The sequence below is a fragment of the Anthonomus grandis genome, chromosome 4 (assembly GCF_022605725.1).
Source record: "Anthonomus grandis grandis chromosome 4, icAntGran1.3, whole genome shotgun sequence".
Lineage (NCBI taxonomy): Eukaryota > Metazoa > Arthropoda > Insecta > Coleoptera > Curculionidae > Anthonomus > Anthonomus grandis.
In genome coordinates, this window is record NC_065549.1 from 17,233,393 (window position 1) to 17,444,421 (window position 211,029).

The window sequence follows — 211,029 nt, forward strand, 5'->3', positions numbered from 1 at the left end:
AAACCACGAGTTCGTATTTGTAGGAACAAAATCAGATATGAGCCCTTTTCCTTCATAAAATGTTGGCCTACTATTGAACCTGAAAAATTTGCGGAAAAGTCAAATTTGATCAAAATCCGAGTTGAGCCCTTTTCGAAATTCACGATTCAATTATATTTAATTGAATAATTCAAGATTCGCTTATTAAAATTTTTTGAAGCCAGATTGGTCTCTTCAAAAAGTTATCCTACATTTTTTCTGTAAAATGTACAGGGAAGCCAATAATTGACCCCCTTAAAATTTACATGGGATTTCCTATGTTCCGCTCGGCGACGCACAACCCGGTATATCTATCGATTGCAGTGGCTAAAAATGTCATTTCTTCTTAAGTTTCATTTGTTTACATTTATGTATCGGCTCTATAAAAACCAAAAGCCAAAATATCTGTTAGAGAAATTAATTCCAAGAAATGCGATTCATGATAGAGATATAAGACATGAGACTCTGACATTGTCACACCATAGCACAGCTCTTTTCTCACGTAGTTATACTTACATTGCCGTAACAATTTATACTCGATTTAGAACTAATTTTTCAATTCCAATATCTCGCTTTAAAAATGATTATAAAACTTTGTTCTTGGAGGACCAAATGTACAATTAGTTTTTTGTTGCGGATTTACAAATGTATTTAATTAATTTTTTTTCTCTCAATTTGTTCTTTGGTTAATTTTTATATTACTATTACTGCTTGTTTGTCAAAACATTTGTAATTATTATTATTAGGGTTAAGAGATAAAAGGATCTTTAGCTAATGTTCGCCTTTTTGGGCAAATGTAATGTAATGTGCATTTGATACCAAATAAAGACATATTTATTTATTTATTTATTATTATATCTATTAAATGACGTCCTTAATTTGTCCGATTTAATACCGCAACGAAAGGTTCATTATAGGATAAAAAAAGGACTGTGCTGACATGTGCTATCTAAGACCCTGTATATTTCATTGATATATAGGTATAATTTTTAGCTTTCACAAAAAATCCAATTTTGTTAGGACCTATGATTGGAACTGTAGATTTGGTGGTACCTATTTACATAACATAATAACAAAAAAAATATTATTCAAAAGCGTAACGCACCTTATGACGTAATAAGGGGCCGATTCCGTCAAATTCGGTCTTAACCGGGGCCACATACGGTAAAGCTGGCAACGATTTTATCTAAACAGGCGAACAAAAAGTGAAACGGGTTGCGCACGTAGGGCGCCGCGACGCCACGCGCCGGCGTCCACGCACGCGTCCCACCCACAACCGCGTCCGACATCATCGAGCGACCACCGCGCCAGACGACGACGGACCCGCACAATATTTTATCGGCGATTTCCAGTTTTTTTTTGCACACGATTCGCTAATCGGCCACGGGAAAATGTCGCGTTTATTGTGAGTGTGTGGTGCGCCCTTCGAGTACGGCCCTGCTGCGTAGTACCGCGGTTTATTTTTCGGCCGACCGGGATTACGAAGAATCGACAAGATTGACCTGTAAGTATTCGGGCCCTTCAATAAAGGGCGGGTTTGAGGGATGAAGGTTTCGGGTCTATATGGGGCAACATTCTGTCAATTTTCTATACACGCCCTTAGAAATACACTCGCTAGAATTCGTATTTTTTAATTAAAGATTGTTTGCCCTTTTCTTTATGTTAACAATATACAGTGAAAAGTTAAGGTTTAGAGTTAGAAGTTTTTTGAACCCTTAATTTTGTTCAGTTAAACAACAACAAAATTATACATTTTAATTTGAAATACGCTCTATGCCATTAACAATATTACACTTTTACAGTTTTCATACTATTAGAAACATATTGGTCTTGGTTTTCAATGAAAATAATGGCCCATCTTTTTTCACACAGAGTTTCTGTCAAATATTCGTTTCTTTAAAGCAGTTACACTCACTTTTTATTCTTTCAGGCAGTTGAACTCATTTCCTATTCATCACAGGAAGTAAGAATCTGTACTTATTGCTTCCAGGCATTCGAAGATATATTTCCATTTCTTTAAAGCACTTATAGTAATTTCTTATTCTTTCTAGGAATTTAAGGCTATTTGTTATTTATTTTAGGTAGTTTAAGTAATAATCCCTATTTTTTACAAGCAGTTAAAGTCATTTGCTATTTGTTTTAATATTTTTACTTTATAGAAGATATCGTTGACTATCTCTCTATGCATTTGAAACCATATTTATTATTTTTTCCAACTATTGGATATATGTGTCAATTTCAGTCATTTCTTATATCTTCTAGGCACTAAATATAATTTGCAATTTCTTTAAAATATATATACTTTACAGATAGTTTTGTGAATTTGTACAAATTGTGGCGCCCAGCATGGGCTAAAATAGTGCGAGTTTTTTGCTTTACTGAAGGGTACGTGGGTTTAAGGGATGAAGATTAAGGGTTTGTAGAGCAAGACTCTGTACCACTTCTATACGCGTCCTAAAAAATGCACTGGCTAGAATTCCTACTTCTTATTAAAATAGGTTTGCCCATTGTTTTATGTTTCCAATATATGCACTGACAACTTCGAAGTGAAGGCTTGGAATATAATTGTGCCATTTTCGAATCCTTTATTCGATTCCATCAAAAAGGTCGCAAAAATATTGATACTACCAAGTTCGTATTTTGATCTTGTTACTGGACATTCATTCGTTCCTCAAAACTGTTTTCGGTAATATTGAGATGAGGACCTATAAAAATATTGTGAATCGAGACGAGTATCGACGCATATCTAATAGCTGAACACGGCATAATTGAAGTACTAATTTAGTGCTTAGTTAACAATATCCGACCAGTATCGCAACAAAGCAACGACATTAAATAAAAAATTCGGTAAAAACTTAAGGTTTAGGTTTAGAATAAGAATCTGAGTTTTTTGAAATATTAATTTTGTTCAGTCAGATATTGATTCGTACAAAGAGACAAAAAAAATTTAAACAACATAATTATATATATTAAGAATGTTCAGTAAACATATAAAAAAAAATTAAAGTTCTAATTATATTCAAATTCTTAGCTTACACAATTAGAAACATATTGGTCTTGTTTTTCAATAATGATAATAATAATAATACATGTTCTTTTAGAGAGAGTTTCAGTAATATATTCGTTTCTTTCAAGCAGTTACACTCACTTCTTATTCTTTCAGGCATCTAAGGTTATTTGGTATTTTTTTTCAGGAAGTTTAAGTAATAATGCCTATTTTTTATAAGCAGTTAGTTATTTGCTTTTTTTATATATTTTCTTTACAGAAGATATCATTAACTATATTTCTATGCATTTGAGATCATATATATTATTCTTTCCAGGCACTTAAAGTAATTTGCTATATTTTTAAAATGTATAGACTCTACAGATAGTTTTGTGAGGTTGTACAAATTGTGGCGCCCCAGCATGGGCTAAAATAGTGCAAATTTTTTACTTTACTAAAGGGTATGTCGGTTTGAGGGATGAAGATTAAGGGTTTGTAGAGCAAGACTCTGTACCACTTCACTTTATATACACGTCCTAAAAAATGCACTGGCTAGAATTCCTACTTCTTATTAAAATATGTTTGCCCATTGTTTTATGTTTCTAATATATGCAGTGACAACTTCGAAGTAAAGGTTTGGAATATAATTGTGACAGTTTTTCGAATCCTTCATTCGATTCCATCAAAAAGATCCAAGAAATATTGATACTATCAAGTTCGTATTTCGATCTTGTTACTGGACATTCATTCATTCCTCCAAACTGTTTTTGGTAATATTAAGATGAGGACCTGCAAAATATTGTAAATATCGACGTATATCTAATAGCTGAACTTGGCATAATTGGAATTTAATGCTTAGTTAACAATATTCGAATAGTATCACATCAAAGCAACGACATTAAATTAAAAAAATCGGTGAAAACTTAAGGTTTAGAATAACAGTCTGTGTTTTTTGAAATATTAATTTTGTTCAGTCAGATATTGATTCGTACAAAGTGAAAAAAAATATTTAAACAATAGAATTATACATTTTAAGATTGTTCAACAAACATCTCAAAAAAAATTAATGTTCTAATTATATTAAAATCCCAGTTTACACTATCAGAACATATTGGTCTTGTTTTTCAATAATAATAATGGTCCATGTTCGTTCACAGAGAGTTTCAGTCAAATATTTGTTTCTTTCAAGCAGTTACACTCACTTTTTATTCTTTCAGGCACTTCAACTCATTTCCTATTTATCACAGCAAGTATGAATCTGTACTTATTCTTTCCAGGCATTCGTAGATATATGTCCATTTCTTTTAAGCACTTATAGCAATTTATTATTCTTTCTAGGAATTTAAGGCTATTTGTTATTTATTTTAGGTAGTTTAAGTAATAAACCCTATTTTTACAAGCAGTTAAAGTCATTTGCTATTTGTTTTAAATATTTTTACTTTACAGAAGATATCGTTGACTATCTCTCTATGCATTTGAAATCATATTTATTATTTTTTCCAACTATGGGATATATGTGTCAATTTCAGTCATTTCTTATTTCTTTCCGGTAGTCGGACTGAAAGATTTTGGAGGATTTGATTTTTTCCTTCCAGGCATTTAACCAGATACGTCAATTTCTTTTAAGCAGTTTAAGTAATTTCTTATATCTTCTAGGCACTAAATATAATTTGCTATTTCTTTAAAATATATATACTTTACAGATAGTTTTGTGAAGTTGTACAAATTGTGGCGCCCAGCATGGGCTAAAATAGTGCGAGTTTTTTGCTTTACTGAAGGGTACGTGGGTTTAAGGGATGAAGATTAAGGGTTTGTAGAGCAAGACTCTGTACCACTTCTATACGCGTCCTAAAAAATGCACTGGCTAGAATTCCTACTTCTTATTAAAATAGGTTTGCCCATTGTTTTATGTTTCCAATATATGCACTGACAACTTCGAAGTGAAGGCTTGGAATATAATTGTGCCATTTTCGAATCCTTTATTCGATTCCATCAAAGGTCGCAAAAATATTGATACTACCAAGTTCGTATTTTGATCTTGTTACTGGACATTCATTCGTTCCTCCAAACTGTTTTTGGTAATATTGAGATGAGGGCCTACGAAAATAGTGAATCGAGACGAGTGTCGATGCATATCTAATAGCTGAACATGGCATAATTGAAGTAGTAATTTGGTGCTTAGTTAACAATATCCGAGCAGTATCGCAACAAAGCAACGACAGTAAATAAAAAATTCGGTAAAAACTTAAAATTTAGAATAAGAATCAGTTTTTTTAAAATATTAATTTTTGTTCATATCTTTAAAATGTATAGATTCTACAGATAGTTTTGTGAGGTTGTACAAATTGTGGCGCCCAGCATGGGCTAAAATGTTGCGAGTTTTTCGCTTTACTAAAGGGTACGTGGGTTTAAGGGATGAAGATTAAGGGTTTGTAGAGCAAGATTCTGTGCAACTTCTATATACATCCTAAAAAATGCTCTGGCTAGAATTTCTATTTTTTATTAAAATATGTTTGCCTATTGTTTTATGTTTCCAATATATGCATTGACAACTTCGAAGTGAAGGCTTGGAATAAAATTGTGACAGTTTTTTGAAGTTTCGTTGCATGGGCTAAATAGTGCGAGTTTTTTGCTATACTAAAGGGTACGTGGGTTTGAGGGATGAAGATTAAAGGTTTGGAGAGCAAGACTCTGTACAACTTCTATACGATTATAAGATTGTTCAACAAACATCTCAAAAAAAATTAATGTTCTAATTATATTCAAAATCCCAGTTTACACTATTAGAACATATTGGTCTTGTTTTTCAATAATAATAATGGTCCATGTTCTTTCACAGAGAGTTTCAGTCATATATTCGTTTCTTTCAATTTCAGTCATTGCTTATTTCTTTCAGGCAGTTGGACTGATAGACACAGAAAAGATATTTCTTATTTTTCACAGAAAGTGGGAATTTGTACTTATTCCTTCATGTCAATTTCTTTTAAGCAGTTTTACTAATTTCTTATTTCTTCTAGGCACTTAAAGTAATTTGCTGGTTTTTTAAAATATATATACTTTACAGATAGTTTTGTAAAGTTGTACAAATTATGGCGCCCAGCATGGGCTAAAATAGTTTTTTGCTTTACTATAGGGTACGTGGGTTTAAAGGATTAATATTAAGGGTTTGTAGAGCAAGACTCTGTACAACTTCTGTATACATCCTAAAAAATACACTGGCTAGAATTCCTATTTTTTATTAAAATATGTTTGCCCATTGTTTTATGTTTCTAACATATGCAGTGACAACTTCAAAGTGAAGGCTTGGAATAAAATTGTGACAGTTTTTCGAATTCTTCATTCGATTCCATCAAAAAGATCCGAAAAATGTTGATACCATCGAGTTCGTATTTCTTGCTACTATAGACATTCATTCGTTCCTCCAAACTGTTTTTGGTAATATTGAGATTAGTACCTACGAGAATATTGTAAATCGAGACGAGTATCCACGCATTTCTAATAGCTGAACACGGAATAATAATTGAATTGGGAATTCAGTGCATAGTTAACAATATTCGAACAGTATCTCAGCAAAGCAACGACGTTAAATAAAAAATTCGGTAAAAACTTAAGGTTTATAATGAGAATCTAAGGTTTTTGAACCCTTAATTTGATTCATACAAAGTGATTAAAAAACATTTAAATAACAACAAAATTATACATTTGAATTTGAAATATGCTCTATGACATCAACAATATTCCATTAAATCCAGAAAAAATCATTCCCATTTTAAGAATATTCCATTAAGGTATCGATATAAAAAATTAATATTCTAATTATATTCGAATTCCCAGTTTTCACTATTAGAAACATATTGGTCTTGTTTGTGGTCCTGTGCAACACAAATGATCCATGTTCTTTTACAGAGAGTTGCAGTCATATATTATCAATTTCTTTCAAGCAGTTAAACTCACTTCATATTCTTTCAGGCCATCTGTGTCTTTCAGGCAGTTGAACTCATTTCCTATTTCTCACAGGAAGTAGGAATCTGTACTTATTTCTTCCAGGCAATCGAAGATATATGTGCATTTCTTTTAAGCAATTATAGTAATGTCTTATTCTTCTCCGGCATTTAGGGTTATTAAGTCCTATTTTTTTACAAGCAGTATAAGTCATTTGCCATTTGTTTAAAATAATTTTACTTTACACATAGTTTTGTGAAGCTATACAAATTTTGGCTGAGTCTTTCACTTCACTAAAGGGTGTGTTTGAGGGATGAAGATATAAGGTTTGTAGGGCAACGTTCTGTACAACTTATATGCACGTTCTAAAGAATGCACTGGCCAGAATTTGTATTTTTAATTAAGAAATGTTTGCTCATTTCTTTATGTTACCAATATACAGGGTTATTCACGACATACGACACGTAATAAATCTACTAGGGCTAATCTACTGAGTAAAAAAAAATAAAAATGGGATTATTAGAGGCATTTAAGTAGTATCTTTTAAAGTTATAGGGTGTTTCAAAGTGCAGAAATATATCAGAGTTATGTTTTTTTTTAAATGAACATTCTATATATTATTTGATTTTTTGATTTTACATCGTAAATAAAAATAGGTTTTATTAAGGTTTACCATCCTAAACATTAAAGTTTTCGAATTATTTTGTGTTTGGTAAAAATACTGAGACAATTTCAATAAAAAATACTTTACATGTGCTATATCTTAGTATATAACTCCAGATAACTAAGTATATCTTTCAAGTAATGGAATTCATAATTCCTATTTCTTACAGGCAGTCGGAGTCATTTCTAAATCCTTTTAGGCAGTTAAAGTCGTTTGGTATTTTTTTAAAATTAATTTATTTTACAAAGAGTTTTATGAAATTCTACAAGTTGTGGCACCCAAATAATTAATTTTCTAATTTCTATACACCCTTTAATATAAACTCGCTGGGACTCGTATTTTTATTTAAAAAAAATATGCACATTGCTTTGTATTACAAATACAATAAAAACTTAATATTGGTTAATTTTTTTGCTATTTCTTATTGTGTTCTTTTCTTTTAAGCAGTTACAGTCTATTGCTATTTCGTCCAGGCATTTAAAATTATTTGCATATCTCTTTCAGGCACTTGAACTCATAATTTCTATTTCCTATTCCCGTTGGAGTTCCTATGGCTGTTAAAGTTATATGTATATCCATATCCTTCATTCAATTACAGTAATTTGCTATTTCTAGCAAGTGCTTTTACGTCATTTACTATTTTTTTAGGAAATTGAATTAACTTTCTATTTCGCGCTTAGCATGGGGTTAAAATTGTTAATTTTTTTACTTCACTAAATTCATACTTATAATATAAAGAAATGGACATAAGTCTTTTGTCTTTCAAGTAGCTATAGTAATTTATTATTCCTTTCATTCAGTTGAACTCATAATTCAGTAAAGTCTATTACTCACTAATTTTTGTTTTTTCCTTACAGGCATACGCATTTTTTTAACATTTCATTTTACTTTATAAAGTTGTGTTTTGAATTATCAAAATTGATACCCAGCGTGGGGTGAAGGTTTTAATTTTCTGCTGTTTATTAAAGGGGACGTTTAAGAACAATATCCTGTTAGAGCAAGGATTTAAGAACACATTTACTAAAATTCGTATTTTAAGTAATAAAATGTAGCATAAATAAAAGTTCCTAATAAAGGCATTTTCCCTCTACACCATTTTTTTGGTCTTATCCTTATAGTGTTATAATCTTTAATTTGTTCCAGGCATTTATTTGGTATGTCTCGTACAAATTTAAGTTGTATAACTATCTGTTTTTGAAGGTGGTAGACAATGGTACAGTGAAAACATCTTGTCGAACTTGCATTGTCTTATTTATTTAATGTAACACGACGTTTCGGTTGGTAAGTATCTCCAACCGTTATCAAGTGTAAACTGATATATGAACTGGTTGTATATCTATGTTGTACACAGAGTTGATGTACTAATTGAACCGTTTCGTATTCCGGTAATTTTCTATTTATTTAAACCAGTTTAAGTAATATTTTTATTTTTCGATAGTTAGGAAAAATTTATGGTAATTTTAAATTATATATTCAAATTTTACAAATTATTTTGTAAATGATTAAAATTGGCGAATAACTTTTAGATCTATAGGGAATCATTTCTTATAAGCAGTTATTATTCCTTCAATGATTTCGAACGGTTTTATTATTTGTTTTAATCATTTGGAAAACATCTAAGAAGTATAAGATTATTCACATACGTATTTACGTTTTGTATGATGAAAATTCATATCCAATATTACTGATCTAGTATTTAGCCCTAGAGCTCATACTGCCTATGTGTACCCGTGTATCGTTTAACAGCTCTGTGTGAAATTTATATACACATTTATTTCATATCTTAGACTATCTCTGTAAAAATGCTCCACTGGTATAAGCCGTAGGACATTTCACTCGAACTTTTATTCTTGTATTTAATTATTTTACTTTTAGCCTTGAAATAATGAAAACATCAATAACTTGTAAATACAATAGGTGTACTTGTTCAGAAAATACATCGTTATAATTATTATGAATCATTTGTTGGAATTACTGCGAAAAGATAGTGGAAAAACAAATACCAGAGATAATCGGGGTTTAAAAATAAAATGTGTGTATTTGTAGGCTTTTCTGTAAAAATTGGTTTTGTGAACTGTTAAAATTGGCGTCCAATGTGGTGTTTTTACTCAAGTAGATTGCGGTTAAGACATTAAAATTTTCGTTTAAACTGTAAGATTTGTTTCTAGTTTTATTTAAAAAAATAAAGCGATAAAAAAACAAACATTTACAATTACTTGAAAAAACTTTGCGAGTCAGTTAAAATTAATATATATAACTTTATTAATATACATTTTTTAATTTTACAGGTGTTGTAAAAAGATGGGGTGCACGTCGTCGGCCGAAGAGCGGGCAGCCTTAGCTAGAAGCAAGGCTATCGAAAAGAATCTTAAGGAGGATGGAGCTCAGGCAGCTAAAGACATCAAATTATTATTGCTAGGTAAGTTCATCTTTTTTCCATCAACGAAAATTTCTTAATAATTACTTTTTCCAAATTCGACTTAAATGATACTCTGCTGATTATTGAAAATGTTTATCTCAGAATGATCACGGAGATAAAGGCAATGGTACAGCAAAAAGTTTAATCTGCTTACATCTTCTAGCAAGATAGGTTAAAGATAAAAAAGACAGTAAGTCAAAAGAATCGATGCGACCATGAATGAGGTTATGTAAAAAGCAAAGGTCTGCCTTCTTGTAAATAAATATGATAGAACCAAGGCCTTCAGATTATAATCATATTCATACTATTCCCTGGTATTGCCACAAAGATAAGTTACCACCCTAAGCTTAGAACGTTGAAAGGCCTTTCAATGTTCTAAGACCCTAAGGCATTTCTTCCGGCCCACACGGCAGCTGTTTTGAATAGCAATAAAACAGCTTTTGACACATTGTTTTGAATAAATGTGTTTAAGGTTAACTTAATGTCAAATATCACTCCAAGATTTTTCATTTTAGTGCATAGTTAGAGTTATACCATTTGTAATCAATTCTAAGTGGTATCATGGATCTAAAAGAGTAAAATTATAATAAATGTAACTTTAAAGCATTTGATGTAGGTATATCCAATTTTTTTTTGCATGAATTGTCAATTGTGCCTAAGTCTTCCTGGAAACTCCTGTACATTATCAGCACAAGCTATCTACAGTGTGTCCCATGCTCAGCGAATTTATACGTAAAAATTACAAAAAATTTCGGGGTTGAAATTTGAGCGTTTGTCATCCAGCCCTGCTTGATTAAAAAATAAAATCTAGCATACTTATATTTTTTTTAAATCAAGCATGCCTTGATACAAGCAACTTTAAATTATATGAGTAGGTAAAGTAGTATTTCTAGGCAAGATGTTAAAAAGTTTATAAGAAAAAGTTGTTTAGAATGCAAAATTATACCCGATTACCGAATTTCATAACCATAGGCCTACTTTAATTTTTACGTTTAAATTATTTATTATTATTATTATATTATTTATATATATTATTTTATATTATTTAGATCGTTGATTTAACTAGTAGATAAATAAATTAGTTAGTTTTTCTCTAATAATTAAATATGAATAAAAAAATTAACTGGTACACAAAACGTAAAAATCAAAGTAGGCCTATGGTTATAAAATTCGGTATTCGGGTATAATTTTACATTTTAAACAACTTTTTCTTATAAACTTTTATTATATCTTGCTTGGAAATACTACTTTACCTACTCATAACATTTTAAAAATACTAGTATCAAGGCATGCTCGATTTAAAAAAAATGAAAATATGCTAAAGTTTATTTTTTAATTAAGCAGGGCTGGATGCCAAACGGTCAAATTTCAACTACAAAATCTTTTGTAATTTTTACGTATAAATTCGCTAATCCTGGGATACACTGTATAACTTTTATATCTTCTGCAAATATCAGAAATGTGGAATGCCTAATACAGGGAGAGAAAGAAAAAAGATTGAAAAACGGATTGATCTACAATGACCAGTCCACACCATTTTCCGACTTTACTCGGTCTGCAATGAAGCTAGACAAATGCACAACTGGGCCTTTAAACATTTAGCTTTTCTAATTCATTATTTAATAAGGAATGACTGAAGCTATGGCAGGCCTTTGAAATGTCCAAATATAATAATAATGATAATAATACAGACCTGACTTAGTTTTAGTGGATCAGCAATATAAGATAACATCTCTTATCGAAGTGGCTATTCCCAATACTAACTAACAATTTAGTTCAAAAGCACGCAGAAAAAATTTCAAAGTACCGCGACCCAGAAGTACGGCTACAGAGGCAATGGCAAATGAATTTTGTTAGAACGACACCAATTATAATGTCGACTACGGGAGTCATACCAAAGATCCTGGAAAGAAGCATTGAAGAATTAGGTCTCAATCAACATATATTCAGAAAACTACAGAAAGTGGAGCTATTAAATACAGCCCGAATTGTATGTAAGGAAATTTCTGGAAACCAACACCATTGATGTCACGACGGGCACGATAACCTGGTAAGGGCCCCCACAGAGCTCATTCCCTTTGATACTTGGATTGAGCGCAAGGGGGTAGAGGGGATAGTTTGTTGATAGAAATGCTTAATATTCCATGTTACCAGTGATTACTTAATTTTAACAGAAGAAAATAAAGTGATATAATAAATTATTATAATTAGCAGAAACTGAGTTGCATTCTTTATTATAAAGCAAAAGAAAGAGTGAAACTCGTTTAATAACCAAAACTATTTTGTACTATAGTTACACTAAACACCAATAATAATTAAAATTTTTAATTTGGATTCTTTAAATCACCAAATTTCCACACACAGCGGCAACGCTGTAAATTTTTCCCAGATATATTTTTGCGATAAAGGTATTTGGCAACTGTGCTCATTGTTTACTTTTAGATGGTACACCTTTCGGACAGTATTTGTATTAAAAGGATGTTTTGAGTGATTTCAATGCGTCTTTTTAATTAATATTAAAACTAAAAACTCTTTTTTGCTGAAAAATGATAAAGAAGTCTGAAGTAGGTCACATATATTGGAAAAAGGAAATTCAAACAAATCTTTCCTTTCACAGGCGAGTTAGGTGTCAATGGTTTCATCCTTGTAGGTTATAATATTATAAAAGACGGCATATTTGTGAAGGATCTATTAAGTATTGGATACCAAAATATTAATAAAAATGTGTAATTTAGTATATTATTATAATCTAGCAAATTTATTGCTTATTCGAACCCGAAATGCCCCAAAATTAATGTGTGCAAAGTGAAGGTAATGTCTGGTCGATATCCAGCGACCAAAATCGAGAACGCAGCATATGTCGTTTGCCAGCAACATATTTATAGTCGGCGCCCATTATTATTTAATCAATATCTCCTGGAATTCCAAAGGAGTTTTAATAATTTTTTGTCTAGATATTAACAATGGATAACTAAATCGGTTTATAGTAAGTAGTATAAACCACGACAAACTAAGGAAATTAATTAAAAGGTTAACTTCCAAAGGATTTGAATTAAAATTTTTTCTGTAATAAATAAAGTTTATATATTTAAATTTATATAATAAATATTTAAACGGATTTAAGATAGTTGCGAACCTCTATAACTGCCAAAGGATATGGATAAAACTTTTCCTTCTAGCCGTTAGGAGTTACATCGCCCTTTTAACATACGACGATTCAATAATTTTTTACCAAAAAACTTTTGTTTGTAGAGGTTTGCAACCATCTCAAATGCGTTTAGATATTTATTATAGAAAAAAGATTAATTCAAATCCTTTGGGAGCCTTTTTCACTTCTTTAACATTCGACTTTTTAAGTATTTTTACAAAAAAACTTTAGTTTGTAGAGGTTTATAACCACTATAAATCGATTTATTTATTGATTGCCAATATCTGGCAAAAAAAATATTAAAATTCCTTGGGAATTTCAGGAGATACGGGCATTATATCGATTAAATAACAGCGGACGCGCACTAAAAATAGGTTGCTGGCAAACGACATCTGATGCGTTCTAGTGATTTGGTCGCTGAATATCGAGCGGGCGCGAGCTTCACAGATATGAAACAATATCTAGAAAAACAACACAGTGTGTTGTTTTTCTAGATATTGTTAACATAAATAACATAATTGTTAACATGTAAGTGGCAACATCGGATCCGTGCATTGTAAACATAGGGGTATTCTACGTTGCCAAGTTGCTTTTTTTTCATTAACTTTTTTGTCAGGAATCTTTTTTTTATTCTGAAACATTTGTTGATTACTCTCAAAGTATATACCTATTATTAGTCAGCAAAATAAACGAGGCTTTTAAAGAATACACTTTTTACCTATTTTAAAATACAACACATTAAAGAAATATGTAGTGGATTAAGAAAATTATATACCTATTGAAAGAAAAATTGAAAAGTCGATTTGACATAATTGTCTGAGAGATGGTGAACTCAAACAACCTCCCCTATGGTTTGCAGCTAGGCTTATTCTAGGCATTCAATGTTTTAAGCTTGAGTACCCTAGGATGAGTGAATGTTTCCCTCTGAGGAAGTGCGGGCCATTTTGGCTGAAAATCATAATAATAATAATAATAAATGTATTTCTGAGGGTCCAATTTTAAGATAACAACATAAAAATGTATTAAAATTCAAAACTTGTTAATGAGAAACAAGTAATTCTTCCATAAGAAAACAGCGAAGTCCATGATAAGCTTTGCTGAGCACCTCTCTGATCATACTTAACCGTTCTATGTAAATCAATTAAGAAATATTTTTAAAGTAAATATTAATACAAATGTGGTATACCTTTCTATAAATGATATAACAGAAAGTGTTGGTTTGAAGGATCATACATACAATAATTTGTACAGAATCCCAGAACATTATTACTATTGGTTGGTCTATTTATAATAAGTTTGGTATATTGTTGCTTGAAAGCAGTGTGATAATTTTTAAAGATTTTCCGGAAAAAGAGTTATACATTTTAACAATCATAGAAAAAAGAGCTGCGGGTATGTGAAATGGTGGTGTTAGCTTACCCCTATATGCGTAATAATAATATTATGAATACCTATCTTCATAAGAAATAGTCGGTTATAAAAATATTTTTGGGCATTGCAAATAATTTTGTTATATACATGGTGATGTACTGCTTTCCACGATATTTAGCCAGTTAGTATCGGCGATCTTGTGAGAAATATGTTCAAACCTGTTTATGCCATAGAATAGCCCCAGACGGGAATTTTGATTTTTTTTTATTACAACATCCCCAAGATCAAAAATTGATAGTAGCAGATAGATAAAATAGATACTAGCAGATTACACAGCATCATTTTTGTTTTCTGAGAAATTACGTGTCTATATTATTCTATAGCGTCTATAGCAATTTTAGTAGCGTCTATAGCAATTTTAGTCTAACAAATTCTGCTAAATGCTGTAGATTCAATGTCGGTTTTTTTGCCAAACAGCATTACGCAATATATATTTGGATTTAACGTAAGAGGTTAAGTAATCTAAGGAGGGTTAGTTCATAGCATTACAGCCCTTGGCAACATCGATCCTGTCGAAGGATAAATAAATTTGGGTGTCATCCGCGTTTTTTTTTTTTTAATAGTTGGACACACTTGGAAGGAAAACTGTTCTGTTAAAACTGTTGAGCTGTTCTAGGAGTCTCCAGGTCGACCACAAATCCATGATTTCTCACTGTTTGTCGTGTTCGTCGGGCAGGAGTCAAAAGTGGTGGAATAATCTGTGCTATTTCTTGGGAACACTTTCCATTGAAGTATCTATGAAAAAGAGATAATTCTCCGACGGCTCTTCGGTGCTTCAAACTGTCAAGTTTACAGGTATATTCAGGATTGTTGACAAGTTGAGGGGTTGCTGTCCAGAAGTTTTAAAACGTTCTTGGGAGCAACGCTCCCTTGGGAGCAACGCTCCAAATGTGCGAGCAATATTCCATGGTCGGCTTGTAGAGAATAAGCAATTGTTCAGATGAATATACATAGGTGCTTCATCCTAAAAAGAACGCCCAATTTCTGAGAAGCACGCTTCGTAATATCTAACAAATGAGTATGCCATGATAGATTTGTCCCAGCGGTAACTCCTAAGAGGCTCTGACTGGTTTTTAAAGGTATTGTTCTTCCAGCCATCATAATGTTGAAATTAAAATCATCATCGTAAAGTTGAAAGGAAAATTTATTAAGACAGTAGGGTAAAAAGCGGGTGTAAATGGTATAAGGGTGGCGATAAAAGTGACCCTTGTGAAATAGTTACAGGATATGAATGAGATGGATCCGTTGAAAAAAGTTTTTGCATGTTAATATTCTTTTATCTTCCATTCGTTCATCTCCCATGAACAAACACTACATGATCGTATTTCGGAATAATGTTGACTATCTGGTCCAAAAGTTCACCCGAATTGTGGGATGGTGGAATGTATATACATCCTACGGTATATGAATTTTTTTGCAGTGTTAAAGAGATCCATACCTGTTCAAACTGTGATGGAATAATATTTATTAGATTTCGAGAGACCACTAATTTTGATTATTTATAGAAAATAGCCACGCCGCCTCCCCTACCTTTCCTATCATGTTTTTCCATGAGATATCCAGGAATTCTTAAATCGTCAGAGTCGATGATACTACTCAGCCATGTTTCATTAACACCCACAACACCGTAGTCTTAGTAACCAGCTGACGAATCTTTAAGTGGGCAATTTTAAGTGAAGACATATTTGAAAAGAATTTATAAATACTATAATAAGACAACTAGAAGAAAATTGTTTTATATTAAGGTATAACAAGTCTTATTCCAATAATTAAATAAATAAATATGCCTTTATATTACGGAAATAAAAAATTACAATAACAATTATAAATGCGGCGAGATCTAGCCTATCCGCACACTTAAAAATAGTACTTCAAATAATATATATATATATAAGTTCAAACTATAAATTAGTAACTATAATTAAGCTTATAAAACAAAACGATCCTACACAGACATAATCATATCATACATTTAATCAAGTAATATAGTTAACCAAAAAGTGAAAAAAAGAAAAAAAAACATGATTTTGGGTAATTACTAAACTATATACTACTATTAAAATGGAGTTTGACAAATTTTTTGAAGAAAGCAAGTGAGTGCTCACACTTCGGATCATGAGGCAATGCATTATAGATTTTAACACCGGTATAGCTAAATAGGGCTTCAAATGTGTTAGTTTTATGCTTTGGAACACAAAAATTTTTAGAATGACGCATATCACGACCATGAACGTTACTGCAGCTTACCAGCTTCTCATACAAGTACCTGGGAACTCTACTGTGAACAGTTTTATAAATGAGACTAGCCATATACACTTTGAATCGTTCTTCCAGCCTTAGCCAGTGAGATTTGATAAATAATGGTGTTACATGGTCATATTTTTACTTACAATAACTAAATTTTAGGCAAGCATTTTGTAATTTTTGCAAGCTATATTTATCTGTTTGAGCAAGGGCTGGCCAGAATAAAACGCTTCCATAACTGATCACTGAGAGGACTAGTGATTGAGTTAACTTTAACTTAATGTTAGTTGATAAAATATCTTTATACATGTACAAGACTTTTAGTTTATAGTAAGCTTTTTGTAAAATATTGAAAACATGATATTCAAAATTAAGTTTATTATCGATAAATGTAAGTTTTTTTCGCAGCTAGTCGGCTGCAGATTAACTCCCTGAATGAAGACATTCACGCCCAAATAATTTAACGCAGGAATCCCAAAAACCAATAGTTTTGACTTAGCAGCATTAAGAGCCAGCTTATGGAAACTAGACACCTGCACAATAGCATCAAGATCAGAATTTATGTTCCATATGGCGGTATTAATTTGATTAATTGAAAAAAGGAGTGATAAAGTTGATCGTCATTCACTTTATTGATGTGACCTGCATGTTTTAAGAAACTCAAGAAAATCAGACGTGTAAACTGAAAACAAAAGTGGTCCCAAAATACTACCCTGCGGAACTCCCTGACCAATAACTACAAATTGCGAAAATGCTGAGCCGACACGTACTCGTTGCACTCTATTAGCCAAATAATAACAAATAAGATACAAAGCTGAGTCGTGTAGGCCAAAATATTTTAATTTGGCAAGCAAAACAGAATGATCAAGAGTATCAAATGCGTTACTATAGTCTAACAGCACCATTGCAGTAGCTTTTTTATTATCCATAGCGCGAAGAATATCATCGCATACATGCAATAGTGCTGTTTCCGTACCATGCCGGCATCTGAACCCAGACTGGGTATCAGGAATAATTTTGTTATTTATAAAAAACGTTTTTAATTGCTGGTGCATGGCTTTTTTCAGTATTTTAGGAAGGGCAGGTAGGATGCTTATAGGACGGTAATGTGAGAGCTCAGCAGGGCTATTTACTTTGAATAGCCTGGAATGGGTAATAAATCCGCCTTTTTCCATTCGCTGGGAAATCTGGATAACGAAAGAGTCTTATTGATGATGTGTGTGATATAAGGAGTCAGGTAAGAGACTAAAAAAAAATCATATTAATGCCAATAGCATCAGACCCAGACTTTATATTAGATATTATATTCTCAATATCACTTTCACTCATCTCCCTAAACTTAAAATTGTTATCAATATTAGGGTGTACTTTATTAATATATTTGGTATTTATTTCTTTATTAAGAGGTGATGTATTAGTTTTCGGAATACTATTAATTAAAAAAAATTAAATTGTTCAGCATCGATAACAGTATTGGAGTGAGCTGGTAACTTTGAATTTTTAGGTGTTATATTAAGACACTTTAAAGTTTTCCAAAAGGAGGCCGGATCCTCTTTAAATTTATAATTTAGAATTTTTTTTTTCATTTCGAACTGCGCTTGTTACCATATTTCTAATTTACTTATATTCATTAAAAGAGTTTTCAGTTTTTTATTCTTTATAAGCGCTTTTTGTCGCAATTTTATCATGAAATGTATATTATCAGTCATCCATGGAGCTCTGGCCTTGGTGAATCTCGAAATTTTAAAGGGTGCATGAATATTAAACACATCAGTCACATTTTGCTGGAAAAAGGAAACCATTTCATCCACATCAGTCAGATTAAATATATCTTGCCAATTTATATTAAAAATGTCATCAAAAACGAAAGAGAAGAAAGTCCACAAAAACGAAATTGGAATAATCTCGGTAGGTATGAATGGGACGGCGTGTTTTTTGCAACTTTAATTCGGTGTAAACCAAACAGTGATCAGAAATGTCGTCCATGTTAATTACTTGGACATCGTATATACAGTAGGACATATGTATAGTCTCAGAAAGGAATCTTATAATTATAATATTCACGACTACTGAGCAATGGCATAAACATAATCGTAATCGTGAAAAAATCCCTGTTCCCAAAAAATAATTACAGGTATTGATACTAGATAGTATAATGTAAATTGCAGTTCGCTAATGTTTTTAATGTATGTTTTTCGATTATCATGGAAAATAAAAATGTCATTAATAAAAATGGCCCCGATTAGTCCTGGCACTTCTTCACGCACTTTTACTAATAGATTGTATCCGATTTATCTAACATTTCACTTATAGATAGTCCCGAGTTTTTGCATAAAATATTATGTCTCGTTTCCATTGTGAGATAAATTCTACTAACACCGGCCGCACTGTATTTTGTTTTCTGGAATTTGGACTTAAGTATTTTCAGACACGAAAACAATGACTAGTTTGGTTTTTTGATAGATCTATGTTCAAATGGTTTATGAACACTTCACATAAACTTTCGATGAGTTCGTTTTCGGGTTTTCCGGTAGTCTGTGCAGTACCAGGTTCCGTTAATTATTATGCTCTTCTCTTTTCACTGATTCGTTTTTTAGAGAATTTATATTGGATAAGATTATTTCCGCTTTAATAATGTTCAGCGATTTAAAAAAAATGATTTATAAATCCAATTTTTTTTTTTAAAGTCGTTGGGCTCGGAAGCTTTGTTTTGAATAATATATTCGTTACGCAGCAGGTCAAGATTTTTTTTTAAAGTTTGCTATGTTATAAACTTAATAGTAGGGGACACGACTGTTATATGTGTTATTCTTTCGTCGCCATCTTCTTTATTTTCATATTATAAAGAGTAAATCTGTTTACTTCGTTTAAATGTTAATGTCACCATGTTTAAAAACCCTAGATAGATTCTTACTCACTAGTAAGTCCAATATTCTTCTATTATCTGACTATGTGTATCTATAATTTAACATAATTCTTACTTACTTGAAAATTGGCTTAAAAAATTGTTTTTCCACGCAGAGTTGACCAGAATTCACTGAATAATAAATGACATGAAACATCCATTTTATATTAAATTCTTCCTAAGGAAAGGCATGGGTACCATCAAGGCCAGAAGAAAACTTATATGGCAAAGAACCTATGATATAAACCATTTCAGAAAGAGCAAAACTATAGTTATATTAACTTTCGCTGTAAAATCAGCATTAACAATATCATTTTAAAAACGACTGTGAACATAAGTGAAAACAGATTGGCCATTTCATTGGCATTTTCACTTAAAATCCCGATCTAAGTTTATGGATTTGCTAATAAAGTCGAAATTATCTTGCATATAACCCAACTCAACTAAACTTAATTTGCAATTTTACAATACTGAGTTAATGGCATTAGTTTAAATTAGACATTTTACTTTTAGGTTTATTACTTAATTTAACAATTTTTTAGGAATTTTTTAAAATTTGTTGTGAGTGTTTTAGAAGTATTTTGCAAAAAAGTTTAAGAAACGTGCTTCGGTTGGGTTGGATTAGGCTGCTGTTTCAAGGATTTGTTACAAAAAATTTAAAGTAATGTGAATATCCCCTACCTTAGGCTTATTCCTGTGTATATTGGGAATGAAATTTAATAATAATATTGAATTTGAGTAGTTTGCTAAACATCATAAGTCATTTCATAGTTGATGACTTATGATGGTTTGATAACTTTTGATAACTTTTTGGTCAAATTTTTCGAATATATTTTATTTTGTAGCACGATTTTTTGTTTTTTTTTTGAAAATCTTATTTTTCACATTTTTATTTATTTTTATTTTCTTACTACACTTCTCCAGAAAAGAAAAAAAAGAAAACAAAAATAAATAAAAATGGCCAAGTAAACTCTTACTTTGTACAGTGTTATGAAAAGTGTGTAAGAAACATTTTATTAAACAGTTTTGGAGTTACAGACTAAATACACACACCTCGGTAATTACATATCATATTTTTATCACTATTCTTGTGAATTGGTGTTAAAAAACTTACCTACCAATCAATAATCAAGCAAGATACCTAATGACTAGGAGAAGATCGAAAAGGTAATTCAATGGCTTACTAAGAATACACACAGTTTTTAATTTAATTCATCGATTAAATCTTAATTGATTAAATTCTTTATCGTTATAAAAAAGCCCAATATATCAGATTTATCGATAGATCTAATAAATAATCTTTATGCCTTGGCATTAACCAAATTTAATTTCAGTTTATTTATAGCTTAGCTAATGAAAAATGTTAATCCAATTAATTAACATGCTTTATAAGTTCATTATCGCCAGTTTTATTTATGAATGCGTATTTGTTTTGCTTATTGATCAATATTTATGCGACCCAATAATAGATGCAATTTAAAACAAAACGACACGGCTTTTAGATAAGCGATAAATGTTTCGTTTTTTAGTTTTGATTGTTGAAACTCCGATCTCAATTCCAATATTATAAATAGTATTTATATTTAAAATAGTCATACGTCACTTATTTTAAAAATGGAAAATTTAAATTACCGTTCTTCCGAACTAAAAGTATTTGGCTTAGCATATGTCTTATTGTTTATTATTTTTGACAATCTCCTACTGTTGATACATTTAACGGTAATATGTGAAGAACTGGAAAATGAAGGAAGTTTGAATGGAGAAGTGCCATTAAAAATGGAGTATTTAAAGATCATGATAGCTGAACTATAGCCTTACCGAATTACGTTTTTTAAACCTTACAAATCAACTTTAAATAACGAATGTTTTATCGTAATTTTTGTATAATAAAGCCTTTCTTGGTTGAGCTTAGAGTATATGCTACTCCAATCATTTTTTTCTCTCTTACTCTAGTAGATGGTAGGTCTTGTGTTAATGTCTTGTGTTAACTCTGGGTTAATTTTCACTTTTAAACAAATAAAGATTAATTAATACAATAAGAAAATACTCAATGATCAAGATTTACTTAATTTTTATTAAAAATCATGATTTACAATTAATGTTATAATAAGACTTGCGGGCGTTTTGTAAAGCCCAAACGAATAATTCCCAATCGTCAGGGCAAGTTCAAGACATAAAGAGGTCTCGGGCACATAAAAGACTTTTTATTTTTATGTAAACTGAATGTCATTGCGGCAGTTAATCATTTTATTATCGCGGTAGGGTCAATCAACCATCAGCAGAACACATCATTACTCACCATAAACTGGAACTTTATGTCCCCTTTTCTATATGTATAAAAATAATTAAATAACAGGAATTTTAATTAACAATCCTTATCTGTGTAAATTGGATTGGGTTTCGAATTTAGTAATGAAATATATGTTTCCGGAAAATAAATTGCGGGATATAACTGAAACCAGGAAATTAGGTCATTTATTTATATTTAAATAATAGACACTGAATAGTACCTGGGTTAGTATTGATTTATAGTAAAAGTTTTGTTTATAATTCAAAATAATTTTGCTCTTAAAATAATCTTTCAGATATCTCAAGGACCAGTTGTGGTTTCTGTAAAGCCAACTGTACAGACCTATCGCCATGACTGTTATGTCATCAGCAAACTATTTTTCCTTAGGCGTCAAAAGAAAGGCATGTAATATGTTAATTTAAAAAAAAGAATAAATCAAGCACCTTAATATGCACCTCCTTGGTTTCTGACACCATATTGCCAACCCTGGCGCATTGAATTATCTCCCTTAGATAAAATTCTAGAAGATTAATACTAGGTTGTCAAATACTAGAGAAGTATCGAAAGTTTCTTGAGAAGAAATTTTTAATGTGTTTTATCAGTCTAAGGTTATATTTATCGGGACATCAAATTTTTTGGACCGTTCCCTATCTCATGTACTTGAAATGTGACTTTAGGATGACCTTGGAGTGAAAATTTCAGGTTTTTTCAAGGTCAACTTTTTAATTTTTTAAATAGAGACTCCTATTTTTAAGACCTGCAATCGGAAGAAATTTTACCTTCAAATATTCAACAGGGTCATATGAACCGGTGACTTTCAAGATCAGGCTCTTGGAACATTGAAATGCTAGAATTAGCATTGCCGTGGAACTATGGGCAGTTTGGTTGCTTGCAACATGATGCAATGATGCCAAAACTCAAACACGAATCCGTAAGAAAATCCAGTCGCCAGTACCTCAAAAGCAACAGCTGCTGATGATTTCAAAAAATCGGAACATTTTACTGAAAAATCATCAGATCAAATGAACGATGAAAATGTAGAAGAAGTTTCAGATTTTGATGACTCAGACGCGGATCCTGACTTTGAACCAGTTAAAAAAAGGCGAAGAACATTTTTTAACTTGCAAAACTTATGTGTCTCCGATGAGCCTCGTTTTATTAATTTAAGTAGTCAGCTCAAGTTTGGAGGAGTTAATAACAAGGAGAATATTAACATAGATGAAGCAACAATTATAGAAAGTGAAAATATACCACAGATTTGCAACGAAGTTCTAGATGGCATATTGGATAAACTCTGTAGCTCTAGTAGACCCCATAAGCAAAAAAAAAGTTATAATGAGAAATACCCTCTGCTTCCTTCTTGCAATGATAAGTGCCGTAAAAACTGTTCGCAAAAAATTTATGAATTGGGAAGAAATAATATTAGAACTATCTTTTGGAAATTGACATTTGGTGAAAGAAGGCTGTTTTTGGACTCGCACGTTAAGCAATTTGGTGTTAAAACCAGGGTACAAGAGGCAATAGCATCAAATAGAAATTATTCCCTTCGATATTTTTTACCAATAAAGAATGATATGCAATCTGGTACCAATCTAATTGAAGACCTGCAGGTATGCAAAACAATGTTCTTGCAGACACTTGGCCTGCACTGATGGAATGATCACCGCTCATTTAAGAGAAAAAAGAAATTCCGAAAACGAAGTTGCCGAAACAAAAGATGATAGAGGTCTTATTGCCAGAACTATTTTAAGCTCTAAAAAATTCGATCACGAAACTGCAATAATTAATCACATCAACACTTTTAATCCTGTTGTTTCACATTACAACCTTAAACATTCCCCAAACAGGCGCTACTTGCCTCCAGATCTGACAGTATCTTTCCTGTGAAAGGATTTTTCTGATTTGGGACAAAAAGTTGGTTATGATCTGTATAGAAGTGTATTTAAGCAACAAAATATTGGATTTTCTCGACCTTCGCAAGATGAGTGTGGTACTTGCCAAATTTACAAATCTCACAAAAATAATGAGACTAATTCAGATTGTAAATGTAAAACGTGTACCAAATATTCCGATCATGAAATGTTTTACACAGAAGCTAGACAGGCATACCAAGCGGATAAGGCCAAAATTCTTACTCCAAATGAGAAACTTTTTAGCGTTGATATGCAGAAAGTGTTACTTCTTCTAAAAATGTCAACCAAAAACTCTTTTTTTGTGTCTAGGTAAGGCGCCATAAAATATATTTTTTTATGGTTTTAGTTAATTTTTATTTACAGGCTCGTTGCTTTTAATGAAACTTTTGCCTCTCTGCAAGATGACGGCAACATCTGTGTTATGTGGCATGAGGCAATTAGAGGAAGATGTGCTTCTGACGTGGCATCGGCATACTTTAATTTGATTAGAAGTCTGAGCAACAAAATAACGAAACTTACGTTCTGAGTAGATAACTGTTCAGCTCAAAATAAAAACTGGACCCTCTTTTCTTCATTCTTCAAATTCAGAATGGGGGCCAGATGAAATTACTTTAAAATATTTTGAACCGGGTCATTCCTATATGGTTGCCGATTCCGTTCATGGCCAAATAAGCAGAGATGAAAAAATATCCCAATATTTACGATTATGATCAACTTTTAAACATCTTCAAAAAAAAACAAATGTTTAAAACTTAATATTTCCGATTTTTTCCCATTTACAGACGGGTGCAAACAACGAAAAAATAACAACATTCTCTCTTTCTCTTAAGGTCGTTCAATTTCGAAAAGGCTCTAACAGCTTTTTTCATTAAAAAAAATTTTTGATGATGTTTTTATTGAAACAAGTTTTTTAAAAAATAAATTTTGAAGTTAAGCTACCAGCAGAACCATATTTGGAACCTTTGGGAATAAATACAAAAAAAAAAGAAAAATATTATAAACACGCTTTGTCCCTTATTCGACGATGAACGAAAAAAAATATTTTGGACTTATTTACCATCAAATGATAAGTCGCGCGATTTGTGTACTTTTTCAGAAACCTAAAATTATTTATTTACAATGTCATTCCAAAGAATTAATAAAATATTTGATTTAAAAATTACTTGACTTTAGTTATCACCTACTATTTACTATATTTTACTTTATTATACAGGGTGTCCCAAAAAAGAGTGTCAAGCGAGCGCCCAGAGATAGAGCAACCCTAAGGAAATCCGAATCACCCCCATGTATATCATCCGATTTTTTTTAGTTTAGGAGCTATTACATTTTTTGTGATTTTTTAGTATTATTCGACTTTTATGCTTATTTCTGTTATATTCATAGTAAATAGGTAAGGCGAATGCCTGATTTTTATTTTATTATTTAGATAAAAGTTGACTCTGACAAGAACAAAGATAATTTGATCCAGAAATTAAAATATTGCTTACAAAAATAAATAAATTGTGACATAAAAAACAAAAGTAAAAAAAGTTCAACAAAGTTAAAGGCGTTTTAAAAATTCAAAACATTTTTTTTTAAACCCAAGTATTAAAAAAACTATCAGTTTATTAGCCTTTTACCGCAATTATTTTATCTAGTTTAATTTATTGCATCATACCTAAAAATAAGTTCAAATATTGTCAAGCCTAAAATCCTTAAATGAATATCTTGTTTTAAAAGAAGTTGTCCGTATTGATTTGAGTAACTGAAAATGCAATTGCCAAAACAAGTTTTTGCTTAAGAAATTTAGTATTCTAAGTATTCTAAACCAAATACCAACAAATAATAAACCACTGGCCTGTTACTGTTTTCACATTCTGTCCCATGCAGTACTTAGTAGTGTACAGTAGCGATTTCACTTACATTAGCGATTTTTGATAAATACGTCTTAACGAACTGGTTTCTTTTACATTTGTGTGCACAAGCACATTGATCTGAATTAGTTTTTTTTATTTTCTTTTTTTAAGTGGAATTTCAAGTTTAAGTTTATTTATTTTGTAAGTGGTAAAGTCGATTTTTTTCTGTACTGTATTTTGTGAATATGGCTAGACGCGCGGCCCCTTTTACAAGCGAAGACATTGAACAAATGCATTACTTTTACGGATATGCGAGAGGGATTGCTTTGGAAGCAGCTAGATTATACCGGAGGCAAGTAGAACGCAGAGGTGATCCAATACCAGAGAGATGGCCTGATCATCGCATGATACTAAGAGTTCGCGATGCTTATAGGGAAGGGCGAGTACCAGGGACTATTCCTGGACGACCGTTAGGGATGAGAGACCCAGATTTGGTAGATGCAGCGGTCGAAGAAGTTGAAGCAAATCCAAAGGTAAGCCTTAGACCAATTGAGCACCATATCGGAATACTGAAATCGAAAGCCCATAGAATACTCCATGAGATGGGTTATCATCCATATCATATTCAAAGGGTGCAACAACTAAAACCCGAAGATTATCCGAGACGTCAAGCGACAAATGAAAATTTTTTTAATTCAATTTTATGGACCGACGAATCGAATTTCAAGCGCACTGGCATTTTTAATATTTATAATTATCATTCCTGGAGTATTGAAAATCCTCAACTTACACGACAATCAAATTTTCAAGAGCAATTCGGTGTAAAACTCTGGTCTGGGATAGTAAATGAAAAACTAATTGGTCCCTTTGAATTACCTGATCGATTGAATGGAGAATCCTATTTAAATTTTTTAACAGAAAATCTCCATGAGCTGTTAGAAGATGTTGATTTGGAGACAAGGAGAGACATGTTTTTTCAGAACGATGGGGCTCCTTGCCATTATGCGATAAATGTTCGAGAATATCTGAATAGGCGATTTAGACACAAGTGGATCGGTCGAGGTGGATCAATTCAGTGGCCGCCCAGGTCACCGGACTTAAACCCAATTGATTTTTTTGTTTGGGGTTACTACAAGGAGGTCGTGTAAAGAGTCAAGAGTCAAGAAACTTAGAAGAACTAAGAATAAAAATTAATGAAGCAAAACAAACCGTAAAAAATAACAGATTAGCATTTAGACAGTTAAAAGATAATTTTTTTCGCCGATGCCGTATTTATATTGAACAACAAGGTCGTCATTTTGAAAACTTTATGTAATAATTAAAGATAAATTGATTAAAACACTTTTTGCTTTATTTCATTTATTAGTAAATATTTTTTTGTTTTCCTTTTAACTGTTATTTAGATAAGATGCGATAAGGGTAGCCCAATGAATTTTTTATAGTGAAAAGCTGATAGACCGATAAGGTTTCTTAAATAATTATGGTTTGAAAAAAAATGCTGTAATTTTTAAAACGCCTTTAACTTTGTTGAACTTTTTTTACTTTTCTTTTTTATGTCACAATTTATTTATTTTTGTAAGCAATATTTTAATTTCTGGATCAAATTATCTTTGTTCTTGTCAGAGTCAACATTTATCTAAATAATAAAATAAAAATCAGTCATTCGCCTTACCTATTTACTATGAATATAGCAGAAATAAGCATAAAAGTCAAATAATACTAAAAAATCACAAAAAATTTAATAACTCCTAAACTAAAAAAAATCGGATCATATACATGGGGGTGATTCGGATTCCCCTAGGGTTGCTCTATCTCTGGGCTCTCGCTTGACACTCTTTTTTGGGACACCCTGTATTATTTGAAAATAGGAAATTTTTTTCTTGCGTCTAAAGAGGCTAGTTTTTGCGTACTTATTTTTGTCAATATTCTAAATATTTTAATCTGAACAAAACATAGTAACTCGCATTAACAGTCAAATTACTTTATTTTTAATGTTTTTTTTTATATCTATAAATTTTCTACCAAAAATGTTAAAGGAAATGCCTAACAGGTAAATTAAAAAACAGTCAGCAGACACAAGTCTAAGCCATTTAAGAAAACGCGCTCTCCTGAAAACTTCTCTAAATTATAGTTACTAGCTTTTGCCGAAGTACGGCAGATCTTTACCAGTGACGTCGTCAAAAAATATTTAGATTATAAATATTTATTAATAGTAGATTATGTCTTAAATTATAAACAATATTAACGTTTATGAGCTCTTTGCGTTTTTTAACGTACTTCATTTTTATGAGAATTAAATATTTTATTAATTATCATAGATTTCTTAATAAGTTTTGATTTAGGTTTATTTCTATGATCCCCTATTTTACGTTTATGATGACGGTTCTCCATTGATATGTTATGACAGTATCGGTATTTACTTGTGGAAAGAGTGGCTTGAATCACCCATCGTGCGGCACAAACGGTATAAGTTTTTACCATTGTAGTAGTTCACAAAAGCATTCAATTGATTTATTTTTTTCAATCAAAAACTAAAGAAAAACAGAACTTCACAAATGCCAAATGGAAACACAAAGGCGTTTCATAAGATGACATCAGCTTTTACTTGCGGTATTGCCATTCTAAATATTTTAGAGGAGATTTTAGGAATAAGAATGTTAAAAAAAATGTTTGCTTTGAAGATGTTATTTTTGCGCTTAGAATAAGATATATCTTTTTCTAGTTTTTATTTTTAATCCAAAATCTAACGCCCATAAGTTAACTTAACATTATTATGTGTTAATATATAGGCGAAAATTTCCTCTTTTGAAAATGTCTGTCTAAACTTCAACAGACAGAGACAACAGAAGACAAAAGAGAATCGGGAATATGTTTGTAAACAAAACACCCTACTCCTTGCCCCTGAGCACGTTGATCTTAAAAAAAGTTGTTGTTTACTAATTCTAGTCTTTCAATTTTCTAAGGTCAGGTTCATATAAACTGAAATAAAATCTAAACGACTGATCAGTGAAACTCCAAGATTAACTTCAAAATCACCATTCAGAATGTCCTTCAAACCCCTAAAACCCTAAAACTTTTGTCTAAATATTTTACTGGAAAATATATATTTTCCCTGATAGATAGCGAAAAGAACAAAATTCCCTGTGAAAAAATATTTTTTTTGTAATGTATGTTCGCCTTACCAAGAAGCTCTAAATGGCCTCTCATTTATCAAAAATGTGCTCTCTGATCTGATCTGACAACATATTGCTTTTCTGGAAAAAGTGACACAAACGCACTTTCAGTTATTTTTATATTTTTTGTTAGAAGCAAATCTATATAGATTTGTTACCTGACAAATTCGCTTCGAGGACTTTTAAAATAATTTAGTAATATACCTTGTAGAATTAGTTCGCTTAATTTTTATTTTTGTTGGATATAGGTCAAAAAAAACATCAGACGATCAATTATATATTTTGTCGACGTTTCGATGTCTATGAGATCGTCCTCGGGACTCTTAAAGATACATAAAAAGAAAATAAAATTATTAAGTTAAAAATCATTGAACCAATTTTATATATGTCACAATAGATAATATTAGGAAGATTCTGTCAAAATAAAAAAAAATTTATATACACTTACATATATTGCAGATCACCCTCGTCAATAATGACAACTGTAATATCATAATCAATATAAGAAATTCATAGATGTTAAAACCATCTATGTTGGGAGATTAATTTGGATAATCGTTTCAAGCAGCCAATCTACTTATCAATACTTTATAAAAGGAAAAGCAAAACATAGATAAGGTTTGTTGTAAATATTTCTTTTTTGAAAAAATATACCTGGCGACTCACATAGCGTTAAATCTTAGACTATGTATGAGGTGTTATTAGATTTTTTATTCATCTTAGATATTAGGTGTTCTTAGTTCTAATTTTTGTTTTACTAAATTTTCCACTTTTATGTTGCTAATTAGGTTAAAATAAGCATTACTTAGATTGTCAACGTCCTGTTTTTTATTAATGCTACTTGAGTGTTTTTTAATTTCAATCAGTTCACTTAAGAGTCTCTTTTTATAATTTTGCTATCTAGATAGAATTTCTGTTTTTTTGAAAATCAAATGGATGTTGAAACTTTTCAAAGTGCTCAGCAAGAGCGGTTTTTAAATTACTGTTAATAAGTATATGAGGTTTTGTACTTCTTTTATGTTCAGAAATTCTAGTCTTTAAATATCTAGAAGTTTGACCGATATAAACACCATCGATCGAATTTTATAGATTGCATTACTTTCAAAGTCATTTGGTGTTTTTAATTTTAAATTTGAAAAGAACCGCTTGGTAGTATTTTCATTCTTGAAAGCAATGTTAGTATTATCGTCATTAAGAATAGAATCAATTCAGAACAAGCGTTTACAAACATCCTTAGTAAGGAGTTTATTGAGTCAATCCATTTTATGCCAAATAACGTACTAAGAACTGAATCTGTCATTCTATTAAATTGGAAGAAAATGATTGCCAGTTAAGAACATTATTAAAATTACACATAGGCAAAATCATTCTATTTACTCGTCATTGATTTATATGGAATCTCAAATTTTCAACCATTGCAAAGAAGTCCTGCTAATGATGTCAAGGCTTTTGACATGATTTGAACAAAACAGAAATTTTTATGAAACGTTCTGGTCTTCTATGTTGTTAGTTCAGTTTTGATATGCACACTCCGATATGTGGTGTTTCCTCTAAAAGCTAAAATAATTATAGCGGATTATAAGAGTGTGGTAGGAGTTTTCTGAACTGGAGTTTATCACAAAGATTACCTGGCGAAATGTATTCAGCTGAGATAAGATCATGCAGATTGCCCTAAAAAATAATTAAAGAAGAAAACATAAAATTCTCAGTTTTACAGTGCAAGACTCTAATAGTGCCTCTGTAAGCAGTAATATTTTAGCAAAGGAAGACTGGACAAGAAATAACAATTGTTGAGTTGAATTGATTTAGACCCCAAGCCATTCTGACATTCTCGGAAATGATCATGATCAGCACGACTAATATAGGCAGATATGGATATAGAAGAAGAGCTTCAAATGGAGGAATGATTAACTTCTCTGGATAAGAGGTAGTTTAAAAGAATCATCCTCTATTTCAACAACAAGAGAAACTCTGCCTAAAAATAGTGAACTTCCCTATGTTTCTATGTAGGATGTTGAATTCTCTCTTATATCTGGAAGTGACTGAAGTAAAATTACTAGTCACCGACTCATTCCTAGGAGGGTCATAAATAAAACTCTTTATCCCAATATGCTCATAGGCTTTGGCTACTAATAGTCGCAGTCTTGCTTGTATTCCCATTCTATATACATTAAATAGAACCATTCCATCACCGCAGTAGTTCTTTTGGACAAAAGGCTCATCATTTTTAATAGCCTGGCTCCTTTAAATACTTTTTTTTTAAATATTTATTAAGTGTAATCAATTAAATTTTAGTTTGGGTTCCTCTAGAGACAATGGTAAATTTATTGCGAAAAATATGTGTATAATAGAGGTATCTTTGTTTCATTTATTTTTTTTAACTGTAAGATTAATTTTTAGAATTTAGTTTTTAGTGAACCTAAAGCTAATAACAAGCAAAATGTCAAAAGTTCAGTGTCTGGAATATAATGAATTAGATTTTAAATTTGAAGATATCGCTATAATGCATAAGAGTAAACAGTAAAAGAAGAATAAAAGAGGGAAAGTAGTCACAATTGTATTCCTTTATTATTACCATATGGCTAGTTCTGATTCCTATCCTTTAGTTTTTAATTTACTGCTATTAAGTCTAAAATTAACACTTAACTTTCTCACATATATTGAATTTGGAAAGTAGTCATTCTTAGTCAGCTAAAGAATAGAAACTGGACTCAAGATACAATAATTGCCTTTATTTAGAAAACACATATTTTTGTAATTTACAACATAAGATGCCACTTGTTCGAGTTTTTTGCCTTGATATAGGCACTTGATACGGTCTGCTACAAAACTCTGTTAAGAAAACTTGGTATTAGAAGTAGCATTTATAATTTAAGCTATTTAGAAAACATATATGTTCAATCACTGGAGTTCAATCAAGTTATGGAGAGGAGAGGCTGCTCGGTTACTTATGTAATTTAGAGATACTTCAAAATTCTATCTTGAATTTTTTTTAAGTTAAAATCATGTTGCTTGAACCAAATACTTTTCAAATAATTTGTATAGCGCTATCTAGAAAGAAAGTAGATATATATTTGACAATTATTTAGGTCCAACCTTCTTAAAAACTTTTATAAATAGCCTTGAGTATAATTTTAAAAAAATCTTTTAAATATATTTTATGCAGTATATTATAGAAAACTTATTGTGGGTTTGTTTAGCTGCAGCCAAGTTATGACTTAAAATGCAAAACTCACAAACCCAAACAAAGATATTTTACCTACAATATACAGCAAATTATGCTGCTTCATTATATAATAAGTTGTTTATTTCATAGGTCTGTTCAATAATTGGAAAAATTCAAAACAAACTGTATTACTTACTGTCTTGTTACGGTTTAATTAGGATTAGGAGTTTCCCTACCCAGAATTTCGATTACGTGCAATCCAAATCGGTTTCCAGGATAATGCATCCTCTTCTTGGCAGATCATTAGCTTTCTCATTATCGGAAGTTGTCTGTCCAGCTTTTTTAGTTTACCAGTCATTCTCATACCAGATTTGGCATTACTTTAGAGTGTCCCCTTAAGATCACTTAACGATTTGCTGATTTATGAAAATTCTCTTATAGTTGCGAAGATTTCTGTCTACAATACCGTAAAATGATTTCTTAAGGTGTGGAAAATCTGTTTCCTTAGGTTAACTTGGAATGTTCTAGGTCCTGTATCTTCATCGCCTTTCATTCTTTCTGTAAACCACATCACGTCAACTGTTGCTGACGAGCCACTCTTCTCTGTCTGGAAATTTATATTATTACAACACATCTATTTTTTCTATCTATTTTTCTGATTTTTGAAATTTGGATCACTATTATGGCTTTTCAGCAAGATTAAGCTTTTTTGTTACTTCCTATTTTGTTACTTCCTATATGTCTTAACTGGTTAGTCTCAACATGTCTAGTGAACTATGTAGACTTATGTTCACAGCTCTGTTAAGATAGTTTACACATCGGTTTTGCCTCAAGGTTCAAGTTTGCGCGCTTTTTTTTTTAATTGATTCGTATTTTTTTTTAAATATCTTAAAAGTTATATGCTGATAATAATAAAATATAATTTAAAATTACTGGCCCATCCGACTGCCTTGTTCTACAAAATGATTTATTTAAGTAAAATTAGCACTTGGTGCAAGAATTTCAACTTAATAATACCTCCAAGTGCGCATATCATGTCCTTCAGACTGAAAAGTAATTCCTTCCAGTCAATTGACAATATGAATATTTTTAAATCATATACACAGGATACTAGTATCTTGTTGATTCCACACATCATACCTATCGTTAACCACATAAACATATAACATAGAATGCTGGATTTTGTTATTCGGATTACTCAAAATTTTACCAACATATCTTAAAAACATTCTAAGATCGATGCTAACAGTTAGTTAACAATTTTATAGACCCGCCGAACTTAATGGGACTTCTCTACTTTCGCTTTTCAATAATAGTTTCAGCAAGAAGCTATATAACACGTCTTATTCAGGAATGGCTAGATCTAATGTAACAAAGTGTTTTGATGGGTACTGTGATGTCCTATTAAACTGGATTCACTCTTCAATGAAGTTTCAGATAACTTTGGAAAAAAACTTAGTTTTTTGACTTGACGAGGTGCCTCCTTTGCCGATTTTAATTTTAGAATTCTGAAAGATCAATGGGTTAAAGTATCATATAGTGACCTTAAAACCTCCTTTTTTTAATGCAATAAATTGAATTATAGCCCATAAATCAATGTTTTAATGCACATTTGTAAATATCAAGGCATTCGCTGCGAAAGCCAAACATCCCAAAATAAAATTTATGTGCTGTTTTAATCCAAAAGCAGATCACTTAAGACCTTAGAACTCGAGTCTGTCTTTTTGAGACATTTTACGACTCCCAAGTGTATCGTGGCTCTGGATTTATCTGTTGTATTAATGCGCAAATAAAGCAAATTATTATGAAGAGATCAAAACTAAACTTAAACGGATTTTCTATTCATTTAGTCATGGCATCAAGGAAGCGCAAATACATAAAGTTTTGTCACGCATCATAAGCAAAAGCTTTTACTACTCACAAACAACTTAATGTCCCGCTGAAACATTCCAGTGTGACATCTGTAAACTAATTTGTTTATAACCAATAAAATTTTACATCCATATATTCCTTATTATCTGGCAACGTTGCTCGCTGCGTCGGATTTTCGTTATCGTCAGCTATTCAGGCGCTGTCTCCTAGCCCGTGACGTCAATTTACATCGGAAACGCTATTTAAGGATATTTTTAGTTTTCATAATTAGGGAATGGCACCGGAGCGGAAAATAAGGTGGAAATTGGACTCCTGTTTGACGTCTTTAAAGGAAAACAGGTTTTTTAATGATCTAAAAATAATGTTAAATCAAAAAAATATTCTGAAGCTATATAAGTCAATTTGTATAAATCGTCTTTATTACCTTTATATTCATTAGTTTTTAAGGTGACAGTCTCTTAGATCTGCAGTTTATTGAATATTTAAGATGTTTTCATCAATATCCAGTAGAGGTATCTAATTATAAACAGAAATTAATGATGATCAGGAAGCATTGTGTATTAGAATACCACTTGGTGCTATTTCCTATTTATATGTCATTGTACTTATATGTGAATTTTGTGTAAAGTGGTAGTAATTTATATGAACTTTTTTTTCCGAAAATTAAGGCAAACCTCGTGGGTAAATAAAATTCAGAATTTATTAATATCGGTGACTTTAACATTCCAAGTTATATAAGCCCTATGTTCAGTAACAATTGTTTAAATCCGCTTGTATCCTTTATTTCTTTTAACAATTTATTCCAGGTAAACCTAATCAGAATCAGTAATGGCATACTTCTGGATTCTGGCATCTTTTGATGAATATGTCATATCATAGATATCTTCATCAATAGATGCAAACGCACAATGCAAACAAACGTTATAAAGAACGTCCTAGACATTGCAAAATTACCTCAACTACCAAATTCCACTTTAGGAATGCTATTTACTGATGTACGATTTCTTTGCCTCTCAGAATTGAAGACATTTTGAAATATCTACACATGTTAATTTAGTCCCTGAGGCTTTTTATTCTACTGTTAATGAATTTTTTAAGAAAATTTGTACCTGTCTCGTCAAAAAAAAAGAACATTCCCAGTGTGGTTTACTATTGAGATTATCAAACTTGTTTAGCTGTGTAATATAAACTTAGTAGTAATAAATCAAAAAATCCAGATCCTTCACAAGAGATCGTTCCACAAGAGCTTCTGCGAAAACTAAAATCAAAGCTACCTCAACCAAGTACTAAGAGACGTGGAATCTGGGTTATGAACAAATCCTAAAATGTTTTGGTCCATTGTGAAATCCTTTAGAGGTTCAGCAGATATCATGGAGGAAATGATATTTGAGGATAGAATTTATTCAGGTTCTCAAAAAATTGCAGATGGGTACGCGATTTTTTTCAGTCCATTTATATTAATGATAACGATTTAACTTGCTGGCCATACGATTATAAGCTGCTATCTTTGAGGACGAAATTTCAAAGGGTATTAACAAAATTAAAGGGAACAAGGCTAATATTCCAGATGGCATTCCAGCTTATGAAGGGTTACCGAAATTAGTTATTGAGATCATTAGGATATCTTTTTAGCATTATTCTCGGAACTTCAATTTATCCAGATAGGTGAAAAATTACAAAAATAATTCCTAAATACAAAACTGGCTCTAGAGATGAACTAATCATCAAATTAGTTTTATGAGCTCTATTTCCAAACTCTTTGAATTAATTATCTTTGAGCGCCTCACAGTGGTCTGAAGTCCAAAAAAATGGACAAAACTCAAAAAATCAAATGTTACCATCTGAGGTAACATACCTCTACATGTTGTCTACATGGCGTTAGGTCCTAAATTTTGGAGAGTCAGGGGGTTTCATTGATTACCTGATGATAGATATATCTCGCAAGGTAACCTATTCCAGAAAGGTCCGTGACTCAGGAGTTTGTCAAGTTTTTTTGTGCCCGCCATTTTCAAAGTAAGCGCCAAAAGTAAAGTTAATTTTAATTCGAATCGCTATTTTTTTACAAGTAGGCTGCCATTTTGTGTTCGCCATTTTCAAACAAATATCATTCTTAAATTTAGCGACCCTAATGACTTTGGGGTAAGTACATTTTGACTAGATTTTTACACGTTTAGGGGTTTTGTTCGGAAATATTGGATTGCAGACCACGGTGCACCTGTTTGATGAAATATCTAGTCACATTACTTCATGTCAACATAGTTCTTGCCAAAAAAAACTTAACTTTGACAAATCTTACCTCATTCTGTCAGTATATCCATGAAGCTATCAATGGTTTTCCATCCCAGGTTGATGTTATCTATACAATTATGGAGAAAGCATTTGATAGAGCGAGACACTAGAGTGTCTCGCTCTATCAAATGCGAGTACAATTTTAAAGTCTTTGACAGACTAAGATGTATTTTTATGCAGGGTGTTTATTTGAAAACTTCCCACCACGGATTAATCAAAAAGCACTGTTTAAAAAACGCCGAAATACGTCAAAAGGTTTGTCAAGGGGGACAACTTTCTAACCTAAAATTACTTCACCCCCTTTCGCCCTCTGCCCCCAGGATCATCCCCTTAAAAATTTTAAATAGCAAGGGGTATCGAGTAATAGCTTGTTTAACAGGTCTTTCAAAGTCTTTAATTTTGACGCTTGATTTTTTTAAATCGGTCGATTCGTTTTCGAGATTATTGTTATACCTGCTTAGTTATTTATAGTTGCTAAGGAAAATAAAGAATTTATTTTGCCGTCAGTTACATTTGTGACAGTCTTGAAATAGTGAAATTTTTTTTGTTGAATTGAAGATTTTACTTCCAAAATGGTTTACACACTAGCCGAAAGAGTGGAAATTATTCTAATTAATGTTGCCCAAAATCAATGTACTCGGCAAACTGCCATCACGTTTAACGCCAGACATCCGGAGAAGATAACTTTGCATAGGTATGTTTTGGACCTTGTTACTAAGTTTACTGAAACTGGATCTGTTGCAAATAAAAAAACGTGATCATCGGCGAATTTTGGATGAAGCCGCTCAAGTTGAAGTTTTGGGTCATTTTGTAATAAATCCTAATACTTCATTACGCAAAATTGTTGCTGCTACTGGTATTTCATTAGACTCTGTTCACACAGTTACCAAACTTCATAAATTTCATCCATTCAAAATGAAAATATTGCAAGAGTTAACCGAAGACGATTTTGATAGGCGAGTCGAGTTTTGTGAAAAAATGACTGAAGCGATTAATGATAATACTATTCATGTAAAGAATATCTGCTTCAGCGATGAATGCACATTTTATCTAAATGGATTTGTTAATAAGCATAACTGTAGATATTGGAGCAATGAAAATCCTCATGCGTTTGTAGAAGGGCATACCCAGTACCCTCAAAAACTTAATGTATGGGCAGGCATTTTAGGAAATAAAGTGATTGGGCCATTATTTATTAACGGAAATTTAAATGGAGACATTTATTTGGATATGTTGGAAAATACCATCAATCCGCCTATCACTGAATACATAGAAAACCAAATTGATGATGATGAAAACCCTATACTTGATGAGGCTAAAATATATTTCCAGCAAGACGGCGCTCCTCCTCACTATGTTCTTCCCGTTCGGCAATGGCTAGACGACGAGTTTCCAGATAAATGGATAGGGCGAAAGGGGCCTATAGAATGGCCTGCTAGATCTCCTGATATAACGCCGTTAGACTTTTTTCTATGAGGTCATTTGAAATCTATTGTGTTTACTCCCCAACTTTCGTCCTTCCTTTTCGTTGGATTATTACAGATACTACCTACATACTTACATTGTTAGTATTTTACAAATATAAAAAAGCATAATTAAGATATTTATCAATTGTATTTCACTCTATATAATATTTACATACACATATAATTTTAACTTTTGTGTGTTTGATTCATTTAAAAATATTTTACACCAGTTTCACAATATATAGAACATCGTATTAAAACTAAATATTTACACTTTGTATTTCATCCTGTATAATATTTACATATATATTTAATTACTAATTTTGTACTTTTCATACCACTATAAATATTTTTAATACCAGTTTCGCAATATATAAGATAGCATATTAAAATGAAATGCATAATGGCATCTTTCCAGCATGTTTGAAAGAGGCAGTGGTTATCCCTCTTTATAAGGGTGGAGATTTGAGTGAGCCTTGTAATTTCCGTCCAATTTCTGTATTATCTACCCTCTCCAAGATAGTTGAGAAACTTGCAAAAATCAGAATTTTGTCTTTTTTGCAACATAATTGGATTTCCAACGGGAAAAGGGACTCATGACGCTGTTTTCGGCTTTTTGGAGAGTGTATGTGTCCTTAAATTCTGGAGAGTCCGCGGCGGCAGTGTTTTGCGATTTATCCAAGGCATTTGATTGTGTAGATCATGGAATACTGCTGTCTAAGCTCAATAATTATGGCTTATGGCTATTATTTTTGCTCTATGTAAATGATTTGGGTTCATTAAAACTGCAGGGCAAAGTGGTTCAGTTTGCTGATGATACCACCATTTTATGGAATCATAGAGATTCTGATAATGTTAGACCCCGGTTTTTAAGGATCTTAAGATTTTATCGGAGTGGTGTGCTGTAAACAGGCTTGTATTTAATGTGAGCAAAACCTTTATTATGGGATTTAAGTGTGATGTTTAGGGCCTTATGTTTAGTGAAAACTCCCCATTGCAATACAAAGAAAGCTGTAAGTTCCTTGGTATTACCATTGATGGTCGTCTTCGCTTCGAAGATCATATCCTAAATCTTGCATCAAACTTATCCTCTGGATGCTTTGCAGTAAGAATTGCGGGGCATGAGCTGGGAGGGGTAGTTGCACGTTCAGTGTACTTTTCTCTTATTGAGTCCCATCTTTTTTATGGCTTGCCTTTTTGGGATTTAAGCAACAAGGGATTCAATTTCGATTCAATTCGAATCACAAAAATTATTAAACATAATTTTTGTGATTCAAAAAAAAAGCAGTTAGATACCTATGTTCCGCTGGGTTAAGAGATTCTTGTAAACCTCTCTTTATATCTCAAAAAATCCTAACTCTTTTTTCTCTTTTTATCTTAGAAACAGCTACTCTTATTCATAAATGTCCTAAACCTCCCTCTACCGCTGGTCATATGACTCGCCAGGTTAACGATTTTCTCTTACCAATCCCTACATCCTTCCTCACCAAGAACTCACTTATATACCTTAGCAAAAAAATTTACAACCATGTTCCTCTATGTATCAGACAAATTTTAGAAGTTAAGAAATTCAAAAAGAAATTAAAATCACTTTTATTATCCAGGGCATATTATGCCTTGACAATTTTTTTAATGATACCTTTTGACCTGTGCTCTGACATCATTTTAGTGTTTTAGTTTTGTTTCCAATTAAATATTTTAATTTACTTCCTCTAAATTCTGTTTTATTGACAGCTTTACTTATTTTTTAATCAAACTTATCAAAAAGATGCTTTTTTTTTAATTTTCTCAATCTGTTTTGTTATAATTAATTTTGGTAATGTGTGTAAATTTTATGGTAAAATGTTTTAGATGTTATGTTTGTTTGAAATTTGAAATTTAAAGTGAATTTGGAATTTTTTAGTTTTTAGGATGCTTGTACACAAGATTTTGTTTTGTCTTACGTAATATAGCACATTTTCTTTCTTCTAATGTGTATATTGATCCATTCTTAATTTAATTTAACGCTTTCTAGTTCTTGACAAAAGTGTATAAGTTACCATAAAAGTAATTGTAAAATTAAAATAAATATAGTCTTAAAGCAATGAATTTTGTCCTCATTTCCCTATAAGTCAAAACACAGTGCGACGTGTAGGTTTATGTATCCTAATAATTCTCATGTAATAAAAAAGGTTTCGGAAAAAATGGGACTTATCGGGATCTGCATCTAGGCAACTGATATACTTGTTTTTGTTCCCCCTTCCTTTTTGAGAAACTGTTTTCAGTGTTTTTTTGTTCAGTATTTCGTTCCTAATTTATCACCATTTCAAGTTTTTAAGTTGTCATCCTATATATCTTAACAAATCCTATGCAATTTCACTGGCTTTTCTAATGTATTTCTGAGCAGAATTAAACTTTAGCAAAAACTCTTAAATGTGTATTTGAAATCAATTATTTGAGTTTAAATATGGCTGGTTTTCACTTTTATGCCATGGCGCCATCTAACAGTCATGCTTTAAAAACATAAATTAAGGTATCTAAAGCCGAAAAGGTAAACCATTCAAATAATAACATGAAGTGAAAAAAAACCCAGACTGATATTTGTAGAGAAAAGAGTCTAAAAATTGGGTGGAATTAAAAGTTTTAGTTAATAAAAATATTAACATTTAATTATTTATTTTTAACAATCCCAACCTAGCTATCCTATCAAAAAATAAAAAAGATCGACATTTTCCATAGCTAAAGCTATTAACGCGTATTAACTCATCGTTTTAGCTCTTCACAGCTTTATTAGCTCGTGGATGAAGGGGAGCCACTCCACGAGGCTCCCGACAATGGCGCAGTATAGAAATTATGAAGAAGGCCGCGGGCGACGGCAAAATAAAGAGAGGATTGGATAAACTGGGTTAGAATAGAAACATTGGAAACAAAGGGTGGAATGAAGGAAACAGGCGCTGCTGAGCGCTGATGGCTGAGAGCGGTCGATATCTTCGTAATATGGCTTTTGAAAAAAGTGCAGTCGCGTGGAAGCGAACTTGTTGGTGTACAGTGTACAGTTATTATTTATTCAGGGGCTTTTGTTTCGTTGACCCAGTATTATGGGTCTGTTTGGGTGAATGAACTTATTTTTTTTATGGTTTATCCAATTTTTATTACGAAGGATACCGATTGATCTTCCAAATAATTATAAAAGTGACAGCAGAACCATAATGGAAAAAATGATTGAGATCAGTTATTATTAATTAGGATGAAACATTTACATTTTTGTTATGAATGTTAAAATAGTATATTCTATAACAAGTGTGGAATAAGAAAAATTCTACACGAGTAGAAAGCTTCATTCACTGTGTTTTAGCCGTTAGGCAAAGAAATTAGCTCTATGAGTAGAGAATTTTACATTCTGCAAATCGATCTTGATTTAGTGTTTGTTCAATTTTTTCCCGATTATTTATTCAGATAGTTGGGTACCTTCTTGGCTCCAGATACCTTAATTTATGTTTTAATGCATTACTGTTAGATGAAACCAGAGCTTAAAAACCGAGTGTGTCCTGTTTTCCTTTGTTTAAATGGCTAACCTTTTCAGAGCGCGTGACCTTAATTTATGTTTTTAAGCATACATTTTGGATGCCGCCACAGGCAATCATTTCAAAACTCAACTTATTATTTTGTGATAAATAAGCATGAAAGAGATATACACGTCTGGCGTTTCTTGGATTGTAACAAATAAACATGCAACAGAAAATCATAGGCAAATCCTTACGTTAAAAAGAGAACGTTGATGCTTCACCCATTCCCCAATTGCCCACTAAAAAGTCTAGAGTCTGACCTTATCTTCCTTCCAACCGTTTTACAGTCGAATGCAGTTTGTTAGTGAATCTTGTTGATCAAAAGACTTTAATGTTGCCTAAATTTTATACACGGGGTGTCCCAACTCTATTTACATGTTTTTTTTCGCCCTTGTATGTTATGAAAAAAAACAAAGTCTCAAAGAGTGTCTCAAAAAAAAAGTTTTCATTGTCAAGCACGTTTTTTTAAATAGAACGCCCTTTATATTTTTCCAAATGTTTACTTTTTATTTAATTCTACATCAAAAATTTATAATACCCTATGCATCAAATATTGGTGGTTTTCGAGATAAGCTGGAAGAAGTTCCTCTAGCAAAACAACGTAATATGTGGCTTCAACCAGATGGTGCTCCACCTTATGACTCACGGATTATTGAAATTTCCTTGAAAATAGATTAGGAAGGTACTGGATCGGAAATAGAGGCCCTGTCAGGTGGTCAGCGCGGTCACCTGACTTAACACCCCTAGATTTTTTCTTGTGGGGATATTTTAAGCGACAAGTTTACACTGAAGAGCTAAGAAAGTTGGATGACTTAAATTTCCGGAAGAAGTAATAAGAAGTCTGTACCACTAAGCTAATAAAAAAAACGGTACGGAACTCTGCCAAACGAAAAACGGTCAGCAGTTTGAACATTTACTATACGTTTTTTTTAAGTCTTTTAGTTATATAATATTTCTTAACGATTTTAATAGTAGATTCAATAAGACTGAAATAATATCATCTTAATAAGCAATTATTTCAAAAACTATCAATATTTGACGTATAGAAGAAAAGATAGAGCCCATATCGACCTTCAAAATTTGTAATTTTTCAATTTTTTGGTACCTCTGGGCATGGATTTTTTCAGATTTTTTTTTTCGATATCGAACTAACTACACTAGCGTCTTACTTTCATCACATATATCACAAAAACTTGGAAAATTTTCAAAAATGCTATTTTTGACGATTTTTTTGGGCCCCAAATTGGGCTCTATAAATTCAAGACCTCGGTCAATAACAGAGCTATCGAACTTCAAAATTTGGGATTTTTCATTTTTCGGATGTCTTCCGGTATGGATTTTTTACCGAAATTTTGCTTTCGGTATTGTACTAACTACACTGGCGTCTTGTTCTCATCCCATATATCAAGAAAAATATCGGGCTATGATAGGATATGAGCAGAGATCTGAGCGAAAGAGAGCACTTTAAAATTTCGCAAAAATTCAATTTTTGACGTTTTATTTGATTCTCAAATTGCGCTTTAAAAATGCGAGAACTCCGCCAGTAAGAGAGCTTCAAAGTTTGGGAGCACATTTTTACCGAAATTTTGTTTTTGATATTATACTAACTACTCTGGCGTCTTGTTCTGATCCCATATATCACGAAAACACCGGGCTGAGATAGGATATGACCAGATCTGAGGTAATGATCTGAGCACTTTCAAATTCGCAAACATTTAATTTTTTAGGTTTTTTTTGATTTTCAATTGAGCTCTAAAAATGCTCTAAAAATTACGGCCAACAAGAGAGCTTGCGGAATCTCTAGTTGGCTTTAGAAGAATGAAGCTAAGAATAAATCGTTGGAATTATAACGATAGAGCCCATAGAAACTTGTTTATTAAAAAACTTTATTTAAATAGAAAACCACTAATCTAGTACAGAGTTAATTCAGAACTGATTTCTAAAACAATTAATATAAAAAGGTTAAATCGGGTAAAATGCTGAAACATTGAATATAAAATAATGATGTGGTAATATAATATGGTTACTATTTGGATTTATAAGGAATATGATATATAACTCTTCCCCTCTTAGAATGAAGCATCCTGTAGAATGTTTACTCTCGGGCATCCTGGTTGGAGAGGAACATCCTGAAAGGAAGGATCTCCGTCATTGTCTTTGGACCAGTTTCGGTGTACAGAAACTTTCTTTTCTTTATGAGGAAAAGCAATACTGCCACTAGTAGGCCTATATACAGGGTGATTGTCCATAGGCTTGGGATGTAATATTTGCTTGAATATGAGATTTCTTTCACTGGGATTATGGGATTAAGCATTGGCGTATCCACGTGCAAGTTTCTTAGTTGAATGTGAAACATCGGGAGATTTTCTGGTTTGAACTCTAAGTTCGGAACGTCGAGGACTGGCTACCGTAGCTTTTTTCTTGAAAAATTAGCTTTTGTTTTCTGTAGAAAATTTTGCAAGATCCCTCCTTGATTAGAAAGACTCCTTTAAGATTCTTCACGGTCGTTTGAATTTTGCATTGTACTTCGAGGTTTTCAGGTTCGAGGAAAACTGCCATCCTATCGACTGCGCCAATTATATAGGGATGCCACGAACCTTGTTTTATAAAACACTTTATTCAAATAGAAAACGACTTATCTAGTACAGAGTTAATTCAGAACTGATTTTTAAAACAATTAATATAAAAAGGTTAAATCGTAAAGGTAAAATGCTGAAACGTTAAATATAAAGTAATGATGTGGTAATATAATATGGTTACAGTTAATATGATTTGGATTTATGAGGAATTGCATGGAGTTGTTTCACCGACATTTTTTTTTCGATATCGAACCAATTACGCTAGTGTCTTATTTTCATACCTAGCTTAAGAAGTGTAGTATCAACACTATTACAATCTCTTATTTTATTAAAATGACTGAAAGATTGAAAAAATTACATTAAATGCCTGCAATAAAATTTTTTATATTATAAAATCATTGGAATAGGTAAATTACGTCCAGAGCCTGAAAAACATGAATGATTCTAAATGACATCAACGATCTAAAATGCGTAAAAAACTATTTCAAATCCCTGAAAAACTTAGCAAATATCCATAATAAAATGATGATTTTTCTTTTAAAAACATGAAGGACTATAAGTGACAAAAAAATTATTCGAAAAGCTTAAAAAAACATTACAAATTCTTAACTAAATGGCGTTAAGACATGACGTCAAAAGTCTAAAATGTTTTCTAGTGAATTTAGAAGGAAAGTTCTCTCATACGTCCTAACCTCGGCCCTTCCCCTATGGAAGGCTTAAAAAATATAGGCCAAATTTCAGAAAAATATTAAAAAATTAGTTGAATTTTTTAAAACACAAATAATGACATCGAAGACTTAAAATCTACAAAAAAATATTTCAGATCCCTATAAATACCGTCGAATAATTTTTTAAATTCCTGAAAGGCTTAAAAATGACCATAATAGCCTAATAGATATGGGCGATTATAAAAAATCCATGGACATACGAATATTATTACACTATTAAAATGTTATATAAAAATACAAAATTACTTCAAATACTTGATGAAAGACATAATAAAAAATTATGTTCAATGCCTAAAAGATTAATTTTAAAAGAATTGAAGCTATAAAAAAATAATATCATAGATCTGAAATAAAATAAGAAACATGTCTTATAGCCTCGTAGAAAAATTATTTCAAACGTATGGAAGAAATTTACGAAAACTTTACATAAAAGGAATAGAAAATTAGTCTTGGTCTAAGGTCTAAAATATACAAAATGAATAATGGATATTAATAAGTACTGCAAAATACCCCGAATACATAAAAATGTTAAATCCAAAACAACGTTTTCTTTTCGGTAAATTTTTATTTTTCGATATGCAACTACCTACACTAGCGTCTTGTTCTCATGATATACATCTTTAAATTTATGATAAACTTATGATAAACGGTGTTCAGATCCGAATACGAGCAGATCTAAGGGTATGAGAGCACTTTGAAAATTCTAAATATTCAATTTTTTATGATTCTTTTCAGTCCAAAGTTGCATTCAAAAAATGCAAGATCTCGGTCAATAAGAGAGCTATGACCATGGTGAAGGTCTCATTCGCTTTAGAATGACTTAACTAATAAAAATCGTTTGAATCATGGCCATACAGGCCATTTGGTTCTAAAAATGCGAGTTTTTTACCAATAGGGAAGCTACGTCTTGTAAAAGGTCTTATACGCTTTAGAATGACGAAACTAAGAAAAAAACTTGGGAAATATGGCGATAAAGTCCATAGTAGCCGAGACATCGAGCTTCAAAGTTTGGAATTTTTTATTCTTCGACCAATAAGAGAATTTTCGTTTGCTTATATTGTAATTTTTTTACTACCACCTCATCCATCTAATTATGATCTACATTTATTTATAATTGCACTCGCTTCTCATTGTAGCTATGATTTTTTCGATTTAAAAAAATTCCAGATTTTGACTGAGGCTGTTCTGAACTTTCTTTTTGCTGTTTTCATGTCTTCGGGGTATTTTGAAATATTTTTTTACATTAATCAAACATTTCTTATATTTCAGAGCTTTAGACTAATTTTCTATGCCATTCATTTAAAGTTTTTGTAAGTGCCTTCCATATGTTTCTCTATTATAAGTCATTTCTATATCAGGATCTAAAAGACGTTTCTTATTTTATTTCAGATATATGACATTATTTGTTTCATATACTTCATTCTTTTACAATTAATCAATCAATTAACATTAATTACCTCAAATAATATTTGAAGTAATTTTATGTTTTTATATAAAATTTATATTTATAAGTGAAATAATTTTCTTACGTCCATGGATTTGCCACGGTTTTTCTGGAATTTAACGTTATTTTTATGTCTTTCAGAAATTCAGGAAATCCGGGAAAAAATAATTACTTGATTCCCGGAATTCAACATTATTTGCAGGGATTTGAAATAATTTTTTATATATTTTATGCTTTTGACGTTATTACTCTGTCAAGAATTTCAAATACTTTTTTTAAATCTTTCAGGCATTCGGCGTAATTTTTTCCTTATACGTCTTCCAAAGAAATAGAAATAGTAATTTTTTTTACTGCTTTTAAGAGTTTTTAGGCTTCTAGAATATTTCTGTATGTTTTTCAGATATCTCAGAAAAGCTTTTTTTCAAGCTGTGTGATTTTTGAAATAATTTATAGATATTTAAACAAAATCATTTTATTCCATGTATTTGGTATTATAATTTATGTCTTTCAGGTATTTGAAATAGTTTTTTACGCATTTTAGACCTTTACGTCATTTGAGACCATTATTCATGTTTTCCCCTTTTTTTACGTAATTTCTTTAGCTATGCCTTTTTGTAGTTAAATTTATTTTTTAAATTTAATTTTCTAAACTTTCGGAATATTTTTTTGTTTTCACGTATTTTAAGTCTTTTTTAAAAAAAATAATGTAATTTATTACAGATATTTGGTGTTATATTAATTTGTTTTAGGCACTACGGTAATTTTTATATATTACAACGATTTCATAAACTAATTAATTTTGTTGCCGGCATTTAATGTAATTTTATATGTCTTTCACGGATTTTAAAAAACTGCATGTACTGCAGCCCTCAAATTAAGTTTCCGAACTTTCCTAACTCGTGTGTCTAACAAAACACGTAACTTTATAGTCTAAAGCCTGCAATAATTATAGGACCTTGTTTCCTGATAAAGAAAACTGTTATAAAAGGTAAAACAGATTTATTATTATTACAGTAATTACGATACGCTCGGGCAAATTTTTTACAGCAAATTCTTGCGCACAAATAATCGATTTGCTCATATTATTCTTGCACTTTATCATTATAGGAAATAAACTTGCTTTTGAAATTGGCAAATTCTAACCAACTGATTCATTTGGTTCATATAGGATATGAATCACATTTAAAGCGATAATAATTGTGATTAAGCACTTTTCGTACCAGCAGCTAAGTCAATTTTTTACACCAAAATAAATAGGAATTATAATGTGCTTAACATATAAGCATTTTCAAATAAATTGCATGCTTTCACTGCACAAAACAAGTAAATGTAAGGAAATTGATGTTGCTCGTTTAGGTCCATTAATTTGTAATAATTTGTACGTAAACATGTGGAAAGTATAAAAACACCAACAGTATAATGGTGTTATACATAAATAAATAAATAGTTTATTTATGTTGATACAAGTCAGCTCGAATACGTTTGCCATAAAAGTAAAGATAAAGTTTGTGGGGTTATAAGTATAATGTTTAACATATTACAATATATATGAGTTTCCAAAAATATACATTAAAATTTATGTTTTCAATTTTAATAGGTACGTATAGAAAACACTTAAACAACATAGGATTTTATTTCAGGCATTTAATGAATGAATAGTGAATGGGGAGTAACTGGTGATAGTAAAACGTCCTACGATAAAATTAACTGCAATATAAATAGGAGTTATAAACATATAAAAAACGTTATGAACAAAACGTAATAAAGTAAATGGTTCGCCAAAAAACGCAATAGCATACATCAACAAAAAACAAGAAAGCACATAAAACACAATAAAATTTCAAAACACATTAACACAAAATTAATCATGGTTAACGATTAGAGAGATAAGAAGGGAAAGGAAGAGGTTCCTACATCTTGAAATTTATTTTTCAGGCTTGGCCAAAAGTAATGCAGGAACCACAAAATATCTTTCAAGCCAATTTTGTATATTTTTGGCGCTCTCCATTTTTGTCTTTTTATTTTCTAGGTTATCGACATCAATCATCTTCTTTGTTTCTGTATTCAGCAAGTATCGATGTGTATAAATCTAATTTTGTGCTTTATCCTGCTGGCTCAAATATCACTAGTGAGCAGTAGTATTCATATTTTTCATGAAATCAAACGTTCAACTAAAATCTCGTTTTAAGGTGATTTGATCTCATGCATTGGAACTCAACAACATAGCTTAACTTAATAGGGCTGCTTTTTTGTAGATGACACCTAATATCCTCTGGCACTGCAGAGACCCGTCTCTTCTGACGGAACTGTTTGCTTTAAAGAATTATAGCAGATTAAAATTCAGCATTTGGCATTCATTTAACATCAGCAAGACCAGTAAGCTTTAGAGGACAAATGGGTACGATGCCTATTGACAGTAGGAGTTAATTAAGACGAGTGATGCCAATAAAATATTAACAGTCAATAGTACCTCAATATCAACTAAATATTCAAAAGCTGAATATTTTACAGTCTTAAGAAAATGTTCATTATTTATCTCTAGTGTTACATAGATGTGGCGACATAATAAGGCGTTAGGAGAATGAAGGATCTTGTTATTCTAGTGATTTTTTGCTTCATTAATTCACAATAAAAATACCATTTCCTCTTAACGATAAACCAGTAAACCCATCTTAATCGTTAATGTAATTTTAAGTAAAAGCCGATTAGTTTAAACTATCTTAATATACCTGCTACAACTTGGTACCTACATATGTATTTCTATAGTAACGCTTTATCTTAACTAAGTGATAAAGTTAGATAAGGTTTCTTGGTATTATTTTTATTTTTCATTTTTAGGTATGTGCTCATTGCATTCTGAAATGATTTTATGGGAAATTAACGATCAAAGAGCAATATAACAATACAGAGTGTTAGTCTTTATAAGAATTTCTCTAAACTTATTTTTGTAGATCAATCTAATTAACTAAAAAAACTGTAATCTAATCTGATATTACTTAAATTTGTATTGTATTAGCAAGAGAACTAGAGAATAATGTACCGTTGGATAGCAAAATTTGTGAAGGCATCGTCTATGGCGAAGTTTATATGGAAACCCACAACGCTCGGAAATTCCATCTAGTTGATATTATAAGTGAATCATTAAAGGTATCTTTCAGTTGAATATTCTAATAAAAACGATTATCACTGTAGGTACACTGTAGGTATCATTTGAACCAATAACGTTGACAGCTTTGAATACCAGAACTGCCAGGCCCAAGAGGGCATCTTTCATTTATGTTGCTGTGCAGAGCGATAATACAGTATTATATATGTTTTAAATAGTAAGAAAAAAAAGCTTAGAAAAAAACAGGAAAAACTGTAGGTATTCCCTTATATTGGATAACAGTGCCAAATTTTGACAACACACATGTTTTGTTCACAGCTGAGAAGCTTCCATAACTGCTATTTGTAGAGATTAACCCTATAATATAAAAACTTTAAATATTAAAAACTAGTATATTAAACTATATAGTTTAATATAATATAAAAACAAATTATACTAAAGAAATTTTTTTAAGAAGAAGATATATTTGATAATTAACCCTGAATGATTTATTATAAAAGAATCATCACGAGATATACTTAAAAAGTGAGTTTTGACGAATACATTAAGTGTATGAGAACATTTTGAATGTACCTATTGAAGATTTGCAAAAAATAAGTAACGCACCAATTACGCCAAAAAGAAAATAAGATTTTTTCAATGCATTAAGAAATTCATTTTTGTAGGTGTTATCACCCAGAGATTCAATGAACCGCGAAATTACCGACTGATAAAACCCCAATATATATATAACCACGTCATCCTTAGGAAATCAATTAAAACCATTAGGACATGTGCAATAGGATAAGAAAGAGTCCACATTAGCTGAGCGTGCTTTAAATACTAGTCATACACTGTAAAAAATGGCTTTGTAATTTTTACTACAATGCTATGACAAAATCTTCAACATTGAGGTACTAGAAGAATTTACAAAAGATCCAACATTGTCTATTCTGAATGAAGTCACTATGCTAACTAGAATAAGTTTTTTCCATATAAAATTTGAATTTTATATAAACTAGCGACCACTATTACGATAGAAGAATACAATTTTGCGAATTCACATGCCAGCAAATTGACGTAGCCCCTCATTGATCAAAAATGTCTACTTAACTGAACTTTCTTCTGAAATTGAACTTTTGTAAAAATTGGAATAACGAAGACAGTAGTGCAGTAATATACCCAATTTCCAGAAAAGATCAGGTTTTAGGAAAGTATTTATGAAAATGAAATGAGGATAGTTTTTATTTTCAGCAAGACGGAGCTCTTACTTACTATGCCTTAGCAATTCCGAGGTAGCACAATAACGATTTTCAGGAAAATGAATTGCCAGACGAAATGCAATAAAATGGCTCAGACAGATTGCAAATTTTTCACCTCTATAGATTTCTCTTCTTGAGTTATTTAAGAACTGAAATATACAGACCACTCCACCTGTAGATATTCAAAAACTTTAACTATTATCTTAAACTATTTAATTTCAATGGAATATAGAGGCACTTTCAGAAATAAGTTTCGAATAAGGTTTATTATTATCTTGACAATAACGGCGCAGATTTTCATCATTTGATGGTCACCGATTTCATGCATGTTGTTTAGCAGTAATTTACTTACTAAATTGATTATCAAGTAACCTTATGATAAGTAGTAGCATATAGACAACGCTTTTTACTCTTTCTTCGTCACTGAACAAGGATGAACATTTTTCAGTGTGAAGCCAAGTACATAATATTATCACTAAGCCATTTGTTCAATGTTAAGCAAATCATACCATGCCACTGCTTTTGTCATACTCGTTTGACTAAAAATATGCTGTAAAAAAAGCTTGCTTACTTCAATGCTATGAAGAACCGCTATCATTATTTCATAACGAATGCATTCATTCGTGCACTTCAGAATCGTAATGAAATGCATTCATTAAAAAGTTTTCTGGATAGAAAAATAGATTTCGAGACCTCTACTTTCTTCTTATTACTAACACACATATTTAAAAAATTTGTATTTTTATTTCCTAAATTATACTGAAAAAAATGTGTAAGAACAAATGCTACAGTTTATAGTTTTTATAGAGGAATTTTCCTTATAAAAAAAAAGTACAAATAGGGACGGTAATAAATTATTAAAGTAATTTCTATAAAATTATAATTGAAATGTTCTTAAAATTGTGATTTAAAGCGTTGCAATTTGGTAACAAATTTTATACAATGTATCGAGAAATATGATATATTAAATGTAGGAGATACTGTTACAAAATTGAATAATCATATGATGACACGAAAAACAGAAAAATTTCAGATAATATTGAAAAGTTTGATGCCACATCTTATTAGAAGAAAGTTTACTATTTGTAAGATGTTATCTTTCTTATTCGAGAGCCACAAGACAAATTCACTCTCATCATAGTCATCACTAGTCTAGAAAAAATATTTTAATGCATATGAAACTTACAAATTGCTTGAAATTCAACTATTTATTTATAAACTGGCGAAAAAAATCAAAGTGATAATAGGGACCTGCTATAAAACCTCCTAGATTCATTAACAGAATCACAATTTAGGGATTGTCTGTTTGCTATAAAAAAAATCTCTGGACTGTCATGTTAAAAAATGTCATGAATTTCTGAAAGCTAATTGCACAAACCTACAGCTTGAGTTAATGAAACACAAAAATTTCATTGAAATAAAATGTAGTAATATATACTATATTAAACAAAAGCATCTTTTATTATCATTATAATTAGTTTATTCCTTATTATAAGAGCCACTAATTTGTTTCGTAGGAACTCCTTTTCCTTGCCAGATCATTTTCCAGATTTCAGACTCGTGGCATTGATCAATTTCTATTCAGCTGAATTAATCAAGTGGTCTTGATAAGAAATATTATAATTCTTATTTACTTACTTCGAGTTTTTGAATTAGAACTTTGAATAATACTTTTCGTCTCTATCCTTTACAATTCCATTAATATTACTAATATAACTGATGGTGCTGCTATATTGCTCAAGGACTGAAATTGGAGATTCCTATATAAGCATATTTTCTTACTTATCCCTAACAGAGTGTTATGCATGAGTCTTGAAACACCAAGACTGCATTTACCTACATTATTCTTGCTGACTGGTGAATCAATAAAATTACAAGGCATACTGACGTCTAAATCTTCACCCTAAGACCAATATTTACCAAATTTTGAATTCTTTCAAGAATTCCATGTTCATATTTTCCAGACTTTCTTTATCAACCTCATTTTCCAAAATAACCTGTGTATATCATTAAGAATGCAAATTACTATAAGATAAACTATGTTCAGCTGATGCAAGTGTAAAGGCTGATAGACAATCATAAGAATAGGAAATTTAATAAGCAATACAAGTATTTGAATAAGGGATCCTAATCTAGTTATTATATTTTTCTTCTTTAATTTTTAAAAATTAATTTTTCGGTTTTTTTTAAAGTGGCTTTATGGTTTCTGTTTATTTTTTTGTTTAAATCCTTTAAATTTTATTCTTATAACCTACATTTTTTCATTGTATTTCAGCGTTAATAATAAAAATTAAGAAACACTACTGGTGTTTATAACTTTCAGTTAATTCTTATAGATAAAAATGTCTTATACAAATGCTGGAGGAAACGATAAGTATTTGTTATCGAATATAAAAACATTACAATTAGGTATTTTTTTTGCATGAATATACCTACGAAATAGTTCATAAATAATGATTCGAATATAATAAATCTTAAATGTCTTATAATTATATATAATATTATTATAACACATAATATTATTATGGAAATTTATGCCTGATTAATTTGACCAATCAGGATGCCAGAAAAATGCTAAATTAAAGCGGCAAAATCAAATTTTATTTGATAAGAAGTTTCATCAGTCTTATTTAATCATAACATAAGGAAAATAACATAAATAAAACTACCAATTAAAAAGGTTTCTGATAAAAAAATTTTTTTTTAAGTAAATTTTTTTATTATAGAAGCTTTCAGATATTGTGATTAAATAATTCAAAATCGTAAAGAAAATGTATACACATTTGATGACACGTGGTACGGTATGGGGTGCTACATTACCGTATTGAAATGGAATAGGATCATGGAATGATCGGATATATGTATCGAATATATGATCGAATATATCGAATATATAACAAATTTAAAACATATAAATAGATACATTTTTAGTTCTTTTCGCTTGTTTGCTATAGTAAAAAACTTAATACACTTTAAATTAAACCCGCAGCCTGTTTCGTAAAAATTGTAGGATTGATAGAATTGAAACCTATATTTTGTTAAGAATTCTGCCACAAGGCTGTCAAACATAAAATATTACTATTTCTGAAGGTTTTTCTATAAATAATTAATTTACTTTTAACAAGGACTAAGAGTAGACTTAATATATTAAAAGCAATAGCTCTCTCAATCACTTTGACACATTTTCTGATTTTATTGTAGCAAAATATGCGACTCAGTATTGGACTAATTACCACTTGACGAGTTTATAATACTGTCAGATTTGCTTTCATATGCTCATAGGATTTCTTGCTACAAATAAGATAAAATTTACTACAATTTGTAAAAAAAAGGGCGACGCAACATTGTAGTAAATATTACAAAGCCATTTTTTACAGTGTATGACTATTTACATACTGAATTTTTACAAAAATCCTTGGGTTAAGAGAACTCACATAGTAGAGTAATAACAATTTTTCAAGAACAGTTTTTCCTAAATATACATATGGGCTAGTGTAATTTCTGGTCAACCATTTGATATTGTTTGAACTTGTTTGAATAAATTACTTGAGAATAAATGACCAAGAAATTAAATAGATAGACCGATTAGATAAATAGATAACCCCCTAAATCACCAGACGTAATCACTTCAGATTTTTTCCGGTAGAGTTTAACGTATAAAACACCAATAATTCATAGAAATCAACCTATTTTATTTTATTGAATATTGAATTAATTTTTGACATACTGATAACCTCACCTGTCAGATCTATAATCAGGTCATAAAGAGACTTTGAAAAAACAATATAAATTATAAAATGTAACCCACCTAATTTTGAACATTATAAATTTATTGAACAACACAAATATCTACCCTTAAAAATAATATTTAAACTCTTTACAACAATTCGATAAATAAAAATTTGATAAAACAAATCTAATCAGCTTCGTTTTCTTTCTATGCAGCTATTTCAACTTTAATGTATAAAACGATTAATGATTTAGATGAAATATCACTTTACCTATATAAATAAATCCGTAGAAAAAAACAATCTGGCTACATTGCAAATATACAGTTCCTCTATTCGCTCTGGGTCGGGCAGTACCACGGTACTGCGAAACGAACGATATTTAGTCATCCGATACGTAAAAAACGTGAATAATTATTGTTTCATTATGCTTTATGGAATTGGGACATTTCAAACGCTACGGGGGGCGCTTTAAACGTACGTTGGTACTGAGCGCGTTAAATCACAATCGCGGAAGAGGATTTACCATTACTGCCGTTCGCCGGCGGTATTACTAAAGTTTTATTGGATAACTGGTGAAACCTATAATTGCAGTATTGACTCAGTTTTAATTTTATTTAATATTTAATTTACATTTTGTTCTTACGGCCTTTAATTCGTTTTATAGTATATTTGACATTTTATACGATTTAGTGGAATGCATCGCTTTTGTCCCAAATAATAAATGTCATAGACATACAGGGTGTTTCAGAATTATGGGATCAAACTTCTAGGGGTTGTTCAGTGCAACAGTGGAATCCATTTGAGTATAGGAACCCATGTCCGGAAATGTGTCACTACGCCACTACGGCCCTATGATGCGTTAAAATTTATAAAAACATTAATTACCTAAATAGGATCTGCTGCATTTATTTTTACCTTTTGTATATGATACCATCACAACAATTGTTCAAAATGTCTTCCTCCAACCTCAATACACCAATTTAAACGCCGCACATGATTTCGGCGGACTACACTAAAAATTTGATCCTCGTTTTGAATGATTTCAAATGCTGCTATTATTCGTCCAATTAAGTCTAACTTTGATTCTACTGGAGTTTCGTAGACTAAAGACTTTATATGTCCCCACAAGAAAAAATCGAACGACGTTAAATCGGGTGACCTAGGAGGCCAAGAAACTGCTCCACCTCTGGCAATCCAACGGTGCCCAAACCGCTGAGCCAAATAAGGATTTTCTTCGTCCCAAACATGGCTATTCCTACTATTAAAAATACACAACATGTATATGTTGGCTACTACTGAGGATAACGACGAGCCCATTGGAAGTCCTTCGTTCTCGGCGTAAAATCTATGTTTGAAGTGATAGTAGGAGTTACATAGACAAACTTTAAAAAGATTTTCTCCCTCCAGTGGAACTTCAGTGCATTCTGCAAGTGTCGCATCCTGTTTAAATCTTTTTCTGATGATGTTAAGCGGTTCTCTGATGGACCCATTTGTATAAAGACTTTCAACATAGCTTTTCAAAGCTGGGTAGCTTATTGGTGGGTCTGACGTTAGTGGTCTGAAATTTTGACGCACAAATAAGAAGGGTATCGTGCAAGGTAGCCAGTAGTTGTTAGTAATTCCCATGTAGTTGCTGGATAATGCTTAATACGAATTTAGCAAGCTTCATTATTGGCGAATCCTTCATCCCTTCTTTGGGTATTTAATAAATACAACTATTAGGAAAGCAGCAGAGAAAACAAGGATAGAGTCACAGCAACGATTCCATACATCAATGTGAATTTGGAAAGTCTATCATAGGCGAGTTAATGGAAGTCGGGACAAAAGAACATTAAAATTAAGACCCATAAAGGAGAGGTTTCCAGAGCAGGAATATCAGAACACGCTTGGTCCAATGGCCACAATATACATTGGACTGAAGCAAAGATTTTGTGCCAGGAGCAATATCGAAAGAAAAGAAGAATCCTGGAAGCAACTTCATGTTAAACCAAGGAATCTTCAGCCATCCCAGTGTTGAAATTTCCAACGTGCTCTACTCTACTCGGCACGTGCCATATATATATATATGGATCGAATATTAGATTTTACTACTTTACCAATGTTTACACCATGAGTAAATTTTCATTTAAAAAATGGAACTCTCGGTAATATTATATTGATTAAAAACAGAATGCTAAATAACTTTATTTAAAATTCCATTAGTCTTTATGGAATGGAAATTCAACGTATTGATATTTAATGTTAAAAGAGTGTTTTTTTTCGAAATCCTATATAGAATTTAACGTGAAAAATAAGTGCATCTTTTCTCATTCTTCTTCAATAATATTCCAAAATGTATAATGGAAATTCCGAACTTTTAAAAACGTTTATTAATAAATGTGTACATAACCAATTTGCTGGATCCTTTTAATATTATGGAGTTTAAGTAGAGTGAGCAGTCTATTATGATATTATACAGGGTGTTCATTTGAAAACTTCTCACAACGGATTTATCGAAAACCACTGTTTAAAAAAACGCCGAAATACGTCAAAAGGTTTGTCAAGGGGGACAACTTTCTAACCTAAAATTACGTCACCCCCTTTCACCCTCTGTCCCCTAGGGTCATCCCCTTAAAAATTTTAAATGGCAAGAGGTATCGAGTAATAGCTTGTTTGGTCTTTCAAAGTCTTTTATTTTGACGTTTGCTTTTTTTAAATCGGTCGATTCGTTTTCGAGAAAATTAGAAAAATCTTTGTTTATCTTAATTTGTTCAGATAGAAAACAAAAACATGAAAATATCTATTTTTATTTCAATAAACCAAATCGATGATGATGGAAACCCTATATACTTGATGAGGCTGAAATATATTTCCAGCAAGACGGCGCTCCTCCCCACTATGTTCTTCCCGTTCGGCAATGGCTAGACGACAAGTTCCAGATAAATGGATAGGGCGAAGGGGGCCTATAGTAGAATGGCCTGCTAGATCTCCTGATATAATGCCGTTAGACTTTTTTCTATGGGGTAATTTTAAATCTATTGTGTTTACTCCCCAACCTGAAAGTTTGGATGAACCTTGTCAACGCATCATCGACAGCTGCCATGATATCCCACAATATGTTTTTGAAAATGTCCGTCAGGAATTTGAACATTGCCTATATCATTGTTTGGCCAAAAACGGGCAACATTTTGAACACTTATTGAAATAAAAACTGATATTTTCATGTTTTTGTTTTCAATCTGAACAAATTAAGATAAACAAAGATTTTTTCTAATTTTCTCGAAAACGAATCGACCGATTTAAAGAAAATCAAACGTCAAAATAAAAGACTTCGAAAGATCTTTTAAACAAGCTATTACTCGATACCACTTGCCATTTAAAATTTTTAAAGGGATGACCCTGGGGGGCAGAGGATGAAGTAATTTTAGGTTAGAAAGTTGTCCCCCTTGACAAACCTTTTGACGTAAATCGGCATTTTTTTTGAAACAGTGGTTTTCGATAAATCCTTGGTGGGAAGTTTTCAAATGAACACCCTGTTAATAAACCCAATGTTTGGCTAATTCTAATTTTTATATTCCTTCTTACGTATCTAGAAAATTTACAAAGAATAATGTAAAGGAATTATGGTTTAGCCTTAAATTACGTAAACATGTAAGTTAATCTACTATTCGACCCAAAAAAACTTATCTAATGGGACAATCACGCCATATGTGCTATATTAGTAGCATGTAATTACATTAGATATTCCCCCAAAATAATGAATTGAATATTAAATAGGCAGTAAAGTTTTGCCTTAAAAGTGTCGTTTTGTATAATATGAGGGCATATTTTTTGTATAGTGACAAGCTGGAAAAATGACATTGTCTATCCATTTACCAAACATTTATCAACAATACGAGGATTGTCCGTGAAATAAGTTCTACAGAAATTTTATATAAATAAAAACATGTTTATTTTTATTTGAATATCAGTGGGGATACTCATTTCTTGAAACCAGAGTCAAAGAATTCCGTTGCCTGACCGCTCCTTCTTTTTCTTCAACTTGGGGAAAAAGGTGAAAGTCACTCGGAGCTACATCCTGGCTGTAAGCAGCAGCTACAGTAGTTAAAAAATTCTTGACCTGATTTAACCCGCTACCGTTTGTCGTTTTCCCTGAGCATTTTCGGAGGGCTCATCTTGCGCAGACCTTTAAATACCCTAAAGCATTCCTTCACCCAAAATGTTAGCAGTATACTTATCTTACATATCTCTAAAAATGCGCTCTTAAAGTTCTTCCGAGTATTTACTGCTCCATCATATAACACCAACTTTTTCAAATAGCCCCACAGAAAAAAATCGCAAGGGTTAAGTCTGGGGAGCGAGGAGGCCAAGAAATGGCGCCCTATCCATGTGTTCGGAAACTCATTATTTAGATATTCATGAACTTCTCGTTCAAAATGTGGTGGAGCTCCATCATCACACATCTTATTCTGTCTCACATCGTCGAAGAAAATCTAAATAAATTTTATCGGCAGTCGAGGTGGAATAAAGTAGGGTCCAATAAGCATGGCATTTTCCACACCAGCCTAAACATTTAATGAATATCTGAAAATGTTGAAAATTAGATCTTTTTACCTGTAGATTGTCTACTGTCCAAACATGATTGTTGTGGAAATCTTGCACTCCATCTCGGGTAAATGTGGCCCGGTCTGTATTCAAAATTAATTTCGTGAAATCAAATAGTTCATTCTTTTTATTTCAAAAAATAAATACTAACTTTGGACAAAGTTTTAACAGAGCATGGACGAGACGACAGTATTGCTTTGATAAGTAAAACACTCTTATGGATCAATAAAAGATATGGATTTTGCATGGGAGAGACATATTCGCAAATCATTTTACAGGAAAGCGATGAAATTGTTTACTGGAGAAGCAAATTCCTAAGAACAATCAGCAGTATCAAGCAGTACCGCAGGGAGCAAATGATTTGTTTTTTTTTAGTTTTAATTAGTCATTAAAATGTTTGTTCCATGATATGCAGAATGGACAATAAAATTCTCACTTCTTCGGATCTTACAAAAAATCGGACGCCAATTTTAATTTAGATCATCGATTTTACGTCCCTTAGACCTAAAAAATTAATTTCCCTACCGCGGGGCCCACTTGTTACATCTTTATTCCCTAGTAGGAATCAACAAATAATTCAAACGCCCTCCGCTTCCTCCCTATCCAGCCCAATCCACGTCCGGGCGCATGCCCTTTGCCCGTTTTTTCCCCGCCGATTTTCTTTTGTCGCTTTTCGCTGAAAACCGTTCCGGCAATATGGCAACGTCGGCGTTCCGCGATCGCCCATCACCCGACTCTTATGAACATTTTCCACGAGCGTATCTCGTGCCTTTGCTATCGCGTTCCATCGCAATGCAACAGAGTGGAATGGAATAGCGGGAAGGTCATTAAGGAGTTCAGACCCGGTTTTAACAAGAGACCAAGGGAGGGGCCCGGGGACCCCTTCGCACGTATACTAACGTGTGTGTGTCAGTGGCAAGAAAAAGATACCATTTCGACATTGTATCGGTTGGCGAGTTGCCGTATAACCAACAAACGCCGGGTTTTCGTGTCTTTTTATTTTTTTTCCGGAAAAATCGGGTGGTTGAGGGCGATATTAGTGCCTCCCCGTTCCGTACGCGGATCCGCCATTTTCGGATGTGGGCAAATTAATTATTGCCTGTTTCCCGTCACCGAATTAAAAAAAGGTTGTTGAATGTTTGGTAGTGTATGGTTTGCCATTTAGGGCATGTTTAAAAAAAAAGTGTTTTTCTTTGGGTGTTGCTAAGGTAGAAATTATTGTTTTTATTTAACGGGATTTGGTCGGTAGAATATTGAGGATGTTTACTTAATTAAAAGGTATTTGTTGTGTCGATTTGCTCTCTTTTTAATTCGAGTTATAGGATCCCGTCTTTAATTATTTTAAAATTTTCATACTATACATTTTTAAAACCTTCTTAGATCTTTGTAGATCATATACAGGATGTTATAAAATAAAATGCTGATTATTAAGGGTGTTAATCCTTATTAAGGGTGTTAATCCTAAGCTCCTTAATTTTTGAGTTATGGAGTGTTGAAAGTTGTCATCCTTAGAACGAAATTTGGGAGACCCTGTATGAAATTTTTTTAAACTATTTATTATTAGAGTACCTACGACTTGACTTCTATAATTAGAGTTGTTATGGGTATTGTAATGGTATAATAATGTACATAATTAAATAAATAGGTATTACATAATAAATAAATTAATTTTTTCTTCCTGGGTAATAGCATGTTGAGTGAAAAAAAGCCAAGCAATCCATTTTGCCCTAAAATGAAGGAGGATTATAAAAATAGATTTTATTTTAGGTAAAAGCAGTGGCGTACATATTATTTAAAAAAAATACTTAGTCTACCATCTTGGACAGATGCCACTGGTTAAACTTGAACATTAAAAAGTGGCTCTTAATGCTCAGACGGTGAGTGTGTGCTAAATTTCATAAACATATTTAGGAAGTTAATAAATTATGATGACACAATTTTTTGCTTAAGATTTTAACACCCTGTAGCTCAAGAGTTAAGGGGCTTAGGACATAAATATCAGAGCAACAATTTGGGTTTAAAAAGAACTTTACCACTTAGGATGCGGTTGCCTGTTTAACAAATTATATAAACCAAAATTTTGTTCAGGGGAGTAAATGTATTGGAGCTTTTCTTGATCTCAGGAAAGCATTTGACGCTGTGACACACCATATTCTTCTTGACAAATTAGAGAAAATTGGTGTACATGGAATGGTACTGAAACTTTTTCAGTCTTACCTAGGAAATGGAACTCAAAGTGTTAAAATCAACAATTCAATGAGCACATACAAGTAGGTCAAATATGGTGTGCCACAGGGGACGGTGCACGTGGCACTGTACTATTTACAATTTATGTAAATGGGTTATTTGGGATAATTAAAGAGGAGCAGGGACAGTTAGTATGTTTTGCTGATGACACAGCACTGATTGAAACAGGCAAGACTTGGCTTGAAGCAAAAATTAAAGCTGAAACTGCACTTAAACATATAAAATTGATCATCATTGTTTAACACTCAATGCCAGAAAGTCAGTTTTCCTGAACTTTTCAGTTGGCAATACTAATTCATCCCAAGTCACAAAGTTAAAAGTTCATCAGTATGAATGCCAAGATATTGCTCAGTGTCAATGCCAACTTGAAATTATTTCTGTTGATGAATACAAGTACCTTGGAGTGATACTGAACCTAAAATGGCAGGCACATGTTCAGTATATATCAAACAAAATCAGGAAATTAATTTACAAGTTCTGTCAGTTGTGCAAGTTTATAAAGTGAAGAATTTGAATATTAAGGGTGTTAATCCTAAGCTCCTTAACTTTTGAGTTACGGAATGTTGAAAGTTGTCATCCTTAGAACAAAATTTGGGACACCCTGTATGGAATTTTTTTAAATGATTTATTATTAAAGTACCGCTTGACTTCTATAATTAGAGTTGTTATAGCTACTGTAATAGTAAAATAATGTACATATGTTTATAAAATAAATAAATTTATTTTTTCTTCCCTGGTAATAGCATGTGGAACGAAAAAAAGCCAAGCAATCCAATTTGCCCTAAAATGAATGAGGATTATAAAAATAGATTTTATTTTAGGTAAAAGCAGTGGTGTATATAATACTTTTAAAAAATATTTAATTTACGTTCTTGGACAGACGCCCGCCATTGGTTAAACTTTTAAAAAATATAACTTTTAAAAAGTGGCTCTTAACGCTCAGCAGGTGTGTGTGCTAAATTTCATAAACATATTTAGGAAGTTAATAAATTATGATGACAACACGATTTTTTGCTTAAGATTTTAACACCCTGTAGCTCAAGAGTTAAGGGGCTTAGGACATAAATATCAGAGCAACAATTTGGGTTTAAAAAGAACTTTACCACTTAGGATGCGGTTGCCTGTTTAACAAATTATATAAACCAAAATTTTGTTCAGGGGAGTAAATGTATTGGAGCTTTTCTTGATCTCAAGAAAGCATTTGATGCTGTGACACACCATATTCTTCTTGACAAATTAGAGAAAATTGGTGTACATGGAATGGTACTGAAACTTTTTCAGTCTTACCTAGGAAATGAAACTCAAAGTGTTAAAATCAACAATTCAATGAGCACATACAAGTAGGTCAAATATGGTGTGCCACAGGGGACGGTGCTTGGCACTGTACTATTTACAATTTATGTAAATGGGTTATTTGGGATAATTAAAGAGGAGCAGGGACAGTTAGTATGTTTTGCTGATGACACAGCACTGATTGAAATGGGCAAGACTTGGCTTGAAGCAAAAATTAAAGCTGAAACTGCACTTAAACATATAAAATTGATCATCATTGTTTAACACTCAATGCCAGAAAGTCAGTTTTCCTGAACTTTTCAGTTGGCAATACTAATTCATCCCAAGTCACAAAGTTAAAAGTTCATCAGTATGAATGCCAAGATATTGCTCAGTGTCAATGCCAACTTGAAATTATTTCTGTTGATGAATACAAGTACCTTGGAGTGATACTGAACCTAAAATGGCAGGCACATGTTCAGTATATATCAAACAAAATCAGGAAATTAATTTACAAGTTCTGTCAGTTGTGCAAGTTTATAAAGTGAAGAATTTGAATATTAAGGGTGTTAATCCTAAGCTCCTTAACTTTTGAGTTACGGAATGTTGAAAGTTGTCATCCTTAGAACAAAATTTGGGACACCCTGTATGGAATTTTTTTAAATGATTTATTATTAAAGTACCGCTTGACTTCTATAATTAGAGTTGTTATAGCTACTGTAATAGTAAAATAATGTACATATGTTTATAAAATAAATAAATTAATTTTTTCTTAATATTAAATTTACCATGCTTAAAAATGTGTTTATTTTTTCTTCCCTGGTAATAGCATGTGGAACGAAAAAAAGCCAAGCAATCCAATTTGCCCTAAAATGAATGAGGATTATAAAAATAGATTTTATTTTAGGTAAAAGCAGTGGTGTATATAATACTTTTAAAAAATATTTAATTTACGTTCTTGGACAGACGCCCGCCATTGGTTAAACTTTTAAAAAATATAACTTTTAAAAAGTGGCTCTTAACGCTCAGCAGGTGTGTGTGCTAAATTTCATAAACATATTTAGGAAGTTAATAAATTATGATGACAACACGATTTTTTGCTTAAGATTTTAACACCCTGTAGCTCAAGAGTTAAGGGGCTTAGGACATAAATATCAGAGCAACAATTTGGGTTTAAAAAGAACTTTACCACTTAGGATGCGGTTGCCTGTTTAACAAATTATATAAACCAAAATTTTGTTCAGGGGAGTAAATGTATTGGAGCTTTTCTTGATCTCAAGAAAGCATTTGATGCTGTGACACACCATATTCTTCTTGACAAATTAGAGAAAATTGGTGTACATGGAATGGTACTGAAACTTTTTCAGTCTTACCTAGGAAATGAAACTCAAAGTGTTAAAATCAACAATTCAATGAGCACATACAAGTAGGTCAAATATGGTGTGCCACAGGGGACGGTGCTTGGCACTGTACTATTTACAATTTATGTAAATGGGTTATTTGGGATAATTAAAGAGGAGCAGGGACAGTTAGTATGTTTTGCTGATGACACAGCACTGATTGAAACAGGCAAGACTTGGCTTGAAGCAAAAATTAAAGCTGAAACTGCACTTAAACATATAAAAGCCTGGTTTGATCAGCATTGTTTAACACTTAATGCCAGAAAGTCAGTTTTCCTGAACTTTTCAGTTGGCATGACTAATTCATCCTAAGTCACAAAGTTAAAAGTTCATCAGTATGAATGCCAAGATAATGATCAGTGCCAATGCCAACTTGAAATTTATTTTTATTATATTTTATTTTAATAAATTTATTTTATTTCTGTAGATGAATACAAGTACCTTGGAGTGATACTGGACTCTAACCTAAAATGGCAGGAACATGCTCAGTATATATCAAACAAAATCAGGAAATTAATTTACAAGTTCTGTCAGTTGCGCAAGTTTATGAAGTAAGTTAAAAACTCTAAAAATGTTGTATTCTTCTACTGTTGAGTCTATACTTAACTATTGGATTTTGGCATGGGGGGCTTCTTATCAATATGTATTAGAGCCATTGATTATTACTCAAAACTACTTAGTAAAGATCATCCATAATAAAAATAAGATGTACTCTTCAATCCAATTATTTAAAGATGCAGAAGTGTTAACAATAAACCAGATTTATATTAAGTCTATAGTTAGGTATATTTAGGTTGCTCCTATAAAAAAATAAAAAAATAAATTAGACAATTGGTTAATTGTTAATAATGTTATTTTTAATATATAAACATATTTATTCATAGTTCTATTGTATTATAATTATCAAAGTGATACATTTTGTGAAAAAATTATAAAAAGCATAAAGGTTATTAAAATTTGCTATATTGTAAAAAATAGATATATATTAAAGTAATTAGATACCCTTATACACACACAGAGCTATGCTCCATTGTGTATAATATATATTTGGTTCAAGATGTATTATTTTTATGAATGAATACATAAATTAAAAAAAAATAAATAAATATAGCTTTATTAGAACTTTTCTTCATAAGTTCACGTAAGGATTAACACCCTTAAGGATCAGCACCTTATTCTGTAACCCCTTGTATGGTGTATGTTGAATGGCTTATTTATGATAGTGAGGCCACATGGAGGCTTTTAAGCAGTGTAGACCCAGACAGCACAAATTAAATATTTATGACAGCACAAATGAATATAGGTGTAACATCATAAAAAGTAAACCCCCTGTATAGAGGCTTAGAAAAATACCATGGCTTCATTATCATAAATAAGCCAACCAATCATATGGACACCTATAATTGCAATTGCCTTTATCACATTTCAAAAAAAGGGTTAGTAATTAAAAACATTTAAATTTAAACAATAAATACTATCTGGGTGTTGAAAACCCAATAAATAGATTTTAAGAAAAAATAATTACAAGTTAAAGAAAATTGAGAAAGTCGCGTAAAAATGCGATGGTATTAAATTAAATAAAATTTGAAATAATTAATGACGTGAATAAATATTTTACTAATGGAAATTACTAAAATATCATGAGTCGGAATTTTCCCACATAAATATTTAAAAAATGGATTTTTAATATTTTCTATAGACATTTAAAATCTGTATGAAAACTATTACAAACAAATAAAATTATTTGAATATGTTTTTTATATATATGTTATTGATATATGTGGTATATATTTGTCTAATGTAAAATAAATAAAATTATGTAGATAATTTAATATAAAAACATTGTTAAAATTAAAAGTACCCACAAAATTGTTCAATACTAACATTTCCTAAATTGTTTTTGTATTTTTTGTTTTTTGATAAATTTCTAAAAAATGTTTTCCATTATCGATTTACCAAAAAAAAATTTAAATTCAGAAGCAAAAATAAAAAAATATATATTTGTTTAATTTAAAAAAAAAATCAAAATATCACTTTCTCAATTTTTTTAAATTTAGATGTTATAATTGTAATTAAATCTATTATTGTTTTATGTTCATTTGTAAAAGTTTCCCTAATTTAATAAGCAATTATTTAATCTAGAAGGCTCAAAAATTCATTTTTTTTCCGAATTTATCTTTTATTCAATAACTTGTTTTACACTAATTTTTTCATTTTAAAATTAATTTTGTTTTAAGTTAAAAAAGAAAACCATAGTCAGTTAAAATAACAAAATAAATCATTAATAAACATGAGAAATTTTAATTTAGAACGTCCCTAGAGTGTCTGAAACTTGATCCTAATAATTTCAGTATATATTTATATTTTGTTCAGTTCTCCTGAGAGTATTTCCCTGGAACATTCTCAATTTAAACCAGCAATGCACAAAAAATTACTCTTCTTTAGGATATTGTTAGAATGTCTATTGTTATTAGTATAGTTGAATGGTCTCAGGGGTTTAAATATTTTAATGAAAAATATGGCAAACTTAAATAAGATTTTTCAAAAGTAAAATAAATATGATAGTATTTTTTATACACTTATCATTTGATATAAAAACTATTAAAGGGAAATTCAAATCAAAAGTTCTTTTAGTCATGAATTTATCAAATTAATTTAATTATGTTTTTTAGTTTTTTCTTATTTTAATGTTAAAATTCTAATAACAAGTTCTTTTAGATATTTATGGTTTAGATTTATTTCCGGATCTTTTTTCATTAAACATTGCTCCATTTTGTCTGGTGCATCTTCTACATTCACTACATATTTTATAAGGGTTAAATTATTAAGTATCATTCTTAAAAAAAGTGTACCCGTTTTTAAATTGAAATCCTGTTTATGTTATATACAGTGCATCCCAAAAGTTATGTCTAAATTCATTTAAAATTCAGGGGTGTGTTCGAAAAAAAACGCTCGGACCCGTCGATTTTTATTTCAAGTTGCGCATTTTTGTACGTGAAGTTTGTATATACAGGGTTGCTCAAAAATAAATTACGACCATCAACTTCATTTTTTCAAATGAAAGAACCTTTTTTTTTATTTCGTCTTTGAATTTCGCGTGGAATTCTACGTATGTTTCATGCATCATGTCTTATACCTAAAGTCAACAGTTATCGAAAAAAAGACGATTCATGTAACAAATAAAAAAAGAACAAAAATTAAGTTAAATGTTTAAAATGGTTGCCATTCACGGCTTGACAATATCCAAAGCGATCAATAAAGTCTCGTTGCACATTTTCAATCATTTCCGGAGTTATGGCGCGCACTTCTCTGCGAATTCTCTCTTTCAAGTCGTCTAGATTATTTGGCCTATTAACAAAAACAAATACCTTCGACTTGAGGTATTGAGGTATCCACACAAAAAAAGTCCATTAGTGTTAGGTCAGGCGACCTAGCAGGCCATTCGATGGGTCCTTTCCTTCCTATCCACCGATTGGGAAAGGTTTCATCCAAAAATGTACGCACAGTGGCAGCATAGTGCGGAGGAGCGCCATCTTGCTGGAAAATTAGTTCTTCGTCAGGATAGTCTGGGTCCAATGGATTTGGAAATAAAGCTAGTAATGCTGGAACTAATTCAAATTGGACAAAAAATTGAGATACACTTGTCCCGTTAAAGTCTGTTCAAAGAAAAAGGGACCTATTACTTTTCCGCGCACTATTCCACACCACACATTTAGTTTTTGAGGGTACTGGGTGTTTACCTCCATCATCCAATGCGGATTTTCTGTTGCCCAATATCGACAATTTCGTCTGTTCACCCTACCATTCAAACAGAACGTGGCTTCATCGGAAAAAATAATATTTGTTACTAAATCATTATTTAGATTGCACATGTTTTGTAAGCGTTCACAAAACTCATTTCGCCTATCGAAATCGTCATCAAATAACTGTTGCACAGGAATAACTTTGTAGGGGTAATATTTGTGCTTTTTAACTATTCGGTGAACTATAGATTTCACCATGTGTAAATTTGCCTCAATCTGCGACAGAGGAGTGCATGGATTTTCTTCCAAAGAAAGCAAAACGTCAAGTTGTTCATTTTCATTGACCAGATTTCGGCAGATCTCTAACATGACCGAATTCTCTAAATTTAGCCTGTATTCTACTCATCCCCTTTTGACATATCGGAGGACGATCAGGATGGATTTCATTGAATAATTGAGCAGCTTCTCTTTGAGTACGTGCTCTATCACCAAACCCAACCATGCACAGAATTTCTATTTTTTTCTCGTTCCGTTAACTTTACCATTGTGAAAACCGCAACTTTGCTCATACACTTCACACTTGACAATATCTGTTTGGCGTACAACTGTCATACAGTTTCTATGAAAATACACGGTCACCAGCCAACAATAAAAAAAACACGAATGAATGGAATTTTGCTCTGTATAAAAATTCTCAGAGATAAGGTGACTCGTAAGGTGAACTTCAATAATAATGTTTGGTCGTCTTTTTTTCGATAACTGTTGACTTTAGGTATAGGACATGATGCATGAAACATACGTAGAATTCCACGCGAAATTCAAAAATGAAATTAAAAAAGGTGCTTTCATTTGAAAAAATTAAGTTGATGGTCGTAATTGATTTTTGAGCAACCCTGTATATACAAACTTCACGTACAAAAATGCGCAACTTGAAATAAAAATCGACGGGTCCGAGCGTTTTTTTTTTCAAACACACCCCTGAATTTTAAATGAATTGAGACATAACTTTTGGGATGCACTGTATACTATACGATCTACTGTTTTAACAGCAGTGTTTCTATAATATATCTTGATAAAATTATATTTTAATTCTTTTCAGTATTACTTATCCAACCACATAAAATCCTCTGCAGTGTTTTAATTTATATTTGCACTAATCCTTGACATTAGCTACTTGACTAAGCCTGAGCAAAATACAGATCCTCCTGGCCACTAAACTACATGATAAATTAATTAGTTACTTGTATAATAGAAGCGAAAGCTTACAAGTTGCGTAGGTGTAACTAACTTTAGTTTTAATTAGTTTCACACGATTGAAGTTTGTTTAATTGAAAGGGTGCCAATAGCAATGCCAAAATGTTCATTTAAACAACTTAGGGCAGGAATATACATGTTTAGGGTTAAGGGATTAAACAGTTAAAGAAAGTTTTTTTTTGAAAAACATGATTTTGGCGCCAAAAGAAAAACACTTGTGAAACCACCCACTACCACCAACAACTAAATATTTAAATCTAAAAAAAGTTTTCTTATGTAGCCACCAGAAACGAAAAATCTGCAACACTCTGTGATGTTATTCAACATAAGGCAAAAACAAAACTAAAATAGAAAACCAGAAAATTATCAACATATCTTTCAAGAGACTTCTCTATTTATACAACTGAAATTTATTTATATCTACTAAACAAAGAAAAACTATTTTCTAAAAAGGTCAATACAAACTAAAGATAGTCTGATATATAAAAATAGTCGCGTACGGCTTCTTCTTTATTGGAAGAGGTCTGGGTTTTTCTTTGTAACGAGTTCCTTAAAAACCGCCACAACGTCGTGCATCGAGGATTGCGCCATGGGGTGCACCGTTTCGGCAGAGGAGAGGGCGGCCATCGCCAGGACCAAACAAATTGATCAGACGCTTAAAGAGGAGAGCCAGAGATCTAAGAGAGATGTCAAGTTACTTCTGTTAGGTAAGATCTAAAAATATATCGGAAGTTAAATAAAATGCATATAATATAATAATAAAAGCAAAAGAAGCGAGTACACTGTGTGTGATCGTTGTTTTAGGGTAAATACAGTTAAAATTTAAAAAAATAAAGAAAATTATAAAACCTAATGATAAATTATTTTTTGAGTACATATGGTGCCATCTAACATTTGTGGTTAAAAACATTAATTAAGGTATCTGGAGTCGAAAAGGTAAACTATTCAAGGGACCTGATTTTTTCATTGAATATTTTCAACATATTTTTTTTATTTCCTTTAAACGGATATATAACTCATATATTTTTACCAACATTTTATGCAAAAAAACAGCCATCGTGAGGTTTGTTTTTCTAAGTTGAGCACATGCTTACAAATTTCAAACTAAATTACTAGTATACTGGCTACACAGTCCTCCGAAGGAAAATCCGTAGAAAGAAAGAGGTATTTTTTAGATTCCATAAAGAAATGTCTTCAAGAAATCTGACAAATTTGTATTTTACAAATTACATACACGATGAGCCTCAATCTTATGGTGCATCAACACATAAAATAAACTGACCTGCGATCGTCAAGTCAAGTCGTTTATGAAAATTAAAAACAGGCCTCAGACCAGAATTACTAGACCTCATGAATTAACTAGGACTTCAGATTTAGTGCAATCAACTGTGATTTATACGCATATCTAATCGATTATGAAAAAGCATTTAATCGCGTTCATAAAATGATCAATATCCTGGAAAAGGCCGGCTTAGACGATAAAAATATCTGATTAATTAGAAATCTCTACTGGAATTAGACAGCATGCTTAAGACTTGATGGAGATCGGACGGAGTAGGTGTAAATATGGCGTGGGCTCAGACAGGGATGTGCCCTCTCGGGTCTGATATTTAACTTATATTTCGAAAATATTTTCAACGAAGCCCTTAACGGAGTAGGAGAAGGTATCCTTTTGAATGAAGTCAGGCTAAATAATGTTTTTGAAAGTGGTAGACAATGGTAATATAGAAACAGGTAGTCGGACTGACATTGTCTTTGTTTTCGTACAACACGACGTTTCGGTCGGTAAGTGTCTCCGACCGTTATCAAGTGTAAACTAAAGCAATTTCCTATTTTGCAGGCTTATATATGATTGATGGGATCAATGAATCATGAATTCTGATGATGAGAAGAGAGCGTCTGCTAGAAGAGGTCTCCATATGTTGGGAACATCCACACTCGGTTGGCTGAAGACGCTCTGGTTTTGCATTATGTAGGCAGCTTCCAGAAATTTCCTTTTTCGCCAGTGTGATTCATTCCTTAAGTTCCATAACATTCACTGGTCTGAAACAAAAATCCTACTAGTTTCTAGACCAAATAATATTCGAAACGCTGACGATACCATGGTGATAACAGATAGCTTGGAAGCACTGCAAAGATTAATGGACCATCTTGCGCAATACAGTTAAAAATATAGTCTTAATATCAACGTAAAGAAAACGAAACAAGTGATCATCAGCAGGAGAGATTTAAATGGAGCCTATATGTCAACTGAACTTGAACGTGTTTAACAATATTGCTACCTTGGAACCACCATAAAAGCGTAATGGGACAGTGCACAAGAAATAAAATGTCGTCTAGAAAAAGTAAGAATAGTATTTCACAAAATGAGTGCCATCTTCAAAAGTCACAACATATCTCTTGAAACCAAAGTAAGGCACTTAAGATTCTGTCTTTTCTATTTTATTGTATGGCGTAGGATCCCGGACACTTATAGAAACCACTACTAAAAATCCGGAAGCATTTGAGATGTGGCTGTATAGAAGAATGCTCATAATACCATAGACAGTTCACATTATACAAGTGCAAAGAATACAAGAAAAGGTATTGGGAAGAAGACAAACATCATGCCGTTTCATTCAAACAGCCGTTTAAAAAAAAGTTATAATTGCCAACATGAGAAATAGATAAGAACCTGAAGACGAAGAATGGAAACCTTTTGCTTATGATAAGAATTTAGCTACGATAAGGCTACTCCAGGGAGTCCATAATGAGAAAGCTTGTGAAGCAACATTTCCTGATTTATATAATAAAGTGCTTTTGAAAGATCATGGCAAGCCGCTGCAGCAGTTGACCCCTTAATTAATAGCCGAATATAGGCTATGCAACAATTTAAAGATGGCTGATTGGTATTGCAGTTTGGTTGGAATCCATATTAATGATAACTTAACAGATAGTCTGTCTTAAAGGCCTTCTAGAGACACATAACAAGTTTGGTTAAAGGAAGTCCTTTGCCTGGCCCAGATCAGCTCTCCCACTGATCGCTACGGAACCTTACATCGCACAGTGACTGAGCAAGGCACATTTTTGATATTTTGGCTAACTGAGCGGGGAAAAAAACTAGGGAAGCTGGACCAGGGACAGCAAATCTCGATAAGCCAAGAACCTAAAGATAGGGGAAGATAGAAGATAGGAGGATATTAACTGGAATCCTAACAGGTCATTGCAGACTCAAACGACACATGCATCTTTTGGGTATGGTTCCAAGCCCGTTGTACATGGCCGAAGGATATAAAGAGCTTATTATTTCAGATCTCCACATCTGCCACGGGAGGATTACAATAAGCTTTGGAACTGGGAAGCTCTGTTTCTTTATTAGGAGGTCGCCTGTGTAGGGTTATAGAGAACAGTCAGCAATGACAGAGGTTACCGGTGTTTTTTTGCGGCAAGGGAATTTTAGGCTTCCCGCTAGTTTTTGGGTCTTGCGCAAGTTACTACTACGAAACATGAAATTGTCATATACAACGCTTAACTAAAATTAGGTCAAAAGAGCTCCCATAAGTACTCCTAAAGCTAAGTTCAGGATGTGCTTTTGTAAAACGAACAGATGTTGATTTTGGTGGTTGATTTTCATTTGATTAATTCAAAATACACAATTCTGACATTATTTTTATAACCACATGCGCCCTAGAGCATGTCTAGGGACACCAACTCAGCGTTTAAATATTCATTAAGGCGAGGGACTTCACCTTCGTCAGAACATCTGTTAAGCTTAAGTGATTTCTTATCTAGAGAAGAGTCGCTAGCAAAAAATCTTTCTTGTATGTAGTTCAAACAAGATTGTTCTCAGAAGTGAGCAATGGGTACTACCAATGTATAGTTGTTTACTTTTTTCAGTAGATTTTATTAATATATGGGGATGACATTCTAGAATGCTATTATAAGGTGACCAATAGGCCAAAAATTCATACTTCCTGGGCAATTCGTTACATAGGAGTCGCTAATTCAGCTGGATTCTGTTGAAGCGTTCCAGTCTAATCGAAATGATCCTTACAAAAAACCTATTATCAAAAATGAGTATACAAGAAAGGGAATGTGAAAACATTCTGTCTATATCTGAAAAACAAATTATAATATACCATTATAGGATAAAACAAGATGATAGTGGCATTTCTAAACCCCTAGATAAACACCATTGATATAGTCGTATAAATTGTCATATCTGGTTCATGTTCCATTTTACAAATAGCAATTATTCTTGCAGCTAAATTTGGCAAACTCATAATAATCGGAACAACTGCCGTATTATAGTTAGTTATCTATAGAAAGAACCTCAAATATTACTTAGATCCATATTTAGAGAAATTATATCAACCAAATTCAAAAACTTTTGGATCATGCAATATGGATTTTGTAATATGTGATATGGTGTTACTATCTTCAACATCAGTTCCACATCCAGAAATTACAATGAATATCCAACAAGCATTAAAAAGTTCGGCGAATCATTTAATAATTATATAGACTTTTAGATCTAAAAAAAAAAATTATAAATTCAAAGTATTTCAGATTACTATTTTTTCTATGTAAAGCTCGTGGTGTCATCGCTGACATGGCTCGCCCATATTTGACTGTGAAATTTTGGGAAATATGGCTAAAAATAATTAAAAAAACATAATATACCCGCTTGGCCAACTGAGGTCTTGCGTCCGAAATTTAATGTATTAATATGCAATAACAAATTTATGTCGCAAGTAACGATAGCATTTGTTCTACTCTCAGTCGCAAGCGCAAGTGCTGAATCGGGGAACTGTACCTCTAATACAGTTAGTGATACAGTTCCGATTTATTATAATATTTGCAAGTAAAATGTCAGAAAACAAAGAACTACGAATAAATTATCTAACTAGAAAAGCTAGTAGGGGAAGTTTTTTCTCGACAAAAAAATGTTAATCCTAATTTCAGGAGTGATGCATTTTGGCATGTTTATGCTATAGATATATTCTTGTATTGTGACTGTGAAACCTTAGAAAAATGGATACTAGCCATATAGTCATGTAAGTTGCATGCCCTTTTCCAGATACGAGAATTATTTAATTTCACCTATAGGAATTAATCTGGTAGTTGGAAGTTTGGCAAATGCATAATATCTATCCACAAATATAGGCAATAGAAAATTATTTAAAGAGAGAATACCTATAAACCAAATGACACCAGCTTTACTTCTAAAAATTAATGGTAATCGAATGTTTGTCGAGTCATTTGCAAATTCTTTTAGTTATAATTCTTTTAGACTTTGGATGTAGGGCCCATTATAAATTAGGTGGAATTATTTAAATGATCTTATTATTTTTACTAGGAAAAGCGAAATTGTGAACATTGGCATGCTTCTATAATATTTCCACACAAACTTATATGAAATTTAGTAAATCTGGCTAAATGTGATTACTAAAAACCAACTACGGAATTCCAATTAAATTTTGGGATAAAAATCCTTTTTGACATTGAAAATTTAAGTTTTATTTCTTGGAATCCAAAACCAAAGGATTTAGGTATTCATAAATTTCTTAATTAATTAGCAGAAAACTAAATTGTATCTGCTGCTTTTGGAAAAAGCTATTTCTCCTCTTTAAAACTGGCTTTTTTTTATTGTCCTCGGGATAAGCTGAATATATTTAAAACCAGACCATATAATTAAAAAAAGGCAGCCTCCGAGTGGTGTAATTACTTCAATTGTTTACACAGCGAATCATTTAAAAACCGCGCCACTTGAAACGCTCCAAATTGCTTCGGTTTCCGGAAATGCCACTTAAGTCAAGTGCGCGCCTAATTATGTTTTTCCTTAGATGATTCGAAAGGAACTGGGTGCAGTTTTATTAATAAATATCCGACCTGCTATGTACATGTACGCCCTACATGCTACGTGGTATGATTTCATCGTGACATTATTCAGTTCAGCATTCAACACGTCGCAAAACCGTGGAATAAAATCGATAGAACAGCTGTCCTTCGCGTGGATTCAGCGCGAGCGACGTTTCCGTTTTTCGAAAACATTCTAATGAAACTCTGTATTTGCAATAAGCTCTTATTGTATCCAGTAATGGGGTATTTTATCTATGTATGCTTGTACATGTATATCATAGTATAAGCTATATCCTGGGATTTATAGAATTGAAAATTAGAAGTGCTGAAATTATGATAATACGATAATACACATATTATTTACAAGTATTTTGGATGTATCACGCTTTTATAAACTGTTTGTGAAACTTATGGAAATGGATCAGATTTTTGGTAGTTTTTGGGGGTATTAGAAGATTGCTATTTCTAGAAAATCTATATACTATGCTGGCTCCTTTCGTTTAAAAAATCGGGGTCAGGAAGTATGTCAATAATTTATTATATGGTTATATAGCTTTAGTTTGGTTCAGTTACTTTAATTTTCGTGGCCTTTTGCTCTACAGCATTAGACAGGAACTCATGTATAAACTGCGATGTCCACCTGTAAACTTTACCAGAATAAAATTTGTCTTCCTTATGGACTAACCTGAATTCTCTTTTTTTTTATATCTCTAATTGTGCCTAATTAATTCAACCAGTATCAGATTGCGAGTGCAACTACTTCACAGTTTTTAAAATCGTTTTCTTATATTTTTCTGCTTTTTATAATAATCTTAGGCCCGAAACTGGTGGCATGAAAGTATTTGAATAATAGGTGAACTAGTGGATGATAGATGCTCTTATGATGATGATAGATGACTTTAAAATGCTCGCTTTGGCTTTTACCTCATGAAACTAAATCCTGCTCACTGCAACTTGATAAAGTGGGAAGCATTTGATTGTTGGTCGTCGGCAGAAGTGAATTTGGTTCAGAAGATGCATTAATAGCCGATGTAGGAGTTTATTAGGATGCAGCTTGATATTTGACCAAGTCAGCTGGGTATATTCCAGTATTTTCAATTCCAGATATTATATTAGAAATCATCAACTCTTGTCATGTGATTCCGCGCAATTTTGTAAATTTTTCCCATAATATTAATTTTTCTCGATTTCTCTATATTCGTCCTATCGAGTTCCTTTCAAATATTACCAAATGCTTGTTTTAATTTACTTTTAAAGGTTACATATTCAAATTTTTGTGAATTTTATGCAAAAGAGAAAAAAAAAGATATTTATATTTCTTAGAGGTTTATAAAGGAATTAAGATAGTGTCTTTTACCTAATCGAGATGAGCACATTTTTTACTTAGCCATTACAGACAGTTAAAGACATCAGTACATCTATCGTATATTAATTATTATGCACAAGTGAAGCACTGTTTTAAAACATCACATTATAACTAATTAATGGATACTAAACTTGTCTATTCTAATTTGAAGTACTTTTATATACACTATTTCAAATTAAAAGAGGTCTCTAATAGATCATTGTAATGAGTTTTTCCTGTAATGTTCCGTTCAATGATGAAATCATAATTAAGGTGTCTTATAAATTATTCAAATGAACAACATAAGATCTAGCCTGAAAATAGTCTGTTGTCTCTTGCGACGGATATCACATGCTTCCTTTCGTCCAGATAGGACTCAAGCAAAGTATTCAAGTTTATCCAATACGTTTTTGTAATCTGTGACGTTAATAGTCTTTATATCCGTTTGAATCTAACAAAAGGTTATGCTACGTCGTTGGCAATTTGTTCAAAGGGTGCACCAACAAGGTATTGCCATCATTTTCCCTCTGGTCTGGGTTCTTGGACCCTCGGGTGAGGTACATCGCACTGCCAGCACCAACGTGTAACATTTTCTTGATGTCCAATAAAACGACCATTTAAGAACTTGTGGAACACGCTCTCAAGGAAAAACTAGCAAATATGTCTTTTGCATCGACGCTCTCCCTAACTCTTTTCAGCAGTCCATCTTGCATCACCAATGAATTCCATTAGGCACATATGCTTTTAGTTCTGAAGATTTTTCTAAAATATCTATCCATTCTGTTTTAGAATTGTTTGAATCAGGTAAAAAAGTAAGGCCGATTACTGGATCATCAGACTGATCCTGGATTATTCTAATAGTATCCTACTTCGGAATAATGAATGCCAATTACTTATCCACATTATTTATAAGCAAGGTATTATTATTCTGGTGAAATCTTAGATGGAAAACAATTCTGCAAAAATCTGCAATTAAATGCAAGAAGATACCTGCTCTTGCACATCATACAACCAGAAGATGGTTAAAAAAGGATACACTAATTGCATCAGATCATAATGGACTAACGTAATGTTTACTGACGAGTTCAGATTTCTTTTAAATAATATTGTCGGACGTGTTAGATTAATGTTATAGTGGCAATTTGTGAAATGCACACTTTAAAAATAATACGGAATCAATTATGACTTGTGGTGGAAAATACAGCGCGAGTCTGTATCTTGGAATAAATCCGATAATAAATAAATGGGGGCGTGTTCGGAAAAACGCTCGGACACGTCAATTGCGATTGTAAGTTGCGCATTTTTTATAATACGTATTTTTTATACAGGATGTGTCATGTAGGCGGGGCTAATACCAACTTTCTTATTTTAAATGGGACGACCTATAAGTTATATTTTTGGATTCTCCACAAAATTCCAAACATTTTGATGTATCATATGCCATACCTTTCTTCGATTGTTTTTAAGATATAGGGCGTTAAGGAAAACGTATTTCATAAACTTAAAGAGGGGTTGTTTTAAACCTTTTTCTTTAGTAAGTGTTCAAAATGTAAACCATTTACTATTTGACAATGCCCTAAACGTACTACAAATTCATTTTGAATATTTCTGAAGTATATATTCTTCACTCTTGCCTTATTCTAGTTTTCAACTCCTCAATATTTGCCGGCTTGGTCACATAAACTTTGGATTTCAAATATCCCCATAGGAAAAAATCCAGCGGAGCCAAATCGGGCGATTCTGGTGGCCATTCAAAAGGTCCTCTACTGCCAATCCATCTGCCTGGAAAAATAGTATGCAGATAGTTTCGAACAGATCTTGCAAAATTGGGAGGCGCACCATCTTGCTGAACCCAGATGTTTCTATTTGGCATATCCACTTCTATTGGATCAGGAAATAGAACAGCAAGATTTAGAATTGGTTCTTGTAATAACTGTAAGTACCTTGCTCCATTTAAATTTTCTTCAAAGAAAATTGGGCCTATAACTTGCTGATCTAGAATTTCCCCCAAACATTTACTTTTTCTGGGTGTTGAATGTGGACTTGCCTCATCCAACATGGATTTTCTTATGCCCAATAACGGCAATTTTGACGATTTACTTCTCCGTTTAGCATAAATGTCGACTCATTGGAAAAGAGAATGTTTTCTGTAATATGATTATTATTCTGCATTAATTCCATAAAATGTTCACAAAATTCAATTCTTCTATCCGCATCCTCCTCATTGAGTTTCTGGAGAATTGTTAGTTTACAGGGATGTAATTTTTCTGTTTCAAGAACTCTTACTGAAGACTTGTGAATTATCATTAAGATTTCAATCTTGTGATTTTCACTCAATAGACCATTTCGTAAAAAAATTAAAAGAAACTTAAATCTGATTATCGGACAGTAAAGGCACGTCTTGTAGCAATGTCAAAATTCATAAAATGTCAAAATTATAAAAATGCCACATTTTTTATAGGACATTCATAAAATACGTTACAAAAAAAAACTGTTTACTGAAGAGAAACAGTTTTTTTTGTAATGTATTTTACTGATAAGAAAGTTGGTATTAGCCCGGCCTACATGGCACATCCTGTATAAAAAAAAATTATTATAGAAAATGCGCAACTCCAATTTATTCCAAGTTACAGACTTACTACGGTATTAAAAAGGTCTTTCCTTACCTAGTTGTTTTCATCAAGAGGAGATGGCTCCTTAGAGGTATTCGACATTTAGAGATATAGAATGAATATGCAACTCAGTTCCATTAAAGGTTTTTTGCTTTATTTAGGAACTTCAGTGCATTGAACCCTCAGAGAGAAACAAAGATAATAACAGTTTCCAATTCAGTTGTCTAGAAGAATAATTTAATTTATTACAATTATCCGGAATATTAACGGAAATTCTTAAATCACAACTCCTTCAACTTGATAACGTATACTTCTCAGAATCAGGCAAAAGTATTTTATTGGTCCTAATATTTAAGTTGTGGGCTGGCCAGCGAGAATTTTTTAATACTTAAAATTTCTTTGAAAGTGCTTATTGATATCCATTGAAGAAATTTGACGAGTCGTAGAGGCTCATATACCTACTACTAATGAATATTCGCTATTGATTAAAATCTGGTTAATATTTTTATGAATGGCTCCGATTTTCATTTCGATCAGTGCATATGTCATGTATTTAAAGTTGCAGTGTAATGGCTAAGCCTACAATATAAATATATTTTAATCAAGTCCAACCCACAAACATTTGCCATCACGCTTATCAGTTAATTGAAATAGTGACAAGGGACTATTATTGCTGGGATGGAATCTAATTAACTAATGTACGTAGGAACATATACGAATCTGGTTTAGCAACACAAATATGTGTGTACCCTCAATAAAGCCGAGCGAGTGACGCATTATCAGGATATTAGATTTTATATCTCTCGCGTCCTGAAATTGACAAGAGCGACCGCAAAACGCTTGTTTTAGTTATCATAGAAATTATCGCCCCGAAAAAACCGCTACCTGCATTAACAAAATAATAATTATTATGTATACTGTAATTTAAATTCAAGGCCGGACATGGATAGTCACTATAATATTGTACTGTCTATGTCTATATGTTGTACTGTAATAAACTTTTTATCGAAATTTATTGTGGACAAGATGGCTGTCAATCGTGACGCATATTGTTGAGTAATTAATTACGGTTGGAAATAAAATTAGAATTAAATTTTAGCAAACCTGCTTGATATTCTATATCCGAATAAGCGTGAGTTGTGAGATAGTGGCAATAAAAGCAGTTTCGAAGTCTCTTTTAAGCTCTTAATAGAAATTTTATTTTGTACATTTATATACAGGGAGCAGGTAATAGCTTTTACTTCTGTAGTGACATTTTTGTGAAATCTATGCACACACGAGAGATTTTGAGAGAAAATAGATTTTTCTAAATATTTATTAACCAAGATCTTTGGATATATGATGTTTTCATAATATGGTTAATTTTATGAAATTTGATATTTCTTATTTGATTTACGATATTTTTATTGATTTAAGTTTGGTGAGATATTGGGAAACCTTTGTGATTTCACGTAAGATTGTTGATTATGAATGTCGTCAATTTTATGGAATTAAAAAATAGATTTTTTGATTTCATCAGTGTCTCTATCAAACTATTTAGCAATTGAATGTGAGGTAAATATAAAAAACATTACAATTCTAATCGTGACCCGGAAAGTTTTTTTATCACACGAAATCACCGAAAAGGGTATCAATAATAATATAAGTATTTTTTTTGCAAGGGAAAGATAATTTGTCTTTTCTAGAAGCTTAAATATCGAAAGGTAAATCTAGATCAACACGAATGAAATGAATACTTTTCATACTTCAGCAGAGTTTCCCTATTTTCTATTTATAAAATAGAAATATGCAAACAGCAAACTTAAAATTTTCATTTTTGAAGTAAGCCAACAGGATATTTATCAGGTATTCTACTACTTAAAAAAACCATAGCATTAAAGGTTGTTATAATTTGAATGTTCTTCTGATACCGGCAGTAAGCGAATGGCTTAGTGGTCCACTTTCGATGCTTTTCAATAGATGTTTTAGGAAAGGCGCTTATCCCAAGAAATGAAATATCCCTAGAACACGATCAATCTTCAAGAATAGTGAAAACTTCGCTAATATGTGTACCTTTACTAATACCTTTGAACCAAATCAATCATTGCTTGAAAACAATTTAAATTTCACATGATATCCTGTATGAAAAACTAAAATACTTTTAACACCTTAAATAATACACCCGTGTAAAATTAAATGTTTTGATATATTTTAATCTACTTAAACAGAATGATTACAAGAGCACCTTATGGCGTACTTTTCTTGACCCTCGAATAAACATCCCGGGACCCAAAACTTTAAATCTACTTATAACATATCCCATAATGCGTCTATTGATGAAGCGGAGAAAAACTGGCCAACATAAAGATTGCTTACAGTTGGCTAATACTCCCAAAGGCTTTTAAAATCACTCTGCAAAACTTTTTGCAGAGCGTTTTTTTAAACTAATTTTAGCCTAAGATTCTCTTTGAGATCAGCATTTGCATCAAAGCACTTTTGCTTTGATCGCCTGGTTCTTTTCCAGTTGCTGCTGGACCTCCCAAACGATCCAAAGCCTTACTAAGGGAATTTTTGTCTTGGCGATGTACGAACGTCTTTGGTATTGTCTAGCCTTTAGCACGTATTGCCTTTAAGCGCGTTTCCGCTTATCGCTTCAGCACCGTCTTGCTGAAATGCCCTACTTGAAGATTTTTCTCCATTCTTGTAACAACTTTTGTCCCCAGATTACTTTTCATTCAGATCTTCCATTGACCTTTCTAATGGTCAGCGACTTTTGCTTAGCGACTTTTCGCAACCATCACCATCTACTTTTAGCCTAGATGAGAGAGAACGACTTTCGTTCCTATCGCTATTCTGTAACAAAAGAATAGATAATAACAAAAGATATTTAACAAAAATACCCTAAATCCAATAGTATTTCTTTATTAATTATATGACATCGTGATAATAAATAAGTTATTAAAACAAGTAAGGAAAGTAGTATTGCATTCGATTCATATAAGTGCGGCGAAGCTGTTATATCCATTTATTCAGAGAGAAGCATCCTGATTTACCATCCATATCGCAAAGTACCGTAAGCAAGATCGAAAAATAGTTCGGGGAAAACGGGTATTTAAAACAAACTAAAAATCATCGTCGAAGTGTACTCGAGATAACTCGTAATTAGCCAGTGTTCCGTGGCAAGATTACTTAATGCTAAAAGATCTTAACGCTATAAAAATAAACCTGCAGGAACTCACCGAAGATGATCTGAATAAAACTTCTGAGAATTGCAGGAGGACCTAGTTTCGAATTTTGCTATTTTGTTCCCTTGTCCTATAAAAGCTAACGTCCCGAATAGAAACAACTGGCTCCTCATTTTGCAAGACTTTTCCATGAGTGCCTGCTTGATGTATTTCCAGGTAGATGGATTGGCAAAATAGGATCCTTTGTCTGGCCACCCATGTCTCTGGAACACCTTTGGACTTTTTCTTATGTGGTTACTTGAACAGCAAAGGTTTTAAGACCAAACTAGCAAATATTGAGGATTTGAAAGAACGAATAATACAGGAGTGTAGGTTAATTTCCGGCGAAGTAATTAGAAATGTTTAAAACGTATTTTAGTTTGAAAGACACTTGGCATAGTACCTTTGGAGTAAACGCCGCAGCCCGAACCTGTTTTATTTTAGTTTTGTGCCAATCGTCCAAATGGATATTAGTAATACCCGCCTTCCGACTGGTACCAATACCCTTTAGGTTGATTGTGTAGGGTTTGTTGGATGCAAAGATTGGCGAGGCACAGTCCAGTAGAGGAAGCGAGTTTGTTGCTTCTTGCCAGAGACCAGATCTTTAAAGGCCTATCCTTACCCTTATGTTCATTCCAGTAGAGCGAAAGCGATTCACTGTGAGTGGGACGACTGCCTTGATATACAGGTTGGCGAATAAAAGACTACACATAGGCAATTTAAATGGAACAGCGCTTCTCCCTTATTTCCTGGTTGATAAGAGGCGTGGCAGATTCCGATCAGCAGACCTTATTTTATTGTGTGATTGCTTACTGCACTGTTGAGTCATAAAGCGCTATTTCAACTTTTTTAAATATTTATCATTATGGCTGTTTATACCCCTTCCGAAAAAATTCAATTGATTAAATGGTTTTTTGGAGGCAGTTCGGCAGTACAGAGATTTATTGTCAGTAAATTTTGAAAATAGACCGATTCCTTGTGCTAAAACTATTGTAAATGTCGTGTCAAAATTTGGGACACCTTTTTGCATCCAAGAATATAGAAATTGTCACATTGAAGCGAACCACCTATTGAAAGGGTCCAGGAGATAGAACAACGGAAAGAAATGGTTTGTAGTGCTTTAGTTTTGCATGCAACACGATCGAGCAGAAGCGTTGGAGAGGAACTGGGTATGCACCATAAAACTGTGACGAGTATTTGGAAAAATCGTGGATACAAATGTTTTAAATATTCCAAAACTCAGGAGGTTTTTTCCTGAAGATCAGTGGCGAAGAATGGCATTTTGTGAAACCATGATGGAAAAGGCAAATGAAAATTAAAATTTATATTATTATATTATTTATTTATTTATTTATTATTATTATATTATTTATACTTACGTACTCATTAGTACTCTCAAAAGTTGAATGTTTGGGCTGGTATTTTGGACGACTATATTATTGGGCCATTTTTCATTAATGGTCTTTGAACGCCGAAAAATACCTTGAGTTGATAAAGACCTGACCTTTTTAACAAATACTTTTCCTAACCGCCTTATTAGTGTGACTGGCAATATTAAATAGCCTCCAAGATATCCCGATTTGTCACCAAATTACTTTTATTTGTGGGGTTATCATAAGGAGAAATAGTAAGTCAACGAATTTAGAGGAGTTGAGAAACAAAATTGTTGAATCTGCCAATTCAAGTTTACTTCAAACTCTTTTGGAAGTAAGAAACAGCTTTTACGATAGGCTAACCTTTTGTTTAGCTAAAGAAGGAGGTCTTTTTAAGCATTTTATTTAAAGAATTATTTGTTGGGTTTATTATTTAGAGATTTATTTTCTGTTTTTTTATAATGTTTACATTCTATTGTTATTAGAGTAGCGGCGGTGTTGCAAAATCTCGCTTTAAAAAACGTTCTCGTTAACATAAATCTTATGATACTTGCATAGATCCAATATCTTGGGGAAGAAGGGTCCAGTCTTGCCTATTGTGCGCCTACACTATTTGTAAAAGATATATGCTTTCTGTAATCTCTTTGTAAAAGTGTTAGTTCCAATTTAGTTCCCTATCGAGTATCACACCAAGGTACTGCCGTAAGATGTCTGATATTGGGTGCCAGAAGACATGTTACTTTTTTTCTTTTAGTGATAGCATCATCTCTTTTTGAAGTTAATGGATAGAGAATAATCCGCACACTATTTCTCTATAATTTGAAGAGCCGCTTGCATTCGTTGGCAAAGCGATTACTCAAAATTATCCGTTTGCAGATTTAAAGAGTTAGAGGATATTAATTATTTGGAAGCCACTTTGTAAGTCTCTTCTTTCTAAAGGTATTTTTCAGACACGTAGAAAAACTGTTATATTAAACCCATTTCCAAGAACTGGTGATGAAAAGGATAATATTTGAAATTATCGTCCCATATCAATAATGAATCAATCATTGCTAACTTTTTAATGACCAATTTTCTAAATAAAATTCGAGTAAACAAAATAATTATGAAACAAAATATTTTGTAGGTTTTTATGGATATTACGAGATTTTTCGAGTAATTCTATAATAAATAATATAAAAAAAAATTGGATATTACAAGTTACATGAAATTTTTACCGGAAGAAATTTTTAATGATTATGGTAAATTGGGATCGTAAATCGTTTTTTTTAATAATAAAAGTAAATCGTTTTTTTAAATATTGGTTTCGTTGCGGCCCTTTTAGGTTATTTAAATATTTGTTTTTTTATGTTAAGGTTTATAGCAAAAAAGAAGTTAGGAAAGAAGTTGGTTTGTAGAATGTTTATAATAGCTCTTATCCTAAAAATGATAGTCGCTATTATACGCGATCGATACGGATACGATATGGAACTTAAAAGATCTCTAGTTTTTTTTTTGTTATTATTAATAAGGCAATAATTTAACATTAAGTGTCATTTATTTCCGGTTATATCCAAAAACAAGTTCCTTAGGTCATTTTAAAATATTAATAAAATATTTCAAAATTTGATTGTTTTAACTAAAATAACCTGTTTCTTATGGTATACGTTAAAAGTTACATGATTTTTTTGAATATGTCTTAAGACACTCATCATTTCTTTCAGAAACTATAAACGGTTATTATAATGAAAAGGGGCAAGCCACATCCTTATATATTTTTGAGGTTATTTAACCTTAAAAACAGGAATATCCAATATAACTGTATAAACATACATTTACCACAAAAAATGTAAGTACTATAATAAGAAAAACGCGTTTTCCCAATTACTTTTTAGATCAGGCCGATAAAAACTTACAAGATACCGTTCGAATCTCTCAAGTTGATTGGATAAAATTATATAAGTTTCCCGAAGTTTTTTTGTGTACTTAATCGGATTCTTTTTATTGCGAAGCGAAATCAATTTAGTGTATGTACATACGGTGCGTAGGCGGATAAGAAATTGGCTGACCCCTTAACGAGAGTTAACCAACCGTAATTAAGATCATTAAAAAGTGTATAGGTGTGCCGTAAAATTAGGATCGCTTGACTTTCGCTGAACTTATCTTTAATAATAGAATCAACAACAGAAAAAAAGATTTATATTCGTAATAATAATTTATGTATTATTTGGATTGTGTGGGTGGGTTTTTTTAGGTTTCTAAAATACGATAAATTTCTGGTACAATGATTTATATTGCAGAATATTAGTTGGATTAAAATAACAAAAAAACTTGCAAATGCAACAAATAACATTATTAATTTACAGAATCTAAATCTGCTTGTATATGTATCATTGCTTAAAAAATATGTAAAACACTTTTTTCTTTTTAAGGTTTATATGATTTAATTTAAATCGCAGTTAAGCAGTTTTCAAAATAATATTTTTATCATAATCTGCCTTATTAGGTCTACGCTTTTCAAGAGATACATTATTAAAGGTAGTTAGGAGACACTGATTGTGAAAAACCGCAGAGGTGGATGAATGCCTTGATCTTTATATTAAAACACATTTTATTGTTAAAAAAAAAACGATTATACAATATAAAACAAGATAAAGAAAAAACAATTTAGAACAAAAGGTTGCCATTCAGTTTCTCAGTCAAAAGCGAGAGGGCTATTAAAGCCCATATGCAAAATAAAAACAATTTTGAGTAGGACAATAGAAGAAGAAGCTTTTTTTATAAAGGAGCCACCTTCTTTTGTTGCTGAGAGATACAGGCAGAAATTTTTCATTTTTATTCTGTATCTCAACAAGGCGACAATAAAAATAGTCCCTTTACATTTAGTATGTTAGGATCTGTAAAAGTTAGAAAAAAATACAGAAGTAGAGTACAGTGGTGTTATAGGAAAAAAATAGGTAATCATCCTGCAGATAGGGTCTTTTACTAACTACTCTTTTTTTAAATAAGATAACTCTTTTTATTTTTGATCAGAAAAATCTGTTTTTTTCAATAAAAATAATAGAGAATAAAATATCAACAAAAGCCATAAAAATGCCATGTAATGGCATTTTGGGTAGTTTTATCAAACAGAATATCTCGTTTGAAAGTGACTCACACTCGCTTTAATGTCCCATCATTTTTATATAAAATTCGGTGACAAATATCTTACTACTTAAAAATTGGTACTAAAAACCCCTACGTGCCCTAGAGTCCTCGCACTACCACGCAATTTCTCCAATTATCACAACTTTGGCATTTAAATTAAAATATTAGGAAATTTCTTAGTAAAGAAGTTTGAGTAAATTTGAATTTAATGCGAGTTAGGAACCTACAGGGCATTTTTAGTACATTTTTTTAAAATTTATTTACACTACTTAACAAAGAAACTCTAATAATAATGGGGAAAAAATACATATAAAAATGGTTATTATATGGTAAAATTATGAAATACTTAAGAAAATAAAAGAAAGCAAAAATATCTAAACTAAGCGAATTCTTTTAATAACGGCAAATCCACAGTTGAATATATCACACTAATACTGTATAGAATTCTTCGTATTACAAGCTCTTCGGTAAGGCGCAAATTTGGTGATGTTGGTTCTAGGTTTGAAGACTGCGAGTCGACAGACGAGGGAGAATTAACCTTATAATATATAAATTATGGATTCATTCTAATTAGTTAATTAGAATGAATCTATTAATTATTGTTATCTGCTTTAAAGATCTTAACTGACATTTTTCAAGCAAACGATCATGTAAAAAGCCGACTTTCGGGCACACTCTTTCGCATTTAAACCAAAGAAATTTACGGCAACCTCTTGAATATGGTTCCGATATGTTGACCATACTTGCAAGAGTATTCTAAAATTGAACGAACATATGAAAAGTAAAAAAGTTTAAAGACTTTGTCAGAGGTTTTGAGATCTAATAACAAGGCTTAGCTTTTTATTACTTCTTTTTATAATATCTTCGATATCCACATTAACTCCCAGTTCCTTAACCCTAGCCGTCCCAAAATAATAAGATTTTTTTGGATCCCAGAACCGGGTCAAAATTGACCCTTTTTTTGTAAATTTTTTATTTCAAGAAATATGCGAATCGTAATAAAAAATGTTTCTATATTTTGCTTTACGTTTATTACAAAAATAAACAACTAAAACTTTTTATTCTAAATACACATACCCAAAAAACTTACGAAAAAGAATAACAAACTAAATATTTACTTTTATTTGTATAAAAAATCACATTAGTTCTTATTCTCCATCCTCGTCTTTTAAACAATAGACGCATAATACTACTGTTTTAGAAATTTTAATTTCTGAGTGTGTAGGACAAACAAATTTTTGTCACTTGTCACATTTTGTGGAATATTTGTTATCATTTCTCCGGCACTGAAAACATCTACTTCTTTTTGCGCCCGCATGAGGATTGGACTGCTTATTTTTTACTCGAACTCCCGTAGTTTCAATAGCTACGGAAAACCCTCTATCATCCTCATGAATTTTTTCTGCTCGCCGAACAATATTATCATGGATCCACATGTTACCTAGGTCTTCTAAAAAAAGTTTCCTTCTTATTTTCAAGTTACCATTAGAATTTTTCCAGTCTGGGTTTTTTGTAATCCAGATGACAAAGGCATTATATGAAGCGACATCAAGCCAAGTAAAAAATAAACGTAGAGGCCATCTTCTTGTGCATCTTTTGGAAGAGTACTCACGTACAATTTTATCCAAGCAATCGACGCCACTTTTTGTCTCATCATTGGAGGTTATTATATCAGGTTTAAATTTCAAATCCTCCCCCGCAATGTCATGTTGGTGATGCATTGAAGATAGCAGTACCACAAATTTTTTGGGTTTCGTAACGTGGGACACTAAAGTAAGATTTCGTGTGGAAAGAAACTCTGAAGAATCTATCTCTTTCGCGAATATCCAGTAAGCACTTTGGCAGGTCATTGTGAGGTTTGCGGACCGTCCCCACAATTGTTAGATTCTGGGACAAAAGATCTTCTGCTAAAGTGATGTCGGTGAAAAAATTATCAGTGGTTATATTTTGTCCACTACGATACCAGTGGCTTGCTAAAGTTTTAACAACTCTAGGTCCTTGATTCTTTTCTACTATTCCATTTATTTTTCCTGAATACACGTCAAAATTGCAGCAATACAAATTTTCAGCATCACAAAGGGCCCATACCATACTTTTATACCATATTTGCCCGGTTTACTTGGTATTTAAATTTTGAATGAGCAACGACCCCGGAAAGTTACCAATTGCTCATCAATAGTTTCAAACGCTGAAGGATTGTAAGATTTCCTACAATTCTCAGCAAATATTTCAGTGATCCCACGAATCGGAGCAAGTTTATCCTCCTTTTTTCTCTCAGCCCTTGTAGATAGATCATCGAAACGAAGGGGACGTAAAATGTCAGTGAACCTATTTCTGGACATAGTAGCCTGATAAATAGGCCTGGTGAATGCATTGTTTGTAGTTGACCATAAACTACGTACACTTTCTCTTGATTCTCGAAATCTACCAGTAAGAATAAGGACTCTAAGGAAAGCGAGAAATTCTGTAGTGTCCATCTCAAACCATATTCCATCTTGACTTCATGACTTTCATTATAGGTGTTTATAAAGTCTTTAGCTTTTTTGTTTGTGTATTTTATAATATTATCTAATAGATCATTAGAAAAGAACAGCTTAAAACAGATAGAATTTATATCTTTGCTTTTATCTGTGAGACCTTTATTTTCTTGCAAGATATTGCATGTTTTGGATTTTCCTGTTTTATGTGCAACAGTATACCAAGTGCGATTATCAACATCGTACGACTGTTTATTGCTCACTGTTTCGTATTCTAATGGATCAGGTAAATGTATTTGTTCTTCTTCTAACTCTTGAAATGAAAGATTGCCGTCATGTAGCGGATGAAGAGCCTCTCAGGCTCTTCATCGAGGTGTCCTCATCATCTGACAAATCACTAAATGCCTGTTCCAAAGGTATTTCGGTTTCGCACTCATCACTTGAACAATGCATCAATATTTCGTAGAGTTCCATGTCGGATAAACTCTTATTTTTAGACTACATGGCACTTTACTATTTATGATTGAAAAATAAAATAACCCTCTCATAGTTACGTTCGACAGTAAACTGAACAACAAAGCAATAAATTGGAAATATACGCAACTTATCTTGTTTAGATCTGTAAAAAAGGGAATTTTAGCATATATCTATTTATCCTAAAACTGGGTCGTCGGTGACCCATCCATCATTTTTTGAAGAAAAAATTAGTTTTTTCTTAAATTTTTACCAAATAAAGCATTGTTATGATAAAATTTGAGAATTCATGGACGCTCACTGAAAAAAAATCAGGGAAGCAAAAGATATTTCAGGATTTTTAAGTTTCGGGTCATCGAAGACCCATATTCGGTATACGGCGAGGGTTAAAGGGAGTTCATCTAGGCAGGATCTCATCTTTAATTTCATATTGGTAAGCAATAGTTACCCTACATTTAGAGGCATTTAAAGGTAAATTGTTTTTATTTTGCACCAGTTGTTAACTGATTAAACGATGCCTGAAGTTTAATGTAGTCTTCAATAGTGGCAATTCTACGACACGACTTTTATCTTGCAGCACAAGCTGTTCAGACCTTCTAGACCCAGCAACTTCTAGATCCTTAGAAATATTATTTATAAACGAGTTGAAAAGTCCCAATATAGAGCCCTGTGGTACACCTGCAGAAGTTATTACTTCACACGAGCTGTGTCCAGAGCATGCAACATATTGAAAGCGATTTGTAAGATAGTAAGAGTAGTAAAATGAGATGAAACTTCGAATTGATCAAAAAGATTTGCTGTAAGAATACAATGATCAAGGCGGTCGAAAGCTTTCAAGAAGTTTGTATAGACAACATTAACTTGAGAGTTATTTTTAGAAATTTTGAAATAAATTCTGTTATCGTAATAAGATTAAAGTAGTGAATCTGTCCTTCATGAAACCATGCTGTTTTTTCTGTCGATAAAATGTTTCTTGGGAAAGTACAATGATGAATGAAGGGGTCTTTGTGAGATTTTAGAGAAGTTAGTAATAGTAACTGGCCTATAATTATTGATGATATTTTTTATGGATAGAAATAATTTTAGATTTCTTCCAGAGCAGAGGAAACCCTCCAGTTCTGATGGCAAGAATAAAAAATTATCTTAAGGGGTTTACTAAAAGCATATGTACAATCCGATATATGAAATGCAGTAATATCGGGTCCAAGTATCGCTTCGGCCTTACTAGATTTTAAAGCACTTAGCAATTCATTTTCTGTGAATGATTTGATGTTGATAGTGTTAGACTGTGTATTACCGATTTGCGATATTTTTTTTCTAGGTTGCGTTTGTGTATTATAATAACAACTTAATTATAAAAAAATCGACCGACAGGGTCTGCTATTATTTGAGGGTCAGACAGAAGGACACCAGTTTGATCCTACATATCACGTGGCATTGAATTATTCTTTTGTGAATTTTTATCAACCTCTAAAAGTTGCTCTGTTGTGCTGACGGATTTTGCTTAAGGCCAGAGTAATGAGTTTTGTATGATTAATTAATATTTGCTTTTATTTGTGTTTGTATAGGCTGTGACAGTTATTTAACTCTTGTTGTTTGGCATAATGTTTATATTTTCTCCATGCACTATTTTGTTTTATTAGTTTTATTGTTTGAGGATGAAACTTGGCGGATTATGTGCGCTGTTTTTTCATATATTTTATATTTTTAATTTAAAACTGGGCAAAAGACTTTACAAACATCATGCTATTAAAATATTGCTACTAAAAACAGAACCTCGCATCACCATTTAGCTATCGCGATTTTTCTATTTATATTAAAATACATTAGACATTTTTTAGTGACGCGATAGCATAAGGCTTTTTTCTCAGTTCATCAGAGACGCCATTTTTAAAAATATAATTAAATAGAAAGAGGGATCATGTGATAGATCGTTTGAAAGCACCCACTAAATGCTTTATGGTCCTAGAATATTAAGTCATTACTTCTACCCATAGCAAAATGGCAGCCTTTCAAAATCTTATTTTTCGCATATTTATCTCCATTTAAAATAATTAAACTTTAGGTAACACAGAAATGTAATTATTTCACTATAAATGATGTTGAAAATGTGCACCATTAACTTCAAGACAGTAAAATAATCTATTGGAGAACTCTTCACGAACATTTTGGAAAGTGGCAATTTTAATGATTTATTTAATTATTGCGACATGCATCAATTATTCTTTAACGTAGATCGAAGATAGATTCTGGCTGGGTGACGTAGACTTTTATTTCAAGTAGCCCCATAAAAAAAGTCCAGAGGTGTAAGATCGAGTAAACTGGCTGGTCACTCGGTAGGCCCTCAACGACCAATCTATCCATTAGGGTAAGTATTAGTCAGATATTTTCTAACATTTCTGCTAAAGTGAGGCGGTGCCCCATCTTGTTGAAAAACTGTTTCCAACGTATTTAGTAAAGGTCCCCTGCCACATTTTGGTTTTGTTCAGGTGTAGTAGAATGGTGTGTGCAAAATTTAAAATGTTTATATAAACGTATTTAAAAGATAAGAGGGGGGACAATTAAGAGTCGCACTGCATATTAAAAAAGGCTTGTGCGTGGCCAGACACCTCGCACCACCACGCAATTTTTCCAATTATCAAATTGGAAGTGAAATTTTGTCCGACACATCAGCGGGGTCAAAATCCGAAAGCGCTGCAGTCCGAAGTTCTTCCTTTTCGTTTTTAGGGAACAACCACAGAAATAAAAAAATGTTGTTTATGTTTTTGATTGCAGTGAATCGATCTTTTATTCTCGCGATAATTGCGTCTATGATGGCATGATATGTGTTTCTTTTGAAATCAATTCCTTCGGCGGTCATATTTTCTGCCAAAGCCTCAGGTTCTCCATAATTACGTTTCTTCTTCCGACTTACTTGGAATGTTGACGAAGTATCTGGCAAATAAAGCTTCAACAACAGTTCGACATTCTTCCGAAATTAAACTCTATTGGCTGCGTAATGATTGTAGATCGGCTGTGAGGCTTCCAAGATTTTTCACCTCGATGTCAATCGTTGCTTCTTTTCTTTGTAGATTTAAACTGACATAGTTGATTGCGGTGAGAACCTCGAACCATGTGGAAGACATCAAGATACATTGAAATTTACTGATGGAACTGCCGTCGGCATCGCGCGAGTTTCTGCAGTAAGATTGAGACCTATTAGTTTTTTAAGCGCTTTCCTCACTACTGGTAGATTTTTGGCACAAGCATCAATCCGAGCAGACTATCTTGGAAGCATGGAACTACCACTGAATATGTTGAAACATTTGTTAACTACTCCGAAAAAAGTTATTGCATTGGAACATTATTCAGCGGCATCGACTCCTGCTAAATTGAGAGTGTGAGCTCCGCAGGGTGCATAAGATAATTTTTTTGCAAAATGCGACTCTGAGCTCTTTTGTATTCACCAACTCACCACTCATGTTTCGTCCATTGTCATAATCTTATCCACGGCATTCATGCAGTGAATTCCCATATTTTCCTAAAGTTCCACAAATCAAGACAGTAATAACTTCACCAGACTTACCGTGACAATTAACAAAAGCCAAAAAACGTTCTTTAATCTGATAGCTTTTTCCATCAGGCTGCAATCGCACGTGTCGTAGAATGAAAGTTGTTTGCTTCAAGTGACTGGAATCAGCCAGCATAGTATAATAGTTAACCTCTGTTCTTTGCTTCAAAATAACATCTGTAATGTGACGAGCATAGAGCCTAATGAATTCATTCTGCACATCAGGAGACAGGCAATATACAGGGTGTTACTAAATAAGTGCGACAAACTTCATGGGGTTATTCTGCATGGAAAAATAATGACATTTGCTATATAAACATATGTCCGCGAATGCTTCGTTTTCCGAGATACGGGGTGTTTTTCTTAAAAACTGACGCTTTATTTATTGCTCTGAAACCGGTCGAGATATGCAAATGAAATTTGGAGGGTTTTAAGAGGTAGTTATCGCGCATTTTTTGACATGCAATTAAGAATTTTGATTTTTTGAAATTTGTTTACCATTGGCGCGCATACGGGTAATGATCTCAATTTTTTTTAAAGAAAAAAATGGTACGTCACTGAGATATTTTAAATTAAAAATAATTTTTGAATTCCTCGTTCAATTTGTGACAAAAAAACCTCTCTCACCTTTTTGTCGTATGTGGCGCCGTTTTTATGCAAAAAAAAAACGTCTTGACGCGTATTTTTCATTTCTTTAATACATCAAGATGTAACAAGAACTATCTAATACAACAATATGAAACCAGAACAATAATAGAAAATACCAATACTATAAAATTTTAAATAGGCGCAAAGCTACAAGTGGTCAAAATGATCTCTTCAGACGTTACACAAGATTCAACTCTTCGCCTCATTGATTCTTGTATTCGCGCAAATATTCCTAATGTATTTTTTATTATCTCACAGCCGGCTATAATTCGATTACTCAGGTTTTCAACATTTTCGAAGGGAGTGGAATAAACTAATGACTTAAGAAAACCCCAAATGCAAAAATGTAGAGGATTTAAATCTGTCGATCGAGCAGGCCAATGTTTTGTACCTCCCCCACCTATCCAACGATTTGGAAATACTGTATCTAAGTGATTATATACATTGATACTAAAATGGGCTGGTGCACCATCATGCATGAACCATAAGTGTTGCCTCAGCTGTAGAGGAATTTCTTCAAAAAGAGCAGGTAACCCTTACTGTAGGAAATGAAGGTAAGATTCTCTTGTTAGGCGTTGTGGGAGGAATTATGGGCCGATTAAATGATCGTCAAATGAGCCTTAAAGATTCCATGTGTATTCTCCTCAGCCCATAAATGATTGTTATGGAAATTTCGTATGCAATGTCTTCCAAAAGTAGCCTCGTCGGAAAACAAAATACCATTCAAAAAAAATAGGAATTTGAGCGATTTGATTTGCGGAAAAAAGTCTCTAGGTAGTTGAGCTTGCACACGTTGCATATGAAATGGATACAAATGATTTTCTTTAAGAATTTCAAATACAGTGTTACATTAATAAGTTGCTTACATTTAATATGTTTGCAATTTTCCGAGTACTTGTTTGCTTAACTCTAGAACTGCTTCTTCTAGTTGTACTTTTCCAGGACACCCGCAGTCAGCCGTTTGTTTCTTAAACGTACCATTTTCACGCAAACGTTGGTGAAGACGAGCAAATATTGTGTGATGGGGACTTGGATACAACTCAGCATACAATCTTCGAGCTTGCCGACCATTGCCATTACTTCGGCCATAGATAAAATGCATATCTGACAGTTCCGCATTTGTAAAAATTTCTATTTTTTTTGATAAAAGAAAAATTAATTACTTATTAATAATAACTAAAAGCTTAATAGTAAAGGAACGCTAATTTGACATTTCGTATTTTGCAGATGAATGTTTACATTTTGTATTTAATATAAGATAAATATTAACAATATAACCTACTAGATAATGATTTAAAAAAATGAAAAATACGCGTCAAGATGTTTTTTTTTGCATAAAAAGGGCGCCACATACGAAAAAAAGATAAGAGAGGTTTTTTGTCACTTATTTACTGTACTTGCAAACGCTGATTTGACTATTGGGACTTTCTTACTTTTTCCAAATGGGTATGGAGCACTGGATCTTATTGACTGATCAACTCTAGTATTCCTAAGAAATTTCTTAGTTCCGTTTTTTTTACCAATCAAAGGACTGCTGCCACGCAAAGCTAAGCTTTCACTAAGGAATAAAATGCCTGATGACCTCTGGTAGAATTATAGTATACTATTTTTCCAACCAAGAAACTTTCTAAATTACTCCGGAGTTCGGAGCCCTTTGAACTTCGGGACCGGGAAAAAAGTCCCCGATCCCCCCCTCCTCTCATCGGGCCTGCCTTATTATTAAGTTAAAGTACAAAATAATATTAGTACTTTGTCCAATTTCATAAATCGTACTGAAAATGTGTTGTACATACATGGTTATCATGGTAGACCATGAAAATAAGAGATAAATATTCGGAAAGTCTAATTAAAAGGTCTAAATTTTCGAACTTCGATCAAATTATTTTGATTTTTTTAATTTTCGTAAAAACACACAAAAAAGAAAAGTCGGGCAGCTTCCTTATAAGAAATTTGAAAGGACCTTAAGAAGTTTCAATACTATCAATAATTTCCATAAAAGACAATATTCTTTGTTGATAAAATATACCGATGAATGCATTTAACGTGGCAGAATTATAGTAAAACACTAATTTTTTAGGCTTAAATTTGTGTAGGATTGGAAAAAGTATGAAAAAATCGTCAATAATTCTCAAAGAGACTTAATTTAAATAACAAATAATGTGTAATAATACGTCTTAATTTTCTGTCATCTTGTTGAATGCATTTTAGATGCGAGACTTATTATAATTTATTAAATACTATTATGACTTATAAAACTTATTAAAATTTATGACTAATTTGTTTTTTATATAGAAAAATTAGTTTAAATATGTCTATTAATGCATATTTACCTTACATATAAGAACAAACAAAAAGCATAAATTTAGAAAAGTGTTTTGTCCAACATTTCTGTACATTTTTTCAAAATTGCAAATTAAACAGTAGAACATTAACAAATAAAACCCTTGGGAATTAAAATCTTTGGCTTGTTTAAAACAGGTTTTCTTTTTCGAGAGGTTTTAATTCATTTAAAAAAAAAATTAGGTGCGTTTCCTCGGCTCTCCATTAGATAATGGCCATGTGGGAGTGAAATGCTACAATAAAATTTGAAAACTGATTGATGTTTTTTCCTATGGGAATGCAAACCGCTTTAAAAATAAATTAAGATCATTCTTGTGTAATAAAATGACGTGGGTATCCATTGAATATATTTTTAGATCTTCAGAGATATTTGTGATATAAATTTAATAAATATATAAATGCCTTTTTTTCCATCTCGGCAACGTCGATAATATGATTTTCATTCATCATTCGATCAGAAGCTCAAATGTAAACAGTTAGCCTGCACATTTTGCTTGATATCACGGTTGCTATTGATTTTATAATATTTTTTATCGTAAGTGAAATTAATGAAAATTAAATTCCCTTCAGAAAACTCTTTGAAAACCATTGTAAAATATGGAACTGTGCGTATAATTTTCAAAAAGTCCCAATAACTTTTTTGTTTTTAGCATAATTTTTTTTTTAAAGAGGTTCATGATAATTTTTTTACTTGAATATTGTTTAACCGGCATTGGCAACTTTTCAATTTTTTTTTGACGGCGTTTTTTAATTTTCAAAATTTGAATAGTGAGTTTTAAATTTGAGAGACCCTCTGGACAATTAAATAACATTTTTTCTATGCCTAATTTCTATTTCTAAAATATGATATCGTCATTGGTCATATTCTTTTCTATCACTTTAATTATTCATGATGTGATTTCGAAGCACTTTCAGAAATCTTAAGGGTTGACGTATACCCGTCTATATGATATTGCCCTACGAATTAATAAATATTAAACCATAAACTGTATAAACCATGGAGAATGCGTAAAGTGAGTATTTTTCGCACGGTAGAAAAAAAAAAACCTATCATGTCGGCAACTCCGATAATATAATCTTCATTAATTAATTTTGAGACAGTCAGACAAGCTACGATAACATTTAGATACCTAAAGATAAATTGCGACGTTGCCATCCTGTCTAGGATCAAAAAAGTATCAATAACTTTTCCAGTATTATCATATATAATTTTTGCTAATGTATTAAAAGAGATTTTTGATAGTATTCTTACTTGTGTTTGATTTTTACAGTAGACATTTTCTGTGTTACTCTGATGTAAGTAAGAAACAGAGGCAACGTTAAGACGCCTGCTTTTGTAAAGTGAGTATTTGGTTTGTTATAAATTTCGAAGGAATGTTTTATTAAACAAATTGGATAATTTAATTGTCTTCATTCCTTACAATCTCAAAGATTCCAACTGTTATTCATTAGAGATCCTGTAGACCACAAACTTATAATTTTTCATATTTTATCATATTTTCAATTTAATATTAAAAGTTCCCAATATTAAATTTAAATTTCCCAATTTAAACAAGGTTTGTCCATTACACCCTGTAAATAACGCCCTTTCCTCATAATACCCCTTTATATTGATATTTCCCTACGAACTAATATAAAAATCCATATTAAACTCAAACCTATTATTCTCTAAACGAGTAGGTATAATATTAAACTCGACAGACCCTTTCTAGGAAAAAAGGGGACCATCCAATAAGAACGGCGCCATTTTCAATTCCTGTTATTATACATTATACGACTACGGCTCAATAAAGACTTCGATTTGCACTTTGTCGAGCATTTGCCAGAATTTTCGATATCCTACTTCTGAATTTTTTATTCAGAAGTAACGTATATTAAATGGGTTTCACATAAATGATTTCTTGAACAATAAAAAAATCGACACAAAACATGCGAACTATACCATAACAATATTTATTATGCATAGAGAGCTTGTAATATAATACTTTCACCTACCGGCAGGTAAAGTTTTCGTGTTATGTGAGCTGCACTCACGCAGATATAAAAATATATTGCACATATGCACAATTGTGGCTTTCAAATAGACATTTTTTTTTGGAGATTACATATGGATTTGAAAAAATCGTCGATTTTAAAGAAATATCGGGTTTAAAGAGTAAAAAAAAATCAGTAAAAAATGTTTTACGTACAAGAAACATCAATTTTGTTTTCAAAAGATCTAATAAGTTTTGTTATCCTATCTATAAGGAAAAAAATCAACTTAAGTGTAAAAATGTGTCTTCTTTAATATTGTTAGCAGTTAAACCTTTGACAGTCATCATTGTTCCTAAAGTTCCCGCGTTGCATCTCGATTTTCTTTCCTCCAATTTTAGTATTTTCTCAATATCTACATCTTTTTCCTTTACAACTATTATTTTTTCCCTATGAAGTTTTCTTTCAAGATCCATTAATAGCCCATAAAAACACTAAGTGCCTATGATGTTGTTGCAGACCTTAGCGCAAATCAACTCTCAAAACTTTCAGTTTCGTCGATTTTTTCAGTTTCATTCTCGTTTTTAGCTGCAAAAGACCAAAAGTAAAAATCTTTATCAATGTTAATGAAGGTATAGTCAGGAATTTTGTATTGCCTCATAGTTTGAAGATCGCTTAAAGACTTTGAACAAAACATAAGATTATTATAATCCAGAGACCAAATTACAGTCAAAATACTTAGTTTTATTGAATTGATAGACGAGGTCATCAAAAACTCTTTTTCTGCTATGCTAATCTAAAGATCTAAAATTTAAAATTGAAGCCTAACCTTGTGTAGTAAGAATCTCGAAAACATATCGTATTTACTATATTATTATTAAATCTACGTTTTATGATGTAAGGACTAACAGGTCATGATGATAGTACATCTATTTATCCCTCTATGCACTTGATGCTGAAGATCGCTGAATTTGATAAGAATTAGTTGAGGATGCCATTACGTTTCAACAATTTGGTTAGTATTTAAAGTGACAGCTGGACTTTTTTTGCGATATCTGTTACTTTATAAAGTATCTTTTTGGTTTCATTATTAGCTTATTAAAACACTAAGTGCCTATGAAGTTTTTGCTGACCTTTAGCAATGTGGTGCAATTCAGCTAAAATGCTCTTCTAGTTTTAATAATTGCAGATCAATGGAAAGGATGCTTACCTATTTTCATCAGCATTAATAAGAGCGAGACCTAGGGTTTCTTATTTCCTGATGGTTGATTCTTGGTTGGCTTTGAGCGTAATAATGAAGGAATGTTGGCCATGAAAATGGCCATGATTACCGATGATGATAAAAAAAATGGCTTAATAGATTTTTAATACGTCAATGTAATGTCAGGGGGCGAAATTTTGCTTAGCCCACCCAGCTTTTTATTGCATTTCAAAAAGAGAGAAGAGGAAAAATTACGCTATTGACATTTTATTTTTCTGCCCTAGGAGGCAATAAAGCTGATTTTCGATATAATTACATGTATATGTATGTAAAAATGTTCATTCTATTATCCATATGACTGCACATCCTCTATATATTAATAAATTTCTGATATACTGAGTACTGTAATGGGTATCATATAATATCTAATTTACTGATGCGGCTGGTTGCTTTGTAACCAGTTTTTCAGTATAGCAGGTTGTGCGTAATGGCTAATAAGTCATAAGAAATATTTCATATCCCATATTACTTAAAGGTTGTGAAATATTAAAAACACAATAATGTACTGGGTGTATAAAGTAAGTTCACCACTACTGGTAGCCTTTTGCAGTTATTCGCCACAAGAAACTTGTCAAAATCTTTATCAAAAAGTATTAAATGGACACTAGTGTTTATAGAACAAATACTATTGTAAAAACTAAATCCGTAAATTTTAGGCTTCGAAAATAGTATCACATGGCTGAGACAGTCAAAAGCTTGTGTCAAGTAACAAACACTGTCCAAATAGGAGAGTGCCCTGTTGTCTCTAAGCCCAAACTGATCAGATCTGTAGGTTGTGCGTTCTCAAAAAACTGAGAACTCTAACTTTTAGTTAGTCTTTCTTAATTTTAACAAGGCTTAATATATGGGCGCTTTGTTTAACAAATCTAGGTAGCCATCCGACAATAAGTCATTCACAACATCAACCAACGGGCCCAGAGAAGAAAGGTTTAACTCTTGAAATATAGAGCTTGGCATCAAATCCCAGTCATATTCCGGACTTTAATAGATACAGATAATCTTTATTTAAAAAAAACATACAAAATTGTTGATTGATGATTGTTGAATAACAACAAAAATTTTGCTTGAATAAATAGTGTCAAAAAAAAATTACCAACACAACTTAAGCTAAAATACTAGGTACTACAACTTATTACTACAATAATTATTAAAAATGTGTTTTTAACAAAGTTTTTTTTTTACATAATATGTATATTTCTTGTCAGGTTTTTTTTTTTTAATTTTATATTAACACCAACCATAAATTGACAAAGATAAGACACAATTTTAAAACAGATTTTTTTTTAATTAACACAGTGGAGTCAGAGGCGCCTACAGACTTACGCAGAACTATTTAGACCTAACTATTTAGACTCAGACACTCAAAGTATAGGGTTTCATTAATAATAAATGTTGAATTTTTTTTTGTGTTTTATGACTTTTTAAGAGCCGATCAGACTACGTTGAATCAATTCATCTCCTGTGCGAGGATGTCAATGTTTTCTATTAGACAAACTTTAAAACATTACAAAAGTAAAACTCTAAAGGATTTAGATCTGTTAAACGAACAGGCCATGGCCTTAGTCTTGCACTTCTCTTCTAAAAGGTGAACATTCATTTAGAACTCAATGTAAAAGTTTCATAAATCGGTCCAGTTAAGTATTAAGTATTCACTAATATTAAGAATCACTCACTAAATCACTTCTTGTAATGCCTGCACAGGCTAATTGTGGTAAAAATAAAATATAGAAGTTGATGCTGCAAAATTCTCCATACTGAAGCATGTCCGGTATTTTCCTCAATCTCCTCAGCAACAATAAATCATTATTATGTATATACGATGCATGTAACATAAATGAATCACACACAACTAAATTATTGTCACACAATTGAGGACTTTGTAGCAAAGGGAGGGCCAGATTCATTTTAATATTATTCAGTATTTCAATTTTGCATTTAACTGAGGCAGATCAAATAATAAATAGAGAAGATTATTGAGTTGTGGGTGCTGCTTCCATTTATATTAACTGGATATGCCTATTATTATTTAACTTTGCCATAGAAGGACAAAATAAGACTGAGACTTGGAAAATAGAAGAAATTGAGGATGTGAAGTCTATATATTACATGCCTCCAGAAAAGTAATTCTTCTATTTCAAATAGATACTTCTCTTCTTCTTGTAATAAAAAAACTATAAGTAAGTGTAGCAGATCATGTCATGGTATACCAGAAAGAATTTACCATCAGGGAAATGAGGAAGCAGATAAATTAGTCAAATAAGGCTCAAGTCTCAATTTAATATGCCCAGATTGGTATTGCAGAAGAACTTTTTAAAATGAGGGCCAAAAGCTGAATTCCGCAGCTTTGAATATTCGCAAAAAGGCAGGATACAAGGAAAGTTTTTAGGAAAATAGTTGATTTGCATACTGTAAACTAAATAAACATCTGACATCCCTAAAAATCACGGATACGAGCCTCATTAGGTTCATCAAGAAGAAGCAACATTAAGACTATATAGGCTTAGGTTTGAGAGAAATAGAGCAGAAGTCTTTAGCCTAAATAAAGGGGCAAGCTAAGACAAACAGCTCTAAATGTAGTTTAGAGGCGCTCCCATAACTCTCCAATTCACCTAATCTATAATCTAACATTGCACTCCTCGATTAAAATTACTGGAATCAAAAAATAAGACACACCACAGCAAAAGGATATTGAGCTGTACGTCGACATCACTGATTTTAATACAAGATATATTAACAGTCTTAGGCTGCTCCTACATTGGAGGCAGATGGGATCTGGTCAGCCAACCCGGCCAAATCAGACCAGACCAGACACATCCCGACCAGACCCTGCGCTCCTACACTGCAAGTGGTTTCAGTATGCAGTACAGTGTGAGCTCTCGACGAGAAAGGAAGTTTTTGCCCCAGTTGTGATTATCTGAATTTAAAAATGGACGAGGAACTTTTTGATTTTATATTAATGGAACAAAATTTAGTACTCAATAAACCCACGAGAAAGTGGGTTCATGAGTTTAATGAAGACTACAGGCAAAGCGAATACTACTTAACCTGCTTACCTATGCGTGGTTATCCAGACAAATTTAAAAAATATCACAGAATGACCGTTGAAACGTTTGACTACATCTTGTCACACATAAAAGGGGACATACAGAAGTGGAGTAACTTCAGGAATTGTATAGAGCCAGCAGAAAAACTGTCGATTTTGTTGAGGTAAGTTACTTTAATACCGAGTCTAATACAATTTCGGCAATATGTAAGTTAGAACATATTTATTTCAACAAATTAAATTGTAAAAAAATTAAATTAAGTTTCGCAAGGTAATTGAGATATTTTGAGATTCTGCTTGTTCCGAATTTTCTGGTTGGCATGGAGAAAGAATGGAGCTTGTTGTATCCGAGGAACTGGATGCATACGGTTGATTGGGGTAGTATCCTGTGTAATTTCGTGGAGGGTGAGGTCAATGGCGATGTCCATGGTGTGTTGCTTGGTTCTAGTGACTCAAGCTCAGCGATGACACAATTCAGAATATTTGATCGTAATTTCATTCGTTTTAGGAGTGGTAATTGTTTGAGCGAAGGAAGTAAACTTTTGAAGAATTATAGGTCGTCATCCTCCTCTGCTGAACTGGTCGGTTGTGATGCCGAAAAACGAGATTCCAGCAATTGCACTTTTCTTCTTTCTAACTTTAGTGCCTCGTTTTGAATATTTTGGCTTTGCTTTTTCTTTGGTCCGGGGCACCGAAACTTATTCTCTTCTGTCGAGGAGGTGGTAGTAGGTTGTGGAGCTTTGTTTACTTGTGTAAGTTCCTCAGGCTCATCAACATTTTTATCTTCAGTGTGGACGTCAAAGTCATGTTGTGATCGAGGAGTTTTGCCTGATTCCTGAGTTTCATCAATTTCACCTGATTCCATGTCCATCAGTGTATTTGCTACTTGAGATGCAGGAAGATTTCTTGAAGTAGCTCTTGGATTCATCATAGGAAGCAAGAAGCTCAATGAATCAAAATAAACCCACTTGGACTTGGCAGCAGCACCTGACGTACCACAGTTTTCCTTAATTTTCTTGCGTTCTCCAATCTCAACTTTTTTTGAAAATTGCTCTGAAACGTTGCCAGCTTCGTCACCAATCGATGACAGTGACACTCTGGTTCAATTTGTTCTAGTCGGTGACAATGCGTACCCTTTAAAGACTTTTTTAATGAAACCATTCAGTCAAAGAAAAATTACCGAAGCACAGCGCGTTTTCAACTATCGATTGTCACGGTGCAGAAGGTGTATAGAATGCGCGTTTGGAATTTTAACTGCAAAATGGAGATTACTCTACAAAGCCATGGAAACAGAGGTAGAAAAAGCTGAGAAAATAATCAAATGCATGTGCCTTCTGCATAATTTGATTATTGACAAAGAGTATATTACAATGAATCAACGAGTTCTTGAAGACGCTCTACAGGAATACCAATAAAAACATGAAAGACCAGATCTTGGCGGACGACGATTTAACAGATCCTCTACCGCTGCACAAAACGTGAGAAATTTCTACAAAGACTACTTCAATGGCCCTGGAAGTGTTTCGTGGCAGAATGAAATGGTCTTCAACGTTAACAATAAGAGATAAACCTTAGATACAGCGAGGCAGACAGAATACTGCACTATGGAATTAAACATTATATGATGAAAATGTTTGTTTTTTTTTGTCGTTAATAATTACGGGGCACCCTGTATATACATATTTATTTATAACTAAGTTAATAATTATATCAACTAGTAATAATAAACTTATTACCTTCAATTCCAAGCTCTTTACCAATTTCATCCCACAGCTTTCCCCTTAAATCGCGGTTGTGGTAATTTTTGTCCCTCTCGTCCCACAAAGCCACTCTCTCACGCACTAACTCAATCAAGTTTCCTTTGTCTACAAGTACTACAACAACAATTATTATGATTTATATACACGAGCCAAATGGGAACACCAAACACGAACCAACTGGGAGAAAAACAAACTATTTTGGTTGTTGTCAGACCAGTTCAGACCCGTCGCTCCTTCCCGGCACGACAACTGGCTCTAGTGTAGGAGGGAACACGGCGCCTTTGTGTTTGTTTTCGTCAGACTCGGTCAGACCCGCTCAGACCGTCAAGTCTGAAGAAATTCCGCTTCCAATGTAGGAGCAGCCTTAGAACGGCTAACTGGACACTGCAAAGAATCGGGTTATATCATGATACGGCAGACTATGTGATAAGCTGATGGTAGAAATACTAGTTCTTATAACAGCTTTGAGTGACCTGCACTTACTTACTAAAGAACTGAAACCCTGATCTAAGGAAACACTAGGAAAGAAGCTAATTATTCCGAAATCTTATAAGAAGGCTATTGTGCTAGGTGAATAATAAGCTATTAGATGCAATATCTCAATGCATTTATTTTGCGAAAAGCTCTCAAATATTAAATAATTTCTAATCCGGCTCATCTAATTCATTCAATATTAACAAATCTAACATTACTCTTATTTTAAAATACCGTTTCAAACTCCACAAGGCAAATCTTTCATTGAGAATTTCTAATATCAAATGATGATAATTCCGAAATATATCCAATATATAATCTTTTTCTAAATTTATAGGAGGCATTGACTATAATATATACAGTCGTGGGAAACACATGTTCGGTTAAACTTGTATATTTATGTTACTTCCATTTGACGTCATTTACAAGAAAACAAGTACGTGTTTTCTTTATTTATTTAACGAACGATATAAGAGAAATATTGAATTTCCTTTTTAATGCTACCCTCCCTTCCCCACACTTTTCTAACCATGATTCCATGTGTGGGTAATTTTAATTTAATTAATGATATGTAAATGTAGCTATTTTTGTAGGGTCGGCAATTTTTAGGAATTAAAATTCATAACGCAATGGTACAATTAGTAAAAGGTTAGGTATGTTTTTGTGGAAAAAGCATTGAATTTAGCAAGCTACTGAAGTATTGAGAATGTATCATGTATCACTAGATGTGTGAGTTTAATTACTGAATGAAAAATATAATTAAAGGATTAGGTCGATATTAGTGCGGATAAAAAATATGATAGAGTCATGAAACTATGGGAATAAAGTGATAAATTACAATTTCAATATTAAAAAAGATTTAGTTTGTCAGTGAAAGAGAAAGTAAATCCTATAGAGATGAAGGAAACTCCATAGTTTTTATATATTTAAGTCATGTCAGCAGGTCATGATTTCCCAACCCAACCCATCTCGGACACAAGTGTCATCAAGCATGCTAATTAAATGAGAAATATTGTATATAATAAACTAGTTCTAGTTCTAAATGCAGGAAGTAGTATAGAAACGCAAAGCAATAGAGGTTACGAAAATTCGTATAAAGCATTATGAAATATAAGACCAAAATGATGGTTCTTGGATGGTATGAACTAAACTACAATTTTTAGATGATATAGAAAGCAATAAAGGAGTTTAGAACCAAGTATCATGAAGCGTGGGAATAAAATTATGGTTTTTGTATGTAAGGAACTAAGTTACAATTTCTAACTTATGCAGGCAGTTATATGAGGAACGAAATAGCATAGTGATGAAATAAACTTAAAATTTTTCCTATGAGGAAAAAATTACAAACCTTTTTCGATAGGATTTATTACAATTTGGCCGATGTTTCGGTACTGTGGGTTCGACTTTCTTCACATTTGATAAAAATGGTTATGGCAGTGGTAGTGATCATGATGATGGTAATGGTAATGACAAAAAGATATCAAGAATTACTGTTACATTACATACATTTGTCTGTTTCTTTCTATAAGCCTATTCAGCAGATCAAGTTGATAAATTCAAATTGAATATAAAATATGCTTTATTGCTTCTTAAAATCAAATAAAAGCAAGAAAGAGGCAAATAAATAATGTGTCAAGAAAAAATATATAATAGAACAATATACAGTTAAAATAGTTCCAAAGTAATGCAATAAAGAATAAGTCAGTGGAGTGGGTGTTAACAGTTCTTGATTCACAAGCATTTTGAGGCAGTATGCTCGATAGTCTGCGCTCACAAATATTTCTTAAGGACACAATTTAAATCTCCGCGCGCTAAATTAAATTTAAATGCGCACCGCTAAAAATTTAGTAGCGCAGTTTTATGCAGATTATTCCATGAAATAGTTGTATCATCAGCAAAAGCTGTAATGTATTGAAATCATACTTACAAATTATGATTTGGAAATAAATTGTGACTTTAGCAAATAACATTTAATTGTCAATAAACCGTATTTTACGATTTTTTTTAATTCAATTTTCTTAAGGTATGGATGTGATCATAAATCTACATGAAAAAATACTAGATGTAGTTTCCACAGCTTACGTATTATTTAAAAAACTACTAACAGAAAATGTATTTTTGGATATAATAATCAATTTATTAATAATAATTATCGATTGAGCACCAGACGAAAAATGTAACTAATGATTTTTTCTAAATTTTATAGAAGACAGTATCATTCTTTCATAAAGATTGCAATACCCAATTAGGTGCATAGATTGTTATTAAGACCAATTATTTGGAAAAAAAATTCTCTCTTTAGCAAAAACCCAAGGAGTAGCCCAAAATGGAGCTTAGTAGTAGGCGAAGTAAATATTTAATTGGCTCCAGTAATGACATGCTGGAGTGACACACTAAAGCCGAAGCTAATAATCCCAATCTGGGTAATGACTAAAGATACTGACCAATAACCTCGGTAATGGCATAAATTGCATTTTATGTTAATAGCCTGATGATGCGCGCTTCAAATTAATGATAGAATCCAGGGCTTTAAAGCCAATTACAAGAATTATTACATCCGTAAATGTATATTAAGTAAGAAAAACAGAATTTTAAAATGATTCAGGTACTAATTAATAGAGAACTGAAGTGATATCAAGATAAAAAAAAATTACGAAATAGTTATTTAAATTATTTTAAAATAAAACTAAATATGAACAAGCAGTTAGGCTAAAGAGGCTAAATACCATCATATTGCAACAGGTTCTTATAGACAAGTGCAATTCACGGGTTTCCCGCACTATGGTCGACACAAAGTTAATTAAAGCTTTAACTGATATATGAGTTGTTCCAGTATGGATGAAAGGCAGTTGCCTTGATAGGTCTTTACAGTTTTTCACAATTTTAAAAGACTTCGTGATAACTAGAAGGAATATACATTTAATGCTTCTAAAAGAATTATATGATTGATTGGTTCCGAAATAATTGACAATCCACTTTTAGAAGACATATAAGGAAAAAAGTGCAATCCAATTTGAAAAATCTGATCTATCTGGTTATTATTTGAGGGTGAAGGTGCAAGGGGATATAGACTTGTCAACTAAATATTTCATAGACACAAGCCTAATGCTGTTTTATTTTAAATAAGTTTGAGTGTTAAAGGTTCTCGATCAGATCAACCATTTTCCTTTAGGTGCTTATGAGAACATTTAGTGCAGTAAATAATAGCTATGTACATAGTAATTTCCTATAGACTGCCTGGCTTGGTGTTGGATTTCTTTATATCAAGAGATCAACAAAATCTCTATTTGAACATTTTTGCGTTGCCTATCGAAAGAAAATTGTCAACAATATTATAATCACATCCTAGTAGACCAATATTTCAGATAATCGACCGTCAGAGTATTTGAAATTGAGTATCAAAATGCAGATGAAATATCATCCTTGATGGAAGACCATCACATTACCAGGTTTCTAAAAAGAAACCTGTTTGTTTATAAATAATGAGCCGTCCATCTTCGTCGTGTGCTTTGATCGTGCCATTAAGATAGTAGAAGAATTATATTTCATCGCCATTAATCCAGGCGAATTCTTCAGAAAATATTGTCTGGAAAACTGAAATCTTTTCCACCTTGGCCAAAGATTCAATAGTCAAGGTCATTAACTGATATTGTTGTGCATATAGGCTCATGAGCTATTCAAAAGGATTTATGACCTATTAGGTGTATATCTTAGATCTTATTCTTGCTAGATACTTAAATAACTCGAATCGAAAACAATGTACGGAGGGAAAATGTCTAATTTATTTGTCTAGAAACTAGTAATACGTTAGCTTTCTTTAGACTGGCCAATGGTTATGTTGGGTCTTATATCAGACCTACATTTGCCGATAAATCTGCAATTGCCTGACAGAGTTGAGACTTTTAATGAAAATGTAATGAGCAGTTTTGAAGACATCGGCATGATGGAATAAGTTAAGGATTTAAAGTTTTTATTTCTGAATTCAATTTGGCTTACGAATAGTGAGATTTTAGTAGCCAGTTTTTTTTAATGGCTTCTTCTTAAGATTGACATACATATATGCGCAATGGGGCGATGACATAATTTAATGGAGAAAGACTGTTATGCTGCTTTGAACAATCTAACAGGATGATCTGTGATATGTCTATAATATATGAAAGACAGCTTTGGAACACCACAGGTCATAGTGCAAAAGTTTGATCCATTATACTTCATTTATTGATACCCGCTGTCACCACTAACTAGTTTAGATAAAACATGTACTCCTAAATAAATAGGATTACAAAGTACGACATTAAAAAAACGAGGCATCCATTATGATAATATCGAACAGGTATCAATAAGGAGGAGGGCCTTGCGAATTTACCACTGATAAGCTTATATCCAATTATTTTATAAAGCACATCTATTAACATCGAGGTGAATAGACGCATTTTTCACGTCTTTCTGGAAAATGAAAGTGACGTATATTAAGCTGCTTTATAGCATTTTTACTAGCAGTGGCGTAAAAAGTTTATGACCCAGGAAAAAGGGTAATAAAACCAAATGTTTCACGAAATTTTGTCAATACAGCACTATGGAAAACATTACGATATGGCTGTGTGAACTCAGTTTTATAGGTTATGTGGAGTAACGCACTTTTGGGGAATTGAATGAGTTGTTTGATCAAATATTGTAGCCAATGACCTTAGCTGCCATATAAATCTTTTAAACGTCGGGAATAGTATGTTTATCTTTGATATAAGTTTGACATTTTGATATGTACCTACTGTATCTATATTAAATCGAGATATTATACTAACATATTTATCTTCTTTTTTAGGGGCTGGCGAGTCAGGAAAGAGCACCATAGTAAAACAAATGAAGTAAGTACAAATAATAAAATAATTTAGATTTTTCTTATTCTAATCACATCAAAATCTCTCAAGCGTGAATATACTCCAAGAAATAATTTCTCGGGTCGGGATTTAAAGGGTCGTCATATAGTGTTCAGGTGCTTTTATCTGCAATAATGACAGCAGACAGAACCATCCCATTATCGTACATCCATATCGTACAAATCTTAGTGGTCTTGCATCAGTTGTTCATTCAACAAAATGTTCACATCATCTTGTTGCGTGGACATTTTTGAATTAAAAATGCTTTATGTCGTTTTTCTTCATTTAAGGCTTTCTCCAAAAATCTTTTGCAGCTTATGCCATAATTCTACTCTTTGAACAAGTTCATCTTTGTATTGCTATCAGTTTTCCAACAGCATTGTCCCAGGTTTTCTATAATATTTTGTCTTTACTGGCTAGTTTTGCATCTAAAATATCTTCTCTAATTAATCTGGCGTCATCATTTCGCTTAATTTTTTGCAGAATTTGCTTTCTAGAGTTCTCTTCAGATGACAACTTCAAGAAACATCTTTTTGACTCATTATCCAGACCATCAGTCTGGAATGTCGAAAACTTAATGTACCATTATCAATTTGCCAATATCCTATTATCATAGGTTATCCAGATTTACACCTTCAAGTGGAAAGCCCCTCTTAATTGATCTTTGGGCATCATTTTGTCTCTATTATGTATACAAATTCTTATACATATGTCATATTGGTTTCAGTTGGTTCTATTTCAGCTGAGCGATGATCTTTCATTAACATTAGATTAAAATCTTCTGATATAAGTACCTATGATGTCCTTATACCTTACTCTATAATTCTTTTATATTTAAGGTCTTGGAATCGTGGTAAGGTCTTCTGAATACACAGTCCGCATTTGATGCGTATTTCATATTCTATGGTTATTTTTGGCTGCGATTTTCTTGATTGAGGCGCGGTTTCTAAAAAAAGCAATAGCTCTACTTGCTAAATCTGTTCAACATATTAAGTGAATTCACTCCCATGGCATTAGATACTTTGTCGTTGAGCATATTGAACAACTCGGTTATCTTTTCCAGATCGAGCAACATGTTCTGGTTGTTTTCTTTTCGCAGTCCTACTTATAGCTCATAAACTACTTATAGTAATCTTAGTTGTACATTTTTATATTACTTCTCATTAGTGTAATTTCTACCACTTGTATCTTTATTAGTTTTCTAATAGCATTGTCCCAGAATATCATTAATCATCCGCCTTGATTGATTTTCACAAGATCAGTATATATATAATAGAATGCTTAATTTTTTCTCCTCCTTGCAAAATGTACTTGCTAACTTATCATTTATGAGTTTCTTAAACAGAAATGCTTGGCAACAACTCCTTTCAGTTTAATTCCGAGTCCCTAATACTTAATCTGGACATGTTCTAATGATTTTAAATTTGTTTGATTCTCTATGAATACGAGTAAGGTCTTTATCTTGAAATGTCTCTATAGCTTCTGGCTTTTAACCCTTAACTGGTATGGTGGGTCAATTTTGACCCCATCCAAAATAAAAAAATTTATTAAAGAAAAACTATTGCAAGTGGCAACACTGCCTTCCATGTATTCCTCGGCCGTACTGAGTAGAATATTTCTGGATTTCTGCGTGGCAGTCGCGTTTGAGTTTTTTGTTTAGCTAAGGTCTGCGAATTAAATGGGTCAAAATTGACCCCGCCATACGTTAAACGTAATTTTTTGGGTTTTCTAATTTTTAATGTAATGGCTTCTTTAAAGGATAAAAAGGCACCACTAACAGAGCACGAGTTAGAACAGCTTGCTAACACTTTTTTTGATAATGACAGCCACATTTCTGATGCTGAGACTATCGTTAGTGAACATATTTCTGCAAGCGATAGTGATTCTGAACCGGGTGTTGGTAATTTGCCAGATGAAATAAATTTGGATATTGAACCAGATATTTTGGAAGATAGTAGTGATGATGAGAGTGAAATTGGCATAAGAAGCTACTATTATGGGAAAAATAGAAAAAAATTGTCAACAACTGCTCCTGCCATAAGCCGTGCTCGTGCAAGCAATATTGTTTCGCATCTACCAGGACTTTCTGGACCAGCACGAGTTAACAAACCAAATTCAGCCACAGAAGCTTTTAAGCTGTTAGTTGACGATACAATAATCGAGCAAATTATCGAGAAGACCAATGAAAAAATAACGAGCTTGCAAGCTAGTTATGGGCACAATGCTTTATCCTGCCAATTTTTAAATCATGTTGACGAAACCGAAATGTTGGCATTTTTTGGTCTCCTCTTCGTGGCAGGCGTATTCAAGTCGAACCACGAAGATATTAATTCCCTTTTCGCAACTGATGGCACGGGTCGTGATATATTTCGTTCCGTAATGACTGCAAAAAGATTTAATTTTCTCCTCACAGCTTTGAGATTTGATGATCCAGACACCAGAAGTCAGCGCATTGAAGCCGGAGACGAGCTAGCCCATATTTCCGATATATTTTATCGCTTCGTGAATAATTGTCATACAAACTATTCATTTGGGTAGTATGTAACTGTGGATGAAATGTTGATTGGTTTTCGCGGTAATTGTAGATTTCGAATGTTTATCAAAAGTAAGCCGGGAAAATACGGAATCAAAATGATGTGTCTCTGTGATGCTCGGACGCATTATTTAGTAAACGCCTTTGTTTATACCGGAAAAGACACTCAAATGCAGAATCCTAAGAAGCTAGCCATACCCTACCCACCCTCAATGTTCTTTCTTTAGTTGAAAAATTCTAACCGAAATGTTACTGGGGATAACTGGTTTTTTTCTTTAGAGCTTGTCGAAGAGCTACAACGCTGTAAACTTACCTATGTCGGTACTATCCGAATAAACAAAAGGTACCTACCAAAGGAATTTTTGCCAAATAAGCAGCGACCGGTTTATTCTTCGATTTTCGGATTTACCAGAGACGTGACTTTGCTATCTTACGTTCCAGTAAAAAATCGAGCAGTATGTCTTATATCAAGTTTTCATCATAATGATAGAATTTTGGTTAGAGAAAATAAACTTCCAGACATGATAGATTTTTACAATATTACCAAAGTAGGGGTAGATGTATTAGATCAGACGTGTGCAAATTATAAAGTTGGTAGACGCACTAGAAGATGGCCGCAAGCAATTTGGTTTCGAATGATGGATATTAGCGCTGTAAATGGAAGTATTTTATATAATAATGCTCATCCAGAGGCTGAAATGACACACCAAAAGTTCCTAGTTACCTTAGGAAGAGATCTAATACATAACCAGTTAATTCGCCGATCTCAAATGGAAAATATTCCCAGGGAATTAAAAGCGCTTATTCATCGAATTGGTCAGATTCCAAAGATAGGTCCAGGCAGAAATGAACATGGGGAAAGACCACCTAAGCGTGCAAGGTGTTCTATTTGTCCACGCAATGATAATAAACAATCACTTATATGTGATAACTGCCATAAATACGTTTGTAAAAATCATTGCGTAAAAAGAATTCGTTGCAATAATTGCCAATAATAGACGGTTCAAACATGTTTGTTAGTTTTTTTATAAACCTTTTTATGATTTTATTTTTAAGTGTTTTGAACGTTTTCACATTTATTTAAGAACATCTTCTTAATTTTTCACCTAAATTTTGTGTTTTTTAGTTTATTTTCGAGTCATTTTGAAAAAAGCCCATTTTTTAAAAAACCTTATATTTTTTAGTCTAGCTTTATTTTAAGTGCAATTTTTTTTTGGTTTATATGCCCTCAGAGTTGTTAATATATTATTATTTTCATATTTTTAATTTGTTTTTGTTTTAGTTTAAAAAAAAATCGAAAGGTCTAATTTAACCCCACCATACTTGGAACGTGATTTTTTTCCGCCATACCAGTTAAGGGTTAATATCTTTTACACTCCTGCTGTTTGACCATTCAAATATTGCTATACCTTGGAAGTAGTATTAGCTGTCTTAAGTATTGTTCCCCTAATCTTTTGTTTAAAGTCAATAGCTAGTTTAATTATAAAACTGTCATAGCTTATAGAATTTCTAAAGCTACTACTCGTAGAACCACTTAAGGAACCACAGAAAGATATCGCTTTTTTTCGATTTTTGAGCTAATAACTGCTGGATATATTCCACAATATATTTCACATATTTTGCAAATATCTCCTCATACGTAGAAGATTTTATGCAACTTCTGTAAGCGCTATTAAAAGTTGAAACTTTTTATTCAGAAATCTTCATTGAATCATTTGAAAAAATACTTTTTTTTTCAAAAACTTTCTGATAAAATATTTAATTGGTCATTAATCCAATAGTGTTATCGGAATTATATCATATTCATTCTAAGTGTGATATTTCATATTTATTTATGACGGTTTCGTAAAAGAATACCCTTTTTTTTCGAATACCAAGTTCCAATTTCCTAATCCTTACTAATTCATTACTATAGGTGCTCGCTCCAGAATCTTTAAAGTATAGATTTCTCAGCAGCTTTTTACTTAATCCTGTTATCCCTTACATTAATTTCATTAAAAAATGTTTATCTATGAATTGTAAAATTTTTATTCATCAGGTCCGAGTCTGTTAATTAGGAGACCAAGTAAAAAGTCCTACCTGATCAATCCAATGTTTTGAAAAATTATTTCTAGTAATGGCTTTTTCTTAATCTAGCTCGGCCCGTCAATGTGATAAGTTTGATGGTTATCTGACAAAGTCAGTTCTTAATGAGTAGGATGTAAATGATTATGATTTGCTGAAATCTTATAAAGAACGACGCTAAATACCGTAATTCAGCATTTTTTTTCAAGTCAATAGCTAGCCTATTTAAGTAAGTAGCAGTACTTGATTTCCTACTTTCTCATTTTTTACTGCAATTGTAATTTTGACATCTAATGTTCTAGAAATGTCTTGTTCTCTTTTCTGTTTAACATTTTCCTTTTTGTTTTTGGTCTCCTTCGTTCTGTTTCTCTCCAGTGTTGTTTCTTTTATTCTTGTTAATTTGTAGTTTCGAAGAAGATATTTTAAAGTTTTCTTAAAATTGCCTGATACCCTCTTGTATCAGAAATAAATCCAAAGTGTAATTTTTATCCAGTACTGACATATATCTATTAATGACAGTTACAAAATCAAATAGTCTATTTTTTAATGTATAAAATTTTTATTTGACAATTTCTTGCAACTAATTTCTCAATTACATCTTTCCAACTCTCTTCAGTTTGATAACTCGTCAAACTTTTTACTTAATCTTTAGAATCCTTAGCTTCACTAACAATTACCAAATTACAAATTAATATACTGACCATATTAAGAAACCACTAAAACCATATTGAGAAACCGCTTTCGAACAAGTAAGTGTTCAAAAGGATATCCTTAGCATTTTATCGGTTTAACCAAGGACTTACCTTGTAATATTGTGGATGAGTTATTCAATATCTCATTACGTGACGGCCTGATTATAATTAGTTTTCTTTAAGAGTTCCTGAAATATAAAAATTCATCGGAGTTAAGTCTGGCCGTGTAGGAGGCTAAATACTAAATTTCTTTGCTAATCCAGCCCCACTCATGTCATAAAATTTAATCAGTCTACAGTTGTTCTGCAATTTTTTGAATACTAAGCTTCTCGTTAGCCCTAAATATCTGGAAAATGTTATTAAAATTAATCAACTCATTCGGATTCTTCATTATATCTTCCTTTTTTTTGAAAACATCTTAAACTCTCTCATCTCAACTCTGATGCTGATAATTTTCTAATCAAACCTTCCTCAGTGCACCTATTAAAATTCCAAACTACACCACTTGTCCTAATTCAACTGTTTCCTCATTCAACTTATTCCACGTCTAACTTAAGCGTTATTAAATGTAAGTAGGTTTCAGACATTAATCTAAACAGATATTCGGCCTACAACCAGCTCTGGATGAAATACATATATTTTTTTCCTTGCGAAATCATTAAAAATAACTTCAGGATCCTCAAATTTTCTCATATAAATCTCCTACGTATGTAAGTAATAAGACTGTGGGATGTCGGTAGATAAACAATAAACATCTGCTATTAAGCAAAGCAGTATCAGTATTGATTTCTCACACACGCCATTTCCTCATATCGTTTATGGTTTTTTGTTAGCTTTGATAAAGCTTAGTTAGCATAGATAAAGAGACATTATTCATAAACGTTTGGTTTAATCCCGAAATTGTAGTGGGGCTTAAAAGTTTTCGCGAAAAGCATTTAATTAGTGGGATATTTTTTTACATGATATTTATAGCATGTTTGTATTCGTGTAGGTTTTTATTCGAATTTTATTGAGTATTTTATTTAATTCTCGAAAGTGGATGTACTCAATAAATGGAGCTTTACTTTATTGTCAACTAAAGGTCGGCTATTACATTAAAAGCCTTTTTATAAGATTGATGGATATATCTATTTTGCTGAAGAATTCTGTTTAGATTTTATTTTTTTAGCAGTTTTCTATGATTTTGGGTTCATAAACGATAAAAATATTACACACATAATGCATTTGAATTAAATGTTTAGGAAAGAGTAAGAGGTCATTTATGCAAAAATCCATTTATAATTTTCAATATTTGATAAGAATATACTATTAAAAAAAAACGTTTTTTTTAACTTTTCTATCGGTATTGACATTTTCTAAATTTCGGTTACGTCATTGCTAATGTTAAGGGAGAAATGAATATATTGGAATTATAGGAAAAAAAAGTGTAGAATACTTAAAAGTGTGTCAGGCTCTGTTGAGGGCTAAATTGTGAAATTTTTAATCTAGATTTCTGAAAAATCTTAAGGGTGTGATAATAACACTCACTTTACATTTTTCTAATTGCAATTATCATAAACCTTCATATAGAAGCATTTCAGAAAAAAATTTGAGTTTCTTATCAAACAACTGATCAAAGATTCCCAATTATCTTAGTCAACGAGTCAAAAGCCTTGAAAAAGTCAATATAAATAGAATGCACTTATGTACTCAATAGAACAAATAGTGGGTATAAGTGAGAAGGATAAATTTTGAATAATAAATAAATAGTAAATTTTCCTTAGAAAGAAACCCGAATGGTTCTGGGATAATTGATAATGAATTATGCTCCTCTAATAGATTTGCATGGAAATTATTTATGTTAAAACTGTAGTTTACTTATAAACATTTAATTCACACCTTTTTTTTAATTGTTGGGGTGTACCTTTGAAGATAATAGAAATTATAATACTGGTGTCTGTCCAAAAATGTATTTTGTAAAATATATAGAATATATATGTTTTTCTGGTATAGTTTACCCCACTACGAAGAAAATACATATTTTATTACTATTCTTTGTTTGTTTTTTATTTGAAATTACCTCTGTCCTCTACTATATATGTATATCAATCCTGATTTTGTTTTCTTTGTTAAAAACGAAAAATGGACGTACACAAGAAAAACAGTACTGAAGGCTTTATTACTAACAATAATAATCATAATATATACAATCATACGTCCGGATGATAAACTAATGCACTTAACCTACAAAGTCGAACTGAGGCATCTTACGCCTCAAATAGACAGGAATCTCCCATAGCGGAAAATCTAAAGAACTGCACGGTAGATCTTGTAGAAATCTGGATAATGCGTCTACGGATGAGCAAGCTTCACTTAGATGGCTGACTCAGAGGTATCTAAATCCAGAAACTAAAGAAGCCCTAATTGCCATACAAGTTGTCAAAACGGAAAACTATAGCAAGTTAAACGTACAAAATGACAGATGTAGAAAATGTGTTGAAAAACCCGAAACCATAGATCATGTAACATTAGGATGCAGTAGACTACCAGAAACAAAATACATTGAAAGACATGACCCAGTAGCAAAAATCGTACATTTAGAAATCTTAAAAGCGCGACAAATTCGAAACAAAGACACATCGTACTACCAATATAAATCCAACACTGTTGAAGAAAATCTTGACTTTAAATTTATAATACGACTAGCGAATACTAAGAAATAGAACAATACAACATAACAGGTCGGACATAATTCTAATTGACAAAAACAATAAAACAACTTACCTGATCGACATAACCATCCTCAATAACCATAACATTGAGTTAAAGTATGAAGAAAAGGTCCAAAGATATGAACTAGTGCCACAAGAAATTTGGCAAATATGGGAAATTAATGGTTGACACTGTTCCACTGATTAGCTTAAGCGTTGGCGTGGTACCTCAAAACTTGAAAGATAAACTTTATAAAATAAAAACGCCTCGGAACACTTACGTGCAAATGCAAAAGTCAATAATCATTTCGACAACGACTATTCTGAGATTCTTTCTCAGTGGTAGCTCCAGCAGTGCTTGCTTGGTCCCATCGTGATTTGTGACTCACCTAAAAAAATGAAACAAAAAAAAATAACCCTCAATCTTTCAAGCATAATGTAATGGTTCCATAAGAAGAAGGAGGAAGGGGCTTTTTTGACTTATTATAACACAACAAATTAAATCTCTACGAAAGTACTTCCACATAAACAATAACAATAACCTCTTTCAAGTTATTATCAATGCCAACAGCAAACTTACACCACTAAATCTAAGTAATGAAGGAAAAAAAGCTCCTCAGCATGACACTTCATGGAAGATTCCAAAACGATCTTCAGTAAGATGGAGAACAAGGCTGGATGACTGCAATGGTTGAAGAATGGTGTAATCTTTTCTTAAATAGGATAGAGATTAAATAGGAAGGATTTATGATTGGCATGATAATTTTGTAGATACTCAAAACCATCGAAAATATAGGTATATTGAAAGAAAAAATAGACACAGAGAAATTCAGAAAGTGCAATAACAACTCTATGACAATAGAACATCTCTATTTGTCAATGCTTAGCCATCAATACCTGGAGAGACACAATACAGTTGCAGCCATAATATATAAGGAACTGCTTAAAATACACAATATTTCATAAGAAAATGGGACTCCATACTACAAAAGCCAGCCTCCTCCACTGTCAAACTATATTGGGACAGAACATTGCTAACAAATAAAACTGTGAACAATAAAAGAGACAATACAGTAGCTAAGAATAAAGACAAAAAGCCTAGTTAATAGATATGGTAGTACCAATACCCTGAGTGATTACAATTTAGACATAATAGTACAGAAAAGTAAATAAATATTTACCTCTGTGTTGCAAAATCAGTTATGGAATCTGGAGAACATTCAGGTTGTGCTGCTTGCTATCAGTGCCATGAAAATAATACTTAAAAGCTTTAAGGAAAATCTAACCAAATTACTACGAAACGAAGAATTGCAGACATGTAAATCAGACACAAGAATAAAATTGAACTCCTGGGTATATGTATTTTGATGGAACAACAAATTCACCTGTACACCAGGCTATTTTAAACTAAACAAAATCCTGACCCCGCTAAAATTATATGATGCAGAATATAACTATGGTTCAAACTACTCTGTCTCGACACTACTAGAATAGTTGGAAATAGAGCTCCATGGTCGATACCCTAACATGCTCGATAGTATTTACCTCCATAAAAATGCTTCAATTGGATGGCTAAACTGAGGAAACGTCTTGCCAGAGACTGAAGGTTTCATATGTGCTATCCAGGATCAGGTCATACCCACTCCATCATACCTAAAACATAGCAGTAAAAGATCCAAATATCAACACAACGCAATAATAAAATATTACTAGAAATGCAAAAATCAATTATCAAAAATAATTATTTGTAAAACTTTACTTCAGAGTGGTGATTGATCTAATCGGAACGATCAACTATATCTTTATGATATGCTTTACTAAAAACATTTTATTCCAAAGAATAAAATTGAACTCGTGCGTAAATATTTTCTTGATCGAGCAACAGATTCATCTCTACTCCATGCTCTTGTGAAGCTAGACAGAAACCTAACATCACTAAATTATATGTCGCAAAATATAATTGTGTCTGTCTTGACAGAACTAGAACAGGGGAAAGAGAAAGAACTCATCATCTATAAAACATATTTCCAGAAACTCAAGGTTAGCTATGTGACGTCCAAGGTCAGGTCATACCAACTCGATTATACCTAAAACACGTAGTAAAAGATGCAAACATCGACACAACGCAATGTAAAATATGTTTAGAAAAACTTGAAAATGTTGAACACCTTCTAAGTGGTTGCAAAATGTTATCTCCAAAAGAATACACTAATCGCCATGATAATGTAGCAAAAATCATTTAATGTCTGAAGTTGGTACTTGCTCAAGAAAAGTTCTCTGCTACAGATACCCATCCCAACATTTTCTAGAAAATGCTTCTATTGTACTGGGACACAGACATCAAAGCTGACAGGCCCATCCAATATAATGAAGAATTATTTCTTGTTGAAATCGCAGTCTCAGCATCTGATTATATTCATAAAAATACAGAGAAAAAACTGATGAATACTTACGTCTCTCCGAGTATCTGAAAGCTCGTGGCAGTCATAACAAATTAAAACTATTCCAATTTTTGTCGGAGCAACTGGAGAAGGAGTAACGAATAATATCTTGAAAAAACTTGGACTTTAAATATGAGAGTTGTATAATGATTAGCTTGATCGGTATTGGGCTTCCAGCATAAGTTTAGTTATTGGCTTTTGTATGCACTATAATCATCAATAAAATTGAAAACAGTGAACTACTTCATTCAATAACACCATATATCAGTAATGATTGCACTAATGAATAATACATAGCATACAATTGATTCTAATTGACTGTATTAAACTTTATCTTTGTGAGGAACTAACCAGCTTTGTGGTCTATTAAATAATGTTAAGTTAATGCTTAATTTTTTTATAATTGAGGAAATAAATATTAGTTGATTTGTTCAGATTTAATGAAAGTAAATTGTCATTTAGCTATGCAACAACCTTCTTAGTATCCATTGAGACTCCTTAGTACTGTAAATTCGTTATGATACCTCAGACACAGATAGCGATATAAGAAACTTCCGCTTTTTTTGTATATCACCATTTCATTTCGTCTTATTCAAGTCTTAGCTTAGGTACCAGAAATTAGTTGTTTAAACTTGAACAGTCTTATTAACTTTTTGAATCTTATTTGAAATTATTGAGCTACAGATTATACCAGCATATGAAGTCACTCAAATTATTCTAAATCAACTGATATTGAATGTAAATTAGCCATTTCAGAAGCTGTTCGTGTTCAATCCCTCTAGATTTTCAATAGTTTCTCCAAGGGTAAATGCACAGAATCCTCAATTATGTTGAATTTCTTATCAAAAATCACTTCCAAATAGATAATAGTTTTTATTTATCTGACAGAATTTATGAATTTTAACTGTTTTTCTTATACATTTATACCTAAAATACACTTCTTCTCTTTTCAGAATTATTCACGAGAGCGGTTTTACACCAGAAGACTTCAAACAATATAGGCCAGTAGTCTACAGTAACACTATTCAATCGCTAGTGGCCATCTTGCGGGCGATGCCAAATCTCGGGATACAATATGGCAACAATGAGCGGGAGGCAAGTGTAGGTTTAAGTTTTTCTAATTTTTTAAGTGTAGAGAGGACCTCGCCCCACAGTAGGCACGTGGTGGTGTTGAATGACGCACACGCCCTTGGTAGAAATCGTAGGCTGTGGTCGTAAGGGTGGTGGTAGGTTAGCCCCAAGGGTCAGTAATGTAATTAAAAGTTTTTTTTTATTTTATGTTTTAATAAGGGTATGTGTTGTTTGTTAGCTGAAAAGTATAGAAAGGAAGTAAAATAAAGGGTGATTTCTCATGCATATATGATAGGTCCGGGCTAAGATATACAAATTTTGCCTGTAAGAACTTTATTTTTTTATGATTTTTTCTGCTAGACATGATCTTGTTCCGAATTACAATGTCCAAACTTTAACAGCTGATTCTGTGTTCAGAATAAGCCCTCATTTTATTTTTAAATACAGGCTTTTAAAATTTTAAGAAAAAAAAATTATTTATAACTTTCTTATTACTTGAAATATTTTTATGAAGTTTGGTGCAGCGCTTTGGAGTAACAAAAGACATTTTTTAATCTGAAAGTTTTTTTAATTTTCTATCAGTGGTTACCGTACGGGATTTTTAATTGGATTCTTGAAAAAAATTGTGCGCTACCGCTTTTCCTAAAAATAAAAATTATTTCTAAGATCCTCCTTCAGTTTGGAGTAAATCTGAATATTTGGCTTTTGTTTATACCAAGATTTTCGAGTAAAAGAACCATGTGTGTTCTGGAAGGATATTCTTCATTTTTTCCAGAGAAGGATAAGACAAGCCCAAGTTTTTTGCACCTAGTCCAACAAGTGATACCAAGATGACTCATTAGCTTTTCCAAGTTTGGCTCTGATAACTCTTGGTGAAGCTCCAGAAATCCATCAGAATCCTTAACTTCTGCTTATTTACAGTACTTCAAATGAACAAAATTCTTTCATTTATCAGTCGTTTTTAGAGAGCAAACTCTGAGTTTTCTAAATTGCCTATCAGAATATCATCAATGCTTACGAATGTGAGTTCCAGTTAGAATTTCCTAGATTGCCTTTTAGTATCTCATCCATGCCCACGAATATCAGCTTCAGTTATAATTTCCTTTGAGAAGTTTAAATATTCTATAACAAAATTCTTAATTATAAGATAAGCTCAAGCTCTTTAGGCCTAGTCCAAGACGTAAAACCAAGATGAATTATTGCCATTTCCAAGTTCTTTTGCCTCTGATAACTCTGAATGAGTCTCCAGAAATTCATCAGGGTCTTTATGTGTACTTATGGTTCATGGCAGTACCTTATAATCTATTTACGCTTTACGAGGACATGAAAACCGTGAGATAAGACACTTCATTAGCTTTTCCTTAACTGCCTTTGACCTCTGGGAACTTTAAGTGAAATTCCAGTTATCCTTCTTGAGTCTTATAAGAAATGTTTCACATTTTGGTCCTAAGAGTACTTAATTTTATTTTTCTTACAAATGATTTAGGCCTTTGAATAGAGGTGCAGATTACATCCAATATATCCAGGAATTGTTCATAATTCAGGTGGCTTCAGTTAAATTACACTAATAATCATTTAGATATTAAAGCGTTTTTATCTTAGTGCACTTTTCCCATTCATGGAATTCATCAATTGCTTTTGACAGTCAATTATGAATGTCTGTCTCAGGATCATAAATACAATGCATCTCATCTTCAGTAATTTTTTCTTTAGGTAGTGCGGTTCTTTTGCCATAAAACTCCTATTTCTATGTAAACTGACGTAGTAAGCTAAGTGTAAGGTTTTCAGTTTTTACTCGAAAACCTTGCATTGTACAAAAAAAGGGAATCAAATTTGCTTCAAATTGATGAATTAATGGTGTACCATTTTTAATCAAACATATTTAGTTAAAAATTCCTCTAATAATAAAAAAATTCCTCTAATTCCCTTTTTATTACCCCAAAAATGAGTACTAAATTTCTTTAAAATAGTTTAAATAATAAAAAAGATATAACCAAAAAATTGTTTTTTCTTTAAATGTTAACTTCCTGTATTCGAAAACGAAACTTTTTTCGATATCTGCTAACAAAGAAAATTTAGCCTTATTCTGAACACAGAATGCGCTATTCAAGTTTGGACACTGCAATTTGGGACACCCTGTATTTGGTTTATAAAATGTAATGATAAAACCTCTCTGAAATCTCTTTTAATTTAAATTTGGTAATTTTAATTTTGTCATCTTTTATATGCAATGTTTGTTCAGGTTTTAATTGACTATTCGATTTCAAGAACAGACAAATTTAAGTATTTTAATAATTAAAATCATTCGCATCAAAAGCAAATATATTTTTGTATATAGGTAATTCCACTAAAATCGGAAAGTTTTCGGTCCTATAAAATATTCTGGGAATATTTAGGTAATAAATTCTAGGAATGTATTTTGATAACATTGAATTTCCCAAGAAAATTGTTTCATTATTGTCAAGAAAGGCATTAGAAAGAAGGCGGCAGACTTTTGCAAAATAACTAAAAAAAATTGGGATATTTTATTAATTTTAAATACCTTATATTTTATTGATATTATTGAATTACATTTATAAAAGATAATTAAATTAGATTAAAAAATATATTTTAAATCATATTATAAGTTAAATAAAAGTAAGATTCGAAAAGAACTTTAGAAATTAAAAATATAAATCTGAATTAATAATAATATGGAATTAATATTACGAGTAGGAAAAAATATATCCAGGGTGCTTCATAATTGGTGGGACAAACTTGGAGGGGTTGTAGAGAGCCTCAAATTAAGCAAGTTTGTGCAATAAACCCCTATCCAAAAATCATTAGATTTTAAGATACAAGGTGATAAAATTTTAAGAAAAAATTTTGTTTTTTACGATAAATTTGACATCCCTATAGATATTCTTCTGAAAATTAGTCTTTAAATTAATCTTAATTTAATTATGGAACCTAGTGAACTAGAAGAATTTTTATTTCAAGAATTTAGAGTAAATTTCCTCTTTTGGCTTTGTTTTCTCCGACGTATCGTTTTCGCATAAAAAATAAAATCCATTGCTCGATATTTATTTCTCGCTAAAATTCAAGTTTTTAGTTTCATCCGTTTGATACTATTTTCGGTATTTACTATAAGGAAAAAAATTACTTGCCTTTAATGGGGAATTCGGTACCAGAAAGTAACTTTTTGCCATTAATAATGTTAAAAATAAGATTCTTAGATATGTATCTCAAAATCTAATAAATTTCGGATAGGGGTTTATGGCGCAAACTAGCTTATTTTGAGGCCCTCTACAACCCCTCCAAGTTGTCCCACTAATTATGAAACACCGTGTATATTTGATATAGTACATACATCCCACTATCAAAGAAATAAAAAAAAATTAAGCATCTCCATATAAATAAATAAATTAATTCAATACAAGTTGAAAGTGCCTATGTAAAGGAATAAACAATTAACAGAAAAAAAAACTTTCAGCAATATTAAAACAACAAATAGTTTTTAACCTCAATTTTAAATTTTGTTGGTTCAAGACTCAGCAGGAATACTATTAACGGTATATAAAAGATTATATTTTAAAGCTTTAGAAATTTGTTTTTGTTCTAATTAGGAAACAAATAAATAGAGTTAGAGTTCATACATTTTAATCATTTCTTTGTCTAAAATCGAATATTCAATTAAAACAAAAGGACTTTACATAGAAAACAGTAAATATTTATTGTTCGCTAATCAGTATAAAAATAATAAAAATATCATTGAGGTAAATATTTTGGCTCAAATTTATTGATATAATTTTTTTTCTGCAGGTTTTCAGTCGTTATTATTTTTGAGTTTTTCTTTTATTAAAATAATAATTAAGAAAACCTTAGCTTCTTTTAACGTAAAATGAAAGGAATAAATACTAAGATTATATTTTAAATGATTTTTGTCAAAATCATTAAAAATTATCTAATTACTTAAAATTAAAATATCTCTAAATGCGCATGTTTAAAGTATTATATTGAACTTTTCGTTTTTCTGCTATTTAAATTTATTGTAAGCGTATTTGAATTGATTTAATTTCAAAAATCTAAATCATTTGTTAAATTTTGCAAAAATCTCCCTAATGCGAAAAAAGAAGTTGAAAAAGAAACAAATCTCTAATATTTTAAAACAGAGCGTTTAAAGTTTGTATTCTTTTATAATTTTTCTTTCATTAATTTTATTTTCTCATTTAGTTTTTATTGTTTCCTTATTTTTTATAGTATTTTATTTTTACTTAGTATTAGCCATTTTTCTTTTCATTAAAAAAAAATTCGTTTGAATTCAGTTCATAATCTTAAGCCTTAAATAAAGTTTTAAAACTAGAAATTTGTAATTAAGGCGTAGGATGTTAGTTTCGACTTTAACCTTTCAAAACTAATCACTTGTTCCTAATGCATTAAACTACAAACTTCTCTGGGTTAGAGTAATTTATGATTATACCAAAAAGAATATTTAAAAAAAAATTAATATTTCACAAATAAGACTTTGAACTAAGGTTATTCACGCTTAACAACTTCTAATTACTAATTAATATTATATTGGTTAGTAAATATCTGTGAATCATTCTGTATACCGTTTTTTCAGACCTTATTCAAATATTTACTTATTTTTGGGAGATCTTATCCAAATATATTCTAAAATATGCTGTGCCCTGCCCAGATTATTTATAGCTCTAAGATAAGTAACTACTGTAAACTACTATAAATAACAGGAAACATATGAACCCTAAATAGGGTTTGTATATGTGTAAATAAACATTATTGGTAACTCACCAACTACGCTAAATAGAAAAAACTTTTAAAATTATACAAATTCCAAATCGGAAACTATTATTGCCCCCATAAACGGACTTAAAATCATATAATTTGCATGATACCTGCGTAGATACCTATTATATGTTCTTTCATATCCTTTTATGTATTTCAAAGTATATTGTCTTTAGACAATGGTAACCAGTCAATGCTTTTTCTCTTTATTAACTAAATTATAATTTTTTTGTTAATATAGCTTGACGGTAAAATGGTCTTCGACGTGATCCAAAGAATGGAAGACACCGAACCCTTCTCAGAAGAACTTTTGGCTGCCATGAAAAGACTGTGGGCGGACTCGGGGGTGCAGGAATGTTTCGGACGGTCGAACGAGTACCAGCTCAATGACTCGGCCAAATAGTAAGTATAAAATTTGGATGTTCAAGAAAATAATTTTTTCTTTGATATTGACATTAAGATCTTCTTTACCTCAAATAATCAAGATATTTAACGATAGAACGCAACTTTTAGTGTCCTTAGAATTTTATTAAGGTCGAGCAGCTGAATAAAGAGACAGGTTTTGGGTAAGAAAATTTTATCAGAACTTAACTAAAAAAACCACAGAGCAGATTCTAACAATAAGATTTTGAATCATCATATACAGGGTGATTTAGCGCACCTATGCGCATAAACTTGGGAAATGGTGATGAAGATCAATAATGAGTAATAATGAGAAAAAAATGTAGTAAAATATTTTTGGTTTCCGAAATAAAGTTAAACAAATTTCAACAGAACGTGTATCAGACGAACTTATTTTGTTTATTAATAACTGATAGTAAACAAGTCATAATGTTTGGAATTTGTTGTTTGGAATCTTTAGCAATACTTAGTTTGTTGGTGGCTGTGATTGTTTTTGATCGTTATTTTCACACGAACAAAATAAAAGCGTCAAATGTAATGGCGCACATTTTTATAAACGAAAAACTTATTGACATGGTTTTGGTTTACGAAGAAACGCATCAGAATGCAGTGGCAGCAGCTGATCTGTATGCCCAAAGATTTCCCCGAAGATATCACCCGAGACGAGGGGCTTTCTTACGTGTTATTCAGCGGGGTAGAGAAACTGGCAATTTGCGGCCGCGGCCTGGACAAGAAGGAGGAGCTATTAGACCTAGGCACATTCTAAATCTGAAGGAGGATATTTTAGAAGTTATCGAAGAACAACCTGGAATTAGCACTAGGACAATTGCAGCGCGGTTTGGAATATCGCAATCTACTAGTTGGCAAATTTTAAGGCACGAGTTGCTGTTTCATGTGCAGAGGGTACAAGCTCTACTTCCAAGAGATTTGCCGCTTCGAGTACACTTTTGTGAGTGGTTGTTACATCACCAGCAGTTAAGCCCAAACTTTACCATGAACATTTTAGTTACTGATGAGGCATATTTTACGCGCAATGGAATTTTCAACTTTCATAACACTCATTACTGGGCTTTGGAAAATCCGCATATTACACGGAGAACATACTTTCAACAACGTTTTTCTGTAAATGTATGGGCTGGAATTCTGAACGGGATGCTCATCGGACCTTTTATTCTGGAAAATCGTTTGACTTGTGCTCGGTATTTAGAATTTTTACGCAACAATTTACCAGTGCTTCTTGAAAAAGTGAATCTCAATGTTAGGCAGAACATGTGGTTTCTTCATGATGGTGCTCCACCCACATTAGTTTAAATTAAACATGTTAAAAAATACACGTTTTTATTTAAAAAAATATGGATATCTCCAAAACTAAAAATATTTTACTACATTTTTTTTTTCATTATTACTCATTATTTCTCATCAGCTATCATTTCCCAAGTTTATGCGCATAGGTTAAAAATCACCCTGTATATGCAGAATAGGTGGTAGGGTTAAGTTATAAATATATGCGATATTAAGTAGATGAAATGTCTTGTCCGTAAAGAAGATTTATTCATACAGAGTGACAATTTAAAAACATAAAATGGTCATATATTAGGAGTGAAAAACGGAACAAAAAAATGCTAAAAACAGTTTCTATAAAACGAAGGGAGAACAAAAACAAGCATTTTAAAATTTTTTTAAGTGTTGCTTCATAAAGGCCAGATTTATTTATTTTGTCTTACCCTTATCTGTAACCCCTTAGGCAGGGTGAGATACACCCGTAAAATCTTAAATAGAAAGGGGGGTTGAGTGATAATCTTAAGGTCTTGAAAAATGCTTTCAAATGATACCATAGAAAGCCACATTTCAGACAATTATTCTCTGTTTTCCAAGGAAAACAATAAATAAAAACACTATTTTGAAATTTTTATTATTATTTTATTCAATGTTGAAAATTTATAAAAAATCCGTTATTTTGAAGACAATAAGAAAGTCTCAGAAATGTTTTTCTGGATATAGCACGGCATTCCTCAACTATTTTATGCTAGAGTTATTCTAGTGACTCAGGTTGCGTTTTAAAAACCACAGATTTTAGGTGACCCCACAAAAATATGTCAAGAGTTATTAGGTCCGGGGGTCTAGGTGGCCATTCAATAGGACCTCTTCCTCCAATCCAATCTGCTGGAATTATAGCAAGCGTTCTTCTAAAGATAAATTTCTGTGTATGTCCGTCTGATTTTCTAATTCCCACACAATGAGTGGTTCGATAGATCTCTGTCAGCATACATGTCGCGATTTAAATTTCCTGGTATAAATCTTGGGCCGATAATACCATCTCCCAATATACCAGCCCAAACATACCTAAACCTAAATACGTGTGGGTCCTCGTCATTCCAGTAACGACAGTTTTGCTTATTAACACGCTCATTTAAATAAAAGGTACACTTATCACTAAAGTAAATATTTTTAACTAGTCGAGGTTCTGCCGTAATTCTATCTGTCATTATTTAATAAAACTGGATTCCTTTGTCCGAGTCGTCGATACCAAGTTCTTGCTATATTTGCAGTTTATAGAGATAACACTTTTGTAATTTAAGTACCTTTCTCACTAATTCACGAGATAATCCAGTTGCTACTGCTGCTTCAGGAGTTGATAAAGTTGAATTCATTGCAACTTCAAATTTGCCTACTAGTTGGCGAACATTATTCCGAGCCTACATTTTGACCTGGATGCCTTTCGTTTAAACGTTAAGCTGTCGTCTTTCTTTGGCAAACAAATCATAGCAAATAACCTAATACAAAATACCTACGGGCTTGACATGTTTCGAATTCTGAAGAGACATGCCAGTATATCGGTAGTCATCATTTTAAACATTAATAATTAAATAGGAATAAAAAAAAGTAAAGAATGTGTTTGCTGAAAAACTGAAAAATGCGCTGGTTTACTGACAACAACATTGACCTGCCCAGTCCTCAAATCCAAGTCCCATTAAGCTCCTTTGCGGAATTTTGAAGCGTAAGATAAAAAAGCATAACCGTCATAATCATAAAAAATAATCGAAACATCAAATGAAGCAGGAATGCAAGGCAATCAGCAGAGCTGAATGCACCAAGCTTATACGAAGCATGCTCCATAGAATTGCTGATGTAATAAAAGCAAAGGGAGAATTATAAAATATTAATGTATTTTGATTATTTGTATCTAAATAAAGTAGTTCAGTCAATAAGTTCAAATCAAAATAAATTTTTACTTAAATCTTACTTTAAAAAAAATATATTTTTACTTAGATCCTTGGCCCTTAAAACATTGAAAGACTTGAATTAGTAAACAACAACTTTGATTGGTGTTAGATTTTGGATTAAAAATTAAAAATAGAAATAGATATATCTTATTCTAAGCACATCTCCAATCAAAAAAAAATTATTAATATTCTTATTCCCAAAACCGCTTCTACAAAATTTGGAATGGTAACACCAGAAGCAAAAGTTGATGTCAGTGAAAAGCTGAAGTTCTGTGTTTTTTTTTTAAGTTTTGGTTGAAAAAGGAAAAAGGTTTCATTTCAGTGTTTTTGTGAACTGTTCCGATAGTAAAAACTTGTGCTGCAGCATGAAAAAAAGGCAATTAAAGCCAATATTTTCAAGTAAATATCGATACTTTCATAACATCACATCATGGGGGAAGCGTTTTCATAAACGTAGAATAGGGGATCATAGAAATAAACTTAAGAAATCTATAATAATTATAAAATATTTAATTTCCGTAAAAATGCTTTTTATTCGATACCTTCACTCTAAAGAAGTACGGTAAAAAAACGTATAAAGAGTTTATAAACGGCAATATTGTTTATAATTTAAAGCATAATATATTATTAATAAATATTTATCATGTAAATATTTTTTGACGACTTCCTGGTAAAGATTTCTTGTGTCGGTGGAATTAACAATGCGATCGAGCGACGTTGTTTTGTTGTTGCGTTTTTCGCTAATACCGTAAATATACGTTATATATTTTATATACGTTATGGTATACGTTATCTGCATTAAATTAAATTTGAATATTGACTTTTTTATCGAGTATCTAATCATATTTTATTTTAAAAAATGCTTCATATTTTATTAAAGAGGAACGGTAGTATTTTTGTGCCTGTCAAACTAAGCGAAAAATGTGTATGATATTATAAAGGGTTTTTTGCCATTTCTACATAAGCATTTGACATCACTGTATCAGATGTTGCAAGCAAACAATATCTTTTTAAATGTATTGATTGTCGTTTTTTAAATCTATAACCTAAAAAAAATTCATACAAATATATATATTCATAAAAATCTGTTCATCAATAAATAATTCTTTTATATATTAAAAATAAACATAAACTGGCTTAAGCATAAAACAATATATTTCAAATAAAAAACACCCATATCTTTAGTTATTAAAAGTAATATTAATATAGAAATTTCGGTAAATATTTATATTTTCCTTCTATTCAAATTTAAAAAAAAAAACACATATTTTGATAAACTACTCAAATGTTCATTTTTCCTAATTAGACTTTTGGAATGTATTGTTTTTGATTTTCTATATTTTGTTTTTATAATGTATCATACTGTTAATTTTTAAAAATACTGTAAAAGAATTATAACAATGGACAAAAACGTAGAGCTACAATGAATTACCAACCTAATTTTCATTTGGATGATAATACCTAAAAAAAAAGTATTTTTTTAATTAGGATCTTTCGTATCATCTATCATAATTACAAAAAAGATCACAGTAAATTACTTTAGATTATTTTTAATTGGGGTCGCAAACAGCAACTGTACCATGTTTACGACATTACTGTTGACCCAATTTTTCTCCCCCCCTGAAAGGGATAAAAATATTACACCCCAGAGGCAGCTCAAGAAATATCCTAAATATAAGTTGTTTGTTGTGCTTAGTAGACCTTGAACTCTCACGGGCTCAGTTTTGGCCGGATTTATTGGTGGAAATAACAGGGGATTTTTTTTTCCGAAAATACGTTTATTTTGTATTGGGTATATTTACATTTATAAATCATTATATTTACTTTTATAAATCAATACCAATACTCATACGTCCTTTTCAGTTTCTTAGACGATCTAGATAGACTAGGTGCAAAGGACTACCAACCCACGGAACAAGATATCCTCAGAACACGTGTAAAAACCACTGGTATTGTTGAAGTACATTTCTCATTCAAAAATCTCAATTTTAAGTAAGTTCACCACCATATTATGCTCCATAACAATCCATTTATATTCCTGTTAATAATTTCAGATTATTCGATGTTGGAGGTCAAAGATCGGAAAGGAAAAAATGGATTCACTGTTTCGAAGATGTAACGGCGATCATTTTCTGCGTAGCAATGAGCGAATATGATCAAGTCTTACATGAAGATGAAACGACGGTAGGACGATTAGCACAAATATACAGAAGAAATTAAAATTTTTTACTTTTAATTATAGAATCGGATGCAGGAGAGTCTGAAACTGTTTGACTCGATTTGTAACAACAAATGGTTCACGGACACTTCCATAATTCTGTTCCTGAACAAAAAAGACTTGTTTGAAGAGAAAATTAGGAAATCACCACTTACGATATGCTTCCCTGAATATACTGGTAAGAATCTCTAGGAGAGAAAAAGATAAATTTGAATATTTGACAGAAACTTTTAAACTGTATGCTTATTTTTACTCGGATTTTGGAGTTTTACATACTTTAAACTACCAATGGTTTTAAATAGTTTCGAATCAGTCATCCACTATCCAGTGTGGTACTAAAGTAGGTTCCAATATTTTGCGAGAATCAGGATTTTAGAAAAAATATATCTGTAGGATGATCTAAAGCGTTTTTGAAGGTGGTAGACAATGGTACAGTGAAAACATCTTGTCGGAGATAATTACCAACCGAAACGTCGTGTTACATTAAATAAATAAGACAATGCAAGTCCGACAAGATGTTTTCACATGATCTAAAGCCTTGAACTGTATTAATAATATTGAATAATACTTGGAATAATAATCCGACTGTGCCATTTTATCATTATTTCAACTATTTCTCCATGAAATATACTTCTGTTATAAATTCCGATGAATAGCTTTTATTTGCAGATGATCTTAAACTTTTTAAATCAGTTTTATCTTCAGTTAGTTTTTCTGATATTATTTCAGGAAAGTGTATGCTGTAGTGATTGAGAGTTAAATTAAACTCATTTATCACTTATTGATCACTTTTCATCCCTTTCAATTTCCCATTATAGCAAGGATGTTTAGAGTATGCTACTTTAATTATTGTGTATTATATGCCTTTCAGCATAAGTGTGAAGATTTCGGTTCAAGTTGAAATATAAGAATATATACCGGTTGATATACCTACTGTTGAATGATCTCAATCTTGAAAAAATGTTCCTCGAAAGTTTCTTGAGAAACGTTCATAAATGAATGCCTTAATTTTTACGATTATGTATTTTATACATATTAGGAATAAATAATGTCTGTTGAGTTCTGTGAACATTTGGAGAATCTCCATGATGATATTTAGATATGTATCTGTGAACTTTTCAGGAACATTTAGGGTGTGATATATGTTATCAATTTGATAATTTCTGAAACGTTCCCTGAATAATAATTATCACACGTTTTACAATTGTTGCCTGTTCTACAGGGTGTTTTTTATATATTGCGACAAAATTCAGGAACGTGTTCTTTGGACAAAAATTCGCAAAAAAGTTCCTATACACATAGGTCCTAAACCTTTTAGATTTTGAGCTACAGGGTGGTAAAGTTTTAACAAAAAAATGATTTTTTTTCGATAACTTAAATACCCCTGTATATATTTGTCCAAAGATTGGTATGCAGGGTCTGTGTATCCAGAGCCATTTACCAACATACTTTTAACATTTTTATGTTCTCCAGTGGCGTGTGTGCGGGTTTTCCGCTAAATACTTTTATAAAGAAAAATGGTACGCCACTGGTTTTTCTTCTATTAAAAAATATTTTTAAATTCCCCGTTTTATTTGCAACATTTTTGATCCCTTGGACTTTGTCCGTTAGATGCACGGTTTTCGCACAAAAAATTAAAGACCCTGGACATGTTGCTCAGATTTGATTAGACTTTCTTTATTCTAGTAATTATTCGTTTTTTTTTAGTTTATTGCAATTTTAATAATAAATAATAAAAATTTTATTAATTAATTTAGTACAAAAGCCAGCCCAATTTAATAAAATTGTAATTGAGGATTTAAAACTTTTGCTTCTACAAACTTTAATTTAAAATACAAGTTTTTAAGTGATAAAAAAATATTTCATTTTTTATTATTTATTTAAGTAATATTATTATTTTTACAAAAGTTGTTCAAAGTGTGCTCCTCCAACATCAATACAAACATCTAATCGACGTCGCATTGATTGGCGGACACGTTCAAATTCCTGGTGTCTGCCGAATTATGTCACAAGACGTTATAATGCGATTACGCAATTCCTCCACATTATCAATTGGATTTCTATAAACCAGTGATTTAAGGTGGCCCCACAAAAAAAAATCCAGCGGATTTAAGTCGGGAGACCGTGGGGGACAAGGGTGAATACTTCCTCGACCTATCCAATGATTTGGATACGTAATATCCAAATACTGCCGAGCCACCAAACTAAAATGGGCTGGAGCACCGTCATGTAAAAAAACATTTGCTGTCTCAGCTGAATGGGGACATCTTCTAACATCGCTGGTAATCCAATTTTAAGAAATTCTTGATACACTTGTCCAATCAACCTTACTGGTAACTGAAAAAAATGGTGCTGAGGACGGTTTTCTGCCACAGCATGTGGGTTCTCATAATGCCATATGTGGTTATTGTGGAAGTTCATAATTATTGCGTCCCTGGAGAAATTAGCCTCATCGGTGAAAAGTATTTTTCTTATAAACGGTGCATCTTGCCTGTGCGTTCTTTTCGGAAAATCGCCTGGCAAAAGTGCCTGCACCCGCTGAATATGATACAGGTATAAAAGGTTTCTTTTAAGAATATTCCAAACTGTAAAGTTACTAATGTGTACCGTCTGAGCAATTTTCCTAGTGCTTGTGGTGGGATCTTCCTCGAATTCATTGAGCACCTGTTCTTCAATTTGAGGAGTAACTGTTCGGGGATGTCCTTTTTCAGCGGTGAGTTTTTAAAAGCTGCCGGTTTCACTTCGACGTTGGTGTAAACGCGTAAACATAGAGTGATGAGGAATAACACGATTCGGGTAACGTTCAGCATAAGTGATCAATGAAAGTGCATATTGCACATTTCATTATTTGTGTAATTGTTAGCCATTTTTTTAACAAATTAATCTTGTCATCTGGCGGACAGTGACTATGATTTAAAATTTAAAATATCACAAAATCTTTAAAAATTTCAACTTTATCGTGGGCAGAGGAAGAATGTGGTAAAAAGATTAAACTCTTAAACAAGAATGTGATTAAACATGTTAAATAAAGTGACATATTATGAACTACAATGAAATTTTAAATAAAATTTAAAAAAAAACTTACTTTTTATAATGATCATAGAAGAAATAAATTTTAGCGATCAGTCAAAGTAGAAAAATGTTTTTTAATTTTTTGTGCGAAAACCGTGCATCTAACGGACAAAGTCCAAGGGATCAAAAATGTTGCAAAAAAAACGGGGAATTTAAAAATATTTTTTAATACAAGAAAAACCAGTGGCGTACCATTTTTCTTTATAAAAGTATTCAGCGTAAAACCCGCACACACGCCACTGGAGATCATAAAAATGTTAAAAGTATGTTGGTAAATGGCTCTGGATACACAGACCCTGCATACCAATCTTTGGACAAATATCTGCAGGGGTATTTAAGTTATCGAAAAAAAATTATTTTTTTGTTAAAACTTTACCACTCTGTAGCTCAAAATCTAAAAGGTTTAGGACCTATGTTTATAGGAACTTTTTTGCGAATTTTTGTCCAAAGCACACGTTGCTAAATTTTGTCGCAATATATAAAAAACACCCTGTATATTTAAATGTATTATTAAAGTTATCGACTTAATAAATCTGTTCTATGAATTTATTTTGTTAAATTTGTTAGCTGTATTAAGAATTTGTAAATTAACCTTTATTCTCAATATCCCCTTCCCTACAACAAACTCCTTCTTCTCTACATATCCATTTAAATGTGGTATTAATTTATACTTAATGATGAAAATAGTAGGTTTTAATTGGTTCCAGTTGAATTTCGAGATAGTCTTACATTCTTTGTCTTCAAATGGCTGTCAATAATTTCTCTTTCAGTTTCCTTCATTTGAAAGATATTTCTGTATTTTTATAATATTTCTCTCTATTTAAACTATCGAATTTTTCTTTTCATTGAACAAATGACTTACCGTCAAATATAATCAATTATATACATCTGCAATTCCTTCGCAATTTTTATAAATGAAATTTACTTTTATTTCTGATTGAAGGCAATGAATTTATTTTGTACCTTCGATAGCAATTAATTTACTTCTTTTATCTTCTGTCATTTTTATGATGCTCTATTCTTATATTTTTTCCCCTTTTTTTCATTTCGCTTTTTCTGTCTCATTAAGTATACCATTACTTCAACTTGTTTTGGGTTTGTACGCTTAAATAAGCCTTGAAATGTTAATAATTTTTGAAAATGAGATTGAGATAATGTAGTTTTAAAAAGTGAAAAACTTTCCATTTTTCTTGACAGAAGCACTGGATCTGGCGGGTAGAACTTCGTCTAGCTCTAAGAGTATTGACCTATAAATATGGAATTACACATTTATACATGAAGAATTTTGTTCTTTATTTGTGTGAAAACTAACTTTATGTAAGAACCTCAGAAAGTTTTTTAATATTCTTAAAAAACTTAAAAACTCACTAAAAAAAATTAGCCTGAAACCAAAGTTATTTTAGTTCATCTAATTTTTAATTAAGGATCATATTTTTTAACAGAATTAATCGATAAAATGCACTCTATAGTAGCATAAAGAAAGTTTTTGAAATTGCAAAAATGTCTGAAATAGCTTGCAAGTCATTTGAAATATATCTTCCAAAAATTAAAAAAATCAATGTTTTGTGTCTTGGTGAGCAAAACTATTTTTAGGCTTTCTTGAAAAATGTTTAAGAATAATTAATAAAATCAATGTTTTCCTTTTATTCCAAAAACTAAACTTTTTTCATACTTATCTTCCCTATCTCAATTTATAGTTAATAAAATTCAGGTGTTTTTTTCTTCTTCTTTTCGGACACGTGAATTAGCTTGCTCGTTTTTTGCAATAAAAATTTTCTATGCAGGGTACTTCAAGTAGAAACTATGGCGTCAACATTAATTTTTTTAATTGGAACACCCTGTATATCATGAAATTTTACGATATATTCTGAATACTTTTTGTATAGTATCTCATATGCCTAAATTCAGCGCTTTGTCAAATTTGACGTAATACACTAATAAAACATACTACATTAAAAAATAAAAATGTATACAATATTTGAATTTTGCAACTGATCACAATCACTGATGCGATCGATTAGTCTAATTTCTTGTCGAATTATTTGCTTTAAATCATCAACATTATTTGATCTATTCACGTAAACTTTGGACTTAAAATAGCCTCATGAGAAAAAATATAATGGGGTTATATCCGGTGACCACTTAATCGGTCCTCTTCGTCCACTCCATCTGTTAAGAAAAGTTGCATCAAGAAATTGTCGAACGGCGATGGCAAAGTGAGGAATTGAACTGACTCTTTTTCAAACCATATCTCGTTACTAGGTAGGTATGTCAGCCTCTTGTGGATCAGGGAATAAAACAACTAAAGCAGGGATAAATTCAAAATGTAGAAAGTCCAAGTAGTCCGTTTAAAATGAGTTTAAAAATGATACGTGAAATGCCAACTAATATGACAATTATATTCACAAATGCATGACAAACCGTTATCAAGTAGGTTTTAAAATTGTAAACTGGCCGAAAATAATAAGGTCTAATTACTTTCTAAGAAATCACATAAAAAATTAATGTTAGCGTAGTTTCTACTTAAGACACCCTGTAACCAAAATTTTCATTGCAAAGGACGCATTGAATCAACTAGAAAACTGATTAAACATTAGTTGCAATAAATCTAAAATACATTTTTATTTCATATTATTCCTTAGTCTGATTCATCATATTTGACAAACCATTGACTTTAGGCATATAGTTTCCCATACAAAAACTATTCAGAATATATCATAGAATTGGAACACGTCATATTATATAGGGTGTTCTACTTAAAAAAATTAATGTTGACGCCATAGTTTCTACTTAAGGCACCTTGAATAGAGATTTTTTATTTCAAAAAACGCGCAAGTGACAATACTAATCGATATGTTCAAAAAATAAAAAAATACTTGAATTATAAATGAATTTGTTCCTTTGATCGTGAATGCACTGTCCTATAATAATACCTTGTCGGAGAAAAGATGATAAAACCCTAAAAGACTTTAATTTTTTTTAACTACGTTAGCTTAATTTTGAACTACGTAATATTTTTTCTCAAAAGTGTCATATAAATCATGTTTATATAACTTTACAGGAAAAATTACGCTGAAAACACAATTCATTTACTTAAGTCAATTTTTACTCCTAGGATAATTTTTTTACTAAGAATTCATGTACAAAAAATAATTAGTTAGTTAATACAAAATATTAAAATATTGATGTAATATGGTATATTGAAGAATGTCTAAAAACAATAAAACAATTAACTGCTTTTAATTTGTGTCAAAAACCTCACATTTATTGAGCATTGGGTGGAAAATCCTAGTTGTAGCTTAAAAAGATTTATTATTTATTAGATTCACAAAAACGGGTCGTATATGAAATAATTTTTGAGAGAATTATTTTCTTTAATTTATTTTAAGATATTAATTTTATACATATATTCCAAGAACTCACCAAATTATTTTATTTTAATTACAATCTTAATAACTGACAATTTAACATATAATCTAAGCTTTAGTTTTCTTTTTATGATTGACCGATAATTTTTTTTCGTTATGCTATGTTTAGTTTGCTCCTATTTGCCAGTAATTTAATTATTTTGTTATTTTTGCATTTAATCGAATATGTGATTAAACTCGAACCAACTCTTTTAAACCTTTTAAGAAATAGTTATGTTAATAGTTATGTTATTTTTTTTCTATAGTAACATTCCATACTTATTCATCTTTTGATATCGGCTATTGTCCGAATAATCTTATTGACAAAGATTTAATAGAATTAAAAAACTGGTTTTATAAAAATGATTTAACCTTATACATACAAAAACCTACTTCTTAAAATTGCCGTTAAATAAGAAAATCATGAAATACAAATATAAAAATTGATAATTTGTTTAAATTGAATTTACATGTTGATGAAGAGGTTCAAAAGTTAAGAGAACTTCACTTTAAATTTAGACTCTTGAAGCTTCTTAACTACTGTATGTACATATTATATATTACTCATCCATGTCAAAGTCATTTAATTTAGCTGTATTCTTAGGTGGAAAGGTGTCACTGAAACATATCTGCAAAACTAAAAACAATTCAGAAATGGTTTTTGAAAATAATTTTTGCTAGAAACAGCAAATATTTAAGGTATTAAGTTTGCGTTAAATATTATGATAATGTTAAATAAATAAAATTTAATATTAAATTATTATTATATTAAATAAAATTAAAATAAACTAAATATTATATAACATAAAATGATATAAAAATAGTAGATATGGTTTTAAGTAGACAAGCTTTTAATAATTTAATTAATCTTAAATACTGCTAATAAAAAATGCTTTTTAGTTCATACTTGGTCTACGCGTAGTTTTACCTAGAAATACCCACACTTACCTACATTTACCCAATAAGAACTTAAAGATCTTCCTTTGTTCGATTATAGAAACATAAATCACAATCAAGTGTTATTCAATAATTTTAAATATACAGGATGTCCGAAAAGTCAACGACATTAGCAACTCATAAGCATTCAGAAAAACATAAAATGAGCTAAGTAAAAAATCTATGGTCTTCCAGATATTGGCACTTTAATGAAATTCGTCAAAATCGTACTTTTGCATTTTCGATTTTTACTCCTCAAAAATTAATATTTTTTAGATTCTGATTTCAGTTTTGCAACACTAAATAGCCATTTCATTGATCAACGATCAACATTAAACCAAACGGTCAATATTTTAAAGTGAAGTATGGCTTGTTTTTCTTTTTAATCTCATAACTTCGACTCCTCATACTGAACAAAAAAACGAGAACCTGGCTAGAACTTTGGAAAGTTTCCTCCTTTAATCTACTTTTTAAAACTACCTGTTATTTAAATAAACCGTTTACGGTTATTCTCTTAGAGTGAAGGATAAACTATCTACATTAGGAGATCATTCTAAAATTAAACAAAATAAATTATGTTAAAAAAATATTTTTATTTACGTTAGAAAAATAAAAAATCAACAAAGTAATTTTTGTCACCATGGCAAAAAACAACAAATAAATTTTGGTATATTAGTTTGGTTGTCTGTTACCTTCTGCTTTTGATTTGTTTGTTTTGTACATCAACTTGACATACATACTTTTTCTGTGGACTTTTTGTGTTGATTGAGCTATTTGTGTTGTTGATTAATTGTTTTAATTTGTCCGTGCCATATACCGCCCAGAAGTATGCAAACACGCATCTCATTTATGGAGAATGCAGAGGAAATGGTCTAGCAGCAACTAACAACATTCATTAAGAAACACTGGACGATTTCAATATCACTTGCAATGGGTGCAAAATCTCCTGCCTCGGGACTACGAGCCACGCCTACGGTCTTGCCCCAGAATATTGTAAAAAATTGAAAAGGATCCGAACTTCTTTAGATAATGTACTGGGGTTGGATGAAACTACATTTTAAAAGAATGGCTTCATGAACATGCACAATTTACATTCTTATGCGTTGGAATATCCCCACCTGACTTGAAAAGAAAGGTCCGAGTACGGATTCAAAATAAATCTGTGGACCCATATCTTGAGCGGATGGGTTCATTCGAGTTACCAGAAAATCTGAACTGGCAAGCTTATTTACTTAATTTACTTAGATTAAAGTGGCAAACTGTCCAAGTATTAGCCAGGTTAGCGTATGAATTTTTTTGTCCAGGATTTCTTATCAAATATTTTAACCGTTTAGTTAAATGTTGGTGTTTGATCAATAAAACTGAAATCAGATTCCAAATATTAATTTTTAAGGTGTGACAATCGAAAATCTGATCCAAGAGTACGATTTTGAGGAATTTCATTAAAATTCCAATATCTTGAAAACCACCGATTTTATACTTAGGTCATTTTGTGTTTTTCTGGATGCTTATGAGTTGCTCCACCAGCTCTTTAAATATTATCATTGACTTTGCGGGCACCCTGTACACAGGGTGTAACATAAGTGATGACTTTAATTTTAAGAGGTAATTCCTTGTAATTTGTTAATTAAAAAAGTTCATATAAACATACACAACAATCGTAACTTACGCAATTTACATCTTCTTACTATTCCTCGACACAGAAAAGAACTTTTTAAACGAAGCTTTTCATATAATTTGGCTTCCAGTTTGAATTCCTTAAAGATTACATCATTTGATCTGGCCTGTTCTACTTTTCAAAGAAAAACTAAAGACATTCTGTTTTTACGTCAGTAAATAAAGTTGGTCTTTTATTTTGATTTTGATTTTTTGTGTGATGTCGCTGAATGTGTTTTTGTATTTTTAAGTTTCAACTGTTATGATCTGTAATTTGAAATATTGGTACTGGTTGTAGAGCAAATTTTTTTAATGTTATATTTTTTACATTTTTTTAGAGAGCGCCTAAACAGTATCTGTTCTGCGTACCAGAACACTGATGTAACACGGCCTTTTATTTTTCATAGACATTGTGTATTTCTTAATTTTTATATTGAATTTTGTACTTGTTTATGAAAAGTAATAAATTTTGTTTACTATTATTATGTCCGAAGATGCTTCGTTTTCGAGATACAGGGTGTTAAACTTTTTTTGTTAAATCGATTTTTCATTAATATCTAAAAACCACGTTTGTTTACAGATATTTTTACAGTATGTTAATAACTTTATAAGGTATTCTTTGGCTTATTTGTACGTCGCTTAATTTTTCTGAAAAATAATAAAAACTTACTTGAGTTTTAAATATCAAATTTTTATTAAATCAAATGCGCGAAATGAGAACTACAACTGTCAATACAAGCATACAATCTTCTTTTCATCGATTGTCGCACACGTTGGAATATTCTTGGAATGTTGCGTATGATATTAGAAGAATCTACAATTTTATTTCTTAAATCATTTTCATGAACAACTGGCGTCACATAAGCAAGCGATTTCAAATATCCCCAAAAGAAATAGTCCAGAGGATTCTGGTCTGGGGATCGTACTGGTCATAGCTTTCGGAGCTTCCGGAGGTTTCCCCTGACCAATCCATTGCTGAGGAAAAGTGTTATTAAGATAATTTCGAGGGACAAGACTAAAATAAGCAGATGCATCATCGTGCATAAACCACATGCAGGAAAATCTCTTGGCAATAGTGCTTGCATTCGTTAAACGTGCTATGGATAAAGTAAATTTAAGTGCAAAACCCTCCAAACACTTTGGTGGCTAATGTCAAACTGTAAGGATAATCTTCGCGTACTAATTATCGATACGTTTACTAAATAATCGGAACGTTTTCCAATACTTGCAGAATTGCGTCCTCTAATTATTGAGTCATTATTATTCTCTGTCTACCAGCGCGCTCAGCATTAGCAGTTTAAGATCCAGTTTCGCACAGTCGGGCATGGAGTCTTATGAAAGACCTTTCTGATGGAATTAATCTATTGGGAAGCGTGGTAAAGTCGACGGACTTCTGCAGCATTTCCATCTGCAAGCATATAAATAAAATGCACTTGAGCTAATTCGTCGTTATTCATAGTTATCTGCACACTAAAACACTTTCAACTAAGAGTACCTGGTAAATGTTAAGCACTTATGCTAAAAAAGTCAGCACTTATGTTACACCCTATATATATTGTTTCATCATCATGTAGCCTTTTTCACGTTCATTGTTGGAAATAAAGCTCCTCCAAGCATTTCTAGTTCTTTCTGATCCTGACTGTTGCAACCCAATTTGTCGCTATATTTTTCAGGTCCTGTCCATCGAATGGGAGGTCGGCCTTGGCTACGCTTGTCAGCTCTTTTCGGTTTCCATTTCGAGTTTTTTGGTCCATCGCCCGTCCTCCATTCTAGCAAAGTGCCCAGCCCATCATTCTGTGTAGTGATTCGTTGCATAATAATCATCTTCTCCAGTACATCGGCGTATTTCTTCGTTGCTCACTGGATCCCTCAGGGTCAGGCCAAGCATTGATCACTCCATTCGCCTTTGTGTCACTCTTAGTTTTTCTCTGGTTTTCTTCTTTAAAGTTAGGGTTCTCTCCGCCATAGGTCAGAAGCGGCAATACATACTGTTTTTCGTTTGAAGCGAATTGAGATAGTTCCCTTAAGAATGTCCTTAATTTTACCGTACGCTGCCTCTCCTAGGATAATTCGTCTGGTTAGCTCGCAGGTTTGGTTGTCTGTGGTTATTCTAATATCATGAGATAAATGTATATACTTGTCAATCAATTCTACTTCGTTATTATTAATTTGGATTTGATCACTGGGAATCATGTTTGTCATGATTTTGGTCTTTTCAAAATGTATTGTCTGTCCACTTTCTTGTACGATATCGTTAAATTCTTGGAGCATGTCTGTGGCCTCCCCAAATTGTCTGACAAAATAACGATGTCATCCACGAAGCATAGATTATTGAATCTCTTTCCATCGATGAGCATTTCGTTTTGTTGCCATGCCACTCCCGTTTCCATCTTGTGGCTTGTAGAGTCTAGATTTACAGTTGTGGCATTTTCATATATACTCATATATAGTCGAGTCTACAATCTTGCAATGCGCTTAAGATGGCCGCTACTTCTATTGTATCGAAAGCCTTTTTAAAGTCAAGAAGTATCAATGCTACAGGGAGGTTATATTCAATGGTCTTTTCTATCAAGGTTTTCAAGCACTGCAGGTGGCCTTTTGTACCGTAGCTCGAGGGGAAACCAGCTTGCTCCCGTGACTGATGTATTTATTTGTACTTAATAATATGTATTTATTTTTACATTATTTTTATAAAAAAATTAAAATTAATAAAACTTATCCTTAAACAGGAGCCCAAGAATATGGCGAAGCAGCGGCGTACATCCAAGCCCAGTTCGAAGCAAAAAACAAGTCGACAACCAAAGAGATCTACTGCCACATGACGTGCGCCACAGACACGCACAACATCCAGTTCGTCTTTGATGCAGTCACCGACGTCATAATCGCTAACAACTTGCGCAACTGTGGCCTGTATTAAGCCCCCATAATCAGGAGCTAAAGGGATAAATTCTAACTATTATTAAGTTAAGAACGTTGTTGCCGGTCACAAAAGAGCGCGTGCTCGATGGGTGGATGTTTGTATTTTTATTTTTGTTTTCGTTTTCTTTTTTTTGGTATTTGTTTTGTCTTTGAGGCCGTGTAAGTAGGTACGGATATTTGGAAGTAGCTACTGTAGAAAATACGCTTACTACAGTATGTAAGGATATTTCTAAAAAGTGAAGTTGCATAAGGATTTTTGTTGGTTAAAATAAGATGATAAAAATTCGTTGGGCGATCAATTTTTTATGGCAGTCGATGTTTCGACTTATAAGGAGATTACCTTCGGGAAATAAAGTGAACTACACTTAAAATATTTCCAAAATAGTTACAATGTTAAAATAGTTTGTTTGAATTAACAAACTAAAAAACAATATATAACACTGATTGCGTACACACACAGTAAGTATAGTAACATACGTTTTTTCATTAATATTTTCTAGTATGAAAATCATTTGTTTTTTGGAAAGAATTAACTTAGAGATTAAAAATCAAAATTCTCTTGAAATATATCTGGTATTATCCTTTAAAAAAATTAAAAAGAACTTAAGCGCCCCATGACTAGCTGACAAGTGAACAACAATAAACATTTGATTAATCAAAGGTTTTTTCTCAATCTAATAATAATAAAATCCTTGTATGAATATTTTTATGTTGGTACTTGGACTTTAGTAATTGTATTTTGCAGTCTAAAGTACTTTAAATATTTATTTTAATATAATGAATTTATCATAAAAACTCTATGTATCCATTCCTTATATGCCAAGTATGTACCTACTTCGATTGAGTGACTACTGTAATTACAAAATCACTACTTGCACTGCCTAAATTTTGACATATTTTAGTCTGTGTTAAAATGGACAATTTTTGGTTAGTTTTTTGGATTAATATCCAAACCGAGTAAGAGCAGTGAATAAATGTGAATTAATTTTTAAACTATTTAAAAAAACCTTTATGTTAGTTTTTTTTTTGTTATTTTGGGCAGTGAAACGTGGAGAAGCAAAAATATTTTAAAAAATTAAAGTAAATTAAAAGTATCCGGTAGTTTTTTCGTTCTAGTAAAGTATTTAGTATAATGTGGTGTGAGTGTGTATACAATTATACAGGGTATAGTCAGAAAACCAGCAAAAAAACATTTAGAACTACAAAGAAGATTATACGTGCTTCCTTATTGTCTCACTTAATGTGTTCGAAATCAACTTTTTTTTTTCACATTTTACTGCCCCAATTATAAACCTACATGAACAATATTTTAATATCGCTTTAAATCACCCCTAAAACGTTAATTTTCTAATCTACCGCACTTTTGCTTCGAGCGTAAAACGCACATGAGCTAAACCAGGTCTTTGTACAAAAAGAAAATAATTGTGCACAAAATTTTCAGTATTGATTGATTCTGTTAACTTTTTTTTATGTGTTTTTTGTTTTGTGAATATTTTGTACAAAAAGTGTCTTTGTGCCATTCGCAAGGAGGTTGCATTTATATATTATGTATTTCTTTTTTTGTAAATTATTATATTTTTATTTAGGATAAGTTGATAAATAAATGTTATATTTCTTTTTTTTTTCTCACGTTTATGATAATTCTGTTTTTTATAGTTTAGTCTAAAAAGTTTCTATGAGGAAAAAAGTTGGTTAAATTGGATTTTTTGTCAAATGAGAGCGCACATGCGATTTGTACCATGACAAAAATGCGCTAAGCCCTTGTTAAATTCAAATACTTGAAAATTATTATGCTACCTACTTGTATTTATTGGCTTTACTTTAAGATGGCAAACCGACGCCGCCAATTTTTTTCCAATGATTTGTGTGGACCCAATAAGATAATTTTAAGCTCAAAAAGTAGTGAAGGGTTCGAAAGTTTCGTTGGAAACCAACCAGAAGCTCATTTAGTACCATCAAAAACACTTTTTTTTCACAATAAGATACTTTTTATAGACCTCTCAACTTTATCGATTTGTAGATGAAATACGTACTTTTGGTTAGTTTCTTACAAGCAGGCCCCCAAAAAAAATATTTTTTTGCTTAACCCAGAAGAATTTTCTCAATAATGAAGAAAGTGTTCTGTACGTCATAAGTACCTAAGTTCTTGGAACATTTCCCCTAAAATGATGTTGCAAAATATATACCTAATGTAAGTGTACATAAAAAACTATATGGCGCTTAAAATTATTAATAATAAAAGTAGCTTTCAGTCATTTATGTAGATCGTACCTAGTAAGAAAATATTCATTTTAAGCAAGGAAAAAAAACCGCATTTGCATTGTTATATTTATTATATGATAATATTAAGAACCAACTACATTAGCAGCGATTTTGGTATGTAAATGGACATTCTTTTTACATATTATTATATCAATCGCTGTGTGATTTTAAAACGTGCATTTTATGTAAAACATTCCTAAATAATAAAAAAAAAACAAAATGTATTTCTCAGTTTTATATAATCGCTCTGTATATTTGTGCAGTATTGCCATTTGAATTATTATCACCTTAGAGGTTTTATTTAAAACAAAAAAATATAATTACGCGACCTCAATAATTCGATGACTTTTTAAAGTGTCATAAACAATCATAATATTCATTTTCTAGCTAGGGAAATTAGTATATCATGTGGTGTTGCAATTTTTTGACGACTTCAGTCAGAAAAATGCGACATAGCCATCGTTTGTTGTGTATAAAAAAAACTAAATTAAAAAAAATGTTAAGTAACTTAATGTTGGGTAGAAGTCGAGTCATGATTTATTTCTTTTTTTTTTGTTTAATCTAGTCAAGTTTTGTTTATTTAATTTACACGCCACAACTTTTTTTTGTAAATTATTTCGAAATAAATCTACTGTAATAATATTAGTTTTGAATTAGTTATTTCTTATGTAATTTGGATCTTTGCAAAGAATATTGGTAGTCCAAAATGGACACAAGATATAATATACTTTAGTTCTTCTGTTTTCTTTTTGTAGTCCAGATACGTAATAATCGTTAAATGTATAAATAAACTCCCTTCAAAAGAAGCAAAACAGTTTTTCATGCAACTAATGTACCGTTATACCCCTAGAAATCGGCATTTAGTATGCTGAAAAGAAATAATAATAGGGCACGTTATGTATCTTATGTGAATACAAAATGTATTACGGTTGTACTGTATTACACCTTTATTATTAACGACATTTCTTTCGGTCATTTTGAAACTGAAAAATAAGGATGGCATTTTAGAAACCAGTAGTTTTTATCGATTATCGAATAAAAACTTCATTTAAGTAATTTTCAACGTAGAATTCCTAAATAGTTTTGAAGTCCTATTGAAAAATGGCAATGAATGATAAAAGAATCCGAGATTTTAAATTTACTTTAAAAAGCTTGAATCGGGTGAGCTTCGGGTGTTTACCGGCAAAACTGTTTGCCAAAAAATATATGAACCACCCATAAAAGTAGATCATATATAAAATTATTTCTTAAATAAAAACTTTCTGATTGAGTAAAACGCGCATTTAAGTGCCTTATAGAATTTTTAAGTGATTTGGATCTGGTGATTTGTTTCTTTTTAATAAATAGGGATAATCCAAAATAGAAACAAGATTTAAATATTAATCTAAATCTAAAAAACTGAAGTATTTATCCTAATTTGAATCTTTTTGAGCTAAAAAAATACAGATTTTAATATTTTTCTGGCTGGTTATTTAAATCACATTTCTACGGGTGAGATATTAAGCTATGGTTTGTAAGTTTTAAGGATAATGTTGTGAAAACTAATATATGGAAAGAAATTGGAGAAAAACTTCACAGGAAAGGTAAGGGCATATTTATTATAAAAAATAACACGTTTCATGTATTGCACATATAATATTTTGACAATAATAATATTACTCGACACGAGACACCATATTGCCTTGCCATGGTACAGCCCCAATAGTATTAAAATAGATTTTAAAGGTATCTCTAACCTCAAATGCTTCATATGATGCTCTTTTGTCGCAAGTGGCGGTTAACTTTAACATACTTTCTTTTGGAAAATCCGGAACTCTATTGGTATTTTATTTTGGACAAGAAATGTTTGCCTTTCGAAGCATGTTGGCAATATACAAGCAGAAACTATTATGTTGTTAGCTAGCTACCTCTGGAGCCACAGCTATGGGTGTGTAGAATATTCTAAAGTACTGACACATTATACCAAATGCATTTTCTGATGTTCTTCTGGCCCTGGAATGTCTGTAGTTATAAATGGCTTTTGTCTTGTCATGCTTTGCTTGATTTTGTGAATATGGTTTCATCATATTTGTTCTTAAACTGAATGCCTCGTCCCCCAATATTACATGAGGTTGCTGCATATTAGTACCAGGAATAATTCTTGAAGGAGGTAAATTAAAACAGTTAGTAGCAATCTGCTTTCTTATATTTGATTTTATAAATATCCCCGCATCGCCTTCTCTGCCATAGGATCCTACGTCAATTGCCACAAATCTATACCTTGCATCGACGACTGCTAGCAGATCAATTGAATGAAAGTTTTTGTAATTAAAATAGAGAGATCCTGCATTGGATGGACAACGAATTCTTATGTGTTTACCATCAATCGATGCACAACAATTTGGGTAAGTCCATAAGCTATTAAAAGCTGAAGCATTTGCCTCCATTTGTTCTTTACTAGGCTGAGGTAAATAGATATGAAGCATACGTTTAACAATACTTTGAAGAACTTGTTTTACACATATGCTAATCCAACTATGGTGAATTCTGTATTGAAAGGATAGTGACCTGTATGACTCTCCAGTTGCCAAGAACCTGCAATAAAAATATTGCGCATTAGTGTACTAAAATTCTTCCGATGACTTATTCTTGATTGGTTTTTAGATGTAGAATGTAAAAATAGGTGGAAGTCTATAAGAGATTACTACCAAAGAAAGAGAAAGGACTACACCAAAGGCACGGGTACAGGATCTCAAAGAACAGATGACACTGAGAACTCATTCCTGAAGAAATTTTAACACCTCCGCTTTTTGGATTCTACATCATTGGATGAAAGAAGGTATTTACTCAAAACTTTCCTTAAAAATCCTTAAAATCCCTCTGCTTTGATAGTGGGAAACAATTACATTTTTTTTATTCCAGCACAATAAGTAATACCCAAGATAGCATTCAACAAGAATCGGACGTTTCGCAAGATGAAACACAATCTGAGCAGCTGGAAAAGGAAAACCATGAGGATGAAATGGAAACAGCAATATCTGAACATACTGAAACCTCAAATAGTTCAAAGCGATGTAAGGATACTGAGAAAATCAATATTGAAACTCCACAAAAAAAAAGAAAACCACACATTCAAAAGACAAAAACATGATAGTTCTAAGCGAAATTAGAAAGGGACGAGAAGAAAGAACTGCTCTTTTACGCCATTTATTAGATAACGAAAAAACTGCAACCCAACCAACCGAGTCAATGGACCATGCAATAAATATGTTTTTTAATAGTGTGGCATCAACAGTTTCCAATTTTTCACCAATCAATAAAGCAAAAATCAAAGCCGAAATTATGTCTCTCGTTTCAAAATATGAAATTGATGAAATTACGCAACAAGAAATTTAATCCTTTACTAATAAACAATGGTCCAATACATCAGCGCACCAAGGATACTATTCCGATTCAAATTCAGCATCAGATGCCAATTATCGCAGCCAGACTGCCGCATCTGGGGCCATCTCGAATGTTTTTTCTGAACTTTTATGAATATTGTTAAACATGCATTTAACATAAATAAGTTTTATAAATAAAGTAAAAGTGCTTTATATTACTTTTATCATTTACCTTTAAGTCAAGCTGAGTTTTTCATCTGGGCTAATTGGATTTTGACGCCTGTTGTAAGGATGTTTGGTAATATCAGCTCTTATATAATCTAACACTAATTGAAATAATTCTGTGGATAGTCGAAAATATTCCCGAAATTTGTAGTCGTTTCCAAATAGTCTTTTTTCTATTGTTACTTTATAAGCCCCTTCCAAACATCTATTAGAAAACATTCGATTTTCAGTTTTGTTTTGGGTAACTAATTAAACTCAGAAGATCCAATTCATGTTCTTCTTCATCAACAAGCATCGCCAGCAAAAATTTTTTAGACATAATGATTATTCTTATATTATACACTATAAATATATGAAAATGTGACAAAATACGTTTGTCTCCATCTGCACCTACCAGCATACAATTAGGAACTAACAAAACACTTGTATGAAAACTACCGTGCGTCGATCAAGGTAGATTCTGTTGAACGTTTATGCTATGCGTCGCGCAGTGTTCTAACAAACCGTAGCTTTAAACAAAAAAGTGGGATCTAAATTATATTTACACCTCAATACGATATTTTTGAAATATTTTTTGTGCTGAAACTTAATTTTTTGGAAATTTAACATTCTTTTGTTGTGCCTTTTTGTGGAGTTGCTCTATTTAGGTGTGTAAACAATGTAGAAAGAAAATTTGAGTGTATTTTTAGGTCATGACTAGTTAGGTCTCCTAATGAATAACTAAACTAGTTCTTGCAATATGCGTTTTGAGTTTTGTCTAGCTCGGAAAGATTTTGAGTTACAAAAGAATCAGGCTCATATGGAATTTGAGTAAGAGCTGCTCTTCTGTGAGACCCTTTTAAGGATATTCTAAGTATGTCGTGCGATAATCAATCAATAATAGTAAAAATTGATTCGACAATTAGCAAAAAAATGCCCTAACCAAAGCTTCTCTTACTTCCCAAATCCTTAACCAAAAATCACGCGTTTACTCTTGAATCCAGAACTTGAGAAGTCCGATGTATTAATGTAGAACAAATATGAAAATGTTTAAGCGGCTGTCCAAAAACGTCCGCTAAAGAATAAAAAAGTGGATGAAAAATAATGTTAAATCAAATTTGTTGGCTTGTCAAGTGCAGTGTTTTTTAACTTATGTAAAGTTATTAGAAAAGAAATGCTCTTTCGTTTTCTAAACCTTGTTTAAGACCAATGTGTTCCCTTTTTTCGTTTATCTAAATCTGCTGCACCAGTAACATTAAAATTCCATCAGTTATTCTGAACGTCTAAAGAATTACAGGGAAGGATTTACATTATTTGGGGAATTGAAGATTACGTATTGTCGCAAAATAATGGCAACACGGCTTCATCTCATCCATGAGCGGTCGCGTCCGGTGGTAGGTATTTGCTGTTTTTATTTATTACAGAGTAACAATATTAATATCTGCATACGTCATTTTGCTGTGTGACTGCACGCTCCACTTTTGATACATTCTTTTGTCTTCAAAATTGTCATAAATACACTAAATTGCAAGAACCTTCTATTAGAAGCGTCCAGAAACAAGAACGACTGAAAGAAATGGCTTGTAGTGCCCTAGTATTCAACGCGATTAAGTAGAAGTATTCGAGAGGAAATGGATATATTCATTATTTAAAACAATATGTTTTTTTTATATTGTAAATAACATTAATTTAAATTATCAAAATCCAAAAAAAAATGGCAGTTTTTATGTACTTATCTAAAGTTTTTGACAACGTCTTACATGCTATTTTATACCAAAGACTTAAAGATCGTGAAGTTCAAAATCGACCTCTATATTATAATTTAATATAAAACCATCTAAAATATTGAAGTCAAGCTGTAAAAATTAATAAAACCATAAGCGCTTCTAAACCAATTGAATGTTTGTGGTGTACCAGAAAGCACGGTGCTGAGGCCCTTTTACACTTTCGACTAGTTAATGGGGATTTAAAAAGGAATGTTGCACCGAGTTTGCTCTCGCTTATGTAGTAGATCATATTGTTCGTGCCACTGACAAGAAAATGTTGAGTACTCTTGTGATTTTATATTTCAGGTGCCTTTGATACCATGAATTATAGTTTGCAGCTATCAAAACGTAAGTATTATGGTTGTTTGGAGAGATCTTTTTAATTTATGAAACCTTTCAATTAATAGATATCAAAAAATGTCATATGACAATATTTTTTTGTAAGGAAAATAAAGTGTAATGTGCCACTAGGATTCATTTTGGGTCCTTTACTCTACTTTTTAATATACAGGTTGGCGAATAGAAGACTACACATAGGCATTATAAATGGCAGTACCACTTTTCGCTTACTTTCTGGTTGATAAGCGGCGCAGCGCGGCGTATTCCGATCGTCTGATTTGCTAATTTCGGCACGGTACAATTAGCCTCATTTTGCTGTGTGATTGCATACTGCACTGTTAAGTCTTAAAGTGCTATTTTAATTTTTTTAAATATTTATCATTATGGCTGTTTATACGCCGATTGATTAAATGGTTTTATGGAGGCAATTCGGCAGTACAATGCAGAGATTGATTCTCAGTAAATTTTGAAAATAGATCGATTCCTTGTGCTAAAACTATTTTATATATTATCTTTTTGCCTCCAAGAATATAAAAATTGTCACATCAAAACTCAAGAACCACCTATTCAAAGGGTCCAGGAGATAAAACGGCGATAAAAAATGGTTTGAAGTGCTTTAGTTTTGGATTCAGCACGATCGAGCAGAAGTGTTGAAGAGTTGTTGAGAGGAATTGGGTATGCACCATAAAGCAATGACGAGTATTTGGAAAAAACATAGATACAAATGGGTAACTAAATTAATAAACAATAAATTTAGTGGAGGATGACCGAAGCAATTTTAGTTACCCATTGACATATTAACTCCACTGCAAGTATGGACTACTTCTTCATTTTCAATAGATACAAATGTTTTTTTTAAATATTCCAAAATCCGGGTGGTATTTCCTGAAGACCAGTGGCGAAGAATGGCATTTTGTGAAACCATGATGGAAAATGCAAATGAAAATGAAAATTTCTTAAAAAATATTTTGTTTTTAGATGAGCCCTCTTTTTCATAGCATAACAAACACAATCCTTCCATTGTTCATTACTAGTCTCAGGAAAACGAGCACAGAACTTTTCAGTTCCGTACTCAGTACCCTTAAAAGTGGATTGTTTAGGCTAGTATTTTGGGCGACCATATTATTGGGCCATTTTTCATTGATGGTACTTACGCCAAAAATTACGTTAAGTTGCTACAAAACCAAGTTCTTCCTGCCCTGTAACTCCTCCCTGATATAGACCTGGGGTCTATTTTCAACAAGATGGCTGTCCTGCTCATAATACAGTTAGAGTAAAAGAATTTTTAACAAAAATGCTTTTCCTAGCCACCTTATTAGTGGGACTGGCAATATTAAATGGCCTCCAAGATCTCCCGATCTGTCACCAAACGATTTTTATTTGTATGGTTATCTTAAGGAGACTTTTTATAAATATTATAATAGTAGGCCAACTGTATTTAGAGGACTCAACAAAATTGTTGAATCTGCCAATTCTATTTTACCTCAAACTATTTTGGAAGTAAGAAATAGCTTTTACAATAGGCTAACTTTTTGTTAAGCTAAAGAAGGAGGTCATTTGAGCCCTTTGTTTAACGAATTATTTGTTAGGTTTATTATTTAGAGTTTTATTTTCTGTTTTTTTATAATGTTTACATTCTATTTTTATTCTACTTTATATTTTATTTTAATAAGAACAACGCGCTTTCATTTATAAAAATGTAATTACGAATCTATGCGGGTTTTACACAGGTAAATATAGAAAAATATGATTGATACCACCGACGTCAGAGGCTTACTAAAATAAAATTTAAAATAATCGAGCTCGAACCTCCAACACCAGCACACTGTCGAGGCGGTGGCGTTGCAACATCTCGCCTGTTAGGAACTTTATATGTGTAGTGATCCATCCGCCAATCTGTATACATCGCATATTATATATCATACGCCGATGACAGCCAAATATATTTTTTAAGATATAGTTTTAGCGGCAAAATTTATAAATGTAATAATAATAAAATTATACCGAATGAGTTTTGGGAATTAAAGCAAAATAATATTAGTAAGGACAATATTGAGATCTATTATCTTTAAAAAAATGCTATTTTTAAGTTTAGATTATTACTCCCTAACTCTCTTATCTATAGTTAATTAGTTCACTTTAATACTTCTAATACTTTACTCACATTGCTATAGATGAATCGCCCTCTGCTTATAAAACTTTTTCCAATATTTGGAAAAAACATGGAATATCAGCGGCGAAGAATTTAAATTTGTGAAACCATGATGGAAAAACCAAATAAAAATGATTTTTGCTCCGAAATAGTCTGATAGTCTAGATTGTCCGAATAGTCTAGATGAATCTTCTTTTCCATTACTTGGATACACAATCCTTCCGTTGTTCGATATTGGTCTCGGGAAAATGAGTACACAAGTTTTTAATTCCGTATTAATTCTTAAAAAATTGAATATTTAGGTTGATATTTTGGGCGACCATATTTAGGGTCATTTTTTATTTATGGAATTTAAAGCGGCCAAAAATACCTTGACTTGCTGCAAAATCAAGTTTTTCCTGCCATTTAAATCCTGCCTAATTTAGACCTGGGATCTATTTTCTACAAGAGGGCTGTCCTGCTCATAATGCAGTTAGAGTAAAAGAGTTTTTAACAAATACTTTTCGTAACCGCCGTATTAGTGGAACTGGCAATATTAAATTAAATTAAAGGCCTTCAAGATTTCCCAAATTGTCACCAAACGATTTTTATTCATGGAGTTATCTTAAGGAGACGATTTATAAACATCATAATAGTAGGCCAACAAATCTAGAGGAGTTGCGAGGGGAAATACTGTGGTATGTAAAGCCTGCATAAGGCGCAATTCACACAGAACAGGCGTATGGCGGTGGCGTGGGACTCGCATGGAGCTGGAATGGAGCGGACGTGGCGCGCACAATTCACATAGAAAGGGATTCAATGTAATTATTGTCATTTATTTGTTACGTACATGACTGTGTAGTAAAGTTACAATGCTTTCGGATGACGAAGATGATCAAGATATGTTGAACCTTGTAAATTTAGCTAACATTCAAAGGCAAAGGAGTTACTGAATACATCCCTTGTGGTTAGATAAAGAAAAGACTGGTGGTTCGTTTAATGTTATGCGGGAGTCAATATGTACCCTGAATGTTTTCAAAGTTTCTATCGAATGTCTGTTCATGTTTTTATAAAATACTAGTAAGGGTTAATATTGAGAAGAAACCTACAAATTGAGGAGAACTTGTCAGTTCAGAAGAAAGGTTGTTAATAACGCTGAGGTAAGTTGAAGAAAATATATTTAAGTGAATTTATTTCTGTTTAATCTAAAACAAAAAAAAGTAACGATAATGTTACCCTAATATTAATTATTGTATTGTATAAATCTACTCAAATGAAATTCATCCGTGTTCCTGTGCGGTACTGAATCTAGATTTCTATTTACCGAATCTTTAATCCAAGATTGAGAACTATCCATTGTGATAGTAAAGGCTTCAGGAATGGTTTAGGATAGTATTTGCTTGGCTAAATTCAAAATTCCAATTTTGAAGCGCTGCTTCTGAACAGAATTCATGGACTTAAAAACGCCAGGTCTGGGTCAGAAGGATTGATTGTGGCATTCGTTTTTCTGCTGTTTTGGATCTCTAGCAATTGTTGCTTTTTTGCAAAGTACTGGTAAGCTTGCTGGTGGAGCTCATTAATAGCGGTTGAGGCTGCTAACTTCTTTTCTTTTCTAAAATCGTCTTTCTGTAGTAGTGTTTCAGGCGCTTTCATTGCTATCGGTTGATCATCGATAGACGTACTGGAAGATGGTACAGGTGACCGAGAGGAACGACTGGATAGAATGTTATAGGGTGAGAGTACATCAGCATTGGAGTTGTCTTTAGACTAATTAGATTGTGACCCCGTTTCAGCTGCGTGGTGGCTCGATGATGCGTCGGCAGACGCTTGATCCACGTTGCCTTCGCTCTTACAAGACTTTAAGAAAGGATCCAAAAAGGAGAGATGTGGGGCCAAATAATATTCTTTGACTCGTTTTGTTCCTTGTCCTGCTTTTGTTTTTAATTTAGCTTTATATTTTGAGTAGCTTCCTCATATGTTTTTCCAGCGGTCTTTACACTCGGTTAGTGAAACAAAAGTATAATTTTTAATGTAAATACGAGTTTAAATATCTTTTGTTAATAAACACGTACATACTTATCATTTTCACTGAATTTATTTGTTATTTTCTCCCATGCTTGATCTTGTGCACTTCTATTGCAGTAATCCGACCATTTATAGTCGTATAGGTCGCATACTGTTGCACGTCTTCACAGAACTCGTATTAAATAAATAATCATCCCGCATTTTACCAAATAGACAAAAGAAGCAATATAAACCGCTGTTTGGTATATGGCATTTACCACTAGTGTAGGCCACTCGTGGCTTCGAAGTAACGTGGCGGTGGCGTGACTTATCACGTCTGTGCCACGCCATTTCTATCTGTATTGCCCCATAAGCAAACATGCAAGTGGCACATGCGTCTACCACGACAATCCCACGCCACCCCCATACGCCCGTTCTGTGTGAATTGCGCCTAAGAAAGATATTCTTGAAATGCCTGAACTTTCGCGTAATATTTTGCGAAATTTGATATAAATGCAAGTCAACATTAGACGCTTACTAACATCGTACTGAAACAACATGCGCGCACGTTGCCATATTTCGCCTTTAAGCACCTCTCTATGCGTTATGATCCGCATTCCCCAACCTGTATATGTATTCAAGGAGCTAAAATATTCGTTCCTGGTCCTGTAAACATTCAGATAATATACAATATTTCAGAAACATTTCCTTAAGATGTGGAACATTGGTAGAATATAATAGGTATGTTCCTTTCCTGCGATCTCTTCACGGTATAGTTTTGTGTGTACATAAAAAATATTCAGAAATATTATTTTTAAAATTTTCGGATAATAACATATTTAACATACCTATAGAAGAAAAATTATTAAATTAATATACAAAAAAAAATCGCTACAATATCGAAGCTACAAACGTTTCACTGTGCACTTTTGTCGCGCTGTAATATACGCAGGTAAGTAAGTACTCACTTTAATTCCACTTTCTGTCACTCCTCTTCGCTGGTCCTTGCTACTTGACACTCTTGACATGACATTGACAGTTTGAGTTGGTGTTTACATATACATTTTTCATGTGTTGAATATCGTTAAAAGTATTACAAATAAACCGAAAAAGCCGAAAATAGATGTTTTTTTATACCAAAGAATACTAAAAATAAAAAATTAAGGCAGATTTTATCCTCCTAAATAAACCCCTTCTCCCGGCAAAATGACCTCAATTATAAAGTTGCAGGTCCTTTCTGGGGCTATGGACGAATCGCCCCCTGCTTATCTGCTTCAAATTGATGATGTTAAAATTTTACTGGACTGCGGTTGGGATGAAAAGTTTAATATGGAATTTATTAAAGAAGTTAGAAGGTAGGTTCCGGCCCTGGAAGATTTTGCAGGATGTATTATACAATTAGTTAAGTTTTACACAAGGCAAAAAAATTAGGGATTCTTAGAGTTGTTTTTTGTTTCATATGCTCTAATTGAAAATTATTTTCTTCTATATAATAATAATAATAAACACTCTTTGCATGTTGTCAAATGAAATAGTGTTACACAAAAAGAAAAAAAAAAGATAAAAAATCTATTAACTCTTAAAATACTCATGAATGTATGGTTTAATGTTTAGCAGGAGTGTAAAGCCTGATTCATAAATTCTGTATGGTAAGCAGTAAGAAGTAGTAGGTATGACAGAAAGAAAATAAACTTCAATTTCATTTCTTGCATCATACTTCTTACAGAATCGTGAGTGATTGGCAATGTTCAATAATATAACCAATCAAAAGGGTAGGCTAGTAGGGATTTCAGAGAGGGAAATATTCAGAAAGAGAGACAGGATGAATTTGGATTCATTTTTTTACTTCTTATGTTTTTATATTATGAATTCGAATTATAGAACATAAAAGAAGTGTCAGACCAGAAAATCTTTTAAAAAAAATAAAATCATAGCTCTTGTAAAAATCTTGGTTAAACAATCAAATTATAAAAAAGAATAATTTCAGATGTGATCAATGTCAGAAAGCATAATAAAGGCATTAATGAAAAGCAAGACACAGATAATTAAGTATATTGTATTTCAACCTTATTAAAACCAAATGGCTAAAATGTAATTCAGTATACAAAAAAAAATCTAAAATAACAGTCAAACAAAAAAATCATAACAACTATAATATCTAAGGAATCTCTGTATACCTAAGATTGAATAATTTATTATAAAATATGGGTGCATAGAAACCTTTTTCTGTTTTTATATCATGAAACTTAATAATATAATAGGAATATTACTGTTGTTACTGCTGAATATTTTCAAGAAATTTCTACCCTGCAAGTTTTTGCTTTATATGTAATAGATAATCACAGTTGAATTAAGTTTTACCTTCATATAGTTGTGATATAAAGTTTTTGATGTACTTACTGATTTAATTTTAATATTTACTATATCCAAGCCATTAATATGGATTGTTGTTGAGCCTCAACAATATCCCTAAACATAAACAATGATGTTTACAATAGTTTCAATGAGTTATGTATTTATTCCATAAAAACTTATGCATATTTATTTTTAGAAGGTTTAATTATATAAGTATTCTAATTTGATAAGTATTATTGAAACTAAACACATAAGGTTCAAAGGGCTTGAAAGCAGAGTATAGTCACTTCTTAGTATTTTGATTGATTCTGAGCCAGGCAGAGTACCCAAGTTAAAAAAAAAGTGTTAAATTTGCAGGTTTGAATCATTCATACTCTGAAATATCTCATAAAGACAGCCATCAGTAGAGTAATGATCTCTAATTTAAATTTGTATGTTTCCAAATTTATTAGGAGCAGTTCAGCCCCTTGGAATTTATGCAGAGATTATATGGAAAAGCTGAGTTATTTATTAAGCAAAGCTCATACTTTATCAATAATTCTTAATATTGAGCAATTGTTAAGAGCAAGCAAGTAATAAAAAGATTGATCAAACTATGTTTAAGGAATAACACATTCATTAAATTAATCTAGAATGAGATGGATATAATATCTTTACTGAATTTAATTTTTAAAAAAAATTTAGATAAATTTTTTTTTTTTGAAAACAATTTTATATTACTCAATAATATACATATTATTCTATTTATAATAAGTCTCTAAACAGTGCTTGTAGCTCTGGCCTCGAGATTAATACAAAAATTCACATATGAAACTAGTGTACACAATAATCATAGGTAGGTTATATTAATTAATTATAATGTAAAGTAAATTATAAATAAGGTATCTCATTACATAACTAATTTATACTAATTTTACAACTTGACTGATTAAATAGAAAAATATTCGTTGAGTTTTGTAACAAATGTTTTAAATATTTGAATATTTCTTAAATCATTAGGTAGCCTATTGAATGCTTTAGATGCAGAATACTTTGGGCTATTCATTCCAATCATTGTTCTATTGTAACTAATATATAAATTTAATTGACCTCTGGTATTGCGTCTATGAACGTCGTTTGAGAATGTAAAATTTATATTGCATTTAATTTTTTTGTTTATAATTTTATATATGAGTTTACATTTTTCGAACTCCATTAACTGATTCAATTTAAAAACTTTAAGCTCCCTATATAGAAAATCTGTATTTGTAAGTATATTATATTGAAACAATATTTTAAGGACCTTATTTTGTAAAATTTGGATATTGTCAAATTTTGTTTTAGAACATGTTCCCCATATAGGCATCAAATATCTAAAGTGGGACAAAAAGAAAGCATTATAGATATTCATTTTTGTATTATTTGTTAGGTAGCTTCGGCTTTTATATCTACAGGGTATCATAGAATTTATTTTGGATGTAATTTTGTTTATGTGAGTTTGCCAAGTCAATGCTTGATCAATATTTAAACCAAGATATTTAATAGAGGCAACTTTCTCTAGGCTAATTCCATTTATGTTTAGTTGAATATTATTTACTTGTTTGTTTTTTTGTTTAAACAGCATATATTTGGTTTTGTCGACATTTATTTTTAACCTGTTGTAAACTAGCCATTTAAAGTACAAGCTCAGATCAGCATTGATAAATTGCGCTAACTCCTCTTCATTTTCACCTTCATATACAAGGGCCGTATCATCTGCAAAAGTAAAATATCGAGCACGTAACCTGACAAATTTTAGACTTAATACGTATAAAAGATATAATAAGGGTCCCAATACAGAGCCTTGAGGCACTCCATATTTATTCGAAAACAATTCACTAGCTACTCCCTCCCAGTAAACATATTGACTTCTATCTTGTAAGTAGGTTTGAATCAGTTTCAAAAAGAGTTTTCCAAATCCCATGAGCCTAAGCTTTTTTAATAAAATATCAAAACTTACTACATCAAAGGCTTTCTGTAAATCAATGAATACCACAACTACAATTTTTTTGCTATCTAGGGACTTTGAAATACAACTAATAACGTCAAATGTTGCCGAAAGAGTACTGCTATTTTGAATAAAACCATACTGATGACTATCCAGCAATGTATTTTTATGTACAAAAGACATTACTCTTTTTTTAATAATTTTTTCTATTATTTTTGATAAAGTATTAACAACAGTAATGGGTCTATAGTTATTCATTTGATCCTTATCGCCAGATTTAAATATGGGAGTAATTTTATTTTTTTTTAATTCATTGGGATACACACCAGTGTTAAAGACATTATTTATTAGTTTCGCTAATATATTTATAACATAATCTTTTAAATTAATTATGTCCAACACTGTTATGCCATCCTCGCCTGGAGAACAATTCCGCCTTAATCCCATGATGATTTCACAAACCTCATCACAATTTGTTGGTGAAACATTCAACATACTATCACAGTTAACTTCATCAAATATATTTTCGTCATCAATATGTTAAGTCTGGTTTACAAGTTTATTAACAATACTCTCTCCGACTTGGGAAAAATGTTTGTTTAAACAATTAACAATATCTTTTTTTTCTTTTATAATTGTTCCATTTAAGGTAAGAGAATTTATTTGAGTAGTGTTTGATTTATTTGTAAAAAACTTGTTTATAAATTGCCACTGTTTTTTTTGACTGCCGCCTGCATGTTCCCATTCTTTGCGAAAATACTGATTTTTTAATGCTTTTATTTTATTTGTTATTTTGTTTTTAATTGTACGAAATTCTTGATCATATAACGCACTACCAGGGTTTTTTATTTTTCGTTTGTATATAAAGTCGCGTTTTTTCATCATTTCTAGCACCTCCTCATTGATCCATGTATTATTTTCTCTTATCCTAAGTGATTTAATGCGTTGAGCTTCATTTTTTGATTTCTGGATCAAATCGGTCAGTTCCTGAAATGATGATATGCTTACATTTTGAATATTTTGTTTAAATTTATACACAAATTTTTTATAATCAATGCTGCTAATCATATATTTTATCTTTGGTTTATATTCTTTGGTGGCATAATTTATATAAAATAACAATTTCTTATGATCAGAAAAAGAACAAGAACTAACATTTAGGTTTTCGATTAAATTCGAGCTGCTCTCTGACAAAACATGATCTATAATAGTATGACTTCGCTCTGCGACTCTTGTAGCGTTTTCATACATAATTTCATTATTTATTTTAAAATTATTTTCAATTAACAAATTTTTATAATTAGTGACCAATGCAGAACTTTTTAACAAGTCAATATTAATATCACCAACAATAACATGCTTTTTGGGATACTTTATTAAAATTTTCTCTAAATCTTTTAGGAACTCTAAGTTATTATAAGAGGGTGGCTTATATATTACACTAACCTTTAAATTAGACTCGCCAACACATACACAAACCCAGTTAACACTTTCATTCGGTTTTGACTTTTCCACTTCACGACACTTTAATGTGTTTTTTATATACACTGTTGCTCCGCCCCCTCTGCCATCTCTGCATGAATGTATAGCGGTGTAGTTGTTTAAATCATAAAAAAATTTCTCAGTTTCATTTATCCAAGTTTCTGAGAAAGCTAGAATATCACAGGGATTGTTGATCAGGTCACATTTAATTTCATCGATTTTATTTCGAATGCTTTGAATATTCATATACACTACCTTTATTTTTGTTTGAGGCCTTATTAGTTTTCCAATTCCTTTTCGGAGTGAACAAGTATGACTTTCGATGTGTCATTCTTTCTTAGAAATATCGTACCATTGCTAATCCATAGGTATTTATATTCATGCTGCTTTTTAAATGCCCTAGCAGCTGTAAATAGCTTGATATTTTCTTTTGTTAAGTCATGGTTCATATATATTTTGTGGTGGTTTCTATATCCTAAATCCTTTGAGTTTAGCTGATATCTCTTTTTTGATTTAAAAAGGCCCTCTTTTGTTTTTAAATTCTCAAAACAAACTTTATTAGGAGAACTTTTGGTAGGTTCCTTTCCCAACCGGTATGCTATAAAAGTGTTTTTTTCTATAGCTACGTCCAATGTCTCTCCTATTTTGGTGACTAAGACTTGCATGTCTTCATTTTCCTCATATGGTACTCCTTGAATAATAATGTTTTTGTCCAGTTCCTGTTGTTCCTTTTTATTTAATTGGTTTTTAATATCAGCCAATTCTTTTTGTAAATTTGCATTTACTTTCACCTGCTCTTCATATTTTAGAAACAGACTATTATACTTATTGTCCATTTCATTTAACTTGGCCATAATATCTGCCAATGTATAATTTTTAGCTTGTTGATTCTGCTTTTTTTGTTTACTTTTTTCAGCTTCTATGCAGGGTTCGCAATACCAAGGCTCTTTTAGCTTGCTGATCTGTGTATAGGCTTTCTGTGAAATAGATGCACATATCCTGTGCTTCCAAACATAGCACTTTTCACATAAAAGCGCCTCATCATCATCACTAACCTTTTTATTGCAGGTATTGCAGGTCTCAGACGCTTTTGTTGGCATACTGGCAACAGCGCGCCTGTTCGCTTTACTGTTTTCGGTATCCTTGACCAACCTTGGCAGTACTGCATGCAAGTTTTACACTTTAGTAATACCGATTTTTGTGTTTTTTGACTGATTTCTCATTCAACTCTTTTTCCACTTATAATCGAGTGACTATTTAATCGATTTTGATACACTTTACTTAATTTTTCTAAAAAATACCGACAATTTACTGGGTTAAACGTTTACCGCATGTACTACGTCTGTGTACACCGTTGCCACACAAATTATTAGTAAATAATTAATACATTTTTGATAAATTTAACATTTAAAGCAATCTAATTTTTATAATTTTTCTTTTGAAAAAAAAATAGATTAAATTAAACTTCAGATATTGATTTTTGCCAAACTTTAAAACTCTAATCTAAATGGGTATTTTAACATGAGGAGAAAGTGACTTATGTAGTATACATTGGTACATTATTGAGATTTAGTATCGTTTTACTTTTTAATGTTCTTGTCATTGTTACTAATTCTTTGGAACTATTATTCACATTTAATATCTTACTTAAATACATTGAAGATATCAATGAACCTATTTCAATCATGATACAACTTATAATATTGATACTAGGTTGCTTAATGAATGATTCTTTTTTAAAAATGCAAATTAAACTCCTGAGTTTTTCTAGGATACTTAGTATTGAATGTTTTATTAAATATATTAGGTCTACAATCAGAAGCATTGTAAGGTATACTTTTTACCTGTATCACAAGTAAAACCTATTTCCTACTATTCATATGCCTAATAAATGCAATTTGAATAGCAGGGTCTAAATCTTGTCCTATGATAAATTAAGCTTCTGTCACTCTCATCAACTAGAATTGATTTCATTATAATTTGTCTCTTAATTCGGCAATAAAATGTTAATCAAAAATAATTTAGTTTTCCTTTTTATTGAAATTTAAATATTTTTACATTTTTTAAGGCTTTTTTGCTGTAATTTTTTAAACTAACATCTAAAGTCTTTGCTATTAATAAGGAATAGATAAAGAACTGTTGCTAAGTATATATATTCCTTATATTATGAGCCCTAACAACTATATATTGGGACAAACTAAAATACATATGTAATTTAATTTTTAATATACCTCTATTTTTTAAACTTGCTTTTTTTAATGTAATATTGTTTAAACAGTTAATTAATAACAAAATCGATTCGTTAGGAAGCACAAAATATCTATTCTATCACACCAAATTATTTAAAAAATGCTAATATTGGGTGGCAACTAAATAATGAGACAGTATCAAATCGAGTTAAAAATGATACCAGATAAGACAAGTTGGCTGCAAAAACAATTAATAAACAATGTTGCCAGGGGCGACAGACACATTTATTTTGAAATTGCTTCGCTGTCAGTTTGGGTAACTCAAACACTTCTTTATTAATTAAAATGGTGCGTGGTATCTCGACAAATTCAAAAATTCGCGAGTTGGTGGTTAAAAATTAAACAAAAGAATACGTGAAGTGGCGGATGAACTAAATATTCCTAAAAGTACTGTGTTTAATATAATAAAGCATTATGGGAAAACTGGAGAAATTTTACATAAGAAAAGGAATAGCCCAGGTCGCCCAAAATTAGTTTCTGATAGGGATTAAAGAATGCTTGTTAAATTACGCAAAAAAGGTCGAAGAAATACGGTACGGCAGGTAACGGCAGAATGGAATCATGAAACTGGGCATAATTTGTCACAAGTCGAGAATGTTGTCGCAAGTGGATTCATAAATGCGGATTGAAGTTTTACAAGGCTATTGCAGATCTTACATTAAACAACAAACTTTTTCAATACATTTTTTCTTATAGGCAAAGGAAAAACCGCTTTTAACAGCAAAACAAAAGAAAGCCAGGCTGATATGGGCAAAATCTAAATTGTCCTGGTCAGTAGAAGATTGGTCCCGCGTAATTTTTAGCGATGAATCAAAATTCGACGTATATGTGTTGGTGATTACCGAAAACGTGTGATTCGCACAAAAGATGAGGCTTTCCATAAGGACTGTTTAAAACGCACCGTAAAGTTTCCTAAAGGAATAATGATTTGGGGTTGCATGACACTTGGAAGATTAGGGTGTTTTGAGTTTATAGAGGGCACCGTAAATGCTGCAAAATATCAACAAATTCTACAAAATAGCCTACTTCCAAGTATCGCGAAATTAACAGTTAATGAAAATTACATATTTCAGCAGGATGGGGCTGCATGTCATACGGCCAAAAAAGTGGTTTGGGGACCACCACATAATCTGCCTTTCTTGGCCTTCTAACAGCCCAGACCTTAATGTCATTGAAACAGTATGGGATAAAATGAAACAGACATTAAGGAACAACCCTCAAAGAACATTGCCAGAACTTAAGGCCAAAATAGAGCAGATTTGGAATGAATTTACCCCCGAACAGTGTAAGGCCTTAGTCCAATCAATGCCCAAAAGAATTCAAGCAGTTATACAATCTAAGGGCGACGTTACTCCATTTTAAAAATTGAAGTTCGCGTTTGTCCCATTATTTAGTTGCCACCCAATATTAGCATTTTTTAAATAATTTTGTGTGTTAGAATAGATATTTTGTGTTTTTGCGTTCCTAATTAATCGATTTTGTTATTAACTAACTGTTTAAACAATATTACATTAAAAAAAGCAAGTTTAGGAAATAGAAGTATATTAAAAAATTAAATTACATGTGTATTTTAGTTTGTCCCAATATATAGTTGTTAGGGCTCGTATATTAGAATTTAGCTATAGCTAAATAACATCTTTTGTTGGCCAAATTTCCTTTCATAAAGTTTTGCAATGACTGACTTAATTCAAAAAATTACAAGAAAAGATAATAGTCAAAAGTCTAAGTCAAAATAAGCTTTATTGTTTAGAAACACAAAATGTTTAACACAATGCTATCATAAAAATATTATATATAACCAGTAAAAGAAAACAACAAAAATACACTCAAAAAAGAGAAAAAGAAAAGCTGTGGATACCAAACACATTTCTTAATATACACATTTCTTAATATACTACACATGTCCAGTAAAAAAGTGCTCCAGTGCTGTAGTAAGCTTTTTCTAACATCAATTTTTTAACTCCTATCCTAGATAGTTTATAAGATATAGTCTTTTTAAGTGGTTGGTTAAAAGGATTGGAAAAAAAGATGGTTAAATATCTTCTTACTGTGGTAAATGATTAAGTTTTGGGTTCAAGACGTTGTGGAAATTGGCAATTTAATAGTAAATGATAACCAGGTGGAATTATTACATTTATTAAATGAATGATTGAAGAATAATTTTTAGGCATTAAAGAAGCATCCTCAAGTATAAAAATCGACGAGAATATTAATATGTATTTGTAAACTGGTAAAATATGTCTTATAAGATTCTGATCAGGGCCAAATATCTTACGGCACACTTTTGCGGTATAAACACTGAATCGATTAATATTAGTATTTAAGGAGCCAAGCTCATCAGTAAATTGTTATTAAATAAGAACTTATGAGGATTTTGACTTCAGATAAATAAAGTGTTTTTCATATAAAATTAATAATAATTGGTTGTAAAAGTTTTCTTTATATTTGAATATAAATACCAGAAAATTGACACTCTGCTATCACAATCCATTTCATTTTAATTTCGATTCCAGACATATACACCAGATAGATGCAGTGTTAATATCTTATCCAGATATTTACCACCTCGGGGCTCTTCCGTATCTAGTAGGTAAGCTAGGTCTGAACTGCCCAATCTACTCTACCATTCCAGTATATAAAATGGGCCAAATGTTCATGTATGATCTCTACCAGTCCCAATATAATATGAAATCATTCATGTTATTTGATTTGGATGATGTAGATGCTACTTTCGATAAAATTATACAACTTAAATACAATCAGAGTGTACCTTTAAAAGGTAAGTCAGTTTAGTGTAATAGTTATTTTACAGTAATCATAAATTAACCATTTTTTAATTTAAATATGATTTATAGGGAAAGGATATGGTTTGACAGTGACTCCTCTCCCAGCTGGTCATATGATTGGTGGTACAATATGGAAAATCATGAAAGCAGGGGAAGAAGATATCATTTATGCAAACTCATTTAATCACAAAAAAGAAAGGCATTTAAATGGTTGTGAATTAGAAAGACTGCAGAGGCCTTCTTTGTTTATCACTGATGCTTTTAATGCCAGTTATCAACAGGCCCGAAGAAGAGCAAGAGATGAGAAATTAATGAGTAAGTTTACAATCTATTTTTATGTAGGAGGATAGGAACTCTAAAATTGTAAATTATATAATAGAGTAAAAAGATTTACTTAAATGATTGAATTGTCATCAATAATTTGCTAAAATTATTTTAGCTAATATTCTACAAACACTAAGGAATAATGGAAATGTACTTATAGCAGTAGATACAGCTGGTAGGGTATTGGAATTAGCTCATATGTTAGATCAGTTATGGAGGAACAAAGAGTCTGGATTGCTAACTTATTCCTTAGCACTAATAAGCAATGTTGCTTATAATGTTGTGGAGTTTGCTAAATCTCAAATTGGTAAGTGTCTAAATTTATTTTAATAATTTCACCTTTTATAACAATCACCTGGAACGTAAATATAAATTATTTTTATTTCTTATTACAAGTTAATGTTCTTCTTAATTCTAATTATTCTAACCTTTTAGCATTAAACTTTTAATTTATAGTTTTTTCTACTTTCTTTTTTTGTTTTTCTTAATTCTACCTGAAAGTGTTGCACCATTCTCAACTTGTCAACTGTTTCTTTTGAAGATATGGTTAAATTAGAAACAGAAAAAGAATTGAACATCAGGCTAAAATTTATGAGATAAAAATTGGTTTGATTGGGGTACCTATCACATACCTACCATTACACTGATCGACATCTAATCTTTTTCTAAATAGAAAAAAAGTTATACATTTAGTCACACATAAGATGTTTTTGGTACAATTTTACAAGGAATCCTATGAGTCTACAAGCCAGCATATAATTTTTCACTCACATTTTTTGTCTAAAAGGAGTGTCTGGCCACTTGTTAGGAACTAAAAGACACTTTTTTAATATAAACGAAATTTTGTTGTGTATTTTAGTGTAATTTGCTGTTGTTTATTTGATATTTGTAATTTAATATAGAATGGATGAGCGATAAACTAATGCGCAGCTTCGAAGGGGCCAGAAACAACCCTTTCCAATTCAAACATTTAAATTTATGCCACAGTTTAGCAGAACTGAATAAAGTACCTTCTCCTAAGGTAGTGCTGGCGAGTAGTGCCGACTTAGAAATGGGATTTTCGAGGGAATTGTTTCTTCAATGGTGCTCCAATAGTAATAATAGCGTTATTATTACCACGCGGTAAGATGCTGTTCATTAAAAAACATTAGAGGTTAAAATATATGGCTTTTTTTATTTTAGTACTTCCCCTGGTACTTTGGCAAGGGATTTGATCGATAATAATGAAAGAGGTCGTAATATCGATGTTATCGTCGAAAGGAGGGTGAAGCTCGAGGGTCAGGAGCTGGAGGAATTTGAAAAGAGGCAGAAAATGAGGAAGTTTGAGCCTGTGGCTAAAGAGTAAAGAAGTCGGAACTGTTGTTTACATGTGGGAGTAATCGAAGTAAATTTTTAGAGAAGGTGATTCGGATTCCGATAGTGACATAGAAATGTCGGTGATATCTAAAGGCAAGCATGATATTGTAATAAAACAGGAAGGCAAAGTGGGAGGTGGCTTTTTTAAAGTTACCAAGAAACACTACCCTATGTATCCTTTTAAAGAAGAGAAAATTAAGGTATTTAGTTTATACAATTTTATAAGGGGTTTCACCATTGCTATTTTCTAAAAAAACTTAGTGCAATAAAAAAAGTTCATCAAGAAAGTTAAAGAAAATTAATTATTCACGTTTATTTTTTTACCATTGAACTTTAACACAAATATTCAGAAAAAAAAATCCTATTTTATTATGGTATTGTAGTTTTGGGGTATAAGTATCACTGTACACGGTAAAATTTTGCCACAATTGTATATACGTAACACGAATTTCTGTATTTTTTTAATGTGCTTGCAACAAATCTGGAAATTTCATAAATTTTAGTAAATAGTTAAAATCAGTTAATATATTTTTTACATAATTATCAAATCTTGGTTAATGTATTCTGCACCTTTTACATTTATGAAAACTGTTTTTTTACTGCAAATAAATTAATAACAATTAAACTATATAAAAAGATATATACCGTTTATACTAAGTTTCACTCTACCATTAATATTAATGTGATTAATAGTGTTACAAAAATATAACATTTTTTTGTACACCCTGCTATAAAGGTACTATGAAATAAATAATAGTTGAGTGTATGCATGCACAAAAACTTAAATTATTTACAATTTTACTGTATTTAGATTCATCTAAAGTGTCCGTAGATATCGCGTAGCAAGAAAAGATAATAATGGGAATATAACTAGAATTCTATGTAATTTGGTTCCTAATGGTAAATATAGTTTTTTTTTTATATTAAGGGACTTAAATGTATGTAACTCTTCTGATCGTCTTTCAAATCATTGTCTTCATTATATTGGCAAGGAATGTTATTTAATTATTTTTCAGAATTGAAAATAATATCTTTCTTTATGAAATTAGTCGTTTTGACAATGATTGCTTGGCTCATAGTAATCTTAACTTGTATTTAATTTTTTCTATGAATCTCTATATCTATTTATAAGAATTGCATATTTCATACCTTTAAGGAGATATAGAACTTGAGAATTTCAAAAGTGGTTCCCCTCTGAACTAAGAAATTTGACTAGGCACAAACGTATGTACATTTAGTCTATATAAGGGACAATACAGATGGAAATTATATGAAATTCTCTCGTCTTAAGTTAGAATAAAAACATGATTTCCTTCAGAAGCTATATTGACTATTTAACCTTAGATCTAGATCATTTTGAAAATTTATCAATGGTAAGAGATCAACTTTTACTCGGCCTTTAGTTTGCCTCCAGTGATCTGGAAATTGCAAACTTATTAAATTAGATTCCTTTCAACTCTCCTGGTATCAGTAACCATCAGATACCTAATTATCAGGTCCTTAGAATATTTGAATGTATATTAGCTCACTCCCCAAAAAGATTATTGCCCAAATCAAAATTTTCTTTTAAAAAACTACCTTTTATATTTGGTTTTTATTACCTCCTTACAGTCTACAACATGGTTTTCGTAAGAGTAAATCTACAACTACTAATATGGTCTGTTATCAATCTGATCTCATGAAAAATCATCGATTTTAGTAGGATGTTTGATTGTGTCGATCATCAAATTCTTGTTGTTAGGTTTTAAATTGATTAAAAACTCTTCAACTGACCGAAGAGTTAAGATGGATGGACATGTTCCTGATCCTATAATAGTAATATTGGTTGTTTATCTTTAATATATTTATTAATGATATAGGTAAATTGTTTCCTAAAGTTAAGGTTTGATGTTTGCAGACCATTTTAAATTTTGGAAGGTTGTTGACATCAAGGGTTTCTGCAAGCAAATATGGATCGTTTAAATGATTGGTATAAGCAAAACCGTCTTTAGTTAAATATAAAAAAGTTATGATTTTTCTTTTAAGTTCAACCCATTTTAATTCAACTACTTCATAGATAATGAACCTCTTATTGAGGACTTATTTTTGATGAAAGGAGGGCTTTGTTGAACATACAAATCCAATGTCTATAAAACCTTCAACATTGCTAGGGTTTATTATAACAAACTGTTCGAATTTTTGTCTATTTTGTGTCAACGCCGTAATTTCTCTGATTCTACTTTCATTTCTTTCATTTTTTAGGCCTGCGGTGTAATATAACTTTAAATATTCAAACAACCTGAATATTAATTTATTGGACATAAGATTACTGTGAGTCAACTTGAGAGATTGCTGGCTTTGTGATTTATTTGTGACAATACTCTGTTTTAATGTTGGGAATACCTTGCATTGGAATCATTTTGAGAATCGAATAATTTAAGTGGTGGCTCTCGATACCGTAAATATTTAACCATGCAACCTCCCAGTATCAGTGCGTTTCCGAGTGTCGTGTTTGATTTCAAATTATCTGGGACTGTGACTTTCATATTTAATATACGTTAAAATAAGAAAAAATATGGATCGCCAAGAACGCCGTTTGTGGATTTGTCGATTTTTCTTTTGTCCAATGTCGGGGTTCTTAATTAATTTTTTTAATGAAACTATTAACTCTTATGGAAACATAGAGATATTTTTTTTTTTAATTTTCTCAAAGTGGTGTACACATTTTTTTTTGTGATCTTCCTATAGTAATAAACCAATTAAAATTAATTTAAATAAATAATTAAAAATTTATTGTTGATGTATTATCAAGCGAAGATTAGTCTGTTCAGAGAAAAATAGTATTCTCGCTAGAACGACGATTCTGGTTACTAATAAACATCAAACTAGCAAAAATGTAATTTGAGTTAGATGAAAATGCAGCCAATGTCTAAAAATAGTTATTAGAAGAGCTGTCTTAGGTAATATCAGAAAACCGCACAATTGACCAAGTAGTTGCAACAGAAAATATTGCCGATGCTGATTCTCTAGGTGCTACATTAATTTGCTTATTAATTTAATTTTAATTCAGAAAATACATTTTTCGCGCTTTTAATAATAAGGTTTAAGCCAAATTTCAACATATTACAACTCCAGCGAAAACAAGCACTATACTGTTAAGGCAATATTTACAGTTACCTACCAGAACAGATCCGAAAATACTCTTTTTTTTAAATTTTGGGAAAAACATAAAAATAGATTTTCAGAACTCAGGTCTTTTCAGCCTCCTCGAAACACAGTTCTAACAGAACAAGTTTTTTCTAAAAGTGGCCACTGGGCGAAACAGACTAATTCCTAAAAAAATTTGGATATGATTATATTTTTAAATATTTTCTAATAATATTGTTTATAAGATTAGTTTATGTATTTTATGGATATTTTTTATTTAATCTTGATTTTTTATACTTATAAATCTTATTATTAATGTTTATAGTAAGATTATTTACTAGTTCCGATATAGCATCTACTGTTTTTAATCCAGAAGTAAAGCCAAACTTTTTTGGTGACAAAATTAAATAGGGTATTATACTTATCGGTCGATAATGCTCCATATGCTAGTTTATCGTCTGACTCGTACATTCGACTTAAATAGACACTTTAAATCGGATTGATTTCTTTTAACTTTATTGTAATTTATCTGTTTTAAATAGATATTATTAGGTCATTAGAAATCCATGGCCTAATTTTCTTTAATGTCTGTTTTCTCCTGAGATTACTGTATAATATCTGTCAATTTTCTTTTTTAATTAAAATTTCTTTTTTTTTAATTTACGTTATACCTTTATTTTAACTTTGCCAATATTCTAATATACCGGGTGACACAGGAAAAAGTGAACGCTTAAGAACTATTTTACTCTTCAAGATAAACAAATGACATTTGGTAGATTGATGGAATTGTTATAAGAACATCTTTTGACATATCGAGTTGTCTCCATCACTTAGCAAATGCAACATCACGAACAATGATGCTGCATTTGCTACTTTTTGTTTCATACTCGTAGAAAAAATCAATTTTTAAAATTTTTAATCAAGTAATCACGGAAAAATAGATTTCAATGCATTTTATGACTTAAATTTTTTACACGCCTATTTGAAATATTCAAACCAGCAATTTGGGCATTTAATTTAATTTTTTTAGATATCTCGTTACTGGTAACAATCACTTTTAAAATGCAGATTTTTTTCCGTATAATTTGATATGGTTAGTTTTTAGTTTTTAAATCGGTTGATAAATAAGCCCATAAGTAAGAAAAGAAGATGGAAGTTTGGACGCGTTCTTCAATTATTTTTCAATTGACAAAATACATGACATATCAAGCATAATTTTAGTGTTTATTAATATTTCAGATATTTACTGACTATATTTTTGTAAAACTGCATTTCAATAATGGTTGTTCATAATAAGGTGCTATTTAAAAAATAAAGGAAATGCCAAAAAACTACTTTGTCAACACAATCAAGTATTCCCTTTTTAATGTGTCACCCGGTATATGCATTGATTTAAGCAAATCAAATAAAAAATTAAACCAAATTAGTAAACTTCATTTAAAATTGCTATTGAAAGTTATTAGTATCCCAGAAAAAGTAATATAAACTATAAAAATTACCAGATTACTTAGTAATTATTATGTATAGTTAGTAATTATTCAAATAGTGCAAACTTTTTACCACATAAATAAGATTTCAATACAAAAAACCCTGTACCTATAGCTCACTGTAAAATAATAAGAACGTAACTTATTTGTTCATGGTAATATACAGGGTATCTCGTAATTAATTGGACATAGGTTGATGTAGGATACCTGACATGAAAATAAACCGTTTGAGCTCAATATCGCGTAGCAAAATTTTATTGGTTTTCTTTCTAAAGGGTGTTAAAACTAATATTTTACCAAACATTTATTGAAATATTTTGGAATCCACTGGACAGATTAACCTAAAATTTGGCGTACTCTTATTATTTGGGATGAGGAACGCGAATATGATATCTATTTTGCCATTGCTACTAGATGGCGCCACATACAATAACATTGAGTGATTAAAAAGGTCATAACTTTTTTGACCTCCCTGTACATAATAAAACAGTATTAAATTCTAGTCAAAAAAGGTATACTTCTTTGATCTCCAAAAAGTAGACCGTTTTCGAAAAAAACGCATTTTTTTTTAGGTTGCGTATGAAAACCTAATCTAAAATTTAATTAACAACGATAAAATTAGAAAAGGCTGTTGATTATAATAATTGTTCAAAATGTTCACCATTCACTAGGACACATTGTCTAATTCTTTTATTTAAATTTTGCCTGACTCCAAACAATGATTCTTCTTGGGCCCTGATGGTTTTTGACTCCTTCCACAATCTTTTGCCACAATTCCTGACGGTTATATATTTTATTTTTATACACAAGTGATTTCAAGTAGCCCCAGAAATAAAAATCTAAGGGATTAAGACCGGGACTACGCGCAGGCCACGGATATTCACTACCTCTACAAATCCATTTATGAGGATAAATTTCGTCCAAGTAATTTCTGACTTGCAGTAAATAATGTGCCGGTGTACCATCGTGCATATACCAACTGTCACGTCTTAAATTTAGGGGCACATCTTCTAGAAGAATGGGTAGATCATTCCTCAAGAAATTTAGATAACGTTCTCCATTAAGCTTAGCTGGCAATTCAAACGGTCCCACAATACAATCCCCAAAGATACCACACCAAATATTCATTGAAAACTCATGTTGAAAATGGTGTTCTTGGAAAGCATGAGGATTTTCCATCGAATAGATATGATTGTTACGCCAATTAAAAACACCTCTCCTTGTGAACGTGGCTTCATCCGTAAATAAAGTTTTATTACAAAAAAATGGACCATTCAATTGGCGCTCTTTTAAAAATTGACTGAATTGGAGTCTTGCAGGAAAGTCTTGAGGAAGAAGATTTTGAACTAGAGTGAAATGATACGGATACAGATTTTCTTGGCGTATAATTTTGGACACCGAAGATTTCCTTACACCAGTGGCTGCCTCAATACGTCTTGTGGTGGTTTCAGGACTTTCGATAACACGAACCAAAATTTCATCTTCCATATCTGCTCCAATTATCCTTGGTCTTCCCGCATTTAGTTTTTTGAACGAAATGAGCCCGTTTCGCCTAATCTATCGTACAACGCTTTAAATGTTTGATGATTTGGCTGCCTTCTATCCGGATACAGATCTAAATAACGCTGCGCTGCTCTTAGACTACGAAAATTTTCTTGAGCATATACGCATACCATATCTCGCATCTGAGCATTAGAAAAATCATTGTGACGCGGAATTTTCAAGCGAAAATAACACAACAAGAACACGAGCTTTAGCCAAATTAAAGACTTCCTTATTAATACTTCACCTTGACAGGTCGTAGTTATGATGTGTTCATCCTAGGCAAAGCCTACTTTGTAAAACTCCGATAATAATTTGTTCATACGCAACCTAATACAAAAATGCGTTTATCTCGAAAACGGTCTACTTTCTGGAGATCAAAGAAGTATACCCTTTTTGACTAGAATTAAATGCTGTTTTATTATTTTCACTCGCAAATGTGCGTACAGGTAGGTCAAAAAAGATGACCATTTTAATCACTCAGTGTTGTTGTATGTGGCGCCATCTAGTGGGAATGGGAAAAAAGATATCATATTTGTGTTCCCCATCCCAAATAATAAGAGTACGCCAAATTTTAGGTTAATCTGTCCAGTGGATTCCAAAATATTTCAATAAATGTTTGGTAAAAAATTAGTTTTAACACCCTGTAGAACGAAAACCAATAACATTTTGCTAAGCGATATTGAGCTCAAACGGTTTATTTTCATGTCAGGTATCCTACATTAACCTATGTCCAATTAATTACGGGACACCCTGTATATGTATAAATGTTTTCATTTAATTCATGAATGTAAACATAAATATTTTATAAATTATGTCGCTCCAATATCTCCATACAGCATCAGTTCCACTGTGAGGCTAGTAATAAGTCTTTTTTTTTAATTTAGTGCGACGAATACGGAGAAATAGTTAAACTAGAAGACTATAAACTGGCAGAGGTAAATCCAGAGATAGAAGACAATAAGGAAAATCTGGATATTAAAAGGGAAGAAGACGACGATGACGTCAGTGAGTTTAAAATTAATTTTAAAACGTCAGCAGCAAGTATTCTGTGCTTTATTCATTTTAGTTGAAATCCCGCAAGTTCCCTCCAAGTGCGTAGCATTAGAAAGAACTATTCAGGTAAATTGCCAGGTGCAGTACATAGATTTCGAAGGCAGGTCGGATGGAGAATCACTTATTAAAATATTGTCTCAATTGCGGCCTAGAAGGGTTGTTGGTAAGTAAGAAAATTAAAATTTATTATTATTGGATTATTGTTTAAGCAACTTTTTTAGTTTTCGTGAATTCATATCGATTGTTATATTTATCAGAATCGTTTTAAATATAGGGGAGTTACAAAATTCAATATAAATTTTTAAGGGATAGATTCCTGAGACAGATTTCTAATCGTAAATTTTGAATTACGGTTGCAATTATTCCCCAATTATTCTGAATATTTACAGTTTACAGGCTTGTACTTTCACTAAAACTTACCCCCTAAGCTACAAATATAATAACTTCCTTAAAAAATACACCCAGTATAGGAGATGAAAAGATCTCTGTAAAATTTTGAAACGTTGCACAGGATTTAATCCTTAAACCACCATCATTTTTCTTGATTTAACTAAGGCCTTTGATACTCAATTGCTTGCTGACCTACCCTACTCTATGATATAAGTGGTAAAACCCACAACTTCTTCGAATCATATTAAAAAAAATTAAACCCAACAAGTTGAAATTGGTGATAAGATTAGTGGATTTGTCCCTCGAGTATGATGTACCTCAGGGGACTGTACTTAGACCATAGCTATGAACTACTGCTGTGTTGGTTATAAAATTCCTCACTCTGATTGTCGAGGTATCTTGTAGGTAAAGAAAGATGTTATTTGAAAACTAGGATAACAAAACACAAAAGAAGCGTTAAATCCGAAATATTAGTTCGCTCAAAAAATAAAAGGGATCTCGCACAACATGCAGCCTTAATAACCACACCGGTTTAATTTTGATCTGTTAAGATTTTCGCGGTCCAGGTCACGTAAAAAACTGTCGTGAAATAATGTAATGTCCAAGTCATCTGGAACGTAAAGAAAAACAGATTTAATTTATTTTAACTTTGATTCAATGGTTGGAAAAAAAGGGAGACAATTGTGGCTTACCTTGATCACCAATTAAGCCCGTAATTATAAGATAATTTTAAGGTAAGTCGCAATTTTCACGATCCCTTTACCAACCATTAGGTCAAAGTTAAAATAAACTTAATATCTTTTTTCTACGTTTTAGATGATTTAAATAAATTCCAATGCTTCTTCGATTTTCGCTCACTTTTTTTAATAACCTTCGATGGAATTTTTTTGGATAAGATTTGCTGTGTAAACCTTAAGGTCGTTTAAGTTTAGCTTCTAGTTGAGAAACAACGTCTATAGACTCTGGTAAGACTTACTAAATTTTTTTCACGAACCGTACTTTTCGTCTCTACTATGTAATTTTCTTTTACAATCCCTGACATAATAAATAATTTGTAATAATTATATTTGTGAGAGGAGGGAGTTTGTATTTACCTTATATTATTGATTAGAGCAAGTGTGACATATTTCTTTAAAAAACATTGTGGGGTAGATGTAAAATTTGTTTAAATAAAGTCTTGTTGTTTGATTGATTTGATAATTCGAAAAAATCAATCAATCAAAAGGAAGTAATATTAATCTAAAAAAAATTGTTGTCTATGGATTGTCACAACGTTTAACCTATAATTGTAGCCACAATTCAAAAAGTTTACGATTTTTTTTTGTGCGAGTTGCGATAGATTAGGTGAATTTTAAGACAAGTACAAAGCAAAAAATGTATTCAGGAATACGCCCCTAACAATTTTTTATTGAATTTTATAACAGTCTGTATTTTAATACCCGTTTTGATCTTTCAGTGGTACATGGAACCCCAGAAAACACAGAAATCATAGCAAAACACTGCAGAGACATTAACGCCAGAGTATTTACTCCAAGCAGGGGAGAAATTGTTGATGCCACCAGCGAAACACACATTTATCAAGTAAGAAATTATTACAACGTAACGTTTTAGTGTTTTAGATTCATCTTATGTATTATCTCTTGCCTTGCAGAACAAGCCAATATAATACTATACAAAATATACTTGTTTGTACACAAATCTGTATTAAAAAGTACCAATTTTGGTCTACTTTTACAAATATCACTTCAAACAAGTAATGAGTGATATTATATTTAGTAAATTTGTTGTTTTTTTTTTTAATTTTTTTGTCATCGGTTAGTTAGCTGAAAAACTTTCAGTAATCGATTTTTAAGTTTACTTTATTACGCTACAGTTCCTTCTGTGCCTCAGATAAACTCGATAGTTATCAAAATTATAGTACAGTGAAAGCTCCCATAAGCGGACACTTACGGTTCCGTAATTTTTGTCCGCTTATGGGAGGTGTCCGTTTAAAAGAGAGTATGTGAGTATAGAGTATAAATAACGGGGTATATAATCATAAGGAAATGAGGTTATACATAATCATGAGAAAATGAAACAGAAACTCGCCACATTTTTAAAGTATGTATTTATGCTATATATCTATATGTATGTATACGCATACAAAAACATAAATGCTTCAATACATGGTACGAGAATTTAAAAAAAAACATTATTCTTTAGCTTTTTGAAAAAAATTTAAAATGTTTGTCTGACGAAATTTCACAATCTTTTGCTGAAGGAGACAATTTTCGTAATAACTTTCTAAGATTTTTAAATGTTGAAATCCAGTGAAATCATCTTTAGCAAATTTTTTCAATATAGAAATATGATTTAGATCTTCCCCATATGAATTTATAGTGTTTGAACCTTTTAATGAGTCCACCAGTTCCACTTCTTCTTCTGAGTCGTTTGGACTACCATATTCAAGTTGGCCTGGGCATTCTACACCCAAATTCGAAAAGTTGTCAATGGAATTTTCTTATGTTGTTATGTTATTGTCTAAGGCCAGGAAATCATCTACTTTCTGGGGGTCTGCTACTCCTAAATGTTTGGCATGTCGCAGTAACTGAGCAAGTGTCGCTAAGGGCAGATCGTCTTCAGCATCGCAATAATTTTGCTCAGCAAATTCTGAGCTACATCCACTTTTTCTGAATCCAGCTTTGCCAAAACAGTTCTTAATTGTAGAGGAATTTACTTTATCCCATGCTGTTTTTATAAAATACAAAGCTTCTAACACATTAATAGACTTTGTAAGCTCAGATAAGCTTTGGACATCGTCAATTTTTGTAAAAATATGTTTTAAAATCAGATGCCGATAATAAAATTTAAAGTTCTGTATAATACCTTGATCAAAGGGCTGACAAACTGAAGTTGTGTTTAGCGGTAAAAATATAATTTTCACATTTTTGATTTTCAGATTACGAGGATGAGAGCATGCATTGTCTAAAAATAAAAGAACTTGCCTTTTTTGGATTCCCATTTTCCGGTCGAATTCCAGTAACCACTCAGACATGATTTCTCGGGTCATCCATGCCTTTTTGTTGGATTTCCAAGTCGCTGGTAGATCCTTAATAGCAACGTTTTTTAAAGCAGGGGGACGAGCCGCTTTCCCGATCACAATCAAATCGCATTTTTCACCGGCCATATTTGCACAGAATAAAATGGTTAGTCTATCTTTAGACAACTTTCCACCCACACATGTTTCTCCTTTAAGGGAGAGCACGTTTTCTGGTTTGTAGCCAAGCAACATGGACGGAAGTTTCTCCAAAAATTGTGACACATCAACTTGATTTACTGCAGCAGCTTCGACAGATATGCATTTGAAACTCACACTATGCCTCTTGCGCCACTTTTGAGCCACCCGTCGGATGCACTGAAATTGTTATAGCCCAAAGTAATGGCGATTTCTTTAGCTTTCATTTTCACTAACGGCCCTGAGATTGGAATGTTCTGACTTCTAGCTTTCACAAACCACTCAAAACATGTTTTGTCTATAGCAAAACCTTCCTTTTAAAAAAAATCCTTCTTTTGATTTATATTAGTTCCTGATTGCCATTTACTCCTGATATCTTCCTTATTTTTGGCAATTTCAGCTGCTTGCGTTTTCCCAATATTAAACCTCTTTGCCAAATAACGAACTGAAACACTTTCTCTGTCTAATACGTTAACAACTTCCATCTTTTCCTTTAACGAGAGCATCCTTTTTTTGGTGCCATTTTACAGGTACAATAATAAAATATCTCAATCAACTACGAATTTGCCTGAACTGAAGATAAACCACAAGATTACATACTGGCTAGCCAACGAAATGCGTAAATGGGGAATGACCCCATTATCATCCCATAATATAAATCGGGGAATTACCGAATTTTATGTATGTAGATATGTGCATTGCAATAAGCGGAACTAAAAATCGTCCGGGTATTGAGTTTCGCGTCCGCTTATAGAAGTTATTTTTATTTTATTTTGACTTCACTTGGGATTAATGGGGTATTAACTAAAAAAAATTTAGTTCTAGGAGCCTATTGGTAAGATGTTGAAAGAAATATTGAGGACTAGAAAGGACTAGAAGGTCCTTTTAAAAACACATTTTCTTTAAAAAGCTATATCTTTTTAGTTAAACACGTTTTAAGATGCATGTAATGCTGAGTTTGTTCAATATGAACCCCATGGTGTAAAGTAATTAAATTGAAATTTGTTTTGCATGTATCATTAATCCTGATGAATTCGAAACGTAATCCCGGAAAGATTTTCACCCCGCTTTTAACTCGATCTTAACTGTTATTTTATGTTAATTTAATAATCTGAAAAAAAGCTGGTAAGTTTACTAAAATGAATTTGAGACTGGTATTTATTTACCATTAGTACGTTTAATTAAAAATATAAGTGTTAAAAAAATTTAAGGCTTAGCAATCCCAAATTTTATTCTATATTTACCTTATTTCAGAGCTTCAAAGCGCAATCTCCGGGCAACAATAAACAAAAAATAAAAAATGAAAAGATTTTGCATATTAAATAGTAAGAGAATATTCAATGTACATGACATGATACAAATTAGATATTTTTATAAATATATGCAGCAATAATTGAAAACCAGAAAGTTAGCCTACAATGAATCTGTTTTTTTAAATAATATTAATAGTAGAGAGAGATCTATCCATACATAAGTAAAAAAAAAAGAAATTTTAAGTTTGTGCAATATATCATCTTTACCGTTAATTACACCATACATCTAATTTTAATTTTATATAGCTTGCACCTGTTGTTACCTATACTATGTATTACAAACGACTGTCTTCATTGCAAAATATCAAAAATATTTTACTTGAGTATTACATCTAAGTAACACCAATTCACAAGAAAGGATCATTAGAAGATATAAACAACTATCGAGCAATTTCAATCTTACCAATTATCTTTAAAGCCTCAAACCATTTTGAAGCTAAAGAAATTTTGCACGACAAACACTTTGTTTTTAGAGCAAACAGATCTACCTCTGATGCTGTAAACACTTTTATTGAAACCAATGTTTCGCGATTTAAAACAGCATATTTTGTAAGTGCTCTTTTCTGCGACCTTAGTGAGGCTTTTGACTCTTCCAAAAACTCCAATTGGTCCAAATTTCTTGTGCCTTTATGAGGCGCATTTGCGGATAATATTTATCGATATTCGATAATATTTATTTACATAAGGTTTCTTTCTGATTTTTGTAACCGATCTTGAGGGAACCTTGGATGGAGCTTTGCTTCTGCTCTTTGCTGTCGGGGCAACTGCAATAAATTCCACCAAACTCGAGCACTTTGCAAAAAACGGAGTTAAGAGACTCAGCTTGATTAAAATATAGAAAAGACAATAGAAATCACATTTGGCTGAGTATTGACTGTGTGGCAAATGAGTTGGCTAAAAATAATTTTATTATTAGAGGCCTAGACTTGTCAGTAATTTTATAATCCTAATGGCGTACCATTTCCTTATTGCCTCCCATTTTTAATATACGGGTATATAATTCAAAGTATTAATTGAATAATTCAAGATTTGCTTATTGAAATTTTTTGAAACCTTGCACAAGGGTTTGGCCAGATTGGTTCTCTTCAAAAAGTTATCTTACATTTTTTCTATAAAATGTACAGGGAAGCCAATAATTGATCCCCTTAAAATTTACATGGGTTTTCCTATGTTCCGCTCGGCGACGCACCACCCGGTATATAGACTATTAACCTTTTATTGTTTATATATTTTTCATTGCCTTTAAAAATACTGAAAATTATCTTCACGAATATCAATATGTAATAGACATCAATCTGATTTGCGTATTAAAAATCTTGGATGAAAGACTGCTTTGGACCCAAATTTTTAAATAAAGTTAATTTTAACTGATTTTAATCGGGAATTGAACCTATTGGGAAAGATCCTCCTTAGAGTTTTTTTGGCAATTTTTATTGGTATTTAATACGTAGGTAACATATAAAAGTAATATATAAAATGTAAAATTTTATGCGCTTTCCAGCTTATCGTTTCCTGCGGATGCAGCTTTGAAGTCATCAAACCGGTAGCAATATAAAATACAATTTGAGATTTTAAAGACTTCAAATTTTTGTCTTTAAACCCTTAAAAAACTACCGAAACTTGGTCCTTGGCGAGGACTAAGAATATAGTTCATATTCTCTCTTGCTCTAATTTTTCGAAGGCGTAAACCACAAAAAAGTGAACAACTAGTAAAATATGTATCCACCTATTTTGTCTAGGTCCGACTCACTGATGCGCTGGTATCTCAGCTCGACTTCCAAAAAGCCAAAGATGCGGAAGTCGCATTCGTTAATGCTCAAATTTCTGTGAGGGAGGCACAGGCGGACGCTAAAAGGTTGGATTTGGATAACGAACTCATGGAAGGTCAAATTAATTTTTTTTTAAAATTTACATTGTACTAATATCCAATTTTTATTGTAGTGGAGGACGAAGACGTAAAGGAATTAACGCTAGAGCCTCATTCAGACGAACATCTCCATGACCCAGTGTTCGTCAATGAGTTGAAGCTCTCAGATTTTAAACAGATTCTGTCAAAATCCAATGTTAATTCAGAATTCTCTGGCGGTGTACTTTGGTGTTGTAATGGTACTATAGCTGTGAGAAAGGTAAGTAATAATATGATTTTTATAGATACAGTTATGATGTGTTTTTTTTTAGCTGGATACTGGCAAAATTGTTTTAGAAGGCTGCATATCTGAGGATTACTACAGGGTTAAAGATTTGTTGTATGACCAGTTTGCTATATTGTAGTTTTTGTTGGTGTCTAGGTTAAGACTCATACTTGTGTATTATAACCTGTAATTATTTTTATTAAATCGTAAATTATAATAACTAAATCGTAATAAACTTTTATATTGTCTTAGCTAGTTCATTAAAGTAATAATTAAAGGTTTATTGTTTCATAAAAATATTCATAAATAGAAGCCAATGTGTCAGACTTGCCTGCAATGCATGTTAGTTCTACACGTCTAGAAATTTAACTAATTATAGTCCTAAAGCAAAATGTTAATTATAATACCCATGATGTGATAATAATTGTGCTAAAGATTATTACTGATTTTAATACTGAAGGCATTATTGAGTGTTAATAATTTTGTTAAAAAGCAACTTAATAATAAAAAAATAGTTTAATTTTAGCTTAATAAAAAAATTAGGTTAAAATTAAACTATTTATATATAGTACAAAACAACTGCATACTATCCAATAAGTACTTTTCAACATAAGTGTCTCCTTTACATGCTTCTTGAAAATTTTTTCATTTGATCAATTTCTTACTATCATAAAAAGTCTAATTGTATGTCAGGGCTGATGTTATTGGTAAGACAATTTTAAAAAAGAAACGAGTTTGGTTGCTGTTAGAATTGACAACCGAGGAATATTTCCTGTACATTAGGCAAACTGTTTTAAGAATAAAAATTGACGTCAGTGTTTTTTCAACATTTTTTCAGCAATAAAATACTGCTTAGAGTCATTAAGGGTAAGTGTGCGCATGTCATATATCTTTACGAAAATAGTAGGGAGCGGAGATCCGTTGCCATGCAAATCAGTACGGCTAAATCACCTTTAAGAAGCAGATGTTCGGTCGGTTATTACCGTCTTTCTTTTTCAGCCACGTGCAAAATATAAATTTTAACCTATTTCTTAAAATTTTTTGGCAATTTTCTTTTTGTGTTATAGGTTGTGTATAAAGATAAATCCGGTAAGTTTTAATTTAGTGTATAGAAGGTTCAATAGAGAATTATCTACCTCCATTGGATTTTTATATGTTTTTCTTATTTTTAAAATTTTTATACTTTATCTTTTTGTTGTTGTCTGGGGTAAGTATACGCAGGGTATACGCGTGCACACTTGCCCCGTCTTCTTCCATTTACTTATATTTCTTTATTTTTTAGCAAAATGGCCCGAAATTACCAAAGAAAAAAACCAGAAAAAACGTTAGTGACTCGAGCCCAAATAGACGAAGTGAGAAACCTGATTGGTCAAGGTGTTAGCCAAAGAGGAGCCGCAGAACGAGTTGGAATTAGTGAGTCAGCTTTAAGAAAAAGACTGGCCTTAAAGTCTGTTGCACTTTTGGTAGACCGCTTTAGACCGACATTTACTGACGAGCAAGAGCGCGAAATCGCTAAGTATTGCTTAGCTATGGACAATATGTTTTATGGTATTACGATCCACACCTTACGCAGATTAGTTTTTCAATATGCCGAAATAAACAATATTCGTAATCGATTTAACAAAATTTCTAAGATGGCAGGACGCGATTGGGTTGCAGAATTCCTGAAAAGACACCAGCAATTGGGGCTACGCCAATCAACGCCTACAAGTCTTGCCAGAGCCATAGGATTTAATAAGGCTCAAGTGGATAGATTTTTCATTAAATTTAAATCTGCTTTATGAAAAATATAAATTTGTTGCTAGTCGTGTTTACAACATGGATGAAACTGGGATTAGCACAGTTCCAAAGAAAACACCTAGAGTAGTGTCAGCAAAGGGCAAAAAAGTAGTAGGCAAGGTTGTATCTGCAGAAAGAGGCATAACAGTAACAGCGATATGTTGCATGAGCGCTACTGGTCAATATGTGCCTCCCGCTTTTATTTTTTCCCGGGAAAAGAATGAAAGGTGAACTTCTTGATGCAGGGCCAACTGGCTGTGTTGGTATGGTATCCGACTCAGGATATATAAACACAGACTTGTTTAGGCAGTGGCTGTATCACTTTAAGGATCATGCCCGTCCCCAAAAAGAAGCGCCAGTTTTATTAATATTGGATAACCATTCATCGCACATCAACCTAGAGGCATCCAATTATTGCAGACAATTGGGAATTGAAATTCTTACACTTGCTCCACACACCAGCCATAAGATCCAAGCCCTAGACAGAAGTTTTTTTTGGTCCTCTAAAAGCTAAATATTCTGTAGAATGTGCGCGCTGGATGAATCAACATCCTGGAAGAGCAATAACGCAGTACCAGATAGCTGGCCTTTTTAACGAGGCCTACAAACAAGTAGCAACAGTTGGGAATGCTGCATCTGGTTTTTCTGTCACTGGGATATTTCCGTTTCATGACGGCATTTTCCAAGAACATGACTTTCTACCCTAAAAAAAAGAGACGTAAAAAAGAAAATTTTAACTGAAAATATAAAACAATATTTTTGCCCACTTTGCAGTGAAAAATTTGAAGAGCCTCCGAGTGAAAATTGGATTCAGTGTTCCGAGTGTTCGGAGTGGTGGCGTGAAGCATGCACATGGTACGAAACTGGAATTTTTGTGTGCGATTTGTGTCAATAAACTAGTGCCTACACTTATACCTAAAGCTGCGAACACTTACCCTTATTCGCGGACAAGTGTGCGCAAACTGCCTTAAAAACTTTTTTTTGTATTATCTGAGAAATGTTTAAGTTTAACTGTATAATATGTTTATGTATTTATTAGGCATACCTAAACGTAATAAATATTCTTTTTATACAATTTTGACTTTTACATTTTTTATTTTATGCGATAAAAAACACAAAAGTGCGCACACTTCCCCCAATCGACTCTACAGGATTCCCTACCGCCAATATTTCATAAATACCTTAATGCACGCTTTTACAAGACAAACAGACTGAAATCCTCTAGAGCAATTTTACCAAAAGCTGTTCCCATAACACAAATGGGAGTCGATTAATACAAAAAACACTTTTTGTTAAGTTCGCTCCTAATGGTCCTTATAGGAAAACATCCTGATGCTAGCTTTAAAGACATGTGTTCGACATGGTTACCAAATTTCAACTTATTATCTATTATTAGACCCGAAAACGACTTTCGAGGCATACAGAATTATTCTTCCTGATGGACTTTATTTTTTCTTAAAAAATATTTGTATACGTTACGTTAACATAATGTTAACAACCGCTATTAGCATATTTGGTGTGCAAGTTTTAAAATAATATTGTTTTAATTAATTCATGTTTCGCACCCATTGGACATGCTGGGTATCCTATGCAACAATAAGATGCGCGCCAAGATAATGAAAAATATAAGCAAAGAAAAATAACGGCAAAAGTCGTCTTAAAAAAGTCAGTCATATAAAGTGACCAGTGCTTGACATATTATCAACCATACCATATACACTAATATATCAATTATATTGTGCCTTACATCAACCACGTCCTGGGATCCCAGAGGCGACCGGACAACGTGAGATAAGGTAAGTGCAATCTATTCTGTATGGCGCCGACAAATTCTATTTAATTTAAATTAATAATTAAATACAGTACACATTTTTAAACATATAATTAAATTACGCTAACCGGCCTACACACACAGAATATTTGAGTCTGGATCAAAAGAAGATGTGACGAACTATAGGGCAGTCGGAATTTCCTAAATTACTAGACTACCTTGTTTGGAATTATGAGAGGATCGACTGATGTAAAACTTAGTAAGCTCCATATGTTCAGTTTATTGAGAATAGACCGCAGGTTGACTCTGTCACACTGATTTTTCTAACGCCGGGTGAACCACATCCTAATGATTCATAAATTCAGTTTACTAGGCATTCAAGATCCATTTCTGAGTTTTATAGGAGGTATGATGGAAGAGAGATTAATGGTGCGACCTTTGAGGAAATTGAAGTTTCTTCAGGATTCCCTCAGCGATCATATTGCGGACCATTATGCTTTCTATATATTTTTAATTGACTTTGTGCTGAAACCATTATACAAGTTAACAGTAAAATTCAAACAGTAATAAAATTCTTTCTGTCTTTAAGTCACTTATTGAAGTTGTGCAGCTCCAAAGTTACATTGATATCTTTTGTAATTGTTGTAAGTAAATAAAACATAATAGTAAATAGTTGGATTTGGATGCTAATAAATGTTATACGGGGTGTTCATTTGAAAACTTCCCACCACGGATTTATCGAAAACCACTGTTTAAAAAAAAACGCCGAAATACGTCAAAAGGTTTCTCAAGGGGGACAACTTTCTAACCTAAAATTACTTCACCCTCTGCCCACCAGGGTCATCCCCTTAAAAATTTTAAATGGCAAGGGGTATCGAGTAATAGCTTGTTTAAAAGGTCTTTTGAAGTCGTTTATTTTCACGTTTGATTTTTTTAAATCGGTCGATTCGTTTTCGAGAAAATTAGAAAAATCTTTGTTTATCTTAATTTGTTCAGATAGAAAACAAAAACAGTTTGTCAGTCAGAAAATATCAGTTTTTATTTCAATAAGTGTTCAAAATGTTGCCCGTTAGGGTTTGCCAAATCTACAATTCGTTTATAATTTAAAACGGAAACTACCAACATAAACAGCAATTACGAAGATTAGACGTGGAAAAAACTAAATAACAACCTGATTTTTTTTCCGCATTCTTTTCATCAACACAGATATTCTGGGCGAACTGTGTTTATTGTTATACCTGCTTAGTTATTTATAGTTGCTAAGGAAAATAAAGAATTTATTTTGCCGTTACCATTGTGACAGTCTTGGAATAGTGAAAATTCATTTGTTGAATTGAAGATTTTACTTCCAAAATGGTTTACACACTAGCCAAAAGAGTGGAAATTATTCTAATTTATGGTGCCCAAAATCGTGCTCAAAAAAATGTGCTCGGCAAACTGCCGCCACGTTTAACGCCAGACATCCGGAGAAGATAACTTCGCATAGGTATGTTTTGGACCTTGTTACTAAGTTTACTGAAACTGGATCTGTTGCAAATAAAAAACGTGATCATCGGCGAATTTTGGATGAAGCCGCTCAAGTTGAAGTTTTGGGTCATTTTGGAATAAATCCTAATACTTCATTACGCAAAATTGTTGCTGCCACTGGTATTTTATGAGACTCTGTTCACACAGTTACCAAACTACATAAATTTCATCCATTCAAAATGAAAATATTGCAAGAGTTAACCGAAAACGAATTCGATAGGCGAGTTGAGTTTTGTGAAAAAATGACTGAAACGACTAATGATAATACTATTCATGTACAAAATATCTGCTTCAGCGATGAATGCACATTTTATCTAAATGGATTTGTTAATAAGCATAACTGTAGATATTGGAGCAATGAAAATCCTCATGCATTTGTAGAAGGGCATACCCAGTACCCTCATAAAATGAATGTATGGGCAGGCATTTTAGGAAATAAAGTGATTGGGCCATTATTTATTAACGGAAATTTAAATGGAGACATTTATTTGGATATGTTGGAAAATACCATCAATCCGCTTATCACTGAATCCATTGAAAACCAAATCAATGATGATGGAAACCCTATATTTGATGAGGCTGAAATATATTTCCAGCAAGACGGCGCTCCTTCTCACTATGTTCTTCCCGTTCGGCAATGGCTAGACGACGAGTTTCCAGTTAAATGGATAGGGCGAAGGGGGCCTATAGAATCGCCTACTAGATCTCCTGATATAACGCCGTTAGACTTTTTTCTATGGGGTCATTTGAAATTAATTGTGTTTACTCCCCAACATCGACAGCTGCTATGATATCCCATATGTTTTTGAAAATTTCCGTCAGAAATTTGAACATCGCCTATATCATTGTTTGGCAAACGGGCAATATTTTGAACACTTATTAAAATAAAAACTGATATTTTCAAGTTTTTGTTTTCTATCTAAACAAATGGCTCATGTTATTTTATATAATGCCCACCACATTCACAAACCTTAAGAAAAAAAAAACGATTTTTCGAATACTAAGTTTTGATGTAAAATGTTTAATTTGTTCGCAGTTATCAGAAAAAAAAAACAAAATAAATGTTAAGCTTTATCACCCTATATCAGTTATTATCAATCTTTAAATATAGGTAGGTATGATTAAATGGAAATATTGTTGTATAAGAAGGCTGTGCTTCTTCCGTATACCATTAGCGGAGACCTTGAATATTTACATGAGGACAAGGTTCAATATATGTTGGAGTAATTAAGGACGTCTGGACGTCAAACTTTACTTCCTATCTGATTAATTACGTGGTAAATTTCGTAATTTAAATTATAACCAACAATTCAAATATCTTTTTTTACTCTTATAACAATAATAATATATACTATCCCACAGCTCTTTTAACTTAATCCAATCATTACAAAAGCCAGAAACGATGAAAAACAACTAAAAAAGCATAATAATCTATTCAAAAAAGTAGTCGATTTTTCTTAGAGACCTCCTAATAATACATATTCAGAGGGGAAGGCATACAAAGTCAACAGTATGTTTATTTTAAAAAACTATGACACGTGTCACACACTTTCTTCTGTTTAGTTTTAAACGTGATAAATGTGAACGTCAGCAACTTCATTTTAACTTAAATGTTTGTGGTGTTAATTTAGTAGTTTTACCGATCTGATACCTTAGGGCAAAACACGTGTCATAAAATAAACATACTCTGACACCGTTGACTTCGTGTTCCTTCACCCTCTGAATATATATCAATTATTATATATATATAATAATCGATGTTGTTTTTTGTTGTTTCCATAGAAGTTCAGAAGTTGCTGATCGAAGGAATTGGTAGTCTCAATTGACAATAAGTTAATTATTATAATATCCTATTTTCCTTAAGTTAAGAAATTCTCGCTTGCCTAAATTATAAAAACGTCTTGTTATTGAAAAGCAATTTTAATGGGCCACAAAACCTTAAAATTTATATTCAGACTTAAAAACCACCAAACTTCACCTATATTTAGAAATCATAATTTTCTGAAACCCTTTGGGCAAAATTTAAAAAACTTGCTGGTAATAATTAGGAATCTTAGGAGGATAATGGAAAAAGTTAGAAAAAAAGTCATCTCATTTAATTTTTTCATCTTAACGTTACAATTAAAAAATTTTAGGTTTCTATCTGCGGAGGCGCTAAGCTCTGGTACAATTTCGAGACAGCCGTTTGAACAATTTGTTGAAATGTTTCATCGCTAGGGCATTTTACATCCTGCAAAAAACAATATTTGAGCAATAAACAGTTATTTCTCGCAGTTTGATAGAGGCATTCTTACCAAATTTGACAAATCAATATCTGCCCTCTTATCGTTCACTGTGACGTACAACTTTTCGCCTTTAAATATTTTTGGAACGGAATCCTCGCCAAACATGTCTTGAAGCATTTCAATTAAACATTCCTTCAAAATAAATTAAAGATTAACTAACGAGTTACTACTAAGTTCTAAAAAAAAATAAAACATACTTTTCCGGTACAATAAATGAGTACCTACTAATGAAAATATATAAAATATTGAAAATGCATTTATTAAATTAGGAAAAATGTGAAAAATAATATATCACTAAATTGAAATATGTAATAAGAAAGAGTTACATTATTTTTTAAAAAAAATTAAAAAGCCGATGAATAAACAAAAATTGTTTTATTTGGTGGAATGGTTATCAGATGAAATTATTAAGAGAGAAGTTTATAAAGGTATAGCGGAAAATTAAAATCATTTTTTTAATAGCCAAGAGAAACAATTTTCAGTTTTCCCCGACGATATATAATATACCCCGACCATTCATTTTTTAGTTTGAGACATATTTAATGCCTCACACAAGATGTAAGGTAATATTGTAATAAAAAAGGCAATACCTGAATATCTATTAGAAGAGTAATTCAATTGGGACAAAAGCAATATATGCATTGACAGACAAGAATATGTTTAAAATAGTTTTTTTTTTAAATTTTGTACTTTTTGACTTTTTTCTATTTTTAGTTTTTTTATAAATTATTCCAGAGTTTAAAGCATTTATAAAAAAAAGTAGCAGGTAAGTGTATTAGAATATTGCATTGTATATAATATTTTTTTTCATAGTTATCTGTTTCCTAGTTACCAAAATTTTTGTTTTAAGACTAAATGATTTCAAATAAATCTAAATGAGGTATTCCGATTAATTTATTATAATTATGCTACTCTAACCGACTCTGTATCTCTTGCCCAATCAATCTCAAGGTCTTTGTTATTTCGCCGGTGAAAAGCGAATTTAATATACAAGGTGAGTCCGGAAGAACGCACCAAACTCCAGGTCAGTATTGTATTCGTGAAAATAATCTTAAAAAACTCATATGTTCTTATTCGATTCCAATCTCCAGATCTCACACCACTGGACTATTGTTTGTGGGGCTGGTTTAGAAATGAAGTGCAAGACACTCGGAAGGCCCGTATTCGACGCATTAAAAATCCGGCAGTGTTTGTCAAAGAAAGACATGAATCACTTAAAAAAGTCATGAGGGCCCTTCGCAGATGAACAAGAATGTGCTTAGAAGTTAATGGCAGTATTTTTGTTAACACAGTGCTATGTTAATGTAGAAAATTTTGTTTGTTTGTAATTACGCTATATTTTGAAAGCAAGTGAGAACCGCATGAGAACATATGGTTTTTTTAAAATTATTTTCACGTTGACAATACTCAACTGGAATTTAGTGCATTCCTCCCGACTCAGACTGTATGAGATCTTTTAGATTGTGTTAATATTGTGGCCGGTATTTGGAATGTGGATGTAAGCCAGACAATAATCATAAATTGTTTCAGAAAGGCCGGTTTTTGAATCAATATTTTTAACGATGAAAAGGATGAAATTTCTTTAGCTGAATTAAGGAATAATATAATTTAAAAGCGACAAGTCTTAAAAGTTGAAGAGCTATCTAAAAAAGTTATAGACGCGTGTATTATAAAAGATGCAACTTCAATAGCTAATTTTATAAACCTCGATGAATACCAACCAAATTCCAAGCGATTATAAAATTATTAGCAGTGCAGTCAACCAACAACCAGAACTTTCTACAAGTGTTTAACTCGAAATTTCCACAAGTTGAAGTAAATTAGCAGTCACTTGAAAATCGAGTTATGATTAAACACTGTAACTGACATTTTGTTCTTGTTAAAAAAATAAATAATATAACTACATTAATATCACGTTAATAGATCAATGGGTAGCTAAAAATATTTCATTCATCCTCCACAAAATTTATTTAAACACTAATAATTCGACATGTTTCAGACATATAACATGTTCATCACCAGGGATAATAAATTAAGGCGTTCTGTTAATACATTTTAAAGTTCTAGTGCCTCAGACAAGGTTAATACGAATTTTGTCCCATTCTCATGTATCTTAATTCGTTTTAACCTTGTCTGAGGCACTAGAACTATAAGATGTATAGACAAAACCCCTTAAATTGTTATCCCTGATGATGGACATGTTATATGTCCGAAACATGTCGTATTAATAATTTTTAAATAAATTTAGTGGAGGATGACCGAAATACTTTTAGTTACTCATTAAAGTAAATTTTATTCGCACATAATCTAAATTCTTACCTAAAAAATATCACTGATAAGATTTTAGGAAATTCCAATGTTTACCTTAAAATGCATCCTGTCAACTTTTACACTGGCGGTCATATTTTTGGCGGGAGTGTCAAGAAGGTCCGCTTGCAATATGGCTGCCACTATGGCATCTGCGTACATATCATTGATAGGATTAGCCAACCACTAGAATATGCAGAAAAAATATTTTGTCAAACAACCAACAATGTATTATACTTGTACCTCCAAAATAACCATTTTCGGTTCAATAGTGATTTCTATAGCACCAAATGCTTTCAACTTTTTGTCCCCGTCTAGCGTCTCCATAAGACCGCATACTTGAGCTAATAAATGTCTCAGAACTCCAGGATTTCCTGAATAAGAGATGCTCTGTCTCTGGGTTATTTCACTCAAACTGAGATCCGTATATTCTGGAAAATTATTGATTAGCGATATTTTTAAAAATCGATCCCTTCACTTACTGGACAAATCATCGGCACTCAAGATGTGATAATTAAAGTTCCTCTTAACCAAGACACCTTCTATCACTTTTCCAGGTTTTGGCTCCTCCACAGCCAAAGAGCCCATGACTTTAGCAGTTTTTTCTCCCCTAAAATACAACTCGACTGTATGTGTGTTCCGGGGGTTATGAAGCTGGATAGACATGTTCGGGTCTTCTTCGAATTCTCTTTGTAGGGCGGCCTTAAGACGCGACATTTCGTTTTGCTCCCCATGTACCAGGACCTAAAATATGATTTTTGGGATGTAAACAAACGGTAAAGAATAATAAAAAAAATTGACCAAATAAAAACACAAAATTAAACGAAAACTTACTGAAATGGTGGTACTTTCTTGTAAATCTAAGACTGCAGACATCACAGAATTAAAATAAATATGAAAACGTAATGGGCTCGAAAAAATAAAACTAAGTTAAATTATTTAAGAAGTTATCTTTATGATGTAACTATTAATGCTCGTATCAGTTAAATATGGTAATTCAAGAAATCCATTCATGATGCTGTTTTTGGTGTTGTCTTAACCGACTAATGGCCAATGGTGCGTAAACGCGATCTTTTATTTTAAATTTTTTTCTAATAATATAAATGTCTTTGTTGTTTTCAAAATTATTCATTTTGTTTATTCTACAAAAATGCCACTATTTAGAGATTTATCTACACGATTAGAAAAATTATTTTTTTTCTTATTAAAAAAACATTAAAAACAATACCTAAAGCGTGAATAAAATTCATATACAGTTTGTACCATAAGTATTTGGCTAATTGCAATTTTGATATTTTCTTCAAAATTGCCACGTTTATGTAGAGGTTGTCTCTAACCAGGGGCGCACCGAGGCTAGAGGTGGTCCGGAGAAGAACGTTCAGAACACTCTCTTTTAAATTAGCGTATTTATGAATGACAAATAAACAACAAATGCAATAAATTTTTTAATTTATTTATGTTAATAACAATATCATTCAATAGTCATATGAATGTAAATTTTAAATTTTTAGAAATCTAATGCACACAGCACAATATAGCTTTTGATGAATGTTATAATTTAATGCGCGCGTTTCCATGCTTGTCAATTTTATTTCTTTTTTTATTTTTTTATTCAGCAATTGGCAGTTATATATTTCATTAGTTGGCAGTTGTCTTTTTCGAGGCAGTTGCAGTTAAAAATATTAGTTCGAGATGATTAGTACAAACATTGCTACACACACAGCGAATGACCCATCTATCCACAAAACCTAGAAGCCCCAAGAACAAACGGCGGAGAAAAACGTCGACTCGCCCCCCATCGTCAGTGGGGGGCAAAACCCACGCCGAAAGAGAAAAGAGGACGAAAATAAAATGGACCTATCTGATGGATACCAGACGGACAGGTCCACGAAAAGCGAGGATTACAGATCAAGAAGCAGGCAAGAGAGAGAGCGGGGTTTTTAAGATTTCGGACGACTCCTCAAAGTTCCTAAAACCCCAAACAAAATCCCGCACCGATACCAGATTAGCCAAAACACTCAAAACCACTCCAAACCCCGACCTGGGAGCTGGCAAAGCGCCACCCCAGAGTACGGAGTTGAGGCAAAGTGAGGAAAGAGTACGCAAACTCGAGGAAATAATGCGGAAAAGAGATTTGCTAATTGAGAGAAATGTAAAAGAGATACACGAGGTTAAACTTATAAACTCTGAGCTAACTGAGAAATTACAACTATCCGGCTATAAGATAAATAAGTTGATCTCAGAAAACCATTCTCTTAACAAGCTGATCTCGGAGTTAAATTGTAAACTCGAGGGAAAGGTGAAATAAATCAAAGCCCTTACTAACAAAAACGCCAAGCTCGAAGAGCGCCAGACGGCGCAGGGAAGGCTGGCTAGCGACAAAAACCCAAGCGAACAAAAAAAGAAAAGCGGGCATGTCCCCGCCTTCACAAGACGGTGACATGCCGGCCTCGGAACCGGTTAAGCCTGAGAAAAAAACAAACAGGGAGCCAGTCCCCTCAACATCGGCAGACCCACACCCTATCCAAATCCCCATTGCAAATCCCACTCTCAAAAGAGACCCATTATACATGCCCCTTAACAACCTCTCCTTAGCGGGAAAAGGAAAGAGTGCTGATCCCAACATAAACAAAGTACCCAAGGTAGGGTTAAGAGACACGAAAAACTGGGCCACAAAATATAAATTATTTTGTGAAAATAAAATTAACATTGCAAAAGTTCAAAAAGATAGATTGGGATTAGCGCTCTTCCCCAAAACACCCAAAGATCACAGAGCACTTACAGAACTACTCAAGGAAGAGGGAATGGAATTCCATTGCTATTGGCGCTGCCCAAAAAACCCGAATATATAATAATAAAACCCGAACAGAAACATAAACAAACAAACAAGCTTCGCCGAGACCTTGAGAAAGACCAACACGGACTCTAATACCAGGAGGGCGGAGCCAAAGGATGGCACTACAAAATCGCATATGAAACGTCCCGAGTTTTCAATCAATAAGACGAGCCTCTTAAATCTTCTAAGTCTTCTTGCCTGAAGGGATGTTGGAAAAAAAATCGACACCCTAATGACAAAACTCGAGAAATTAAACTCAAACCCGGCGTTTAAGCTATTACTAGGAGCCGAGATCTAAGTCCCCACAGTGTCCGTTCATTTTCTTCTTGGGTGCTCAAATCCTAAATCCCATCCGCACTAACCACAAAACCCACATAAAACCCAAACCTAACGTCATAACCCAAACATCATCCAAAACACCGTTAAAGATTGATACGTTCATAGCTCCGCCCGACCTTTTCTCACCAGCCAAAAAAAGCAGTAGTCTGAGGGGCCGTGGTCTGCTCCGCAGGCTCGCGTCCAATAACATCACACCCAGACCTCATAAATACAAGCAACCAAACCTAAATGCGACCAGTCGGTTCCTATTCTCCGAGTGAGTCACAAGTCGAAGCACCTAGATGCGACCCAGAATTATAAAAAGAAGGCGCCTAATCTCGACAAAGGATCTATTTAAAAGACCGGAAAGAGCAGTACAAGCTACTCCGGAAGTACAGTGTAAAACATCATCACATCATGCATGTCAAGGACTAAACTCTCTGATAAATTCTTCAAAACTGATTGAACTTGCCTTTTCATGCTCAATGCTGATGGTCATCAGGTGATTCGACTTGTCTTCGCTCATTGTGGACCGTAATTTGTTTTACATCAGAGCAAGTTTGCTGAAGGCTCTGTTTCCAGAAGCAATAGATGGTGGCAAAACAAGTAAAAGTCTCAATACAACAGAAACTTGTGGCAAACATTTCTCGTAACCGCACACAGATATGAGATTAAGTACCTCTAAAGCAGAATTTGTATCCCATTTACAAATCACTCCCAACAAAATTATTTCGATACTCTTTGCAGTGCAGCAGCAGAAGTGGTAGATAGCCCTTCAAAATTAGCTTCGGTATTTTCATATTTATCTGTAGCATATTCAAGGTCACACCGGCTCAATGATGGATGTAAAAAACTTTGACAATTCCGATATTCTAGAGTACAGCGCGCCAAGCTCATTTAACAAAAGATTTACTGGTGGAAAGATGACTTGAACTTTGAAGTGTTCCTCAGGGCTACAAAATTCATGCCCTACGCCCGATTCTTCATCATGAAATTGTTTTTTCTTTCGAATGCGCTTTTGACTTTCCCTTAGCTCAAGTATCTTCAAATTTGATGCAATAAGTTTGGCTCTATCAAAACTGCTCGCTAGGAATCTCTTAAGCGACGTATGTGTCAAAAGTTGATTAACACTGCAAGCTGCTTGTTCCATTCTTAGTTTTGGATTTTGTAGAATTTTGTTCGTGATGTCGAAGCATTGCAAGTTTGTACCAAATGGTTGTCATAAGAATGACGTGGAAGGACTGAAGCCACTTGAGCAAAGTAACGCCTACCTGAATTTCTGGTGTGTAAATCAATTTTAAGAACTTTTTCTGAAGAACCAACGATAACTTTATAGTTGTTGATTAATGGGCGAACGGCTTCAATCCTAGAGCTCCATCTAGTTGTACATACTGCATAAAGAGACAGTTGCGGAGCTTCAGTTGAAATTTTCCACCTTATTGGGCTAAAAGCGAACATCTTGTTAGAGGTTTTCAATATTAGCAAAATATGTTTTCGCCTCATTGTTAGTTAACATTGCATTAATGTCACAACAGCTCTGGCTTCAGAAAATTTGCCGGATATGTTTAGAGCGTTGTTGTATCCTTGACCTCTGCACAACTGCAAATCGATCTTCGAAGCAATTTGTTCCCCTTGCTTCTTATCACAAGATATCAGTTTAATAAAGCTTTCGCATATGGTCCATTCCAAATATGTATTGTGAACATAGTGGAGCATAATAATAAGTTGCTTGGTATGACATAAGTCATTTACATACTATATTTAATTTGCAAACGATTGACCTTAAATTTTTGTTAAATTTGCAGAAAACTTGATTATTCACATTTTTGAATTCGAAATACAAAGTGTGTCAAATTCTTCTTCAAAATCATATAATATTCGAAGCTCATTATAAAAATGTAATGAACTCGTGCGCAAAATTAGGATACAAACAGGGCCGACTTAACAGCCACCCTACTGCTACGTAACATACCAAATGTTGATGTCAATCAAAAATACTTGTAAATAATTGTTCTTAGTTTTCTGTAGACAAAACGTAGTTATCTAATCAATTTTATTTCCTTTGGAGGAAAAGTAGAAAATACAGATCTTTTTTTTTCTAGCAGTTGTATCAAATCATAAGCAACATAGAATCTTTTTTTTTAACCTTTTTGATTTCATCTTCAGTTTTTGTCGCCTTAGAAGAAAATGAGAAAGTCACACAGCTAAATGTCCAATTGAACAAAGCTAAAAATGAAAGAGGTTCTTACAGTTGTGCGTTTGAAATCGAAGTGGTGTGATAAAATGATAATTTTGTTGTTACTGTAATAAAAAAATATTTTAAATTCTCACTCTAATATTAAGATGAACCGAAGTCAGCCCAATTTTATTCAAAAATATAAGAAGTACATGAAGCACTTTCTAAGAGCAATCGCAAATTTCTGCTTACGAATAGGGAGCAAATGATAGTGACCGTTCTAATCTTAATAATTACATTTGGGGATGCTTAATAAAAAATTAAAAATAAAACCTAATGCTAGAAAACGAATATTGCCAAATGTTGGATTTTTTCTTCTTCAAAGGATGCAGAATCATCCAAACGTTTATAGAAATGTAAAAATATTTTTTCACTTTGGATTTTATCCACAGGGGATGTTATTAAAGAGTTTGCTTCATTTGCCACAATTGTTTGACTTGGGCCTCTAAAGAAACTGGATCACCAATTTGACTAAAATAGTTACTGTCTGATGAAGAGTCTTTATAGAACCAATAGACCCTGAAGTTGTAATGAACTTTAAATAGGACGAGGTGCTAATCTCTTAACACATAGACATCAAGACAAAATTTAAGATTTACATTACGCATAAGTCGAAAATAAATAGCAACTGCCTGATGAGTACAAGTCTATAGAACCCAGGCCCTGAAGCTATACTGAATTCTGAATAGAACAAAGTTCTAATATTAATAATTATGTTTGCTGATGCTTAATGAGACGTCGCTATAAAGAATAAAATAAATATTGAAATTTTCTTCTTAAAAGAGAGCTGGTTGTTAAATCATCCAAATGTTTACAGAAATCTAAAAATATTTTTGCATTTTGAACATCATCTGGAAATATGAATGTTGTTAAATTATTTGCTTCAAGTCTCAAAATTGTTTGAATTGGAGCTCTAGAGCTTGTGAACCTGAACTGAAAATGACTGAAATAATAATTGCCTGGTGGATACGAACCTTTATAGAACTTAATCTTTTAACTCATTTTTAAGTAAAAAAGGAGATTATACTTCCACGGTTCTATAAACAACACAAAGGGTTATAGATAGCACAGCTATTTAAAATTTCAATGCGCGCGCTAGAAAGAAGTACAGTTGAGTAAGATAATATAAAATCACTATGAATTATGGAAACAATTCACTGACTGAGTCACTGACACAATGAATAAATTGGAATTTGAAATTTTTTATTACAATCAAAGGTTGAACTAGAAGTCGAGATTAAACTAAATTTAGAAAATTATAATAAAGTATGACGATGTTGAATTCATTGATGACAACTAATCTTAGAACTGCAATCAGAAAAACGGTGGCTGCAACTTTAACAGACTGCAAGTAATAAACACATTTTGCGATTTTCAAGCATATTATAAATAATTTTATTCTTACATATTTTGCAAGTGGCAATAGTAGTATAAGTAGATCCGTTATCATTTTGAACAGAGAGATGAAGTGTGCGATAAAGTTCTACTAGTATATATTACTTTTTCATATAGAGGTAATGCCAATATTTTTCCAGTGAATATATTTAAATTATCCAATGTGCAATGCAACTTTTTTAACACGTAATATACAAATATGGAAGACAGTATAGTGGTGAATGGCTGGAAAATACAGAGAATTGAAAATGATTCTAATATTTCTTAACTAGCATATAGATCGTGCCTGGTGCGTACTGTACTAAGTTTAGTGGACAACCGGAAAATAATTATTTTCCTAATAATAATATAGGCCATATTATAACTAGGGATGTGAATAGTATTAGAAGAAAATGTAGGTTGTGTCAAAGTAACACTATTTAACTATGTAAATAACATAAACATATTATTAACATTGTTTTGTTAAATATTTAATTTTGGTATTGGCCAAAAATCCATAGACGTTTTCTTTCTCCTACTTTAATTTTTTCTTTGTTCGTGACAACTGAACACTGAGTCCATTACTTTTCTGTGTTTTTGTCCGTATCTAATTAAGTGCTACCTGCAGTTTTAAGTTTACGATGAAAAATTCACTATTTCAGTAAGGAATATTTTAGCAAGGAAGCTAAAACTTCCATTTGTGTATGCGTTCCTTAATTTCACTAACTTTGTGATTGTTATTTTTTCGTGATTTAAAATTAGCTGCTGCTTATTGTAAATTTCTGTTTTTTAAAGAGCTCTGAGGATGAATTAATTATAATTTTAACCATTGGCAAAAAATAATTATTTTTTTCTTAATTCTTTGACCAAACACCCACAACATCAACACCTCTAAAACATAATAAAAAAACATCATCCATTTTTCCCTAAGAAAGCAGTCAACACAAAGAGAAAAACAGAGAGAGTAATCATAATTGAGATCTTTGCTTTTCTTTATACTTAAATATAATGTAAATTGCGTAATTTTTGCACATTTTGTAGCTAGAAAGAGAAAGTTTAACTCACCACATGAGGCGGTTTCAAAATCTTTATGAACTCACTGGTCTGTTGATAATCTGTATGAGCAGAGAAGGAAATATAATCAACGGACATTTTTAAGGGTAGTTTTTGACCGGACATAGTAACTATTTCTTCTGGCTCCGAAAGTATCGTTTTGGCTAAGGTTCCCTCCACACAATAACCTAAAAATATTTAGAACTTCAAGTGTAAGATAAAGTTTCTAGATACATAATCAATAAAAAAAAAGTTGAAAAAACTTATTCTAGTATTTATAAAGTAGTTTATTAGAGGTTTATAATGTTAATTAACAAAATTGTTTATCATTATGTATTTATCTATGATTGTAACTGTCACTTTATAATAGATTTTAAACATTTTTGTCATTCATAATAATCTAATAATAGTGATATTTATTATTATTTTTAAATATTTTTTTGTGTCGCTTCTTTGGTGTTTATTAACACATCATCCTTTTCTCTTTTTTTACTTAAAACAGACACAAATTGATTGCCGAAATGTCGCCAAATTAAATAAACGTTTGTATAAAAACTTATTCTTTTCCGCTATCCTTTTGTGCTTATCGTGAAAAGAAACTTTTTTAGGACAATTTATTTTAAAACTTGTTGTTATAAAGCTAACGTGTCGGCAATAATTTGTGCCGTTTTCAGGGCTTCACTAAAATATAAAAATTTTTTGTAGGAGATTGAAAATCAATATTTATAGTGAAATTACATATTTATACAATAAAATTGATTGTAGTTATAGTGCAAATATTGATTTAATTATATAAAAAATGTTTTTATTTTATTTTAACCTCAAAAATAGTAGAAGTTAGTGTAAAAACGTTGGCTTTATACCAACAAGTTCTAAAACAAATTATCCAAAAAGGTGCTTTTTTTACATTACAATTATTGGATGAAACAATTAAAGGAGATATTGCGTTCATTTCTGTACACAGAACAAAAATCAATTTACCTGCAATTATTACCCCATTTTTAGAGTCAGTACACCACGATTCAAACAATTCCCTGGACAAACCGCTCTGCATCATACCAGGAGAAGCCATGATGACACAAGGTCCGATATCTTCAAAGTGGTCAATTCCCTTTAAAATTCTCAATATTACACTTAATTACAAAGTTTCACAATAACGTTTCCTCACCTTCAAATTGGAAATATGCTTAAAAACGAATGGATTATTTATAGCTATTTGCCGCTTGATTTTGTCGTTCATTGCATTAATGTAAGTCTGGTAGACTGCCATGCATTTCTTGGCCAAAGATGAGGCATAGTAAATAGGAATATCATGCAACTCTGGATGCTGGCTCCAATATTCATCTGAAATTAATAATTAGATCATTAAAACCTAGTATTAATCATTTCATAAAGTCTATACCTAAAATTAGCAACAATTCTTGAGCTCTACCCAAGGCAAATACTGGTATAAGGCATCGGCCTCCTCTGTTTACAATGTCATGTACCAAAGTGGTAAATCTATTCTCTCTATCTTCTCGGTTTTCATGGATATGGGTGCCATAAGTAGATTCCTATAAATATATTATTTTTTAAAAATAATCATAAGTAACATTTCTTGCTTACAGTAATTAATACATCTGGCCTAACAGTAGGAATCTCAGCTGCCATCAAATGCCTGTCCTCTTGGCGTGAAAAATCTCCGGTATAGAGAATCTAAAACACCAAATAAGTTTATATTCAAGACAAATATATTTCAAAAATCATTACTTTAACCCCAGCAATTTCAATCATAAACATTGCAGCTCCTAAAACATGGCCTGCATTATATGCCCAAAATTTAATACCAAAAATGTCTTTTTCTTCATGGAAATTTATGGTTTCGATTTTGTCCATGCTTGCTTCCAAATCAGCCTCCGTATAAAGCATTTGTTCTGTGGCAATATTGCTAAAAATCAAGAGGAAATCCCATACAGTAAAATGCTCCGTGCAATTTTTATACTAATTTTTGCCCTTACCTTACTTTAATATAATCAGAAAGGAGCCACCTGTAAATTGCTTTGGTTGCATGGGTCATGAAACATCTGCCCTTAAAGCTGGTTTTTAATAAAAACCATGGTAGAGCTCCTGAGTGGTCTAAATGGAAACTAAAATATCAATTAGTCAAAGTAACTTGTATTATTTAATTGACTTACTGTGAAATAAGCAATAAATCTATTTCATCGGCTTCAATTAAATCCACAAATGGAAGGGCGTCCATACCATTAAGACCTGGATGAATCCCGCAATCAAGCTGAAATGTTTACCAAATGATGATAAAAGAAAGTGTACGAGTTAAAAATTGATTTTTAAGAAAAGGTAACCACTGTTGGGATTCAACCTCCACAAATAACATTCTGGTACTATGATAAGATTCCGAACGCCAGCCAATTTTTTTTTAATTATATATTTAAATAAGTGGTAGCATTTTTATAATTACAATTAAGAAAAACTAGACTACCTTTTCACTATAAAATTGTAAAGGCGATCCAGTTTAACAAAATTTTTAAGGTTAACTAAGTGAATAAGTTTTAGAACTAATTTTCACTGTATTATTGCTTTCAGATCTGTACTATAGCTTTTCTTTAATTATCAGAAAATTATTAATTTTATTAAAAACCTTAATATACGATTTTATTTGTTTTCTTGTTTTAACTAATTCCAAAATACAAATAATGCATATCATAACTAAAATTTCATCACACTGACACAGCTATACCTCTGGGAATAATATTTTGACAACACAACAGCCTTTAACATTTCTAAGTATATTGTTGAATAAAGACTGAAATTGGAATGAGAAATAAAATGGATTTATTACTATGCATATGTGGAGACTACATTGCTTTATAGTTTGATGTTCTGGGGAAAGTAGATCAACCATTGAGAGAATATTTTTTATTTAAAAAATATTTAATATTTGAAAGATTGTACTCTGCTTTTTGTAAACCTCAAAATCATGATAACTTGTTCAAACAATAAAACTTGTTATTATTTACTACAAATGAGGCTGTGAGTTATGGAATAATTAATACTAGAAATGACAGATGCCTAGTTTTACCAAGGCATGGTACAGCACTCCTAGAAAGAAGTTTTTATCAGTGTAAATGTGTATAATGAGTTACTGGAGAGTTTTAAATTTAGTACAAGCAGAAACAACTTTAAACAATAATTAAATTATTCTTGACTAAACATCCTTTTTATTCCATAAATGAACATAAAACTGAGTACTGTTGCAGATAGTTTGGTAGGTTACTTTAATTTCTTCTTTTTTATAATTCCTAACTATTGCAAAATGTCTTGTATGCTCTTGGATCATTTTTATGATCCAATGTTGCTATGTCTAACTAATAAGGTAATTTATTGATTCAGATTTGATTTCATGTGAATTTGCCATAATATTACAATCACATGTACTGACATAATACACTGATCACACCTCATCATATGATGCCTCTGTTTACCTGCTTTTTTTTACATGTTACAGTTTATCTTTTTAATACTTTAAACCCTGTATTAATGACAGTTTGTATCTACAAAAAAAATTAAAAAATATTTTTACAAGAATTATTTGGATATTGTGTCAGTTGTGAATGTTTTACAATTATTTTTGTATTGGTAAAATGTTGTTGCTATACAGAATCCTTATTTATTTACTTCATTTTTCGATGGCCAGGGTTAATTATAAAATCCATACATTTAATAATCAAATATCTTTAAAATATATACATCATAACAGTGCAAAATTAATTACATAAATACTAAATTATTAGCATATTATTATAGCAATAAATCAAATTTAACAAACAATGACAAAATCAATAGAAGCTGTCATCTGCCTCAGCAAAACTATATAACAAACCACTCAATTTCAGAATATGGATTACCCAGTCTGGTAGTTCTAGAGATAAATTTATTCAAGAGATAATTAGTGAATTGGATAGTAAAAACTAATATTGCCTCTTGATGGAACATGCAAATCAATTTTTTTAAAGTAATTCAGGAGCTGATATCCTATTATGCAGACTTGTATAAAGGGTTTTCTTCTTTGATAACATGGTGTAATAAAGACCATATTTAGCAATTCAAGTATTTGGGATTCTTCATAGTTATCTAAAATATTTAGCTTATATGCTACTGGTTTAAGAACTTTAGCTCAACCAACTTGAAGCTGTTAATATACCAGATCTTCTATCTGGTCTCCAGACTATGGAAAACTCTAGGTGAGGAGGCACAAAGGCACAGTTGAGGATTTTTTATGACATTGGTGCTGCTTCTGATAAATCTATGCATCTGAAAGGCACTAGCAACATCATTATCCAAATGAACATTAAACTGGAGCTTTTATTTAGTGCAACACCACAACGTCTCTGATAACAGAGATTCTTTCAAGACTGTATTGGTTAATCTTATTGAATTCTATTTATCGTCTAGTGCGGAAAAAAAGGTCCTAGTTTTACATTCAGAATTCAGTGACATTTCATCTCTTAAACACCAGTCAAATAAGTTATCCAGATTATATTGTAATTTTTTACAGTCCTGCTATTATGAAGACATTCAAAAGGAGTGTAAGCCCTGAGCAACACCAGATGGGATCCCTAGACAGAAAACTACCAAATCAAATGATAAGCCTTCTATTGGATAAGTAACACTTAAACCAAGACGATAAAGTTCCATCAATCCCAAACAGCTTAAGTTTTTGAAGCAACAGGTTGTGTGGGATTCTATCAAATGCCTTGAAGAAGCAGGTGTACAGGTTTTTTTTTAATATTACGAAAAACTTACAAAAAAAATGCTGAAAATAGAGTTATAAAAGTAATGCTTGGATTAAGATAATTAGATTTTCACATTATAGCTATTCAGAATAATGCTTTTTATTTTGTTTATGCAAAAACCGTGCATCGGGCAAAAAATTACCAAGAGACCAGATATGCTTTAAAAGAAATAAAGAATTCAAAAATATTTTTTATTACAAGAAAAACTAGGGGAGTACCCTTTTCTTTTAAGAAATATTGACTTCAAATCCTGCATAAACACCAATGGAGAATATAAACATTTAAATTGTGTATAGGAAAAACGCTATGGATGTTTAGAAACTATGTAGAAATTTTCAGAATAATATCTACAGAGATTAAATTTATTGAGAAAAGTTTTTTTTCTTTCAACTTTACCACCCTGTAGTGTAAAATCTAAGATGTTTAGGACATATATTCACAGGAACTTCTTTGGTTGATTCCGTTCAAGGAACATGCTCTGAATTTTGTCACAATATTAAAAAAAAACCCTGTATATTGTGTCCACCTGAAGTCCCTTCTCCAAGGCATCCAATGTGAACTCCATGTAAGTAAAGAGGTGTAGATCTACAAGGTCTAAATCCAAATTGTTGTTGCAACAATAATAGATACAACAGTGGGGACAGAAAGTCACAGACCAAACATTCAAATGGGATGATAATTAGTAATTAAGACTCTATCATCTGACTTAAAGATTTAGGTTTAATAAAGCTCTATTGTAATGAGCTCACTTTTAATCTTGTTTTTTATTGTTGGTTAAGTTGGATATATTCGGTTTAGAGTAGAGTCTGTAGTGTTAATGTAATATTTGTCTTCATGAACAAATAATGTAAAGAAACTGTATTTGCTGAATAAAGATCGGTGGTACATTTTTTTAGTAAGGTCTGATTAGTAAGTTTTCAATAAGCAAATTACAACTAAAATTAAGGCTTAAATGTGTGTAATTTCAATGGAAACAATATTCCAATGGCGCAGTAGTGAAGTTTTAAGTAGTTTTTTTTTCCAAAAAAAAAAAATTAATTTTGACATTATATATTTTAATTGTACCTGGAATTATTAACTCAACCCAAATTTCCTGAAAACCTCACTTAAAATTATGGGAAAATAGGGTATAGTTTTGAAGATGTGAGGAAACATTCCTATTATGTCATTTTATGCTAATGAATACATTTTTTACAGTAATATAAGTTCTTGAAAATTGAGTAGGGTTGAGTTAAGTTGGAATTACATAAATTTTAAGCATTTTCTGTTTAATTCCTTGGTCAGAACAAGATTGCTTCATGCTGATCCTTGTGGTTTTCTTACTATAATGTGGATGTTACTAGACTTGAATCTGTGCAATACAAATTCTTAAAATACCTATCATTTAAGACTGATCATGTCTACCCAATTAGGGGTTTTGACCATCAATTACTCTTAAACCTTTTTAGCTGCCTATCACGGTGTAATGAAACTCTTGGTGCTAATCTCGCTTTACAAAATTTGTAATAACATGGTTGACTTTCCAGAGCTTGTAGCAAGGACAAACTTTTCGGTCCCATATATCAACACTCACACACATATGTTTACCTGCCCTCAGTGACCACAAATCTTGCCAAGTAGGAGCCTATCTATTGGGCTTGTTCTTGGTTTAATGACCGAAATAGGGCAATTGACATTGACATTTTCAGCCTACCCGTAATTGCATTTAGAAAACTGATTGTAGGTGGTTGGTTGGTTCTTTCAACATGCAATAATTGCCCCAGAATGATAATTCGGTTAAAACCAAAAAGGTAATTTTACAGGAGATGAAAATAACAAGTGTATTAAAACTAGTTGTACTTTTACCTGCAAATTATTATTTAAATGCTTATTGAAAGTGTTTTGAAACGTTTTTTAAGCTAGTTTTTTTGTTCAATACTACTAATATTAGAAAAAATAATAAATTAAAGACGGATATACCTAGTTGTCATTCTGTATTTACAAAACATCAAATTAAATTGACAATAACATTTTTTTATTCATCACTACTCTCGGATAAGTCGGTTTCACTTTCCTCCTGTTGTTGCTCTGTTGTATCCAAAGAGTCATAAAATCCATGATATATTGCAGGAATGAAATCTTGAAGTTCCTTTAAGTTTTGAAGTTTTTTTGGATTAGCTTGAAGAGTTGTAGTGTAGAGTTGGGCCACATTCCATTCCTTTAAAGCAAATAAATCTGCGTTAGATTTAAATGCAATAAAAGTTTGGTTTAGACTTTCAATATTGTGGCATACAGAAACGGTGATTTTTTTATCCTCATACTTAAAACTTTTGTATTTTGAGACGGTAAAGTTTTTTATGTTTTTTTTTAAAGAAAGATTGGAAATATAAACGAAAGTTTCCTATCATCCGTGGCAGTACATTGATAACAGTAAAAGTTTTTGAGGTTTTTGCCACTTTTGAATACCATTCTTCCGGCAAGTAAAGGTATGTGACTTTGCGTTTTTCCTTTTCAATAAGAGCAAATTTGCGATCGCATGATAGAAACGAATGACCTCTCTCAGGAAATCGATGGTAGATCATTTTAAATCTTCCAGTGGCGACTAATGAACATAACATCTGGACAAAAACCATGTTTTTATTTTGCCCAACACAGTTATCTGTGAATAAGTACAAGGTCTCCACTGAAGGATCAACAACATTGTCCACATAATGTTTTAAGAAAAATGTTGTCTCATTTGCACCTTTTTTTCCTTCGACTTCATTGTACATGTACATATAAGAATGGCCCGTTTTTGCCGAGTAAAAACACTGGTTATAAACCCAAAGCTGCCTTTTATAAAAAATATCACCTATTGGAAGTACGGGTACTGGTAAATTTTGTTGATAATCAAAGCTAATAACATCCATTTTTTCATCCGTTTTAGCTCAGTGAACCGCTTAAGGTCGTCGTAAAATTTCTGCGTCTTGGCTTGATGTACAGAGTGTTCTTGATTCAATCGAACTTTTTCTTCTGGATTTTCCGCCGCATCTATTTGATTCTTGAATCTGTCACATGCATTGCAGATGTCCAGTTTAGGTTTTCCAAATGAAAGATCAAATTTGGTATTAAATATGTGTAGATAAAAATCATAGTTGATTTCAAATTTTGTTTTGTTATCAGCTGTCCACTGTCGATATTTCTCACTTTCATACTTTTCCACGTACAGCTCATGCATTTTCATCACACTTAAGTCGGGCGAAAGAAACTTTCTTTGACTGCTATTTCTGGTGTAGTGCGAGATGCCAATAGGAAATTAATTTATATGTGATTCAATTTGTTGGATTAGAGCTTCTGGTTTTTTAAGTACCCTGGATCCTTTAGATTAACCCCTTTTGTCTGTCGGAGGAGCCCAATTCAATCAATCCTACCAAATTTTATGCCATGAAGCCCCGTTAAAGCTTTTTTGCAAACCATTATTTCACGTCTGGCTGCTAATATAATCTAAAATAAAAAATATTGTTACATACATACTATCAGTAAATAGGTATTCGCATAACTAACCTTATAATGAAAGGATGAGTTTCGTTTTGATTGATTTGAATTAATTCATTATCAGTTCAATCGGATGGCTCTTTCCAAGAAGTCACTTTTTCATAATGTCTGGTCTCCTTCTGAATAACAAAAATATTTAAAAAATTACCTAATTATTGTATCTTTGGTTACTTATATTTTCTTACCTTGCAACAGACCTTACTGTTATCAATCCAAAAAGGTAGGAATCTTGCACATTTTTATCAGCGAAGTTGTTAAATTTATCAAGAATGTTTGCTTTTTCTTCAACTGAGATTTTACTTGTACATCTATTTTTGCAGTCGCATTCATAACCTCGCCTTGCAGGCATATTTATTCCAGATTTAGATGTGTCTGCTAGTCCTTTGAGGTTAGATTTCCTTTGAACACTTTTCCAGAGATGTTTATTTATTTTTCTTTTTCTGGTTTTATTTTCCTTAACTTCATTATCACTGTTAGCACTATCACTATAATCTGGGTCTAAATCATTGCTCATTACTTCGATATCACTGTCACTAGACATCATGAAAATGCTAGCAAATAGTCAGCCGGTAAAAAACAACAACCCAGTGACCAAACACTTTAACGACTTCACTTAGAATAAAAACTGGGTAAAAACACTAAAAACCGGATATACCGACTTTTCATTCTCAATGACAGAAATGGATATATATTTGCGCCATCTACTGGCTAATCTACTAAGCTGATATGTTCAGTTCTCACTCTAATACGTGTATTAGGTCTACATGGTTGGAATCACGCAAAAACCAGATTTTCGTAAAAAGTGGTTTTTACCGACTTATCATTCTGGGGTATTTAATTTCTGTAATACAATGTGGATGTGGTAGTAATATAGGTGATTGTATTGGGGACTGGCTGGTGAGATTAGATTGGATTTAATGATTTAGTTATAAAATAAATAAGTATAGTTTTTAAAATAATAATTTTGCATGCTGAATTTATCTATTCTCTGGTTTATTTGCTTTTTATGTAGTTCATAAATGGGATATAATAGTATATACATATTTTGTATTTCTTATATCATTTAACCTTAAAACATTTTTTAATTGTCTTCTTATTGGGGTATTCCTGTTAGTAAAATTTTGAATTTTCAATAATTTTAGGTGAGATTTTCAGGAAACTTACTAATCTTCATTTTTTTGTAAGCAGATTCATCAGAACTTACCATAATTTTTTTTCCCTTAAACTTAATCATGATACAAGAGCGGCCCACTTCCTGTCCTGCACCACTAAAAAGAAATATTCTTGGTTAATTATAGCAAGTAAAACAAAAAACGGGCCTACTTACAGAGGCCTTATTGTAAGTTGATCGCTTTCTTCAGCCGGAACTTGAGAGTCCGCTTTTCTTTTATAAGACATATTTCAAGAAATTTATAGTTGAACCACTGAAGGAAAAATGTACATTTAATTTGCTATTTTATCCAGTTTCTCCGGGATTCCCTTTAGTAATTAGTTTCCCTGTTTGTTTTCTCTTGAATTAAACCTTCGGGCTTAACCTCACTTTTTCGGAAATCCTCTTCTCTTAATGTGTGTGAAGCTAGCGTCCGATCGATAACCAGCAACCAAAATCGAGAACGCAGCATATGCCGGTTGCCAGCGACCAATTTATAGTCCGTGCTCCCTGTTATTTAATCAATATAATGCCCGTATCTCCTGAAATTCCCAAGGGATTTTAATAATTTTTTGTCCAGATATTAACAATGAATACCTAAATCGACTGACGATGGTCTCAAACCTCTACAAACTAAGGTTTTGTTGTGAAAATTAATTAAAAAGTCAAATGGTAAAAAAATGAAAAAGGCTCTAACTCCCAAAATTCCCAAAGGATTTGGATAAAACTTTTTTTTATAAAAGATAATAAATATCTAAATTGATTTTAGATGGTTGCAAACCTCTACAAACGAAAGTTTTTTGGTAAAAAATTATTGAATTTTTAGATGTACAAAAAAAATTTAAAAGCTATAACTTCCAAAATTCCCAAAGGATTCGAATAAAACTTTTTCATGTAATTACTAATAAATATCTAAACCGATTTCGGATGGTTGCAAATCTCTACAAACGAAAGTTTTTTGGCAAAAAATTATTGAAGTGTTAGATGTAGAAAAATATAAACGGCTATAACTCCCAAAACTCCCAAAGGATTTGAATGAAACTTTTTTTTATAAAAGATAATAAATATCTAAATTGATTTTAGATGGTTGCAAATCTCTACAAACGAAAGTTTTTTGGTAAAAAATTATTGAAGTGTTAGATGTAGAAAAATATAAACGACTATAACTTCCAAAACTCCCAAAGGATTCGAATAAAACTTTTTTATACATTTAATAATAAATATCTAAATCGATGTGACACGGTTGCAAATCTCTACAACAACATATACAAATTCCTGGATGAATTTCCAAAAGGATCTTAACTGAGACCACACACTGCTACAAACGGGGCCTATGTAAGTTTTCCTTAAATACAATTAATGAAACCTCCTCGGGTATACTTTCTACGCATCCTGGTAACAATCCAGCCAGTGGTTTTAACGTCATTTTTGATAGGACCTTTATGGAGAATAATGACTGTTGTCTCCTGAAAGAGAGCGATTACCTAAAGGGAAGACCCGGACTCCCTTTGTAGCACCTGACTGTAGTATCGACGACTTAGAGCTACTAGCCCCGATGGTTTAATTCCATACTACTATTTGGCTGGACTTGGATCTTGTATTTCTACTCAGAAATCACTATCTTTGTATTTGTTATATAAAATAAACAATTGGAAAATTATTATGGTCTTTTGATTGGTTTAAAATAACTCAATTTAATTAGTTTAAATAGAGAATTTTGCAACATGTCTTAAATCTCATCACTTAAAATGTTTATTATTAATATCAAAAAAAAGTTTTATTCAAATCCTGTGAGAGTTTTGGAAGTTATAGCCTTAAGTTTTTATAATACATCTAACAATTCAATAATTTTTTACCAAAAAACATTCGTTTGTAGAGATTTGCAACCATGTCAAATTGATTTAAATATTTATTGCTAATTGCGTAAAAAAGTTTTATTCGAATCCTTTGGGAGTTTTGGGAGTTATAGCCATTTATATTTTTCTACATCTAACATTTCAATAATTTTTTACCAAAAAACTTTCGTTTGTAGAGATTTACAACCATGTCGAATCGATTTAGATATTTATTATCAAATGTATAAAAAAGTTTAATTCGAATCCTTTGGGAATTTTGGGAGTT

The 211,029-nt window shown here is 31.9% G+C and overlaps 3 protein-coding genes and 1 long non-coding RNA gene across 9 annotated transcripts; 2 read left to right on the top strand and 2 right to left on the bottom strand.

Moving 5' to 3' along the window:
• Positions 1-1,300: 1,300 nt before the first annotated feature.
• On the top strand, positions 1,301-146,027 carry LOC126734759 (guanine nucleotide-binding protein G(o) subunit alpha). Of its 6 annotated transcripts, none has more exons than XM_050438474.1 (9): positions 1,301-1,522; positions 9,899-10,029; positions 108,956-108,998; positions 120,384-120,531; positions 125,528-125,688; positions 130,776-130,904; positions 130,967-131,096; positions 131,155-131,308; positions 142,931-146,027. In XM_050438474.1, the coding sequence occupies exons 2-9, from the start codon at positions 9,912-9,914 to the stop codon at positions 143,116-143,118; spliced, it is 1,071 nt and encodes a 356-aa protein (XP_050294431.1). In that variant the 5' UTR covers positions 1,301-1,522; positions 9,899-9,911; the 3' UTR covers positions 143,119-146,027. The 6 variants fall into 6 exon arrangements, with proteins under 6 accessions (XP_050294431.1, XP_050294436.1, XP_050294434.1 ...); XM_050438479.1 differs by having other exon boundaries at positions 1,302-1,522; positions 120,384-120,525; XM_050438477.1 differs by lacking the exons at positions 1,301-1,522; positions 9,899-10,029 and adding exons at positions 59,572-59,866; positions 68,916-69,342.
• Positions 146,028-156,225: 10,198 nt separating this feature from the next.
• On the top strand, positions 156,226-182,214 carry LOC126735195 (probable cleavage and polyadenylation specificity factor subunit 2). The gene is made up of 13 exons (XM_050439147.1): positions 156,226-156,543; positions 165,754-166,019; positions 166,096-166,341; positions 166,466-166,657; positions 167,253-167,472; positions 167,533-167,691; positions 167,747-167,906; positions 174,749-174,869; positions 174,931-175,080; positions 176,764-176,888; positions 181,574-181,718; positions 181,776-181,960; positions 182,013-182,214. Exons 1-13 carry the CDS (start codon positions 156,395-156,397, stop codon positions 182,103-182,105), a joined length of 2,211 nt encoding a protein of 736 aa, XP_050295104.1. The 5' UTR covers positions 156,226-156,394; the 3' UTR covers positions 182,106-182,214.
• A 6,908-nt stretch (positions 182,215-189,122) lies between these two features.
• On the bottom strand, positions 189,123-209,304 carry LOC126735487 (cleavage and polyadenylation specificity factor 73). Its single transcript, XM_050439490.1, has 15 exons — positions 209,086-209,304; positions 208,963-209,026; positions 201,627-201,724; positions 201,450-201,578; positions 201,202-201,379; positions 201,058-201,147; positions 200,855-201,005; positions 200,621-200,796; positions 200,434-200,563; positions 199,465-199,640; positions 192,118-192,379; positions 191,879-192,066; positions 191,693-191,821; positions 189,338-189,460; positions 189,123-189,273 (listed from the first exon to the last, which is right to left on the bottom strand). The coding sequence occupies exons 1-15, from the start codon at positions 209,154-209,156 to the stop codon at positions 189,175-189,177; spliced, it is 2,064 nt and encodes a 687-aa protein (XP_050295447.1). The 5' UTR covers positions 209,157-209,304; the 3' UTR covers positions 189,123-189,174.
• Positions 206,027-208,602, bottom strand: LOC126735488 (uncharacterized). Its single transcript, XR_007660422.1, has 3 exons — positions 207,944-208,602; positions 207,768-207,877; positions 206,027-207,707 (listed from the first exon to the last, which is right to left on the bottom strand). It is a non-coding gene; the product is annotated as an uncharacterized LOC126735488 (long non-coding RNA).
• Positions 209,305-211,029: the final 1,725 nt, after the last annotated feature.

What these genes read in the sequence shown, in the direction of transcription:
- LOC126734759 (XM_050438474.1), top strand. Translation starts at nt 9,912, where the DNA reads ATGGGGTGCACGTCGTCGGCCGAAGAGCGGGCAGCCTTAGCTAGAAGC. An exon ending in ACAATGAGCGGGAGGCAAGT is followed by an intron (nt 120,532 to 125,527) that starts GTAGGTTTAAGT and finishes TTGTTAATATAG; the next exon opens with CTTGACGGTAAAATGGTCTT. An exon ending in TACATGAAGATGAAACGACG is followed by an intron (nt 131,097 to 131,154) that starts GTAGGACGATTA and finishes TTTTAATTATAG; the next exon opens with AATCGGATGCAGGAGAGTCT.
- LOC126735195 (XM_050439147.1), top strand. Translation starts at nt 156,395, where the DNA reads ATGACCTCAATTATAAAGTTGCAGGTCCTTTCTGGGGCTATGGACGAA. An exon ending in TTTATTAAAGAAGTTAGAAG is followed by an intron (nt 156,544 to 165,753) that starts GTAGGTTCCGGC and finishes TTTCGATTCCAG; the next exon opens with ACATATACACCAGATAGATG. An exon ending in AAGAGATGAGAAATTAATGA is followed by an intron (nt 166,342 to 166,465) that starts GTAAGTTTACAA and finishes AAATTATTTTAG; the next exon opens with CTAATATTCTACAAACACTA.
- LOC126735487 (XM_050439490.1), bottom strand. Translation starts at nt 209,156, where the DNA reads ATGTCTTATAAAAGAAAAGCGGACTCTCAAGTTCCGGCTGAAGAAAGC. An exon ending in TCTGATTATATTAAAGTAAG is followed by an intron (nt 201,380 to 201,449) that starts GTAAGGGCAAAA and finishes CTTGATTTTTAG; the next exon opens with CAATATTGCCACAGAACAAA. An exon ending in AGAATTGTTGCTAATTTTAG is followed by an intron (nt 200,797 to 200,854) that starts GTATAGACTTTA and finishes TATTAATTTCAG; the next exon opens with ATGAATATTGGAGCCAGCAT.